The 243,793-nt window shown below is 48.0% G+C and overlaps 13 protein-coding genes, 2 long non-coding RNA genes and 1 other non-coding gene across 25 annotated transcripts; 10 read left to right on the top strand and 6 right to left on the bottom strand.

The window, feature by feature from the left end:
• The first annotated feature begins 9,662 nt into the window (after positions 1 to 9,662).
• Positions 9,663 to 14,018, top strand: Ubxn1 (UBX domain protein 1). Its single transcript, XM_041661514.1, has 10 exons — positions 9,663 to 9,729; positions 9,815 to 9,900; positions 10,004 to 10,057; positions 10,146 to 10,252; positions 10,354 to 10,423; positions 11,393 to 11,584; positions 11,679 to 11,730; positions 12,244 to 12,357; positions 13,524 to 13,716; positions 13,876 to 14,018. Exons 2-10 carry the CDS (start codon positions 9,842 to 9,844, stop codon positions 13,923 to 13,925), a joined length of 891 nt encoding a protein of 296 aa, XP_041517448.1. The 5' UTR covers positions 9,663 to 9,729; positions 9,815 to 9,841; the 3' UTR covers positions 13,926 to 14,018.
• Positions 14,019 to 14,720: 702 nt separating this feature from the next.
• On the bottom strand, positions 14,721 to 18,272 carry LOC121454808 (ubiquinol-cytochrome-c reductase complex assembly factor 3). 2 transcript variants are annotated; one of them, XR_005975329.1, is made up of 3 exons: positions 18,093 to 18,272; positions 17,755 to 18,003; positions 14,721 to 17,421 (listed from the first exon to the last, which is right to left on the bottom strand). XR_005975329.1 is itself a non-coding variant. In XM_041662228.1 (2 exons), the coding sequence occupies exons 1-2, from the start codon at positions 18,210 to 18,212 to the stop codon at positions 17,848 to 17,850; spliced, it is 276 nt and encodes a 91-aa protein (XP_041518162.1). In that variant the 5' UTR covers positions 18,213 to 18,272; the 3' UTR covers positions 17,440 to 17,847. The 2 variants fall into 2 exon arrangements, 1 of the variants encoding a protein (XP_041518162.1); XM_041662228.1 differs by lacking the exon at positions 14,721 to 17,421 and having other exon boundaries at positions 17,440 to 18,003.
• Positions 18,273 to 22,849: 4,577 nt separating this feature from the next.
• Lbhd1 (LBH domain containing 1) lies at positions 22,850 to 37,081 on the top strand. The gene is made up of 7 exons (XM_041661412.1): positions 22,850 to 22,972; positions 23,043 to 23,187; positions 27,027 to 27,245; positions 28,851 to 28,975; positions 29,359 to 29,456; positions 29,547 to 29,986; positions 37,004 to 37,081. Exons 1-6 carry the CDS (start codon positions 22,850 to 22,852, stop codon positions 29,575 to 29,577), a joined length of 741 nt encoding a protein of 246 aa, XP_041517346.1. The 3' UTR covers positions 29,578 to 29,986; positions 37,004 to 37,081.
• On the bottom strand, positions 28,097 to 29,195 carry LOC121454184. The gene is made up of 3 exons (XR_005975184.1): positions 28,824 to 29,195; positions 28,480 to 28,610; positions 28,097 to 28,180 (listed from the first exon to the last, which is right to left on the bottom strand). It is a non-coding gene; the product is annotated as an uncharacterized LOC121454184 (long non-coding RNA).
• Positions 28,259 to 28,407, bottom strand: LOC121454837. Its single transcript, XR_005975353.1, has one exon. It is a non-coding gene; the product is annotated as a small nucleolar RNA SNORA57 (small nucleolar RNA).
• Ints5 (integrator complex subunit 5) lies at positions 35,132 to 40,142 on the top strand. Its single transcript, XM_041661411.1, has 2 exons — positions 35,132 to 35,262; positions 37,004 to 40,142. The coding sequence occupies exons 1-2, from the start codon at positions 35,183 to 35,185 to the stop codon at positions 39,981 to 39,983; spliced, it is 3,060 nt and encodes a 1,019-aa protein (XP_041517345.1). The 5' UTR covers positions 35,132 to 35,182; the 3' UTR covers positions 39,984 to 40,142.
• Positions 40,143 to 40,332: 190 nt separating this feature from the next.
• Positions 40,333 to 61,588, top strand: Ganab (glucosidase II alpha subunit). 2 transcript variants are annotated; one of them, XM_041661515.1, is made up of 25 exons: positions 40,333 to 40,409; positions 45,595 to 45,699; positions 45,833 to 45,941; positions 49,315 to 49,442; positions 51,850 to 52,029; positions 52,491 to 52,556; positions 53,398 to 53,467; positions 53,643 to 53,730; positions 53,818 to 53,914; positions 54,154 to 54,334; positions 54,827 to 54,980; positions 55,365 to 55,600; positions 55,691 to 55,817; positions 55,934 to 56,013; positions 56,242 to 56,385; positions 56,499 to 56,595; positions 57,078 to 57,179; positions 57,402 to 57,645; positions 59,039 to 59,103; positions 59,463 to 59,539; positions 59,624 to 59,698; positions 59,865 to 59,978; positions 60,094 to 60,206; positions 60,342 to 60,442; positions 60,545 to 61,588. In XM_041661515.1, the coding sequence occupies exons 1-25, from the start codon at positions 40,372 to 40,374 to the stop codon at positions 60,652 to 60,654; spliced, it is 2,901 nt and encodes a 966-aa protein (XP_041517449.1). In that variant the 5' UTR covers positions 40,333 to 40,371; the 3' UTR covers positions 60,655 to 61,588. The 2 variants fall into 2 exon arrangements, with proteins under 2 accessions (XP_041517449.1, XP_041517450.1); XM_041661516.1 differs by lacking the exon at positions 52,491 to 52,556.
• Positions 61,589 to 64,604: 3,016 nt separating this feature from the next.
• On the top strand, positions 64,605 to 72,048 carry B3gat3 (beta-1,3-glucuronyltransferase 3). Its single transcript, XM_041661344.1, has 5 exons — positions 64,605 to 64,868; positions 66,597 to 66,771; positions 70,672 to 71,032; positions 71,214 to 71,504; positions 71,849 to 72,048. Exons 1-5 carry the CDS (start codon positions 64,787 to 64,789, stop codon positions 71,945 to 71,947), a joined length of 1,008 nt encoding a protein of 335 aa, XP_041517278.1. The 5' UTR covers positions 64,605 to 64,786; the 3' UTR covers positions 71,948 to 72,048.
• A 473-nt stretch (positions 72,049 to 72,521) lies between these two features.
• On the bottom strand, positions 72,522 to 74,800 carry Rom1 (retinal outer segment membrane protein 1). Its single transcript, XM_041661343.1, has 3 exons — positions 73,856 to 74,800; positions 73,223 to 73,469; positions 72,522 to 73,130 (listed from the first exon to the last, which is right to left on the bottom strand). The coding sequence occupies exons 1-3, from the start codon at positions 74,443 to 74,445 to the stop codon at positions 72,912 to 72,914; spliced, it is 1,056 nt and encodes a 351-aa protein (XP_041517277.1). The 5' UTR covers positions 74,446 to 74,800; the 3' UTR covers positions 72,522 to 72,911.
• Positions 74,801 to 74,908: 108 nt separating this feature from the next.
• Positions 74,909 to 86,143, top strand: Eml3 (EMAP like 3). 5 transcript variants are annotated; one of them, XM_041661337.1, is made up of 22 exons: positions 74,909 to 75,235; positions 76,043 to 76,214; positions 76,287 to 76,544; positions 76,620 to 76,736; positions 77,857 to 77,924; positions 78,079 to 78,202; positions 78,464 to 78,634; positions 78,787 to 78,856; positions 78,942 to 79,052; positions 79,426 to 79,521; positions 80,556 to 80,711; positions 80,849 to 80,990; positions 81,357 to 81,508; positions 81,591 to 81,716; positions 81,798 to 81,929; positions 82,515 to 82,582; positions 83,091 to 83,179; positions 83,251 to 83,348; positions 83,482 to 83,569; positions 85,030 to 85,128; positions 85,373 to 85,503; positions 85,587 to 86,143. In XM_041661337.1, exons 1-22 carry the CDS (start codon positions 75,214 to 75,216, stop codon positions 85,788 to 85,790), a joined length of 2,694 nt encoding a protein of 897 aa, XP_041517271.1. In that variant the 5' UTR covers positions 74,909 to 75,213; the 3' UTR covers positions 85,791 to 86,143. The 5 variants fall into 5 exon arrangements, with proteins under 5 accessions (XP_041517271.1, XP_041517273.1, XP_041517274.1 ...); XM_041661339.1 differs by having other exon boundaries at positions 76,290 to 76,544; positions 85,587 to 86,142; XM_041661340.1 differs by having other exon boundaries at positions 76,290 to 76,544; positions 76,623 to 76,736; positions 85,587 to 86,141.
• Positions 86,144 to 86,335: 192 nt separating this feature from the next.
• Mta2 (metastasis associated 1 family member 2) lies at positions 86,336 to 96,512 on the top strand. Its single transcript, XM_041661342.1, has 18 exons — positions 86,336 to 86,836; positions 88,376 to 88,443; positions 89,084 to 89,177; positions 90,628 to 90,745; positions 90,873 to 90,936; positions 91,090 to 91,207; positions 91,606 to 91,708; positions 92,099 to 92,198; positions 92,310 to 92,498; positions 92,586 to 92,660; positions 92,765 to 92,823; positions 93,083 to 93,180; positions 93,292 to 93,431; positions 93,823 to 94,051; positions 94,696 to 94,785; positions 95,210 to 95,328; positions 95,433 to 95,581; positions 95,780 to 96,512. Exons 1-18 carry the CDS (start codon positions 86,809 to 86,811, stop codon positions 95,943 to 95,945), a joined length of 2,007 nt encoding a protein of 668 aa, XP_041517276.1. The 5' UTR covers positions 86,336 to 86,808; the 3' UTR covers positions 95,946 to 96,512.
• A 1,712-nt stretch (positions 96,513 to 98,224) lies between these two features.
• Tut1 (terminal uridylyl transferase 1, U6 snRNA-specific) lies at positions 98,225 to 111,453 on the top strand. 2 transcript variants are annotated; one of them, XM_041660679.1, is made up of 9 exons: positions 98,225 to 98,395; positions 99,466 to 99,656; positions 102,365 to 102,680; positions 103,054 to 103,154; positions 106,739 to 107,214; positions 108,634 to 108,743; positions 108,843 to 108,953; positions 109,076 to 109,168; positions 110,298 to 111,453. In XM_041660679.1, the coding sequence occupies exons 1-9, from the start codon at positions 98,314 to 98,316 to the stop codon at positions 111,419 to 111,421; spliced, it is 2,604 nt and encodes an 867-aa protein (XP_041516613.1). In that variant the 5' UTR covers positions 98,225 to 98,313; the 3' UTR covers positions 111,422 to 111,453. The 2 variants fall into 2 exon arrangements, with proteins under 2 accessions (XP_041516613.1, XP_041516614.1); XM_041660680.1 differs by lacking the exon at positions 98,225 to 98,395 and adding an exon at positions 99,096 to 99,130.
• Positions 111,454 to 112,259: 806 nt separating this feature from the next.
• Positions 112,260 to 124,035, top strand: Eef1g (eukaryotic translation elongation factor 1 gamma). Its single transcript, XM_041661348.1, has 10 exons — positions 112,260 to 112,407; positions 113,421 to 113,579; positions 114,407 to 114,470; positions 114,625 to 114,767; positions 115,104 to 115,247; positions 119,261 to 119,390; positions 119,659 to 119,863; positions 123,190 to 123,362; positions 123,452 to 123,576; positions 123,798 to 124,035. Exons 1-10 carry the CDS (start codon positions 112,396 to 112,398, stop codon positions 123,954 to 123,956), a joined length of 1,314 nt encoding a protein of 437 aa, XP_041517282.1. The 5' UTR covers positions 112,260 to 112,395; the 3' UTR covers positions 123,957 to 124,035.
• An 11,182-nt stretch (positions 124,036 to 135,217) lies between these two features.
• Ahnak (AHNAK nucleoprotein) lies at positions 135,218 to 222,699 on the top strand. Of its 3 annotated transcripts, none has more exons than XM_041660908.1 (6): positions 135,218 to 135,357; positions 145,796 to 145,900; positions 146,250 to 146,406; positions 146,846 to 147,033; positions 183,416 to 183,515; positions 222,360 to 222,699. In XM_041660908.1, the coding sequence occupies exons 3-6, from the start codon at positions 146,250 to 146,252 to the stop codon at positions 222,365 to 222,367; spliced, it is 453 nt and encodes a 150-aa protein (XP_041516842.1). In that variant the 5' UTR covers positions 135,218 to 135,357; positions 145,796 to 145,900; the 3' UTR covers positions 222,368 to 222,699. The 3 variants fall into 3 exon arrangements, with proteins under 3 accessions (XP_041516842.1, XP_041516841.1, XP_041516840.1); XM_041660907.1 differs by lacking the exons at positions 183,416 to 183,515; positions 222,360 to 222,699 and adding exons at positions 147,896 to 159,448; positions 160,442 to 165,388; XM_041660906.1 differs by lacking the exons at positions 183,416 to 183,515; positions 222,360 to 222,699 and adding an exon at positions 147,896 to 165,388.
• On the bottom strand, positions 184,266 to 186,618 carry LOC121453894. The gene is made up of 3 exons (XR_005975107.1): positions 186,412 to 186,618; positions 185,750 to 185,839; positions 184,266 to 184,751 (listed from the first exon to the last, which is right to left on the bottom strand). It is a non-coding gene; the product is annotated as an uncharacterized LOC121453894 (long non-coding RNA).
• A 6,605-nt stretch (positions 222,700 to 229,304) lies between the features above and the next one.
• Scgb1a1 (secretoglobin family 1A member 1) lies at positions 229,305 to 232,284 on the bottom strand. The gene is made up of 3 exons (XM_041660697.1): positions 232,227 to 232,284; positions 230,034 to 230,221; positions 229,305 to 229,424 (listed from the first exon to the last, which is right to left on the bottom strand). Exons 1-3 carry the CDS (start codon positions 232,282 to 232,284, stop codon positions 229,377 to 229,379), a joined length of 294 nt encoding a protein of 97 aa, XP_041516631.1. The 3' UTR covers positions 229,305 to 229,376.
• Between the last annotated feature and the right edge of the window lie 11,509 nt (positions 232,285 to 243,793).

The raw sequence follows: 243,793 nt of genomic DNA, 5'->3' as shown, positions 1-243,793 counted from the left end.
GGCCCCAGTGCAGCCCAGACCATGAGGGGAAAGGAACTAAGAGAGGCCATCCAAACCATGCCACCAAATGTAAGCGTTACAGTTCAAAAGGTATCCTGGCCGGGCGGTGGTGGCGCACGCCTTTAATCCCAGCACTTGGGAGGCAGAGGCAGGCGGATCTCTGTGAGTTCGAGGCCAGCCTGGTCTACAAGAGCTAGTGCCAGGACAGGCGCCAAAACCACAGAGAAACCCTGTCTCGAAAAACCAAAAAAAAAAAAAGGTATCCTGGCAGCCGGGAATACCACAAAGTCATAGCACACAACAAACCTTCCCCCCTCCCCGAGTTTCTCTGTAGTTTTGGAGCCTGTCCTGGAATTGGTTCTTGTAGACCAGGCTGGCCTCAAACTCACAGAGATCCGCCTGCCTCTGCTGGGAGTAAAAGTGTGCGCCACCACCGCCCGGCCACACAACAAACCTTACACAAGAGATTTGTTGAGAGGGAAAACCAAGGAGGTGGCTGCCTCTGTTCAAGCAAGAAACAGCAGCAATCTGAACAGGCTAGGTAGCTTATATAGAGCTTCTTGGGAAGCGGTTGGAGCTTTCCAGGGTAGAGATTGGTGGAATTTCATGTCCAGAGAATAGCCTTTTTACTCTGTAGAGTGGGGGCAGGGTTTAGTTAGGGCAGTTAAAGCATTCTTTGGGTGGAACCTGGCACTTAGAGGTCCTCAGGGGAGGGGCCTGGTCACTCGTGTGACTTGACAGGCTATCTCTAATGCTGTGGGACAATGGTCTTTTATCTTGTCACTTGTATTATTTTTTAATAAAACGCTGATTGGCCAGTAGCCAGGCAGGAAGTGTAGGCAGGACAACTAAGCAGCAAGTAGAGGCGGGGCAATGAGAATTCTGGAAAGAGGGAAGTTTCAGCCTGCAGTTATGACCCAGATGTAGAGGACTCAAGATGTGATGGACTAATATAAGTTGTGAGAGTTTTTTGTTTTTGTTGTTGTTGTTGTTTTTTTTTTTTTTTTCGAGACAGGGTTTCTCTGTGGTTTTGGAGCCTGTCCTGGAACTAGCTCTTGTAGACCAGGCTGGTCTCGAACTCACAGAGATCCGCCTGCCTCTGCCTCCCAAGTGCTGGGATTAAAGGCGTGCGCCACCACCGCCCGGCTTAAGTTGTGAGAGTTAATAAGAAGCCTGAGGGGGCTGGAGAGATGGCTCAGTGGTTAAGAGCATTGCCTGCTCTTCCAAAGGTCCTGAGTTCAATTCCCGGCAACCACATGGTGGCTCACAACCATCTCTAAAGAGGTCTGATGCCCTCTTCTGGCCTGCAGACATGCACAGACAGAATATTGTATACATAATAAATAAATATTTTTTAAAAAAAAAAAAAAAAAAAGAAGCCTGAGATACTAGGCCAATCAGTTTATAATTAATGTAGACCTCTGTGTGATTTCTTTGGGATTTAACGACTGCGGGATCTGGGCAGTACGGAAAACTCAGCAACACACTAACAGCAACCTTCGAAGTCTCCAAAAGGATGATGGGGTCCCACAACAATTATTCCACCTGGACTGTGGTAACGCCACTAAAGCTCGCAAACACTACCCAAAGATCAACTTTGAACTACAAACTACTCATAATAACTTCAAGGTGGCTAGCTGAGATGGTCCAGTCTCATGTACTACTCCAGCCGAGACTTCAGATAAGCTCTTTGGTTTCCCGTTACACAGAGATTGGCAGCAAATGTTACAGCCAGATCTCCCAGAACTTGACCATTATCTCATTTTTCTCAGGGTCCCCTGAGATTCCTTTGTCCCACAAACAGCAGGAAGCAATGTAGAAAACATAACACCCACATTCCCAAAAGGTGGGGAGGGGTGTTTTTTAGCCATTCAGTGGGTTATGGATATTTGTCATTATTTAAGGGGTTATTGGTAAGGAGATTAGATTCAAAAATCTTGTTCACACATGGGTCAGGACTATCGGCTGGGCCTAGACCCCAAAACCCCCACATTATGTTGGGATTGGAGCTAATCAAACAGGTTCCACTTCATAACAATGAACAAGCCTACACATACCCTCCAAGGGAAGGGTCCATGTTTAATGTCCCCAAAATAGTTCCCCCTATGCAGATTCCTGAGTGACACACAGAAGATTAACCCTAGAAATGATGTCCAACTGCATTTCCAGGCCCCTGAGACTGCCTGCTTCCTTGCCTCTTCTGAACTGTTGGCAATGAAGGAGACCACACTTCTTTGTACCCTCGGGTTTGTCATACCCCATACAGTGGAGAAGAGGACAAGGCCCCTTTAAATCTAGATCCTGGACTTCCTGATGAGTGGCAAGCCATCCCTGTCCTACACCCTCTGTTGGTAGGGGAAGGTATCACGGACTCTGCTACAGTTGGAACTTCAGCCGTAGGAATGGGGAGAAAAGCGTTAAGATCAGCATGGCCTGATAGTGTAAGCCTTTCATCACAGCACTCTGATATACTTCTGCCTGTGTCGTTCCCAGAGTGCTGGGATTATAGGTGTTAGCCACCATCCTGGTTAATAGCAATTTCTTTATTTTTGTCATGAGTAAGTTCCTTCCTTCCTACCTTCTCACTGTGTAGCCCTAACTGGCCTGGAACTTGTTGTGTAGATTAGGTTGGCCTCCAAATCTTGGACATTTGCCTGGCTCAGTTACAGCCCTGGACACAAGTGTTTATGAGGAGGTAGTCTATTAATAACAGTCGTTACTGATACTGATAACATATGCACTAGAGATTTTCATAATATTAATTCATACTTATTCATCAGAATCTCTATGATAGAGTTACTATTAGCCATAGGAAACAGTCATAAAGAGATAACCTATCTAAGCTCACAAAGGTAGGGCCTGTGTGTTCACTGTATCACTGTGCTATGCTGCCTTTCTTCTGACAGGGAAGACCATCAGCTTTAAAGATGGGTAGTGCTGTGACCCAGCCACAGACACTTCCGGGTTCCAGGGCCACACATGTGAGGACAAGCCCTCAGGTGTGACCCATGTGCAGCATGGTTGCATCACCTATGTATGACACAGCTGCGTGAGCCCTGTCATCTGCGTATGACATAGCCATGTCAGTCCCCTGGGCGCATGTGCTAGGCAGCCTTTAAAATCTGGACGAGCCATCTTCAGCTTTCCCTTTCTCTCTGCACACGACCTCACCAGGCCTGTAGACCCCCCTCAGGCACACTGACCTCACCAGACCTGTACACGCCCCCTCAGGCACACTGACCTCACCAGGCCTGTACATCCCCCCCAGGCACACCGACCTTACCAGGCCTGTAGACCCCCCCCCCAGGCACACCAACCTCACCAGGCCTGTACATCCCCCCCTAGGCACACTGACCTCACCAGGCCTGTAGACACCCCCTAGGCACACCGACCTCACCAGGCCTGTAGACCCCCCCCCCCAGGCACACCGACCTCACCAGGCCTGTACACGCCCCCCCAAGGCACACCAACCTCACCAGGCCTGTAGACCCCCCCCAAGGCACACCGACCTCACCAGGCCTGTACATCCCCCCCTAGGCACACCGACCTCACCAGGCCTGTACACGCCCCCTCAGGCACACTGACCTCACCAGGCCTGTACATCCCCCCCTAGGCACACCGACCTCACCAGGCCTGTACATCCCCCCCTAGGCACACCGACCTCACCAGGCCTGTACATCCCCCCCTAGGCACACCGACCTCACCAGGACTGTACATCCCCCCCTAGGCACACCGACCTCACCAGGCCTGTACATCCCCCCCTAGGCACACCGACCTCACCAGGCCTGTAGACCCCCCCCAGGCACACCGACCTCACCAGGCCTGTAGACCCCCCCCAGGCACACCAACCTCACCAGGCCTGTACACGCCCCCCCAAGGCACACCAACCTCACCAGGCCTGTACATTCCCCCCTAGGCACACCGACCTCACCAGGCCTGTACATCCCCCCCTAGGCACACCGACCTCACCAGGCCTGTACACGCCCCCTCAGGCACACTGACCTCATCAGGCCTGTACACCCCACACACAATAAACACCTAAGCAGGTTTGTTGCATGTTCTGTATTTCCTTCTCACTCACAGACAATAATTTCATTGGTGCACCAATGTTATGGTAAAAATAAAATGCTGCAGGTCCTGGAGTAGCTGCAGTGGGCAGTGGGTCCCAAGACCACAGCGGGCCACGAAGGCAGCCGAGTCCCAGGCAGGGAACTGCATGGTGGGTGAGAGACCAAGACAGATAGACATGCCATGCAGAGTGAAGTTGGATATTTATTTAGTGGGCTATGGAGGGTGTAGGGGAGAAGGGAGAAGAGCAGAGAGGCAGAGAGAGAGGAGTGAGGGGAAGGGGAGAAGTGGAAAGAAGGGAGCGAGGTAGAAGCTGCCTCTTTGAGAGAGAGACATAAAGGAAGGGACTCAGGCTGGAAGCTAATGATCAGCTTGCCTCAGCAGTGGATAGGGGAGGGAGTGGGTGTGGCTTGTCTCTTTTTTTTTTTAACATTTATTTACTTTATTATGTATACAATATTCTGTCTGTGTGTATACCTGCAGGCCAGAAGAGGGCACCAGACCTCATTACAGATGGTTGTGAGCCACCATGTGGTTGCTGGGAATTGAACTCAGGACCTTTGGAAGAGCAGTAAGTGCTCTTAACCGCTGAGCCATCTCTCCAGCCCATGGCTTGTCTCTTAAAGGGACAGGACAGACCATTACATTCCCATCTCTTCTTTATAATAAAAAGGCAGGAGGTTAGGCACAACAGGTTAAAGGAATTGAGGCAGCTTCAGGTAAAACACTGAGGGGGTCTAATAATTCCCCTTTCTAGAAAATCCCCCTTCTTTTCCTCCCTCCTCCCTGTCTTCTATTCCAACATGGTAGCATTGTAATCATAAGCTTTTAATATGTCTAAAATTTATTTCTTGTCAAACATTTTTCATAAGCTCCAGGGAACCAATTGGACCTATCTAATGGACCGGACTTGCCCAGAATAAATATCCTTTAATTCTTCCCTTATCATTCCTGGTCTTGGATCCCCTGGGAAATTCCCTCCTACACCCCCCAAAAGAAACCCCCCTCTATCATCCATCTTGGGACTCTCCTCCCTTAATCATCAGGATCTAAATTTTTTTTCCAGACATAATTTTCTGCCTTTCTAGCATCTTCTGGGGTCAAAGCTGCCAGCCAACCAATTCCACAGAGTCTGGAAAAAACACAATAGTAATCAGCCACCCTAAGATGTGGTCAAGCATCTCAACTCAATGACGCCCACAAAATCAGCAAAAAGCAGTCACAAGAGACTTTATGACACCCCATTCCCATGCGTTAAAGACCCCCAAACTCCCCAAATTTTATAATAAACCAAAGAGTGGAATGTCATGATTCAGCCACAACATGGTTGACACTTCTGGGTTCCAGGGCCACGCTTGTGCAGACGTGCCCTCAGGCGTGACCCACGTTCAGCATGGTTGCATCACCTACGTGTGAGCCCTTGCTTGCATGCGTGAGTTCTGTCATCTGCATATGGCGTAGCCACATCATCCCCTGTGCGCATGTGCTAGGCAGCCTTTAAAGCTGGACTGCCATCTTCAGCTCCCTCTCTTTCTCCCTGCACACCGACCTCACCAGGCCTGTACACGTCCCCCTCTAATAAACTCCTAAAGGGGTTTGTTGCATGTTCCATGTTTCCTTCCCACTCGTGATAGGTAATTTCAGGTAGAACAGGGGCTGAAGAGATGGCTCAGTGGTTAAGAGCGTATGTGGCTCTTACAGAGGACGTGGGTTCAATTCCAAGCACCCACATGGGGGTTCACATCCACCTGAGACTCTAGTTCCATGGGATCTGATGCCCTTCCCTTTTCTGGCCAGTGAGGGCACAAGTTTGCACATGGTGCATTTAAGTTCATGCAGGCAAAACACATAAAATGAAATGTATATATCTAATTAAGATAAAGACCACATAATATTTTTTAAAAATTAGACAGGTTAGAGCCTGTACTAGACAGGGTCCTCTAGAACTGAAATATATATAGACAGATATAGATATAGATATAGATAGAGATAGAGATAGAGATAGAGATAGAGATAGATATAGATATAGATATAGATAGCCTAGGACAGGGTGGGTGTTAGGTTGGTTTATAGGATGCAGTCAGGTAGCCCAGCAATGGGAATCAGGAGATGCTCAGCCCACAAAGCTGGGCGTCTTGAGGATTCCCAGAGAGCTTCTGCTGATCAGTCTACGCTGGATGCTGAACAGGGGTTCTCCTGTCAGTGAAGGAATGGCACAACAACAGAACAGATACACTCCATTGTCTGGGCTACAGGAACCTGTCTGGGGGCTGGAGAGATGGCGTAGTGGTGCAGACGACCCTAGTTCAGTTTCCAGCACCCACGAGGTGCTCTTGTGCTGTTGTGCTTTCCCTGGGCACCAGGCAGGCGTGTGGAACACATACATATGTGCAGGTGTTGGGAGGCAAGGTAGCAGTCACAAGAGGCAGATCACAGCGAGGTGTTAGCACTCTGGAATCAAACCAGCTGCAGAAATCTGTAGGCATGCAGGCAAAACATACACGTAAAATAAATCTAAAAAAAAAAAAATTTAATGTACCTATCAAGCCTGGCAGTGGTGGTGCACGTGGTTAATCCCAGCACTTGGGAGGCAGAGGCAGGCAATCTCTTTCTGGGTGTTTGAGGCCAGCCTGGTCTACAGATAAAGGACCAGGAAAGAGTCAGGACTTCAGAGAAACCCTGTAAAAAAAAAAAAAATAATGTCAATAAATAAGTACAATTTAAAAGTGAAACTAAAACCAAGTGTAGTAGTGATCTACGCTTCTAAAGCTTAATGATTGGGAGGCAGCCAGAGGCAGATCTATGGGTTCCAGACCAACCTGGCTATATGATTGTTATACCCAAATTCCGGAACCCAAATCACCACCACGAGACCTACTCCAATGTAAAAACAGAGTCTTTATTCCTGAGTTACCGCCTGTCCCTCGAGCCATCTGAAGCACAGCAGCAGCGGCACCAATGGGGACGGCAGGAGAGGAACCCAGAACAGCAGGGTTTATATAGGGATAGAGGCTCTGGGAATTCCAGGCCTCAGGACTTGTGATTGGCTGCCCCCTAGTGGCAAAAGGGGAAATTTCAGGCTTCCAGGCTTGGAATTGGCTGCTCTCTGATGGGGGGGGGGGGGGGGGCGGGGAGCTTTTCATACCTGAGGACAATTTCCAACTGCCAGTAACTGCCTGAGGCTCTGATTGGTCCGTTTTCTCTGATTAGGGATTGGCTGATTTTGAATCAGAAGTGGAAATGACTCTGTTTCTGTGGCCAAACTGTGTTTCTTTTTCTGGTTCTTTTTACCTTTTGGACTCTAATTTGGGGACCAAGGAAAATGTCTTTGGCATGTCCTGAATCTAGGGATCTAGTGTGTTCTTTTGGTCCTAGTTTCAGGGTCCGGAGGCTTCTCTCCAACTTAGGTTTGGGGACATATTGTCTCTTTCCCTGACTCTGGTCCCATTTTCAGGCTGCTCTGGGTTGTGCTAGGGCTATGGACTCACTGAATCTGTGGGGTCCTGGGCCTCTCATAATGAGCTATACAGTGAGACCAGAGAGAGAGAGAGAGAGAGAGAGAGAGAGAGAGAGAGAGAGAGAGAGATGCTGTAGAGCTACCTAAGGAGAGGATAAGGCAGAACATTGAACATCTCAGGCAGAAAACTGGTCCTGCAAACTCAAAGGGCAGAGCCTGTTTTATGCTATGGACAGGTTACCCTAGTGTGGTCAGATAAGAAATGAACAGCAACATGAACATTCACACTGTCTAGCCCAGAGCTTTGTAGATGCAGCTCTTGAACAACTGTGTGTCAAGATCCCTTTGGCAAAGCCAGGCGGTGGTGGCGCACGCCTTTAATCCCAGCACTCGGGAGGCAGAGGCAGGCGGATCTCTGTGAGTTTGAAACCAGCCTGGTCTACAAGAGCTAGTTCCGGGACAGGCTCCAAAGCTACAGAGAAACCCTGTCGGGGCTGGAGAGATGGCTCAGCGGTTAAGAGCATTGCCTGCTCTTCCAAAGGTCCTGAGTTCAATTCCCGGCAACATGGTGGCTCACAACCATCTATAATGAGATCTGGTGCCCTCTTCTGGCCTGCAGACATACACACAGATGGAATATTGTATACATAATAAATAAATAAATAAATATTTAAAAAAAAAAAGAAACCCTGTCTCGGAAAAAAAAAAAAAAGATCCCTTTGGCAACTGGGTGGAGGGCGGCAAGATCCCTCCAAGAGTCTGAGAAGGACTCTTGGTAAATAACTTCCTAACAACATGCATAGGGTCATCCTCCTCCCAACTTCTTTCTTTCTTTTTAATTTTTTGAGACAAGGTTTCTCTGTGAAACAGTCCTGGCTTGTCCTAGAACTCACTTTGTAGACCAGGCTGGCCTCAAATTTATAGAAATCCACCTGTCTCTGCCTCCCATGTGCTGGGATTAACAGTGTGTGCCACCACCACCCAGCTCTGATTTCTTCTTTTAAAATTACATATGTCACTGCCTGGTGTGGTGTCACACTCCTCTAATCCCTGCACACTCAGGAAGCACAGGCAAGCTGATTTCTATGAGCCTGAGGTAGGCCTGGTCTTTCTGAGTTCCAGGACAGCCAGAGGTACACAGTGAAAGAAAGAAAGAAAGAAAGAAAGAAAGAAAGAAAGAAAGAGTAAAAATGGAAACAGGGAAAAGGACAGCAGCAGCAGATGGTAGTATCATAGTCCTTTAGTCCCAGCACTTGGGAGGTAGAGGCAGGCAGACCTCAAAGTTTGAGACCAGTCTACAACTGGACCGGTTTTTCAGCTCAGGCCACCACAAGACCAAGTTCTCAGCACAAAAATTTATTTGCCCCAGAGGAGGGGGGGGGGGAATAAAGGACAAACATTGCAGATAGAGGGAAGGGGGGGGGGAGACAAGGGAGAGGGGGAAAGAGGTATTAGTCCCCAGAGGGGAGGACAAAGGACTGCCTCTGGATAGAAAGGGAAATAGCAGTTTATAAAGATCGAATGGGAAACCCTCTGTTAGGAAGAGCTTAATTTTAATTGGGTGTGTTAATTAGGAGGCTTTGATTGCAGGATACTCGGACAGCTAGACACTGGTAGGTAGTTAGCCTCAGGAGGAGGAAGTAGCCAAATAAAGGAATAGACCTTGACGGCTAGCTTTAGGAATGTAATCTAATTTTGCAACGCAGAGGAAAAGGGGGAAGAGGACAAGGCCTGTAAGAGCCGTGTTCGCCAAGCTTGGACTGGCTAGAATCCCATCAATCTACAGAGCGAGTACCAGGACAGCCAGAACTATGCAGAGAAACCCTGTCTCGAAAAACAAAAACAAAACAAACAAACAAAAAAGACAAAAAAATTGATGACATGCATTAATTTATTTATTGCTTATTATGAATGCCACCACTGGCTTGTCTAGGTCAGGGAACTACTAACAGAAATCTTCTTTCTCTTTCCTCCACCGCGTGGGTCATGGGAATTGAACTAATATAGTCAAGTCTGGCAGCTTGTGCTTCTTCTACCCGCTGAGCCCTCGCTCAAACCGGCTCAAGCGCTCCAACGCTCCTGGTCTGGCCCTCCCGGCACCCGTCCACCCGTACCCACGTGACCCAAACAGACGGGGCACTTCCGCTTCCCCTCCGCTCTCCGCCGTCTGTGTCCCCCACCCCCGCCTCCGGGTCCCCAACCCGGTGAGTTCGCGAGCGCCCGGAGGGCGGCGTCGCGGGCGGAGTCGTCCCGGGCTGACCCTCGCCGCCTTCCTTCTCGTCACCGTAGGTCCCCGCGGAAGCGGCGGCTGGCGCCATGGCGGAGCTGACGGCTTTGGAGAGCCTCATCGAGATGGGCTTTCCCAGGGGACGCGCGTAAGGGAGCCTCCCCTCAGCCCGTGGTGGGGGGCCGCGGGCCGGGCCCGGCCTGACTGTCACCATGGCTGGTGGGCGCTACTCTCCGTGTTTCTGCCCCCAGGGAGAAGGCTCTGGCCCTCACAGGGAACCAGGGCATCGAGGCTGCGATGGACTGGTGAGCGACCTGCCCGGGTGGCGGAGGTTTGGGGGCTGCTGGGAAGGGCGGCCTCAAGGCTAACCCCGAGCCGACTTTCCCTGCCCAGGCTTATGGAGCACGAAGACGACCCCGATGTGGACGAGCCGCTAGAGACTCCCCTCGGCCATATCCTGGGACGGGAACCCACGTCTTCAGAGCAAGTTGGCCCTGAAGGTCCTGACTGGGAGACATCTTGTGATTCTAGACATCTAGTGAGGCCTGAGAAAACCGGAATGTTTTTATTATAAGTAATAATGCTGGTTGCTTGTTTGTAGGATCTGGGTCTGCTGCTGGAGAAAGCAAACCCATTATGACCGAAGAGGAAAGACAAGAACAGACTAAGAGGTAACTAGCTGACAATTTCACTTTGTGTGTATGTTTCTTTTGGAGTCAGCCCAAGACGAACTGATCCTCCTGCCTGTGCCTCCAGAGTGCTGGGATTAAAGGCCTTCACCACAGTGCCCTGCGTTTTTTTTTTTTTTTTTTTTTTTTTGGTTTTTCGAGACAGGGTTTCTCTGTGGTTTTGGAGCCTGTCCTGGAACTAGCTCTTGTAGACCAGGCTGGTCTCGAACTCACAGAGATCCGCCTGCCTCTGCCTCCCGAGTGCTGGGATTAAAGGCGTGCGCCACCACCGCCCGGCCCTGCGTTGTTTTTTGAGACAGGGTCCTAGCTGTGTACTTCAGGCTGTCCTGGAACCCAGTGTATATATCCCAGGCTAAGTTCAAAGCCACATTCTTCTGAGTGCTGGGGTTACAGGCATGGGCCACCATATCTAGTCCATAGACTCACTTTCCAAAGGGTCATGGGGCCAGCTTCCTTCCTCTCAATGCAAACACAAATCTGAGCATAGAACCTGACCAGTTTTTGGAAAACAAAATAAAAACAAGGACACAGCCAGGCGGTGGTGTCACGTGCCTTTAATCCCAGCACTCGGGAGGTAGAGAAACCCTGTCTCGGAAAAAAAAAAACAAACAAGGAAACAAACAGTCTGATGTAGCTCAGGCTGGTCTAAAACTCCTATGTGACTACAGATTACCTTGAGATTCTGATTCTCTTACCTGTACCTTGCAAGTGTTGGAATTACAGGTGTGTGCCTAGCTCTCATTTGCCTCTTTCTCTTTTTTAACTACAAGGCCCCCTTGTGTGCTAAGTGTGTGCTCTATCACTGAGCTATACTCCTAGGCTCCTGTTTGTTGTTATGGTTTGTTTTCTCTCCTGTGTCTTGGAACATGTGTTCCCTTATTTCGTTCTGATTTCTCTGTTTAAACTTCCCACTCCATGTCCAACTTCAGCTTTTTCTTCTCTGCAAAACAGAATGTTGGAGCTTGTGGCCCAGAAGCAACGGGAACGTGAGGAAAGGGAGGAACGAGAAGCTTTGGAACGAGAAAAGCAGCGGAGGAGACAAGGGCAGGAGCTGTCAGCTGCACGACAGAAACTGCAGGAAGATGAGATGCGCCGTGCTGCCGAGGAGCGCAGGAGAGAAAAGGCTGAGGAATTAGCCGCCAGGTCTGGACGCTTGTTGCGTTGGGTGATAGTTGAGAAGGAAATCAAGATTTTCCCTGTCCGTCTCTGATTTCTTTTCTTCCTGTCTACATTTCAGACAAAGGGTCCGAGAAAAAATTGAAAGGGACAAAGCAGAGAGAGCCAAGAAGGTGGGTGACTAGAAATCTGTGGGTACAATGGAGGAGGTGGGTTAATTTCCTTTTTCATTAAGAGAAAGCCTGTGCATACATGATTGTTTGTTTGAGACATATTTTACTCGGTAGCCCAGACTGATCTCAGACTTCTTGTTCTCCACCTCAGCCTTCCAAGTGCTAGAACTTAAAATTGTGAGCCACCAAACCTGGATGGTTTTTTTTTTTTTTTTAGATTTATTTATTTATTATGTATGCTTGCATGCCAGAAGAGGGCACCAGATCTCATTATAGATGGCTGTGAGCCACCATGTGGTTGCTGGGAATTGAACTCAGGATCTCTGGAAAAGCAGTCGGTGCTCTTAACCTCTGAGCTATCTCTCCAGCCCTGGATGGGTTGTTTTGTTGTGGGTTTTTTCTTTTTTTTATTTCAGGGTGATCTGTAGTCACACGGCAGTTCACAGGTTGAATCTTTATGCATGCTAGACTGGTGTGCTAGCACTGAGCTAGTGTTCCTATTTTGTCTTCCAGTATGGTAGTGTGGGTTCTCAGTCATCACCACCAGCAACAGAACCAGGTCCTGTTCCTTCTTCTCCCAGCCAGGAGCCCCCTACCAAGCGGGAGTATGACCAGTGTCGCATACAGGTATGTGTTCCGGTGGCTGTCTTGCTCCTGGAACCCTGTGTTGGCCTATAAGGTACCCAGCACAGAGCTATTTGCATTTAAGTCCCATTTGCCAAATCACTCCCTTCTTTGTACATGACTTTTGAAATCCTACCTCCTCTACTCTTGGGAGCGATCGAATTTCACCTGCCTGTCTTATTTAAATCCATACTTCATTCTTACTCAGCAGTTACCCTTTAATTTTCTTATAATATTTTCATTAGACTTATTACATAGCTGTTTTCATAATATAATATGGCACTTCCTAGATTTTGTTTGTTTTGGTTTTTTGAGACAGGGTTTTTCTGTGGGTTTTTTTTTTTTTTTTTTTTTTTTTTTTTTGAGACAGGGTTTCTCTGTAGCTTTGGAGCCTGTCCTGGCACTAGCTCTTGTAGACCAGGCTGGCCTAGAACTCACAGAGATCAGAGATCGCCTGCCCTGGAACTCATTCCATAGACCAGGCTGGCCTTGAACTCAAAGAGATCTCCTTCCTCTTCTTGGTTACTTCAGTTTGTATGTGTGTGGTTTTATTTTGTTTTGTTTTTTGTTTTTTTTTTGACACAGGGTTCCTCTGTGTAACAGCCTTGGCTATAGACTAGGCTAGCCTCAAACTCCCAGATATCCACCTGTCTTTGCCCTCTCTCCCCTCCCCAGGGCATGAGCTACCATTGTCCAGCCAGTTTGTTATGAGACAGGGTCTTGATGTGTAGACTAGGCTGCCTCTCTGCCTGAGTGCTGGGATTACAGGCATATGCCACTATTCCAGACTGTTTTATTTTCGGAACTGGGTCTTGCTGTACAGCCCTACAGACCTCCTGGAGTTCACTGTGAAGATCAAGCTGACCTCAGACTTTGGGTGGTCCTCCTTCCTATTTCTTCTCTGTGCTATGATTATAGGTATTGTCATTACCTGGCCTCACCTATTTATTTATTCATTGTTTTATTTTTAGAGACAGGGTCTCCTGTACCTGATGCTGATCTTGAAATTGTTCTACTTGCTTCCAGCCCTGGAACTTTATGTAAACCAGGCTGGTCTTGAAGCTTCAGAGATCTGTCTGTGCCCCTAAGTGCTGGGGCTATAGGCACAGGCCACCCCATATCCTAGTCCTCACTCGGTTTCAGTGCTCATAGTACTTTTTGCCTTCTAGGTTAGGCTGCCTGATGGGACATCCCTGACCCAAACGTTCCGGGCCCGGGAACAGCTGGCAGCTGTGAGGCTCTATGTAGAGCTTCACCGTGGGGAAGAACCTGGACAGGACCAGGACCCTGTGCAGTTGCTCAGTGGCTTCCCTAGAAGGGCTTTCTCTGAGGCTGACATGGAGCGGCCTCTGCAGGAACTGGGTATGTTATGTGAGACCAGGAGTCAGGACTTAAAGGAATGAGGGGCAGTAGAGATAGGAAAAGGAAAGGGGATTAGTGGACATGGTATGTATGTGTCCAGAAATTTGAAGGCCTAAGGCGAAGTATCCTTGTAATTCAAACTCTTTCTTCTATCTTTAGGACTCGTGCCTTCTGCTGTCCTCATTGTGGCCAAGAAGTGTCCCAGTTGAGGGTCTTCCATCCCATCAATCCTTCCTGACCTCTTCATCTTTGATAAAGCACTGACATTTCCTTCCTAATAAATAGATCTTTTGAGTTCTGTATATGACTGGCTCCTTCCTGAATGACTAGAAAGGGCACTACGAGAAGATAAAGGGAAGGCATTTGAAGAAGGACCTTTGTCCAGTTTGCAGTAGTTTTCTAGGACTGATTACTTGCTGGGGGTGTATGTGTGTGCATTACACAGCACCTCTTGTTCGTAAGCATAAAGTGGTACTTAAGGATTTTCTGTTTATTTTGAAACAGAGATTATGTAGTTCTGGCTATCCTGGAACTATATAGACCAGGCTGGCCCTCAAACTCAGAGATCCCTTGCCTTTGTTTCCAAATTTGGGGTTAAAGATGTGTGTCATCAGCCGGGCGATGGTGGCACACGCCTTTAATCCCAGCACTCGGGAGGCAGAGGTAGGCGGATCTCTGTGAGTTCGAGACCAGCCTGGTCTACAGAGCTAGTTCCAGGACAGGCTCCAAAGCCACAGAGAAACCCTGTCTCGAAAAACCAAAAAAAAAAAAAAAAAGATGTGTGTCATCATGCTGGGCTTGAGTTTAAAATCCTTACTGGGCTGGGCGGTAGTGGCACACGCCTTTAGACCCAGCACTTCCAGGACAGCCAAGGCTACACACAGAAACCCTTTCTCAAATATCAAAAGAAAAAAAAAAGCTTTACTATTATTTTTTTTTTAAGATTTATTTGTTTATTTATTACATATACAGTGTTCTGCTTGCATGTATACTTGCAGGCCAGAAGAGGGCATCAGATCATTACAGATGGTTGTGAGCCACCATGTGGTTGCTGGGAACTGAACTCAGTAGCTCTGGAAGAGCAGCCAGTGCTCTTAACCTCAGAGCCATCTCTCCATCCCAAGGCCTTACTATCATGTATATCATATGCCTTGACTTCTTGAAGCCACTCCCTTAGTGTGATAGGCTAATAGTATCTATTTCCTGTATTGTGAAACAGTGATAGGCTAATAGTATCTATTTCCTGTATTGTGAAACATCTAATGCTTTAGCATTGCCTGGCATAGTACATGCCCCGTAAACACTAGCTATATATAAAGTAGTGGGTTTGTGGGGTGTTTATTTTTATTTTTTTTTTGTTCACCACCCTGCCCATTGTACACACTTTAATCCTTTACCAAAGCCCATACAAAATTTCCCAAAAGGAAAGGCATACATAGTGAGAATAATTAAAAATAAAAGTAAAAAGGTGCTGGAGAAGTGTGGTCTATAAAGTTGAAAAGCTGGAATTTTGTCAAGCAGCAATGGTCACCATGTGATTCATGGCAGGTATATGTTCTGCTCTTAAGAGAAGACTCTGGTTAAGAGCACTTAGCTGCTCTTTGAGAGGATTGGGGTCAGTTCCCCAGCACCCACATGGCAGCTCACACCTGTTTATAACACCAGTCTAGGGTTTCTGTTTTGTCCTCACAGACAAAACACCAATGAACATAAAAAAGACCAAGACCAAATCATCATTGCCTATAATAATCCCAACACTTAGGGAGCAAGGAAAACTGAGGTTAGTTCAGGCAAACCCAGGATGACATAGCAAGACTATCATAATTTTTATTTATTTATTATGTATGCAATATTCTGTCTGTGTGTATGCCTGCAGGCCAGAAGAGGGTACCAGACCCCATTACAGATGGTTGTGAGCCACCATATGGTTGCTGAACTCAGAACCTTTGGAAGAGCGGGCAATGCTCTTAACCTCTGAGCCATCTCTACAGCCCAAGACTATCATAATTTAAGAAAAGCGCCATGCATCAGTTACTGTGGAGGGGTTTTTATTAAGGGAAGGGGGGAGACCAGCCTCTCAGGGATGGGAGATGGGCAGAGCCCTTTTAAAAGGGAAGTAGTGAACTTGTAATTCCTGCAATGTGGTAGTGCCACAAACCTTTATACCAGCAGTTAGGAAGCCGAGGCAGGTGGATTCAAGGCTGCCCTGATCTACTATGAGAGTTCTAGGACAGGCTCCAAAGCTACACAGAGAAACCCTGTCTTTAAAAATGCTGTCAAGAAACAAGCTAAGTTAGTTCCAGGACAGGAACCAAAAAAGCTACGGAGAAACCCTGTCTCGAAAAATCAAAAAAAAAAAAAGAAAAAAGAAACAAGCTAAGTAAGGCAGGGAATTCATAACAAAGAATAAGCCTCTGTGTGATTTATTTGGGAGTTGGGTAGTGGGCCCCCCAAGATGCCAAAAGATTAAACATTACACACACACACCTATATATGTATATGGGCTAGGTGGAGCTCAGTGATGGGTACTAGCATACCCAAGGTGCTAGGGCTCAATCCTCAGTACCAAATCAAAAAAGGATTTGTGGCCTGGTTCATCTCTGCAGGTACAAGCCCATGGCCCTGGGTTTTGTGTGCCACCATATAATAAACAACTTTGGGGGCATAGACCCATATATTTACATGTATGCCTGTGGAGGCAGAAAATGTAGAGGTCATAAGAAACCAGCAGTCGGGGCTGGAGAGATGGCTCAGTGGTTAAGAGCATTGCCTGCTCTTCCAAAGGTCCTGAGTTCAATTCCCGGCAACCACATGGTGGCTCACAACCATCTGTAATGAGGTCTGGTGCCCTCTTCTGGTCTGCAGACATACACACAGAATATTGTATACATAACAAATAAATATTTAAAAAAAAAAAAAAGAAACCAGCAGTCACTTTCCTTCATTCACCATGTGGGTCCCAGGGATTAGATTTAGGTCCTAGGCTTAGCTCAAGGTGCTTTTACCCACAGCCCTTTCAACCGTCCCTCATTACATTTAGCAAGAGGCTGCATGTTGGGGGGAATAGCGGGATTTTCGTGGCAGGAGCTCAACTATAGTCCAGGACAGCCTGAAACACTTTATAGCCATGGCTGGCTTTGAGCTTGTTAGAATTCTGGCTCAAGCCGCCAGGTGCTGAGACTCAGCCACCATGCACTGCTGCACTTCTCAACGACACTGTAGCCCGGACGGTCTGGGACTTATTAAGCAGACCAAGCTGGCCTGGCAGAGATCTTCCTGCTCCTCTGTCCCAAGTGCTGAGGATAAACACTCAGTTCAGAATATCATGTAGTTAAACCAAAATCTTTTTCTTTTGAGGTAGTATCCCAGGTTTGTCTTGAAACTACTATCTTCTTACCCTCCTGGGTACTGTGGTTATTATAGGTGTATGTCACTGAGCTATGCTTGAGAATGATCTGACACAGATGTTTTAGTACTGAGTCAGCTTCTCTTACAGAGCCTTAACAAGGCCTGGCAGTGGAGGTACATACTTTTAACCCAAGCACTGAGGAGGCAGAGGCAGGCGAAGCTGTGAGGCCAGCCTGGTCTGCAGAGCAAGTTCCAGCACAATCAGGGCAACACTGACTGGAAAGAGACTTTAACCGAAGTTAAACACTGTTCTGTGACTTCCATATATGCAGCGCGTCCGCACTTTCATTTTTCGCTCTACAACATAGACACACAAAACAGACATTAGGAAAGTCTTTTTTTTTTTTTTCTTTTACCGCCAGTTGTTGAAGCAAACTTAGCTCATGTGACCTGTTTTTAATAGTCAGAAAACCTACTGGGCTTGGAACTCCCCAGGACGAGTGGCAATCAGCTACTCTTCTGCTCCCACCGTGCCGACCCTCCCAGCTCTTTAGGCATTAAATATCCGGCTGCGGAATCCACTTAACGGATGGACTGGATTTATTAGTTCCTTTGGTTCCACACATCCGACCCCCATCTCGTCCCTGTCACGCGATGTGCACGTTAAACGCGACCACCAACGACAGCTACCTGTGCCTGCTAGAGTCGTGTTATCCTGAATCCGGACTCCACGCCCGCGCACAGAGAAAGGCGCCTCGAACGTCCCGCAGGCAAGCTCTGGTGTCACGCTGACCTGCTGCCGTCGCTAACTGCTTCCGTCCAGTTCTTCCTCCAGGCCACGTTCTCCTCCGTAGCTGCCGCTTTCTTCAGAGTAGCCATCACTAGTTCCTTGGTTCGGGCAGCTTCTTCCCTGCGCCGCGGGTCCCGTTCCGGAAACTCCTAAGGGCAAGAAGGATGTTTGCAGCCAGGGCCCGAAGACATGGCCTCTTCCCACGCACACCCACCTCGGGGAGCCCGGGTGTTTCTACCTGCAGCATTGCCTGCTTCTGTAGTTCTCCTGGGGTTACAAGGGCAAACAGAGTAGAGCCAACGCCAGCACCCGCGCCGAGCAAAGCAACCACCACCAGTGCTTTACGAACCATATTCATGGCCGACCACACTACCAACGAGATGCCCTCTACATCCTCCGGCAGCCTAGAAGGGAGCCGCGACGTCTCGCCGCTCCCCATGCCGGCTAGAGCGACCGGGGCGGGGCGGAGCCGAAAAACCATAGAGCAACTTCCAGGCTAGAGCGGTGCTGGCCCCGTTGAAACGTTTAAATTATTATTTTTTTGTTTGTTGTTTGTTTTGTTTTTCTAGACGGGGTTTCACAGTGCAGTTTAGGAGCCTTTACTGGAACTTGCTCTGTTGACCAGGCTGGCCTTGACCTCACCTGCCTCTGCCTCCCCCGTGCTGGTATTAAAGGCGTGCAACGCCACTGCTCTTCAAGACTCTTGACTCTTGAAATCATAGATTTAAAAAACATCAGAAGCAGGTCAGTGGTGGCGCGGTGGCCCAGGCCTTTTATCTCACCACTCCGGAAGCAGAGACAGGTGGATCTTTGAGTTTGAGATCTGCCTGGTCTGCAGAGCGAGTTCCAGGACAGCTAAGGCTACACAGAGAAACCTTGTCTCGAAAAAAACAAAAAAGACCAAACAAAAAACCCGTCGCACTCCCCTAACCAGCAGACTTGGAACTCCCTGTGTAGAAATTCATTATGTAGACCACTGACCTCGAACTCACAAGGAAACCACCTGCTGCTACCACCTCACCCGAAATGAGATCCTGGAGCTTGGTAGCTGAGTAAAGGACGCTGAGTATCTTAAAAAATGCTAGAGCCGGCTGGAGAGAGGGCTTAACAGACCTGGGTTCAGTACTCAGGCACTGTGGTGCACATACACATGCAGGCAAAACATTAATGAACACAAAACAATGAAGAAAAAAGTTTAGTTAGGGCCATTGCCATAAAAGAGTGCATGATTACTGTGGATTTTTGAGTTGCTAGTTTTTGCTGGGTGGTGGTTGTGCACACCTTTCATCCCAGGACAGCTCTCTGAGTTCGAGGCCAACCTGCTCTACAGAGTGAGGTCTAGGACAGCCAGCGCTACACCGAGAAATTCTGTCTTAAACAAACTAATTAAAGTAAAATAATTTTAATTAAAAATAAAAACCATGGGGCTGGAGAGCTGGCTCAGAGGTTAAGAGCACTGACTGCTCTTCTGGAGGTCCTGAGTTCAATTCCCAGCAACCACATGGTGGCTCACAACCATCTGTAATGAGATCTGGTGCCCTCTTCTGTCCTGCAGGCATACATGGAGGCTGAACACTGTGTACATAATAAATAAATCATACATGGAGGCTGAAGACTGTGTATATAATACATAAATAAATACCATTGCCAATTTTCAATCCCAGGAAGTTTCAAATCAATAGAGGACTATTAATATTTTAAGTACACAGTGTAATGACTAACACCTGAACTCTCAAATGAAAGATAAATCTGGAAGAGTTGGGGGCAAGTCAAGGCTTCATTGAAAGAAATTGTTTCAAAACAAAGCACATAGAGGTTAGGACAAACAAAAATTCACAGCCAAATGGACAGAATAGGAAGCAATTTTTTTCTCTCTAAGGTTTTGAAACCAGAGTGTTAGGCAAGCTTTGTATCATAGATATGCTTTCTTAGCCCATTCCTTGCTCGTTTTAAAAAAAGACTTTCTGGCTGAGCGGTGGTGGCACACACCTATAATCCTAGCACTTGAGAGGCAAAGGCAGGTTACTCTGTGAGTTTGAGACTAGCCTGGTTTACAGAGTGAGTTCCAGGACAGGCTCCAAAGCGACACAGAGAAACCCTGTCTTGAAAAACCAAGGGGTTGGAGAGATGGCTCAGAGGTTAAGAGCACTGGCTGCTCTTCCAGAGGTTCTGAGTTCATTCAATTCCCTACAACCACATGGTGGCTCACAACCATCTGTAATAAGGTCTGGTGCCCTTTTCTGACCTGCAGGCATACATGCAGACAGAAAACTGTATACATAATAAATAAAATGTTAAACAAACAAACAAAAAACAAAGCACACACAAAACAAACAAACCACTGGCTTCTTTTCCAGAGGACCCGGGTTCAATTCACAGCACCCATATGGCAGCTCACAACTATCTGTAACTATAGTTCCAGTCGATCCAATGCCCTCATGCAGACATGACTGTGGACGAAATACAAATGCACATAAAATATTTATTTTGGAGCCGGGCGGTGGTGGCGCACGCCTTTAATCCCAGCACTCGGGAGGCAGAGGCAGGCGGATTTCTGTGAGTTCGAGACCAGCCTGGTCTACAAGAGCTAGTTCCAGGACAGGCTCCAAAACCACAGAGAAACCCTGTCTCGAAAAACCACAAAAAAAAAAATATTTATTTTGGTTTTGGTTTTTCTTTTTTTTTTAATTAATTAATTTTTTTTTTTTTTTTTTTTTGGTTTTTCGAGACAGGGTTTCTCTGTGGCTTTGGAGCCTGTCCTGGAACTAGCTCTTGTAGACCAGGCTGGTCTCGAACTCACAGAGATCCGCCTACCTCTGCCTCCCGAGTGCTGGGATTAAAGGCGTGCGCCACCACCGCCCGGCTTTTTTTTTTTTAAAAAAAATATTTATTTCTTATTATGTATACAATATTCTGTCTATGTGTATGCCTGCAGGCCAGCAGAGGGCACCAGACCCCATTACAGATGGCTGTGAGCCACCATGTGGTTGCTGGGAATTGAACTCAGGACCTTTGGAAGAAGCAGGCAATGCTCTTAACCTCTGAGCCACCTCTCCAGCCCCAATTAATTTATTTATTAAAGATTTCTGCCTCCTCCCTGCCACCACCTCCCATTTCCTGCCCCCTCCCCCTAACAAGTCCCCCTCTCGTCAGCTCGAAGAGCAATCAGGGTTCCCTACCCTGTGGGAAGTCCAAGGACCACCCACGTCCATCCAGGTCTAGTAAGGTGAGCATCCAAACTGCCTAGGCTCCCCCAAAGCCAGTACAGTATGTGCAGTAGGATCAAAACCCAGTGCCATTGTTCTTGAGTTCTCAGTAGTCCTCATTGTCCGCTATGTTCAGCGAGTCCGGTTTTATCCCATGCTTTTTCAGACCCAGGCTAGCTGGCCTTGGTGAGTTCCCGATAGAACATCTCCATTGTCTCAGTGTGTGGGTTCACCCCTCGTGGTCCTGAGTTCCTTGCTCGTGCTCTCTCTCCTTCTGCTCCTGATTTGGACCTTGAGATTTCAGTCTGGTGCTCCAATGTGGGTCTCTGTCTCCTTTCATTGCCTGATGAAGGTTAATATTCAGGAGGAAAATATTTATTTATTTATTTATTTATTTAGTATACAGTGTTCTGTCTGTGAGTATGTCTGCAGGCCAGAAATGGGCACCAGACCTTATTACAGATGGTTGTGAGCCACCATGTGGTTGCTGGGAATTGAACTCAGGACCTTTGGAAGAGCAGACAATGCTCTTAACCACTGAGCCATCTCTCCAGCCCCTGGTTTTGGTTTTTCAAGACAGAGTTTCTCTGTGTAGCCATGGCTGTCCTGGAACTTGCTTTGTAGACCAGGCCTTGAACTCATAGAGATCTGCCTGCCTCTGCCTCATGCGTGCTGGGATTAAAGGCATGTGCCACCACCACCCGGCTCATAACATAAAATTAACAAAAAGTCAAAGGAACGAAGGGCTTCTATGATTTCACTTTCTAGTCATGATTGGCCTGGAACTTGCTGTGTAGACTAGGCTAGCCTTGAAATCCCAGAGTTTTGCCTGCCTGTGCTTCTTAAATTTTGCTATTAAAGATGTGTGCTTTCAAGCTGGGCGGTGGTGGCGCACGCCTTTAATCCCAGCACTCGGGAGGCAGAGACAGGCGGATCTCTGTGAGTTCGAGGCCAGCCTGGTCTACAAGAGCTAGTTCCAGGACAGGAACCAAAGGCTACGGAGAAACCCTGTCTCGAAAAAATCAAAAAAAAAAAAAAAAAAAAAGATGTGTGCTATCCTAACTGGCTTGTTTACTTTTGTTTTCTCAAGACAGGTTTTCTCTGTGTAGTCCTGGCTGTCCTCGAACTGTCTCTGTAGAGCAGGCTTGCCTCTGTCTCCCCTGTCTCACAAGTGCTGGTATTAAAGGACTGCACCACTACTGTCTGGAGTTCTTGGCAGGCTAGGAGAGATGGCTCAGTAATTAAGAGCACTGGCTGATTTGATTTGATTCCTGGCACCCACGTGGTGCCTGACAACTATCAGTGATGCCTGTCCTATGAGATCCAATGCCCTCTTCTAGAAGACATACTTGCAGGCAAAACAGCTCTACCTATAAAATAAATAACATTTAAGGTAAATAGATAAAAAGGTTTCTGTGAAATAGCAAAAGCCACATAAGCATTCATTAAATAACATACAAATAAGTCCACTTGAGAAAACCAGCAAACACAGAGTTAGGAAATCCGCCGTCACAGCTCTTTATTTATAGGGCTTTAATCCAGATGCCCTTGTCTCCTACCTTGACTGCCATCCCCAGTGTCAGGGAGGAAGCAGAATAAAGCTCCTGTGTCTCCTCTTTGGCTTCTCTCCTCCCTTGGAAGGCCCATAATCTCCCAGCATGTCAGCGTTCTTTCCTCAGCAGTGATTAAGGAGCCCTCTACAAAGATGATTAAAGCATAGTCTGTGCGGGACACTGCGCAGGGGACTTGACCTGGAACCCAAGCACCCTGCATTCTTAGAGTCACAAGCATGGCCCTCGTGCCAGGAAGTAGCAAGGATGGACCTTGGTCTGGAGATAGTCCCCGGTTGACGAATCCCCTCTCAAGGAACAGAGAGGAGCCTGGCAGATGTGAAGGTCGGCAGGATGCTCAGGTGAGTACTACTGGTCCAGGGACTGGCTCTTCCTCCAATTGGGCCCAACACCCCTGCTGTACTTATGCAGGTGTCTCCAAAGTCCTGTCTGCCCTCTATGGTGGTAGAGGAAGACCAGGAGGATAGCCAATGGCCACATGAGGAGTTGCTGCTGCTCACTGATGGTGAAGAGGAGGAAGCAGAAGCCTTCTTTCAGGATCCAAGTGAAGAGCCAGGTGAGGGTGATGGATTATTCATTCAGGCCATTGCCATCTAGACTTGCCAGGCCCACAGTAGGTGTCCAGGAATGTTAGAAACAGGGACCTTAGTGGACAGCTTTGGTGTTTTGTTTTGTTTTTCAAAGAAGTCTCACTCAATATTTCAAACTGAACTAGAACTGAAGATCTTCCTGCTTCAGCCTCCCAAATTGTGGGTTTGCAAGACTGTAGCAACATGCCTGGCTTGTTTGCTTGTTCCTTTATTTAAGCACTGAAAAGTGAACCTAAAGAGGTACTGCTGAGCTATATTCCCAGTCCTTTTTTTTTTTTTTTTTTTTTTTTTTTGGTTTTTCAAGGCAGGGTTTCTCTGTGGTTTTGAAGCCTGTCCTGGAACTAGCTCTTGTAGACCAGGCTGGTCTCGAACTCACAGAGATCTTCCTGCCTCTGCCTCCCAAGTGCTGGGATTAAAGGCGTGTGCCACCACTGCCCGGCTTTCCCAGTCCTTTTTAATTAATTTATTTGAGACAGTCTCACTGTGCAACTCAGACTGACCTAAAGCTAACTATAACTCAGGCTGGCCTTGAACTCATGGTAATCCTTTTGCTCCAGTCTTCTGAGTACCTGAGATTATTAAAAGCCTGAGCCCTGGGCTCTGCACCCTACTGGTTTAAAAGGCTGTTCTGATCTGGAAATGATGGTCTTTAAAAAATTTAGGCGTAGTTGGGTATGGTGGCCCCTGCCTTTAATTCAGGCACTTGGAAGGCAAACGCAGGCTGATCTCTGTGCATTACAGGTCAGCCTGGTTTACATAGAATGTATCTACAAAATAATAATAATAAATAATAGCAATAATAATCTTTATTTACTTGTAAGAATGAGTAGGGTGTACCTGTACCATAGTATGTGTGTGTGTGTAGGTCAGAAGACAATTTGTGGGAGCCAGATCTCTCATTCCACCTTAAGAGTTCTAGGGACTAACTTCAAATTGGCCCAATCCTTGGGAGGCAGAGACAGGCGGATCTCTGTGAGTTCGAGACCAGCCTGGTCTACAGAGCTAGTTCCAGGACAGGCTCCAAAACCACAGAGAAACCCTGTCTCGAAAAAACCAAAAAAAAAAACAAAAAACCAAATTGGCCCACTCCCTGGGTGGTGGTGGTGCACACCTTTAATCCCAGCACTTGGGAGGCAAAGGCAGGCAGATCTCTGTGAGTTGGAGATCAGCCTGGTCTACAAGAGCTAGTTCCAGGACTAGCCCCAAAGCTACTCAGAGAAACCCTGCTTCAAAAAACAAAACAATCAAGTTGGCTGACTTGATAGCCTTTTTTCTTGCAGGCGGAGCTCTACCCTTTCTACTATTTGTTTGATTTTTGCTTTTGTTTGCACTGTTGAGATAGAACCCAGGGCCTTCAAGCATTTTTTTTTTTTTTAAATGTATGTGTTGCTGGGCAGTGGTGGCACACATCTTTAATTCCAGCTCTGGACAGGCAGAGCCAGGCAGATCTCTGTAAGACTAGCCTTGTCCACACAGTGAGTTCCAGAGCAGCCAGAACTACACCTGGAGGCCTTGGTTGTGCAAGCCTTTAATCCCAGCCCTCAGGAGGCAGAGGTAGAAGGATATCTGAGTTCAAGGCCAGCGTGGTAGAGACAGTTCCAGGACTGCACAGAAAAACCCTGTCTCGTAATTGATCTACCACTGAGCTGCACCCATAGCCTTAATTTGCCCTTTTGGTTTTGTTCTTTTGCTTTCTGTGGACAGAATTCATTATTTATCTTGTTTGGCCTGGGTCTTGCTATGTTGTCTAGTGGCAATCTGGATTTTTACTATTTTAAAATACATGGTTCAAGCCGGGCAATGGTGGCGCATGCCTTTAATCCCAGCACTCAGGAGGCAGAGGCAGGTGGATCTCTGTGAGTTCGAGACTAGCCTGGTCTACAGAGCTAGTTCCAGGACAGGCTCCAAAGCCACAGAAAAACCCTGTCTCGAAAAAACAAAACAAACAAACAAAAAAAGGTTCACTACTGGGGAGGGGAGCAGATGATATAATTACCCCACATCTAACTATCTAGAGGTAATAATATTTTAGGTGGATGGTTGTATGATTTTTTTTGCATTTATTATGCAGTCATTGTGCTAAAATATTTTTGCTTATGATTTTTCAGAACTCAAAATGGGGACAATTTTCCTTTGTAAACGAGGAAACTGGGCTAGGGTAGAGTGCTTGCTCTGCAAGAGTTCAGATCCCCAATGGTCACACAAATTCCAGCTGGGCACAGCAGCCCACTTGTAATCAAGTGCACTCTGGAGGCTGAGATTTCCGGAGTAAGCACCTGGAGTAGCTGTACAGCAAAGCTCTGGGTTCAGAGATTCCCTGAATATAAAGTGAAGAGCAATTGAGGAAGATACCTGACTAGAACTCTGGCCTGGCCTCCACACCTGTGTTCACTTTTTTTTTTTTTTTAATATAGATTTGTTTATGCCTCAGGAGGCTGAGACCTACATACCTGAGTTCAAGGACTGGCTCCATAGCTACTGAGAAACCCTGTCTCGAAAAACAAAACTCAAATTATTTATGTATACAAGTGTGCTATCTGCATGTACACCTTTATACTTTTTGGAGCCTGTTCTGGCACTAGCTCTTGTAGACCAGGCTTGCCTCAAACTCCCAGAGATCTGCCTGCCTCTGCCTCCCGAGTGCTGGGATTAAAGGTGTGCGCCACCGCCGCCCGGCCTGCATGTACACCTTTATGACAGAAAAGGGCATCAGGTCCTACTATATATCGTTGTGAGCCACCATGTGGTTGCTGGGAATTGAACTCGGGACCTCTGGAAACAGTGCTTTTAACCACTGAGCCATCTCTCCAGCCCCCTGCATTTACTCTTTTTTTTTTTTTTTTTTTGGTTTTTCGAGACAGGGTTTCTCTGTGGTTTTGGAGCCTGTCCTGGAACTAGCTCTTGTAGACCAGGCTGGTCTCGAACTCACAGAGATCCGCCTGCCTCTGCCTCCCGAGTGCTGGGATTAAAGGCGTGCGCCACCACCGCCCAGCCCCTGCATTTACTCTTGAATACAAATGCAGAAGCACAAATTACTACCCTGACCCATCCCCATGGGCAAGCTGAGCCAGGATCTCATAGGAATCTGACTACCTCTACTGCCCCGGTACTGGGATTAATGGTAGAATAAATTTCTCTCTTTTTTTTTTTTTTTTTTGGTTTGTTCGAGACAGGGTTTCTCTGTAGCTTTGGAGCCTGTCCTGGAACTAGCTCTTGTAGACCAGGCTGGTCTCGAACTCACAGAGATCCGCTTGCCTCTGCCTCCTGAGTGCTGGGATTAAAGGCGTGTGCCACCACCGGCCGGCTAGAATAAATTTCTGGTAGCGTACACAGAAAAATGAGGCTGGAGAACTGGCTGGGCAGTTATAGAACTTGCTACTTCTGCAGAGGACCTAGATTTGGTTCCTAGCGTTTATGTGGTAGTTCACAACCTTATTTAACTCTAGTTCCAGGGACTGGATTTTCTTTCTAGCTCCTCATGCACCAAGTATGCATATGCTAGTCACACACCCTAAAATAACCAAACCTTTACCTGAGTTGTGCATGGTAGCCAGCCTTGCTAGGGTTTGTGTACAGTCTTACCTATCCTTTAACTACCTTTTGGAGACTAGGTGGGCCTTGAACTCAGATCACACCCGTCTTTGCCTCCAAAGTAATGGGATTAAAGTCGTGGACCACCACTGCCCTGCCAGTTTGACTTGTTACACAGTGAGTTCCATGCCAGCCAGGGTTATGTTGAGAGGCCTTGTCTCAAAATAAAGATAGTGTATATATCAAGAATGTCATAGACTCACTCTTCTCCCAGGTTGGGCTTGGATCCCACAGGACCCCACATGTCCTTTAAGAACATTTAACCCTGGTCTTGGCTGGGAGCATGAACAAGAGGATGCCTCCTGGATTACTGAGGACACAGAGGGTCGAGAAACTTCCAACCCCTGTCCTCTTTGGGACCCTACAGTGTCCTGCAACTACAGAACCAGATTTGTGGAATATTCCCATTTCCCACCTCCCAGTACCTTTGGGGGTAAGTATTTTTTCTCCCTTCGTTTCTGTTGTTTTCAAAGCCCTTTTGTTCACTCTAGGCCAGACACAATAGAGGGAGGTGGATCTGAGTTTGAGGACAACCTGGTCTACAAAGAGTTTATGGGCAGCCAGGGCTTTTATGCAGAGAAAAGTCCAAGCACATTAATTGAACATCAGGGTAACCTAGTGTCCTAGGATTCTCAGGCAACAACCCTTGGCAACAGTATTCCCAAACAGCTGGGAGAAACCAGACCATGTTAGGGCTCCCAGATTCCAGTTATCTGTCATTAAAAAACCCAGCACATAACGGCTTATACAGAGACACCTTGTCTCGGAACCCCATCCCCTACAAATAGAGGCAGGGTGTTCGGCCACGAACTCCTTGCATAAAGCTGTATGTGAACCCCGCCATAGGAAACAAGTCCACCCCTAGGACAGTCACATGGTAAGGGGAGGCTTGTGCAGGTGAGATCTCACAGCTCACATCCAATATCCTCAGTGTACAAAGAAGGTGGGGTCAGCGCCAAAGCATTGCAGGGTATGAAGCCAGAAGTCAATTTCAGCAGCTCCATTTGGCTAGACTACTAGCCAGGGAGCCTGTTACCCCAGGTTAGTTCTGGGATTACTACAGGTCTTTACTACACGGCGAACTACAGTTTTAAAGATCCCCATGCCTTTAGGATCTCACCTTCTATACGAATGAAAGCTACCCGCCACCATGGGTAGACATCTTGAAAGCCATCCGAGGTCTTCACAAGATCGACCAGAGAATCTAAAGTGAAGTGTCATGCGCAAACACAGTATGTGCTACAAGGTCTGAGTCGCGTAAAAAAGGGAACGCACACAAGGCTCTTAGGGTTCACAGACTTTACTGGTTCAACAATAAACCGCTAAAGGAAAGACGTTAGCTGTCACTCCGGGGCGTCATCCACAGACCTGAAACCAAAATAAAAGAGCGTTCAGTACCGACCGCATAGAGGGGACTGCCGGTTCCTGCTACATTTCTGCATAGAGAGATGTCCCGGCGTCTGAGGATAGAACCGGCGAACGGGAGGCCGCAGGCACCGAAGACATAACGCCGAGAGGGCCGGAGCCCTTTCCTTCTGCCTCCGTACATAACGGGGAGCAGGACCGCACGCCCGGTCCCCGCCAAGAAATGGAGGGTCTACAAAGCCAGGCCCAGATCCCAACAGCGCCCAACTGCCCCAGCATGCCAACAGTCAGAAGCCACTTACATGAAAGACGTCCTTCGAAAGACCGGTACGGCCGCGGAATTCGTTTATGTAAGCACGGAGTCCGCCCCTCCCCTCGCATTGCGATTGGTCCATGGGTGCAAGGCGGGCGGAGCCTTTGCGCCAGGCGGAACCTGCAAGCAGAGCGGAAGTGCGGCTCCACGCTTGTGCCTTAGAGTGCCGCTATGGGACCTCCCGGAGGAAAGATCAATCGTCCCCGCACGGTGACTGTGGGCGCTGTCCCTTTGCTTCCCCAGGCTTCCCGGAGCGTTTCCCTCTCCCGAGACAGGATCAATGGTGTTTGGAGTACCCGGGTGCGAGAATTTGGGCATGCACGGTGATCTTACTCTGCTGCGCATCTTTTTCTCCCTCAGGAGCTGAAGAAGAAGTTATTCAAGCGCCGGAGGGTGCTGAGCAGGGACCGGCGACGGAAGCGCCAGGTGGTCGGGGCTGTGATAGACGCGGGGCTGACCACAAGGCACCACCTCAAGAAGCGGGCGTGAGTGTGGTACTAGCCTCCTCCGAGTAGTCGTTCCTCCCAAGCTTCAGAGCAGCTCAAACTTTTACCTCACGTTTAAGCAGGAACTAGTTGACAGTTAGATTAGTTCCCAGACCATCAACCTCTCGCAGTACCGTTTCTCACAGGGTTTCTTAGGTTTGGATTCCTCAAAGATTGTTGACTCTTCCATCCTTCAAATGGTTATCTACATTAACTTAGATTTTTGAAATAAAAGTGCCCACATAAGTGCAATCAATTAGTTGAATTTTCTCAAAGGTACACACCTAGGAGACATACATAAGTCTTTTTGTAGGTAGGATCACTTTTGTGACTTAGGGTGGTTCAGATTAACTTGGATATCCTTGTTTCTATCTGTGCCTCAGATCCAGCGCACGTGCCAACATCACGCTGTCCGGGAAGAAGCGCAGGAAACTCCTGCAGCAAATCCGCCTTGCTCAGAAAGAAAAAGCAGCCATGGAAGGTATGTCTGGGGCACAGAGGTTCCATGAAAGGGAGTCTGGATTTTTACCTGGGTTCTTTAATGCTTCCTGTTTTCTTTCTCTTTGTTCAGTGGAAAACCCCTCCAAGTCATCCAGGACTAGTGAGCCACAGCCCAAAAGACAAAAGAAGATGAAAGTTCCCCAGGATGTAGATATGGAGGATCTGGGAGATGAGAGCTAAGCCCCTACCTCTGCTATGAGAAGATTCTCAACAGCAGCCAGAGGATTTGGAGGACTTTGGAGAAAATACTACCATATTTCACTCTCCCAGACACCCTTGAGTGGCCCACTGACCTTCCCTGGAGTTACATATTGGGAGGGAAGAAGATGCAGAAAAAGACTGGAGAGGTCCCGCTCTAGCAACCAACTCCTTTTGTAATAAAGCCCTGGAGGTTTAACTAACGTGTGATGAAGTGCAAGAATGGGGATGGGCCCTATAAGAAGAAGGCCTTTGAGAGACAGTCCAGAAGCGGGACACACAGTGTGCTTGAGCAAAGCAGTAAGAAACTAGGTATTGCAGCGTGTGGTGGTGCTCACTTTTCATCCCGGCACTTTGAGGCAGAGGCAGGTGGATTTCTGTTCTAGGCTAGCTTGTTCCTGGTCAGCCAGGGCTATATGGTAAAACCCTATCTCAAAAACAAACTAGGTAGCTTCTAAAGTAGTCCCCATCTTTCTATACAGTAACACTCCCAGTTTTCCATTTTTGAAAATTGGAGGTTATTGGATGATAGGTGGGGAGACAAGGAATCTGCCACTATACCTGTGTGACCTGGGATTATAGTAAGGACATTTTTTTTTTTAAACTGGTGATGGTGGTGGTTCTGGAAGTCAAACCCAGGGCCCCATCCATTCTAGGCTTTCTTTTTGCCATCTACATCCTGAGCACCTGTATGTCTCTATTTCTCTATCAGCACTCATGCAGTAGGGAGACAGGGTCTTCCATATATAGCCCAGGTCTGTTTTGAACATGTGATCCCTCTGCTTCTGCCTCCACAGTGCTGGGATTATGGGTATAAGACATGCCCAGCCCCCTTTCCTTTTTTTTTTTTTTTTTTTTTTTTTTTGGTTTTTCGAGACAGGGTTTCTCTGTGGTTTTGGAGCCTGTCCTGGCTGGAACTAGCTCTTGTAGACCAGGCTGGTCTCGAACTCACAGAGATCCGCCTGCCTCTCTGCCTCCCACCCAAGTGCTGGGATTAAAGGCGTGCGCCAACACCTCCCGGCCCAGCCCCCTTTCCTAACTTGCTTTTACCATTGCAAACATCTAAATAGTTGGAGGGCTTGACACCAAGCCCAACAACCTGAGTCCCATCCCTGTGACCTTAACAGTGGAAGGAGAGCCAACTCTCCAAAGTTGTCCTCTGGCTTCCACGCTTGCATTTTGGCAAGCATGGTCCCCCATATACACAGTAAATGTAACAACAAAGCACAACCAACACATTAAAAAAAATTAGAGTGGACTTAAAGCACTTCTCCAATTTTCCATTCCTTCTCTACTAAATATCAGTAACAGACTGTTTTATGTGTTTGAGTTTTTTGCTTGCATGAATGTGCATGCATTTGCATTGTGCATACCTGGTGTCTGCAAAGGCCAGAAGAGGCTGTTGTATCCACTGGAACTGGAGTGAGCTGCCATGTAGGTGCTAGGAACTGAACCTGGGTTTCTGAGAGAGCACCAAGTGTTCTTACCACTGAACCATCACTCCAGCTCCACAGACAACTTTTTTCTTTCTTCTTTTAGATTTATGGGTATGAATACTTTGCCCGCATAGATGTATGTGCACTATGTGCCCAAGGAGGCCAGAAACTCCCCTAGAATTGGAATTACAATTGGGAACTGCCATGTGTATGCTGGCAATTGAACCCTAGTCCTCTCAACTCTCCATCCCCAAACAACTTTTAAATAAACGTGATGCATCTCACAACCACGTGTAACTCCAGCTTCAGGGGCTCTGATGTTCTCTTCTAGACTCTGAAGACACCTGTACTTGTGTATCTATATATACACAGGCATGCTCATATACATAGAACTTAAAAATAAGAACAAGATGGTCAGTGGTGGCACATGCCTTTAATCCCAGCACTTGGGATGTGGAGGCCAGCCTGGTCTACAGAGTGAGTTCCAGGACAGCCAAAGCTGTTACACAGAGAAACCCTGTCACAAAAAAATCTTAAAAAAATATAAGAATGTTTAGCCGGGCGATGGTGGCGCACGCCTTTAATCCCAGCACTCGGGAGGCAGAGGCAGGCGGATCTCTGTGAGTTCGAGCCCAGCCTGGTCTACAGAGCTAGTTCCAGGACAGGCTCCAAAGCCACAGAGAAACCCTGTCTCGAAAAACCAAAAAAAAAAAAAAAAAAAAAAAAGAATGTTTAAATGTTTAATATTCACCAGATGTTTCTTACATGTTTAGTTCATTAACCATGCAACCATACCCTTAAATATAAATATACCCTGGAGAGACACAGAAATCCCCATACTGACAAGTCAAACTAATGATTCCATCTAAGTCCAAAGTCCAGCTTAGTGAATCAAGTACTTGGGTTTTTGGGTTTTTTTTTTTTTTTTTTTGTTCTAACCCCACCCAGACAGGGTTTCTGTGTAGTTCTGGCAGCCTGGAACTGCATCTGTAGACCAGGCTGGTCTTGAAGTCACAAAGGTCTGCCTGCCTCTGTCTCCTGAGTATTGGGATTACAGGTGTGTGCCCCCACTGCCAGGCTATATTCATTGTTTTTATTTGTCTGTAACAGGAATGTGAGTGACTCTTGGGCAGTTGCATCCCCTGGCACAAGTGGCAACTCAAGAAAGCGGCATCATTCCAGCTAACTCTAGTCAACTTTTCACCTAGACATTTTAGCATGTACCTGGAACAAGATCATATGCTGCTAGGGTTGGGGGTGGTAGTGGGAATCATGCCTAGGCACTGAGGTGAGGGGCTGATGACCGGCACCTCCTATAGGGGAATATTGATAGGCTCTCATATGGGTAGCTGTTCTGATTCATGACTGCAATGAGCATGTCAGTTCCACTATCATGTACCTAATTGACAGGTGAGGAAACAGACCTAAAAAACTTTTTAAAATATGTTTTGGCTGGGTGGTGGTGGTGCACGCCTTTAATCCCAGCACTTGGGAGACAGGGGCAGGTGGATCTCTGAGTTCGAGGCCAGCCTGGTCTACAGAGTGAGTTCTAGGACAGCCAGGGCTGTTACACAGAAACACCCTGTCTCAAAAAAAAAAAATTCTGATATGTACAGGATATTCAGGTGTTTAGAAAGGCCAGACAAGGGCAACATGTATGGGAGGGCAGTCCCCTTGGAGTTGACTAGGACACACCCAGACACCAAATTCTCAGCAAAAAGATTTATTACCCCAGAGGGACCAGCAATGGGAGAGGCTGCCTCTGGCAAAGGCAGACAGCAAGCAGCAATAGTAGCAAGTAGGTTTGTTTGTTTTTTGCTGGGGTGGCTTTTTAAAAAATATTTATTTATTTATTAATTATTTATTTATTATGTATACAATATTCTGTCTGTGTGTATGCCTGCAGGCCAGAAGAGGGTACCAGACCCCATTACAGATGGTTGTGAGCCACAATGTGGTTGCTGGGAATTGAACTCAGGACCTTTGGTCTTTTTTTTTTTCTTTCTTTTTTTTTATTTTTTAGTTTTTTCGAGACAGGGTTTCTCTGTGGTTTTGGAGCCTGTCCTGGAACTAGCTCTTGTAGACCAGGCTGGTCTCGAACTCACAAAGATCCGCCTGCCTCTGCCTCCCAAGTGCTGGGATTAAAGGCGTGCGCCACCACTGCCCAGCTCTTTTTTTTTTCTTAAATATTTATTTATTTATTATGTATACAGTATTCTGTCTGCATGTATGCTTGCGGGCCAGAAGAGGGCACCAGACCTCACTACAGATGGTTGTGAGCCACCATGTGGTTGCTGGGAATTGAACTCAGGACCTTTGGAAGAGCAGGCAATGCTCTTAACCTCTGAGCCATCTCTCCAGCCCCCCTGGGGTGGCTTTTTAAGGAGAAAATGGGGGAGCCTGCGAGGGAGAGTTGATAAGTCTTGATTGAACATGTTAGCCAAATAATGAACTTTGATTGTTGAACCTTGGTGTTTTGTCTAAGGAATGAGTCAGTGGCCAAATAAGGGACTAGACCATGGCTATCTTTAGGAGTATAATCTAATCCCGTGTGGAACTTTAGATAGAAATGGTTGTGAGCCATCATGAGGGTGTGGATTTTGAACCTGGGTCCCCTGAAAGAGCAGTCACTGATCTATCTCTCTAGCCCTTTCATACTGACTCTTGTTACTCAGAGCAGTTTCTGTATCCAGCATTATATCAAGAACTTTGGGCTGGGTGTCGTGGCACCCACACTTCTTCCCAGCACTCAGGAGGCAGAAGCAGGTGGGTCTAAGTTTGAGGTCAACCTGCCTACAGAGTGAGTTCCAGGACAGCCAGGGACACAGGGAAACCCTGTCTCGAAAAATAAAATACAAAGCAGACAAACTATAAAAGAACTTTGCATAAATTATTTCAAGTATTTATACTATGTGAGGCAGATAAGTCATGCGCATCTTCGAGATGAGGAAATAGGGTCCAGGCAGCTAGTTCAGTCAGTTATATTGCCAACACTGGCAGATAAATCCAAACCTAAATCTTGCCCTTAGATTGTAAAATCTTTAAGGGCAAGAAGCCCCATGGTAAGCCAGGGTAGGGGCAAGTATCTAGTCTCAGCTACTGTGGAGGCTGAGGGAGGAAGAGCACTTGAGCAAAAAGAATTACACAAAAGCCTGGGCAGTTTTGATCTACAAAGCAAAAGCTAGGTGTAGTGGCGTGCCTGTAATCCTAGCACCTGGGAGAAAGAGGCAGGAGGACTGAGGGTTTAAATTCATGAGACCCTATCTCTACAAGCAAACAACAAGCAGGCAAACGAAAAAGAGAAATATGCTATATTAGCCACTGTCCCATCATGTAGCTCTGGCTGGCTTAGGTCTTGGTTTAGACCAGTGCTGGGATTACAGGCGCGCTCTCTCTCAATCTCTCTCTCTCTCTCTTTTATTTTTTTTATTTTCGATACAGGGTTTCTCCGTAGCTTTTTGGTTCCTGTCCTGGAACTAGCTCTTGTAGACCAGGCTGGCCTCGAACTCACAGAGATCCGCCTGCCTCTGCCTCCCGAGTGCTGGGATTAAAGGCGTGCGCCACCACCGCCCGTTTTTTGTTTGTTTGTTTGTTTGTTTGTTTTTTTGAGTCAGGGTTTCTCTGTGTAACAGTCCTAGTATATCCTGGAACTAGCTCTTGTAGACCAGGCTGGCCGCAAACTCACAGAGGTTCACCGGCCTCTGCTGGGATTAAAGGCGTGTGCCACCACCACCCGGCTCCGTGCCCCGTTTTTTAACAGCCCATGAATTGCAGGTTGATGTTACTGGTGTTAGGGAAATAAATAGGTCGCACTATGAATGAAAGGTTCCAGGCAGCTTTCCTGTGCCGATGAGGCCCTTTGGGGAAGGTGTGGGGGAGAAAGTTCTTGAAGGGCAAACCCGATACCTGCTGTGACCGATGCGACGCGGAACCAAAGTACTAAGGCTTCAGACTTGACCGGACTGATTTTCCTGAGAGGCGGGGTCGCTGGCTTCTGTCGCGTTTCCAGTCAGCGCGCATGCGTCGCCTGTGCTTCGCCGCTCCCGCCTCAGGCTCCGGGTAGGGCTCCGGGATGTCCGCGTTGTGCGACCCTCCCGGGGCCCCAGGGCCACCCGGGCCTGCCCCCGCCACCCACGGTCCCGCGCCTCTCAGGTAGTCAGAGCCCCTGGTATCCCCCCCCCCCCTCATCGCGCGACCCCGCGCCGATGCCCAGCCTTCTCTACAGAAAGCCGGATCATACCTTGAGAACTCGCGTCAGGGTTCTCAGCGATTCTGGTCGCGTCCTCCCGGAACTCAGGGACCGCCTCACTAAAAACTCTGGGCTGCCCCTGGTTATGCTTCCCCCGAGACCTCAGTGGCTTCTTATGCCGGCCTTGCTCTGCCAGCTCTTGGGGACATCAAGACTCTTGAGAACCCAGCCTCCCTGCCCCCTTTGCCCCAAGGAGGCTCAGACTACATGGAGAGTGTCTTGGGAACCAAGGCTGAGCTAGTCCTTCCTTTGCACAAGTCCTTTATTTTGAGGTGCCCTTTTGTTTTTGAACCAGAGGGATGGCACAGAACCCTATCAGCCTAGAGAATGCTGTTGTCTTTGAAAAGATAGTAAGAGGAAATGGATTTTACTTCCTGCCTCAACATAGCTTTCTGAACCTTTAAGACAGAGCTTATATATATGGGGAGGGAAGGATTGAAAGACTGTTGACCGCCCCCGGCATTCTCGGCACACTGAAGATGATTTTTAAAACGCGGTTAGGACTCTTTTATTTTCTTGAGGTAGGGTCTCTCTATGGAGTGATCTAGTTGTCCTGGAACTCAAGTAGACTAGGTTGGCCTTGAACTCATTCAAGGGATTAAAGGCCTGTCCATCAAGTCTGGCGGAATTCTTCTACAGTATGAGAAGGCACACATTTGCGAAGGGGAGTGCTTAGTAAAGGGTTTACAATTTTCTGGCCTTTACAAGATTTCAGGGTACTTGTGCTGTAGAGGGGGGTGTGGAAGATGTTAAAGCAGGTATAGAACTCCAGAATGTATTCACCAAATCTTCATTGAATATTTTCCATATTCCAACATCCTAATAGAACTGAATTCTGGCCGGGCGATGGTGGCGCACGCCTTTAATCCCAGCACTCGGGAGGCAGAGGCAGGCGGATCTCTGTGAGTTCGAGACCAGCCTGGTCTACACAGCTAGTTCCAGGACAGGCTCCAAAGCCACAGAGAAACCCTGTCTGGAAAAACCAAAAAAAAAAAAAAAAAAAAAAAAAAAAGAACTGAATTCTGTGGTTTTGTTTTTCTTGATTTATTTGTTTGTTAATTTTCGAGACAGGGTCTCATTTTGTAGCTCTGTCTGTCCTGGAACTTACTATGTAGACCAGGCTGGCTTCGAGCTCAACTTAGATCCATTTGCCTTTGCCTTCCAAGTACTGGGATTAAGGGTATTTGCCACTATGCAAGCCACGAATTCTGTTTTAAGAGCATAGAAGTGATTTCTGCCCATTCGGAGCATTCAGCCTGATCTCTTTCATTTTTTAATCTATAAAATGGGATAACAGTCTAACCATATTGTTGTCAGAATGGGACTGGGGATGTCGCTCAGTGAGCGAGCTCTAGCCTAGAATGCCTTAAAGCCTTGGGTTTGATACCTAGCACTGAAAAAGAAGAAAGATACCTGGATATTTGAAAGGTAACATGCTACTGATATGATTGTTGTTGTTGAAAGACAGATATCATTTTCGGAATGGCTGAAGTGACCAAGGCTTGGGTATGCTTCTGAACCTCTATGATTCTTATGAGGGACATTTCACCCTAGTATACACAAGACAGTCGGAAGCTCTTGGAAGGAATGTAACCTTTCTAACATCTCCCAGTGTTCTGAGTCAATTCTTTTGTTTCCTTTTAGTGCCCAGGAGCTGTCCCAAGAAATCAAAGCTTTTCTGACGGGTGTAGACCCCATTCTGGGCCACCAGCTCTCAGCTCGTGAACATGCTCGATGTGGTCTTCTCCTGCTCCGGTCTTTGCCACCTGCTCGGGCTGCTGTACTGGACCACTTGAGAGGTGTTTTTGATGAAAGTGTCCGGGCCCACCTAGCTGCCCTAGAGGAAAGTCCTGTGGCTGGTCCACCCCATCTCCGTCCACCTCCACCTTCCCATGTCCCTGCTGGTGGACCTGGCTTAGAGGATGTGGTCCACGAAGTGCAGCAGGTGCTATGTGAGTTCATCCGGGCCAACCCAAAGGCCTGGGCACCTGTGATTAGTGCATGGTCCATTGACCTTATGGGACAGCTGAGCAGTACATATTCAGGTCAGCATCAGCGTGTTCCCCATGCCACTGGCTCTCTCAATGAACTGTTGCAGCTGTGGATGGGCTGTAGGGCCACCCGCACGTTGATGGACATCTATGTGCAGTGCCTGTCGGCTCTCATTGGTAGCTGCCCAGATGCGTGTGTAGATGCCTTGTTGGACACTTCTGTCCAGCATTCGCCACACTTTGACTGGGTTGTGGCCCATATTGGCTCTTCTTTTCCTGGTACCATCATCTCCCGAGTCCTCTCCTGTGGTCTTAAGGACTTCTGTGTCCATAGCGGGGCTGGAGGAGGAACTGGTGCTTGTGGTGGAAGCTCTTCTCAAACCCCGTCTACAGATCCCTTCCCTGGATCTCCTGTTATTCCTGGGGAAAAACGGGTGCCCAAGATTGCCTCAGTTGTAGGCATCCTAGGGCATCTGGCCTCTCGCCATGGAGACAGCATTCGACGGGAACTCCTGCGCATGTTTCATGATAGCTTGGCAGGGGGTACTGGGAGCCGCAATGGGGAACCCTCCCTTCAGGCTACAGTTCCTTTCCTACTGCAGCTGGCAGTCATGTCACCAGCGTTACTAGGCACAGTCTCTGGAGAACTTGTAGACTGCCTCAAGCCCCCGGCAGTGCTAAGCCAGCTGCAACAACACCTACAGGGGTTCCCCAGAGAAGAGCTGGACAACATGCTAAACCTGGCTGTGCATTTGGTGAGTCAGGCCTCTGGGGCTGGTGCCTACCGCCTGCTGCAGTTCTTAGTGGATACAGCTATGCCTGCTTCAGTCATTACTACCCAGGGCTTGGCTGTGCCAGACACAGTAAGAGAGGCCTGTGACCGGCTAATCCAGCTGCTATTGCTGCATCTACAAAAACTGGTTCATCATCGTGGAGGGTCTCCTGGAGAAGGGGTGCTGGGCCCACCCCCACCTCCTCGTCCAGTGCCCTTTCTTGATGCATTAAGAAACCATGTTGGAGAGCTGTGTGGAGAGACATTACGGCTGGAACGGAAGCGCTTCCTCTGGCAGCACCAGCTCCTGGGCCTACTGTCTGTCTATACTCGACCTAGCTGTGGACCTGAGGCATTGGGCCATCTACTGAGCAGAGCCCGAAGCCCTGAAGAGTTGAGTTTGGCAACCCAGCTATATGCAGGGCTAGTGGTTAGTCTCTCTGGCCTTCTTCCCCTGGCCTTCCGAAGCTGCCTGGCTCGAGTGCATGCAGGGACTCTACAGCCTCCCTTCACAGCCCGGTTTCTGCGCAATTTGGCCTTGTTAGTGGGGTGGGAACAGCAGGGTGGTGAAGGCCCTTCAGCCTTAGGGGCCCGGTTTGGGGAGTCGGCCTCAGCCCACCTGTCTGATCTGGCTCCTCTTCTGTTACATCCAGAGGAGGAAGTAGCTGAAGCTGCTGCCTCCCTCCTGGCAATATGTCCTTTTCCTTCAGAGTCCCTGTCTCCTTCCCAACTTTTGGGATTAGTGAGAGCTGGGGTACACCGCTTCTTTGCTTCTCTAAGGCTACATGGCCCTCCTGGCGTGGCCTCAGCCTCCCAGCTTCTTACACGCCTTTCTCAGACTTCCCCAGCTGGGCTCAAGGCTGTCCTGCAGCTGCTAGTTGAGGGAGCCTTACATCGGGGCAACACAGAACTGTTTGGAGGGGAAATGGATGGGGACAATGAGACTCTCTCAGCTGTCTCAACCCCTTTGGCTTCTGCCTCTTTGTTGGACATTAACCGGAGGCATACTGCAGCTGTGCCAGGTCCTGGAGGGATCTGGTCAGTTTTCCACGCTGGAGTCATCGGTCGTGGCTTAAAGCCACCTAAGCTTGTTCAATCTCGAAACCATCAGGAAGTGATCTATAACACCCAGAGCCTCCTTAGCCTTTTAGTGCACTGCTGCAGTGCACCTGTGGGCAGTGAGTGTGAGGGTTGCTGGGGTGCTCCCACCCTGAGCCCAGAGGCAGCCAAAGCAGTTGCAGTGACCTTAGTGGAGAGCGTGTGTCCTGATGCAGCTGGTGCTGAGCTGGCCTGGCCCCCTGAGGATCACGCACGGGCCACTGTGGAGCGGGATCTCCGCATTGGTCGGCGCTTCCGGGAACAACCCCTCCTGTTTGAGCTTTTGAAGCTGGTAGCAGCTGCTCCCCCAGCCCTGTGCTACTGCTCCGTGCTGCTGCGGGGGCTGCTGGCTGCCCTCTTGAGCCATTGGGAAGCCTCTCGACACCCTGATACAGCCCACTCCCCCTGGCACCTGGAGGCATCCTGCACCCTGGTGGCTGTCATGGCTGAGGGAAGCCTCTTGCCACCAGCCTTGGGTAATATGCACGAGGTATTTAGCCAACTGGCACCTTTTGAAGTGCGTCTGTTGCTGCTTAGTGTCTGGGGTTTTCTCCGGGAACATGGGCCCTTGCCCCAGAAGTTCATCTTCCAGTCTGAGCGTGGCCGCTTCATACGAGACTTTTCTAGGGAGGGTGGAGGTGAAGGAGGACCCCACTTGGCTGTGCTGCATAGTGTCCTCCACCGCAACATCGATCGCCTGGGGCTCTTCTCTGGCCGTTTTCAGGCACCTTCATCGTCCACTTCGCTTCGACAGGGGACTTGACCTTTTCTCTGCTCCAGAAATCGAGAGAGGTTGAATAGTGAAAGAAGAGACTAAGGTGCTACAGAAGGGTGGAGGCTTCTAAGTCCGTACTAATGAGCGGTGTCACTTTTTTCAAACCCCATTTTTTCTAAAATAAAATTTGCGGAGTTGAGACAAACAGTCCAGTGTTTCTATCTGCCTACGCAAGCTGCCAAAGCCTGAGAATGCAGAGGCGGGGACATCAGCCACGCCCCATTCATAATTTAGAACGCGATCGACCAATGGCATAGACGTCCGGCCGCGCTCTGGCCAGGCCAATCGGAAGGCCGGAAGGGGCGGGGACTAGGGTACGTGGCTCAACGTGCGCAGGGGCGGGTAGGTTCGGGTCAAGGAGCAAACCGGGTACAAGATGGCGGCGGTAGCGGCAGTGGCGGCGCGTAGGAGGCGGTGAGGAGCCCGAACCCCGGGGGCGCGCCCGGACGCCCTTAGATCCCCTGAGCCCTATATGCTCCTTAATCTATGCCTTCCCGTCACCCTGCTACTCCTGGCCTCGCAGGGGCTCTTTGTCCCCGTGGTGACGGCCTCAGCCTCCGGCGGCAGATTCGCGAGTCGCTGCGGCCCTTGTCTGTGGGGCTCCTGGATCTCGCCGGGTGGCTTAGAAAGGCTGAAGCTGGGTGCTCCCTTCCGCCTTGGCCGCTCCCAGCCGCCCCCTCTCCCTTGGCGGCTCGTGGTGGTCAATGCTTCCGCCTCCTTCCTGCAGTGCTCAGGGCCGTCGAGGCAGGTAGAGGGACGAAATGCATCCCAGCCTGTGATAAAGCAGCCTGTTGCCACACTGCTCCTCTTTCAGGCTGCAAGCACTGCGGTGCCTAGGTCGTCCTGTATTACCCTCTTGCCCTCCTCACCAGCCCTGACCAGTTTCGTTTATGCTCGTTTGATGGGCACGACTCGGGCAGGAATAAGTTCACAGTCTGCATGGATAATGTTGCTCAAACACAACATGTAATCGAATGGTTTGGTATGCGCTCTGGAGTTTTTCTAGAACCGAAAAAAAGCTTGGAAACACATCAGCGTCGCAAAGCGCGGTACACCTAACGGATATAATGGGTTGGGAAGAGGCGTGTACTGACAGCAGCAGTGTAAAAAGGGTGAATCATATACTTAGTTTTCCAATAAACAAGTGGACTAAAGCTCATTCCTGACTTTCAGCTTGTGAACACCTCTTGTTTGGGGTGCTTAAGGCATCCCTGAATTCCTAGAGTCAACAAGTCATAGCTGGAAATATCCTTTAGAAATCATATCCTTAGGACATCTCCCCAAACCTATTTTATAGATTTGAAGATATGGCTCCAGGGAGTATTTAATTGCTAAACTGCTCACTCACTACTGCTATTTGGGGCAGGTGGGCGCAGAGATAGTCGCCCAGTTTCCTGTAGCAGCCACTCCTCAGGACCAGGGCTGTATATATCCTTGTGGTTCGTTTTTTTTCTGGTAGCATTTCTTCTGCTTGTTGTACTGGTGCTTACTCCTGCTTAGCCTCGTGCACCAATTTCTAGTGTTTCCTCACTTTTCTGGCTGACTTCATTACTGGTAACTGCCAGCCAGCCTCTCAAAATTTTCTTGCAGAGAGCTTCCTTTGTTAACTGATCCTTTTCAAAATTTTCTTTTGGTGGTTCTGGGGATCAAACAGGGCTTGATTGATCTCTCTCTGTGGTAATTTTCTTCCATGTAGATAGGGAAGCTGGATAACTGAGTCGGATAGGCCCTGTGTCGGTTTCATTACTTAGAAGTAGAAGAACTGGGTCTGTGTTGCCCTGCCCCACCTCTTTTTTATTCATTTCTATTTTGAGACAGGGTCTTGCCAGTCTACCCTTGACTGGCCTGGAACTCACTATGTAGACCAGGCTGGCCTTGAACTCAGAAGAGATTTGCCTGCCTCTGCCTTCCAAGTGCTTGAGTTAAAGCTGTGCACTACTATGCATGACTTCCCCTTCTTTTTAATTAAGATTTTTTTTACATTTATTTCCCTGCGTGCGTGCGCCTGCACACATGTATGTGCATTTACTTCTGCATATGTGTATGTAATAAATTGATTCTCTTCTTCCACAGTGTAGGTCCTGGATAATCAGACTTAGGTCATTACACTTGGCAGCTAGTGCCCTTATCTGCTAAGTTGTCTTGTGAGTTCCCTCTCCCCTCCCCGTGGAACATTTCTAAGCGTGTTCCTGTATTGCTTCCATCATAGTCACTGAAAGGACTTGTTTAAAAGGCTGATGTTAGAGGCTGAGGATGTCCCTGAATGTTTGCCGGGCATGAGTGAGCCCTGGGTTCAGTCTTCAACACTAAGAAGTAAAGTAGATAAATCTCTGGTCCAAGGTTTGGTAGTGTTTGTTTAATAAATATAACAAATGTTTCTTGTCTTATTTTCAAGACAGAGTTTTCCATAGCTCAGGATAGTCCTCAGACTTACTATTGTAGGTGAGGGTGACTTTGAACTCATGTCTTCTGCTTCTGCCTCCCAGATATTGGGATCACAGCTCTATACCACCATACTTGGTTGGTTACTCTTTATTTTTCAAGGGAAAGGGTTTCTCTGTGTAGCCCTGGCAATCCTGGAACTTGCTCTGTTGACCAGACTGACCTCAAGTTCAAAGATCCTCCTGCCTCTGCCTTTCAAGTGCTGAAAATTTTTTTTTAATTTTTTTTTTTTTTTTGGTTTTTCGAGACAGGGTTTCTCTGTGGTTTTGGAGCCTGTCCTGGAACTAGCTCTTGTAAACCAGGCTGGTCTTGAACTCACAGAGATCCTCCTGCCTCTGCCTCCCGAGTGCTGGGATTAAAGGCATGCGCCACCACCGCCCGACTCAAGTGCTGGAATTAAAGGCATGCACCACTACTGTCTGGCTTACACATTACTAGACATTAAAATCTGAGAGTTCCTATATAGGATTCATTTAGTTGGTGAATATATTCTTTAGGCTAACTGAAACTTTATTACATGTATTGGTTTTTTTTGCCTGCATGTTTGTGCCCTATGTCTGTGGCCAGAAAGAGGGTGTTGGATTCTCTGAAATAAATTGCCGAAGTTGTTTGCTGGCATGTGGGTGTAGGAATCAAACCCAGGTCTTTTAGAAGAGCATCCAGTGCTCTTAACCACTGAGGTGTCTTCCTAGTCCCAAAACTAACTTATTGAAATGAGACTATTAGTCCCTGGTCTTTGATGACACATTGTGGGAGTGACAACCTTGATGTGAAGCTTTTTAGTGTAGCTGGTCTGATCTGGGATTAATAAGCTTTCTATCCTGTAGGAATCACGGTCTTAGAGTCATGCAGGACTGAGCTCAAGCCCCTTTTCACCCCTTAGTAGCTGTTCAAAGGTCATAGATGATTGACCTTTCTATGCCTTAATTTTCCAGTCTGGTGGGAGAGAGAGGGGAATGACAAAAAAAACAAAACAAAACAAAAAAAAAAAAACCCAACAAAAAACAAAAACTAATATTGACTAAGAAAAACAGTGAAAGTAAATGGGGAAAGTGCTTTACAGTGGTGGCGCATGCCTTTGATCCCGGCACTTGGGAGGAAGAGAGGCAGGTGGATCTCTGAGTTTGAGGCCAGCCTGGTCTACAGAGCAACAGCCAGCGCTACATAGAGAATCCCTGTTTTGGAAAACAAAACAAAACAAAAGTTGGGAAAGTAAATGCATGTAAAGAAGGAGCTTTGAGCCCTGCTTACTCATTAGTTAGAGAGTATTTATGCATTATGATTTTTTCTTTTTTTTTTTTTTTTTCGAGACAGGGTTTCTCTGTGGTTTTGGAGCCTGTCCTGGAACTAGCTCTTGTAGACCAGGCTGGTCTCGAACTCACAGAGATCCGCCTGCCTCTGCCTCCCGAGTGCTGGGATTAAAGGCGTGCGCCACCACCGCCCGGCCTTTTTTTTTTTATATTTATTTATTATGTATACAATATTCTGTCTGTGTGTATGCCTGCAGGCCAGAAGAGGGCACCAGACCTCATGACAGATGGTTGTGAGCCACCATGTGGTTGCTGGGAATTGAACTCAGGACCTTTGGAAGAGCAGTCAGTGCTCTTAACCTCTGAGCCATCTCCCCAGCCCCTGATTTTTTTTTTTTTCTTGTTTCTTTTCAAGAACTTGCTTTGTCGACCGGGCTGGACTTGAACTCACAGAGATCCACTTGCCTCTGTCTCCCAAGTACTGGGATTAAAGTTGTGAGCCACCACTGCCTATCCAACTATTGTTTTTGAGATAGGTTCTTACTCTGTTGTTGGAATTAGTCTCCTGTGCGCAAATGATTCTTAACCCTGCCTTAGCCACCCAAGGAGCTGTGGGCCACATGCATACACCTTGCCATAGGGAGCTTAAGCACACCCTATTTTAGGCTAATTAAATCAGTCTCTGAAGATGATGTGAGGGTATTGAGTCTTTGAAAATTTCAGTCATTTGGAAGCAAGAGACATATCAGTTAGGCCCTTTGGGTTCAGTATGTTTTTCAGCTGTTAATCTTTCTAGCCTTACATAGTGATGGTTATTTGTTTCCAAGATGCAGAACTGTGCATCAAAGAATGCTGAATGCCTAGTGTTGCAGGGAAGCTAGGACCTTAGGAATTGTGACCAGCAGACTAGCTGGGTGTTTGCTTTGTTCCTCTGATGTACACACATGGTATGATCATTTCCTTTGGGATTGACTGTTATTGTTTCTTCCCTCTGAGATGCTGATGTAACTGCAGTCAGTACTTGAACCTTTGAAGGCCAGAGATGCTTTGTCTACTTTCTTTGCCTCCCCTCCCCACCAGGGTTTTTCTGTAACTTTGAGCCTGTCCTGGAACTAGCTCTTGTAGACCAGGCTGGCCTCGAACTCACAGAGATTCACCTGCCTCTGCCTCCTGAGTGCTGGGATTAAAGGTGTGTGCCACGACCACCCAGCCTTCTTTGCCTTTTGAGAGGATAGTGTGAATGAGCTATCCTTTGAGGACTATTCACTCTCTCTCTTTTTTTCCAAGATGGAGTTTCTCTGTGTATCCCTGACTGTCCTGAAACTCACTCTATAGATCAGGCTGGCCTTGAACTCAGCGATTTCACCTGCCCCTGCCTTCTGAGTCCTGGGATTAAAGGAGTGAATCATCACTATTGGGCAACTTTTCTTTAAAAAAAAAAAAAAAGCCGGTCTGTGGTGGCACATGCCTTTAATCCCAGCACTAGGGAGGCAGAGGCAGGTGTATCTTTGTGAGTTCGAGGCCAGCCTGGTCTACGGGAGCTAGTTCCAGGACAGGCCCCAAAGCTACAGAGAAACCTTGTCTCGAAAAACAAAAACAAAAAAAAAAAAAAAAGAAAGAAAGAAAAATTCTTTTGAGACAAGGATCTCCTTACTGGCCTGGGATTAGCTATGTAGACCAAACTGACCTCAAACTCATAGACCTACAGTCCTCTGCGCTCTGAGTGCTAGTTTTAAAGACATGTACCACCATGCCGGACTCAGGACTGCCTTCATCCTTTGTCTACTCTGATTTTCCCTATTTAATGTGGTTGGCTTTCATGAGCTACCTTTAGGGTTATGGTAAGAAGGTGAGGCCCTTCCTGACCAAAGTGTTAACTCTTCTCTCCTTGTCTGTTTTTTCCATAGGTCTTGGTTAAGTTTGGTACTGGCATGTTTAGGGGTCTGTCTGGGGATTACCCTTGCTGTGGATAGAAGCAACTTTAAGACCTGTGATGAGAGTTCTTTTTGCAAGTATGTTTCTGGAAGAGGTGAATGAAAAGTGGGTGTGTGGGAAGTGTGTAGTGTGGGTTGTGTAGAAAGGAAGTGGTAAGTAGAGACACCTAAGGATATTGAGATGCCTTCTAACCTTACTTCCCAACTGCAGACGGCAACGAAGCATTCGGCCAGGCCTCTCTCCTTACCGTGCCTTGCTGGACACACTTCAGCTTGGTCCTGATGCTCTCACAGTCCATCTGATCCATGAAGTCACCAAGGTCAGGCGAGACAAGAAAAGGTGGTAGGGATGGGGAAATGGGTGGTAACTTGGGAAAGAGAAACTTGTAACCAATGTCTTCTGTTAGACAATCCTGAGACATTTACTTTTTAATTTTTTTCTGTGTATTAGTGTTTTGCCTTCATATGTCTGTGTACAGTGTGGTGCAGTCCCTATGGAGGCCAGAAGAGTGTGATAGATCTACTGGGACCAGAGTAATAGACCATTGTGAGCCAGCATATGGGCACAGGAATCAAACCCAGGACCCTTGGAAGAGCAGCTAGTTCTCATAAAAGTTGAGCAATATCTTTAATCCAGAGACTTTTGATTTTAAAGAAATCTGATTTCAGGTTCCTTATAGTCCAAGGCTTTATAAACTTTTTCCATTTGCGAGAAATTTTTTTAAAAATTTATTTATTTACTATATACACAGTGTTCTGCCTGTATCTATACCTGTAGGTCAGAAGAGGGCACCAAGATCTCATTATAGATGGTTGTGAGCTGTGATGAGGTTGCTGGGAATTGAACTTAGGACCTCTGGAAGACCAACTACTGCTCTTAGCCTCTGAGCCATCTCTCTAGCCCCCCATTTGCAAGAAATTTTTTAAAAAAGTTTTTTGAATTATTTATATTTATTTTGTGTGCATTGTTGCCTTGCCTGCATGTATGTTTGCATGAGAGTGTCATATCTGGGAGTTACAGACAGTTGTGAGCTGCCATGTGGGTGCTGGGAATTGAACCCTGGTCCACTAGAAGAACAGTCAGTTCTCTTAACCACTGAGCCATCTCTTCAGTCCTGCAAGAAATTTTTATAGTGAAGAGAGAGTGAGTGAGTTGTGTTTAAGTGGTGTGTGTGTGCAAGTCAGACATTTAAGGAAACCACAAATTTATTTTACAACCGTTACTTGACACACATATAATTTTCTTTCTTTTTTTCTTTTCTTTTCCATATGTGTGTGGGTATTTCTAGACAGGGTTTGTCGTGTAACCCTGACTGACCTGGAACTCACTGTAGGCTAGGTTGGCTTTAAACTAACAGATTGTCTGCCTCTGCCTCTGAAGTGCTGGGGATTCTGGTATTAAAGGTGTGTCCCACCACCACCTTTTGTTTTGTTTTGTTGTTTTTGATTTCCTGAGACAGGGTTTCTCTTTATAGCTTTGGAGACCATCTTGGAACTCACTATGTAGACCAGGCTTGCTTCTGCCTCCTGAAGTGCTGGAATTAAAGACGTGCGCCACCACAGCCCTGTTTAGTTTCTTTCTTTTTTTTTTTTTTTTAAGATTTAATTATTTATTATATATACAGTGTTCTGCTTGCATGTATACTTGCAGACCAGAAGAAGGCACCAGATCTCATTACAGATGGTTGTGAGCCACCGTGTGGTTTCTGGGAATTGAACTCAGGACCTCTGGAAGAACAGTCAGTGCTCTTAACCTCTGAGCCATTTCTCTAGCCCCCTGTTTAGACGAAAGCAAAGTTGTATTCTGATGAGATGATGTGCTTGCTTCTCTTTATATGAAGACTTTAGTCTTGTTTGGAAATAGAACATCTTCAGGGCTTTTCAGAGTTGAGAATTCCACTTCATATAAGTACTACTTCATACAAAATGGCAGATGTGAGCCGGGCGATGGTGGCGCATGCCTTTAATCCTAGCACTTGGGAGGCAGAGGCAGGTGGTTCTCTGTGAGTTCGAGACCAGCCTGGTCTACAGAGCTAGTTCCAGGACAGGCTCCAAAGCCACAGAGAAACCCTGTCTTGAAAAACCAAAAAAAAAAAAGGCAGATGTCTGGGTAAAGCCATACTTAAAAAATTGTTGGAAATTGGCCTAATCCCCAACCAAAATTCATTACTTTTTGTTTGTTTTCAAGACAGGGTTTTATTATGTAGCCCTATCTGTCCCAGACTTTAATTTTTTTTTAATATTTATCTATTTTATGTATATGAGTGCTCTATTGACTTTATGCCAGAAGAAGGCAACAGTTCCTAGCCTTGATGGTTGTGAGCCACCCTGTGGTTGCTGGAAATTGAACTCAGGACCTTTGGAAGAACAGCCAGTGTTCTTACCCATTGAATCACCTCTCCAACCTGGAACATTACATTTTTTGTGAAACTCAAACCTCAAGCCAACAATCCATATGGCAATTGTTTGTTTATTTATCCTGGGACTGGTCTCATTACATAGCCCTAACTGGCCTTAAACTCACAGAGATCTTGCTGCTTCTATCTCCCAAGTGTTGGAATTAAATTGGAATTAAAGGACTGTGCCACCAGCCTGGTAATTTTCAAAATGCAAGCTGTTATTTTTTTGTAAAAACAGAAAATTTTGTATATACAGTGGTCTTCAGTATGAGCCAAAGTGTCTTAGGCAGTGTTCATTGGCATAGTGTGCCATGATGGCATGAAAAGTACAAGGAAGTCCATGTTGTGTGTTGAGAACCAAGGCTTCAGTGAAGCTGGGTGATGCAATGTGGGTGACCACAGCTCGAGAAAAACTTAGATTCATTACGAGTTTGATGTTTTGGTTTTGTTTATTTTTATTTATTTTTCTTAGTTTTTTAGGCTGAGTTTCTGTATAAAACAGCCCTGGCTATCCTGAAACTCATTCTGTATACCAGTTTGGCCTTGAACTCACAGAGCTCTATCTGCCTGCTTCTGCTTCCAAAGTGCAGGGATTAAAAGTGTGTGTCACTGCACCTGCCTTTCGTCTGTTCCTCTTTAGGACTCATATTTGAATTCTAGTACCCACATGGTGGCTCACAAAATATCTACAACTCTGGTTCCAGGGACCATTGCCTTTTTCTGACCTCTTTGGGCACCAGGCACGTACTTGGTACACACACACTCAGGTGAAACACACACATAAAAATAAATTATTCTAAGCCAGGCAGTGGTGGCACGTGCCTTTAATTCCAGCACTTGGGTGGCAGAGACAGGCAGATCTCTGCTAGTTCAAGTCCAGCCTGGTCTACAAGAGCTAGTTCGAGTACAGGCTCTAAAAAGCTACAGCAAACCCTGTCCCAAAAAAACAAAAATAAATCTAAAAATATGTATATTTTACTTTTTTTTTTTTTTTTTTTTTTTTTTTTTTTTTTGGTTTTTCGAGACAGGGTTTCTCTGTGGTTTTTGGAGCCTGTCCTGGAACTAGCTCTTGTAGACCAGGCTGGTCTCGAACTCACAGAGATCCGCCTGCCTCTGCCTCCCGAGTGCTGGGATTAAAGGCGTGCGCCACCACCGCCCGGCCTGTATATTTTACTTTTAAATCAGAGCAGTAGGCAAAAGACTGAGAAGAGACATCTTAGAGAGGAAGGGTTCAGAGGGTATTGTACGGCATGGTCTGTTTTGTTTCTCCAGATTCAGGTTTCTGTTTCTGCAGGTGGTCCTTGTGCTGGAGCTCCAGGGGCTTCAGAAGAATATGACTCGGATCAGGATCGATGAGCTAGAGCCCCGGCGGCCCCGATACCGAGTACAGGATGTTTTGGTAACTGATCCCCCCACATCTCGGTAAGTTTTCTTGAGAAGGATCTCTGTCTGAATACCCTTTCTCCTTCCGGATGAGCCTTTGGTAACTTTGTTATATCAGAGAAATAGTTGACTAGCACCTCCCATCCTCCAGCCTTTCCAGCTTCTCTTCCTTCTGCTGTTTAGTTCCTTTTACTCTGTATATTCACTCAGCAAACAGTGGTGTTTTGTCTTCTGTCGGACCTAGGCTCAGTACTGCTGTCAAAAGGAAGTAAGCAAGCCACACACCTCTGTTTGCCAGGCTTCCCTCTCTTCTTTTTTCTCAGCTGTCTAGAATACAATTAATTGTTCAAATACTTATTTTATATTTATTCATATGTTTAGATTACAGGATTACAGGTATCTGCTGCATCTGTTTCTCTTCTCCTTTTTATTGAGATAGGAACTCAATAAAAGTAACTCAGGTTTGCCTGGAATGTAGTATCAGCCACACTGGGCTTCATACTCACTCGATCCTAGTGCTTTCAGTCTCTCTAGGACTGGCATTATAAGGCATGAGCTACCACACATGTTCTTTCCCAGTTTATTAATGAGATGGAATATCTTTGTATGTTTTGTTTTCTTTTATGTGAATGTGTGTATAAACGGATGTATTTATAAGGGTGTGTGGCCAGAGAGCAATCTCTGGAACAATATTTATCTCTCATTGGCTGGAACTCATTAATTAGGTTAGTTTGTCTGGCCAGTGATTCCCAGGCATCCAGCTATCTCTGCTTCTCTAGTATTGAGGTTAAATATGAAGCCACCACACTGTGAATTCTGGGGATTAAACCCTACTCGTCACAGATGTGAGGCAAGCAAGCCCTTCAGCAGCTGAGCTCTTTCCTCAGGCCCTGTTTGTATGTTGTCTTTGGGTGTACTGTTTTGTGAGATAATAGTTGACAGTTTATACCCGCTCATCTCTTCTGTGGTTTGTCCTTACTGGCTTAGAGAATTTGTTAATCTTGAGTCTTTGCCATTTATATGTTGTGGGTACTTTTTTTCTAGGTTGTAACCTTTTAATTTACAAAAGGTGTCATTAAAGAAAAAAGAAAGCAGCTTGAGATTAAGAATGTAACACAATTATGGAGTCCTTTAGTAGTCCTTTAGTAGGCCCCGTGCTTAAGTTATTCCAGAAAAGAAAATCAAAATACTTGGACTGGAGAGCTTTTAGCTCTGTGATAGAACACGTGCTTAACGTGTGCAAGGCTGAGGATCAGTATTTCACACACTTTGTAATTTGGAGTGGTTTTAGATTTATAGGAAAGTTGAAGGAATGGGTTCCTTTGTACCCTGCTGGTGTGCTCGCTGACATCACTAGTTTGTCTGTCTTCCCGGGTGAACTAGTAGCCCTGCTCTGCTAACCACAGTCCATGCTTATTCAGATCTCCTTAGGTTTGCCTAGGTCACCTTTCTGTTCTAGCCGAGATATCAGAGAACATCCGGTTGTCATACCTTGATAGATTCCTCTGACTGAGACAGTTTTCAGATTTTGAATGTTACTGATGATCCTGAAGATATCTTTTGATAAATACAAATTTTTAGTGTTAATACTGTCAGGTTAATGTGTCAGTCAGTTTTCTACCTTGTGATGTTAGCACATACTGCTTTGTTTAAATAATCTCTTGGGCCGTGGATGTGACTCAGTGGTAGAGCACCTGTGTAGTGTGCATAAGGCCCTAGGTTCAGTCCCTAGCACTACAAAAACAGCTGTCTCATCCAGGCATGGAAGTTAGCATCTATAATCCTGACTACTTGAGAGGCTGACGTAGGAGAATCTCTTTAATATAGATATTAGAGACTGGCCTAGGCTATAAAGTCCCTTTATTATAAACTAAACAGACAAAGACTTAAACATGAACCAAAAAGGAAAAGAAAAAAGTTTTTGCTTATCTCTTGGAGAAAAATATTAAGTTTTTATCTAAGGATTTATTTATTTGTTTATTTATAATAAGGACCTAGGTTGACTCTTCTGGACCTAACCTGAGAGGAGAGAACAGATTCCTAAAAGTCTTATGCTGGCCTTTACATGTTCACTGTAGCGCGTGCTAACCCGTCCCCACAAAAAAGATGGAAACATACAAAAAAATAATAATATTTTATTTTTTTGTATATACCTGCATGTGTATTGTGTTATGGTTAGGTATGCACTGTAGCTTGCATGTAAAGGCCAGGGAACAATTTGGGGGATTGGTTCTCTCCTTCCACAGTGTAAGTCTTTGGAACTCAAGCTCAGGTCATCAGACTTGGTAGCAGGCATCTTCGCCTGCTTGGTAGTCTTGTTAATCCCCAAAAATGTTCAAAGAGAAAAAGGCTCTGATGGTTTTTTTTCTCTCTGAACCTGTTGCCTGTAGCAGGTCTCTTGGCGGCCTTTTACCTAATCATATATCTCCTTTGATCTCTTTTCCAGACTTTCAGTCTCTGGCCATGATGACAACAGTTTAGAGCTAACAGTGGCTGAGGGACCATACAAAATCATTTTGACAGCACGGCCGTTCCGCCTTGACTTGTTAGAGGATCGCAGTCTTCTGCTCAGTGTCAATGCCCGAGGACTTATGGCTTTTGAGCACCAGAGGGCTCCCAGGGTCCCGTGAGTACAGGGTGGGAACTTCAGGGTACTTACTGTGGTAGTGCCTAGAACTGTTACTGGGTATTGTGTTCTTGGGAAGAGACTGGGTGCAGAACAGCCAGATAGGGGCGGGAGGGTGGGAGACTCCATCTATCAGAGAGGGTAAAAACCAGACCTGGGTTGCAATTTTCTCTTTCTTGTACATATCAGGAGGCAGTTATTTTTTGTCCCTGAGCTGTACACTGGGCATCTCCTCTGGGAGGTCTGCCTGGATCTGCTCTTTCTTTATCCTTCTCACATCATCACATACCCCTAGTTTATTTTCTTCCATTTATTTATTTATTTATTTATTTATTTATTTATTTATTGTTTCTTTTCCCCCATCTCCAGAAGTTTGTCTACTGAAACTCACTTTTATGTTTCTGTTTTTGTGTTGGTTTTGTGCCTCCTTCCCCTTCCCTACTCATCTCCTCCTGCCCCAGTTTCTCGGATAAAGTTAGTCTCACGCTCGGTAGCATGTGGGATAAGATCAAGAACCTTTTCTCTAGGTAAATCCATGGCCACTGGTACTGTATCTGTTCCTCTTCCCTTACCTACCCCTCACTCTGGCCCTCTGGGGATTTGGGTCCTTGTTTGCTATTTCCCTGTCTGGAAGTCCTCTGGGAGGAAGATGAGTGCTGGGAGTCCTTGAGGAATGTAGGAAGCTTATTGCTTTGCTAAGGGGTGAAGGGATTTTCCGTTTTGCTGGAGTTCCTGGTTCCAAGTTGGAATACATTCAAGATCCTGGAGAGAAATAAAAGCATTTTTTTTGTTGTTCATATTTTTTGTTTGTTTTGAGACAGGGTTTCTCTGTCTAGTACTGGCTGTCTGGAATTCACTCTGTAGACCAGGCTGACCTCGAACTCAGAGACTTCACCTGCCTCTATTGCCTGGAGTGCTGGGATTAAAGGCGTGTGTCACCATGAAAAGCATTCTTTGGCAAATCTTTTGGAGTCCTAGAGTATATCTGGAGAGGCTTTTTATGTAAAGGCTTTTGTGTAAAGCCTGATCAAGAAAGGTCAGATTTTTCTCTGGCAGCAGAGCCAGGACTGGCATTTAGAACCTAGGCTACTGAACCACCCTGCTGTCTCTTCTAGATACCACAGAGACTGCTGATTTGGGCATGTGTATAGAAGGCACTTCCTGCTAGCATTTATTCCTCATTTTCCTCTGTCAGTACTTTCCCCATCCTGCTTATTGGGGTCCCTTCCCAAGCTTTAACATTCAGTCCCCTCCTCCAGTGCTTTCATTCCTTTGGACCCTTGGCTCTCTATTCCCTCACCCCTCCCTCCATTAGCCCCTCATCCCTGCCCGCTCTGGATTGGAGCAGACAGCTCTCCTACCTTCCAGGCAAGAATCAAAAGACCCAGCTGAAGGCAATGGAGCCCAGCCTGAGGCAACGCCTGGGGATGGTGACAAGGCAAGTTGAAGTGGTGGTGGGTGGTTGGAGTGGAGCATAGGGATGACTGGGAGGCTGCTGAGTAAATTGAGCCTAGTCTCTTCCTGAAGCACAGATGAGATATAGAACATAGAATGGGATAGATGACAACTGGTGCGTGAGTATCAGTCCTTTTTTTTTTTTTTTTTTTTTCCAGCCAGAGGAGACCCAGGAGAAGGCTGAGAAAGATGAGCCAGGAGCCTGGGAGGAGACATTCAAAACTCATACTGACAGCAAGCCTTACGGTGAGGGGCTGGGAAAGCCCTGGCTAGGGACATGGGTACATCTTGGCAAGCAGAAACTCTGTAAATCAGCCTTTGCTTTTCTTTCAGGACCCATGTCTGTAGGTTTGGACTTCTCTCTGCCAGGGATGGAACATGTGTATGGGATCCCCGAGCATGCAGACAGCCTGAGACTGAAGGTTACTGAGTGAGTCCACTAGTTACACTGGGATGGCTGAGAAAGGAGGCAGCCAAGGCTTGGAGTTTTGCTCATTCACTTGAGTATTCTAGACAAGCATTACTCCCTTCCCATAGCTGAGTTACTTTTCTGGGTTATAAAGTTCTTTGAAGGAACAAGTCTGTTCTCTCAGCTATGTCTGTGGGGTGGCATTTGCATATGCCATAGCTTGAACAGTCATTAGCTTAAGTCTTACTGTCTGCCACCAGGGGTGGTGAGCCGTACCGCCTGTACAACTTGGATGTGTTCCAGTATGAGCTGAACAACCCTATGGCTCTATATGGGTCTGTGCCTGTGCTCTTGGCACACAACCCTCATCGAGACTTGGGCATCTTCTGGCTTAATGCTGCTGAGACATGGGTTGATATATCCTCCAACACTGCTGGGAAGGTAAGAGTGTAGCATGGGGAGAGATATGGTAAAAGTCTGCCGGGGATGCTGGAATGTGAGTGTGAATACTAGTGGCACAGCTTATTTGGGAAATGGTCCTTAGTCATTGCCAGATAGTACTCCAGATGAGTGAAGTCATAGCTCCTCTGGCCTGAGAAGATTCACTCCATTCTGTAGGAACACTCTGGGTTTAGGAGCTATCTGCTTACTAAGATTGAAAAGGTCCTCAGTCTCAGAAGACAACAGGTATCAGTGGGTTACAAGGCAAGGGCTTCAGGAGTGGTAAATGGCAACACCAAGGCTGTTATGGTGGAGGGGATGGTGCTTTTTTAGAGCGTGTGGTCTGTGAAAGTCTCCTGGAAGAGTTGATTGTTAATTCTCAGACCACACAGTAAGGTATTAGCAGCTGGCTGTGTGAGCACTCAAGTGAAAATTACTGCTTTTGTCTCAAGTTGGCAATCAAAAGCTGACTTCCATTTGTCTCCTCCGTAGACCTTGTTTGGGAAGATGTTGGATTACCTGCAGGGATCTGGGGAGACTCCACAGACAGACATTCGTTGGATGTCAGAGAGTGGCATTATTGATGTTTTCCTGATGCTTGGGCCTTCAGTTTTTGATATCTTTCGGCAGTATGCTAGTCTCACAGGTAGGTGATGTTAACAGTCTGCCAGCCAATAGCTTCATTTTTCTGTTCTTGAGAAGTTAGGTTTGTGCATTTTCAGACATTTTCTCTCAGCCTGTTTTTTTTACCCTGCCTTTCTTTTAGTCTCCCTGTCCTTTAAGGATCGGGTTTAATCTGATCCCCTTTGTACTCTGTCCTTTTCTTCCTCCTTAGTGTGTGTTCGCATGCATGTGTATTTGTGTGCCCCCTCAGAGGCCAGAAGGCAGCACCTGGAGCTGAAGTTACAGGTGGCCGTGAGCTGCTTGATGTTGGTGCCTAGACTTGGTCCTCTGGAAGAGTGGCAAGTGCTGTACTTTTAACGTTTTAGCCATTTCTTTAGTTTGTAACCATCTTTTGGTGAACCTGCAGGGACCCCGGCATTTCCCCCTCTCTTCTCCCTTGGCTACCACCAGAGTCGTTGGAACTACCGGGATGAGGCTGATGTTTCAGAAGTGGATCAGGGTTTTGATGATCACAACATGCCCTGTGATGTCATATGGTTGGACATTGAGCATGCTGATGGCAAGCGGTACTTCACTTGGGACCCTACTCGCTTTCCTCAGCCGCTCAATATGCTTGAGCGCTTGGCTTCCAAGAGAAGGAAGGTAAGTGTGGCCTGCAGCTGTTTGGTCTTCTCACTGTAAGGGTGAGACATGATCATCCCAACCATGTCTACTTTTGTTCTTCGCCCCTAGCTGGTGGCCATTGTGGACCCCCACATCAAGGTAGACTCTGGCTACCGAGTTCATGAAGAACTGCGAAACCATGGGCTGTATGTTAAAACTCGGGATGGCTCTGATTATGAGGGCTGGTGCTGGCCAGGTAAGCAGGCCGAGAATTAAATGGGAGACTATTGGGAGGCCAAGGAGGTAGAATTATTTTGTTGGGCTTTGTTTTTGCCTCTTTGGGGTTTGACAGCTGCTGTTTTTCTCTCTCAGGCTCAGCTAGTTACCCTGACTTCACTAATCCAAGGATGAGGTCCTGGTGGGCTAATATGTTCAGCTTTGACAATTATGAGGTAGGAAAGACTGTTCATGCCTTCTGTCTTTCCTACTTTCTTGTCATGACTAAGCCTTTGTACTCAATACCATTGCTTTTTTGGGGGCTTATACATTTCATGGGGACTTGAAGATCTTGGAGGCTTCTGAAAAATACATGGTTCTGGATTTCTAGAAGCTTTCTTTCTGACAGTGTTTCTCTTCTTCCTCACCTCTTTCCTGTACATACTTGGTGCCTGTATTTTCAGGGTTCAGCTCCTAACCTTTATGTCTGGAATGACATGAATGAACCATCTGTGTTCAATGGTCCTGAGGTCACTATGCTGAAGGATGCTGTGCATTATGGTGGCTGGGAGCACCGGGACATCCATAACATCTATGGCTTATATGTGGTAAGGGACTGAGAGAAGAAGTAGGGAGAACAGAGCTTAAATGTGAAGACTTTGTAGTTTTCACCAGATGACAGATGGCGTTTGTTCACTCCCTCTCTTGACTTTCTATCCAGCACATGGCGACTGCTGATGGGCTGATACAGCGTTCTGGTGGCACCGAACGTCCCTTTGTCCTGAGTAGGGCTTTCTTCGCAGGCTCCCAGCGCTTTGGTAAGACTTGGAGAATAGAGTTGTGACAGCTGTGCAGGAAGGGGAGTGCTTACAACCCCAGCATTTAAGGTATTGACTCAGGAGGCGCTTCAGTTTTATAGCTGCCTAGACTGTAGGTAGTCTAGGCCATTTGGTATGACTGTCTCAAGGGAAAAAATAAGCAAAAAATAGAGCTCTAACACAAAAAGTATGAAGGCCAGACCAGAGGAGCATTGGTGTTTCTGGAGGGGAACCAGAGAGTGAATGGGATGTCTAATCCTCATGTAAGAGTTCTGAGAGGGCTACAGGGGAACTCCACCTAGCTTATGCAAAGTCCCGCTCAGTTCCTAGAACCAAAACAAGAAAAGGAGTAGTGTTTAACTTTAATATCATCAGAGCGACCTGGCTGTTGTCAAGCAAAAGTGGCGAGTCAAAGGACACTTTTCTAAAGGCTGAGCCCTTTTCTCTTTGCCAAGCTCCTTCCTTCTTGACTTTTTTCTCAGGAGCTGTATGGACAGGGGATAACACTGCAGAATGGGATCATTTGAAGATTTCTATCCCTATGTGTCTCAGCTTGGCACTGGTGGGACTTTCCTTCTGTGGTGGTAAGAGGGGAAGAAATTTGGGGTTTTGATTGGGATAAAGTCACAGGACCTGGGCAGGAGCAAAGAACAGAATGAAAATATATATATATATATATATATATATATATATATATATATATATATATACATATACACACACACACACACACACACACACACACACACACACCTGCCAGTACCTCTTGTTTGTCCTTCTTCAACCTGCCACTTCTCCTCTCCCAGCGGATGTGGGTGGCTTCTTCAAGAACCCAGAACCAGAGCTGCTTGTGCGCTGGTACCAAATGGGTGCCTACCAGCCATTCTTTCGGGCTCATGCCCACTTGGACACTGGGCGGCGAGAACCATGGCTGTTAGCACCTCAATACCAAGATGCAATCCGAGATGCCTTGTATCAGCGGTACTCTTTGCTCCCCTTCTGGTATACCCTCTTCTATCAAGCTCACCAGGAAGGACTTCCTGTCATAAGGTAAATTAGTCAGCAGGATCTGTGGAGTCAGGCAGAGTGACTAGGAGATAACGAGGTCCAGTTTGGGTGTCTGGGCCTCTTTCTTTCCATTTCCAGAGCCTTGTTTGTAAGATCTGATTTGAATATGAAATGTGGAAGGGAGGTCCAAGGATGTAATTCAGTGATAGAGTAGTTGAGCATTTGCCTGGTATATACAAGGCCATGAGTTCAGTCAGTCCCCGGTGCCACCAAAGAAAGAAAAAGAAAGAAAAAAAAGAGGCTAATGAAATGGCTCAGTGAGTAAAGTAAAAGCACTTGCCATCAGATGTAGGGAACTGAGTTCAACTGCCAGAACATGATAGGAGAAAACTGACTCCTACAAGATGCAAGTTGTTCTCTGACCACTACATGCATGACAAGTGGCCCTTCATCCTATCAAAAATTGTGCTAGAGGAGGCTAAGGTAGGAAGGAGGTACAAGAGTTTAACACTAGGGGCTGGAGAGATGGCTCCGTGGTTAAGAGCATTGCCTGCTCTTCCAGAGGTCCTGAGTTCAATTTCTGGCAACCACATGGTGGCTCACAACCATCTGTAATGAGGTCTGGTGCCCTCTTCTGGCCTGCAGGCATACACACAGACAGAATGTTGTATACATAATAAGTAAATAAATATTTTTTTAAAAAAGAGTTTAACACTAGCTTGTGCTGAATAGCAAGACCCTGTCTTAAAAAGAGACTCAAGGGAAAACTGCCAGCAGTGATGTCTTTTGATAAAGGTCAGTAGGTCACAGAAGGCCCTCTTGAGAAAACGGCATGTTAAGATGGGCCTGTACAATGGGTGGGGCAGATGTCACCCCAAGGAAGAACATTACACGGAAAGGGCACTGCAGGTGCCAAAATTCCCAAGTATAACAAGCCAGAAATAAAAACAAAAATTCCTTGGGCCTTGGGAAGGAACTGAGAGGAGAGGTTGGCACTGTGAATGGAGAAGACATTTCTCTGATCCTAAATGGTCTTGCCAGCTAGGTGTCACTGAAGTATTTGAGGAGGCCACTAAAGGTAGAGAACATTGGAAGAGTGGAGTTACGGAAGTAAGATAGGAAGTAAAATGACCTGTGCAGTTGTGTGCCTGCAACATTCAATTGGCTGGAAGCTCCTGGATTTCTCCTTAGTGCTGTTCTTTTTTTGTTTGTTTTTATTTTTATTTTTTTGAGACAGGGTTTCTCTGTGTAGTCTTGGCTGTCCTAGAACTTGCACTGTACACCAGGCTGGCCTTGAACTAAGAAATATGCCTGTCTCTCCCTGCTGAGTGCTGCCATCACCACCCAGCCTCCCAGTTTATTGCTGGTTCTTAGAGGAATGTCTTTGCCATATGTCTGAGAAGGTAATATCTTCCTTTCTTGTCTTCCTTCCTAGGCCCCTCTGGGTACACTATCCTCAGGATGTGACTACCTTCAGCATAGAGGATCAGTTCCTGCTTGGTGAGAAATGGGAGGACACTTGGTAGTGAGTTGGGTTTAGACTTAAGAAGAATTTGTGACTGGGTGGTGGTGGTGCATGCCTTTAATCCTAGCGCTCAGAAGGCAAAGGCAGGTAAATCTCTGAGTTCCAGGCCAGTCTGGTTTATAGAATGAGTTCCAGGACAGCTAAGGCAAGGCTTCACAGAGAAACTTTATCTTGAATTGCCCCTCATAAAAAGAAGAACTTGTGGGATGTGTATGTATGAAGGTTAAGAAAGTTGTGGAGTAACAGTGGCTGGACCTGAAGCAGAAAAATACTTTAATGCTCTCTAGACTGGCAGCAATGCTCTCAGATCCATGTTAATTCTTGTATGTTTTAGGGGATGCACTCTTGATTCACCCTGTATCAGATGCTGGGGCCCATGGTGTGCAGGTCTATTTGCCTGGCCAAGGAGAGGTAAGTTACAGGATGTTGTAGGCAAATAAGCAGACAGGATGGAACTCCTGTGCATTAAGTAATTCAATATCTTGTCATCCACAGGTATGGTATGACATTCAAAGCTATCAGAAGCATCATGGTCCCCAGACCCTGTACCTGCCAGTAACTCTGAACAGTGTGAGTATGCCTGTCTAGCTGCTATCCCTGTTTGCTTGTATATTTCCAGAAGGGGAGAAAATGTGTAATTCGAGGTCCAAATGACCTCGGGGGCCCAGAAGAGCAAGTGCAGAAGATGCTCCAAGGCCTAAAGGAGTAGTGCTTCACTGCAGTACTTTTGCCTTAGATCCCTGTGTTCCAACGTGGCGGGACGATTGTGCCTCGATGGATGCGCATGCGGCGTTCTTCAGACTGTATGAGAGATGATCCTATCACTCTCTTTGTTGCTCTAGGTCCCCAGGTGAGGCTCCGGGGGTGAGCTACTTCAACCTCTGCCTGTGTTCAAGAACTCAGTCCTCTGGGATGTGTCCTTCACTCCCTCTTTGGCTTAAGTTTGCACCTCTCTTTCTGCTCAGGGTACTGCCCAAGGAGAGCTCTTTCTAGATGATGGACACACATTTAGCTATCAGACTCGCCATGAGTTCCTGTTTCGTCGATTCTCATTCTCTGGCAACACACTTGTCTCTAGGTAATGGGGTACCCTCTATATGGGTCTGGGCTTCAGGGGTGCTCAGGTTCACTCTGCTTTTCTCATCTTTTGACTTTGCTTTGAATAGTCTTCCTGACAACTTCTCCAATTGGCATTTCCTTTTATTGCCTCTAGTTCAGCAGATCCCAAAGGCCACCTTGAGACACCTGTCTGGATTGAGCGAGTGGTCATAATGGGGGCTGGAAAACCAGCAGCTGTGGTGCTCCAGGCCAAAGGTTAGTGATAGGTCTGGCCTTGGGATGGCAAAAGAGAAGCAAGTTGGAACCTTGCTATGAAGTAGCCTATTGCTGACGGTGATGCTTGTCTTCCTTTCACAGGATCCCCTGAAAGTCGCCTGGCCTTCCAACATGACCCTGAAACCTCTGTGTTGATACTGCGTAAACCTGGCATCAATGTGGCATCTGACTGGAGTATTCATCTTCGATAACCCAAGGAACTTGTTTTGAGTTGTGAGGAGGGTGCGGTGGTATTGAGTTACCTTTTCTTTTGCCTTGGACCCTATTCAGAGTTCATCTTTTTAATTCCAAGACTCAGATTCTGCCAACATCTGGGCAGCATGACAGGGCTGTCCTAGGGCTCTGAATTCCTCTTATGACCTAGTCTTTCCTTCTGTGTGTTTCCAAGCTTTCCGCCTTGTTCCTAGTATCCTGTTGCTGTAACTGGAGCAAATTCATTTGTGAAGACCCGAGGGGCCTTGTCTTTCTCTTTCCCTTCCTTAGGGTCCCTGACTTTTCCTCAGACCCTGTCTATTCATGCCTCTTCTGTTAATGCCATTTCTTAGAAAAAATGAGGGCAGTGAACTTTAGAGTTCCTTTTTTTCTTCCTTGTTTTCTTCTTTTCCACTGCCTATCCTTTTCATCACCCTGCCCCCCAACCCTCACCTTTCTCCGTTCCACTGATACACTGGGACCATCCCTTACTGGTGAGGGACGAGTGGATCAAGATTCAGGTTGCTGGAGAATATCCTCTTCCTTCTCATCTCAACCTTTTCTTCCCTGTCTCTTTCCAGAGCTGCTGCATTTCTCCCATCCCTTGAGGGAGAAACTTCCACACAGTTAAGAGGGGATAGTTATTAAACTTCTTTTGCCCCCTCTGGTCCCCTTGGGACACTCAAGATAGAGAAATGAGTTGTGGTTTCACTGAATCACGGTCACCTGTATTTATTGCTGGGAAGAAGGCTGAGGGTGGGGGGAGATGATCATGTATATCCAGGGATTACTTCAAACCCTGGGAAGGGGAGGGGGATGAGGGAGGACTCAGGAACCAGGAGAAATGTTTGTGGGAATTTTTTTTTACTTCCTCTGGGTTCCTAACTGTGACAAGTTTTGATAAAAGGAGAAACAATAAAAAGATAAACCATACATAATAATTGTTTGAATTATAGTTGTAAACTGAAGTACTTCAGAAAATAATGGCCTTCCATTTTAATATGTGTGAACTGCCTCATTCTAGCAAAATGAGCCAGCATGAGGTTTCCTTAGCTCGGTCAACGCCAGTACTGTATAGAATAACCTAGCCAGGGGTCTTAGGAGGGAGATGAATCAGAAAATTGCTTTGTCTTACAACTGTAAGAACCCTAGTTTGATCCACAGACCCACTGTGAAAAAACACTGAGTGTAGCGTAGCAGGCATTTGTAACCCCAGTGCTGAGGAGATGAAGACATTGGATTCTTGAGGCTCTGGCTCAATGAGAGATATGGAAAAAGAAGAATGGTTCCTGGAGAATATATAAAGTTAGTTAGCCTCTGGCCTACACATGTCACACATACTAGTTGTCATTTGTATGTTTTTTTTCAAGATACAGTTATACAGTTTTTCTATGTACCCACGGCTGTCCTGGAACTAGAGATTTGCCTGCTTCTGCCTGCCTTCTAAGTGGTGGGATCAAAGGTGTGTGCCGCCACTGTCTGGCCTCAGTTGTCATGTTTTTAAGTGGGTTTAAGTGGTGATCAGAGCTAATAGTTGTCATGTGTACTATGGTCCTGTAGCTCCTGTGCTGTGTGCTATGATACTATGCCTATAGCGTACAGCCTGCACTACCAGACGGTTTGTGAGCTGGGCAAGGGCCTGGAGATTGACACACATACACACAGAGACATGGGTCTCCTTGAATTCCCCAAGAATGCCCCCTTTATTGTGTTCCAGGGCAGCTTATATAGGGATCCTTAACTGATAGCCACGTCCCAGCCAAACCGACCAGAAACCATTCCCGAGGGTCTCTTGCTCAGAGCAGCTGCAAGCACAGGAAAGCAAGTTGTTAACGGGAAATTCAGGGCCTGGGGTCCACAGCCCCCAACAGTCATGTTTTTTTGTTTGTTTGCTTTTCATTTATTTTTGTTGATGTTTTGGTTTTGGGACAATGTTTCTCTGTAGCTTTGGAGCCTATCCTGGAACTCACTTGATAGACCAGGCTGACCTCAACTCATGAACATCCGCCTGTCTGCCTCCCAAGTGCTGAGATTAAAGGTATGTGCTATCACTGCCCAGCTGCTAATAACACTTTTTAAATTTTTTGTTTTGTTTTGTTTTTATGAGAGAGGGTTTGTCTGTAACATTTATTGTTGGCTGTCCTGGAACTTACTTTGTAGACCAGGCTGACCTGGAACTCAGATCTACCTGCCTCTGCTTCGCAAGTGCTGGGATTAAAGATGTGTGCCACCATGCTCAATTTAAGACAGGATTTTTATATGTACCCCACTGGCTTTGAGCACCTGATCCTTTTTTCCCTAGTTTCCCAAATGCTGGGATTATAGATAAATATCACTACACTTAGCTTTTAAAAACTGGTTTGCGGGCTGGAGAGATGGCTCAGAGGTTAAGAGCACTGACTGTTCTTCCAGAGGTCCTGAGTTCAATTCCCAGCAACCACATGGTGGCTCACAACCATCTGTAATGAGATCTGGTACCCTCTTCTGGCCTGCAGGCATACAAGCAGACAGAACACTGTGTACATAATAGATAAAGATTTATTAAAAAAAAAACTGGTTTGCATTGCTGGGGATTAGACCTACAGAAAATGCTGTACCAGCATTTAAAATATCCTCCTCCCATTGTTAGTTGAACTTGCTAGGAAGGAGCTTCTACTCATCTGTTCTGTAGACTGGAAGAAAGATTGTCTGAGTCAGGAGTTCAAGACCATACTAGACAACAGATCCTTTTGATGCGGGGGAGGAGCAGGTGGAGTTCAAGTCCTAATACTATGCATGTTGGAAGAAGCTATTCTGGGCTACGCCTCTTAAAACTACATGGGTTTTCTTTGGACCACTAGCTCAAAAAAATGAGCTGAGCTTCACTCTATAGCCCTAGCTGTCCTAGAACTCGCTCTGTAGACTCAGAGATCCACCTTCCTCTGCCTCACAAGTGCTGGAATTAAAGTGTGCACCACCACCGTCCAGCCCTAAGTAGTTCTTAGTATTTTTTAATCATATTCCTTTATGTGGCTTGGTTACCTTTGTTCTGTATTCCCATCCTGTTTCCTCTGAGCTGGCTGGAGATTCCTCCTTCCTCCCAGAGCAGTAGGTGACTGTAGCTAAATGAAAGGATTTTGAATGTTTTCATCATAATGATGTAACATTGGGAAAATGTTTACTGATATGAACATCAACTTTTGTGTTTTCTTTAATTACATATTGAAACAATACTACAAATCAATTTATCTATGCGGGAAGGTTCTAGGTAGCCTAGGCTGACCCTGAATTCTCCACCTTAATATGTAATGGAGGAGCTTACCTCCACCTTCCATGGTGTGCTGGGATTGCAGACAAGCACCACTTTCCCGGGTTCATGTTGGTGATGTAAACCAGTGCATACTAGACAAGCGCCTTTACAAACTGAGCTACTTCCCCGACTAAATATATAAATGAAATGTTAGTAAATAAAGTCACTCATTGCTCAAGTGACAGTTTATAAACTTGGTATCCTTTTACCTCAGGAAACAGATTTACATTACAATTCATAACAGCAAAATTATGTTTATGAAGTAGCAAGGAAAATAATTTTATGGCTGGGGAGTCGCCACAACATGAGGACTCTATTAAAGGGTTACAGCATTAGGGAGATTGAGAACCACTGGAACAGACCCAACTGAAGTGGACTGGCACCTGGCAGGCCATAGATTTCATTCATTGGTTGAACGAGTATTGAATGGCTGTTTCTTTGGACAGCCAGCGCTGGTGCAGAGGCTGAAAAATGAACGGATGACTAAAAACTCGGGAAGAAGCGGGACTTATTCTCAATTCTTAGCTCAAAGTTGAGCAAGGTTCCACGTGCTCCCACCAAGGTTCTGACTGCCGGTCGTGAACGCTAGACACAGCGGACATGGCGTCATCACCCTGGTTGGCCTACCAGGAGGAGGGACCGGAAATTACCTTGGGGAGGGGCACCACTGGCCGGAAGTGGTCCCGAGTGGCGCTCGGAGACCCAGGTTCTCGAGAACTACTACAAGGGGGTGCGGGGAAGGCGGGGCTCGGGGCGGGGCGGGGCCCGCAGGAGGGCCGAGGGGCGGGCTGACCTGTCCCTGCCGGTCCCCGGCGGACCCCGCCTGCCCCGGCGGCGCGGCCATGAAGCTGAAGCTGAAGAACGTGTTTCTTGCCTACTTCCTGGTGTCGATCGCTGGCCTCCTCTACGCGCTGGTGCAGCTCGGTGAGCGGGGCGGGGCGGGGTGCGGAGGGCCGGCCCTAGGCGCAGGGGATGAGCCCCGCTGACGGCTGCTTCCCGCTCGACCCTCGGGACAGCTCTCGGTGGCCCCATGTCTAGAACTCCGTGGTCTTCAGCTCCACGAATGCCAGCCAGGCCAGAATGACCCCGCTGCCGCCTCCGCTGCCGCCGCGCAACCCATTTCTCACCCCTCCCCTCCCTGACAGGTTTTTGAGAATCCTATGTTCGTTCTCCCTCAAGCTCTTTGGTCCCCCCCCCCCCCCCCGCAAGGCCATCTATTTATCATTCTTAAGGTGTTAGGCCAGATGTCACCAGAGAGGACTTCCATGACCACCTTAGCTTAAGTAACCCTTATTAGTCCCGATTCCTTTTTAATATTTTATTTTCTAAGTGGTCCATATCGCAATTTGTAATGACTTTATTAGTGTCTGCTTCTTTCACCAGAGTGATAGCTCCGTGAGAGTAGGGCCCTTTTTTCCCCTCTTTGCTTTATCTTAAAGCAGGGTTTCCCAAGAGTATTCAATAAATGTTTATCCAGTGATGGAATCAGTGAATTTACTGACAAGTCAGTGGTCACAGACCATGGAGCAGATTGAATCCAGCCTTTTATCCAGAAACTTGGGTAAACGCTTCTCAGGTATTGCCATTACGTGAGTGTCGAGTGGCTCAGACTTTGCTATTCCTTATTAGTCTAGAAGGTAACATTAGGATCATAGGTAGGAAGGATAGGAAGGCTGACAGATAACCAGCTCGAGTTAAAATAGTAGCAGGGCTGAGGGTGTAGTGATAGAGCACAAGCAAGTTTGAGGCCCTGGAGTGAAGCCTCAGCAAAGAAAAAAGTGACAGATGGAATTGATTAATAATGAAAGTTAAACCAGGTGGTAGTGGCACATGCCTTTAATCCCAGCGGTGAGTTCAAGATCAGCCTGGTCTACAGAGCTAGTTCCAGGACAGCCAAGACTACACAATAATAACAAGAAAAAAGTGTTAAATATAGTGGCCCAACATTTGGAAAACAGGCCAGTGGGTTAAGGGTTTGAGGCCAGCTTGGGGCCATATAGCAAGACCTTGTCTTAAAATGACAACAATAGTCTTGGAGAGATGGCTCAAAGGTTAAGAGCACTGAGTGGTCTTCCTGAGGTCATGAGTTCAATTCCCAGCAACCACATGGTGGCTCACAACCGTCTGTAATGAGCTCTGTACCCTCTTCTGGTGTGCGGGCATACATGGAAACAGAACACTATATACTAAAATAAAATCTTTTTTTTTTTTTTTTGATTTTTCGAGACAGGGTTTCTCCGTAGCTTTTTGGTTCCTGTCCTGGAACTAGCTCTTGTAGACCAGGCTGGCCTCGAACTCACAGAGATCCGCCTGCCTCTGCCTCCCGAGTGCTGGGATTAAAGGCGTGCGCCACCACCGCCCGGCTAAAATAAAATCTTAAGAAAGAAAAGGGACTTGGAATTAAAAAAAAAAAAACAAGACAACAATAAAAGAAAGATAAAGTGTGCCTGCTAGTTGAAAGTGACCTGCCTACCACCATGCTTTTTTAAAATTAATTATTTATTAAAGATTCTGCCTCATGCTTTTTTTTTTTTTTTTTTTAAAGTATTGGCTAGGAGTTAAAAGGCTTTTGACTCTGGGTTGCCGAACTACTTACTGTCTTGTGGTTCTCTGCCCCAATTCCCATTCCCTGTTGGTGCATCTTGGGACCAGGCCAGCCATGTGACTGCCTCTCTCCACTGCGAGCGGCAGCTGAGCAGCTTCGACAGAAGGACCTGAGGATTTCCCAGTTGCAAGCTGATCTCCGCCGCCCACCCCCTGTCCCAGCCCAGCCCCCTGAACCTGAGGCTCTGCCTACTATTTATGTCATCACCCCCACCTATGCCAGGTACGGCTCTGGGCTAGTGATGGGTTTGAACTAGGATAGTCCTCAGACCAGAGTTTGCAAAATGGCACGATAAATGGTCTATCTTTAATACAGTTTGTGGGAAAGGTTTTTTTTTTCCTATAAAAATAGACAAAGAAGTTGGGCGGTGGTGGCACAAGCCTTTAATCCCAGCACTCGGGAGGCAGAGGCAGCAGCAGATCTCTGTGAGTTTGAGGCCAGCCTGGTCTACAGAGCGAGTTCCAGGACTTTGGCTACAAAGCTACCAGGAAACCCTGTCTCAAAAAACAAACAAAAAATAGGCAAAATGATAATAGGAAGTAGATTGTTTTACTGAGTTACTGCTAAACTTTTCTTTCCTCCCCTTAGTCAGGGTTTCTCCTTGTAGCCCTAGCTATTCTGGAACTAGCTCTGTAGACCAGGCTGGCCTTGAACTCATAAAGATCTACCTGACTCTATCTCCTTGGGAGTACTAGGATCAAAGGTGTGTGCCACCACTGCTCTGAGTTACTGCCAAATTTTAAAATAGGACACTAAAGTTTGAAAGAAAATTTGAGCTCAACAATGACTTAATTTCTTTTTTTTAAAGATTTATTTATTTATTATGTATACAACATTCTGCCTCCATGCCAGAAGAGGGCGCCAGATATCATTACAGATGGTTGTGAGCCACCATGTGGTTGCTGGGAATTGAACTAAGGACCTCTGGAAGAGCAGCCAGTGCTCTTAACCACTGAGCCATATCTCCAGTCCCATGAATTAATTTCTTTTAGTAAATTCTTGGTTAGAAAGTTCTAACATTTTGATTAGATCCAGGTGTGGTAGTTGACATCCGTGATCCCAGCACTTGGGAGTCTGATGACTACTGGTTTGCATCCATCCTGAGTTTACAGAGTAAGACTCTGTCTCAGAACAAACAAGCAGACAAACAAAAAACACCCAACAACAAGAACAAAAAAGTAAAAACACCTGTGTAGAAAACCAGGGCTGCTGGTTGTGGTGGTGCATGTAGGATTTGCTGAAGGAGGCAGAGGCAGGAGGATCATGAGTTTGAGGCCAGCCTGGGCTACACATTAAAAAAAGAAAAGAAAAGAAAAGAAAAAAAAAAAACAGGGCTAAGCTTAGCTTTTCCTAGGCCCTGACAGTGATCCCCAGCAAGGGCTTGTGGAAAGGGACAGGGTAGTCTACCAGCTTTTAGAAATGGTTTGGGGCAGGATCCTGTTACTTACTTGCATTGTGCTTCGTTTTTTTTTTTTTTTTTTTTTTTTTTTTTTTTTTTTTTTTAGTTTTTCGAGACAGGGTTTCTCTGTAGCTTTGGAGCCTGTCCTGAAACTAGCTCTTGTAGACCAGGCTGGTCTCGAACTCACAGAGATCCACCTGCCTCTGCCTCCCGAGTGCTGGGATTAAGGCGTGCGCCACCACTGCTCGGCCAGGACTTTTTTTTTTTGTTTTGTTTTCGATTGCTTTGTTTTTTGAGACAAGGGTTTCTCTGTGCAGTCCTGGCTGTCCTGGAACTCACTCTGTAGTCCAGGCTGGCCTCAAACTCACAGAGATCCACCTGCCTCTGCCTCCCAAATGCTGCCACAACCACACAGTCCTTTAATTTTTTTTTTTTTTTTTGGTTTTTCGAGACAGGGTTTCTCTGTGGTTTTGGAGCCTGTCCTGGAACTAGCTCTTGTAGACCAGGCTGGTCTCGAACTCACAGAGATCCGCCTGCCTCTGCCTCCCGAGTGCTGGGATTAAAGGCGTGCACCACCACCGCCCGGCAGTCCTTTAATTTTTTGAGACAATGTTTCACTGTGTAGCCATGGCTGACCTGGAACTTGCTATGTAGACTAGGCTGGCCTTGAACACCTGTGTCTTTGCCTTCCAAGATTTAATTGGTTAAAATAGATTAGAATTTGTTATCTTGTTTACTTACTTGCTTTTTATTTTATGAATCTATGTTCCTGCCTGAGTGCAGGTTTGTGCACTGAGAGTGCAGATGCCACAGAGGCCAGAGAGGGTGGCAGGTCCCCTGCAACTGGAGTTACAGGTGCTTGTGAGATGATGTGGGTATTGGGACTCAACACTGGTCCTCTGTAAGGTCATCAAGTTCTCTTAACTGTTTCTCTGACTAGTTTTTCTTTTCTGTTTTTTAATTTTGAGATAGGGCCGGGCGATGGTGGCGCACGCCTTTAATCCCATCCCAGCACTCGGGAGGCAGAGGCAGGCGGATCTCTGTGAGTTCGAGACCAGCCTGGTCTACAGAGCTAGTTCCAGGACAGGCTCCAAAGCCACAGAGAAACCCTGTCTTGAAAAACCAAAAAAAAAAAAAAAAAATTTTGAGATAGGGTTTCACATTGACTCACCTGTAGTTTACTGTATAGACCAGGCAGGTCTATATTCACAGAGATCTGCCTGCTTCTGCCCCCTGAATGCTAGGATTAAAGGTCCTAACTTGTTTTTCTAAAATATATCTTTGTCTAGGAGGTATAACGTGGTGGCTAAATTCTTTTTTTTGTTTGTTTGTTTGTTTGTTTGTTTTTCGAGACAGGGTTTCTCTGTGGTTTTGGAGCCTGTCCTGGAACTAGCTCTTGTAGACCAGACTGGTCTCGAACTCACAGAGATCCGCCTGCCTCTGCCTCCCCGGTGCTGGGATTAAAGGCATGCGCCACCACCACTGGGCCTGTGGTGGCTAAATCCTTGCTTAGCATATGCAAGGCCTTGGGTTCAATACCTAATATTGAAACAAACAAACAAATAAATAATATTGTTGCTAGGGATGATAGCATACTTGTAATCTCAGAATTCAAACAGAGCCAGGAAAGTTGTTGAATTTGAGGCTAGCCTGGGCTAAAGTGTGAGACTTTATCTCAAAAGCCAAAATATTTATAAAACTTATCAAAGCATTCACCTAATTTTATTTTATTTTTATTATTTAGTTACTGGTGATTGAACCATGTACAGGCTAGGAAAATATATTACCACTGAGATGCATTTCCAGCCCTATCCATCTTATTTATTTTTTTGAGACAAGGTCTCTCTCTATAGTCCTGGCTGTCCTGGAACTTGATATGTAGTCCAGGCTAGCCTCAAACTTCAAAGAGATCTGCCTGCCTCTACCACCCAAGTGCTGGGATTAAAGGTATCCACTCTGCCCCTCGTTTTTTTCATTTCTTTATTTGTTTATTTATTTTGTTTCTTCAGGACAAGGTTTCTCTGTGTATCCTTGGCTTTCTTAGAACTCTCTGTAGATCAGGCTGGCTTCAAACTCACAGAGATCCACCTGCCTCTGCCTCCCCAAGTGCTGGGATTAAAAGTGTGCACTACCACTGCCCGGCTTATGCCCATCTTCTTAAACCACTTTTCCTTCTGAGTAAACTTGATGCATAGATTAAACCATTTCCCAGCATATTTTACTTGATAAAACAGCATGCAGGATATGGTATCCCATACAGGGAAGCAGAGATAGGAGGAGCAGGAGTGCAAGGCCATCCTCACCAGCACGTGGAGTTTGGGGCCTTAACAACATAAGACTCTGTATTGAAAACTAGAACCAAAATACAAAATTATTCAGACTCAGATCCATCTGATTCCAAATTGTGTGCCCTATAGTCTTGGCCCAGTCTGAGTCCTTAGGTTGAAGTGGGTAATGACCTGGTCTGGAAAGGCAGGGCAGGTGAACATCTGCATGAAATTTACACTTAAGGTAGAGGGAGGCATCGTGGCAGTGTCTTGATGCTCGTGTGAATACCTGAAGCCCTGGGTTCTGTCCTAAATAACACGTGCCCACATGCAGAGCTTAGGCACTGGTGGAGAAAAAGCCAGGAGAGATGCTAACTGGCCAGGAGCAGCTGTCATCCTAAGTGCTGTGGGCCAAGGCTGCCTGGCCCCTTCCTTCCTGCATCTCTCCCCCTGCAGGCTGGTACAGAAGGCAGAGCTGGTTCGACTGTCGCAGACCCTGAGCCTGGTGCCCCGTGTACACTGGGTGCTGGTGGAGGATGCTGAGAGCCCTACCCCGCTGGTCTCGGGGCTGCTGGCTGCCTCTGGTCTCCTCTTCACACACCTGGCTGTCCTAACCCCCAAGGCTCAGCGACTTAGGGAAGGTGAGCCAGGATGGGTTCGGCCCCGAGGAGTAGAACAGCGCAACAAGGCCCTGGACTGGCTCCGAGGCAGAGGGGGTGCTGTTGGTGGGGAGAAAGACCCACCACCACCAGGGACCCAGGGAGTCGTGTATTTTGCTGACGATGACAACACCTACAGCCGGGAGCTCTTTAAGGAGGTGAGCCCTGGGATGAAGGTGGGAAAAGAGGCCAGCTAGCATCAGCTTCCTTCTTCTTGCTAATGAGTGTGGATGTAGGCTGCTGGGTGCGGGTGGGGAGCAGTAGGGAGAGGGATCAGTGAACAAAGTGGTTCTTTCCCCTGGGCCACAGCTCTCTTTTTTTTTTTCTCATCTCTATTAGATGCGTTGGACTCGTGGTGTTTCAGTATGGCCTGTGGGGCTGGTGGGCGGCCTGCGATTTGAGGGTCCTCAGGTACAGGATGGCCGGGTTGTGGGTTTCCACACAGCATGGGAACCCACCAGACCCTTTCCCCTGGACATGGCGGGCTTTGCTGTTGCCCTGCCCTTGCTGTTGGCTAAGCCCAATGCCCAGTTTGATGCTACTGCACCCCGGGGCTACCTGGAGAGTAGTCTCCTGAGCCATCTCGTGGATCCCAAGGACCTGGAGCCACGGGCTGCCAACTGTACTCAGGTAAGAGGGTGGAGAAGCTGGTTCTGGGATGAGCAGTTAATGGGAGAAGTGGAATTGGTGTTTGAACCAGGATCTCTGGTCTCATCAGCTTTCACTCTGTTGAAAAGACTACTGAGATTCAGGGAAGGCTCCTGCCACTTCATCTTACAGATTCTGTGAACCCTTGTATATATCAGGGTCATGAACAACCCCATTTTAGAGGCCGTAAAGTTCCTCCACCCCCATACTTCATAGATTATATACCAACTCTGAATGCAGAAGAGGGGGCTGGTGAGATCTGTTCTAGAACACATACCTCAGGGCCCTGGGCCTGGCTGGTCCTGACCCTAACCCTTCCTTCACAGGTACTAGTATGGCACACACGGACAGAGAAACCTAAGATGAAGCAGGAGGAGCAGCTGCAGCGGCAGGGCCAGGGCTCAGACCCAGCCATTGAGGTGTGATGGCAGCTTCATCCTGACTTCTACCTTATTTTAGGCACATACCTTGTGGGACTGGGCTCCAGGCCAATCCAGGATGTGGTTTTTTGTTTTTTTTTTTTTTTTTAAAAAAAGACCTGACCCCTCAGAACCAGAGGCAGCCCCTCCAACCACAGGGTGTGGCCCAGCTGCTTCCCTCCCTTCCCCCAGCCTGCCATGTGGCACTGCCCACAGGCTAGGGACAAGCAGCTGTTGTGTTGAGCCAGGTCAGCCCCATCTGGGGTGGAGCAGGACAGATGGACTCAGGAGGGAGGGTGGCTAAGGGAACTGGGTAACTTATTGGGGACAGCATGCACTGGGGGGCTAGAGGAGCTGGGCTGGACCCTCCCCACCTGAGCATGCGGATCCCCTTCCTACCTCTAGAATAAAGAATCTCAACCTGGAGGGCCTCATGTGTCTCTTCAGTGGCAAAGCTCCTTGCTGCGCTCTAATCCCAAGAGATAGCGACAGCTTATTCCTACACAGGCCGATTCCTCCTCTGCACAGACATCAGTCCTTCAGGCCCCATCCCCTAGACAAGAGAGACAGCGGTGGGTTCCATCCACAAACTTTATTGTAGAATCTGTATACTAGCAACAGTCTCCAGTCCATTGGGCATCACTTTCTTGTCACCCTGATCTATTCTCAGTCTTGGTGGTTCTGGCTGCAAAGGCTGGGCTCCAGGACTCCTGGACTCTTCATTCCAGTCTGTCTCTGACTGCTCTAACTCCTGTAAGCTCCGGACCTTTCCTTCCTCAGCCCACACCTTTAATCCCAGCACTTGGGAGGCTGGGGGTGGTGGTGGTGGGGGGATCTCTGTGAGTTCAAGGCCAGCCTGGTCCACAGTGTGAGTTCCAAAGCTACACAGAGAAACCCTGTCTCTAAAAACCAAAAAATAAAATAAAAAAGGTAAGTTTTTCATATTTGTCCACTGCCCCCCCTCAGGTTACTAGGCCTCAGGTAGATCCTCCTTAGGAGGTTCCTCTTCTGGTGGGGCTTCCTCAGGTGCTGGCTTGCGGGCAGTCCCTCCCTGTAGCCAGGCAGTTTTCAGTATGTCTCTCAGCCCACCAGGAAAAAGATAGCCCTGGGTCTCTCCTTCCCCATCAATGACTCCTCCAAGCCCCTCCAGCGCTGTCTGCAAATACCGCAAGCCGAGGAGCACTAGAGCCTGTGAGGAACAAGTGGAGAGAGTGACTGATAGTCAGTGGAACCGGGACCAGAGCTGAAAGTGGAAAGAGATATGGTCCTTGGCTGACTGACCTGGAGCAGGAAGGTGACAGCCAGCGTGCTTCCCAGTGTGCCTGCCAGTCCCTGCAGGTGCCCCAGCAGTACCTCATGGCACCCTTTTGCCCAGAGGTTTAGGTTGGGTTGCCGAGGATCGAAGAGTGGATGGGCATAGGGGTCAGAGAGTTGGTTTTGCAGGCAAGGCCGGGGTGAGTGGGGGTTGCAACAGGAGAAGGGGACTCCATCAATCAGGTATAAACCTTCCACATTGCTCTGGATCCGGCTGTAAAAACATAGACCACATAGTTAGATGACTGCAGACAGAGGCCTAGAGGAGCAGCCGAGGGCTGGGGCAGTTGAAAAAATTACTGTAAAACTTCTACTGAGTGCTTTACTATCCAAGCGCTCTTAATTTATCTCCACAGCTCCGTAAGATAGGAGCCTATCTAGAAGATAAAGACAGGTACAGTTATCTCCTCCATTTTACAGATGAGGAATGGGCCCAGAGTGGTTTGGCAACATGCCCTGGGCAGCACAGCTGATAAAGAGTTGTAATCCGTTCTCTTTGCTACTGTGTTCTATTTATTGCATGCCTGAGTGAGAATTTCAAGACTAAGGAGAGAGTCTAGGAAGGGGGAAAAGGAAAAGAGAAGCAAATCAATCACTCACTCAACCACATCTTGGTCACTGGGGTCCAGGTAACGGTTGCTGACCCATTGGACACCAAACCAATCCTTGTAGCCATGGCGTCCGCAGCAGTGGAACCCCAACTGCAACTCATCCATCAGTCGTTTGGCCTGACAGTGTCCAGGCACCTCTGTGTCCTTGTAGTGAGCCAAGGCAGCCTCCAGGCCTTCCTCCAGTCCCTGGTGCAGACTTGCTGGCAAAACCAGGGTTAGCCCCAAGGCAAGGGCCAGCAATCCTCCTCCTGCAGCAGTGCCAGCCGCCAGCAGCGGACTCAGGACCCCCCGCCAGGGAGGGTAGCGAGCTGCATCCAGACTTGCCTGGCTGGCTCCTGCACCCCCTAGTCCTGTGCCTAGAGCCATTGCTCCTGCTGCCAGGGCAGTCTGGGGCAGGGCAGGGAATGGACAAGAGGGAGCCAGGAAGGTGCCAAGGTGCCACAGCTGTGCCAGGAGGTGCCCGCTACAGAGGAGGGTGAGGCCACCGGCCAGTGCCAGCAGCCAGGAGAGGAGCCAGAGCCCCTGCGCCAGACGGATACGGGGTTGGAGGGGCAGCACCACGGGCAGCACCGGCGCCATCTCCCATCTCTGCCCAAGGGAGTGAGGAGCCGTCGGGACTGGGGATTGGCTAGGGCAGGCAGGATGCTGAGTGAGCCCAGCCTAGCTTCAGCAGGACTAATGCCATCCTGACCCCAATACCCTGGGCATCCTCCCACTCCAGCCTTAATAACCCTCTGCTAGCCCCAATTCAGGATGCCTTAGTCTTGCCCTTTAGGAAAGGCCCCGCCCCCAGGCAGAAAGCCCTTTCGTGACCCCGCCCTGGCCTTTCGCGGAAGTGAGAGTTTGGTACGCCCGGCTCCGGGTTTAGTAGAGACCCAGACCTCAGGCCCTGCGTCCCCTCCCAAGTCCTCTGGGAGCCTGGGGCCCGGAAGCCCGGCTAGAGCCTAGCGGGGTGAGAGGTCAACCGTGTGTCCCCGCCCCCGGCCAGAGCCTGGGGGGGGGCCGGACAGGGAAGGGTTACCTGGCGGCCCGCCCCCCCCCCCCCAGGCCCGCCCCCGTCCCGCGCTTGCTGGCGACTCCGGGTCCCGCGCCTGTTTGTGCTGCGGCGCTGGGGCTCGGGTCTGCCCTGTCATCGTACCCCGGGAAACCCACTCCCCGGAGAGTAGCAGGCCCGGGTTTCACAGCGCCCCCTCCAAGCCTTGTCCCCTGCGCCCGACAGCGCCCCCCGGGGGTGGCACGGCATCCCTCTGCGCGCGCGCCCGGGGTGCTTCCTTCCCCTCTCCCCAGCCATGGCCCCCGCGGCTTAGACGCCTCCGCCGCTGCCGCTCGGAGCAACGCGGGGGCCGGATGGACGGGGCTGCAGGGCCCGGTGAGTATGGGGCGGGGCGGACGGCGTGGCCCGGATTCCGGGAGCGCCAGCCCGACGGGCACTGCCAGTGCTGGACGGCTGTCTAGTGGCGTGCCCGCGTGCTCTTGAACCCCAGGGACTCTGAGCATCCTCCTTGGTTCTTTAGGTTGTCCGACTCTAGTTCCTCAGAACCTCCTACTGTCACTTCGGACTTCCTTAATGTCATTCTACTTCTTGGTTCTCTAAGTTTCCCTGACCGCTGTGTCACTCTGGGCCTCTTCCCCGGGAATTCCGGCTCTTTTTATTTCTGACTCCCACAGTTACATTGGGATGTACACTGTAAATGCTCTCCGTTGTTACTCTGTACGGTCACCAGATCTCGTTCCTTACACCTTGGCCGCTCAGTCTGACTTTACTGTCCTGTCCACTTTCTAGCTTGTTGACTGTGCTTGCTGGTGGGATGAGGGGGCTGTAGTTCCTCACCCGTTTTGCTCTTGCATCTCTCTCTGGCTCCCACGTATCTTGGCAGTATTCCATACCCCTCCACCCCGCCCCCACCCAGTATTCCATGGTACTCCCTGTCTTTGCGGAGGCTGGGGTAGCAGCAGGAAGGGAGTTTTGCCAGGCTCATTGCATGCCCTGCTAGGAGGAGGAGGCCCTTGATCCTCTACCATCAGTCTTTCCCCCTCTGGATAAGCCTACATTTGGACTGCTTGAAAGTGGGTAGTCCTATTGAATGGTTGGGTTGTAAAGTTGGGCAGGAGGACAGAACCCCCTTAATTGTCCAGGTAGTGGCACTTTTCTGAGTGTTTGTTGCCCCTTCTCCAGGTGAGGGCCCTGCTCATGAGACCCTGCAGACCTTGAGCCAGAGGCTTCGGGTGCAGGAAGAAGAGATGGAACTGGTAAAGGCAGCCTTAGCAGAAGCCCTTCGCCTGCTGCGGCTGCATGGCCCCTCCACCTCCCTGCAGGACTCTGGCATACCGGCTTCAACAAGGGACAGGTATGCATGTCAGTACACTCATTATTCCTTCCTGGAAACTTGGGGCATCAGCTTGATTTGCTGTCTCCTCAGCAGCATTACGGCTCCTCCAGGACTGCCACCTACGTGCAGCCCTTCCTTGGTGAGCCGAGGCACCCAGACAGAGGGAAAACTGGAGATGGAGCCATCTTCTGGACCACCTGGCCTGAGCAATGGGCCTCCAGCTCTTCAAGGGGGCAGTGAGGAGCCCAGTGGGACCCAGTCTGAAGGATGCAGCAGCAGCAGTGGGGCAGGCTCTCCTGGTCCCCCAGGGGTCCTTAGGCCTGTGCAGCCCCTTCAGCGTTGTGACACGTAGGTGTCCTGTGGTGGGAAGTCTGAGAAGCAGGACTGTAGGGCTTGCTCTTCCACTTTTTCATTCTGCCCCAGCAGGCCACGAAGAAATTCCTCCTCTTCCTCATCCCCCTCAGAGCGGCCCAGGCAGAAACTCTCTAGGAAGGCAGCTTCCTCCGCGAACCTGCTATTGCGGTCAGGGAGCACAGAGAGGTGTGTAAGCCTTCCTTTCCCTCCTCAACTTGCTGTACCCCAGGCTCAATTTCTTGACTTTCTCCCTTCCTGGGTGGGGTGGGTGACCTCATTACCCAACAGGAAGAAAGAAACAAAGCATTCCTTGGGACTCCTGTAGTGTTCTGGGCACTGTGCTAAAACTCTCCTCCATGTCATTCAAGCCCTATAGCATTTTCGGTGGGTAGGTGGTCTTCTGTGCTCTCCACTGACCAGGTGAAGCAGCACAGAGAGGGTAATCAGGTGCCCGAGGTCACATATTCAAGCTCTGAACCCAATTTTTCCTGATTCTTGTTCTGCTAACTTTTTTGTATCACAACATAACTTTCAAAATTCTAGGAGCTCTAAGTTCCCATGACGTCTTATTTAATTGAGACAGGTTCTCACGCTGTAGCCTAAATTCACTTTGTTGCCCAGGCCTGCCTAAAAGGCATGGTAGTCCTCCTTTCTCGGCCTCTGGAGTGTTGGGAAGAGAGACCTGGCAGCTCTGGTGATTCTTCACAGACGGCTGTTCTCAGCACATCAGCTGATTCCCCTCTTGCTACGAAGTTCTGCCATTCCTCTACCACTCCTGTACCACAGGGCAACATCCCAGAGCCAGGAAGTGTTCTTAGTGAACCTGAAGGTTTACTCTAGCCTTGTCACTTTCTTGGCTGTGTCAGCTCATCATCCAATGACAGTGACCTCTGAGGTTCACGTGTCATTCCCTTTGGGAGACTTTGCCCATCTCCCAGATTCCTGAAAGGTAGGGCAGGTGCGTGCTCAGCTTTCACTTTGGCCCATTTTACAAATATGGGAACAAAAAGGTCAGAAGAGGCCTAGAAGAAAGGGCATAGGCTCCATGTTTTATGGTCCCGTTCTCTCATCTTTATATTGCTTTTTCTTTCTTCTTTCCTTTTCTCCCCCCATTTCTTTCCTTCTTCTTTCTCTCCCTCTCTCACTTCTTCCTTTGGAACTAAAAGTCCCTCTAGAGAGCTCTGTGGCTCTGACAGCGGCCCCACACCAGCAGGCTGACTGGAATGAACCTATCAGTATCTTACCCCACCCACCTCAGGTGTTGGGACTTGATCCTAGTCTTTACACTTTTGCCTTTTCCCAATAGCCGTGGGAGCAAAGACCCCCTCTCCAGCCCTGGGGGTCCTGGATCTCGGAGGAGCAATTATAATTTGGGTATGTACAGAGAGGCAGAGGGAGGAACTTGGATGATGGAATTAGGGTTTGGGCAATAGCCCTAGGAGCTACTTTGGGGGGACCTGTCAGGTATGGTGGGTATGCTACTTTGGTCTTCTGGAAGGGAGGCTTACATCTCTGCTTGTCTCTGTAGAAGGCATTTCAGTGAAGATGTTCCTTCGTGGCCGCCCCATCACCATGTACATTCCATCTGGCATCCGAAGTCTTGAGGAGCTACCCAGTGGCCCACCCCCGGAGACCCTCAGCCTTGACTGGGTGTATCCTATCCCTTCGGGTTCCATGGGATTCACCCCATCCCACTAGGGGTCCCCCTTCCTTTATAGTTTCTTTCTGTTCCGTGGGGACAGGGAGTCCTCTGAACCATCCCGTCCACCCTGCTGTGGATGGGAATGCACAGAGATCCCGTCCACCCTGCTGTGGATGATAATGTCCAGCAGCGGCTTTGCCATTTCCGTGCTTCACTCTTTTCCCTCCTGTCTTTGGTCTGGTCCTTTCCTTGACCATGGTCTCCAACACAGTTATGGGTACAGGGGCCGTGACTCTCGCTCTAATCTGTTTGTGCTGCGCTCTGGGGAGGTGGTCTACTTTATTGCCTGTGTAGTGGTGCTGTACCGGCCTGGGGGAGGCCCAGGGGGTCCTGGAGGTGGCGGCCAGAGACATTACCGGGGTCACACAGATTGCGTTCGATGGTAAGGGTCTTGGGGTTTGGGACTGGTGGGCTTGACAGGAAGAGGGTCTGGCTGGCAGAAAAGAGAGTTCCCTTGCTGCTTCTTAAGCAAGGAGAAGGTGTCTTGGGTGGTCTTGAGAGACCCCTGCCTAGAGTTCTCCTCCCTCTGCTTAGCCTTGCTGTTCACCCTGATGGTGTTCGTGTAGCCTCAGGACAGACAGCTGGAGTAGACAAGGATGGGAAGGTAAGATCAAGTCAGAATATCAAGCAGCCAGGATGACCTTACAGACCATTTTTCTTCAGAGTTCTGATCCCTTCTCTTCCATTAGCCCTTGCAGCCTGTGGTTCACATCTGGGACTCAGAGACGCTCCTAAAGCTGCAAGAGATTGGACTGGGTGCCTTTGAACGTGGTGTGGGGGCCTTGGCCTTTTCAGCAGTGGTGAGCTGTGCACAAAGCTTCCAGATCCCTATTTATTTGTTTTTTGAAACAAGCAGGGTGTCGCATATCTTAGGCTGGCCTCTAACTCAATATGTAGATGAGGGTGTCTTTGAACTCTTGATCCTTCTACCTCTAGCCTCTACCCAGCAAGTGTCATAGAAGTGTGCCACCCTGTCTGTTTAGATCCTTCTTCTTGCTTAAGACACTACTCTTTCATTTTACCGGGAAGCCTGGGGGGAGCTCTGGTGTCCCGGGCTCGCTCATCCAACCTGTTCTCTTGAGAAAGACACCTATCAACTTCCTCTGCCCTCCCAACCTGTCTAATGTTTGGAATGTCCAGACCTCCAGAGCTCTGTTGTGTCCCCCTCCCCAGGATCAGGGTGCTTTTCTTTGTGTGGTGGATGATTCCAATGAGCATATGCTGTCTGTATGGGATTGCAACCGGGGAGTGAAGCTGGCTGAGATCAAGGTGAGGAGCCCAGGTGACTTAATAGGTTCGGAATCTGGGTTTGGGAATGGTGGAATGCAGACAGTTCCAGACTTACTTATACATATACTTCCTTTCTGATTGGTGCTTCTCAGTTCTCTCAGCTTTTGTTTCTTAATCTGTGAATTGGGAACTACAGAAGTTATAATTGGGAATATAGTTTTTAGGGGATCAGTTTTTTTTCCTTTGCAATGTTGAGGGTCAAACCAGGGAGGGCCTTGAGTACTCCAGGCAAGCATTCTACCACTGCCCCACACCTCCAGGCTTCTACCAGAGCCTTGAAAGAAGAATTATCCTGGGCCGCAGGGCTTTTGTAGACCAGCTGCCAGGGTGCAGATTGGGTTAAAGAGTGTTGGTGGCACAAGCCTGTCATATCAGCTACTCCGAAGACCGCAAGAGGAAAGAGGGCTGGGGGTAGAGCCCAGAAGTAGAGTGTTTACCTAGCACACACAAGGCCCTAAGTTCAATCACTCTCAGCACTGTAATACAAATAAATTGAAGAGTCAAGAGCTGGGTGTAGTGGTTCATGCCTGTAATTCCAGCACTTGAAAAGCTCAAGTGGGATCAGTGAGAGTTCTAGGCCAGGCTGCTCTATAGAGTAAGAAGTTGTCTCAACAAACAGCAGAAAAAAAAAAAAAAGCCACTGGTGGTGCATATGTTTAAACTTAGCACTTGGAGGCAGGAGGATAAGGAGTTCAAAGTTCATCATCAGCTGGCTACATTGGTAGCTCCAGGACAACCAGAGGTACATGAGACTCTGTCACAAGAAACAAAACAGAACCAAATGCCAGGTATGGTGGCACACACCTTTAATTCCAGCACTTGGGAGGCAAAGGCAGGAGGATCTCTGAGTTTGAGGCCAGCCTGGTCTACAAAGTGAGTTCCAAGACAGCCAGGACTACACCGAGAAACCCTGTCTCTAAAAACAAAACAGAGCAAACAAAAAATTGAAGCGTCAAAGACAATGAGTGTCTCAGGACATAGGGTGACTGAATCAAGTGTCTTCCTTTCTTCAGAGTACGAATGACTCAGTCCTGGCTGTGGGCTTCAGCCCTCGTGACAGCAGCTGTATTGTCACCAGTGGAAAATCTCATGTTCACTTTTGGAACTGGAGTAGTGGAGCAGGGGTTCCTGGGAATGGGACCCTTGCCCGGAAACAGGGTGTTTTTGGGGTGAGGTGTGGATGGGTGAGGTGGTGGGGAGGGAAGTGGGACTGGGTACTATAACTCCAATGTGCCCCAGCGCCCCCAACTGTCCTGTGATCTGGTGTTTGCCTTTCCCTTTGACCTCTGATCTCTGCCTCCTCCAGAAATACAAGAAACCCAAGTTTATCTCTTGCTTTGTCTTCCTCCCTGATGGGAGCATTCTCACTGGAGACTCCGAGGGGAGCATTCTCACTTGGGGGCGGAGTGTCTCTGATTCCAAGACCCCAGGCAGGGGTGGGGCCAAAGGTATGTGATTGGGGGTAGCATCTAGGATGTTGGTATCTCAGAAATTCAGTAGGAACAGAGTAGAGAGTTTCCTAAATTTTCATCTTCAGAACTGATGAACTCTCTGGGGGGCTAGTCTAGAAGGGTGGGGAACCATATGGTAAAGGAGAGAAGGCTAGGGACTTGAGTTTGTCAGATCTCAAATTCAAAGTTCAGTTTTGCCACTATTACTGTGGGCTGAATTGGCAGCCATTAAGCGTAGCGAGTCTTCTGTAGGTGCTCATAGCTAGGAGATACGTGTTATCCTGTGTTGTGATGGTCTAAGCTGCCCTTTCCCTATTTCCCTGAACTCTTAAGAGCATGACTTACCTAGGGTTTTACCAACAGAGACCTACACAATCGTGGCCCAGGCGCATGCTCATGAGGGTTCCATCTTTGCTCTTTGTCTCCGACGGGACGGGACAGTGCTTAGTGGTGGCGGGCGGGACCGACGGCTGGTACAGTGGGGGCCTGGGTTGGTGGCCCTCCAGGAGGCTGAGGTGAGAGATTGGCTGAGGTCAAGGAAGGGAGTGGGGAGAGGAATGGTCAGTGTGTTTTTGACATCCTCTTATTACTCTGTAGATTCCAGAACACTTTGGAGCTGTGAGGGCCATTGCTGAAGGGCTTGGCTCTGAGCTGCTGGTGGGAACCACGAAGAATGCGTTACTGAGGGGAGACCTGGCTCAGGGCTTCTCCCCTGTTATTCAGGTTAGGGAGCCAAAAGCCAGGGAAAGAAGTAGGGAAGGGAGTTGGGGAAGAGCAGTGGTAACAAACATTGTTCTGGTGCAGGGCCACACTGATGAGCTGTGGGGACTTTGTACACATCCCTCCCAGAACCGCTTCCTTACCTGCGGCCATGACCGGCAGCTCTGCCTATGGGATGGGGAAGGCCATGCTCTGGCCTGGAGCATGGACTTAAAGGTAGAGTCAGCTGCTCTTGGTCCACCATGCTACACCTGTTCTTACTCCCTAACATTGCCTTTCCTTCTACATTTGGAAGAACCAGTTATGTTATGGTTATCGGCTATTCCAGCAGAAATTCTGTACAGACTGGTAAAAGTGATGCCTTGTGCTACCTGGGCATTGCTATTGCCCCAGACCTCATCTTCATTCAGCAACTAAGTAAGTTTATCTGTAGCACAGCTAAGTGGTCCAGTGTCTTTTCCTTACGAGGGTCCAAGAGGCCTGTCTGTCCCAGGTCTCCCAAACCCCTCTTTTCCGGTTGCCTTGGGAGGATCCTTTGAAGTTATTAAGTTGATAAGGTGTCCATCCAACTTTATTAAACTTATTTTAAACTAGCATTTGTCTACATAATTTTGGGTGTGACCAGGACTTTTCCTCCACCAACTCCAAGCCCCCCGTTCTCTGCACCCTCACATCTCTAGTAATCACCCTTACACTTCTGTGTGTATTCTCTCTCCTCTCCATCCTGTGCCTGATGCCTCTCCCCTGTCTCACAGGCCCCTTATAAAAGCATTTTCCTAAATGTACCTTCTCTTTTCCCAGGAGACGGGTCTGTGTGCTGACTTCCACCCAAGTGGGGCAGTTGTGGTTGTAGGACTGAACACAGGGAGGTGAGAACACCACATCTCTGAAGAAAAGCAGGAAGGTCTGGGAAGGGTTCTTGGTAACAGGAGAAGGGACGAGGTGACCAAGGCTAACTTAAGTGTTGAACCTTTTTTTTCGGGGGGTGCTTCTCTGTAGCCCAGGCCTCCCCTCTCCTGCTGTCACCAAGCCTTCCTCAGCTATATTCTTGTGTTTGGGAGCAGAATGGGATGTCAGCCCAGGATGGGGAAGCAGTGGGACTCGGAGGGGTGAGTGTGGGTGGGCCAACAGGGAAGTGACAGGCTTACCGACTCCACAAAGTTTTTGTGGTAGGCCTGGTCTATAGTTTTTGACTTCTTTTCCAGGAGGCATCAGAAACCCTCCCTCAGCTTCTCTCTGCCCTTAGCCTCTTCCCATTCCCCAGCAATGGTGCCCTCTCCAGACATCACAGCCTTTTTGAAGTTCTTTGTCTCATCCTAACTCCTTGCCTAGGGTCTCACATCCTGCCCTCTCACTTCCCTCCCTTCTCCCTTTCAGGTGGTTGGTTTTGGACACAGAGACCAGAGAGATTGTGTCTGATGTCACTGATGGCAATGAACAGCTCTCAGTTGTCCGGTACAGCCCAGGTGGGAGCCACCCCCGCCCTGGACTTGGATCCTGCTCTGGCTCTTCTGTGTCTGAATAACTCTCTTTGTAGATGGGTTGTACCTGGCTATTGGTTCCCATGACAACATGATCTACATCTATAGCGTTTCCAGTTGTGGTACTAAGGCCAGCCGCTTTGGCAGATGTATGGTAAGGACGCTAGGGTGGAAGGAAGGTGGGATTTGTTAATTGTGCACAGTAACTGGGGTCTGATGCATTAAGGGCTAGTCTGGAGATGGGAAATGGTAGCTATCTTGTCAAATTCTTGACTCTTGTTCCCCAGGGACACTCCAGTTTTATCACTCACCTTGACTGGTCCAAGGATGGGAATTTCATCATGTCCAATTCTGGGGACTATGAGATTCTTTACTGTGAGTGGCAGGGTGATGGGGATAATTGAAATGTGTGTTTGTGTTTTTTTTTTATTTGGTTTGGTTTGCATCAGACTGGCCTGGAATTCTCTGTGTGGCCCTTGCTGCCTTTACATCTGTCACCCTCCTAGTGACTGTGGATGAGGGTCTGACAGGAGGCTCCTAGTCAGGAGGAATGGTGGTATTGGAGGAGTATCAAACAGAGGGGCAGATATGGAGAACTGTACACATAGGACAGAGCCTGGGACTAGGTGAACAACAGTTTCACACCATGTCTTCTTTACATAAGAATGGCCAGTTGGCCAGTTATGGTGGCACATGACTTTTATCGGGGAGCTTCAGAGACAGAGACAGAGGAATCTCTATGAGTTCCAGGCCAGCCAAGGCAACTTAGCAAGACCCTGTCTCAAAAACAAAACAAAAAGCCTGGCATTGGGGACACACACATTTAGTCTCCAGCACTCAGCAGATAGCTCTCTGAGTTTGGGGCCAGCCTAGCCTATAGTATGAGTTCCAGGACAGCCAGGGCTACAAAGAGAAAACCTGACTTGAAAAACCAAAAAAAAAAAAACCACCCTCCCCCACCACACAAACCTTCACCAATGCCAGGTGATGGTGGTGCTCACCTCTAATCCCAGCACTTGAGAGGCAGAGGCAGGTGAATCTCAGGAACAATGCAGTAAGAAAAGATTGTCTTCCTGTAGTTTCTCAGTGCAGGTGTGAAGGGGCTAACTTATTTAGGAAGGAAAACTGATGGAAACTGTTAGAATTTATCCAGAGGTTGAGGCAGGAGGGTGGGGAGTTCCAGGCATATCTATGCTAGTCTCTCTCTCTTTTCAAGACAGGGTTTCCTCTATATTACCCTGGCTGTCCTGGAACTCAGTTTGTAGAGCAAGGTGGCCTCCAACTCAGAGATCTGTCTGCCTCTTAAGGTGTGAGCCACCATGCCAGGTTTAGACTACTTTTTTTTTTTTTGGTTTGTTTTTTGAGACAAGGTTTGTGTGTGTGTGTAATCTTTGTCCTTGGCTATTCTAGAACTGGCTCTGAAAGCTGGGCAGTGGTGGCGCACGCCTTTGATCCCAGCGTTTAGGAGGCAGAGGCAGGCGGATCTCTGTGAGTTTGAGGCCAGCCTGGTCTATAAGAGCTAGTTCCAGGACAGGCTCCAAAGCCACAAAGAAACCCTGTGTCAAAAAAAAAAAAAAAAAAAAAAAAAAAAGCTAGCTCTGTAGATCAGGCTGGCCTGGAACTCAAAGACATCCACCTGCCTCTGCCTGCTGAGTGTTGGAATTAAACGGGCGCACCACCACCAGGCTGGGCTTAACACTATTTTAAAGCCAAACCAAATCAAACAACTTCAGTGAGACTCAGTAAGCACAAAGTGAGGTTCATAATGGCTGGCTAGTTATGCCTGTGATCAGGTCACGGTCACTACTGAGCTGGTTGGGACAATTTCTACCTAGGGGACGTGGCTGGAGGCTGCAAACTACTAAGGAATCGCTATGAGAGCAGAGACCGGGAGTGGGCTACCTATACCTGTGTGTTGGGCTTCCACGTCTACGGTGAGCAGTGAAACCAGCTCGCAGAAACCTTTAGGAGGGCTAGGGAAACAAGGTGGAAACAGTTCTGGGATCAGAATGTTGGGTGTGTGTCAAGTGTCACAGGGTGGGCATCAGAGTGGCAAATACAGGCCAAAATGACTCTTTGGCTCTTGGGACTGGGAAGGATTGTCGAGTGGAAACCCTAAACACTGTAGCTCTATACTGTGGGAAGCGTCCTAGTGGCTGAGGCTACCTGTTGTATTAGGTGTGTGGCCTGATGGCTCTGATGGGACAGACATCAACTCCCTATGCCGCTCCCACAATGAACGTGTGGTGGCTGTAGCGGACGACTTCTGCAAAGTGCACCTTTTCCAGTATCCGTGTGCTCGAGCCAAGGTGAGGCCTTAGGGGACCGTTGGGTCCAGGTGGGTAGGCATGGGATCTTGCCATTGCTGCAACTGACTTTTTTTCTGGTCCAGGCGCCAAGTCGTATGTACTCAGGCCACGGCAGCCACGTGACTAGCGTCCGGTTCACGCATGACGATTCGTACCTCGTCTCCCTAGGTGGCAAGGATGCCAGCATCTTTCAGTGGCGTGTGTTGGGCTCTGGGGGCTCTGGGCCCACTCCTGCCACGCCTTCTAGAACTCCCTCTCTGTCCCCCGCCTCCTCCCTAGACGTGTGATCGATCAATGCTGGATGGTCTTGTTCTTCTGGTACTGTGGCCTTGTCCCGCCGTGGCCAAAACACCTAGGACCAAGGGCAGTCCTTTTCCTGGGCTGGCTTTTTCTTTAACTTCAGTACATTCCCAATAGCGCATTTTCCTGGAGGGGCGAACCGCTCCATTGCAACACGATAATGACTTGCTGGCTGAGCCAGGCAACCCTTTGCCTGGTGAGGGGCAATAAAAAGAAAAAAAAAAGTCACCGCCTGGTGTTTTGTGGAGTGCGGTGGGTACCTCAGGGGCCCAGTGGGTTGGTATAAAAGAAAAAAGTGCAGGGCGGGAAGGGAAAAAAAAACGGAGCTCGGACCAAATATGCAAATAACAGGCAAAGCGGCTTGCAAATAACCTCAAGAAGCGCGAGAGCGCGCGGGCGCCTTTGAGGCCACTGTCGGAGCTGCAGCAGCGACCCACAGTGCAAAGAGTTAAATTCGGCTCCCTACCGCCCTCGGGGGCGGGGTCGAGCTGCAACGGAAATAACCGATCGCGGGGCCGCGGCTGAGCGAAAGGAGCCGAGTTCCTTCCGGAAGTGGCCGATCTGCGGGGTCTTGCTCTCCGACCTGAGCCGAGCGCTGGGCCTTGTTCTCCGTACCGGCCGAAGGTGTTCCGGAAGAAGGCGAACCCGGACGCGGGCACGGCAAACCTTCCCAGCGGCTGGCACCACTCGACGTCTGCTGGGACTCGGCGAGGACGCTAGGAGCCGGAATCTGACTCCGGTCAGGCAGGAACCGAGCTCGTTCCGGAAGAAGCCGATTAGACCGGCGCCGGCCTCGGTGTCCCGGGCGTAGTGTAGCAGCGTCGTTGTTGTGCGAACAGTGATGAGCCGCGACGGCTGAGCGAGCAGAAGTGCCGGCTGCGCGGGTCCCATCGACACTTCCGCGAAGCGTCAGCCCTGCTCTGGGGGCATCGTCTAGAGCCAAGCTTTGCCCCCGCGAGCCTCCCGGACCCCTTTGTGCGGCCGGAGGCGGCGGCGGGAACGGCCATGGCGGCTAACATGTACCGGGTGGGAGGTGAGTACTTCGGGCGGAAGAGGTTGTGGTTGGGACCAGGGAGACTCGGTGTCCGCAGGCGCGGGGGAGCCACATCTGGGGTCGTACGGGCCGCAGAGCCGACCGGAACCGGAACCGAGACCTATGGTTCCGCGGCGGCGCCGCTACGGGGAGCTTGCTTACAGCCGGAACACTGCTCTGAACCTGCGACAGGACCCCCGGGCGGGAAGTGGGCTTGGCTTGGAAGGGGCCGGAGTGACTGCGGGGCCCGCTGCGGGGGAGTCAGTCGCGCAGGGTTTTTTTTTTTTCCCTTTGGCGGCTTGTGTGTTCAAAAAGGTGGGGCCTGAAGTGGAGTGAACAATTTACTCAATTCTCCGACACAGGGGTGCAACTCCAATGCAGAGTGGACTCCAGGGAAATCCTTGTTCTCCTCTCCGTCTCTCTCAATTTTTTTTTTCTTTTTCGACTTTTTGTTTTTTCAAGACAGAGTTACTCTGTGTTACATCTCTGGAACTCACTTTGTAAGACCAGGTTGGCCTCCAGCTCTGCTTCTTGAGTGCTGGAATTAAAGGTGTGTGTCACCAAGCCCAGTCTCTTGTTCTTATCTCTTAACTCTAACTTTTTGAGTGAGGATCTGACTTTAGAACTAGGTGTTAAGCCGGGCGATGGTGGCGCACGCCTTTAATCCCAGCACTCAGGAGGCAAAGGCAGGCGGATCTCTGTGAGTTCGAGACCAGCCTGGTCTACAGAGCTAGTTCCAGGACAGGCTCCAAAGCCACAGAGAAACCCTGTCTCGAAAAACCAAAAAAAAAAAAAAAAAAAAAAATTGAACTAGGTGTTAGGACTGGAGAGATGGCTCAGCAGTTAAGAGCACTAGCTGTTCTTCCAGAGGATCCGAGTTCAATTCTCATCACCCACATGGCAGCTCACAACTGTCTGTAACTCCAGTTCCAGGGTTTATGACATCCTCACACAAACATACATGCAGGCCAAACACCAATGAACATAATAAATTATACATATAATATATATTATAACCCTGTCTTGAAAAACCAAAAAAGAAAAAGCCAAAAAAAAAAAAAAAAAAAACCAACCCCCAAAAACCCCCCAAAACACCAAAAATCTAGGTGTTGCAAGGATGGGAGTAAAACTTTTTCTTTTTGTTTGTTTTTGTTTTTTTTCTGAGACAAGGTCTCTGTGTAACCCTGGCTGTCTTGGAACTCGTGCTGTAGTCTAGGTTGGCCTCGAACTCACTGAGGTCCACCTGCCCCTGCCTTCCCACACTGAAATTTAAGGCCCGTGTAACCTTCGGCTGGCAAATTTCTTTATGTTTTTCTCCTTTTTCTTTTCCTTTTGCCTCCCAAGTGCTGGGATTAAAGATTTGTGCCACCACTGCCCACAAGCACTACCCAGCTAATACTTATTTTGAGCTTTTCCTCTTGTACATCTCCGCATCTCTGCCTAGCATTTTGTCTTTTTTTGGTCCACACAGATCTACTTCCTCTTCCGGGTGCTCTGATTTTCTTCTCTGATCTCGTTTTCCCCCACCCCCTTCCACAGATTACGTCTATTTTGAGAACTCCTCCAGCAATCCTTACCTGGTTAGACGGATTGAGGAGCTGAACAAGGTGAGTGGTACAGAAACTCCTCCCACCACAGCCGTCTCTATCTTCTGGAGTCTTTACCAGTGAAAGGGAGACCCTACCAGGCATAGAGCTTATCCAGGTGAACATTCATTCAGTGTATGGAGGAAGGCTGCCAAGAGCTTATGGCAGCTTTATTATTCTCACATCTGGGGGAAGGGAGAAGGAATTTTGTCTATTTTAATTTTTTTTTCTTTTCCTTAAATATACAGGGTCTCTCTATTATGCAGTCTTGACTGCCTGGAACTTTCTATGTAGACTAGGCTGACCTTAAACTCTTGGAGACTTGCTCATTGGTCCTGGACTTGTCTTTTTTTTTTTTTTTTTTTTGGTTTTTTTGAGACAGGGTTTCTCTGTAGCTTTGGTGCCTGTCCTGGAACTAGCTCTTGTAGACCAGGCTGGCCTCGAACTCACAGAGATTCGCCTGCCTCTGCCTCCCAAGTAATGGGATTAAAGGCGTGCGCCACCACCGCCCGGCCCTGGACTTGTCTTTGAATATTAAGTCTTTATTGCTAAGTTTTTGGTCTCTTCTGTATAGGCACTTTGAGATATAGTGCACTGTTGTTAGTGCCCCTCCACTTTCAAATGGCCAATTTTCATTGCCCCGTTTTTCTTCCTCCTTTAGACTGCAAACGGAAATGTGGAAGCAAAGGTTGTCTGTCTCTTCCGGCGAAGGGATATTTCTAGTAGCCTCAACAGCCTGGCCGACAGCAATGCTAGTGAGTCTTCATTCCTCCCCCCTCCCCCTCCCCAGGATCTGAGGACTAGACATGTTCCTGCAGGTGCTTCCCCTGGTAACATGTCCAAGGCAGGGTGTGAGTTTGGGGGTGGGAAGTGCCTGGTCCGTAGAGGGAGGCCTGTTGTTACATGCTGGGCTGGAAGCAGTGTGGGGAGACCATGATAAGGAAAGCCAGAATGTGGCTTATGTGTGTGAGAGGAGAGATATTTCGATAGGGAATGAAAAGAGCTTTAGAGAAGCGAGGCACGTGGTGACGTTTTGGGCACTTGGGGACAGTGGTTAGTGAGTGATGGTCAAGGTGAAGAGGAAGATACTGTTTTGAGAAGCCTGCATAATAGTGGGGGAGGGCTATGCTGTAGTCTAGAGGCCACGCCAAAGCCAAAAACATTGGAGACTTGAGAAACTAGAAGGCAGGAAAGATCTCTTGAACTTTTCTTCTGTTTCCCTCTCTATTCCAGTTAGCATCTGCCTTACTTTTTGCTTTGTCTGCATTCTCTTTATGCATTTTATCTTCTAATTGTTTTTTCATTTAGATTTAACTTTTCCCCTTTTTTTCTTAAATTTTTCTCTTTTTAGGCTGTAGTCATGAAAGGGTTAATGAGCTAGGCCTACCAAGTTTCCTGGCCCCTTGGGGTTTCCAGTCCCATCTGGCAGGGGCTGACCTTGGCTTTGTCCAATCAGAAGGGGTGAGGGGTGTGGTTCTCCTTGCCCTAGCCCTGAGTTTCCTAGTGCACACCAGGGAGAGGTGGAGTCTACTAGACAGAGACACAGACACCCTCCCCCCCCCCACTTGCTGTCTTATACCCAGTTCTTCGGGGGAACAATGTACCAAGTGCATAAGTTTTTTATCCCCACCCAAAGTGGGGTTAAGTTTGGCACTTAGCCAGGTTAACTGTTTCCACCAAGATTTCAGTGCAAGCTGCTGCCTCTTGAGGAAGGCGTTGGCACTGGTTTGAGCGGTGCTTTTCTTGAAAGCCCCATAAACTATTATTAACCAAGTAGAAAGAGAAGAAGAGTTGCATGTGATGTTTCAGACACAGCAGAGAGTCCTGAAGTATGAAGAGGAACTGGTAAATAAACCCTATGCGCTGTTCTTACATCTTAACTGGATTCTAGGACCTTAGGCTGGTTGAGCCAGAAAGAGCTGAATGTGATGTGCATATCGCAGCTGTGTTTGTGCTTTATGAGGCGTGTCAGTATTGGCAGCTAGGTTTGGGGTGCATTTCTGTGGCATCCTTATTCAGTTCTCCCCTTGATGAGGCATAAGGCCGAAAGGGACAGCCTGGTAGGGTAAGGGCAAGCTGTCTGAGGAAAGTGAGACACAGCAGCTGAGGCAGGGTGTCATTTACCTGGACTGCCTCGTCACTCCAGAGTACCTTCTTTCCCAATTAGTCTCTGACTTTGTTCCTTCTTTCTTAATATTTATTTAGGGGAGTTTGAGGAGGAATCAAAGCAGCCAGGGGTCTCAGAGCAGCAGAGACATCAACTAAAGCACCGAGAGCTTTTTCTTTCCCGGCAGTTTGAATCATTACCAGCCACCCACATAAGGTATGGAAGGATCAGGGTCTCTGTGGCCTGTGTGCCCTTCTTTAGAAGATGGAGAGAAGGGGTGGTGTATTGGAGATGATAGACAGAGGGTATGTGTACTCATTCAGTACTTTCCGGCATGTCTTAGGGGGAAGTGCAGTGTAACTCTCTTGAACGAAACAGATATCTTGAATCAGTATCTGGAAAAGGAGGTAAGGAGGTATTGTGAAAAGAGGGAGGGGAGGGGATGTTGCCCTCTAAAGTGAGAGGTAAAGGGTTGATAGAGCTCCCAGCTGGGGAGTCTGGATGGCCTTCACTGTCCATGTGGATTCCTGCTCACCAGCCTCCTCTCTCCTCATTTTTAGGACTGCTTTTTTTATTCACTGGTATTTGACCCTGTGCAGAAGACACTTCTAGCTGATCAAGGGGAGATCAGAGTTGGTTGCAAATTCCAAGCTGAGATTCCAGATCGCTTGGCAGAGGGTAAGCAACAGAAGTGCTTGAACATAAGTTTCTATGAATCACATGACCTGGGTGTCTGCACAATCTGCTAGGTTTTCTGTTGTGACCCTGACAGAATGGGACTTAGGAACCTGAAAGAGACAAATGGGCACAACTGGGAGGGGAATTCTGAGGCTCGATATGGCTGATAGAAGCAGGTGGATGGCTATGAGTTTGAGGTCAGCCTGGGACAGCCAAGGCTACTTAGAGAAAAACCTGTCATGGGAAAATAACAACAAAAAAGGAAAGAAAAGGGGGAAAAAAGGTGGGGTGGTGTAGAGTCCAAGCAGAGAAGCAGAGTCTTTGAGAGTGAATAAAGATGAGTTCTTTCCCTCTCTCTCCCTCGCTGCTGCTGCTGCTGCTGCTGCTTGGTTATTCAGGCGAATCGGATAATCGAAACCAACAGAAGATGGAGATGAAAGTCTGGGATCCAGACAACCCTCTCACAGATCGGCAGATTGATCAGTTTCTCGTGGTGGCCCGGTGAGGGTGGGTGGATCAGGAAGATGGGCTGGGGAGGAATGAACTCAGTTCTGAGGCTCATCTATTTAAAAGTGGGCTGGCTGTGTTAGTCGGGGCGGTGGTGGCGCCTGCCTTTAATCCCAGCACTCGGGAGGCAGAGGTAGGCAGATCTCTGTGAGTTCGAGACCAGCCTGGTCTACAGAGCTAGTTCCAGGACAGGCTCCAAAGCTACAGTGAAACCCTGTCTCGAAAAACTAAAAAAATAAAATAAAAAAGTGGTGGGCTTTGTTTTGGGTCTGGGTGGTGTTTTTTTTTTTTTTTTTGGTTTGTTTGTTTGTTTTGTTTTCTCTGTAGTTCCTGAACCTGCTTGAGCTTTTTTCTTCCCTTCTTGACTCGTCACTCTTTCCTTAGAGCTGTGGGAACGTTTGCAAGAGCCCTGGACTGCAGCAGCTCCATCCGGCAGCCGAGCTTGCACATGAGTGCGGCTGCTGCGTCCCGAGATATCACGCTGGTGAGCACAAGTTGGTGGTAGCAGAGCTCATGGGGCAGGAGGGAGGGAGTCATGAAGAAGTAGGAGTACTTAAAGAGCAGCAGGTCAGCAGCTTTGTTCTGTTTTTGGTAGTTCCACGCTATGGACACATTGCAGAGGAATGGCTATGACTTGGCCCAGGCCATGTCCACCCTGGTGCCACAGGGGGGCCCAGTGCTGTGTCGCGATGAGATGGAGGAGTGGTCTGCTTCGGAAGCCATGCTCTTTGAAGAGGCTCTGGAGAAGTATGGGAAGGACTTCAATGACATCCGCCAGGACTTTGTAAGCGAATAGGACTAGAAAAGATGAGAACAGGGTCAGGCCCTAGGGCCAGATGCCATCTCATCCTCTGTTTGCTGTTCTTCTTAGCTCCCCTGGAAGTCACTTGCAAGCATAGTCCAGTTTTACTACATGTGGAAAACCACAGATCGGTATATTCAGCAGGTATGGGTTAGTGCTGGGAGGCGGGCCAGGACCACCTGCTTACCTCTCTGCCTTTTGGTGTGTTTGGTTTCACCTGGATCTCTTTCGATTTTCCCTTCTAACAGAAAAGATTGAAAGCTGCTGAAGCGGACAGCAAATTGAAACAGGTCTACATCCCCACCTAGTAAGTGTGGCGTGGCAGGGAGGGGAGAATGTCCCCTTCCTCTCCCAGTTGTGTTTTTCTTAGTGGTTGGGGGTGAGCAAGAGGCAGAAGCAAATTGTAGAAGCTGTAGCTCAGTGCTAAGCATGGGCTTATCATGCACAAGGTCCTAGGTTCAGTCCCCAGCATTCCAGAGATTGTAAGTGGGGTGGTAGGAGAGAGAGGACAGACAGAAGTGAGTTATTTCCTTAATCAGCTTCTATGTTCTTATTTCCTTCCTTAGTACGAAGCCAAACCCTAACCAGATCATTTCTGTGGGTTCAAAACCTGGCATGAATGGGGCTGGATTCCAGAAAGGCCTGACGTGTGAGAGCTGCCACAGTGAGTTTCAAGGAGGGACAGGGATGCTGGGGTTGGGTGGCCTAGGAATTTGAGGAGCTCTGGTAGTTTGTTTCCTGCCAGCACATTAACCCTGTCTCTGTGCTCCCATAGCCACACAGTCTGCCCAGTGGTATGCCTGGGGCCCACCTAACATGCAGTGCCGCCTCTGTGCTTCCTGTTGGATTTACTGGAAGAAGTATGGGGGACTGAAGACCCCAACCCAGCTTGAAGGGGCTGCTCGGGGTACCACAGTAAGAATCACTGGGTAGGAGCTGGGTGTGGTGACTAAGGCAGGTAGGTGTCTGAGTTTGAGGCCAGCCTGGTATATATAGTAAGTTCCAAGTCAGCCCGGGCTGCATAGTAGACGCTGTCTTAACAAACAAATAGAAACCACTGTAAGAACAGGTAGGGGATGGGGAGAGTGGTGGTCATACAGATGTGAGCTTTAGGCAAAGATCAGAAAACTTCATGCCTTACACGGAGACAGTCAAATGGGCAGGGGCACTTGCAAGGGTTGGGGAGCAAGGAAGTTTGGGTAGAGTGTCAGTAAAGAGATCAGATCAGTTTGTTGTCTATGGGAAATGGAGGCAAGAACTGCAGTGTTGACTTGCCATTTTTCTTTTTCATATGTCATTACTCCAGGAACCACACTCAAGAGGTCATTTATCCAGACCCGAAGCTCAAAGTCTCTCTCCCTACACAACCAGTGCTAATCGGGCTAAGCTGCTGGCTAAGAACAGACAAACTTTCTTGCTCCAGACCACAAAACTGACTCGTCTTGCCAGACGGATGTGCAGAGACCTGTTACAGCCAAGAAGGGCTGCCCGAAGACCCTATGCACCTATCAATGCCAATGCCATCAAGGCAGAGTGTAAGGACTGGTGTGGTGTAGTACTAATGATTGAGTTCAGAGTTGCTCTGGCCAGAGAGAGACTGCTGTTTAATGGCAATGGGATAGTAGGCCACGGAGGGTGTTTAGTAGATAAGATTTAACTCTTGCTGGGCAGTGGTGGCACACACCTTTAATCCTAGCACTCAGAAGACAGAGGCAGATCTCTGAGTTTGAGGCCAGCCTGGTCTACAGAGCAAGTTCCAGGACAGGCTCTAAAGCTACACAGAGAAACCCTGACTCAACACCAGAAAAAAAAGAAAAAAAAAAGAAAAGATTTAACTCTTGGCCCTAGAAGAGGCCTGAATAGTGAAGTTCCTTCAGAAGTTTTGATTTGTCATGCCTGGTGGTACATGCCTAGAATATAAGCGCTTGGAGGCTGAGATAGGCTATAACTACCTATCAGACTGTTCTGTGTAATGAGCTCTAGACCACCCTGGATTACATAGTAGGACCCTGTTTCAAGTAGGCTAAGCATTGTGATACATGCCTAGAACCCAAGCACTGGGGAAGCAGAGTCAAGAGAATGATGGCAAGTTCTAGACCAGCTAGGGCCACACAGCAAGACCATTTCCAACAGCCAGAACAAAACTGCAGACTGTCCAGAGGCTTTTATCTTTCTCCAGGCTCTATCCGACTTCCCAAGGCTGCCAAGACGCCACTGAAAATTCACCCTTTGGTGCGACTGCCCTTGGCAACCATCGTTAAAGATCTAGGTATGGGATGGGAACCACACTGGATCCATCTACTGGTGGGTGGGAGGTGGTGTCAGCTGCCAGTCATTTTCCTACCCAAGAGCTTTTCTTCCCCCTGAGTTTTCCTTTCCTACTGAGAAGAAACTATGTGTATGCCTTTTTTTTTTGGTAGTAGTGCTGTAGATCAAAATCTAGAACCTCATGTATTCTGGGCAAGTGGTTTACTATTGAGCCCCATTACTGGCACAGTAACGACTTTTCTTAATTATTTTGTGATCTTAAAAGATTCTCAATGTCATTTTTGAAATATGAGTAAGTAGTTTGATAGGCCTTTTCCTCTACTACAGGCGGCCAGGGTAGAGAGGGAAGAGAGAATTGGTAAGGAAAGTACATAGACAAGAGAAGGTATGAACATTTTCTGTTTCATCCCCCTCCACCCTGGCAGTGGCCCAGGCACCTCTGAAACCAAAAACACCTCGGGGCACCAAGACGCCAATCAACAGAAACCAACTGACCCAGAACCGAGGCCTGGGGGGCATTATGGTGAAACGTTCCTACGAGACTGTAAGTTGACAGGAGGCTGGGAAAGCCGAATGGGGTGGGCTTTTGTTTCTGATAGGAGTCTGAGGGAGGCCACACTTTCATTATGTTGCCCCATCCTTTTCCAGATGGCAGGGGCAGGGGTCCCCTTCTCTGCCAATGGAAGGCCTCTGGCCTCAGGGATTCGTTCAAGCACACAGCCAGCAGCCAAGCGGCAGAAACTAAACCCTGCTGATGCTCCCAATCCTGTGGTATTTGTGGCCACAAAAGATACCAGGTAGGGAGGGAATCCACTGTGGGAGGGGCTGAGAGACTGATAATCCAAGTTGGGGGGCATTAAAAGTAGGGGTATCTGAGAAAGATAGGTGCAGAAAAGAATGTGGGTACCAGAATTGAAGAATGCATTGTGGGGTCTTACCTGTGTGTGTCGGTGCTCATAAAGCCTCTCCCTGTTTCGGTTGCTCTTTTTGACCAGGGCTTTAAGGAAGGCTCTAACTCATCTGGAAATGCGCCGAGCTGCCCGGAGGCCCAACCTACCGTTGAAGGTGAAGCCAACACTGATGGCAGTTCGGCCCCCTGTTCCTCTGCCAGCAGCCTCACATCCTGCCAGCACCAATGAGCCCATTGTTCTGGAGGATTGAGCATTTTGGGGAGGGAGGTGGGATGAAAGGTAGAGGGGTGGGTGCCCAGGGCATACAAACCTCAAGAAGGGAGGGAGGGTTGAAGCTGGTTGTGTGTGTCCTTGGAGGGGTTGGACGCCCTCTGGAGTGACTGCCAGTAACTCCTCCTTTTTGGGCTTCTCCTGCCTGTGGCGGAGAAGCCTCCAGAAACTTGCCTATGTGTGTACCTACCCTATTTGGGGGCTGGGACCCACAGCTTGTTTGGACAGCTGGGGGAGGGGAGGGTTTTTTTAATTTTTTAAAAATTTTACCTCCCTTTGTAAAAGGGATGGAGGAGGGGAAGAGTAAACATATCAGGTGGTGGTACCTGGCAGGGGAAGGGGGAGTACACTGCCATGTCTTTTTTTCTTTGTTTTCTAATTGGGGGTTTCTCTTACTGTCCGGTGTCCGGACTTTCCTAATTAAGAGTTTGAGGGCCCTAAGCTGGCATCAACCCCAGGCCATGCTCACTCTTTCTTCCCTCCCTTTTCCCCCTCTGCCTTTTATATGCCAATTCTCAGAAATAAAGATCTTTTGTCCGTTTTTTAACCTCGGATTCTGTAATTGGTTCTTATAGTGCTGAATAAAAAGCTGTTTTCTTCAGCTCCTCGGGCTCAGCTGTTCTCTGCTGCTGGTGTGTGTGTGCGTGTGCGGGGTGTCTTTGAGAGGGAAAATAGAGGACAAAGGACAATGAAAGAGGTACAGATGGTGCTTGTTCTCGGAACAGCTTTTTGAGACATGCAGCAGGACTGTGAGGTAGTCTGTGCCAGCTATCCTTGTGGGATTCTAGCATCTCCCAGTGGGGCTGGGGCACAAGCAGCATCTTGGTCTAGATTCACTCAAAGCTCTCTAATGGCTCTTGAGTCTCCACAGAAGGGTGTGAGAATGTCTTCCTGTTAGCCTTTTGGTGCTGAGGAATTGATCCTCGGGCCTGGTGTGTGCTAGTCGAGTGCTCTGCTACTTAGCTACCTACATCCTCAGCCCTTCCTTCACTTCCCTTTAGGCATTCGAGGAAAGCTAGCAGCCAAGGTCAGATGCATCACACCATCTGGGCAGCGTTGACACACGCCTTTAATCCCAGCACTTGGGAGGCAGAGGCAGGCAGACCTCTTTAAATTCAAAGCCAACCTGGTCTACAGAGGGAGTCCCAGGATAGCTAGGGCTACACAGAGAAGCCCTGTCTTGAAAACAGAAAAAGATTCATCCCGCCTTAGTCGCGGGTGTGTTACTGCAGGACTTTCCAGTTCAAACAGTGATGTGCATGTATACGGATTGCCGCTTCGGGGTTCGCACACCCAGTGTTCGCACCTGCCCCTTCTGTAGAGTGTGTTTTTGGTTTGGTGTTAAGGATCAGATACCTGAGCAGGGTCCTTAGAACAGTTGGAAAGTTCAACCAATTCTCCTTAAACACTTTAGAGATAGAAGGGCCTCATTATGACTCAGGCAAGGTCACAGACTGGTTTTCTGCCCAAGTCCACTGTTCTAATAATCACATGACAAGCTGCTGGGCCCTCCTGATAGCCCTTCCATTTCATTAAGGTCCCTCTGCTCAGCTCATAGTCCCTCCTGTTCTTGAACGTACAAGACTGATTCCTGTGCCTGACAGAATCCGCGCACTTCCCAGCCTACCTCCTTGAATAAGGGTTTATCCCTTACCCCTGTAGTCTGTTCTTCATTGTACTGCCTTGAAATGTGCCTCGTTAATATACTTCATACAGGCTACAACTGTGTAAGAAACTTTGGGATAGTAGCAATTCGAGTTGAAGTTCAGTCCAGGTGAATGGGACTAGGGGGACAGGACGGACAGCGCTGAAAACCCTGTTTTGCAGAAGGATCCGGCTTAAGAGAAAGGAACTGACCTGAGGATGTGGGAGTCCCTGAACTCTATAAGGCAAAGGATTGGAAACACCCACCCTTTACTTCTATTCGCAGGGTGATATAAAAGCTCGAGGGTGCAGTTGTGTAGTGAAATGAAGGCTCAGATCGCTTGCCACCACTTGGCAAAGAAGGGACTGTGCTGTCAAGAAGCAAGCCCGCTTTTGTGGCTGCTTAATGAATATTCACGATTCTTCGGGCCAATCAACGCAGGAATGGAGCGGAGCATGCCAACTAGTTAATCGTAGGCCAATAAGCGTCGTCGATGGGCGGCTTTTCCTAAATCTGACTTAGAACAGGAACCCTCAACCCTAGGAACAAAGTTTCTGGAGGAATATGCTAGCACCGGACATAAAGGTCACTTCCTGCAGCACTGGCGGAAGTGGCTTCCCCGCACGTTGCGATCTTTAGCTGTGAGTTCTGGTGGCGGCTGGTAGCTGAAGAGGTTGTAGGCGGTCCACACCGGAGAGTCGCTATGGCGGCGGTGGATTCGGATGTTGTATCGCTGCCTCGTGGCCGCTTTCGCTGCTGCCTCTGCGACATTACTACAGCCAACCGTAAGCGGTGGCTACTGAGGGAAGAGGGGAGATTGCAGGTTTTCATTTTCAGGTGTTAGTGAAAGTTAGGGTTATCTAGGTTATAGTTTTTGCTAGCGCTAGGGTCATCCACCTCTGTTTTCATTCAACACGTCCAGGGCATTGGAGAGCGGGGAAAGTCACACGTTCTTCCCACTCTATGCAAAATCTCCATAGTGCAAGTTTCATTATTCCTTTTGAGACATCATCTACTGGTGATCTCTGCTCTGTGTCTGGTGCTTTGGTGGTCTCTGGAGTCGGGAAAGGGATTCAGGAATTTATTGGCTGGACTGAGACAGTTTCAGTACCCCGTGGCTATGTTTGCAGAGCTGCGGCGTTTCAGGCAGGGCAGTTGTTGAACTGGAGACTCCCAGTAGAGAATCTCTGCAGAGGCCAGGGGTGAAACAGCATGGGCTGAATGAGCGCCCAAGGGTTTCGAAAGGTGGACTGAGTCATTCATTGTCACCGAAAGGAGCTCAGCTCCCCCATGTTTGATGTCTGGAATGTGGTCTCCCCTAAACAGGGTCCTCTGGTGTTTTCCTTGTGAATGACAACACCCCCTCCCCACAAGCCCTCTGGCCAAGCCAGGAACGTAGGAGCTTTCCTCCTCCATGTACTTCCATGGCATCAAGCAGCTGACTTCTAATACGAATAGCTAATTTCCCATGCTTACCTCATGCCAGATGGCCAGAGCTGTACACGAGCGACACCTGTGGGGTAGGCACTACCATTTCCATCATATGTGAGAAACTGACACATTGGGAACAGCCAGTATTTATCTCTGAGAATTAGGGCCCCGGACAAGTTACTTGTTAAGTCCTCTACAGTGTGCGTTGTTGCTCTGCTTAATGCATGTCGTTAGCTTTAGAACGACCTGCAGTGTAGCCCTTTCTCTTGAAATTAGAGAATGCACAGTGTAGAAAAAGGGAAAGAATATCAAATGTGGAAGGAGCTACATCTCTGTCCAAATGTCACCCTTTGTGAAGGAAGAGAGCAGAGGGAGGGGATAGGTACACTAAGGGATACTTAATGTCTCACTCTTGCCTCTACAGGACCCAGCCTAGATGCCCACTTAAAAGGCCGGAAGCACCGGGATCTTGTACAGCTACGAGCTACCAGAAAGGCCCAGGGACTTCGAAGTGTGTTTGTCAGTGGCTTTCCCAGGGATGTGGGTTCTGCTCAGCTTTCTGAGTATTTCCAGACATTTGGCCCTGTGGCCAATGTTGTTATGGACAAGGACAAGGTAAAGTGAGTTGCTCTGGGATTAGTGTGTCAGATGGGTTTGCCTCATGAAAAGAGAGGAACCAGCAGCCTTTTGGCAGCTTCCTAATGTAGCTTGTCCTTGATAGACATTTCAGAACTTAGAATAGCTTAGTTTTAGGAATTTCTGCCACCTCCTTTACTCCTTGGATTTAATCCATTCACTAGAGTTAATTATGGAGGACTTGTTTATCAAACATTGTATTATTTTTGCTTGCTTGGTTTTTTTTTTTTTTTACTCAGGATCTCATCATGTAATTCTGGGTTTTACCGTGTAACTCTGCCTGGCTAGGAGCCAGAGATCCACCTGTCTCTGCCTACCTGATGCTGGAGTTAAAGGCGTGGCCGAGCTTCTTGCCCTATTCCCTCTTACCTGCCACTCCCCCTTTTTTTCGTTCAGATCTAGGGATTGAACATGGGGGCTTTTGAATGTTAGGAGAGTGGCCTCTGTCTCCAAACCATCCCCATATCCCTTATTAATCTCTTCCTCTCTGTGTCATGCTTATGTACTGACGAGACATCTGTAATTTTTTGTATATGATACAAAGTAAGGGTCCTACATTTTTTTGCTTATGACTATCCAGTTGTCCCATATAATTTATTTATACGCCCATTCTTTCCCCACTGATCTTATTATCCTGTTGGAACCTAGCTGACTATATGTAGGGTTTATTTGCTGGTAGCAGTACATTTCTCTTCATGTCAGTATATCTTTATGCTGGCACTATGGTATTTATTACTATACAGAGTGTCTCTTCTTTTGGGGGCGGTATTCGATATAGGGTTTCCCAGTAGCTATGGAGCCCATCCTGGAACTTGATCTGTAGACCAGGCTGGCCTTGAACTCACAGAGATCTGCCTGCCTCTGCCTCTGTAGTGCTGGGAATAAAGGTGTGCGCCGTCACTGCCTGGCCAGAGTGCCTCTTTATGGGAACAGATGACGTAAAAGAATGTGCACTTTACCCACAAGCAGTCATGCTTGCCTCACTCCTGCTAATGTTTTGCCTTTAAAAAAGTTTATCTCAGTTATTAATATTCAGCTCTGTTCAGCTCACCCAAATCATAGCAGCCTAGCTATCATATTGTTGCTAATGCTAAATTCCTTGAAGACAGGGCTTATTAGTTTATGTGTTTCTATTAGCAGTAGCAGGGTTTGGTGCTGAAGCTTGAATCTAAGAGTTCATGCACACTAGAGAACTCCTCTACCTGTGAGCTGCGTTCTGAGTCCAACATGGATTCCTTTTAAACTTTTCCTATGTGTGCACATTCATGATCGCTCCATGGTGCAGATGTGGGCGTCAGAGGACAACTTTTAGGGGTCTGTCCTTCTGTTTGTTCAGGGATTGGACTCGAGTGATGAGGTTTGGTGGCAAGCACTTTACCCCAACATGGATTTTTTTTTAGAGAGGTTTGTGTATGGGTGTCTGTGGTTATGTATGTGAGTACAGGTGCCCGCTGAGGCCAGAAGAGGGTGTTGGATTGTATAGAGCTGGAGATACAGGTGGTTGGTTTAGAGCTGTCTAACGGTGTTGGGAACTGAATTCCAGTCTTCTGCAAGAGCAGCAAGTGCTCTTTCTTACCTGTGGAACCATTTCTCCAGAATTCCACATATGGACCCCCTGCCATGGATTCTTGTTTAAAGAGTCAGCTAGAAAAGAACAATACTTTTTTTTTTTTTTTCATGTGGTTTTTTTGAGACAGGGTTTCTCTGTATCTCTGGCTGTCCTGGAACTCACTTTGTAGATCAGGCTGGTCTTGAACTCACAGAGTTCTGTCTCTGCCTCCTGAGTGCTGGGGATTAAAGGTGTGTGCCACTATGTCTGGCTAAGTTTTTTATGTTTTAAATTAGGTATATGTGTGTTTGTCTGTGTGTGGATTTGTACACAGGTGCCTTTGATTCTAGGAGAGGGCATCAGATCCCCTAGAACTGGAGTCATAGGTGACTGAGAGCTAGTGGGTGCTGGGACCAAACTCCTAACTGCTAAGCCATCTTTCTAACCCCTTTAAATTTTTTTTATTGCATTTTAATTTTTCTAAAGACTAACCATGTGTATGAGTTTTGCCTGCATGTGTGTAGGTGCCTGGTGCCCTTAGAGGTAAGAAGAAGGCACTGTATCCCCGAGAACTGGAGTAACTGACAGTTGTGACCTGCTGTGGAGGTGCTGGGAGCCAAATTCAGATCCCCGAAAAATTAATAAGTGCTCTTAACCTTGGAGCCATCACTCCAACCCTTTAATTACATTTTATTTATTTAGTGTGTCTGTGTGTAGGGGAGCAGGGGGACATGCATGGCACAGAGATGGAAGTCAGAGAACAACTTTGAATAGTCAGTTCTTTTCTTCTACCAGCTGGGAGCCGGGGGCTCAAATTCAGATCATTAGGTTAGGTGGCAAGTGCCTTTGTCACCTGAGCCATCTCACCAGGCCCTCCTTCTACCTCCTGTACCACCAAGCATGACTAGTTGGGTCTTATTTTAACCTGTGAAATCAAGTCATTGTGAAATATAATACATGACATTTGAACTGATAGCCAGGAATAAAAATATGTAAGAGTAAAGACAACTCATCTAACTAAATACGTTCCCTTTTTACAAGAACAGCAAGTAATATTCTCAGTATATGGGTTGGTTCCCATTTCAAAGATTCTCTTCTGTTAAAACATGCTTGAATTCTTTCTGTTGTGATTTGCCAGGGGGTGTTTGCCATCGTGGAGATGGGAGATGTGAGCGCACGGGAGGCTGTCCTGTCACAGCCCCAGCACAGGCTGGGGGAACGTGCACTGCGTGTCCGGCCGAGGGAGCAGAAGGAGTTCCAGAGCCCAGCCTCCAAGTCTCCCAAAGGAGTGGACTCAAATAGTCACCAGATGGCCCAAGCACTGGCCGAGGCCCCAGATGTGGAGGCACAGATGGTAAAGCTTGTGGAACTGAGGGAGTTGTCTGAGGCAGAGCGGCAGCTTCGGAATCTTGTTGTAGCCCTGATGCAGGAGGTCTTCACAGAGTTCTTCCCTGGTGAGTGCCCTGCTCTGAGTCTGAGCTCTCCTCACACCTCTGTTGGTCTGCCTGCCCCTGTGTTTGAACCCTCAATCCTCCCTCAGCTCTAAGTGTTTCATTTGCTTGCTATTCCATCTTTGTACCCCAGTATATTTTCTCTTGAACTTCCTGCCCATCCGTCTTTTTTACCCCTCTTTATTATTATGTGTGTGCACAAGTGACACACATGCTTCTGGAGGTCAAAGGGTAACTTTCAGGAGGTGGTTTTCTTTTCTACCACATGGGTCTTGGGGATTGAACACAGGTTATCAGAACTGGTGGCAAGTGCCTTTACCTTCCGAGCCATCTTGCTGACCCTGCACTCTTTTGACCTCTATTCTTTGGCACCTAGGCTGTGTGGTCCATCCTTTTGGCTCTTCTATAAACAGCTTTGATGTTCATGGCTGTGATCTGGACCTCTTCTTGGATCTGGGTGATATGGAAGAGACTCAGGTGAGTGAGCAGGGGAGCATGTAGTCATGTGACTTTGGGCAAACTCATGCTTTTTAGTTTCATGATTATAAAAGAGGCATGACAGTGCCGATCGAGAAGTGTTACTAACTGTGGACATGTGGATGTGGATTTGCACTGGAAAGAATGAAAGTGAGTTGGCATGGGGTAGGTAACAGTTGTGACAGGAAGGTAAAACATTTCAGAATTCTGTTACTGGATTTTGTTTATGGATTTTCTTTCTGAGATAGGGTCTTACTCATAGTCCTGGCTGGCTTGTAACTTGCTATGTAAACCAGGTTGTCCTAGAATCACAGAGACTGGCCTTCCTCTGCCTCCCAAGGGCTGGGATTAAAGGCATTCAATGCAATTTTCACCCTTGTATGTGATCTTATTTGGAGAAAATATATAAAAAGATATACAGAAAGGTAATTTGGGGATTATCTTTTTGCTTATATGTATAGAGGGGTGGTTGAAGCTAAGTATCCCTAACTAGCCTGGAACTTGCTATGTAGACCGAACTGGGATTGCAGGTATGTGCCACTATGCCAGGTCTTTGAGTTTTGTAATACATAATTTACAGATTTGTTTCTGTAATATCAAAGTTGTGTTTTCTTTTTTCTTACACACAGTTCTTTTTTTTAGAGCAGTTCTAAAAAAGCAGTTCTTAGAAAATTTGAGTAGAAATAGAATTTCTGTAGACCTTCTTCCTTTAGAGAGGGCTGCTGTGTTCTTTGTTGTCCTGGAGTTGAACCCAGGGCCTTTGCACATGCACGTGAATGTCTGTCTACATGTCTGTGCACCACATGCACACTTGATGCTTCTGGAAGTCATAAGAGGGCATCGGATCCCTTGAGTCACAGTGGATGTTAGCCACTGAAGTTGGTTCCTCTGCAAGAAAGCCCTGTAACTGCTGAGCTGTCTTATTTTTTTTTAATTCTTCTTTTTTTTTTAAAGATTGATGTATTTGTTATGTATACAGTATTCTGCCTGCATATATCCCTATAGCTCAAAAGAGGGCATCATATTTCATTATAGATGGTTCTGAGCCACCATGTGGTTGCTGGGAATTGAACTCAGGACCTCTGGAAGAACAGCTAGTACTTTTAACCTTTGAGCTATCTCTCTAGCCCCTCGGCTATAACTTTTTAAGAAGCATATGGGGCCATATCCAATGCAGGCCCAACCCAAGCCACACATCCTCTGCTCCAGTCCAGGCCTGGTAAGTTTCTCTCCCCTCTCAACAAAGAAGCGTCTTTTTGAACACAGAGATCATTATAGGAAGCCACGACTGGTCACAATGCAGAGAACAACTGACCAAGGGTCTTAGCCGCAACTGAGAAACTGCAATACAACTCTTACACCTCAGGCTCAGGGAACACTGAAAAAGAGAGGGAAGACTGTAAGAACCACAAGAACACTATGATTATGTGTAGTATGGAGGATGCTTGTTGGTTGCTGGATGCTCAGCCCCGAAATAATCACACAGAAACTGTATTAATTAAATCACTTGGCCTATTAACTCTAGCTTCTTATTGGCTAGTTCTTTTATCTTAAACTAACCCATCTCCATTAATCTGTGTATCGCCATGAGGCTGTGGCTTACAGGGTAAAGTTCCGGCATCTGTCTCCAAAGGGGCTACATGGCTTCTCACTGACTCCGCCTTCTTTTTCCCAGCATTCAGTTTAATTTTCCCCACCTAGCTCTACTCTACCCTATCAGGCTAAGATAGTTTCTTTATTAGCCAATGGTATTCACAGCACACAGAAGGGAATCTCACATCAATTGTGTTTTCCATATATTACAGAAACACTATACCCATGAAATGTCAACAATATGGCTGCCCAAATGAAGTCAGCAGGTTGTATTTTTATAATTATCCATTTATACATATGTAACAATAATCGAAAATAGGCTATGAATTTGAGGGGGAAAATAGGAACAGTTAGAGGGAGAGAGAAACAGTGTAAATATAGTACACATAAATCTCTGAGTTTGAGGCCAGCCTGCTCCACAGAGTGAGTTTCAGGACAGACAGGACTACATAGGGAAACCCTGTCTCAAAAAACCACACACACACAAACACAAAGTTTACTTTGTGTGTTTGGGGGGTGGGGTAGCATGTGGAGGTCAGAAAACAACTTTGGGTGTGGCCTTTTCCCTGTCCACTTTGGCATGTTCATTGGTATCTTTGTTTAGCTCACATTTGGGCAGTTATGTTGGTTGGTGAGACTTATGGGTGTAGCTTTTGACGCAAGCTCCCTGATCTTCTGGCACTTGTAATCTTTCCATTTCTTCATTTACAATGTTCCCTGAGCCTTAGATGAAGGAGTGTTTTGTAGATGTAGCCATTGGGACTGGGCTTCACAGCTGTGCATTTTGAGTAGCTGTGGATAGTCTATTGCAAAGAGAAAAGACTCCACTTATCTGTGGGTTTAAGGACAAATGTTTAGATTGCTGTTAGGGATTGTAGGGGCTGTAGCTTCTCTAATATCCATGACTTCACTGGCACCAAATGGTTATAGGTTTTCATTCCCAGGCATAGTTGCCCTCTTGTTGAGCAGATCTTTTTTTTTTTTTTTTTTTTTGGTTTTTCAAGTCAGGGTTTCTCTATGGTTTTGGAGCCTGTCCTGGAACTAGCTCTGTAGACCAGGCTGGTCTCGAACTCACAGAGATCCGCCTGCCTCTGCCTCCCGAGTGCTGGGATTAAAGGCGTGCGCCACCACCGCCCGGCCAGTTGAGCAGATCTTAAGTCCGGTAGAAAGCTGCTAGTTACTGTCAAGGTGTGTGCCACTACCGCACCCTTAGGGTTATCGTGCCATGCTGGCTGTCGGTGTGGATCATAGGTGGCATAGCTGGGTAGGACTGCTGGCTGCCTCCCTCCTTTGATAGCTTGCATGGTGTCTTCTGGTACCATGAAAGCTAGTCCTCAGGGAGGGGACATTCAGGTCAGTTCCAGCTCAGGGGTCTGAGCTGCAGATGGTGTCTTCTGCAGTAGGCACTTACCTTCTACTTCTGGAGGTAGGAGGGCAACCAAGGGCAACAGCAGTAGGCTGTATGTGTTGGATATCTTTGGACATCTTTGGTTGTCAGGCTAATTGAAAGAATGACTCTGAATCCCAGCACATGAGGCTGAGACAGGAGGACTGTGAAAGTTAAAGGCCATGGGGCTGCTCTTCCAGAGGAACAGGCTTAGAGTTCCAGCATAAACATGGCATCGTATACTGTACAACACCAGTTCTAGGAATTTGATGTCCTTGTTTGACCTTCACAGGTGTTAAATGTATGTGGTGCAGACATATGCAGGTAATACGCCAAACACATACAATAAAGATTACTGGTCTTGTTTGAGACAGGGTTTCTCTGTGTAACAGCCGTCCTAGCTGTCCTGGAACTCACTCTGTAGACCAGGGTGGCCTTAAACTCACAGAGATCTGCCTCCTGAGTGCTGGGATTAAAGGCAAGTGCTGCCATTGCCTGGCTTCAGTGTGCTGTTGGGAATGGGTTATGTGAGGCTGCAGAGTAAAGGCTGCATACAGGGGACAGTGGAGGAGGAGGGACTCACTCCCTTTCATTTCATCCACAGCCAGCCCCACAGGCTCTAGAGACTCCAGAGGCTCCAACTGTGGACTCAGCCCTTGCTCTTTCTCTGGATTCTCAAGCAGTGGCCTGTACCCCAGCTTCTCCTCTAGACTCACCATCTCCAGCTTCTCTCCAAGATTCCGAGGCCTTGGACTTTGAAACCACATCTTCTCTGGCACCACAGACACCAGATTCTGCTTTGGGCTCTGACACTGTCACTTCTCCCCAGTCCCTGCCTCCAGTTTCACCACTGCAGGAGGATAGGGGAGAGGGGAAACTAGGGAAGGCCCTAGAATTAGCAGAAGCTTCAAAGGACGAGAAGGAGGAGGCGGCAGCAGTCCTAGAGTTGGTGGGCTCTATTCTCCGGGGATGTGTCCCTGGAGTGTACCGAGTCCAAACTGTGCCCTGTGCCCGACGCCCTGTGGTGAAGTTCTGTCATCGGCCTTCAGGTCTTCATGGAGACGTCTCTCTCAGTAACCGGTACTTTCAGGTTGGGGTTGAGGAAGGCTGACTCTTAAGTCCTGACTTGGAAGGGCTTATACCTGCTGAATTGAGTTTTTTCTTCTTTGGTTCAGTCCTCCTTTCTGCCAATTACGTCGCCTCCTATCTAGCTTCCATTTCAATGTTTGTTTTCTTTGGAATACTTTGTGTGAGAAGGGTCTTGCTCTGTCATCCAGACTGGCCTTCTGCCTTACTCCTGAATCCTGGTATGACAGGGATGTGCTACTATTCTGCATTACTGCTATTTGTTACTGGTATTGTTTTTTACAAGTCTTACTAAGTAGACCAGGCTAACCTTGAGCTCCAGAGGCCCACCTGCCTTTGCCTCCTCTGTTGGGGTTAAAAGCATAGGAAAGAGTTCTGTAGTTACATAAATTTGCGAACTGTTACATTAAAATAAACAATTTTTCCCCCTTTCTCTCCTACTGCATGCTTTGTTTCTTTGTACAACCAAATGCCTTCTCTTGGACCCATGCAAGGAGGCCCCACATAATAATGGCCCCCAGCACGCTTACTCCTGTGACCTGCGTAGTTCTTTCTGATCTGTACTGTCACTTTGCACTGAGTGTTCTTGCTACTTTGCTTCTCCTTCAAGAGGCTCTGAACAGTTTTTTTGTTTCAAAAAAAATTTTTTTTCTTTAAATATTTATTTATTATGTATACAACATTCCTTCCATGTATGCCTGCAGGCCAGAAGGGGCACCAGACCTCATTACAGATGGTTGTGAGCCACCATGTGGTTGCTGGGAATTGAACTCAGGACCTTTGGAAGAGCAGGCAATGCTCTTAACCACTGAGCCATCTCTCCAGCCCTCAAAAAAATTTTAAGTTACTGTTTGTGCATCTCTCATCTCTAGTCAGAGAATAACTTGTGGGAGTCAGTTCTCTCCTTGTAACACGAGTGCTAGGGACGGAACTAAGGGTGTCAGTGGTGGCTGACTCTTCCCACTGAGCCATCTCGGTGGTCCTGTATCTTCTGAAACAGGGTCTCCGTATTCCCTATTCAACCTCGAGTGCTGGGATTACAGGATATGCTCACCACACCTAGCTGTGAGCAGTCCTATATAAACCATGTTTTGTGAATGGTGAGTGTACGGAATGAACACATGGAACCTAGTGTTGGCTAAGGTTCCGTTGATACATACTGCCCGCACTCCCAGGTTCAGGATCCAACACAGGGCTTCACCAGGGCTGGGCAGATGTCCCACCATTTAACCACATCCCTAGGTCTGTTTCATGTTCTTTTGCATACCCTTCATAGGACCAGTGTTTTGACAGAGCTTTGGGAAAAATTCTTTTGATCTTATTTTAGCTGGCACCGAGTCTGTGATGAACATGGTGGGATATAGGTTTCCAGAGTTCTTACACCGTAACAGCTTTGTTTTTCCACCGTCCCAGGCTGGCCTTGTATAACTCCCGGTTCCTGAATCTCTGCTCAGAGATGGATGGTCGAGTCCGTCCCCTTGTGTATACCATACGCTGCTGGGCTCAGCATAATGGCCTGTCAGGTGAGAATGAGGACAGGCTTGGCCCGAGCTGGTGTCCGGCAAAGGCAGAGACTTAGAGAAAATACTTCTTCCTAACTGGAATTCTTGGTTATTATCCAGGGGGCGGCCCCCTTCTCAATAACTACGCCTTGACGTTGCTCGTGATCTACTTCCTTCAGACCAGAGACCCTCCAGTGCTTCCTACTGTGGCCCAGCTCACCCAGAGATCAGGTACTGCAGAACAGCCTCTACTCCTACTCCCTCGTCTTCATCTCGACTATCACCCCATTTCCTACCCGTTTCTCCCCAGTCTTCCTACTTCCAGTCTGACCCTCTCTTCTTTACTGTCACAGGTGAAGGGGAGCAGGTCGAAGTTGATGGCTGGGACTGTAGTTTCCCCAAGGATGCCTCACAGCTGGAGCCAAGCACCAACATAGAGCCTCTCAGTGAGTCTGGGGGATCCAGGAGAGAACTGACAGCGATACTAAGCTCTGGAATAGGAAACATTTAACATACACAGTGCAAGACACAGTGTAGGAAGAGCCCCTGCAGGTTTCTGCAGCTGGTTGGCTCTGAGTGTTGACACCTAGCTGTCTTTGATCTGCCTTTTGTGATTGCTACCCTGTCTCCCGCTCCTTCTGTTTGAAGTCTTATTTGAGTGTTTCCTAGGGGTTCAAAGCCTGTGCAAACTTGGTTTTGGAAAAACCTAGCAAACTGTGGTATTCCTTGATTTGCATTTGGCATTGTCCCTTTGAGAGGCCCAGATATGATGTTTTGAGATACGGAAATGAACTTGCTAAAGGCATACTCATGTGCAAGGTATAGTCTTTGCTTGGTTTTTTTTTTGGGGGGGGGTAGCAAGAGACAAGGTTTCTTTATAGCTTTGGAGTAACTCACTCTGTGGACCAGGATGATCTGGAACGCACGCCTGTCTCTTCCTCCTGAGTGCTGGGATTAAAGGCGTGCGCTAACCCTGCCCTTTTTTGGTTTTATGAGACAGGCTTTTTTTTTTTCTTTTTTTTTTCTTTTTTGGTTTTTCAGACAGAATTTCTTTGTAGCTTTTGGAGTCTGTCCTGGAACTAGCTCTTGTAGACCAGGCTGGCCTCGAACTCACAGAGATCTCTGCCTGCCTCTGCCTCCCGAGTGCTGGAATTAAAGGCGTGTACCACCACTGCCCGGTATGCAGGGTACAGTTTTCACGGTAGCCCCATGGCTGCTGTTTTAAGGATGTAAAAACCGTATCTTGGACTGGGTGGTGGTCTCAGTGAATTTGAGGCCAGCCTGGTCTACAGAGCAAATTCCAGGACAGCTAGGACTGTTACACAGAGAAACCCTGTCTTGAAAAACCAAAAACAAACAACAACAACAACCAAAAACAAAAACAAAAAACTGGGCAGGTAGGTAAACTGGGCTGCTCTTCAGGTCAAGCAGCAGCATGGGGCAGGACATGGCTGAGAAGCTGGGTTTCTCAGGAGACTTCTGAAGCCCTAAGAAGGGAAGAATGTCCTACTGAAGTAGCTGCAGGGATGTCCCAGTTATGGCTTCTGAGTGACCCCCTTTTCCTGCCTCTTCCAGGTTCCCTGCTGGCCCAGTTCTTCTCCTGTGTTTCTTCCTGGGATCTTTCTGGCTCCCTGCTGTCCCTGCGGGAAGGTCAGGCTTTGCTGGTGGCAGGGGGCCTGCCTTCTGATCTTTGGGAGGGGCTGCGCCTTGGCCCCATGAATCTCCAGGACCCCTTTGAGCTGAGTCACAATGTTGCAGCTAATGTAACCAGTCGAGTGGCTAGACGTCTGCAGAGCTGTTGTGGAGCAGCAGCCAGTTACTGCCGAAGTCTCCAGTTCCAGCAACGTTCTTCCCGGGGCCGGGACTGGGGACTGCTCCCACTTCTGCAGCCCAGCTCCCCTAGCGCCCTGCTGTCTGCCAAGCTCATCCCCTTACCCCCTGCCCCCTTTCCTCAAATCATTATGGCTCTGGTGCGTGTGTTAAAGGAAGCGCTTGGATGCCATATAGAACAGGGAACCAAGAGACCACGGTCAGAAGGAGCCCGAACCAAAGACTCTCTCCTGGGAGGGACAAACAAAAGACAGAGACTAGATGGGCAAGAGAAGAGCTGTGAGGAGGGGAAAGAGGAGCCACAGGGATGTGCAGGGGAGCATGGTGAAAATGGGGTGAAAGAGAAGGTAACAGAGTTGGGAGAGGCACCTCAGGACAGGACCTTGTTGAGCTCTGGACCACCAGGGGATCTGACCCGGATGCCTGTAAAGTGTCTAGACAAGCTGGCTGAGCAGAAGCCCATGGAACCCGAAGTGGCTGAAGAAGGGTCTAAGGATGAGACAGGGAAGGAGGCATCACACCTGTCATCAGCGAGCTGGCGTTGTGCCCTGTGGCACCAAGTGTGGCAGGGGAGGCGGCGTGCCCGGAGACGATTACAGCAGCAAACCAAAGAAGAAGGCAGAGGAGGTCCCCCCTCTGGAACAGAGTGGCTGGCAATGGAGGCTCGTGTAACCCAGGAACTGAAAGGACTGAACAGTGAGCAACAGAGGCCACAGGGGGAGCCTCTCCTCACTTTTGTGGCATCCGTCTCCCAGGCTGACCAGACACTCAGTGTGGTGCCAGTCCAAGATTCCCAAGGCCTATTCCCCGGTCTTCATCATTTTCTACAGGTTTTTCTCCCTCAAGCACTTAAAAATCTCCTTAAGTGAGGAGCCAGACCGCAAAGACAATAAAGCTGCTAGTTTATTTAATAGACATTGGACAACTTTGATTTCTACCTGGTGACACCTTTCTTCCCTGCCTTAATGTAGCTTCTGCCCTGCTTGGCCTGACCACCTTAAAACAGTCGTTATGTTCACTTCTGAGGTCTCCTTCCCACCTCTTACCACATTCAGGGAGTGCCACCACCACAAGGCAAAGACACTGATTTCTGCTGCCCCAGGTCATGGGAAGCACCATAAATTTTGGGTCTAGGGTTTGTCTAGTCTAACCTTTAGTACTTGAGTGAGTTCAGATTGCCCTTAGGTTGGATACAAGGTTTTCAGATTTGGATATGTGTAAATTATTGTATCAAACTGGCCTGCCTTACCCGACGCTCTGGGGCGCGGCCCAGCCTGAGAGGTGCAGGTGACATGGCAAGTTGGTCCGGTCTCCTTTGTTGTAGAAGTTAGCAGTAAGGTTGTTTAATCAGAGCAGACCTACTTTCAGGATGTTTTCGGCCATGGGCCCCGGCTGGACAGACAATCCCTTCACCGAAGAAGCCGAACAGGAACAAAAGTAAATCGCCAACCCTTCCTTGCAGCTTTGGTTGCCTGTAGTTCATAGTCAGCTAGAGCTGCTAGCGGTCGAGGGGCGGTGCTTCCGCCGGGTTCTCACACTCTCCCCGCCCTGGGGGAGCTCCGTCTTCTATCAGGCTTCCGATTGGTCGGCCACAGGGGCGGGGCAGGCCTGCCCATAGCCATACTACGCAGGCGCCATCTCTGCGTTCCAGGCAGTGGGCCCCACCCCTTTTTCCAACTCAGCGCTGCTGGAGACGGAACTGTCGTGCGTGTGCCTTTTATGCCGTCCTCGCTTTCCGGCCGCTGTTTCCGCCCGGCTGTCCCCTTACCCCCTCCCTTGTTTCCCTGGCGGCTTACTTTGCGGCAGCACCGACAGCCCCACCCCCTTTCTCTGCGGAATCACCATGGCGGCTGGGGTAAGTTTGCCGGCTCCGGTGATCCAGGTCACCCCATCCACCGCCATCCTTTGACTGAATCGGGTCAGTGGGCGCCGGGAGAGTTCCAGACACAAACGGAGAGCCGATCTGGGGCCCACAGACCATACCGCCATGGAGCAGGGTTCCTAGGGCCTGAAGGGGAACTGGGGCTGGGAGGCCAGAGGTGGAATGTTCTGGGGTTGAGGAGAAAAGAGATGATGGCTCTCCACTGTCAGGGTCTTTAAAAAGTGGTTCAGCTGCGCTGCCATCTTAAGATGTGGCGTCTCGGCAGGTTGGTGGAACTTTTGCGACCGTTTTGGGGGTCAACAGAGGGAACAGTGAAAAAGGAGAGGGTCCTTGTGGGCAGAGACGACTGACACAGTTAGAGCTGTCTTTCGGGGAGGTTTGAGAGCCAGAGGAATAAGGAACCCTGAAGTCAGACCGTATGGACCCCTCTGATCAGGTTTTAATAGGGAGATAACCGGGAAACATCGCAGGACAGGACCAGAGGGATGTTAGTGTGCGGCGAGAAGAGACGGGCTTTTTTAGGAAGAGGAGTCGATGAGCAGATCATGCCATCAGAGGCCAGCGTGGCTGGTTTGAGGGGAACATGGAAATGTATGGTCGTTGTGTGTACTTGGGAAGTTCTACAAGCCTGGCCGTAGTCATGTACTGGGTCACCACGAATGAATGAATGAAACAAGGGCTCAGGGAGACGTGGACGCGTGTGTATTTGGGCAGATGGGAGTCTGTTGGCCAGGAAGTTTGGAAGGGAAGAATGCTGCTAGAGATGTCCTTAAGGGAGGTCATATCTGTCGGCAAGCTTTATTTAGCAGCTGGTATGTAGTTCTGTTCTTGGTATTTCAGAGGACTCTGATTACACAGGGCATACTCAGTTAATTTGTTCAGCAGAAGGAGTAAAAATGAGTCAAAGGCATTGGGATTGCGGGGAAGTGTGGGAAGTAGCCTTCAGGATTGTTTTACTCATGTCCGTTCTCCACCCTTTCTCTTAGACCCTGTACACATATCCTGAAAACTGGAGAGCCTTCAAGGCCCTCATTGCTGCTCAGTACAGTGGGGCTCAGGTCCGCGTGCTCTCCGCACCACCCCACTTCCACTTTGGCCAAACCAACCGCACCCCTGAATTTCTCAGAAAATTTCCTGCTGGCAAGGTGAGTGGGGAAGCAGAGACCCCAAAGAGCCCAAGAATTTTTTTCTGTAGATAGCCTCCACATTCTTAAAAATTTCCTGGGATGAAAGGCCCTGAGTTTGATTGCAATCCAAGCACCTAAAAGGAAAAAGTCATTTTGAAGGCTCTGGTAATCCCAGCATTCTGGAGACTGAGGCAGGAGGATTGTGTGAGGTCAGCCTATATAGTCTAGTAAGAAGAGCCTGCCTATAAAGGGAAAAAAGTTGGAGGAATGTATAGTTATGAAGGGAAATTGAGAGCTGCTCAGCGACTGTCAGAGTTACAAACCTGCTTTATATTTGTGGGATGAAATGTATTTTGGCCAAGTGTTATCTGTACACATATATTAAGTTTCTTGTGAGTTGGATTCTTATCCCAAAGGGCTTAAGTAGAGCTAAATATCCAAAGCTGAGTGTGGAGGAGGGCAGATGCTCTATGTGGGTTGTCCCTAATGCTGTAGGTAGTGGAGTTGTAGATGTGGGACTGTCTGCCATCCGTACCTCAATATATTGTTTCTTTGGAGATAAGGTCTCGGTAGCCCTGGCTGGTTTCAGACTCAGACTGTTGGGATTAAGGGTATGGCACCTTAATTTCACATTTTAACCATGTTTGAATTCTTAGTCCCAATACTAAATTCAGATTACAGGGGTTACTGAGTATGCTTCATTCCTGAGTTCTAGTAATGTCACAAGTTTGCATAGCAATGGCTGTCTTTTTAACATTCTTGTGTAGAACAATTTAACCCCGAGAATTGGCCAGTGAGAAATCCCCATGCATACTACGTTTGTCTTTTCACTGCTTTGTCCCCAGGTTCCAGCATTTGAGGGTGATGATGGATTCTGCGTGTTTGAGAGCAATGCCATCGCCTATTATGGTAATTTGTGGGGATACAGGTTTTAGAGGTTCTGGGGATGAGGCTGTCGACGTGGCTGGGAGTAACTGTAGTGGACAAGGTGGAATCCTAGAGACCTGGGTTGGTTTTGGCCTTGACCTATATAAATTCTAAGCTTGATGTTCTGCCTTTGCAGTAAGCAACGAGGACCTGCGGGGAAGTACTCCAGAGGCAGCAGCTCAGGTGGTGCAGTGGGTGAGCTTTGCTGACAGTGATATCGTCCCTCCAGCCAGCACCTGGGTGTTCCCCACCTTGGGCATCATGCACCATAACAAACAGGTGTGCTTTGGGACTTGGGGAGGGGCTAGGCACAGAGATGGGGTCAGCTCCTGCATTTTGGGAATAGGAAATAAAGAGATGGAGGAAAAGATGTCAGGGACGTGTGAAAACTAGTAAGGGATTACCATCAGTTTAGTGGGAAATAAAAGTCATGTTGACCATGAAGAAATGTAACGTGAGTGTTTAGCTCTAATAAATTTGAGGTGATCCAAGATTCTAATGATAGGATGGGGGCTGAGCCAATGCTTGCTTATTAAATGGCTCTTAATTCTGTTAGTTGGAGAGCACAGGGAAAGGCACTTGGTACTCACTAAACTTGAGTATTCAAAACAACAGGCCACCGAAAATGCAAAAGAAGAGGTGAGGCGAATCCTGGGGCTGCTGGACACTCATTTGAAGACAAGGACTTTCTTGGTGGGTGAGCGAGTGACTCTGGCTGATATCACAGTTGTCTGTACCCTTCTGTGGCTCTACAAGCAGGTAAGGTTTGAAAAGAACTCGTTTGACAGAGGGTTGACTAGTACTGGGGAGCCCTGGGTTCTGCTTTGGAGGCCAGTTAATAGCTGTAGGGATTCCAGGATTGAGTTCTGTGGCTGTTTTTATTTTAGGTGATGTTGCTTATTTTCTTGAGAATCTGGGTTTAATTTAAAGATGGGTAAGGGTAGGGGTGGTGGCTTACACTTGTAATCTTATTGCTTGAGGTACTGAGGCAGGAGGATCACTCTGGTATGAGGCCAACCTGGGCTATATAGTGAGAGCAAAAATTAAAGGTAGGTAAGAGGCACGGATGGCTCCTATAGCATCAAGGGCTGCTGGAGGCTTCATTATTCACTGGTGCAGAGAGAGGGGTATACGAATTCTCACAGTTCTTTATTTTACTTATAAATTCAAGGTGGTAGCAATCACTATTTGGCTTACTTTTTTTTTAAAACAAAATTTTTCACTTACATGTATTTGCATGTATGTATGTATGTATGTACATTATGTGTGCAGATCTCAAGGGTTTGTGAGCTACCATGTGGGTCCTGGAAATCAAATCAGAGTCATCTAGAAGAACAGTCATTTTTTATTTGTTTTGATTTATGAATTTATGTGCATTGGTGTTTTACCTGCATGTATGTCTGTGTGAGGATGCCAGATCCTTTGGAACTGGAGTTAAAGACATTTTGTGAGCTGTCATGTGAGTACTGGGACTCGAACCTAGGAGCTCTGGAAGAACAGCCAGTGAGTGCTCTTAACTGCTGAGCCATCTCTCTAGCCCCTCAGGTTATTATTATTTTTTTCCTTAATGTTGTATTGATTTCCAAGCAACATCTGGTCCAGAGTACAGTGGGAACAAAGAGAAAAGTGATTGTGTGCTGGACCATGTGCCTCCCGCAGTCATGCTAGTGCTTTCCTGCCCACAACACAGCTAGTAAGTGCTCAAGTACTGCTTGAACCCAGGTACTTCAGAACTTGGAGTTCCTGGCTTCTGTGTGTAGTAGGAGAGCCACTTGTTTGTTTCCGGCTACTCGGCCCCAAAATAATAACAGAAACCATATTATTTGCAATACTGTGGCCAATCGCTTAAGTGTATTTCTGTCTAATTCATATCTTAAATTAACCCATCTCCATTAATCCGTGTATCACCACGAAGCTGTGGCTTACTGGGTAAAGTTCCATCATCTGCTACATGGTGGGGCTACATGGCTTTTCTCTGATTCCACCTCCTTTCTCCCAGCATTCAGTTTAGTTTTCCCCTACTCTGTCTTATCATAGACCAAGGCAGATTCTTTTCATTAACCAATAGTATTCACAGCATACAAAGGAGAATCCCACATCATCATCATCAGATGACAAAATTTATCTCACCCCCTTCTATCTTTGGCAAATTTGAAAACGATGGGCTGGAGAGACGGGTTCACAGTTAAGAACACTTGCTGTGCTTTCAGAGGTCACCCAGCACCAGTATGGTGCCTCCTAATTGTAACTCTATTTCTAGGAGATGTGATGTCCTCTTCTGGCGTCTCTGAGCACTAGGAATGTATGTGGTGCACAGACATGTGCGGGCAAACACCAATATACATAAAAACAAAAAATAAATTATGACTTTCTTAAGATAGTAGTGTGGGGCCAGGCGGTGGTGGTGTACACCTTTAATCCCAGCACTTGGGAGGCAAAAGCAGGAGGATTTCTGTGAGTTCGAGGCCAGCCTGGTCTACAAAGCCAGGACTGTTAAGAGAAACCCTGTCTCGAGAAACAACAAAAGTGTGGGACTGAAGAGATAACTCAGCACTTAAGAGCACTCCTTTTGCAGAGGATTCAGGCTCAAGTCCCAGTATACACATGGCAGCTTATAAATAACTCCAGCTCAAGGGGAGTCCAATACCTTCTGGTCTCAGTGAGCACCAGGCATTCACATGGTGCATAGATATAAATGGAAGGAAAACACTCAAATATGTAAAAATGAAATAAATCTTAGATTTTGTTTTTGTTCTTTTGAGACAGGCTTTCTCTGCAATAGTCCTGTCTGTCTTGGAACTTGATCTGTAGACCAGGCTGGCCTCACTCACAGAGATCGGCCTGCCTCTGCCTCCGAAGTGCTGGGATTAAAGGCGTGGGCCAACACTGCCTGGCAAATCTGAAAAGTTTTTAAAGAGGACAGTGAGTTTCTGTGAAGCAGTTAGAAGGACTGTACTGTTTGTGCAGGAGTTATACTGTGTTGCTGAGCTATGCTTTAGTCTCAGCTTTGGTTGTATCATAAATATAGATTGTAGTTGCAGGGTAGAGCTAGAATGGGGCCCGTGGCACAGTTTACCTGGCGTGCTCTAGCTTCCATTCCCTGCTGTGTACACAAAGTGTCTTTTTTTTGGGTCAGCTTATTTAGCAAAATACATTTCTAAGCACTCCAACTCTCCTACCTTTGGACGCTGTGTTGGAACCCAGTGCCTTGTGCTTTCTGGGTGGCTTACGTTCTGCCACTGAGCCACATCCCCAGCCCTGTATTCTTAGATAGGCGCCATTAGAGACTTGTTGAATCTAACTTAAGAAAATTTTGTTGACATGAAATTTAAAAGAATAGACTGGAAATGCTTATGTAAAAGAGCAAAAAAAAAAGTATTTTTGAATTATTTTTATTAAGCTATATATATTTTTTCCACTCCTCCCTCTTTCCTCCCCTTCTACCCTCTCTCAAGGTCCCCATGCTCCCTATTTACTCAGGGGATCTCATCGTTTTACTTTGTATGTAGATTAGATTCATGTATGTCTCTGTTAGGGTCCTCTTTGTTGTCTAGGTTCTTGGGATTGTGACTTGTAGGCTGGTTTTTCTTTGCTTTGTGTCTAAGAGACACTTATGAGTGAGTACATGTGATATTTGTCTTTCTGGGTCTGGGTTACCTCACTCTATAATTTTTAGATCCATCCATTTGTTCGCAAATTTCAATGCATCATTTTTTTTCTGGTGGTGTTTCATTGTGTAAATGTACCACATCTTCTTCATCCATTCTTTGGTTGGGGGCATTTAGGTTGTTTCCAGGTTCTGGCTATGACAATAATGCTTCTATAAACATAGTTGAGCATATCCTTATGGTATGATCCTTTAGGTATATACCCAAAAGTCGTATTGCTGGGTCTTGAGTTAGGTTAAAACAGTAAGTGTTAGGTAGAATAATAGTATATAAAGGGGTAATAACAACCATCCTTTTAGATTGAGCTGTAAAAGCAGAAGAAAGAAGCACCTGAAATCCCAGCACTGAGGCTGGAGATCATGTGGAAGCCTATTTGGGTTATGCAATAACACTGACTGAAAAATAGAAAAAGGAGACTGGAGAGAACGTAATTGTTTTTTTTTTTTTTTTTTTTTTTGTGGTTTTTCGAGACAGGGTTTCTCTGTGGCTTTGGAGCCTGTCCTGGAACTAGCTCTCTAGACCAGGCTGGTCTCGAACTTACAGAGATCCGCCCACCTCTGCCTCCCGAGTGCTGGGATTAAAGGCGTGCGCCACCATCGCCCGGCGAGAACGTAATTGTTAAAGGTGCTCACTGGCTACTCTTCCAGAGGACTAAGGTTCAGTTCCCAACACCCATATGGCTCACAATCAACTGTAACTCCAGTTCCGAGATCTGATTCTATCTTCTGGCTTCAAGGGACACTACACATATGTTGTACACAGATACATGTTGACAAAATTTTCGTATTCATGAAGCTATTGGCTTAAAAGTTAAGGGCCCTGACTTCTCTTCCAGAGGTCTTGAGTTTAATTCCCAGCAACCACGTGGCGGCTTGCACCATTTGTAATGAGATCAGATGCCCTCTTCTGGTCTGTAGGCATACATGCAGGCAGAACACTATATATAATAATAAAATCTACATTCAGGAGATGTAGTAATTTAAGGTTCTGCTTCCTGGGAGTAGAGAGGAAAGTGGAACCAGAGGTAAGGATTTTGTGCTCTGGTTTGAAATCTATTTGCAAACTTTGCACTGTTGACTTTGTTCTGTCCTTCTGTCCTGGCAGGTCTTAGAGCCTTCTTTTCGCCAGGCCTTCCCCAATACCAACCGATGGTTCCTCACCTGCATTAACCAGCCCCAGTTCAGGGCAGTCTTGGGGGAGGTGAAGCTGTGTGAGAAGATGGCCCAATTTGATGGTAAGTCTGAAGAGACAGCATGTGGTCAGGGTCAGGGTCCAGTTTGTTCTGTCACCCCCTGATTTACATAGCCTTTGACTTGTGGTGACCCACAGAACATAGTCACTGTAAGACATTGGAATGCAGTGCACATGATAATGTGGCTTGTTCTTGATGTTTGTTTGGACAACCAAGTGGTGGTTCTTGCCAATCTTTTTCCCTGCTTGCTGCAGGGTATGGAGGAAAATGGAAAGAAGCAATATATTTCCTTTCCTGTCTCCTTTACTAGCCAAGAAGTTTGCAGAGAGCCAGCCTAAAAAAGATACTCCAAGGAAAGAAAAGGGTTCACGAGAAGAGAAACAGAAGCCCCAGGCTGAACGGAAAGAGGAGAAAAAGGCAGCTGCCCCAGCTCCTGAGGAGGAGATGGATGAGTGTGAGCAGGCACTGGCTGCTGAGCCTAAGGCCAAGGACCCCTTTGCTCACTTGCCCAAGAGGTAAGCATGTTGGAAGGCATTCTTAACCCTTGTTCATCTCGCATGTAGGGTTGCAATATTTGGTTGTTTGTGTAAATACTGATGTATGTGAGTAAGGGTAGTCCAGGCTGACTTGAGCTGTGTGACAGAGGATGCCCTTGAATTTCTGACTCATCTTCCTGCCTCCACCTGGGATGTACTAATCTGGAAGTCCTGTTTTTGTTTATTTTTTTTTTTGTTTTGTTATTGATTTTGGTCTTTCTAGACAGGATTTCTCTGAAGCTCTGGCTGTTCTAGAACTTGATCTGTAGATCAGACTGGCCTTGAACTCAGAGATCTGTCTACCTTTGCCTCCCCAGTGCTGGTATTAGATAGAGGTGTATTGCACCACTGCCCTGCTTTCTTCTGCTTTTTTTAAGACAGGGTATCAGCTGGGCAGTGGTGGTGCACGCCTTTAATCTCAGCACTTGGAAGGCAGAGGTAGGCGGATCTCTGTGAGTTCAAGGCAAGCCTGGTCTATAAGGGCTAGTTTCAGGACAGGCTCCAAAGCTACAGAGAAACCCTGTCTCGAAAAACCAAAAGAAGAAGAAGACAGGGTATCACTATGTAGTCCTGACTGACCTGGAACTCTTTGCATGGACCAAACTGCCAAAAAATCACAGAGACCACCTGCCTCTGCCTACCGAATCCTGGGGTGCACCACTATGTCAGAAGTCCCTTTTATTTGTTGTGTATGTCTTTGTGCCCCTGGGTGCATCTGTAAAGGCATTTCTCCTTTTGAAATCTCTGTCTTAACCTGGAGCTTGAACCCCCAAGATCTACTTCTCTCTAGCCAACAACCCTAGCACTGGGAATTACAAATGCTAGCTACTGTGTAAGTGCTAGGGATCTGAATTCAGTTCCCCATGCTTGCATACCAAAGCAAGCAGTTTCCCCACTGAGTTATGTCCTCAATCTGTTAGAATTCTCTTTTTCTAACAGATGGGCAAAGGTAGAGACTTAGTTTTCTTTTTCTTGTGTTTTGGTTTGTTTTTGTTTGTTTTGTCTCACTGTATCTCAAAGGCAGTCTCAGGTATGGCAGGCTAGTCTCACTGAGACTGTAGCTAAGAGTGACGTTAATCCCTCCAGGTCCTCCTTGTCTCAAGTGTTGGATTGCTTACAGGAGCTACCACACTTCACTTCCCTTAGGGCAAGTCTAGCCATCCTGGAACTCACAGAGACACAGAGATCCGCTTTGCTTTCTGTCTCCTGAGTGCTGGGATTGAAGGAGTGTGCCACCATGTCCGACATCCCCTTCGGCTTTTTGGGGTTTTGAGAAGGTTTCTTTGTAGCTGTGACTGTTGTAGAAATGGCCTCGAACTCACAGAGATCCCTCTGCTTCCTTGAGTGCTGTGGGCTTAAAGGTGTGTACCACCACCGTTGGGCCCCTTAGACTTTTTTTTTTTTCCCCTTAGACTTTTTAATATGAAATTGAAGTCAGAGACTTAGCTAGCATTAGTCAGAGACCCTATGTTCAAGGTTTCATTCTAGTCCCTTTAAGATCTCTAGCTAGATGTGTTTCGGGAGCTTATATTGTTTTTCTCTTTGTGTGTATATATGTATACACACATACACTATATATTTATTTTAGGGTGCTAAGTGTTTTTTTTTTTTTTTTTTTTTTTTTTTTGGTTTTTCGAGACAGGGTTTCTCTGTGGTTTTGGAGCCTCTCCTGGAACTAGCTCTTGTAGACCAGGCTGGTCTCGAACTCACAGAGATCCGCCTGCCTCTGCCTCCCGAGTGCTGGGATTAAAGGCGTGCGCCACCACCGCCCGGCTAGGGTGCTAAGTGTTGAACTTGGGGCTTCACCCATTCTTATGCATCCTGGGCCATCTAGCTCTACCATCAATCCTAACTTTTTGAGGCAGGATCTTGTTACATCCCTATGTTGAGATTACAGGTGCAGACCATACCTGATCTGTTACTTGGGGAAAAACAGATGGAATGTGAAAAGGTCGCCAGGCCTACCTTTTAGCTGGAAGGGGGAGGTTCTAAGGTTTCAGGCCCCTTTGAAGAGTTGTCTGGTGGACATTTGGAGACCAGTCTGGGAACTGGTGGTTAAAGGGCAGATTTCTGGCTCTGCTAGACTCTTGCTACAGACCTTGGACTAGACTCACCATTTACTTATCTGTAAAATGAGAGAAGGGTAGCAGTGTGACTTAGGCGATGTAACGATTGAGTGAAATAATGTGATATTTAGACCGAGTCTATTTATATTGAGTCAGGGTCTTGTGTAGCTCAGGCTGGCCTTGGAGCTGTTATGTCTGAGAATGACTTTGGACTTTGGATCCTGCTGCTTCTACCTCTTAAGCACTGAGAGTGTGGTGCATATCATTTCTAACTTGAAGCGATATTTATGCCTTTGGGGGGTGGTGTTTGAGACAGGGTTTCTCTTTGTAGCCTTGGCTATCCTGGAACTCAGTCTGTAGACCAGGCTGACCCCGAACTCACAGAGATCCTTCTGCCTCTGCCTCCTAAGTGCTGGGATAAAAGGGATGCGCCTTACTGCGTGGCCATTTATTATTACTTTTTAAAGACTTATTTTTTTATTTTATGTGTAGGAGTGTTGCCTGCATGTTTGTATGTGCACCATACCATGTGCATGCCTAATACTCGAGGAGGTCAGAAGAGGGTGTCAGATCCCCTGGAACTGGAGTTAGATATTGTTGAGAAACATTTATAGTTGGAAAGAGAAAATAATAGAACCTGAGCCATGGGGGAAATGCCTCCTGTGGCTATGCTAGCTTTCGTGGCTCTGTCTATCTGACCCTGTGTGTCAGGTTACTTTGGTAACCTTTTCTTTGGTAAATTTTTCCGTATGCAAACTTGTTACTGGACAGAGAGGGACTAAGGATCTGGGCATAAACACTTGCATTTCCGTTCCAGCCTGTAACCTAGAAGGCCTGTGTGGTGGGGAGGAGAGAGGTGGGGAGTTTGACCTGAGCATTCCTGGGGAATGTCTGGGAGGGGCACTAGAAGGAAGAACAGACTCTTGCTTTTAGCCACCACATGAGGGCAGCAGCCAGCCGTGTCCTCCCATGCTGGACTCTGGGATGCTATGTGTCCTGGCTTCCTCCTCGTGCATGTCTAGCACTCATAGGCCCAGAAGTGTCTTACTTCGTCTTGTTTATGCTCCAGCTCCATCCTCTAGCTCTCTTTGCTCCTATGCTGTTAGTGTCTGTCACTGCGTTATAGGGGCCACTTACACCAAGCCAGTAAACGCTAGGTGAAAACGCCAGTGGCCTAGAGATACTTTGCAGATGCAGCAGGACTTTCTCCTTATTGGCCTCCTTTTGTTTTCTCTTTAGTACCTTTGTGTTGGATGAGTTTAAGCGTAAGTACTCCAACGAGGACACCCTCTCCGTGGCGTTGCCATATTTTTGGGAGCACTTTGATAAGGACGGCTGGTCCCTGTGGTATGCTGAATATCGCTTCCCTGAGGAGCTCACCCAGACCTTTATGAGTTGCAACCTCATCACTGGTGAGAAGAGGAGTGGGCCTGGGAGGAGGGTGATCAAGGTAGTGGGGACTGGATTCCAGAGGCTGAATAGTCTCCTCTTTTCCCTCCAGGCATGTTCCAGCGATTGGACAAACTGAGGAAGAATGCCTTTGCTAGTGTCATCCTCTTTGGAACCAACAACAGCAGCTCCATTTCTGGCGTTTGGGTCTTCCGAGGCCAAGAACTTGCCTTTCCGGTGAGGATGGTACTGGGGGTAGTCTCTTCAAGTAGGCAAGAGTCTAGGGAACTCTGGGGGTCCTTTGCCTGGGCCAGAGGGTATGAGGGAAGGGTTCTGGATTGTACACCGGAAGTATGTTCACGTCAGTGTGAGTCCTGATGTCTGAGCTGGGAGTTGCAGGGATGTGAAGTGGTGTCCAGTGCCTAACCTCATACCTCTGTACTGCTTTTTATCCCCAGCTAAGTCCAGATTGGCAGGTGGACTACGAGTCATATACATGGCGGAAACTGGATCCTGGTAGCGAGGAGACCCAGACCCTGGTTCGAGAGTACTTTTCCTGGGAGGGGGCCTTCCAGCATGTGGGCAAAGCCGTCAATCAAGGCAAGATCTTCAAGTGAACATGTCTTGCTGTCGCCTAGCTGCCTGCACCTACCCTTCAGGGGAGATGGGGGTCATTAAAGGAAACTGAACATTGAACCCTTTTGTGCCCTGCCTCCTTTGTGAGTGGTGGCTTCTTCAGAGTTGTTGCCTGTGGGAAGAGCAGGAGTAGAGGCCTGGCCTCGCTTTCGCCTTTGCTTCCTGCTTCCCACAATGATGTTCTCCTTGGGGAAGAGGAAAAGCAGACTGGGTGGTGACGTGGGGTTTAATTACTAACAGAAATTGTATTCCCGGACCTTGACCGTTGAAGAGCGTGTCTGTTGATGATGCTGAGCCGTGGAGTAGCACACAGTATGAGGGGGATTTGTGTTTTGTCATAGCTTTTGTCCTCTGTCCTGTAGTCCTCGTGCTCAGATACCTTATGTAATGGTGCGGGTGCTTTCATAGGACCTATGTATATCCATTGCAGTTAAATGTTCCACACAAGTTTGTTACTCTCTAGTTGAAGAAAACCTGCTTAGTGTGGTACAGGTAATTTTTGTTGGATGGGGGTGTGCACGTGTCCTGTGGGCCTTAAGCATACCAGCTCCCCAGTTCCAAGTGTTGGGAAGGCTTATTTCCTCACAGGTGGCTTATGGGGTGCTTAGGTGAGTGGGTGGGTGGGTGACACCGCCCAGGCCTGCAGCTTCAGTGCTACAAATATGCTAGAAGACTAGCTACTTGGGCTAGACCCTGGGCTCTTGGTCCTTACCAGGCACTGGGTCAGCTCTGATCATCTACTTTGTTTTAAAGATGTGTGTTTGTTGTGTGTACATTCTGCATGGATATGCAGGTACCCCAGGAGGTTACAAGAGGGCATTGGAGCCCCCAGAGCTGCTCAGTGTTGGTTCTGGGGAACTAAACTCAGGTCATTAGGAAGAGTAAGTGCTTTTACTGCTGGGCCATCTTTTAGGCTCCAGGTTGTTTCTGAAACAGTTCTTGCTAATAGTCCAGGCTGTCTTCAAACGGAAGACCCTGCCTCAGCCTCCAAGCTTTAGAGTTACAAATGTGGGTGCTGCCACCCTGGGTTTGGTACCTCTGCTTTCTAACAGGGAAGTTTGGGGGTGGTTCACAATAACTCCAGGTAAACACATCTGAGGTGGACACTGGCTGCTGATGTCACCCTGAAGCCCAGAGTACCAAATCATTGGGGTTGCTTCCTAATAATCTGCTGAGGCCAACGGTTACTATTAATTCCTGACTTTGAACTTGATTTTATTACATTTTCAGGATTTGGGGTTTTTCTGTTTTCATTTGTTTTTTAAATGATCTCACTGTAGCTTAAGCTAGCAGTGACCCTTTCTGTTCTGGCTTCCCAAGTGCTGGAGTTCCAGGAATGAGCCACCATATGCAGGTGTTTCCCTAAGTTCTAGTAGCTTACATTAGAATTAGACACTAGGCTTGGTCCATACCTCGGTGTGGTATGAGAGTGCTTGCCCAGTGTCCCTGTGGTCAGTCCTGTAGTGCATACATCGGATGTGGTGGCATATGCCTGTAATCTCAGCAACTAGAAGGCAGAGGCAAGACTGCTGCAAGCTTGAGGCCATCCTGAGTCTTGCCAGAGAACTCAGTGCTACATAGTGAAACTGTTTCTAATCGAGTGCAGAAGTGTGGGTTTGGTGTCACCCACCCTTCTGGAAGTAGAGGCCAGCCTGGGCTACCTGAGAGCCTGTGCCCAAAAGCAAAGGGATTAGAAACTAGTAGGTGCAGAAAGTTGCCTTTGTTCAACTCTGACAGGATTTTGTGTTTGTTTTCTTATCCCATCCTTAGTAGGATAAGGATCTTGGAGGGAGAAGGCTAACCTTACTAGGGATTGGACCTGTAGCTGGGGTTTTGTTAAGAGTGGGTGGTTAGTGAGAGCTCTAGTTTGGAATCTGCATGACTGAGGATGGGTTGGTTCTTGCTCCAGTACTGCTCCCAGGCAGCTCATCTTGAGTTGGATCCAAACTTGTCTCCTGTGCAGTTTGGTCTCAGGTATTCTCACAGTACTAGATGCTGGTGTGGGGTGTGTCCATCTTTGTTGTTGGGGCCTCACTGAACCTGTCAGACTTCTAAATTCCGTTTCCCACCCCACCCCTCTGCTTGTGCAATCTCTGCTGCCTGTTTGGTGTCCCCTTCATCTTCCCAATAGCTGAAGATTGAGGCAAAAGGGCCACCTTCTGTGCCTCTTTAGGGCTTAGGGTTTGAGGCAAAAAGGCCACCTTGTCCCTCTAGGAAGGAGGCCTTACTGTAAAAGGGTAGGGTTCTTTGGGGTGGATCAGTGTTTGGGCAGCAGTCTTGGTCTGGACTGGAGATGGCAGGGACCCTCTCCTCCAGCTCCCCTCCCTCTGAGTTTCCCTCTACAGGAAGGGTGACTCATTTGTACATCCTGCTTCATGCTTCTGACCCTGGAGGTTGGGTGCAGGGTGGCCAGGTTGTTAGGTAAAACCCTCACCTGGGGACCAGTACACAGATTAGAGAGCCTAGGAGGGCATGGAAGGCTGATGGGATAGGCCCCTAGGGAAGAGTTAACAAGTTTCTAGGGGAGTGGGGGTGCAGTGGGGGAAGCACGCCTGGGGTTAGTTCTGTCCCCGCCCTGCCCTGGGGAGGCCTGAGTCACCAGTCGCCTGCCTGGCCTTCCCCCATCTCAGCTTGAGCTGGAGGCATCTTGTTAGAGCCTAGTCTACCTCTGCCATCAGCCACCAATACACGCATGAGCCTGTGAATGTCTCTGGGTGCCAGAGAGGCTGTGCCACCAGCCACTCTCTGGAGGTGGCACCACGACCCACACAAACTGGCAGTTAGGGGTCAGGGGCAGAAGGGGAGAGTGTTGGGAATGGGTCAGACTGAGAACACAGCAGGATCGTGGAAAACTAGTCGGGTGAGGGAAGGAGGCCACTGTATCCACTTAATGGGCAGGCTCAGAGGGAGGTTGAAAAGAGAGGGGTCAGGACCTAGAGTTGCAGTCCTCTCAGATAGAATCTTTACAGAGCCCGGAGTGTGAATGGGAAGGCGCAGCTTGGTTTAGCGTGTAGATAAGCCGGTAGATACTGGCCAAAAGCAACTATTTTAGCTTTGTTGGCAGTTTTGTATAAGTAACTTATTAAAATTCTCTAAAGTTCTTCCAAGATAGACCTAGCTTGTCTTCCCCCCCCCCCCTCCCATTCATATCCTGCTTTGAGCCAGATCTGGACAGCTGCTTCTCTTCCCTGGGTTGGACCCATCCCACCAGCTGCCCACATGCCCCAAATGTGCCACTTCCCCCTTTGAAGGATGGGGGAAGGGTGCACACTTAAGTGAAGTGCCTGGAGTGCCCCACCCAGGCGTTTGTGAAATTAATAGTTTCCATGGCAACCAGCACCCCTCAGAACGTCCATACTTGTCAGATTGTGGTAGGTGGCCAAGGCTTGCCCAGACTCACAGTGGGAGTCCAGTAGTATACTGAACATCCTGGTTTGTTTTGGTCCTCTGTGTGTTTGGATATAGTTAAGGGTACCCACTCTGTTTGCTTCTATAATGCTGTACAGCTGAAATATTAACGCCTCTGAAAGTTAGAGAGGCTACCACCTGCTCCTGTCTGTGTGCTCTAATCAGGCTGGCATGGCTCCCAGAGTAGGCTGTCTCTTACTCCAGTGGAGATCTGGGATGTCCTGTGCGCCAGTGCCTAGGGTAGAGGTGTCTCCAGGGGATGGCTGCAGAGAGTATTACTGTTCAATCATAAGAGGAAGAATACCTTGGGTATTTTTTGTTTTGTTTTGTTTTTTTTGTTTTTCGAGACAGGGTTTCTCTGCGGCTTTGGAGCCTGTCCTGGAACTAGCTCTGTAGACCAGGCTGGTCTCAAACTCACAGAGATCCGCCTGCCTCTGCCTCCCGAGTGCTGGGATTAAAGGCGTGCGCCACCATCGCCCGGCTACCTTGGGTATTATATAGTAGTGGTTCGTCTCCATTTCTGGGTCTCCTCCCCTCTTCCAAATCTCCCTTTTATTTCCTTGATTTCCACAGGAAACCTGTTGGTACTTTTTTCTGGAAAGAGGGTCTTAGGTATCCAGGCTAGCCTTGAACTCACACAGCAGGGAATGACCTTGCAATTCTATACTCCCTTCACCTTAGTGCTGGGATCACAGGTGTGCCCTACTGTGACAGGCCTATATCACGCTGGGGAACCCAGGGCTCTGTGCACGTTCAGAAAGCTCTACCACTTGAGCTTGCATCCCCATCCCTGACTGCACAGATCAGGCGCTGGGTGGCCAGACTGTGGCACTATTTTCTGATAGGATCTCCCATGGAATGTGCCTCTATTTCCAGCTGTCCCATCCCCTTGCAGCGGCAGCAGCTGTCATGTGAAGGCCCGGAGCTGGCTCAGCCCTTTTGCAATTATCTGGCTGGTTGTGCCAGGATTGGGGGTGGATAGTGAGCATGGGCAGAGCTAATGGTAGTTGGGAGCATGGCAGGGCATGAGGGAACTGGTGGCCAAGGCGGACTGGCTTTGAGGGCTGAGGAAGGATTGTCTAGGTCAAGTGGGAGGAGCCGAAAGCAGCTGAACCGGAAAGGGAGGCAGAAAGGCTTCCCTGGTAGGAAGTGGGAGCTGAGATGGGACAACAGCTCTGCAGATGTAAGGGAGAATGTTTGCTGTTAGCGGGACCCTAGCCAGTCATGGGGAGATCCTCATTTCCCCTGACTCACGGGCTGCAGAGCTCAGTGCCCTTTCCAGCCCATCCCTCGTGTTGCTGCTTGAGTCACCCAGTGGCCTAGGGTGTTGGCTGCCTTAGGTGGCAATGCCTCTGCCTGGCCCTGCCCTGTCCCACCCATTCCCATTCATTTCTACTGTTAGGACAGGGGTTAGTAAACACACCCCTTTTATTCCACTCTCTTCAAATAGTAACTATCCATTTCTTTGACTCAGCCTTACGGAATGTACCTCACTCGGGTTGTCAGAAGACCAGCTCAAGTCATCCTTTATTTCCCATGAGAATGAGCTGGAGCCCGGAGAGGGGAAGTGAGTTACCACACATACCTCCAGGTCTCAGTCCTCCAGCCACACACTGAGTCACCTTTGCTTCCCTCGAGCTGATGGTGATTACAGTGGACACAGAATGGAGGGCAGAGAGTAGGTGGCTTCCAAAGGTTCCAGCAGCTCAACGCTCTGCTAAGAAGCCTAGAAGTGAAGCAAGTCCCAGGGCAGGTTCAGCTCCAGCAGTCTACGTCCTGGAGTGGGCAGAGGGCATAGGGTGTAGTAGAGGCAATACTGAGTGACAGGAACCTCAACTATGCAGTGACTCAGGCTCTGGACAGCCTAGGCCCTTCCTTTTCTTCTCAGCCTGATCTCCTTAAGCTGGCCTTGGGGAAGTGTGGACAGAAGAGGGAGGGAAACCCAGGCTGGCATTCCTTTCCCCAGGAAGGCGAGGAAGTTGGAAAGCTGAGTCCGTGGAAGTCAAGGCTAGTGTTCCCCAGTCTTTCTGTGCCTTCTTGTTCCTTTGGGGAGGGAAAGCAGGCTGGGACTGTTCTATTCATCCCAGCTCCCTCCTTTTGCTCCTGTTTGCAACACTGCCTGCCCATCCTGAGCACTTCTGTCTCCTGCCTCCCTCCGCTCTCTGAAGCATCCATGCTTTGCCTTGTTTTCCTTCCCCCAGTCTCCTGCAGCATCCCCATGCTTGCAGTCTGTCCATTGCTGGTGTGGGTACCCATCTTCCCTCTGCTCAGCAAGTTTCCTTTTTCTGGGATTGTCTTTCTAAGACTTCCTTCATCTTCCAGGCTTCTGTCTCTTGAGTCATCCCCATCATTCTTGTTCCCTAAGTAGCTTTAGCTTAGACTCCATTTGCCTTAAAGATTTCATTAGGACCCAGTACCATGGAGGGTTTCCCTGTATTTGAGCAGGAAGTCTTATTTGAAGTTGGAGGTTAGTTACAGGCTGGGATTTGCACTGAATGGGGGAAGAGCGAACTTATTTGGTTAAGAGGGAAGAGTTCAGAGTTCAAGAATTGCTTGGGAAATGTTTAGATTCCAGAACCACTCAATTGGTTGGCCAGGAAAGACGATAGATTAGGAAGAGTCAAGAGTGAACGGAGCAGGGTCTGTTTAACAGGGTCCACTGGTCCTGGAGGTGGGGTCTGGGAGAACCCATGGCCCTCAGAAGGGTCTGCAGTCATTTTTCTGTTTCTAAATGTGCCATCCAAAAGGACCTTCAGTGGGAGGTGGGGTTTGTTTCTAAAGAGACTGCAAACAGACAGCTTCCTCTCTGGGACCACACTTGAAAGCTGTTGGCTTTTTTTTTTTTTTCTTTCTTTAATGTACTGATTTCAGAAAAAGGGACTGTGGCAAGAAGGGAGGGGAAGGGGAATCCCCTGGCAGAGGGCCCATCCACAGAGCTCCCCTTTGTGGTTACTATGGAAACAGGCATAATAGGAACAAAACATAGGCATGTTGCTTGGCAACCTAGGAGACTAAGGTTCATCACACACACACACACACACACACACACACATACTCATAACTCCTTCATTTCAGGGAATCCCCCCAGGGGAGGAACGTCATTTCTGGAAGCTGGGTTATCCCAGTGACGAGTCCTGCTCTCACGTAGCTTTGCCTGTGAGTGGAGGCCTGAGGTGTGGGCACCTCTGAAGGGTGATCCTGTGCCAGCTTTACAGCTGACCTGAACCCAGGCCAGTGTTGACAGAAGTCTGAAACCTTGCTGAAAACACAGGTTTCCTTGACAGTGTTAGAACAGAGGGAACTCTTCTTTCTTTCTTTCTTTCTTTCTTTCTTTCTTTTTCTTTTTTCGCTTTTGAGACATGCTTTCTCTGTATAGCTTTACCTGTCCTGGAACTCGCTGTGTAGACCAGGCTACCCTCAGACTCACAGAGATCCTCCTGCCTCTCTGTCTCCCAAGTGCTGGGATTAAAGGTCTGCACCAACACTGCCTGGTCCAGAGGGGACTCTTCAAGGTGTGTGTGGGGGAGGTGGGGGGAGGGGAAGCTAGAGCACTCACTCATGCATCTTGTGTTGGGTGTGGGATAGCAGAATAAAAGTTAGAAAATTCAGCCTTCAGCTGGGCAGTGGTGGCACACTATTTTAATCTCAGCACTCAGAAGGCAGAGGCAGGTGGATCTCTGTGAGTTCGAGGCCAGCCTGGTCACAAGAGCTAGTTCCAGGACAGGCTCCAAAGCTACAGAGAAACCCTGTCTCGAAAAACCAAAAAAAAAAAATAAAAAAAAATTCAGCCTTCAATTTTCTGAAAACAGCCGGCAGGGAGCTGAAGGCAAGGTGAGGGGCCGTGACGCTCCTTCTGGACTATGTGGCTGTAGGGCAGGGATTCCATCCTGCTGAGTTCCACTGAAACAAGTCCTTGGCCAGTGCTGGATGGACAATAATGTTTGCGCAGCTGCAGCAAAGGATTACAAGTCGGGAAATTGTTCCCGGGGGCTGACAGTCTGGAGGAGACGGGATAGAGAGGCAAGACACTTACGCGAAGAAGGGTTTTAGAGTCCGTTATCTGGAGAGCACTCGTGAATGTCTCACTGAGGGCTGGGGAGATATGCATATATATATATATATATATATATATATATATATATATATATTTAAGGTGGCATTGATGAGACCCTAGATCTGGTCACTAGCATCACAGGAATAACTGTTTCTGAGTGATTGCTGTGTGTCTGCCAGTGCCCCCCATACCAACACATGAAGTGGGAAAGTCCCTTATCTTTTGGGAGCGTAAATATGAGTGGGAACTTTAATTTTTCCTTTGCCAGCTGTGTGACTTTAGGTAAATCAGCAGCCCCTCTGAGACCATCTCCTCTCAAGTATCTCCCTCTCAGGGTGTGAGGAGTAAGTGAGCTAATATGGGAAGAGTCACAGACAATGGCCGCTCTGGCGGGGTGGGTTAGAGGCAGGAATTTCCACGGAAAGCTTTTGTGTGTGTGATTCTTTTGAGACTCTGTAGCCCAGGCTGGCTTGGAACTAAATAGTCCAAACAGGCCTGGAGCTCTGTGAGCCTCCTCACTCACCTTCCTGAGCATTCAGATTACAGTCATGGAACTGTCATCACACCTGTCTGGAAACTGGAAGACAAGCCCTCCTCTGGGCTAGTTAGGACATCTCAGGTCTAGTTCCAGTCCCACTATCATGATCTTTAAAGAGTGGGGTTGAGGTTATCCCGTTTCTGTTCTCATAGCCTGGGATGGGACAGGAGCCAGTTCCCAGAACTCGGCCCTGATCAGGTAGGTAATCTTGGCCTGCTTACCCCAGAATGAAGTGTCTGGACAGTGATCCCTGCCCTGCTAACGGCTCCCAAAGCCAGCCTTGCCCTCCTGCCTTCTTCCCTGTTGATAAAGAGGGTGGCCAGAACAAACAGTGGGGCAGTACAATTGGCTCAGAGCCCAGGAAGCTCTCCCTCCTGAGAAGCCAATGTAGTGTGCAGCAGGGTTGGGATAACTGATGCTCACATCCCTTCCTTTTCTTCTTTCTCTCCTGTGCCAACCTCCTTCCCCCAACCCCCTCACCCCCACCCCACCTGGAGTGCTCCTTGCAGATGCTCAGTGCCTTGGGCTTATATTGGTATCATAGCCACCTTCCCGAAAGCCCAGGGATAAAGAAATCAATTCCCTGTTGATCATGCATCAGGAAACTTGTTCTTTCAAGGAATCAGATGAAGATTTATTTCCAAGTTAAAAATCTGTTGGTAAATGATTAACTGGTGACTTTTGGGAGACAAGGCATTATGTAGCTCAGGCTGACTTTGAACCCTTTATGTAGCCAAGGTCACAGATGACCCTGACTCCCAGGAGGTTAGAACCAGACAGTCTCAGAGTGTACACCATACTAGGCAGGAGTTTACTCTTTATTGTTCTGCCTCTCTATAGTGCTTACATTTCAAGGACTAGGATGCAGCATTGTTGTGTAGTGTTCATTTTATCATGGGAGAGGTCTTGCGTTCGATTCCTAGTGCATACACACACAAAACAACAAATACCCAATAAATACCCCTAATCATTATGGAGGCTTTAATTTTTTAAAATGTCAACAGGGATTACCTGGTTTAGGGTTGCAGGGTACTTTATCTTATTCTTGGTCTATGTTTAAGAGATTAAATAAATGCTATTTATATATAGATAGGGTCTCATTATTTAGCCTAGGTTGGCCTCAAGCTCACAAAGATTTCCAGTCATTGCCTCTGGAGTGCCGGGATTAAAGGTATGCATCACCATGCCTGGCTCAATAAATGTATGAATATGAATTGAATGGAATAAAATGTCTTGATGTGGTGAACATTGGAGAGGCCAAGGCAGAATTGCTGTACACATGAGGACAACCAAACCTATATTGTGAATTCTAGACCAGCCTGGGCTATGTTATAAGACCCTGTTTCAATAAATCACAATTGAGGGCTGGCCTAGGAGATGAATCAGCCTGTTAAGTCACTTGCTACCAAGCCTGGTGACCTGTTTGATCCCAGGCCCCACGTGGTAGAAGGAGAGAACCAACTCCCACAGGTTGTCCTCTGACCTCCACATGTTCATACACACTAAATAAATAAATTAAAGAATGACTGGCTCTTGAGTTTTGTTTTTTGAGTTGTGTTTTGACCTGATCCATACAGTGTATCTCTGGTGTCCTGGGACTCACTATGTAGCGCCTAGTGAGTGCTGGGAAAGGAGAAGATTTGATTTTTTTCTTTGAAAGGTTGAGCCTATGACAGACAGTATGCTCGTGATGATATCTGGTGGGGTTGAGTCACTAGATGAGAGAGAGAGAGAGAGAGAGAGAGAGAGAGAGAGAGAGAGAAGCATGTTAGTGGCCAATTTTCTGCTTTGTCTGTCTTTACATGCCCATACCTGTCTGAATTTCTACCTACATTTCTCCCCCTTGGCGTGTCCATTATGTATGTGTCTGTTGTCTGTCATTCCCTTCTGTTGTCCCCCTCCCCCCTCCGCCTGTCCCCTGTGTGGTAACTGGACCTGGACACAGCCCCCAGGGCTGGCAGGAGACTTGACTGATATTTTTAGCCTGTAAACATGTTTGCCATTTCAGAGGACAGGGCAGGGCTGGTCTCAGCACCAGCCCACTCATGGTCTTTGAGCGAAGGCGCTCCTACCTCAGGCCAAGGTCTCAGTTCTCCAGCCTTAGGTCTCTTGGGGAGTTTGGAAAGGAAGGGAAACTAGAGTGGGCAGTTGGGTAGCCACTTGCCAGGGAGGGTAGAACTCGTGGGGAAGAAGAAAAAGGGAGGTGTGTGGGGAGGATGTAGCCAGAAGGTCCCTGCAACCCCATCATTAAACATTTAATAAAATCCACATCTAGTTAGAAGTGGCTGTGGGAAATGGCTGTAAATTGGGGAGCTGAACAATTTGCAAATGGGAATATGGGGGAGGGGCTGAGGGGTAGGAGAAAGACTGGAGAGGCAAAGGAAAAGCTGGATCTTGGGTTCCTCCAGGTTAGTGGGGCATGGTGGCTCATGCCTTGAATCCCAGGGAGGCAGAGGCAGGCGAATCTGCGAGGTTATCCTGGTCTAGTCAGTTCCAGGACAGCCAGGGCTTCATAAACTGCTGCCCTCCAAACAAAACAACAAAAACCCCAAAGGGCACGAGGACAAGTGTCTACAGAAGAGGTTGAGCAGCCCCATGTCTCGTCCAAGGGCTACAAGCCTGACTCTGGTGCAGCTGCAGCTGCTGAATAGCACCGTGGGTGCATAGGTGACCCCATTCCTGGGGGTTGAAATCTGAGTTTGAGAGTCAGCATATTTTGTAGGAGCTTTGAGACAGTCTGAAGGCGAGAAATGGGCGCGGCTGCAAGAAACTTGGGAACCAAGACGGGAGGCTTGGGCCTGGGACTGAAGTGTCTAAGCTTGAGAGAAAGCTCAAAGGTCTGTGTTGAGGCTGGAGGTCGAGGCTGAATCATCTGAGCTTCTTGGCTCTTCCTGCAGAATGGGTTGACGCTGGATTCCAACTGTGAGGGTTGGAGTGAGTCCCTGCTCCTGTGTGCTTCCAGGAATTTCTTGCCGGTGGAGACACACACTGCTCAAACTGGGGTGGGAAGATCCCGACCCGGGACAGGAGCAATAAATGGGATAGGGGAAGGAAAAAGGCGATGCCTCTTCGTCCCTCGCCAGTCTCCCCTCACCAGCCCACTCCCGGGTGGCTTCAGCATTGGTCTCGCTCTCGGGTCCCAGCCCTGCTTGGGCCCCGCCCGGCCCCGCCCTCTCCCCACAGCTCGGGGCAGACCCGCCCGAGTTACAAGAGCCGCCTCCGCGCGCGGGGGCCCGGCCACTTGGAGCAGCTCTGCCGCGGGGACTGCACTGTCCGCCCTGCCAGACCCGCCCCGACTGGGGCTCGCCGTCACCAGCAGTCACAGCACTGCGACCTCGGGCCCTACGTCGGCTATGGCTGCGTCCTGGGACTAAGTCCGCAGGTAGGGAAGCGAAACGCCGGCTGGTGCGGTCTGGGACTAGGACACCGGTGGCCAGGGAAAGAGGGACTCGGGCGAGGTGCATTTGCGGTAGTGTCACTTGAGGGTTCCAACAGTTCAGAGCAAACCTGGCCGCCTGTGACTGCCCGGACAGGCGACGGGTCACACTTCGGGAGTGGAATATTCTCCCTGGAGTTGGGGCACAAGTCGGGCTAAGTTAGAAAATCGCTTTGATAGATGCTTTGCTGCGCTTTATATTTCTCCCGCGGGTGGACTGTCGTCCCAACTGCACTGCAGGGCGCAGCGTTCCTGGCCTGGTGGCCCCTGTCCCACCCCTCCACTTTGGGGCGGTGGCTCAAAGCGCTGCTGAGTTCCTATTCCATGTTTACTGGAAAAGTTTTCCGAGATCCCCGTGGCAATTCTCCCGCCCCTACGGCGCCCCGACACCGCGTGTCCCTCTGCTGTCTTTCGTGGCTCTCCACACCTCGGCCCCCAACTTCGCGTCTGGAGTCCCCCTCAGCCCCACCCTGCTCTGTACCATCAGCCTCTCCCTTTCTGGTTCCTAGCGGCGCCTTCGGCAGCTGCCCCGCCCTAGTCTTGCCCCTCCGTGTTCCCAGATCCTGAAGACTCCCTTCTTCCTCCTGGGCGTTGGAGCCTGGAAGTTTGCAGCACGCCTCCCTGCGGGATGGGTGGGAGTGGGGGTGGGGGACATAATTAGGGAGATTCCTGCGCTGGGGTGGGCGGGGAGGGGGGCTGTGCAAGCGACTCAGTCCCCAGAACCTCCCTTGCTCCTTCTAGAGGCGGTGCTTTCTCCCTACCCCACCCCACTCCCAAACTCGTCCGGGCGGGATGGCCCCCGCCCCAGCGCCTGGCTGGACGCCAGCAGCCTGAGGAATGTAGTGGTTGGAGCCGGTGACTAATTCAAACCAGAATTCGGGGGGGGGGGGGAGTGGTGAGGGGCAAAGGGGAGGGGGAAAGGGGCAGTGAGTAGGCGGTGGGGGCCGGAGCGCTGGGCGTAGGTGAAGGACTTCACTGCTCACTCTGGAACCCTCCACTTTTGCAGTTCCAGCGGAGAGGGCGGGGGGCGAAAGCCTGCTGTGGAGTTGGAAAGCAGCGTGCTTAGGGTGTGTGCAGAGAGCTGTGTTATGTAAGGCTTTCCCATGCAGGGAGGGGATGTGCAGTGTGCAAGGGCCTGGGCTCCTCTGGCCGAGAGTCCCCTTGCAGTGTCAGGGCGGGGTTGGTGGGGATGCAGAATCTTGGTGGTGCTGGGCTGGCAGCAGGTTTAGCTGTTCTTGGTGGTGAGCATTGGAAGACTTTTGGCGGGGACCCGGGGATATCCCACAACTCAAACTGTGCCCTGACAACGTAGTGTTACCGATGTGTGTGTGTATTGTACGTGCTTGCCTGCACACTCTGTCACTTCTGCACAATGTGAGCACAGACTATTGTGCAAATGGTGCCTGCGTTGGCACCCTGGTTTGGCAGGGTGTGGTCCTGGCCTGTCTCCGAGGCCACGAGGTGCTCCTGGGGTGCTTGTATTCTTAATGTTCCTGTTCTGGGGAGGGGATTTGTAGAAAAGCTTCCCCAGGTAGTTGGGGTCCTTGGAGAGTGACCCGGAATTCCCAGGAAGAAAAGAGCTCAGAGGTCTACTTCTGCCCCCGGAACACTGCTGGGCTCCCAATAAGTAGTTTTGAAACAGTCTCCCATTAAAATTTAACCTCAATGGCAGGGACCATCTCCACTGCACTCCTTTTCTCACAGAATCTAGCGATTCAGCTGGGTGTTGTCCTTATAGGTGTGTGTGTGTGTGTGTGTGTGTGTGTGCGTGTGTGTGCACACGCGTGCGCGTGTGTGGTGCGGACAGGAAGATGCCTTGGGAAACATTTAAGGGTCTCCACCTATACTGAGAATAGTTTAGGTGAGTAGAACTGCTTTGGTGTGTCCCATGAGGGAAGTCCCTGAGGCAGGGTAGTCCTCTTTTCCTAAGCTGAATGAACCATTGGCTTCCTTCTCTCACCTTGAGAAACTATGGGCTAGGTATGCATCTGGGATGTCGAGTGTGCAGACGGTGAGGTAAAAGGGAACCCCTCATTTAAGGGCACTTCCTTGCTCCGAGCTGAGATACGGGGCAAGGGAGTGTGAGAAAGGAACTGGAAGCATGGGGGTTGATCTAGTAAAGGGCCCTGGGTGCTGATAGGGATGACATCTGGAAGATATCTGAACCCCTTTCTGAGTCTCTTGCCCCTAAGAGAAGCAAGACATTCAGGAAGCTGCGTGAGTCATTGGAGGCTTAGTGCTGGTAATATGGAGGTCAGCAGCAATGCAAAGGGCTGAGGAGAAGCCAGGCATGGTCCAGGAAAGGACAGGAGAGATTGAACCAAGGAGCTCTGTGGAAGAAGAGTAGCATTAGTCTGGGCAGGGAATGAGCTGTGGAGCCCCAGGTCATTTCAGATGCAGGGAGGCTCTGCTTAGAGGTTCAGAGCGCCACTACTCCTGACTCCTCTGCTCCACTTGGAACTGTCTGGCAGGTTCTGGCCGAACACAGCACTCCGAGCCTGAGGAGCTGGTTTGAGGAGTTGGGGTAAAGCTGTGGGGGTGGAGGAGTGTGTGGGGCATTGGGGTGTGGTCACTGCCTTTTTCAGAACTTGGGAACTGCCTGGAGACAGACAAGAGAGGCAGACTGGGAGAGCTAGTCTGACTTCTGAAGGGCTCTTTGCCTGGACGCCCCCAAGATTGCCTCCTTGGGGCTGGCCTGACCATGTGCTTATAGTCACTCAGCCTACAGGAAGGGAGGTGGCTGTCAATTTACAGTGTGCATTTCAGGCCGCAGCAGCGGTGAGTGCCTAGGGCTTTCTGCTCTCTTTGCCCCCTTCAGGCGTCAGCCAGGCTCTCAGGAGCTTGCAGTTCCCTGGATTTGACCACCGGCTGCTTTCCAAAGTCTTCCGGACCACAGCATCACCCATACCTGAGTTTGTCAAAAAAGTGTCAGCATGGGGCGTGGTACTACAGACTGTTTCTGTGAGATGTCTGTGTGCGCTTTGATGAAGCTCCCCTTTTTCTCTCTGGGCCCCAGTTCTCATTGGGGCTAAGGCTCAAATAATTGGTCTTGTGTGGGTCACTGTTTGCATTGCAACGGGGGTCATGGTTCCACTGTGGTCTCGAGTCTCTGTGTTTGTGTTACTGCCCCCGAGAAGATGGCCTGTTGGCTGTTCATGGGGCACTCATACTGTGCTAGGCCTGGGTGTGTCACCTCTGTCTGCCTGGGACTCGCAGGGCAGACACAATGGCTGCTCTGGAGTGGAAGCTCCTTGTCTGTGTGCAGAGACTGCAGTTAAGGAACGAAGTAAGCTCCTTTGTCCTGTGTGGACCCAGGCCTTGAAGTTTGTGTCCCGAGGCCTTCAAGAAGGATAGGGCAGCCTTGGGAGTAGAGTCCCCACAGATGGTGGTTGAGCAGCAATGCATTGCACACAGCCTGTCAGGGAGCGGCATCCTGCCTGGTCCCTGGGGGCTGGAACGGAGGTTCTGGGGGAAGGGGAAGTGCCTGGAGCTGATCCTGGCTACGTGTCCTGGCTCTCGGCTGTGTGTGTGTGTGTGTGTGTGTGTGTGTGTGTGTGTGTGTGTGTGTGTAGCCACCGCCTTTTGAAGACCTGGCCCTGAGTCGTTCACTACTTGGCCTGACCACTGGGGGGCGAACATGCAGCACCTCTCAGAGAGCTGGGTGGGGCCCAGGGTATATTCTAAAAACTAATCTACCCCCCCCAGGCAACTCAAGATACTTATCCCCTTGGCTCCTCAACTGTAGGACATTGCCCTCAGAGTTAGTGTCTTAATCCCAGCCGCTCTGGCAAAGGCCAAATCTTCCTTGACATTGTTGCCAGATAAGGAACTTCCACCTGGATACTGTGTTGCTGTCCCCAGTCTCTGGCACTGGGAGAGGTGGAGAGTCCCCTCCTGGTCTCCTGGATAGGGGAAGGAGAGGGACTATCCCTGCTGGAAGTGAGAATTTAGAGTTTCGGGCCTTGCGGCTTGTTCCAAGAGTTGGTGGTGGGAAACGTCTGTGATCGGAGTAGAGAGAAGTGGAGGTGGAGATCAGAAGCAGTCGTAGGACCGGGGCATGATGGTGCACGTCTGCCTTTTAATCCCAGCGCTCACGAGGCAGAGGTAGGCAGGTCTCTGTGAGGCCAGCCTGGGCTACAAAGAGAGTGCCAGGACAGCTAGGGTCGGTACACAGAGAAACCCTGTCTCAAAAAACAAACACAAACAATAGAAAAGAAGGAGGAGGAGGAGGAGGAAGAAGAAGCAGCAGCAATCATGGGACTGGTTATGACCACTTTAGAGGTCAATGTGCAAAAAGCCCCAGCATGATGGGGAAAAGGAGGTTAGAGTGGGGAGGCTATGGTAGGAGCTGTGGGCTGGATCAGCACCACTTTCCTCCTGTGGTAGGTAGCATGGCCTAGCCTTGGCAGGTGCACACACAGAAAGGGAGGTGCACACCCAGGGACCCAGCTTTACTAGGAGAACAGGTGACAGGTATCTGCTGAGAGCCACGAAATCTGACCACCGAGGACTGCCTGAGCTGGGAAGGGTGAATGATGAGGCTGACGAGGGTCTCTGCTCTGCATATGTGTGTGTCCCCTTAGGTGTTTCTCTGAAGATCCTTCCAAGATCCAGGTCGCTGGGTCTTGTTGGTTTAGTTCTCTTTGATTGTTTTCTCCGGAAAGTTGATGGTGCCCCCGTTGTGTCTAGCTAAGTAGCCTTGTTTGTCTGAACTTAGATATTCCTGCCTAAGCCTCCTGAGGATTATAGGTGGCATGGGACACAAGGTCCATCCCTGTAAAGTTTTTTTTATGTTGGTTTATTTTGGCAGGTTCTCATTATGCAGGCAAGGCTGTCCTTGAACTCACTATGTAGCCCAGGACGGGTTGGAACTTGTAGTGATCCTCCTGGCTTAGTGCTTAAGTGCTGAGATTACAAGTGTGCATGCACCATTATGCCCGTCTCTGCTAAACATTTGTTTTTCTTGTTTTGTTATAAATGTATTTCTGTGTACTTAGATGTGTGTCCTCATGCTGTGGCACATGTGTAAGTGTTTGAGAACAATTCACAGGAATCAGTTCTCTTCTACTAAGTGTGTTCTGCTGATGAAGCTCAGGTTGGGAGCTAGACAGAAAAATCTCCATTTGTCTTCTACATATTAACCCAAGAGAAATCCAGAACTAGGTTCTGGGAAGTTCTGGCTTCTGGGAAGCTTGGGATTCCTGACCCCTGGGAACATAGCCTCAAAGAGACCCAGAATCAAAGGCCCCTTAAATGCTGGACGCGGGTGGGGCCATCATGAGGCTGGAGGGGCACAAGAGGGGAGGCTTTTTTCCATCTTCTGGTGGTTGCCTCTCTAGCTCCCAGTCTCCCCTGCTCCAGCATAGGCCTTGCTTCTGTGTATTTTCTTTATGGGTCTTTCTCAGAAATTTCTTTCTTTTCTTTTCTTTTTCTTTTTCTTTTTTTTTTAGTTTTTAGTTTGTTTAGCTCTGACTATTCTGGAGCTTGTTTTGTAGAATGGACTAGTCTCAAACTCACAGAGATTTGCCTGCGTCTGCCTCCCGGGGGCTGGGATTAAAGGTGTACACCCCCACCCCCGGCTCTCAGGGGTTTCTGTGTCTCATCCTGTATATATATATATATTTGTGAATTGGTCCCTCTGCTTGGGTGAAGACTGTTGGATTGGGGCCTGTCTCCATATCTCTAAAATAAGGTTGTGAATTCTTGCCCTCCAGGGTCGTTTGTCCAGGAGATGGGACCCTAAGCAGAGAAGTCAGCAGTACAGCGCATGGCATGCAGTGCTCTGCAGAAGTCTTTCTCTTAACTAGCGATGGTGGGGTTTCCTTCAGCGTGCAGCTTTCTCTTCCTCTTTGGGGAGTGTTTATGACAGGATATCATACATCTGGGTGTGTCTCCCTTCTATGACTCTCCAACCCCTTGCTTGGTTTTGAGTGTCAGGGCTTTCCCTCTGGTGGAGGTCTCTAATCCTAGCCATGAGTCATTATGTTCTTGGGGTGGGTACTGCTTGTCCCTGGCAGGTTAGTTAGGGCTTGTGGGTGCTGCAGTGCTGGAAGGTTCTGTCATTGAGGTCCCCCCAGATGCAGGTGCAGTTCCTTCTTCCACGCATATCCCCTTCTGCGTGCAGACTGTGCTAGTCAGGCCCACTGCTCTGTGCTCTTCTAGTGTAGGTCTTGTCTTCAGATCTGGTCCAATTCAGCCACTGAGACCCTAGACCTTGTCACTCAGAGTCTTTGTGTCGGTTCCTTTCACCTTGACATAGACATTGGCTCTGTGTAACTGCAGTAGCAATTGCCCCGAGCTCTCCTCTGCAGAGAGAAACGGGAAGGCCTAGTCCCCTGGTGACAAAGGGGAGAGAATGCTCTTCTGGAGGTCACCCTTGCCAGGAACTCTCTGCTTTTGGGCATCGTCTGGATCTGCTCAAGTGTGGCCCCTGTGGAAGCGGGCACAGGTAGAGCCTTGCTGCTGCATGGAATTTTGAGGTTCTGAGTTGCAGGATGGGGCGTTCTGTCATGGCATTTGGCCTGAACTGTGCCCTAGCCCCAAGTACTTTCTATTTTTTATCTAGAGCACCCTCACCGCCTCACTCCAAACAGCCTTCTGCCTCGGGGGTTCTCCACTCCAGCCCTGCTTCTCATCAGAAAGGATACCAAGGCCATCTCTTGGGCCACGGGAACGGAGCTAGCAGAGCTGAGTTACAGGGCTTTAACACTTCCCTATTAGCCTCTGTGTACCTTCCTTTCCCATATGTGAGTGGCAGCCAGTGCTGTCCTCTAGAATGTCACTGTAGGGGAATTTTTGCATATCCTTGCTGCCAGAAATGGCAGTGGTAGCCACACGTGGCTGCTAGGCACCTGTAATGTGGCTAGTGGAACTACATTTTTAACTTCAAACTGGGTGTGGCAGTACACCTTTGCAATCTCAGAACTCAGAAGGTAGAGGCAGAAGGATCAGGATGTTTAAGGTCATTCTCAGCTACACTGGAGAGATGGCTGGGGGTTGGGGGTGAGGACTATTTCAGAGACCCCAAGTTCGACACCTAGCATCCATGTTGGGCCATTGCAACCACCTGGAACTCCAGTTCCAGGGGAATTTGACACCTCTGGTCTCATGAGCACGTACACATACATATGAACATAAAAAATTAAAAATAATTTAAAATTGGGAGCAGCCTGGCATAGTAGTGCAGGCCTTTAATCTCAGCACTTGGGAGGCAAAGGCAGGCAGATCTCTGTGAGTTTGAGGACAACTTGGTCTACAAAGTGAGTTCTGGGACATGCAGAGCTACATAGTAAGAATTCATCTCCAGAAAAAAAAAAAAGGCACTGGTGACTCTAAGCTAGGCAGTGGAGGCACACATCTTTAATTCCAGCACTTGGTAGGCGGAGGCTGGCAGATCTCTGAGTTCAAGGCCGCCTGATCTACACAGTGAGTTCCAGGACAGCCAGGGCTACACAGAGAACTCCTGTCTCAAAAACAACAAAAAGAAATCGAGTTGTTTATTTATGTGTCCATGTGTGCCTGTGTGTGCCACATATGTGGAGGTGTGCAGAGAGGCTATAGGGCATAGGATCCTTGGAGCCGGACTTACTGGCTGGTGGTAGTGAGCCACCTGACAGGGCTGCTGGGAACTAACTCAGGTTCTCTGGAAGAGCAGCAAGCATTCTAAATTCACAAGGAGCCACCTCTCATCTGGTGGGGAAAATACCACTGTAGTTTAATTATCTGCCTAAAATTATTTTATTTTTGACTTCTGGAGACAGGTTCTCATGAAGCTCAGGTCACCATTAAACTCTAGATCTTCCTGCTTGCCCACTTGAGTGCTTGGATTATAGGTGTATAATCCGTTTAAATTTAAATTGCCACATGCGGCTACCATGTTAGTAGCACACATTTGTCTCCGTTCAAGCCCCAAAGGCTTGTGATGAGTGACTGAATTGTGAAGAATTCCCCCAACCTCCAAAGACCGTTTTTGGATTTCCCTGGAGGCCTGACTTAACCTAACCATGTGGGAGGAGAGGGAGGAGCATCTGGGTTTGCTACAGGTTCCACTGGTGGAGGGCAGACCAAGAGCTGGGGCCTAGAAGCAGAAAATTGGGCCATGGCCACCATGGCCTCACACCTCTCATGTGCATCCCACGTCTTCCGGGCCTAGATTTGAAGAGAAGGAAGCCCTTCCTGGCTGTGTCAGGATAACAGAGCTGTAGCATGAACCCAGTGGTTACTGTTCTCAGGGGTGGAGAACTTTTCAGAATTACTTCTCCTCTAAGTAGCCTACCGAGTGAAGCATACAGCGAGTTGGTCCTCAGCACTCTTTGCATCTAAAAGACCCTTGTCCTAGGGCTCAAGCTGGAAAAGGGGAGCTGTGGCAGGTCCTAGCCCCTCTGTTCCTTGGCGGCCTGGCCTAGGAGGCTTTGCATTGACTAGGTTTTAGGCGTGACCCTGTGCGTGTCTGGAACTGTTGCTTCAGACTGCAGTGACTCACCGTGGAAGGGGGGGTGGAGGGTGGGGCCCCCATGTGGGTGAGTGAGCTGGCTCTCTTTCTCCTCTGCTGGCTCAGCACCAGGCTGTTTAGCTGAGCAAGGGGCCCTGCACAAGGAGGAAGACAGGGAAACCTGAAGGGGTGGCTTCAGTTCTTAGGGGTCCAAGCTAGAGACTTTTGCTCTTCCTTCTTCTTAGGCTGGCTTCTCAGTGTTGGTCTGGGGCCGGGGCAGAAGGTGCCAGTTTCGAGTTGGGAAGAGTCAGTATGACTTTCCTCTTAATGTGGCCTCTTCTGCCTGCTCGGAAGGGAGGGGGTGTTTCCCTAGCTTAAGCCTGTGCCAGCGGGCCTCTCTCCCGTCTTTGCTCAGACTCTAGCCAGCACCTGTGTTGTCAAGTAGGCCCATGATAAATGCTGCATTTATGAGTTTGTTGAGTTTGAGAACAGGTGTGGTGATCTGGGGTTTATATTTGTGTTTCTATTTTATCCATGTTAGTATCTGCCTGAAACTGGACCTGCTAAGTGCCATGGGTTTCTAAGAGCCACAGTCCCATCCTAGAGGCTGATTCCAGAACCTTGGATGCCCCATTTATATTTCATTGCCCTGATAAGCCTCTTAAGATTTCTGGAACATTATGGAGCCCAGCTGGTCACACCCAGAGTCTCCTGCTTATCATTTGTGCCGGGACAGGACTCTAAGTCTTTTGAATTTCTGTATCCGGCACATGGCGTGCATTCAGTAAGTGTCTAGAGGATGCCTGAGTGACGGGAGGTAACAGCCCAATGCAGTGTACCATTAAGTGCTGGGCTGGGCTGTGTGCCCTGATTGGTATCCTTTATACTATCTAGTGCAGACTTGGGCATACAGGAGGTGCTCAGTATGCATACATTTATTGATTGGTTGACAAATTTCTGGATGTAAACAGTTTCAGGGTGGGGCTTTGGGTGAGGCTCACCACAATTTATAGAGTCCCTCATACAATTTCACAGGCATGCTTTAGATGGCTGCCAGTGCCATTTTGTGTGGGTGGCTGTAGTTGGTTCATCATTATATCTACCATCCTTCCGGGTGCCTTCCCAGGGTACCTCTGCAGCTGATAACTCATCTGGTGGCAAGGAGGAATGCCTTTACCTATGGAGTCTGGCTCAGGGCCTAGTGTGGGCAGCCAGATGGCCTTTGACTCACCATGGTCCTTGACTCACCACAGGTCTGAGTTGGGTTCAGCTTTGCTTCGGTCTTTTGGCTTTGGGAGTCTGGGAGAGTGGAATTGTCTTTTTTTAGGTCAGCTGGAAAGGGTTCCTTTTGGTCCCGAGGGCCAGGCTAGAGATGGTAAACTGAGTCACTGTCAGTGTGGTGGGGAACAGCAGCTTTGTGCTTGGAGAATGGTCTCACATTACCGAAGAGGTGAGACTCAATGTGGTATAAGGGAAAGACCCACAGAAACACAAGCTAGGGCATGGCATCGGCATTGTGTGCATTCCAGGCAAGCTGGCCTTTCAGAGTCTCAATCTCTCTGCTTGTAAGGTGGGACCAGCTATTCTAGAGAATGGTGAACTTGGGTTTGTTGTGGAACCTCCGTGGACCAGCTGCTGTCTTCTTTCAATCTGTATGGAACTCTTACCATTTCCACACTCACAGCCAAGGAAACAGGTTCAGAGAGGTCAAGTGTCCTTGGCAAGAGTCCTATAGCTAGGAGGATGCAGCCAGTGGTGGAGACCTGGTCTAGTTTCCTTTAGCTTCGTTTTCTGTGGCAACAGACCTCAGAGTCATGTAGTTGCTGGCTGTAGTAGGGACCTGACTGGAGTTTTGGCCTGGCCTGGGAAACGGCATCTCTCTATCATTTGGGTGGCAGCTCATGGAGGTTTTGAAAAGCCAAGTGTGAGCATCACGGTGAAAATTTTTCCTAGGTTGTGTGACTGAGTTTCCCAAAGAGAGAGAGACTGATAAAAGAAGAGAAGAAGGAGGGGCGGGCTCCTGGCAAGGCGTTCGCTCCTGAACAGAGTCCTGCAAAGGTCAGTAGGTGGGATGGTGCAGAGGGATGGGGGTTAGAATGGGGGACACTGGGTACTTGATGTAGCATTTGGAACTTTTCCTGGGTGGATCAAAGGGCCGGTTACCCCCTTTCTATACTCTTTATTGTGCATTGGGAGAACTTCCACAGTGGAAAAACATGATACAGATCACCCTCCTACCTGAGGAACCCCTCACTTGGCAGGTGAGCCAGGGTTGAGGGAGCAGGTGCATGGCGCTTGTTTTCCACTCTCTGGGTGTGCACAGCACCAAAGATTTCTGCCTTTCTCAGGCTTTTCTGCCCCCCGTATCTCCCGTGACCAGTGCTCTTGTGTTTTCGCCTCATCCCAGATGGAGAAGGAGGAGGAGACAACTCGGGAGCTGCTGCTGCCTAACTGGCAGGGCAGCGGCTCCCACGGACTGACCATTGCCCAGAGGGATGATGGAGTCTTTGTTCAGGAAGTGATGCAGAACTCCCCTGCGGCCCGCACTGGGGTGGTCAAAGAGGGTGAGTCTCTCCAAGATAGTGACTGGGCACTGGGGGGTGAGAGAGGTTACTAAAAGGAAGGACGGGAGGCTGGGGAGCAGGCAGAAATGCCCAAATGGCTGTGGAAGGCTTGGGTCCAACAACTTAAAGATGGTCAGTATCCAAGCCCTGTTCTTTTTTGCCTACTCTGTGTCTTGCTGGTGAATATGAGGGGAGGTAGTTATGAGGAGTCCTGGAGACCTTGTCTTCAGATCCGAGTCTTCTCCCTCACCAGCTCTGCAGCTTTGTGTAAAATAGTTGGCCTTTTGAGCCACAGTTTCCTCATCTGTACAAGGAATAGCCAATACCATGTCTGCATGGTATTCACAAAGCTAAAGGAAAGTCAGTTTTAGCGTCTGTTATGTGGTACTTTCTTGAGCCCTGCATGTCTTTTACCTAATTGTTGTACTTCCTTACTTAGGGGACCAGATTGTGGGTGCCACCATCTACTTTGACAACCTGCAGTCTGGTGAGGTGACCCAGCTGCTGAACACCATGGGGCACCACACTGTTGGCTTGAAGTTGCACCGTAAGGGGGACCGTTCCCCTGAGCCTGGACAGACCTGGACTCATGAAGTCTTCAGCTCCCGTAGCTCCGAGGTGGTGCTGGTGAGTTCCTGGTGACCCACCTTTGCTCTGAGCTTGCCATAATCCTGGTGGCCTCCTGGTCTCACTTCCTGAGCCTTCTGCTTGTGTCCTGAACCTCTGCTAATTCCATCTTCTTCTTTCATCTCTTTCTGACTTCTCTCTGCTGCTTTCTTCCTGCCTATGTTGTGGCCTGCGGCTGATTCTGTTCTTACAAGTATTGTGTTCTTTTGGTCTCTTGAGACTGTGCCATGGCTTGGGAACCAGCTCAGTGTTGGGGGCTTAGATGCCAAGGGGAAGGCCGACTGCTTTACTAGGGTTTTTGAAGCGCTTTCACTGGTGTTCAACCTGCCTCTCTACTTTCTGTGCGTGAGAAGATGAGCAGCGCAGGGCTCGTGGGAAAGGCTTCTTTACTCCTCATGGCTTGCTTATGGAATAAACCATGTGTCCTAATTGTGAAAGTATTCCCAAACACAGCCAGGCCTTCAGGCTTCACAAATGCTCCAGTATGCAAAGGCTCTTGGGAGACCTTAACCAAGCAAGTCTGCAAGTTGAGAGTTGAAGGATGAAGGGTCTGTTTGGGATGGGTCCCTGGAACAGGTTGATTTGAAGTACCAGAGTCTCTTCCTGGGAGCACAGTTCAGGAATCTATGACCTTTGCTTTCCAGAATTTTCTTCCAGATAGTTTCTCTTTTCCTCTTGTAATGTGACTGTCAGCCCCTTTCTTCAGTCCCCTGTGTTCTGTCCCAGGAGACTCTCTGGAACTCTGTTATGTTCTGAGCATCTTTGAGAAACAAGCAACCCTGTTGTTGGCTAGGCTGCGGCCAGGCATCTACCAACTCAGGTGGGCTTTGCTGCAACTTCTGCTGGGCCTGTCTTTCTGCAGAGCGGGGATGATGAAGACTACCAGCGCATCTACACCACAAAGATCAAGCCACGACTGAAGTCGGAGGATGGTGTAGAAGGGGACCTTGGGGAGACCCAGAGCCGTACCATCACGGTGACTAAAAGGGTCACAGCCTACACTGTGGATGTGACCGGTCGGGAAGGAGTGAAGGACATCGACATCAGCAGCCCTGAGTTCATGATCAAGATACCAAAGCACGAAGTGACTGAAATCGCCAACAAAGATGTAGAAATCCAGTCTGGGAAGACGGTGATCAGACTGCCCTCAGGATCGGGGGCAGTTTCTCCAACCCCTGGCTCTGCCATGGATATCCGGGCAGGGGCCATTTCTGCTTCAGGACCAGAGCTCGAAGGTGCTGGCCAATCAAAATTCCAGGTCACCGTACCTGGGATAAAGGTGGGAAGCCCCGGCGTCAATGTCAGTGCAAAAGGCTTGGACTTGGGTGGCAAAGGAGGGATCCAAGTTCCAGGGGTGGACATTTCGTCTTCTCTTGGGACTGGCTCAGTAGAGGTACAGGGTCCTTCCCTCCAGAGTGGTGATATTGGGAAAATTAAAATTCCAACCATGAAGATGCCAAAATTTGGTGTCTCAGCAGGCCCGGAGGGTCAGATACCAGAGGCAGGGCTGAGTGTTTCCGCACCTGAGTTCTCTGTGGGGCATAAAAGTGACAAGCCAGGTTTGGCCATTGGTGGGAGCATTCAGGCCCCTCACTTGGAAGTCAGTGCCCCTTCTGTCAATATTGAGGGCCTTGGGGGGAAGCTGAAGGGTCCCCAAATCAGTGGGCCATCACTCGAAAGTGACTTAGGTCTGAAAGGTACCAAGCTGCAGGGGAACATAGGAATGGATGCCTCTGCTTCCAAAATTGAGGGCAGCATCACTGGTCCCAGTGTGGAAGTTGGAACCCCTGATGTCGACATTCATGGGCTAGGAGGCAAACTGAATTTGCCCAAGATGAAAGTCCCTAAATTCTCTGCATCAGGTTCCAAGGGAGAGGGAGTTGGCGTTGATGTTACAGTGCCCACAGGTGAAGTGACCCTTCCTGGGGTCTCTGGGGATGTTAGTCAGCCTGAGATTGCTATTGGTGGGCTAGAAGGGAAGATAAAGGGTACTAAAGTCAAGACACCTGAAATGATTGTCCAGAAACCTAAAATCTCCATGCAGGATGTGGATCTGAGCCTTGGCTCTTGTAAACTGAAAGGCGATATGAAGGTGTCTGCTCCTGAGGTCAAAGGTGATGTTAAAGGCCCTCATGTGGGAGTTAAAGGCCCCAAAGTGGACATAGAGACACCAAACTTAGAGGGGACCTTGACAGGTCCCAAGCTCAGCAGTCCATCTGGAAAAATAGGGGCCTGTAGGATATCTATGGCAGATGTAGACCTAAATGTCGCTGCGCCTAAAGGGAAAGGGGGTGTAGATGTTGTGCTACCCAAAGTAGAAGGGAAAATCAAAGTCCCTGAACTTGATGTCCAAGGCCCCAAAATGGATATTAGTGCCCCAGATGTGGAAGTGCATGGCCCAGAATGGAACTTGAAAACGCCCAAGATGAAGATGCCCAAGTTCAGTGTCCCAGGGGTCAAAGGAGAAGGCCCAGATGTAGATGTGGCTCTACCGAAAGGAGACATCAGTATTTCAGGGCCTAAGGTCAACATAGAAGCCCCAAGTGCCAACATGGAGAGTCTGGGGGGCAAACTTAAAGGTCCTGATATTGATCTTCCTGAAGTGAGTGTCAAGACTCCAAAGGTTTCCATACCTGATGTAGATCTGCACATCAAAGGCGCAAAGGTGAAGGGAGAGTGTGATGTCACAACACCAAAGCTTGAGGGTGACCTGAAAGGCCTCCAAGTGGGTGCTGATGCCCCAGAAGTGAATGTTCATGGCCCAGACCTGAAGATACCCAAGATGAAGATGCCCAAATTCAGTGTGCCAGGGTTCAAAGCAGAGGGCCCAGAAGTGGATGTGAATCTGCCCAAGGCAGATATGGACATTTCTGGGCCTAAGGTGGAGGTCAGTGCTCCAGATGTGAGCATTGAGGGACCAGAAGGGAAACTGAAAGGACCTAAGTTTAAAATGCCTGAAATGAATATCAGAGCTCCAAAGATCTCCATGCCAGATGTGGACTTACACTTAAAAGGCCCCAGTGTAAAGGGAGAATATGATGTCACCGTGCCAAGGCCTGAAGGTGAGATTAAAGTTCCTGATGTTGAACTTAAAAGTGCCAAACTGGACATTGATGCCCCGAATATGGATGTTCAAGGTCCCGAATGGCACATGAAGATGCCAAAGATAAAAATGCCCAAGTTTGGTATGCCAGGCTTCAAGGCAGAGAGTCCAGATGTGGAGGTGAATCTCCCTAAGGCCAACATTGATGTCTCAGGACCCAAGGTAGATGTCAAAGCACCAGATGTGAACATTGAAGGACCTGAAGGAAAACTGAAGGGTCCTAAGCTGAAGACGCCTGAGATGAATATAAAGGCCCCAAAGATCTCCATGCCTGATGTAGATTTGCATATGAAAGGCCCCAAGGTAAAAGGAGAGTATGATGTCACAATGCCAAAGATTGAAGGAGACTTGAAAGGCCCCAAAGTAGATGTCAGTGCTCCAGATGTTGACATTCAGAGTCCTGATTGGAACTTGAAAATGCCAAAGATTAAAATGCCCAAATTTAGCATGCCTAGTCTCAAAGGAGAAGGCCCAGAGTTGGATGTGAACATGCCCAAGGCTGATATGGACATTTCTGTACCAAAACTAGATATTAGTGCTCCAGATTTGAACCTTGAAGGACCGGAAGGGAAGTTGAAAGGCCCCAAGTTTAAGATGCCTGAGATGCATTTCAAGGCTCCAAAGGTGTCTCTACCAGATGTGGACCTGGACCTCAAAGGACCCAAAATGAAAGGAAATCTAGACATGACAGCACCAAAAATAGAGGGAGAGATGAAAGTACCAGATGTGGACATCAAAGGTCCGAAGGTAGATATTAAATCACCAGATGGGGAAGGTCAGGGCCCAGACTGGAGCCTGAAAATGCCAAAGATGAAAATGCCTAAGTTCAGTATGCCTACTCTCAAAGGTGAGGGTCCAGATGTGGATGTGAACCTGCCTAAGGCTGACATTGATGTCTCAGTACCCAAGGTTGACATTGAAGGCCCTGATGTGAGCATTGAAGGACCAGAAGGAAAGTTGAAAGGTCCTAAGTTCAAGATGCCTGAGATGAACATCAAGGCCCCCAAGATTTCCATGCCTGATGTGGACTTAAACTTGAAAGGCCCCAAAGTCAAGGGGGATGTGGATGTGACAGTGCCCAAGCTAGAAGGTGAAATGAAAGTGCCAGATGTGGACATCAAAGGCCCCAAAGTGGACATTGATGCTCCAGATGTGGATGTTCATGGTCCAGACTGGCACCTGAAGATGCCCAAGATGAAAATGCCCAAGTTCAGCATGCCTGGCTTCAAAGCAGAAGGCCCAGAAGTGGATGTGAACCTGCCAAAGGCTGACATTGATATCTCAGGACCCAAGGTGGATGTTGAAGTTCCTGATGTGAGCATTGAAGGGCCAGAAGGAAAGCTGAAAGGCCCCAAGTTTAAGATGCCTGACATGCACTTCAAGGCTCCTAAGATCTCCATGCCTGATGTGGACTTGAATATTAAGGGGCCCAAAGGAAAAGCAGATGTGGATGTATCATTGCCTGATGTAGAAGGTGAAATAAAAGTTCCAGATGTGGATGTTAAAGGGCCCAAAGTTGGCATTGATGCTCCAGACGTTGAAGTTCATGGCCCAGACTGGCACCTTAAGATGCCTAAAATGAAAATGCCCAAGTTCAGTATGCCTGGTTTCAAAGGAGAAGGCCCAGAAGTTGACATCCCTAAGGCCAACATCGATGTCTCAGGACCCAAGGTAGACATTAATGTTCCAGATGTAAATATTGAAGGTCCAGATACAAAACTAAAAGGGCCAAAATTTAAGATGCCAGAAATGAATATAAAGCCTCAGAAGATATCCATGCCAGATGTTAGCTTGAATTTGAAAGGCCCTAAAGTGAAAGGAGACTATGATGTTCCAAAAGTGGGAGGAGAAATGAAAGCTCCTGCTGTTGATATTAAAGGCCCCCAAGTAGATGTACCAGATGTGGATGTTCACGGCCCAGACTGGCACCTGAAGATGCCCAAGGTGAAAATGCCCAAGTTCAGCATGCCTGGCTTCAAAGGAGAGGGCCCTGAAGTGGATGTAAATCTTCAAAAGGCCAACATTGATGTCTCAGGACCCAAAGTGAACATTGATGTTCCAGATGTGAATATTGAAGCTCCAGAAGGGAAACTAAAGGGCCCCAAGTTCAAGATGCCGAGCATGAATATACAGACACACAAAATCTCTATGCCTGATGTTGGTCTTAATCTGAAAGGACCTAAACTGAAAAGTGATGCAGATGTTTCTCTTCCAAAAGTGGAAGGAAATTTGAAAGGTCCTGAAGTTGATGTTAAAGTCCCTAAGGTGGATGTGGATGTTGGTGATATTGATATTGAATGTCCAGAAGGGAAGTTGAAGGGTCCCAAGTTTAAGATGCCTGACATGCACTTCAAGACTCCTAAGATCTCCATGCCTGATGTGGACTTAAACTTGAAAGGCCCCAAAGTCAAGGGGGATGTGGATGTGGCAGTGCCCAAGCTAGAAGGTGAAATGAAAGTGCCAGATGTGGACATCAAAGGACCCAAAGTGGACATCAGTGCTCCAGATGTGGATGTTCATGGGCCAGATTGGCACCTGAAGATGCCCAAGGTGAAAATGCCCAAGTTTAGCATGCCTGGCTTCAAAGCAGAAGGCCCTGAAATGGATGTAGACCTACCCAAGGCTGACATTGATGTCTCAGGGCCAAAGATGGACATTGATGTTCCAGATGTGAATATAGAAGGTCCTGATGCAAAACTGAAAGGCTCCAAATTTAAGATGCCCAAGTTCAATATTAAGGCTCCCAAGATCTCCATGCCAGATGTGGACTTGAATTTGAAGGGGCCCAAACTGAAAGGAGAGATAGATGCTTCTGTGCCAGAAATGGAAGCTGATCTCAGAGGTCCTAAAGTTGATATCAAAGGCCCCAGCGTAGATGTGGAAGTGCCTGATGTTGACCTGGAATGTCCTGAGGCAAAGTTGAAGGGCCCCAAGTTTAAGATGCCTGACATGCACTTCAAGACCCCTAAGATCTCCATGCCTGATGTGGACTTACATTTGAAAGGCCCCAAAGTCAAAGGGGATCTCGACGTGACAGTGCCCAAGCTAGAAGGAGAATTAAAAGGTCCCAGTGTGGATGTGGAAGTACCTGATGTTGACCTGGAATGTCCTGATGCAAAGTTGAAGGGTCCCAAGTTTAAGATGCCTGACATGCACTTCAAGGCCCCTAAGATCTCCATGCCTGATGTGGACTTAAACTTGAAAGGCCCCAAAGTCAAGGGGGATGTGGATGTGACAGTGCCCAAGCTAGAAGGTGAAATGAAAGTGCCAGATGTGGACATCAAAGGACCCAAAGTGGACATCAGTGCTCCAGATGTGGATGTTCATGGGCCAGATTGGCACCTGAAGATGCCCAAGATGAAAATGCCCAAGTTTAGCATGCCTGGCTTCAAAGCAGAAGGCCCTGAAATGGATGTAGACCTACCCAAGGCTGACATTGATATCTCAGGACCCAAGGTGGATGTTGAAGTTCCTGATGTGAGCATTGAAGGGCCAGAAGGAAAGCTGAAAGGCCCCAAGTTTAAGATGCCTGACATGCACTTCAAGGCTCCCAAGATCTCCATGCCTGATGTGGACCTGCACTTGAAAGGCCCTAAGGTCAAAGGGGATATGGATGTGACTGTTCCAAAACTGGAAGGAGATTTGAAAGGCCCCAATGTGAATGTAGAAGTACCTGATGTTGACCTGGAATGTCCTGAGGCAAAGTTGAAGGGCCCCAAGTTTAAGATGCCTGACATGCACTTCAAGACCCCTAAGATCTCCATGCCTGATGTGGACTTACATTTGAAAGGCCCCAAAGTCAAAGGGGATCTCAATGTGACAGTGCCAAAACTAGAAGGAGAATTAAAAGGTCCCAGCGTGGATGTGGAAGCACCTGATGTTGACCTGGAATGTCCTGAGGCAAAGTTGAAGGGTCCCAAGTTTAAGATGCCTGACATGCACTTCAAGACTCCTAAGATCTCCATGCCTGATGTGGACTTAAACTTGAAAGGCCCCAAAGTCAAGGGGGATGTGGACGTGTCCCTGCCCAAAGTGGAAGGTGAAATGAAAGTGCCAGATGTGGACATCAAAGGACCCAAAGTGGACATCAGTGCTCCAGATGTGGATGTTCATGGGCCAGATTGGCACCTGAAGATGCCCAAGATGAAAATGCCCAAGTTCAGCATGCCTGGCTTCAAAGCAGAAGGCCCAGAAGTGGATGTGAACCTGCCAAAGGCTGACATTGATATCTCAGGACCCAAGGTGGACATTGAAGGCCCTGATGTGAGCATTGAAGGGCCAGAAGGAAAGCTGAAAGGCCCCAAGTTTAAGATGCCTGACATGCACTTCAAGGCTCCTAAGATCTCCATGCCTGACGTTGATTTCAACTTAAAGGGTTCTAAAATCAAAGGAGATATTGATGTTTCAGTCCCAAAACTTGAGGGAGACTTAAAGGGTCCAGAACTGGAAGTCAAGGGCCCCAAATTGGATGTCGACATGCCAGAAGTAGCTGTGGAAGGCCCAGAAGGTAAATGGAAAAGTCCTAAATTCAAGATGCCAGACATGCACTTTAAAGCTCCCAAAATCTCCATGCCAGACATTGATCTTCACTTAAAGAGTCCAAAGATAAAGGGTGAGGTTGATGTAGATGTTCCCAAATTGGAAGGAGACCTCAAAGGGCCAAATGTGGACCTAAGTGGACCAGACATTGAGATTGAAGGACCAGAAGGTAAACTGAAGGGTCCTAAGTTCAAGATGCCAGAGATGAACATCAAGGCTCCCAAGATCTCCATGCCTGATTTGCATCTCAAGGGTCCCAAACTAAAGGGTGATGTCGATGTTTCCCTGCCCAAAGTAGAAGGTGACCTCAAGGGCCCTGAAGTTGACATCAAAGGCCCCAAAATGGACATTAATGCTCCAGATGTTGATGTTCATGGTCCAGACTGGCACCTGAAGATGCCCAAGATGAAAATGCCCAAGTTCAGCATGCCTGGCTTCAAGGCAGAAGGCCCAGAAGTGGATGTGAACCTGCCAAAGGCTGACATTGATGTCTCAGGACCCAAGGTGGACATTGAAGGCCCTGATGTGAGCATTGAAGGACCAGAAGGAAAGTTGAAAGGTCCTAAGTTTAAGATGCCTGAGATGAACATCAAAGCCCCCAAGATCTCCATGCCAGACATTGATCTTAACCTGAAAGGCCCCAAAGTGAAGGGTGATGTGGACGTGTCCCTTCCCAAAGTGGAAGGTGAGATTAAAGTTCCTGAAGTTGACATCAAAGGCCCCAAAGTGGACATTGATGCCCCAGATGTGGATGTTCATGGTCCAGACTGGCACCTGAAGATGCCCAAAATAAAAATGCCCAAGTTCAGCATGCCTGGCTTCAAGGGAGAGGGCCCTGAAGTAGATGTGAGCTTGCCGAAGGCTGACATTGATGTCTCAGGACCCAAGGTGGACATTGATGTTCCAGATGTGAATATTGAAGGTCCTGATGCAAAACTGAAGGGTCCTAAGTTCAAGATGCCAGAGATGAACATCAAGGCTCCCAAGATCTCCATGCCTGATTTGCATCTCAAGGGTCCCAAACTAAAGGGAGATGTGGATGTTTCCCTGCCCAACGTAGAAGGTGACCTCAAGGGCCCTGAAGTTGACATCAAAGGCCCCAAAATGGACATTAATGCTCCAGATGTTGATGTTCATGGTCCAGACTGGCACCTGAAGATGCCCAAGGTGAAAATGCCCAAGTTCAGCATGCCTGGCTTCAAATCAGAAGGCCCAGAAGTGGATATAAACTTGCCAAAGGCTGACATTGATGTCTCAGGACCCAAGGTGGACATTGAAGGCCCTGATGTGAGCATTGACGGACCAGAAGGAAAGTTGAAAGGTCCTAAGTTTAAGATGCCTGAGATGAACATCAAAGCCCCCAAGATCTCCATGCCAGACATTGATCTTAACCTGAAAGGCCCCAAAGTGAAGGGTGATGTGGACGTGTCCCTTCCCAAAGTGGAAGGTGAGATTAAAGTTCCTGAAGTTGACATCAAAGGCCCCAAAGTGGACATTGATGCTCCAGATGTGGATGTTCATGGTCCAGACTGGCACCTGAAGATGCCCAAAATAAAAATGCCCAAGTTCAGCATGCCTGGATTCAAGGGAGAAGGTCCTGAGGTAGATGTGAGCCTGCCGAAGGCTGACATTGATGTCTCAGGACCCAAGGTGGACATTGATGTTCCAGATGTGAATATAGAAGGTCCTGATGCAAAACTGAAGGGTCCTAAGTTCAAGATGCCAGAGGTGAACATCAAAGCTCCTAAGATCTCAATGCCAGATTTGGACCTTAACATTAAAGGCCCCAAAGTGAAAGGAGATGTGGATGTTTCACTTCCAAGTTTTGAAGGTGATTTGAAAGGGCCTTCTCTTGACATAAAGGACCCAAAATTAGATCTAAATGCTCCAGATGTTGACATTCATGGTCCTGGGGGCAAATTAAAAGGCCCCAAACTGAAAATGCCTGACATGCATGTCAACATGCCCAAGATCTCTATGCCTGAAATTGACTTGAATTTAAAGGGCTCAAAGCTTAAGGGAGATGTTGATATCTCTGGACCCAAACTGGAGGGTGAAATTAAAACTCCCAAGTTAGATGTGAAGGGCCCAGAAGTGGACATTTCTGCTCCCAAGGTTAATATTGAAGGGAAATCAAAGAAATCTCGTTTTAAGCTCCCTAAATTTAATTTTTCTGGATCCAAAGTTCAGACACCTGACATGGATGTCAAAGTTAAAAAGCCAGATGTTGATGTAACAGCTCCAAAAGTTGACATTAATGCTCCAGAAGTTGAAGTACAAGGCAAAGTGAAAGGATCCAAATTTAAAATGCCTTTCCTGAGTATTTCATCTCCCAAAGTTTCTATGCCTGATGTGGAGCTAAATTTGAAAGGTCCTAAGGTCAAAGGAGACTTAGATGTAGCAGGCCCAAATTTAGAAGGAGACTTTAAAAGCCCTAAAGTGGACATTAAAGCACCAGAGGTTCATATTAATGCACCTGATGTGGACGTTCATGGTCCAGAATGGAATCTGAAGATGCCCAAGATGAAAATGCCCAAGTTCAGTGTGTCTGGCATAAAAGCAGAAGGACCTGATGTGGCTATGGATTTACCAAAAGGAGACATCAATCTAGAAGGTCCCAGTATGAATATCGAGGGCCCAGAACTCAATGTAGAGTGTCCAGAGGGAAGCTTAAAAGGCCCCAAATTTAAGATGCCTGAGATGAACATCAAAGCCCCCAAGATCTCTATGCCTGACATTGACTTAAACCTGAAAGGTCCCAAGGTAAAAGGTGATGTAGATGTATCTCTTCCCAAACTTGAAGGAGATCTTAAAGGGCCAAAAGTTGACATCAAAGGCCCCAAAGTGGACATTGATGCTCCAGATGTGGATGTTCATGGACCAGATTTGCACCTGAAGATGCCCAAAGTGAAAATGCCCAAGTTCAGCATGCCTGGATTCAAGGGAGAGGGCCCTGAAGTGGATGTTAATTTGCCCAAAGCTGACATTGATGTCTCAGGACCCAAGGTGGACATTGATGTTCCAGATGTGAATATTGAAGGTCCTGATGCAAAACTGAAGGGTCCTAAGTTCAAGATGCCAGATTTGAACATCAAGGCTCCCAAGATCTCCATGCCTGACATTGATCTGAATCTTAAAGGCCCCAAATTGAAGGGTGATGTGGATGTGTCCTTGCCCAAAGTAGAAGGTGACCTCAAGTGTCCAGAGGTGGATATTACTGGCCCTAAAGTGAACATTGACATTCCTGAAGTTAGCATTGAAGGTCCAGAGGGCAAACTGAAAGGCCCCAAGTTTAAGATGCCCGAGATGAACATCAAAGCCCCCAAGATCTCCATGCCAGACATTGATCTTAACCTGAAAGGCCCTAAAGTGAAGGGTGATGTGGACGTGTCCCTTCCCAAAGTGGAAGGTGAGATTAAAGTTCCTGAAGTTGACATCAAAGGCCCCAAAGTGGACATTGATGCCCCAGATGTGGATGTTCATGGTCCAGACTGGCACCTGAAGATGCCCAAGATGAAAATGCCCAAGTTCAGCATGCCTGGATTCAAGGGAGAAGGTCCTGAGGTAGATGTGAGCCTGCCGAAGGCTGACATTGATGTCTCAGGACCCAAGGTAGACATTGATGTTCCAGATGTGAATATTGAAGGTCCTGATGCAAAACTGAGGGGTCCTAAGTTCAAGATGCCAGAGATGAACATCAAGGCTCCCAAGATCTCCATGCCTGATTTGCATCTCAAGGGTCCCAAACTAAAGGGAGATGTGGATGTTTCCCTGCCCAACGTAGAAGGTGACCTCAAGGGCCCTGAAGTTGACATCAAAGGCCCCAAAATGGACATTAATGCTCCAGATGTTGATGTTCATGGTCCAGACTGGCACCTGAAGATGCCCAAGGTGAAAATGCCCAAGTTCAGCATGCCTGGCTTCAAGGCAGAAGGCCCAGAAGTGGATGTGAACTTGCCGAAGGCTGACATTGATGTCTCAGGACCCAAGGTGGACATTGAAGGCCCTGATGTGAGCATTGAAGGACCAGAAGGAAAGTTGAAAGGTCCTAAGTTTAAGATGCCTGAGATGAACATCAAAGCCCCCAAGATCTCCATGCCAGACATTGATCTTAACCTGAAAGGCCCTAAAGTGAAGGGTGATGTGGACGTGTCCCTTCCCAAAGTGGAAGGTGAGATTAAAGTTCCTGAAGTTGACATCAAAGGCCCCAACGTGGACATCAATGCTCCAGATGTAGATGTTCGTGGTCCAGACTGGCACCTGAAGATGCCCAAAATAAAAATGCCCAAGTTCAGCATGCCTGGCTTCAAGGGAGAGGGTCCTGAAGTAGATGTGAACCTGCCAAAATCTGACATTGATGTCTCAGGACCCAAGGTGGACATTGATGTTCCAGATGTGAATATTGAAGGTCCTGATGCAAAACTGAAGGGTCCTAAGTTCAAGATGCCAGAGATGAACATCAAGGCTCCCAAGATCTCCATGCCTGATTTGCATCTCAAGGGTCCCAAACTAAAGGGAGATGTGGATGTTTCCCTGCCCAACGTAGAAGGTGACCTCAAGGGCCCTGAAGTTGACATCAAAGGCCCCAAAATGGACATTAATGCTCCAGATGTTGATGTTCATGGTCCAGACTGGCACCTGAAGATGCCCAAGGTGAAAATGCCCAAGTTCAGCATGCCTGGTTTCAAGGGAGAGGGCCCTGAAGTAGATGTGAACCTTCCTAAAGCTGACATTGATGTCTCAGGAGCCAAGGTAGACATCGACACTCCTGACATTGACATTCATGGTCCAGAAGGGAAGCTGAAGGGCCCCAAGTTCAAAATGCCTGACCTTCACCTCAAGGCACCCAAGATCTCAATGCCAGAAGTTGACTTGAACCTGAAAGGGCCAAAGGTGAAGAGTGATGTAGATGTTTCTCTGCCCAAAGTGGAAGGAGAGATTAAAGTTCCTGAAGTTGACATCAAAGGCCCCAAAGTGGACATCAATGCTCCAGATGTTGATGTTCACGGTCCAGACTGGCACCTGAAGATGCCCAAGGTGAAAATGCCCAAGTTCAGCATGCCTGGCTTCAAGGGAGAGGGCCCTGAAGTGGATGTGAAGCTGCCGAAGGCTGACATTGATGTCTCAGGACCCAAGGTAGACATTGATGTTCCAGATGTGAATATTGAAGGTCCTGATGCAAAACTGAAGGGTCCCAAGTTCAAGATGCCAGAGATGAACATCAAGGCTCCCAAGATCTCCATGCCTGACCTTGATTTGCACTTGAAAGGGCCTAAACTGAAGGGAGATGTGGATGCTTCCTTGCCTAAAATGGAAGGTGAACTAAAAGGCCCTGCTATTGATATAAAGGGTCCCAGTGTGGATATCGATACTCCTGACATCAATATTGATGGTCCAGAAGGGAAATTAAAGGGTCCCAAATTTAAAATACCAGATATGCACATCAAAGCTCCCAAGATTTCCATGCCTGACTTTGACTTAAACCTTAAAGGACCCAAGGTAAAAGGAGATGTGGACCTTGCACTACCTAAGATGGAAGGTGATCTCAAAGGGCCAGAGATAGACATTGAGGGTCCTGAAGGAAAGCTCAAAGGTCCCAAATTTAAGATGCCAGATGTCCATTTTAAGACCCCTCAAATTTCAATGAGTGACATTGATTTGAACATGAAAGGACCTAAAATAAGGGGAGATTTGGACATAGAAGGGGATTTGAAAGGTCCCAAACTGGATGTCAAAGGCCCTAAACTGGACATTGACACTCCTGACATTGACATTCATGGTCCAGAAGGGAAGCTGAAGGGCCCCAAGTTCAAAATGCCTGATCTCCACCTCAAGGCACCCAAGATCTCAATGCCAGAAGTTGACTTGAACCTGAAAGGGCCGAAGGTGAAGGGTGATGTAGATGTTTCTCTGCCCAAAGTGGAAGGAGACCTCAAAGGCCCTGAAGTTGACATCAAAGGTCCCAAAGTGGACATCAGTGCTCCAGATGTGGACGTTCATGGTCCAGACTGGCACCTGAAGATGCCCAAGGTGAAAATGCCCAAGTTCAGCATGCCTGGCTTCAAGGGAGAGGGCCCTGAAGTGGATGTGAACCTGCCAAAGGCTGACATTGATGTCTCAGGACCCAAGGTGGACATTGATGTTCCAGATGTGAATATTGAAGGTCCTGATGCAAAACTGAAGGGTCCTAAGTTCAAGATGCCAGAGATGAACATCAAGGCTCCCAAGATCTCCATGCCTGATTTGCATCTCAAGGGTCCCAAACTAAAGGGAGATGTGGATGTTTCCCTGCCCAAAGTAGAAGGTGACCTCAAGGGCCCGGAAATTGATATCAAAGGACCTAATGTAGACATTGATGTTCCAGATGTAAATATTGAAGGTCCTGATGCAAAACTGAAGGGATCTAAGTTCAAAATGCCAGAGATTAACATCAAAGCCCCCAAGATCTCCATGCCAGACATTGATCTTAACCTGAAAGGCCCTAAAGTGAAGGGCGATGTGGACGTGTCCCTGCCCAAAGTGGAAGGTGAGATTAAAGTTCCTGAAGTTGACATCAAAGGCCCCAAAGTGGACATCAATGCTCCAGATGTGGATGTTCATGGTCCAGACTGGCACCTGAAGATGCCCAAGGTGAAAATGCCCAAGTTCAGCATGCCTGGCTTCAAGGGAGAAGGCCCTGAAGTAGATGTGAGCCTGCCGAAGGCTGACATTGATGTCTCAGGACCCAAGGTGGACATTGATGTTCCAGATGTGAATATTGAAGGTCCTGATGCAAAATTGAAGGGTCCTAAATTCAAGATGCCGGAGATTAGCATCAAGGCTCCAAAGGTATCTATGCCTGATGTGGATCTGGAGTTAAAAGGACCCAAAGTAAAAGGAGACTTTGACGTGTCTGTTCCCACGATTGAAGGTAGTCTCAAAGGACCTGAAGTAGACCTGAAAGGTCCAAGTCTAGATTTTGAAGGCCCTGATGCTAAACTCAGTGGCCCTAACTTGAAGATGCCATCACTGGATGTATCTGCTCCTAAAATAACTGGACCTGATGTTAATGTGCACCTCAAGACACCAAAAATTGGTGTTTCTGGGCCTAAGTTAGGAGGTGGTGAAGTGGACCTTAAAGGACCCAAAGTTGATTTAGAAACTCCAAGTTTAGACGTCCGCATGGAGAGCCCAGATATTAATATCGAGGGTCCAGATGTTAAAGTTCCAAAGTTTAAGAAACCCAAGTTTGGATTTGGTGCAAAAAGCGCTAAAGCTGACATCAAGACACCCTCAGTTGATGTGACTGTCCCTGAAGCAGAGCTGAGTGTTGAGACCCCTGATGTAAGCCTTGGTGGAAAGGGCAAGAAAAGCAAGTTTAAAATGCCTAAAATTCACATGAGTGGCCCTAAAGTTAAGGCCAAAAAGCAAGGATTTGATTTGAACGTTCCTGGAGGTGAGATTGATGCCAGTCTGAAGGGTCCTGATGTGGATATCGGTGTTGCAGGGCCTGATGCTGCACTCAAAGTTGATGTAAAGTCTCCAAAAGCCAAGAAAACCATGTTTGGGAAAATGTACTTCCCAGATGTAGAATTTGACATCAAGTCACCTAAATTTAAAGCAGAGGCTTCCCTACCCAGCCCTAAGTTGGAGGGTGACATCAAGGTACCAGATCTGGACATTTCTTCACCAGGGGTTAATGTGGAAGCTCCTGACATCCATGTGAAGGCTCCCAAGTTCAAGGTGCCAGGTGTGGATGTCTCAGGGCCAAAGTTAGAGGGCAACTTGAAAGGTCCTAAGGTGCAGGCAAACTTGGAGACACCTAACATCAACATCAAAGGCTCTGATGCCAAAATCAAAGCACCCTCATTCAGTGTGTCTGCTCCTCAAGTCTCCATACCTGATGTGAATGTTAAGTTGACAGGACCAAAGATAAAGGGTGATGCCCCCAGTGTGGGTCTGGAAGGACCTGATGTCGATTTGCAAGGTCCAGAAGGAAAAATCAAGTTCCCCAAGTTTTCACTGCCCAAGATCAGTGCCCCTGGTCTTGAAGGAAGCTTGAGCACATCAGATGTTAAGTTTGAAGGGCCTGATATATCTCTTAAAGGCCCAGGAGTAGACTTGCCTTCGGTGGACCTCTCTATGCCAAAAATTTCTGGGCCTGATGTTGACCTGAACTTGAAAGGACCAAGTCTGAAGGGAGACCTGGATGCATCCAGTCCCAGCATGAAGCTGCACGCCCCAGGTCTTGACCTCAAAGGTGTTGGTGGAAAAGTACAGATAGGAGGAGATGGTGTGAAAGTCCCGGGGATTGATGCCACAGCAGCCCTTAATGTGGGGGCACCTGATGTGACCCTGAAGGGACCAAGCCTACAGGGAGATTTGACCATGTCTGGGGACATCAAGTGCCCTAAACTATCTGCGGGCGCCCCGGATCTCAGCTTGGAGGCCTCAGAAGGTAGCGTCAAATTTCCCCACATGAAGCTGCCTCAGTTTGGCATCTCTGCTCCAGGGTCCGACTTGGACGTTAACATCAAGGGGCCACAAGTTTGTGGAGAACTGAAGGGGCCAGGGATGGATGTGAACCTGAAGGGGCCCCAGATCTCAGCACCAAACATGGACTTTAACTTGGAAGGACCAAAAGTGAAGGGGAGCCTTGGGGCCACTGGAGAACTGAAAGGCCCAGCAGTTGGGGGAAGCCTTCCAGGTGTCAGTGTTCAGGGCCTAGAAGGAAATCTCCAAATGCCTGGATTTAAGGCTTCTGGATGCGATGTGCAACTCCCAACGGGGCAGCTTTCTGGTCCTGAAATTAAAGGAGATCTGAAAGGTTCAGGAATAGGTCTCCATGGGGCTGTCCCTGATATCAGTGTCAAGGGGCCTTCCTTTAACATGGCATCTCCAGAGTCAGATTTTGGTGTCAGCTTGAAGGGCCCCAAAGTCAAAGGAGGTGTAGATGTTTCAGGGGGTGTCACTGTCCCAGATATCAACCTGGGTGAAGGGCATATGAATGTCAAAGACTCTGGGGTTGAGTGGAAGGGACCCCAAGTCTCCTCCTCTCTAAACCTGGATACATCTAAACTTGCTGGGAACCTTCATTTCTCAGGACCAAAGATAGAAGGAGGCATGAAAGGAGGCCAGACTGGACTCCAGGGTCCAGGGCTGAGTGTGTCTGGGCCTCAAGGTCACTTGGAAAGTGGATCTGGAAAAGTAACATTCCCCAAGATGAAGATCCCCAAATTTGCCTTCTCTGGCCGCGAGCTTGTTGGCAGAGAAGTAGGGGTGGATGTCAACTTCCCTAAAGTAGAGGCCAATGTGCAGGCTGGTGCAGGAGAAGACGAATGGGAAGAGTCAGAAGTAAAACTTAAAAAATCCAAAATCAAAATGCCCAAGTTTAACTTTTCCAAACCTAAAGGGAAAGGTGGTGCCACCGGCTCACCAGAAGCATCCATTTCTGGGTCCAAAGGGGACCTGAAGAGCTCAAAGGCCAGCTTGGGCTCTCTGGAAGGAGAAGCAGATGCTGAAGCATCGTCACCAAAAGGCAAATTCTCGCTGTTTAAAAGTAAGAAGCCAAGACACCGCTCCAACTCCTTCAGCGATGAGAGGGAGTTCTCGGCGCCTTCCACCCCAACCGGGACTTTGGAGTATGCAGGTGGAGAAGTTAAAAGCAAACACGGGAAGCTGAAATTTGGTACCTTCGGTGGGTTGGGGTCAAAGAGCAAAGGTCATTATGAGGTGACTGGGAGTGATGATGAGGCAGCCAAGTTACAGGGGAGTGGAGTGTCTTTGGCCTCAAAGAAGTCCCGACTGTCTTCCTCTTCTAGCAACGACAGTGGGACGAAGGTTGGCATCCAGCTTCCTGAGGTAGAACTCTCAATTTCCACAAAGAAAGAGTAGTGGGCCTTGTATGTGTGTACATATATATAAATACATCAGCCTTGGGTGTGTTTGTATATAAACTCCAAAGAGAAACACCCCAACAGCCTCAGCAATAATGCAAAGATCTTGCCTCTCCCAGTGGCAAGTGCTGACAAACCGAGTGCCTCTAGGCTCCTGGGACTCTGCAGCTAGGTAAAGAGTTCTAAATTCATCTGGCCCGTGTGCGAAGTCAACAGTATTTGCCTTAAGATTTTAGTTTTTTTGGTTTCTTCTTCATATTTTTTTTTTGCATTGAACGCTGAGAGCTCGTGTTTACTAAGCAAGCTTTTGTGTTTACCCTTATTTTTACTGAACATTGTTAGTACCTGGGTAATGGAAACCCACTTTCTTTTCATTGTAATGACTTTGGGGGCTTTTGTGAGTAAGGGAAGGTGGGATAAAAGGTGGCAGAGGGGTCTAGGTCGTCATTGCTCTGAAGGTTGGATATGTACAAATAGCAACACCCTGGTATGGCTCAGAGGAGGTGGCAGCCAGGAGGTGGGTGTTTCTCAATTCTCTGTAGCATGACTTTTAATCCCTAGGTGTGTTAGTCCCAGCCTAGTTTGGTGCTCAAGGTGAGAGGGGGATTTAAATCTGTCTGCAAATTGTCCAACCTGCCAGGTCAGTGTGAGGGGCTTCCATTCTGGGTTTGGTAAGAAAGTGTTCATTCGTGACTGCCGTGTTCTGAGAAAAGTTCTGATTCCTTTTAACAAATGTCATCATGATTAAGGAAATGTCTGGCACTTTAATGGAAAATTAATTGAGAATGTAAGAAAGTTGATGCTGTACAAGGCAAATAAAACCGTTCATTAACCCTGATATAGCCTGCTCTTGCATTCTTTGTTGAGGGAATGAAGCTAAGGGAGGCCACACACACAGCCCTCAATTTGGACTTGATCCACTCCGTGGCATTGCTGGTTTTGCTGGTGGCTTCAAGGCATGGCCTCTGCAGAGGCACCAGAAGGAAGTCTTTGCTTTTTGATTCTCACGGGAGACTGGCTGTATCACTGCCGAGCAATCAAGAGTGGCTAGTGGTCATAACTCACTACAGAATACTTACCTTAGCATGAGCAAGACCTTAAAAGGGCGAGGGGGCAGGGCTGAGGATGTAATTCAGTTAATAGAGTGCGTGGCTGTTATGCATGAGAACCTGGGTTCAGTCCCCAGAAACTCCTAAGACCCAGCGTACTGGTTCATAGCTGCAATCGCAGTGCACGGAGTTGGAGGCAGAGGGATCCTTCCTTCCTTCCTTCCTTCCTTCCTTCCTTCCTTCCTTCCTTTTGTATTTTTGAGACAGGCATTTGTGTTTTGAGACACTGTAGCCAAGTATCTGAGGCTGTCTTGGAACTCACTGAGCAGAATTTCTGTCTCAGCATCTTGGATGTTGGGGCTACAAGTGTGAGCTATCACATCCAGAGATGGGGTCTACCCATCTACACTGTTGGGAAGAAACAACTGGGATATGGGAAAGGTTCCCTGGGCAGAATTACCCAAACTGTCCAATTGTACACCAGTTCATTTATTTTTAGTTTGGGGAAGGGGATGTGTAGAGTAGTGTGGTGTGGAATGTCCACTTGTTCAGTAAATACTTTTTGAGCACATGGCTAGACACTGTCCAAGGCCAGTGTTTTCAAAATCCTCCTCTACTGACCAAATCATATGATGTGTGTAAAAATCCAGAATGCTTGAAACTCTGAAAAGTGGGTGGGCTTAGGGGAAGTGACTCATCTAGTGGAGATGATAAGGCTCTTATCATCTAGGTGATAGCTAATTGGCTGGGACAGTTTGGAGTCCTGGGTAGGATGGGTAGGTAGTAACTCATCACTCGACCTTAAGGAACCACTCAGGAGTTTTCCATCAGGCTCGGGCTGGAGGCAGTGACTAAAGAATGGGGGGGTGGTGGGGTCTCCATCTTGCAAGGGCCATCACCACAGAAGGAGCAGCAGGAAAGGAGACATAAAGGGTTGGAGGGGAACCTTGGTCCTGCTTCTTCCTCTGGACGGCTGGGATCACAGCCCTGTACGCTGCCTCTCTGGTGTAGGCAGTGCTGGGGCTTGAACTCATTATGAACCTCCAGTAGGTTAGGCTGACACCGCCCAATGTGCTACATCCCCAGATGTGATAATTGCATTCAGAGTTAACTCTACAGTAAAAAAGGGCAGTTTGGACTGGTGAAATGGCTCAGTTGGTAACCGGTTGTTGCCAAGCCTGACGACCTGAGTTTAATCCCTGGGACTCACATGGTAACAGGAGAGAACTGACTCCTGCAGGTTGTTTTCTAACTTCCACAAGCGCGCGCACGCACACAAACACACACACACACACACACACACACACACACACACACACACACAATGTAAGAAGGGGGGTTAAGTTTAAAAAAGGGAAAAGAAAAGACAATTTCCTTGGGGTAACACAGAATTTTCTCATTTCCAAAGGGACTGGAAGATATCGCAGTGTTCCCAAGATCCTCAAAAGAGTACTAACCTGGGAATCACTGGGGTTAGTCTCCCATGTTGGGTACACTAGGGTCCATTGTGAGCCTCTCTTTACTTCCTGGTAATGTGGACAAGGCATTAGAACTTCCAGTTCTGGCCAGTTCCCACAGTCCATGATCTCTTCGGAAGCAGGCTGGAGAGTTAGGTGGATGGGACATTTTGGGTGAAAAGAAAGGTATGGTTGTAATACTGAGTAATGATTTTCCTTGTGGCAGGAAATTGTCTGAAATTTTTTTTGAGCAGAAGTGTCAATGTTGAAATGCAGCTAAGTCTCCAGCCTCCCAGACCAAAGTGGGAGCCCCCAGCAGGACTTGCACGAGGCTCATGCACACATCCCGTTTCAGAAGGCCACCTAAACCGTGAAGTTAGGAAATGCAAGCCAGGAGACTCAGCTAAGCATGCAGCTGAAGGTGCTGCTTCTTCCTCTCTCCTTCCTCTCGCCATCAAACACCCTCTCTCCCCCAGGGTCTCACTACATAGTGCTGACTGGCCCAGAGCTGTTCCTTATGATCACAACAGGTGATGCATTTCAGGGGGTGGTGGGAGGACACTCGCAGAAGTAAGGTTGGGTGCGTTTTAGCTCATCCTTCAGAAGGCACATGAGTGTGCTAGCTCCATTTAAGTAGGAGCTTGCCAGACATCTTCCTTGTAATCTTGCCACGTTTTCTCCTCCAGAATTAACAAGTAAATCTAAGTTTTCAAGCCAGAAGTCCGTGTTTGGGCAAGCTTATTTCTCAAGTGTGCTCTAAAGGCTGGTGGCATGCTTGGCCTTGGCATGGTCTCTGGTTGGGGATTTAGAAAATGGGGCTCTGGCCTAGGGCTCTGCCGCACACAGCAGCTTTCTGTCTCTCCTCACGAGGACAAAGAATTCTGTGCATGAATGCTTGCCTCAGAGCTGGAATACCATGAGCTGTTTACCAGCCTCTGAACCGCCCCGTGGCGTCAGGCAGCTTCAAGGGCCTCCTGAGGCTGAATGCTCCTTGCAGAGTAGCAGCCTTGTGCCCCAGCAAATGTGTGGGGGACGTTTTGCTGAGGAGGGTGGTTTCAGTTCCCCATAAATGCCTCTGGTTTTTTTCCACAACAAGTTTGAGGTCTGGCAGGCGGTGGAAGACTTTCCAGTAGGAGGGCTGAGATGGGAAAGGGTTACAGATGGAGAATCCTTCTTCTTCTTTTTTCTCTCTTTGGACAGACAGGTCCTTCTAGTGCACAGCGTGCTTTATCTCAGAACATCTCACCCTGTGTTCTCGGCTCCACCCAGGAAAGCAGGCACGACCCACTCCATCGCACAGTCCGGAGAGGCGAGGCTTTCATTTGTGAACACAGCAGTGTGAACTCAGCTCAGAGCCTGGAAGGGGTGACCCTGCCTAGGGAATTCAAAGCTTTTAGACTTTAGAAGCAAATTGCTTTTCTTTCCTATGATAGTTTCCTAAAGGAAGGGGGCTTAATTTTGAGGAGGGGGTCATGAAGAAACACGAAGTGTCTCTGGAAATCTCTTGGATCTTACACATTTTCTCATCTCTGAAAGTATTAAGGTACTACTAATAAAAACTAGAGCCAAGAATGATGGACCACGCCTTTAACCCCAGCACCAGGCAGGTTGAGCTCTCTGATCAAGGCCAGCCTGGTTTACACAGTGGGCTCTAGGTGAGCCAAGGCTACGGGGTGAGACCTTGTCTCAAAACAAAGAAAATAAATAACAAAACCCAAATAACTGGGGCTGGAAAGGTGACTCAGTAGTTAGGAACATCCACTGCTCTTGCAGGTGACCTAGTTCAGCACCCGTATGGCCGTCTGTCACCACCCGTCATTCCAGTTCCTGGGGATCTGACACCCTTCAGCCTTCCCGAGACGCATGCATTTATACAATGCACACACACTCATGAAGGTTCACAGACATATACATAAGTCAAAACTTTAAATCCTGAATCCTGGGGCTAGAGAGATGGCTCGGTGGTTAAGGGCACTTGCTACTTCTCTGGAGGAGCTGGGTTTAGCTCCTAGCACCCACAAGTCAGGTCACAACGATCCAAAACTCTAGTTCCAGAGGATCTGAAACCTGTTCTGACCTCGTATGGCACTGGACACACATGTGGTATATATACGTGTATTCAAGCAATACACTCACACACATTAGAGAAATTTTAAAAACCAGCTATCAAATGCCAGGCAGTGTGGCACGCACCTGCAATCCCAACACTCTGGAGGCAGAGGCAGGTGATCTCTGAGTTTGAGGTTAGCTCCAGGACAACCAGAGTGACACAGAAAAACCCTGTCTCGGGAGAAAAAAGCTGTCAGTTCTGTGGGTTCCTATCTCTAGGACCCTGGGTAACCCATCAAAACTCTGTGTCAAGAGGCTGGGGATATAACTTGTTGGTAGAGTTCTTGCTTGCCATGCTCAATCCTCAGGACCCAGGTTAGGAGAGGTTGTGTCTATAAGTTGGAAAGAAGGGAATGGTGTGGTATTTCTCTTACAGCATTGTGAGAATGATTGTGAAATAACATACATATTTTCTTCCTAAAACTCCAGCTTCTGTTGCATGAAAAATTAACATACGGCGTGCTCGGGATATAGTAAATATTGCATGAGCTATTCCTATGAACTGCTTGCTAACTCTGTGTTAAGTTATGTTACACACAACTCCATGAGGTGGGTACTAATTTTGTGCTGAATAGACAGGTTCAGACATTCTCACTGGAGTATATTCTGAGAAGCCCCATGAATTTATCAGCGTGTTGTTTCTACGACCAGGAAAGCTGGGTTAGTAAACCGTGTTCCAAGGCTTGGACCAGAGCTGGGGGAGGTTTTCCTAGCAGGGAGGCAGCAGGAGTGAAAGCGAGGAGTGAAGGAGGGAGGCTCAGCAGGGCGAGGCTAGGAGGAGCAACAGGAAGGGTGGGAACTCGGAAATCTGAGGCCCCAGCGGCACGCGTGTCAGGATCAGCCCTAGAAGGCAAAGACTGAGCAGTGAGGCCTTGACCCAGGCTTGGCCTCCTGGGAAGCTGTCAGTCTCTTCCTTAGGCCTCCTACCCGGTGCTAGTCCCAGTCTTTCCTTCTATCCAGCTTTCACTCTTCCGTGGTACTAATGAGCAAGAGACTACAAGGGACCTGAATGTATTAGTTAGCCCCGCCCTCTGGTTCCCAGATCCCCGCACCCGCCCTTGAGGATGGAGCATTGCTCTGGCCAATCTGGGGCCCTGGGAGGCTGAGCCCCGGTTCTGGGGGAGGGTCTGGAAGGGGGGGCTTGCACACAGGGATTGGGAAGAGGAGAGAGTTGCCCCCAAGCGTGGTGTTTCACCGCATATCTCTGCACCTGCCATGCTTGCCGGACTCCAGAATGAGAATCAGCCAACACACTGCAGTATGAGCAGGGTCTCCTTGCTTCCTGAGTGGGATGGGACAGTTCCACCTACCATGGGTTCCACGGCCCGAGGGTAAAAACCTAGACACCTAAAAACTCTTCATTCCACAGACTATAACCTAGAACTAGGAAACAAGTAAAAATCCAAGGGGGAAGCCAGGACAAGAATGGATTAGTAAAAACCAGGATGATTGGGAAGAACCAAGACAGGGTGAGGAGTGTAGAGAAGGAAGACGAGAAAAAGGAAGAAGAGGGTTAAGGGTGTGACTCAGCGGTCTACTGTGTGCAAACATTGGCTTTATTCCTTACCAAGGGGACAGCCCCAAGGGGTGGCTTCCCAGGGTTGAGCCCCGCCTTTCCGGGAGCCACAAATAAAGCAAATCAGAGCTCTTGCAACATCAAGGCACGTTTTTTGCTCTAACCCCAAAGCAAATGATCTGACACCCTCACCTCTACCCCACCTCTGCAATCTGACTGTCGGTGTCCAGGGAATAAGGGAGCCCAGACTCTGGAAGGAACTGCAGCCACTTTCAGCCAAACGGCCAATCCTCGAATTAACCCGAGTTCTGTCATCGTTTTTTTAGGCAGATTTTTTTTCATCTTTTTAGACCTGGCTGCATTGAAGCAATGGACCAGGCCGAGGGCCAAACAAGACTGGGTATAGGGCATTGGGTAAACACAGAAAAAGACTAGCAGGGACCAATCGAAGCTGCTCCATGTGGTTTACGTTTCATGCCTTGCCTCTGGGACTCTCTCTTACCTGGTGGCTTCTTCCTTTAACTCTTTGCCCTTGAACTCTAAGATGGAGCATCAGCCCCAACTTTTTCCTTTATCTAGACTTTGCAATATGACATTGTCTATGTCAGCCTCTTCGGCTTACACTTTTGAATGTTGGTATTAAAAAAGAGGGCTGTGGGGCTGAGGAGCGAGCTCACGACCTGAGTGCCTGCCGCTCATGCATTTAATTCTGCTGTCCAGAGTCCAGGTAAGAGGTGGGCATGGCCTTCCAGTCTGTAACCCTATCAGTGAGGATGGGCGTGGGGACAGAGGACTCCCCAGAGCTCTCTGGCCTGACAGCAGTCAGTTGGTGAGCAATGTCAAGTAAGAGACAAGGCAGAGATAGTTAGAGAAAGATAGAAAAGACTAAAGACCTAAAGATAGTTAGAAAAGACTTTGACTGCTGGCCTTCACGTGCGTGAGCATAGACTTGTACCCACATGCACACGCACTCATGAATAAATATGCACACACGTATAAATACAGACAAATAATAGGAAAAATAGGACTCGTGTGTGGCCTGGGGATGTAGCATGCATGAAGTCCTGGGCTCACCGTATCACAAGCCTGGGGTGGAGGCACACATCTGAAATCCCAGCCAGCACTCAGGAAATGGAGGCAGGAGAATCTGAAATTAAAGGTCATCCTCCCAGGAATAGCCTGGGCTGTTCAAGAAGGGGTGGGCTGCCCTTGGTGACGGTTTAAGACCCGTCTCCTGGAGTCTGACAGCTCTCATTGCCCAGCGGAAGTCACACTGGATTGCAGTATGGGCGTTTGGTCCCCTCCCTACCAAGGAGACCTTAGACCCCAAATGGAAAGCATTGAGCTTGTTCAGCCAGTGCAGTGTGGCCGGCTTTGTGCTTTTCCTGGGTGTGTGGTCTCTTCTGGGGTACATAGCTGCCAGGCAGCTGGTGCTCTGTCCCCTAGCTCACACAGCCAGGCTGTGGGGAGGGCTGGAATGTGAAAAGCCAGGGGGAGAAGAATGACGGGACATTTTCTATTTGTAAGCCTGCGAGTTGGGCTTGCCCCTTGAATTTCAAGTGGGCCCTTCAGGCAGATAGGGAAGTCAGGTGAGAGAGCGGAGGCAGTCGATTTGAATTGTCGAAATTCCTAGAAAATAAATTCTAGGGATTTCAACTGTAGGAGGAAGGTAGCTCAGGTTGACTAAACTTCAGGCACATTTGCTGCAGGGGTGGGGCCTGGCGGTGGGGAGGCTTTTGCTTTTTATCTGTTTGCATACCATGTTTCCCTCAAATTATTTTGCCTATCGAATCATATCTAACAGACAAATTAAAGCTTTGAACTAAGGTTTTTATTTATCTATTTTTGTCCTAACTGAGCTGCGGATCTCTTCTGGAGGAAAAAAAAACCCACTCCTTTTAAGTACTGTTTTTGGTTACTGCTCTTTGTTTGAAGTAATTACTGCCCTGGAAAGTGGGAAATAACAGATCGCTGGTTATCAGAAGGAAGTAAGCACTTTGGATCAGCCTGACGCCTGCCCTGGATGGCCACTCCAGACCCTGCCAATCGCGCAGGTACAAAGCCCGTACTGCATGTCCTGCAAACCCTCCCTTTCGTTGTTTCCAGAGGGGAAATGGTTGGATCCTGTGTGTCACTTGCTGTGTTCTTGTTATATAACCACGGAGAACCTTTGATAGGCTTTGCTGGTCTCGGGAGCGAGCACAGGAAAAAACATGAGAGTTGCGGCTTGTCTCCTATTCACTGTGCCCTGACAGTGGGTTGAACTTGTAGGCTGGGGTGGATTTTCGAGCACTTGCTTAATACTCACTAGGAAGATTTAAAAGTTGCATGGGGGGTTGGGGGGGTTAGGGTGGCTGGAGAGATGGCTCGTTGGCCAAGAGTGACTCCTGCTCTTCTTGAGGACCCAAGATTGGTCCAGCACCAACATTCAGTGGCTAACATCCATCTGCAACTCAGGGTCCAGGGGATCTGACCCCCTTTTCTGGCCTCCTTGAGTACCTGAACTCATGTGGCATATACTCACACAGACACATACATACCAATTAAAAAAAAAACTTAGTGGGGTATGGTAGCACAGACTTTAATCCTAGTACTCTGGAGGCAGAGGGAGGTGGCGCTCTGGAAGTTTGGGGCCAGCCTGATCTACACAGCAAGTTCCAGGACAGGCAGGGTTATATAGTGAGACCCTGTCTCGAAAAACAAAAACAAAAGAGCGGATGAGAATGCTGTAGTGGGGCAGCTTGCCTGTTGACTTATGCAGAGAAGCAAGCCTTATAGAGGCACCTCAGCTTGCCCATACCTAGTCAGGACCCAGGGAACCCTTGGCCCCCCAGATTCCCCCTACTTTTTATTGTGATAGTTGTCAGTTTTGGCAACCTTCAGACTAGCCTTGCCAGTCACTCTCAGCTTGGTTGGTTCAGCATTCTTTTTTTTTTTTTTTTTTTGGTTTTTCGAGACAGGGTTTCTCTGTAGCTTTGGTGCCTGTCCCGGAACTAGCTCTTGTAGACCAGGCTGGCCTCGAACGCCCAGAGATCCGCCTGCCTCTGCCTCCCGAGTGCTGGGATTAAAGGCGTGCACCACCACTGCCTGGCTTGTTCCAGCATTCTTAACCTGCACTCTCGAGCCGCCCGGCTTTGGTACAAGCTTCTCTTCTCTTATCCCTTGGGTTTCAGCTTCAGGGACATTTCCCTCTGGAAGCCTGCCCTGGTTCCTCTATCTTCCCCAAGTATTCTGTGTGCTCTTGTTACTCTGGTTTTCTGTTCAGTGCTGCTTATATTCAGTTATCAGTGACAGAGTTTGACAGTCTGTCTCCCCCATCAGGTTGTCAGCTTTGAGGGATGCTGCGTTCTTTTTCTTTTTTCTTTTTGTTTTTTCAAGACAGGGTTTCTATGTGTAACTCTAGCTGTCCTGAAACTTGCTCTGTAGATCAGACTGGCCTCAAACTCAGAGATCCACCTGCCTCTGTCCCTAGAGTGCTGTGATTAAAGGCGTGCGCCACACTGCCCAGCTGATGCTGCGTTCTTGTTTATCATTTTATCTCTGGCATAGTGCCAAGCACATGGCTCGTGGCACCCAGCACATGGCAGAAACTCTAACAGCCACCAAGTCACTATCTCATCACTGCACACACGTCCCCTCAGCAGCATGTACACCTGTTTCCCGACTGTCCCTTGCGGCATAGTCTTGGAGGTATTTTCCTAGATCCAGAATCAGAACGAATACATATAAAGAGAAGCTGAAAAACAAACACCAGGACGGCTGTTTTCCTTTTCTTCTTCTCAGAGTTATCGTTGAGCTTTTTGCAGGCCAGCTGCTTCCCTTGAGCTGCGGGAGTGTGAATTCAGCTGTGGTCAGGAATGCCAAGTCTACAGTCTGTTGGTGCCACCCCTCAGATCTGCACTAGCCTAGCTTCCAGAATGGCAAGTGGATAGAAAGGAGGTCAGGGAGAAGCTTGGAGACACAGGGAGCGAGGGCCTAAGGTCTGAGAAGGTGGGAAGGTCTGCCACAGGAGAAGGGCAGGTGGAAGAAAGTCATCAGCTGGGTCCCAAAGTACCGACAGGCATCTGACATGCTGCTCGTGGCTCAGTTAGCGAAGTGTGGTTTGGAATTTTCTGTTGCTCTTCCATTATTTTCATTTTTTTTTTTACCAATTATTAAAAGAAAAAATAGAGTCAGGAATGGTGGCACATGCCTTTAATCCTAGCACTGTTTGTTGAGTGAGAAGAAGGCAGAGCTCTGTATACATCAAAAGTTCCAGCCAAATAGAGCTTTGTAGTAAGATCCTGGCTTAATGCCACCCCCTCTAAAAAACAAACAAACAAACAAACAAACAAAAAAAACAAGCTAGGGCTGGAGAGATGGCTCAGAGGTTAAGAGCACTGGCTGCTCTTCCAGAGGTCCTGAGTTCAATTCCCAGCAACCACATGGTGGCTCACAACCATCTGTACTGAGATCTATATCGCCCTCCTCTGGTGTGCATGCATACATCGAGGCAGAATGTTGTATAAATAATAAATAAATAAATTAAAAAAAAACAAGCTACAATGGTGGTATGCACCTGTAGCTCCAGCTAATTGGAAGGTTGAGGCAAGAGGATTACTTGATGCCAGGAGTTTAAGACAAGCTTGAGCAACAAAGCAAGACCCTGTCTCCAAACACGATAGGGGCTGGAGAGATGGAGAGGATCCAGGTTCAGTTGCCAGAACCCACATCATGACTCATAGCCATCTGTAAGGCCAGGGGATCGGATCCCCTCTTTTGGCCTCTGAGGGTACCAGGTATGCACATGGTATGCAGACATATATGCAGGTAAAATACTCAGATACATTAAAATAAATACATATTTAAAACAAAACAATCTCTTCAAAAAATCAAATTGTGTATGTGAGTGTGTGTATGTTCTCACTTGCACTGGAATGCCTGTGTAGGCCAGAAGAGGTATTAGATTTTCTGAACCAGGAATTACAGGTAGTTGTGAGCTGCCTGATGTGGGTGCTAGAAACCAAATTCAGATTTTGTAAAAGAGTAGTAAGTGTTCCTAACCACTGAGCTATCTCTCGCCCCTGCTGTGGAATATTAGTTGAAGATGTGTTACATTCGTTTATGCTGTGGAACATTTGTTTAATGATTCAAAGATGTGTTCCATTCTTTTATGCTGCATTTGTTTAACTCTGTGAAGCTGTGTTACTTTGCCTGCCTAAAACACCTGATTGCTCTAATAAAAAGCTAAATGGCCAATAGCTAGGCAGGAGAGGGATAGGCAGGGCTGGCAGTCAGAGAGAATAAATAGAAGGAGAAAAAGAGAGGAACAGAAAAAGAAGAGGAGGACATCAGGGGCCAGCCACCCAGGTACACAGCAAACCATGGAGAAAAAAAAACAAAAAAGGTATATAAAAAGGTAAAAAGCCCCAAAGATAGAATAATGTAAGAAAAGCTGACTAGAAATAAGGAAAGCTAAGGTTAGGCATACATAAGAATAAGCCTCCATGCGTTTGTTTGGGAGCTGGGTGGCAGACCCCCAAAGAGAAGTCAAGAACAACAAAAAAGAAAAACACAGAAAAAACCAAAACAATAACAACAAAAACAACAACAACACCACACACACATACACACACACACACACACACACACACACACACCCTAAATAAACATCTGGGTATAGTGCCCAAGGCTTATAAATCCACTGCTTGGGAGATAGAGGTAGAAGAATCATGAATTCAAGGCCATGCTGTTCTACATAGTAAGACCTTGTTTCAACATATGAATGCACACACACATACATGTGAATCTTTCTTTTTTTTGAGATAGGGTTTCTCTGTGTAACAGCTCTGCCTGTCCTGGAATCACTTTGTACACCAGGTTGGTGTTGAACTCACAGAGATCCGTCTTCCTCTGGCCCACAAGTGCTGGAATCAAAGGTGTGCACTACCACTGCCCAGTAGTGCGTGCATCTTTCAGTGAGATGAAATTCTGAGTGGTACTCCAAATGTGTATATTTTTTTAAATTTTATTTTCTCCACTGTGTGTATGCATGTATGTGTGAATGTATGTAGTATATGAGTGTGTCATGTATGCAACATACATTGGTGAGGTGTGACATATGTGGAGGCCTGAAGAGGACATCTAGTGTCCTGCTGTCACTCTCTGCCATATGCCCTTGAGACAGTCTCTCCCTGAACCTGGAGCGCGACTGGCAGCCAGGGAAGCCCCAGCAATGCCGTCTCTGCTCCTGACCATGCAGGGGTTACAGGTGAGCGTGGACACGCAGGGTTTTACACGTGGGCTGCACATTTCAGCGCAGCCCCTCATGCTCGTGAAGCAGGCGCTGTTGCCCACCGAGCCATCGCCCCAGCCTCAGGTTTTGTTCTATTAATACATTAAAATGAAACACTTTTATTTGTTCTCCCTTCCCTCCCTCCTTCCCGCCCTCTCACTCTTTCTTCCTCCTGAGTTTTCTGATTCCCAGAATGCGTTTCTCTGAGGAAGTGATGGCTGGCCTTGCCTTTATTACAACTGATTGTCCCTTCCCCTTGCCTGCCCTCCAGTTCTCTTGGAGCCTGCCAAACACACGACAGTGACCAGGTTGCCAGTGTAGACCACTGCAGAATGAGACAAAGCCCTGCGTCTTTTGCTAGGAGGCATTTGGCTATGACATGCTGGCATATGAGTGTAGAAAAATATTTGTGGTCTCCCTAACATATGTTTATGTTTCTCAGGTTGGGACAAAGTCCTTCTAAAAACAATCTTGAGGGCTGGGGATGTAGTTCCGTTGGTAGAGTGACTGCCTACCATGCACGATACCCTGGGTTCAATTCCTAACACTTTACTATATAAACCGGGCACAGTGGAGGTGCATACCTGTAATTCAAGCCATCCTCAGCTGCATAGACAGTTCAACACCAACCTGTGATACAAGAAACCTCGTCTTTAAGAAATGACTGGTCTGTGGATTTGTGCCGGCCTAGTATTTCCACTTCCTTGCCAGCTTCTTCAGCCTCCCCAGAGTTCTCCTGTGGGGTTCCCCTTCCACAGAGATTAAGCTTCTGCTGGCTAAAACTGAGATAAAAAGATTATTCACTAGGGCAATGGGAAGTCAGGAATCTCACCATTGATTCTTTTATCTCAAAGGGGAAACAAATGACTCCAAGATAATTCTTTAATTTGCTATCCAGTGTGGTCAGCCAGCTTTAGCAATCTAAAACCAACCTGGATTTTGCAACTCCCTGGAGCAATCAGACTGGCTGATCAGACGGGTCTATACAAGGACCTGCACGTAGGAATGAGAGGAACAGGTTCAAACCTGATTCGTTACATTCATGAAACTGTCTTCCCTAGCAACCATGGGTCTCCAGGCCAATCAGATTATGCCAGCCTTGCAGTACCCGTGTGAACCCACACTCAAGGAAGCTGGCTAGGCCAGGCTTAGGTGGGACAACCAAAGCCTGTGAAGTGTGTGATTTGAGAGCTTCAGGACAGGCTGCTCTAGCCAGAAATATCTCCTCTACCAGCTTGTCAAGGGTGTCTGCAATTTCACCATCATGGAGCCATTTATCTTGTTTCCATGGCTCTCTCTTTGCCATCCCTCACTTGGGCGCAGTTGGTCTGGGATACATGATTCCATTAATCTTCTCCCTTTCAGTAATATGGGTTCAATTAAACCATGTTTAATCTGTTGAGTAAGCTCAGTTCCACTTTCTAATATCGGGCACAGTCCATTTTGCCTACTCCAGTCCCTGTTCTGTTTGTTAAGATAGGAAGTAAAGTTTGACGCTAGATGGCCTAGCGGGGGACAGGATGGCTGGAAGCAAGGGCCTGGGTACCAGCAGGCTTTGCTACGTGGATTTTCAGCACTATGAGGATTGGGTGGGCCTTGGTCCGGGACCTGATGGCTTATGAGGGGAGATGCTTGGCCAAACAGTTGGCCACTGCATGAACTCCTTCTCTTATGTTTGTGGCTTGTTCCACTTCCTTTCCTCTCATGTCTACTCTCTGTCCTCTCTTCCTCCTTGGTCATCCTCATTCTAGGTGTTCTCTTGCAGGTAGGGCCTTCTCATAAGACATTTCTAACAGACCAGAGCTTGGCCACCCATTCTCAGTCCCTCCCGAAGGTTGGGGAATGGCAAAAGAGTAGTGAGGCTGAAGATTCCTTAGCTTGCACAACTGCTTGGAGCAGACCTGGAGACTGTTTCATGAGAGACCAAACTGATGCTACACATTTGCAGTAAAGCCTGAAGCCCCTACCATCTCTTCCTCTCTCTGTGGCCACCACGAGATGGCCAGAGCCCACTTCTGCTTTATCTTGCCTTCAGGCATGCTTTATCTCCCCCGGTAGCTCTTCTAGACAGCTCGCCTTCATCAAGCCTGTACCATAAACTCCACATTATTTTTCTTTTTGAGACAAGAGCTTATGTAGCTGAAGTTTGTTTTAAATTCCTGATCTTCCTGCCCCCGCCTCCTTAGTGCTGAGATTACAAGCATGCACTACCACACCGCTGACTGGCTGGAAACTCCATGCAGTCTGCAGTCCCCCCCTCCCACTTTTACCAATTGTGTGTGTATGTGTGTGTGTGATGTGAATGAGCATGAATGCATGTTTTTATGTGTGCGAACACACGTATATGGGTATGCATGTGTGGTGTGTGCAGGCCTGATTGTTTTTGATTGACCTTCAACCTTATTAAGCCAGGGTCTCTCAAGCATGCCCAGAGCTTGATGTCCATGGTTAGTCTTGTTAGCCAGCTTGTTCGGAGTTTCCCCATTGCTGCCTTCTGAGACTGGGATCACAGACAGGCCGACATGCCTATTTGCCACTTATGTGGGTTTCTAGGGATCTGAACTCAGGTCCTCTTGTACAGCAAGAGATCTAACCACTGAGCATTCTTTCTTTTTTTAAAAATATTTATTTATTATGTATACAATATTCTGTCTGCATGTATGCCTGCAGGCCAGAAGAGGGTACCAGACCTCATTACAGATGGTTGTGAGCCACCATGTGGTAGCTGGGAATTGAACTCAGGACCTAACCGCTGAGCCATCTCTCCAGCTCCTTGAGCATTCTTTCTACCTCTTCACATATTTAACAAATTCTTTACTTATCTAATCCACATGGGAAGTAGAAAAACACAAGGTCTTGTGCGTAAATTGGGAGTGTGGGGATCATGGGAGAGGGTGGAAAGGGAGAGAGGAGAAAGGGAAGATAGCAGAGAAAAATATATAGCTCAATAAAAACAATTTAAAAATGATTATTTTATGTGTGTGTGCCTGAGTATATGTCTGCGCACCTATGCATGCAAGGGCCTGGGGAAGTCAGAAGAGGCATAGGACCCTTGGCCTGGAATTTCGGGTGGTTGTGAGCTGTCTCATGATTACATAGCAAGTCTCCAGAGCTGGAAGGGGTTAACATGTGAACAAAACGATTTGGCCTTGCTTGGCACATGGTCCGTGCTAATGTGTTTGCCCTTATTATTTCATTGCTGCTGCCGAAAGGGAAAAACATTCCTTTCTTCTGTGGTTATTTGGACTTCTTCGGAGATGCATTTTGTAACTGAGAACTGAACAAATTGAAAGAAAAGAAACAGTTATCAAACACTTATCCAACCAAACTTTTTCTGGGAAAGCCATGATTGTTTTTTGGAAAATATTTCATATCTGACTAATTTTCCAGGAATTTTGGAAATGTGGAATAAAGAATCAGTGTGATGGGACTAACCTATGCGCAGCTTTTTAAGAGCTTTGGATGTTTTATGCCATTTAAAACAAGATTTGTTTATTTTTGTTTTCTATGTATACATAAGTGCCTGCATGTGCGCATGTGCACTACGTGAATACAGGGCCCGTGGAACCCAGAAGAGGGTGTCAAATCCCTAGAACTGGAGATACAAATGATTATGAGCTGCCAGATGTGTGTGCTAGGGACCAAACTCTGGTCCCTTGCAAGAGTGGCAAGTTCTCCTAATCTTCTCCAGCCCATTAAACCACCTTTCCAGCTCGGATGCCATAAGTCGTTAAAGAGAGATGGAAACATTTAGTGGAAAGAGCATTTTAATAATCCATCCATCCATCCATTCATTCGTTTGTCATTCCTCCAAGTCACAAGTATTTCCACAGTGCCCAGGCCCCATGTGAGGCTCTGGGATGCAGAGACTAGCAGCCTGTTGTTCTAGGCCACAGGGAAAGTGTCGTGAAGAATGCGCTAATTGCTTATGGTTAGGAAAAGTTTAAGTGGCTTCACAAACTGGGACGGAGCAGAAAGCCCATCTGTAGGGAGGACTTGCAAGTCAGGTAAGACACACACTTGGAGTGCAGGGCCTCAGCTCATCCCATTCATCAACCTCTACGTTAGTTTTCTTTTGAGAGAGAGTAATTTAATTTTTCTTTTCCTTTTTTTTAAAAAAAAATAAAGTTTTGTGTTTAAAAAGATGTAAGGATTTATTTATTTTTTTGTGTTCTTTTTATTTATTAAAAATTTCCACCTCTTGCCCTCCTCCCATTTCCCTCCCATTCCCCCCTCCCCTTCCCCCTCCCTCTCCAGTCCTAAGAGCAGTCAGGGTTCCCTGCCCTGTGGGAAGTCCAAGTCCTCCCCACTTCATCCAGGTCTAGGAAGGTGAGCAAAGGATTTATTTATTTACTTTTATGCATTCAAGTGTTTTGCCTGAATGTATGTATGTGCACGATATGCGTGACTGGTGCCCAAGGAGACCAGATGAGGGCTTAGATCCCCTGGAACTGAAGTTACAGGCAGTGTGATGCTTTATATGAGTGCTGTGAACAGAACTCAGAGCCTCAGAAATGTAGTAATATGGGCGGCGGGGCTGTGTCCCCAGCACCCCGGCTGCCTGGCTAGCTTATGCCCGAAATAACAACACACAAACTGTATTCATTTAATCACTGCTTGGCCCATTTCTATCTAGCCTCTTCTAGGCTAATTCTCACATATTAATTTAGCCCATTTCTAATCATCTGTGTAGCGCCCCTAGGTGCGCTTACCGGGAAGATTCTAGCCTATGTCCATCCTGGGTCGGAGCTTCATCGCGTGCGTCTGCCTGGGAGTTGGGAGCATGGCGTCTCTCTGAGGCATCTGCTCCCGAGAGGAGAGCTGTGGAGTCTGAGCTCACTTCCTCTTCCTCCCAGCGTTCTGTTCTGTTTACTCCTCCCACCTATCTTCTAACCAATGAGGGCCAAGCAGTTTCTTTTTATTTAACCAATGACCTTCCTCCATCATTGTCGAATACCTGTTCAGGTATGTCTTGACCGAAAATTCGTATTTCATCCTTTGAAAATGTTCCTTACATGCATGCTACACAGATGATTAGAAATGGGCTAAATTAATATGTGAGAATTAGCCTAGAAGAGGCTAGATAGAAATGGGCCAAGCAGTGATTAAATGAATACAGTTTGTGTGTTGTTATTTCAGGCATAAGCTAGCCAGGCAGCCGGGGTTCTGGGGACGCAGCCCCGCTGCCCTTATTACAACACAGAAAAAAACAAGTGATCTTAATGGCTGAGCTGTCTCCAACCCCTGTGTTATTTTGAGACATGGTTTTATGCGCTGGAGAGATGGCTCAGCAGTTAAGAGACATGGTTTTATATAGCCAAGGCTGCCTCATATTATCTGTGTAGCCAAAGATGACCTTGAACTCCTGATTCTCGTACTTCTACCTCCTGTGTGCTCAGATGACCAGTGTAAGAGAAATTTCATAGGATGAAGGATTGGGGAGATGCCTCGGGGGTTAAGAGTACTTGCTCTCCAATCATGAGGGCTAGCGTTCTAATCTCAGCATGCATGTAAGGAGCCAGGTGTCCCTGCAAATGCCTGTAACCCCAGCACTGATGTTTTTCTAATTAGTTAAAAACAAAAACAGCCGAATGACAACAGAATAATTCAAACCACACTTCGTGTGACTACCAGCATAGCTGAGAAAATGAACAGCCCACATTCAGGAAGAGATCCTACCTCAAAAGTAGAAGGCAGAGAATGATAGAAAAGGATGCCCAGCAGTCCCGCGGGCCTTCCTGAGTGTGCACAAGCTTGCATTTCTACCTGTGTGCATATACCTACACAGACCAGACACAAATAAATAAGTGAATCTCTAAAATATTTTTCTAGAATGGCAGGGAAAGAGTAGCCTATTGAAGCCATGGCTGGCAGCTAAGTTCTCCATGAGTTGACTTCCATGTTGCTGTCAAATGGACCCTGGCTATAGCTAGGAAATCCCAAGGCAATGTGGGCTTTCCTTTGTGATAGGATAGAGATAACCCCTGGGTTGGAGATCTACCTCCTAAGTCTTCAAGAGAACAGCCACGTGGAGTCCAGCCTACTGATTGTATGTCCCATGACATCTAGCTTAGAGCTGGACAGAGAGAATGACCAGCTTGCTGGTCCAACACAAACTTCTTCTTCTTACACATGGTTCACAGTGTTGAACTGTGTCTTGTTTCTCTCCTTCTGCCCCTGTGAAGCCCTTGAGGAGAGAGACTAGATCTGGTGATTGATGGACCGGAGACAGTGTCCCCTTTGTATGAAATTTCTGTGACTGTGAGCTCAGGGTCTTCTGCTGTCTTCTCAGTAGCCAGAGCTTCAGGCAAGGGTACGGCTGGCCCGGGAGGTGTGGGGAGTAGTTTGGGAAAGGTGTTTTCTCTGATGTTCCGTACATCCCTGCAGTATATATTTGAGAAATGTTAACCCATGGGATGGTGCTGAGTGACTCTATAATCATCTTTATCCTTATCATCAGAGCACAGCACAGCCTTCAGCCCTGGACTGCAATGACGGGAATCAACCCAAGGAAGCCATCGATAAAGCTGGGGCAGCTTCAGTCCCCACCCCAGATGCAGGTGAGAGAAGTGGTGGGGACTGGGACAATGACAGCCTTCATGTTAGAGTGGCATAGTGTCTGCAAGAGAAGGCCCAGGAAAGCACCAGCAGATTCCCTGACTTCTGGGGCTGTGGATGCCCAGCTGGGAAGGAGCCGCCGGCTCAGGATGCCGGAGCGCAGAAATTCAAAACCTTCTCTCCTTCATCTTTTAAAAATATTTTTCTTGTTTTTAATTATGTTATGTGTATGTGTCTGTGTGGGTATGGGTATTTGAATACAGGTACTGGTGGACAGAGGCGTTGGATCTCCTGGAGCAAGAGTTAGAGCTGGTTGTAAGTGGCCCAACGTGGGTGCTGGGAACTGAGCCCAGGTCCTCAGCAAGAGCAGCAAATTATTTTAATTGATCCATCTCTCCAGTCCCCATGTTTTGTTTTTTACTATTTATGATAGAAGGTATTACTCTGTAGTCCAAACTGTCCCTAAACTCATAATGTAACTCAGGCTGGTCTTCAACTTGAGATCCTCCCAAGTGCTGGGTCTAACAGGTGTGGATCACTATGCCCCTTGGAGTTGCTTCCATTACCCTTCCACCTCTTACATATTCTGATACCTCTCAAGACTGCGTGCAGCTGGGGCTGCATGGCAGAGAGCAGGTCTCAGCCCTTCTGCTTCAAGGGAGCACTACGAATGGCCCTCTCTTGTGAGTGTTTCCTGTGACTAATCACAGCTACTTTGTTTTCAAGGCCACAACAGAGCCAAGGAAGGTGATATAAACCTTTAATCCCAGCACTTAGAGGCAGAGGCAGGTGGATCTCAGTGTATGCAAGGCCAGTCTGGTCTACATATGAAGTGCTGGTCATATCATGTACAGAGGACATGTTCCACGATAACCCTCTTTTCCTATAAGCTCACAAACGGCAGACTTCCCTACGGATTTGTGGATTAACCTTGAGGTTCCATCACCCTCCCCACCACTCTGGACTCCGGATAACATTGGGGGGTCCACTGAATCCCAAGCCAGCCTACTTCCCCAAGCTCCAAGCTTGTACCTCTGGGGTGCCCAGCATTGTACTTTATCTCCTGGTGCTGTCGCCCCCGCCCTCCTGATTTCTGTGCTAACTTCTGGTCACCACAGGTTGCCCACATCCTTGACATCTCTGATAGCTGAGGTTTTCACTGCTGCCTGCAGACACCTCCTGTCTTCCTGTCTTAACTATTTTTCTTCCATGCCAGAGTGAGCTCGAAGAGTGTCCATCTAAAACAAACACACACACATACACAATCATATCACGTTGTTCTTTCTTGAGGTTCTCCAATGGCTCCTCACGACTTTCAGGGTAAAGTTCATGTCCTTAGCTCTCAGGGTGACTTGTGATCCAGTTTCTGTCTCAGTGCCCCCTTATTCCCACAGGGCGTCTTACATTCCAGTCATGCTGGAGTGCTCACAGGTACCCAAGCCATGAGGCTGGGCCACACATCTGGTCTTCATGACATTCTTCCAATACCTTGCCTTTTTGTTAGTTGGTTTGCTTTTTATTTTTATCAGTACTGGGGATTGAATGTAGGATCTTGTGTACATGAGATAAGCCCTCTGCAGCTGGTCCACAGCCCCCAGCCCTCTTGTTATTTTTTCTTTTGAGATAGGATCTCATTAAGTTGTCCTGGTTATCCTGGAACTTTTAATCCTCCTGCCTTAGCCTCTCTAGTAGTTAGGAATTCATATTTTCCCAACAACCTATGCTCTGAGTTTTTGATGATTCTCTTCCCCCATCCTGGCCCACCTGAGTCTCCAAGACTCTGTGTTTCCCAAGGTTCCTGGGCAAACTTGCATCAATTCCCACACTGCTGGTCTACATGCTGGGTGGGGGGAGGGTCTGCAAAGAATGCCTGGTAAACAAAATGAGCAAAAGATGGCAAGAGCCGCTGGCTAGCTTCCTGGAGCTCATGGTACCCTCTTGCTCTTGGGAGCAAGTTTGATTTCTTGTGGTGTTTGCCTTCCTAAGAAGGTGTTTGTTTCTTCTTCAGTTTATTTCATCATTGATTAAGTATCCTGGGATTTAAAGGGGTTTAGTATTAGATCCTTGCCCTCAAACGACCCGAATTCTGGACAAGTGTGAGTCAGTTCTCTCCTCCCACCACGTGGGATTCAGGGATCAAAGTCAGATCCTAAGCCAAGTTGGAAGTTATTGCCTTTACCCATCTCACCAGCCCCATGTGCTTTGACTGAAGCTACAGGAAGAGGGTTGCGCTTACCTTCACAGGGATGTCTCTCTCACTTGATCATGGATGCTTCCTTAGAAACTGATTTGCCCTGGGTGTGGGGTTATCATTAAACTCCTAGGACTGGGAAGGCAGAGACAGGAGGATTGCTGCAGGTTCTAGGTTATCCTGGTTTATATAGCAAGTACCTATGTGCCAGCCTGGGCTATCTATCAAGAGCCTATCTCAAAAACAAAACTCAAATAAACAACAACCAAATAAGGAAAGTAGCGATGTTCATTAGGCAAAAGGATTGCTATGAATTCAAGGCCTATCTGGGTTACAAACAAGTTCAAAGGCAAGCCTTGGGTATATACATACCAGGACTGTCTCAAATACACACACACACACACACACACACACTCACACTCATGCACACACTCACACACTGTAGCAAACACACACACACTCACACACACACTCACACACTGTAGCAAACACACATACTCTCACACACACTGTCTCAGACACACTTTCTCTCCCTCCCTCCCTCCCTCCTTCCCTCCCTCCCTCCCTATCTGTCTCTCTGTCTCTGTCTCTCTCTCATAGCCTCAAACAAAGGAAGAGAATAGCTTATGTATCCTCTCTCTTTTGGACTTGGAAGCTGGATATTTGTGTAAACACGGCTTCTTTTGGATTCCAGAAATCAGCCTTACCTGCCCTGCCATTTGCTTCCAGATCACAAAGGGATTTTTGGCATTTCTCTGAGATCTGAAAACCAGCTTGCATAGAAGAGAGCTTGCGTTTGGTCAGCTGTGGTCAGTCATTTTGGCAAAAGAGTAGCAAGTCAGTCCATGGAGCCACTTCTAGACCTTGAGAGCCTTGTGATTCTCTGCCTGGTCAGTCTGTGGCTTCAAGGCTAATAGACATTTCGAGGGTGAGATGTTGGGGTGTGGAAGCTCCAAATGCAGCCCACACAGCTGCAGCTGTGCTGCCGCAGCCCTGACTGTCCTGCTTCAAGGGCAAGGGACAGACCTGAGGCTGCCTGGGCTCCAGTCCGGTTTCAGTTGTTGTAACCCTGGGCACGCTAAAGTTTGTTTGCTTTTTCTTTCTGTTTATTTATTTTTAAACAAGGGCGGGGTCTTCCTGTGCAGCTCAGGTTGGCTTGGAGCTTGTGATCCTCCTGCCTCCACCTCCTGAGTACTAGGATTACAGAAGGGCATGTGCTGCCACACCCAGTTCATTTTATATTTAAGTTCCTGAGTCATACTCACACTGTGACCTTGGTAAACGGTTTAAAAACAACAAAACCATTTTAACCTGATTGTTTTCACTATGAGTGACTGAACCCAGGGCCTTGCAGTTGCCAGGCAAGCATTCTACCATTGAGTTACATACCCTGCCTTTCTTGCTTCTTTTTTCCTTTTTCTTTCTTCTTCTTCTTCCTGTTTATATATTATTTATCTATTTGAAAAGGTCTCTTGGAATTCAGACTGGCCTTGATCTCATTTTGTAGCTGATGGTGACTTGAGGTTATTGGCAAGGCTGGCCTTGAACTCCTGATCCTCTTGCCTCTACTTTCTGAATGCTGGGGTTATAGCATGAATCATCACGTCTGGTTTATTTATCGGTGGTCATTGACTCTGTGCATGCTAGGCAAGCACTTTATTCCAGCTCCAACTCCTGTCTTTAACTTTTTATTTTGAGACAGGATTCCACTAATTTGAACTCATTTTGTAGCCCAGACAGATTGTGAATCCTTCTGTCTTAGCCTCCTGAGTGGCTGGGACACTAGGTCTGGCTTACAATTTATTCTGCTTCTTTTTTTTTTTTAAAGATTTATTTATTTGAGAGAGAGAGAGAAAGAGAGAGAGAGAGAGAAAAAGAGAGAGAGAGAGAAAGAGAGAGCGAGCTCCCGTGTGCGCCTGCTTCTATGTGTACTATTTGTGTGCCTGATGCCCTTGGAGGCCAGAAGAGTTACAGACACTTGTGAGTTGCCTTGTGGGTGCTGGGAATTGAACCTGGGTCTACCGGAAGAGTAGTCAGTTATTTTAACCTCTGAACCATCTCTCCAGCCCCTGGTTTTATGATTTTTGTGATGTTCTCTTCAGTGGCATTAAGTGCCTTCCTGTTCTCATGTGATCCTCACCATGCGCAGCCTCCAGAACTCTTCCCATCTTCCACAGCTCAAACGCTATAACCACCAACTCCCCATTTCCTTTACCCAGCTCCTCGAGACTACCTTCCTTGCTGTGAGTCTATGAATCCCGTGACTCCAAGTACCTAATATAAGAGACTCTAAACGATCTGTTCTTAGAATAATGTCCTCAGTGTTACAGCATTTGTCAGAAGGTAATCACTGTTCAATATTAATAGTATTGATTTCATGTTGTTTGTCTGTTCATCTATTGATGAACATTTGGGATGCTTTTTACCTTTTTCTGCTATGAACACTGATGAATGAATATCTCTTCCAGTCAAAAATTACATTTACTACTGGGTATGATGGTGCACACCTCTAATCCCAGTACTCAGAAGGCAGAGGCAGGTAGATTTCTGTGAGTAAGAGGTCAGCCTGGTCTACACAGCAAGTTCCAAGCTATCCAGCGCTACATAGTGAGTTTCTGTCTCAAAATAACTTTTTCGAATGTGCGGAAATGTGCCAGTGGAGATCAGAGGACAACTTCTGGGAGCTGGCGCTCACCTTCCACTGTGTGAGTCTGGAGGACTGAATTCAGGTTGTTGGGCCCAGTAGCAATCTCCTTTTCCTGGCTGAGCCATCTTGTCAGCCCTGCTTCCACTTCTCTTGGGTATGTAGTCAGTAGTGGAACTTACGGATGTGGTCCCTTGCTTGTGCTTTATAAATCAGGAGACGTCTGAGCACTTGCTAGGAAAGTTCTTTTTACCACCCCCACTCTCTACCACTGTGGCTCACAGACTTTACTTTCATAAGCATCAGCTTGTTCAGATGAACAGGTCCTGAGCCCGTCGCTGCACCTGATACGCCATTAGCAATCCCCGTCGTCCCATCTTCCACATCTATAATGCAGTCACTTTTCTGTGACTACCACAACGTCCCGGATTTGAGCCACAGATCTCACCTGCATTTTGGTGGCTGTTTCCTAACTGATCTGTCTCCCTTTCTGGTCTTTTAATAGTGTACCAACAAGATTGATTCTTTCAAAACATCAGACAAATCAGGTCAGCCTAGGCTACATACCTCAAAAAAAATTATGTCATTTGCCACTTAGAACTTTCTGTAGCTCTCCCTCTCACTGGGAAGCATACACAGCTCAAGGGCTAGCCATGGTCTAAGGTTGCATAGCGTCCAGCTCCTACTTTCCATCCCTTGATCCTTTGATGTTCTTTGACCTGGCAATCCAACTTCTTGCTATGAGCTATGCCTGGAATGCCCTTTTGTTTGATAAGTTCTTCTCTCAGTAAACATCACCTCACTAGAGAGACCTCTAACATTCCTTACGTAGCTAGCAAGTTCTCCCTCCCCTGTCTTCAGGTATAACATGGTCATCCTTCCATCCATCCATGCATCCATTCTCTTCTCTCTCTCTCTCTCCCTCCCTCCCTCCTTCCCTCCCTCCCTCCCTAAAGAGAGTATGTTTGTTGTTGATAGTTGTGCACCTGGCCCTCTGAGAATGGGACCTGTCATTTAGTGGGCGTCCTGTCAACATTTTCAGGGCGGTGAAATGATCTGAGTGCTTCCTCTGCTTCAGGTGCTACGGAAATGCTTTCATCAAAAATGAGTGCAGGAGGTGTTATCAGCCGTAGGCGCTGGCTGCACAAACCGAGCCCTCATGTGGCTGCAACTTGCCCTTGTGACCTGAACAGAGACAAATTGAGTACCTCCTATTCATCCTTGGCTTTGTCACCAGTCAGCCAGATGGGGTCTAGTAATGAACTCATCATGCTATAGATAGCTAACTGCAGCTTCCCCTCCCCATCCTTTGGTGCTGGGGGTAGAGCCCAGGGCTTCACACAAGCTAGCAAAAGTGTACCCCACCCAACAACTGCTTTCATGGATTTATTTCTTGCTTTGTTTATTTATTTTTAAAATTTTATGTGTTTGAATGTTTTGCCTGCTTGGAAGTCTGTGTGACACATGCGTGCCTAGTACCCTGTAGAGATCTGAAGAGGGCACTGGATCCCCCTGAGACTGAGTTACAGACGGTTGTGAGTCCTGACAGCTTCTTCTGAGCTGCGTTTCCTTGACCTGATGCTGTAGAGAACATAGCATGCAGATCTCTGACAGAGGGCAGAATTTCAGAGCTGGCTGGTCCCTCTTGATGTAAACCTGGTGAGGTTGAGCCGCCCCTGACTCCTGGGTGGTCCTGAGCTGTGAATGGGTTGATTCTTGAGCCTATAGCATTCTTTTGGCAAACCAGAAGTTCTGACAGCTTCTTAAAGAACAGGCAGAATGGTTGCTCTTATCAACTAGTGACCCTATGACTCTGGGATTTTGGGGGTCTCCTGTAATTTGGGTGCAGATCACTTTTAGAAGGGGCAGATGCTAGCTGAGATCTCCAGCTCTGGTTGGGCTACTCTTCAATCAGTGTTTCTTGGTGTAAAAATTATGGTACTTCTAAATGTCTCTGAGGTGTTAAACTGCAGATAATGAGTCTTAGGACGTAACAAGTCTTCATGTTCTGAACAGTTTGTCTCTGCCTTTTCTCAAGTCTCTTAGGGGTTAAATGCAAACAGGAAGGAGCAGGCCATTCCGCATATTCCACACATTCAGAGGAAGCTATTGCTTTAAAAAGTATTGTCTCAAAAACTTAAATAATTTTCCCAAAAGCCAGCAGTTGAACCTAGACTGGGCAGCTTCAAAGTCTTTTCTCTTACTTATTTTGTTTTGTGGCCTTGATAAAGATTTATGAAGAAGGCAAGCTGGACCTTGAAGAAGGTTCTAGGTTTTATATCATGGGGACAATTTGAATGATGGCTCAGAGACAGAGGCAGATGCAATAGGAATAAGAAAGTGACCCCACCTGGAAAAGGGAGCTGGTGAGTGGTGGGGAAGATGAAGAGGCAGGGAGGTGAGAACAGCTCATGAATGATCTTGCCTACTGGGCATGGTAAAGCACTTCTGTACTCCCGGTGCTTGAAAGGCTGAAACAGGAGGATTGCTGTGGGTTCCAGACTGACCTTGCCTACACAGGAACCTGGAAGCAGGGGCTGATGCAGAGGCCATGGAAGGGTGCTTCTTACTGGCCTACTCCCTATCTGTTGCTCAGCCTGCTTTGTTGACCCCCGGTCAGCCAGGACTATGTAGAGAGACCCTATCTTGGGGGAAAAATCTTACCCAGTGTGATAGCTCACTTCTGTAATCCAAGCACTTAGAGGGTTGTTGAGGCAGGAGGATTGCTGAAAGTATGAGGTTAGATTGGGCTATTGTCTTAGAGTTTTTATTGACCAAAATCAACTCAGTGAGGAAAGGGAAACTTTCCACATCACTGTTCATCACTGAAGGAAGTCAGGACAGGAACTCATAGGGCAGGAACCTGGAGGCAGGGGCCGATACAGAGGCCATGGGAGAATGCTGCTTCCTGGTTGACTCCCATGGCTTGCTCAGCCTGCTTTATAGACCCCAGGACCACCAGCCTGGGGATGGTACCACTCATAATGGGCTGGGCCCTCCCTCATTGATCACTGAGAAAACCCTTTATAGGCTTGCCTATAACGCAGCCTTGTGAAAACATCTTCTCTCTTGAGGCTCCCTCCTTACTGGAGGACACTAGCTTGTGTCAAGTTGGCATAGAAGTAGCTGGCAGAGCTGTGCAGTGAGTGCCAGGCCATCCTGGACCGTACTGCGAAACTCTGTCTCAAAAAGAGAAACCAAACCAGGACCAATATCAGCAAGATGGCTCTGTCGGGGAAAGCATTTGCCACACAGGCCTAGTGACCTGAGTTGGAGCCTTGAACATGTGTAAAGGTGGGAAGGAGGGAACCACCTCCATGAAGGTGTCCTCCAGCCTCCACACCTGAGCGTTGACGCACCCACACCCCATATAACACACACACACTCCTCTCTCTCAATCTAAAAAAATAGAGAAATAGAAAAAGTTTTAACATGTACGCAGAGGGCTTTTTTGATGAATGGGGTACAGTCTTTGAAGTGTCTTGCAAGTGAATCTCTGGAGGTTTGAGGGTCCAATGGAGGTCAGAGGGTTGGAAACATGGGGGTAGGAAGGCAGCACTGGGGGTTTACTCTAGAATGATGCAGAAGGAAACCTCGTCACCTTTCTTCCCAATTCAGCTTAGCTCCTGGTGGAAGGTCAGCCTGGAGGCTATCCCAGCTGCTAGAGTTTCCTGTGTGGGTCACATCTCCTTAAGCATCAAGGCACCCGCAGGGCTTTGGGGGAAGGGGGAAGACGTCAGTCTCAGTGGGCCAGTGTTCAGGCAAGGAGCCTTCCTCCACATGAGTATTCTGACTTGGTCCGATCAGAAAGCAGCAGATCTAGGGAGAGTTTTTGTTTTTTACATTGCAGCAGAATTCCTTGCATAGCAGAGAGCTCAGGAAAGAAGGCCCGGCTTGAGGACAAAGGTCAGGGCTTCAGAGTTCAGGGCCCATTCAGAAAGGGCCAGGCCCTTTTGTGCTAAGCCGAAGTTTGCCTGTCAAGCCTCAGAGTTGATGTGGAATGAACTCTGTGGTGACTAGTGATTTAATCTAATCCCCAAGCTCCACTTTCTCCCACCTTGAAACTATCAGCCACAGAGGGGCTTTGACAGGAGGAGAGGTTAGTTTGGCAGGCCCTCTCACCGCCCAGGACCGCTGGCGCTGTGTCTAGCATGCTTTCCCCAGCAAGCCCTGTAGAGTTCAGAGGACTGACCTCCTTGGCAGGCAGGAAGCAGGGTTTTTGTGAGGCTTCCAAGCCCGACTTCTGCTCTCCTGCTAGGAACTAGCCATGGTGGGAGGCTGGGAAAGGGAATGCCATCCTCCAACCTGGCATTATCAAGCCAGAAGAAGCACCTGGCACCTTATCCACCTCTCCCCTGCATTCCAGCTCCTTGGAACCAGCCAAGTCTTTCACTGAAGTCCAAAGGATTTGAGATACCCATATTCCCCAAAGCCATTTTGGACTGTTTCTGAGAACAAAACTGCACAGTGTAGTAGGCGAAAGGGGCAGAGCTGCTCCCAAACTTCATCACCCAATTTCCCAGCTGGTTCTGGAAAGACGGTTTTGAAGTCGTGCCTTACCTGGCTCACACACAGTGGAAGAAGGGAGTGGAAGGCACTAGGCCTTTGAGTAGAGGCCTGTTCCTTGTCCAGGCAGTCCCCCTCTGCATGGTGACAGGCTCTTAGAGAAACATCTTAATAAAAGTGTTCTGAGCAGCCTGGCAACCTTCCAACCTTTCTTGTACCAGAGGCAAAAATGTTGGCCTGACAAAAATGTTTAGGTAATCTCCCAGCACATTCACCACTTGTAGACCCCGAACTATACAAGTTGTGGAACTCTTGAGAAAAAAAATAAAGCCCTTAAAAAATTGCGCAATGACCTTATTCCAGTGAGTGCCAAAGTAGGTACTCTGTGATCTTTAACTCTGTCAACGGGAGAGAGGTACTTGTGGGTCAAGAGTCCCAGGAAGGGTCATTTTAATGTGATTCTTTCTTTTTATTTTATTATTTTGTGTGACAAAGTTCCATTACATAAGCCAGGCTGTCCTTGAATTCCAGATCCTCCTGCCTCAGTCTCCTGAGTGCTGATTACAGGCAGGAGCCAAGAAGCCAGCCTTCCAGTGATTCTTGTAACAATATGTGCCCTTTCTCTAAGCACTGCCGATTGTAGAGGACAACCAGGGAAAATTAAAAGGAGAACAACAAATGTAAAAGATTAGTTGTTGTGTGGGGGGATTAAGATGATTTATTTTGTGTGTGTGCACTTGTGCATGAGCCTGTGGCTGGAGGCCACAGCCAATCTTGGGTGCTGTTCCTGAGGGGTCACCCACTTTGTTGTTTTGGGGGCTAGTCTCTAATTGACCCGGAGCTTGTGATTCAGCTGCCTCTGCCTCCCCAGCTCTGGGGTTATGAATGCCGGCCATCACGAACTAATGTCCTCATGCTTGCTCAGTGTCTTGGTCACAGTATTGCTACGAAGAGATACCATGACCAAGGCCACTCTTTTAAAAGAAAGCATTTAAATGGGCTTGCTTACAGTTTCAGAGGTTTAGTCCATTATCATCATGGAGGGGAGCATGGTAGCACCCAGACAGATACGGTGCTGGAAAAGTAGCCGAGAGTTCTGTACTCAGATCTGCAGGCAGCGGGAAGAGAGAGTGTGACTCTGGGCCTGGCTTGGGTTTTTGAAACCTCAAAGCCCGCCCCCTGTGACACACTTTCTCCAACAAGGCCACACCTCACAATCCTTCTCAAGTAGTACCACTCCCTCATATCTAAGCATTCATTTATGAGCCTATGGGGGCCACTCCTGTTCAAACCACCACACCTAGCAAGCGTTTTACCAACTGAGCTGTCCCTTCACCTGTGCTAGTATATCAATGAAGGTTTTCTCCACGTCAGGCAAGCACTCTGCTGTTCGGCCCCAGCAAAAGCCATTTTCTAAGTTGGGCATGCTGTACATCTTTATTCCTAGCATTCAGGAGATGGAGGCAGGTGAATCTCTAAGACCTCTGGCCAGCCTGGTTTACATAGTAAGACTCTGTCTCAAAAAAATAAAATAAAAAAGTGGGGAAGGCCTGGAGGGTGTTCGTGTCTAGCATGCACGAGGCTCTGGGATCAATCCACAGTGATTAAAAAAAAAAAGTACAAAAATTAGTTGATATTACTCCGTTTGTGGCTACAGAGATGACACAGTGGCTAAGAGCACTGCTCTCACAGAGGATTGGGGTTCCGTTCTCAGCATCCACATGGCTCCTAACAACTGTTTGTTATGGAGATCCTATACTCTCTTCTGGCTTCCACAGGCACTTCAAGTCTATGGTACACATATATTCATACATGCAGACAAGCCATTCAAGTACATCAACACACAAACAAACACATAAATATTCTTTCTCTTACCTCTTTTTTCTTGTTTTACTTTCCCTCTCTCTCTTTTCCCTTCCTTTTTCCTTTCCTCCATTAGTTTCTCTCTCTCTCTCTCTCTCTCTCTCTCTCTCTCTCTCTCTCTCTCTCTCTCTCTCAGTGGAGCTTAGGGCCTGGAATGTACTAGGCAAGCACTCTACCCCTAAGCTACACTCTAGCCTAAGATGCTGTTTTTCAATCATCTTCTCTGAGGTATGTGGGTAAGTGAGAGAGAACTGATTGCTTAGGTCATGGGTTTTGTTGAGGGTGTGGCTGGGGTGAGTATGAGTAGCTAGCAGCAGAAGAAGGGTCTGGTCTTACTGTGGGCAGAGTCAGGGGCTCAGCCCACCCTTGCAGGCCTTCAGGCTTGGCTGATAAGAAGAGGGTGCTGGAAGATAGGCTCCAAGATCCATGGGAGACAGAGGATGAATGAAAAGATAAGGAGACCACGTACCCTCTCCTCTTAAGATAACAGTGTCTCTGGAGAGAAATTCCTGTGAGAAGCTTCTGCACGGGCTGCTGATGTTTGAAGGCCTCCTGGATTAAGAGTACTCTCCCGCCCTCACACCCAGTAAAACGGCACGTTTCCCAGTGTACATTCCCATCACATACCAACCTTAGCCTTCTGTTTTCTTCCTCAAATATATCAAGATCTCTGGGCCTTTTTCTGAGCTAGTCTCTGGCTAGGAATGCCTCAGGTCTCAGAACAGCCATTGCCAGCTCAGATAACAGAACCCTGGCTTTGATTAGGATCTCTCAGGGTTAAGTCCTCAGAGACCTCCCTTGTCCACCTATCTCTTCCATGTCATGTCTGACAGTGTCCCTTCTCATCCCACTCTGTCAGACTCTAACCTCAGCCTCTGAGATCAGGACCCTGCTTACCTCTGGCCAGGAGTTCCTCTCTGGCAGGTAGCTTTTCAGTCACTTGAGTATGGCAGAAAGGACCCTCCTGCTGTCTGTGAGCCCCTGGGATATCAGGTCAGCTTCTGTCTGCTCTTGCTTCAACCCCCGGACCCTGGCAAGTGTTCAGTAAGTGTTCATGGTCTGATTGGATGACAAACTCACCTTTTTCTTTAAAAGAGGCATTGTTTTTTTTTTTTCAAGACAAGGTTTCTTTGTAGCTTTGAGGCCTGTCCTGCACTAGCTTTTGTAGACCAGGCTGGCCTCGAGCTCACAGAGGTCCACCTACCTCTACCTCCCAGTGCCACCACCGCCCAGAAAGAGGCATCTTTTAAAAAAATTATTTGTTCATTATTATTACTGGTGTGTGTGTATGTATGGAGAATGCATATGTATGTATAAAGAATGTGGATGACTAAGGGTGCATGTGCCATAGCGTGTACTTAGAGCTCAAAGATCAACCTGTAGGAACCAATTTCTTCAACCTTGGGCTCTGGAAATCAACTCAGGTCATCAATACTTTTTATTTGCTGAGCCATTTCAGTCCTTCAAACTTGCTTTTTTCCTATCTATCTATCTATCTATCTATCTATCTATCTATCTATCGTGAACAGGGTCTCTATGTGCTGGAACTCTCTGCATAGACCAGGCTTGCCCCAAACTCATAGAGAGCTGCATGACTCTGCCTCCTGAGTGCCTGGAATTAAAAGCTTTCAAACTTACTTTTTTTGAGGAACCTAGTTGTCAAATTCTATATCTCATGCAACTCTCAGAAGATCCCCGAGAAGAAGGTGCTGTGTCCATTTTACAGATAAGGGAAGTGAGGCCTGGTGGGTTTGGTAACTGGCTGAAGTTACTGCTCCCTTATTGTTTTAGACAGGGTCTGAGGATGGCCACAAGTGCTGGAGTTAAGGCCATCACGCTCAGAAAGTGACACATTAACAAATGCTTCTTACGTGGTTTAAATATACTCACGTTTGCTGCCACTGTCATCTCTACAAATCCGTCCTCTCCAGCTAAAACTTGGTCCCCATTGCACATCCCTGTTAAACACTACCTTCCCAATCCCCCTGCCTGAGCCCCTGCAGCCACCCTTCTATCTCTCCCCAGTGAACTATCTGAGTAACCTCAGAAGGTGCGCTCACAGTTCGCCTTGGGTCTGGTCTATTTCCCTGTCAGAGCATTTTAAACAAGAGCTTCTGGCTATCTTCATGCCAGGGTCTGGATCATTCCTTGGGAAATTATGGTAGCGGGTAGGAAGAGAGGGAGGGGAAGTGTGGTCCTGGCGTAGGCATCAAAAGAAGGCTGAATTCATGTGGTTGGTGAGGGCTGGTGTGAGTCAGAGTGGGCAGGAGCCACAGAGAGGCCCTGGGCTGGGTGGGGGAGGGGAGGTGCCTGGCTCTGGTTGTTATTACTTAGTGGTGGTGGGGTTGACAGAGGCCTAAGAATTCCAGGGGGAGAGTTTATCATGAATGGTGACTCACAAGATGGGTGAAGTATTTGAAAGGGGTTGAATTCCTTACTCTCCTCCCTGCTGTGGTGAAGTTCTTCACAAAGCACATGAAGAAAGAGGGGAATTTTTGGTTCACAGTTCTAGGGTACAGTGACAGAAAAGTCACTGTGGCAGCATAGTGGGGCAGCTGGTCACGTCACATGTGTGGGCTCATGTCTGTAATTCCAGCATTTGAGGGGTTGAAATGGGGCTAGCATGAGATCCAGGCCAGCCTAGGGCTATAGGGTAAGGCTATGACTCAGATAGACAGACAGACAGAAGATAGTTTAGGCATGGAGGCACATACTAGTAACCCCAGAATTTAGGGGTCAGAGGCAAGAACACCAAGAATTCAAATCATTCTTGGGTACATAGTGAACTTCAGGCAGGCCTGGTCTACATGAGACTTTGTTTCAAAAAAACAAAATGAAGACAAAAAAAATGTAGAAGAGGTTCAGTAGGTCAGTCAGCTCTTGGCTCTTGTTATTTATTTTTTTGAGGTGAGGTCCCAATGTGTAAGCCCATTCTCCTCTCAAATATATGGTCCTTGTACCTCAACCTCCTGAATGGTGGAATTATGGGTATATGTGTCGATGCATGCCTGTGTGCATGTAACAGTGTGTATGCATATATGCACACATGCATCTATGTCTGGAAGGCACACACATAAGCCTGGGATAAAACCGGACTCGCTGAACATAGCGGACAATGAGGACTACTGAGAACTCAAGAACAATGGCAATGGGTTTTTGATCCTACTGCACGTACTGGCTTTGTGAGAGCCTAGGCAGTTTGGATGCTCACCTTACTAGACCTGGATGGAGGTGGGTGGTCCTTGGACTTCCCACAGGGTAGGGAACCCTGATTGCTCTTTGGGCTGATGAGGGAGGGGGACTTGATCGGGGGAGGGGGAGGGAAATGGGAGGCGGTGGCGGGGAAGAGACAGAAATCTTTAATAAATAAATAAATAAATAAAAAAGGCACACCCATATACATGTGTGTGCTACACACATACAAAACACTCATGTGTACACACATTTAAAAATGTATGTTTGCTTGCATATGTGTCTATGTGGACTCACATCCATGTATACGTGCATTTGAGAGCGGGCTGCCGGAGACTAGAAGCCTCTGCGGCTGTCAGGGGTCAGAGCCAGCAACACCAGAGTTACTGTCAAAATGGCCTCAGACTTAGTCTCAGACTGGAGTGGTCCAGGCAAATATAAGTTACAGATTTATCAGTAAAAATGGTATTGCCTCTGTTGGTGAGAATATGAGCAAAGAGGTCAAGACCATGATTGGGACACCCACTGAAACAGCTTACCTGAGCTAATGTGAGCTCACTAACTCCAGCCAGACTGGGAAGGAACCAGCAGAGGACCAAACTAGTCCCTCTGAATATGGGTGACAGTTGCATGGCTGGGGAAGACTGTGGGGCCACTGGCAGTGGCACCAGGATTTATTCCCTAATGCTTGTACTGGCTTTTTGGAACTCTTTGGATGGATACCTTGCTCAGCTCCGATATAGTAGGGAGGGCCTTGGATTTTCCCCAAAGCAATATGCCTTGTCCTCTTAAGGAGTGGATGGGAAGGGGAGAGGTGGAGGGAGTAGGAATTGGGATTGGTATGTAAAATGAAAAAAAAAATTGTTTTTATTTTTTTATTTTTTTAAATTTATTTATTTATTAAAGATTTTTGCCTCCTCCCCACCACCACCTCCCATTTCCCTCCCCCGATCAAGTCCCCCTCCCTCATCAGCTGGAAGAGCAATCAGGGTTCCCTGCCCTGTGGGAAGTCCAAGGACCACCCACCTCCATCCAGGTCTAGGAAGGTGAGCATCCAAACTGCCTAGGCTCCCCCAAAGCCAGTACGTGCAGTAGGATCAAAAACCCATTGCCATTGTTCTTGAGTTTATTAAAAAATAAAATAAAATAAAAAAGTTAGATGAATGATGCTATCTTAACTTTATGAGGTCTTGTGGGTATGGAGATAGAGCTATATTTGACTAATGTTTCCCCTTCCCCAAAGGGGAGGCCGGGAGGAGCTCCAGATGGGGCTATTATAGGGCATTCAGACTCCTCTGTTACTGCAGACATGATGTCCCTTGTCCCCACTGTGTCCATGCCGTTCACACTAGGGTTCCCTCTCCCCATTGTCTTTGCTCTCCTTTCTTGGGCAGTGGTTCTCAGCCAGGGGTGCTATCCTGCTAATGTCTGAATACACTCGTCACAACTAAGGGACTTCTACTGCCATCTAGTATGTGGTGACAGGATTGCTACTGATTAGTCCACAATGCAAAGCAGACTCCTGCAAGACACGAGAAAGAATTGTCCTACCTACAGTAGTTGTTGTTGCTGTTGCTTGGACTGGTGAAATGGCTCAGCGGGTAAAGGTGCTTGCTGCTAAGTCAGATGATCAGAGTTTAATGCACAGAACTCACATGGCTGAAGAGACAACTGACTCCCCACATGTGAACTCTCTCTCTCTCTCTCTCTCTCTCTCTCTCTCTCTCTCTCTCTGCCGAGATACTTGGGTTTAGGGCTGCTGGAGTTTCATTTTCAGCCAGGACTCCTCTGAGCACGGCCAGCTTCCCTTGGTGTCAGGCGCCATCATCCAGTTTGCACCCCTATTGCTAAGGAAGCCGAGGCTCTCCCTAAGGCATCTCTCTCCAGATCCTTCTCTGACATTCTCTCTATTTGCAGGGTTGGCCACTGTGCTGAAGGTTCCTGGGTTGTCCCACAAGGAGGGTTGTGTTGGGAAGAACTCCAACAGGCCCCGTATCTTTACTATCTAGTATTGCCTGGAAGTTTACCAGTTGGGTAAGCGCTGGCTTATTGGGAACAACCTGTTTAGAAGTGTTCTGTTTTGTTTTTTTCTCTGCAAGAAAACTAGGGGAGAAGGATGAAGATCAACCTAAGGTAGACCATCATTCACAAACTTTCTGCCTCTGCAGTGCTGGATGAGCATCTGGGAGCCTAGTCAGCGAACAGCCTCACTCTGTGGTGTAACTGAACAGCAAGGCCATGAAGTGTGAGGCTCTAACTCTGGAGGCTTTGGTAGCAAGGAAACCTGGGTGGTTTTCTTTCTTTTCTTTTCTTTCTTTCTTTCTTTCTTTCTTTCTTTCTTTCTTTTTTTGAGACAGGATCTCACACCATCTAGGTCTCCTGAATGCTGATATCTTAGGTGTGAGCCATCAGGCCTGGCTTGCTCTTTGGTTTGTGTTAGAACACACAGGCTTTGGTTGACTGTACTTGCTGCTCACCTCATCTTTTCTACATTATGAACTAAAACAATTGTCACCTTCCTTTTTCTTCTGACACACACACACACACACACACACACACACACACACACACCTGTAGCTCTTACATGAATATACTTAATCCTGATATAATTACTACAACTAATCTAATTGTCTCCCGTGCTTCTAAGGGCCAGGGATCACGTCTTCATGACTCATCTTTAAGCCCTGGTCTCTGAAGTTCTAAATGAGCCTGATGGGAGATAAGGCTCCAGGAAGTGCTTTTTGAGCTAAACTCAAGTTCAAAGAAGCAAAATGACAAATCTGAGCCTCTGAACAGCCCAAGGAAAGGTACTGCCAGGGAGTTGTGTTGCGGAACATTTGCTTAGCTGTGTAAAGATGTGTTGCATCTGTTTAATTATGGAAAGATGTGCTGCTATTTTGCCTTGCCTAAGGCACCTGATTGGTCTAATGAAAAGCTAAATGGCCAATACTGAGGGAGGAGGTATAGGTGGTACTTTTGGGAGTGTAAGCAGAAGGAGGAATTTAGGCTTGAGGAGGAAGAACAGGAGAGGACAAGGAGACACCAGAGCCCAGCCAGACAGAGGAAGCAGGAAAGTAGGACACACAGAACGAATAGAGGTAAAAACCCCGAAGCAACACGCAGAGGAACAGAAACAACCTAAATTCAGTTAAAAGAGTTCATGGAACAAACCTAAGCTAAGGCCAAACATTCATAATCAATAAGTTTCAGTGTCTTTATTTGGGAATCTGTCTGTAGCAGGGGATGCTGGTCACCCCTCATCTTTCCTTACCAAGCAAACCATGGTGTCTAGTGTGGTTTCCTTAGTGTGGGTAGACTTGACCACCTCAAGATATGTGTTTGGAATCTGTGGTAGAGACTAGATGCTGAGAATTTAAGGCGTCTCAGTCTGTCTGTCTGTCTGTCTGTCTGTCTGTCTGTCTGTCTCTTTCTCTGGTCTAATCCTGTATTTCTCTTACTCTGCTTTCTTCTGCCTTCCACCACACGGTCCTGGTGCCATGATGTTCTGTCCAAGTACATTGAACTGAGTAACCTTGGGATGACTTCTTTGAAACCTGTAGCCCAGATAAATCTTTCCTTGGTTACGTTGTTTTTGGCTCCAGTGATGATAAAGATTTTTTTGGGGAGAAGAGAATGGAGGCTTGAGAAGAAGCAGAGATTCGAAGAAGCAGAGATTCATTGAGGGCAGATAAATCAGCTGGAAAGGCTAAAAAAAAAAAATCGGCTGGTAGGAGAAGAGAAAGCCGGGGCAAGGGAAATATTTTAGTTGTTTATTTTTATTCATGTGTATGTGCGTATCTCTATATCTATGTGTGGGTACCTGTGGAGGCCATAGACGGAGAGTCAGGGCTCCTGGGGCTGTGGTTACAGGGAGTTGTGAGCCATTTGGAACTGAACTCAGGTCCACTGGAAGAGCAGCATGCTATTAACGATTAAGCCATCTCTGCAGCCCCTGGGTAATATTATTTTTTAATTCTCTAAGATGGCAGATATTAAAACTTGTGGCCTGCTCAGGGCAATGATTCAATAGAGACAGAGAGATGGAAGAGGCAGAAGACAGGAAGATGCCAGAAGAAGCCCTTGCATTAGGGGAGGAAGGAGAGGGTTTTCTGTACTCTGTTAACAGCCTGCCTCGACTGTCCGCCTAGGACGTTATGTCATTACCTGCCGCCAGGTGCCTTTCCACCGTCATTATGCCACATGCGCACCCCTTAAAAGTGCCCACAGGGTCCTCTCTCTTGCTCTTGCTATTCTTTTCTGTTTGTCTGTCTACCTGCCTCTCTCATGTACCCACTCCAAGACAGCCTTTTGCTCTTTCGCTCTCCCGTCCTCCTTCCCTTAATAAACCCCTTGCATGAACTCTGTTGCATGGCACGTTCCCTTAGGGGCATACCTTGGCAGGGCCTGCCACGGTACTTCCGTGTGTTTTATCCTTTCACCCTGGAGGGTGTACTGGCCCTGGCAGGGAACAAGCAAAGCCCATCTGTATTTAGAGTTATCTGCCCAGCTTTAGCTAAAAGTCCAGTTTAAGATGAAAAGTTCCAGATCCCGGGAATACCCTTAGTTCCAGGCAAAGCAGGGCAGTTGGTCATTCCATCAAAGATCAGGCCTGCTGTGAGAACTCACAGCTGGATGCAGGCAGGCAGGCAGGCAGGCAGGCAGAAGGCTAGACAGAAGGAAGATGAGGTAGCCTTTGATCTTGGCTTCTGTTTTCTTGGTGATTTAATCAGTGAGATTGTAATCTGAAAGCAAAGACTGGGAGGGAAGCAGGCTCAGGGGACCAGATAGGGTGTGGGGTCACCATGATGCAAAAGGAGAAAGGGAATTTCTAGCAAAGGTAGGGGCATTTCCAGGCAGTGCTGGGTGGCAGCTTGTCATTGGTAGTCAGAAGTCTAAAGGGATACCAGTCAGCCTCAATGTGATTTGGGTACTCTCTGCAGTGAGCCAAAGGGCTGACAGCCTGTTAAAATCAACTCATTGGAAAGAATAACTGTTAGAATATAATTAAAGTGGATACATTATTGGCAACACGTTCTGGGTCTGTAGAACTGGGAAGAAACAGCAGAGGCCAACCTCTTGAGAATAAATAATGACTCCATCCACACCGTGAGTGTGAGTGTGTGTGTGTGTGCATGCGTGTGTGCCTGCACGCGTATGTGTGTAGTTCAAAAGTCAACTTCTGGTGTTGGTCCTTACCTTCCACCTTTTTTTGAGACAGTCCCTCCCTCGCCCCTGCCACTATGTACACCAGGTTAGCTAGGCTGAGAACTCTCTGGAATTCTCCTGTCTCCTCCTCTCATTTCTCTGGAAAAGCATTGGAGTTGCAATGCCACAGTCCTGGGCTGGGAAGATGGCTCATTGATTAAGAGCCCTGGCTGCCTCTTTCAGGGGACCCACGTTCGGCTCCTAGCACCCACATGTTGGCGAATAAGCAGCTGTAACTCCAGGTCCAGGGGATCCAATTCTGGCCTCTGTGAGGACAGTACACACCTGGTGCGTAGACAACCTGATGCAGACAAAACACACACATCAGAGAAAGGTTGAAAAAACTTAAACCAAGGCTTACCACTGGGCCTGGCTCTGCGTGCGTTCTGGGGATTCATATTTAGGTTCTCACGTTTGGATGCAAGCCCTTGCCCACGGAATCCCCAGTCCCTCTTAGTGGATTTTGGACAATGGGTCCTTAAGCAGAGTGGGAACCTCAAGAATCTGCAAAGCCTGTGGGTTTGGAGCAGTAAGGGTTCACATTATACACCTGCCATTTGCTGACCAGGTGCCTGTGACGCTTACTTAACTGTAAAGCTTAGTTTTGTCTTAAAAATGTGGCCACAGTGACCCGTGCTGGCCACCTATCAGAGTGTAAGGACTTCAGAACAGGCACACACTGACGGCCTGGACGAGGATTTGCAGTGCGGTTCTGGAACACGCTCAGGAGTTTCCAGCTCTGTCACTTTAATAAATACAGATGGAGGAAACTGCTGACCCGTGGGGTGTGGCCGCTGAGCTCCGAATAACTGCGGTTGTCAAGGGCTGAGGTGGCCAGCTAGAGGACAGAGATGGGCTGAGACAAGAGCCTGGCGTGGAGATAGGAAGTTCTTCATACGCAATCCTGATGGATGGGACGGGAGCAGGGCTTCCCAGCTCTAGTGTGCTGCCTTAGGAGATTGCTGAAGCACTGTCACTTGCCTTCTGCTTTATCTTATTATTATTATTATTATTTGTGAGGCCTGGGATCAAACTCAGGGTCTTGCATAATCTGGGTGAAGGAGCCTCTCCCGATCGTCATCCCAAGCTCATATGCTCTCTTACTTATTTTATCAGTTATTATTATTATTACTGTTTGAGATGGGGTCTTACCATGTAGCTCAGGCTGGTCTCACACTCATGTCAATCCTCCTGCTTCAACCTCCTCAGTGCCAGGATTGTAAGCGTAACCTCTGTGTTTGGCTTGTGCTTTGTTTCAGAAGGCAGGGACAAGAGGCCATTTTAGAAAGCATTTATTTAAAAGTTGAAATGTCCTCAGTGTAGAGGTTTTGCCCTCAGCTATTCTGCCTCATAAGTGACTCATCGACTCCCTGGAGGCTTCTGCACAGCCAGGGCTTTATTGAGCCAACTACAGACACATTAACTGTTGGACAATTGCTCCCATTTTGTCATGGCTTATAACTTGAAGGTGACTTTTTTAATATTTAAAATTAAAATACAACTACATCACGTCCCCCCTTCCCTCCCCTTCCTCCTTCCAATCCCTCCCATGTTCGCCTCATTTTTTCTCCCATTCAAATTTATGACTTCTCTTTTTTTATGACGGTAACTTTTGAAAAGAAAATACTCAGTTATGGAGAACTCAAAATGCTTTTGAAGAATTCATTCTAAAACCCTTCAGTGTTGACCTTTTCTTCTGTTGGGTATGAAGAGTAAAAATGTCTCGTCATCTCTGGCTTAATTAAGTTTAGACTTTCTTTTTTAAAAATTACATATATTAATTTATTTAGTCTGTGTGTCCGTGAGTACCACGGTGCATGTGCGGAGGCAGGGGACAGCCTGGAGGAGTCAATTTTCTCATCCACCACCTGGGTCCTGGAGGAGGCTTGACTGCAAGAGCTTCACTGACTGAGCTGCCTTGCTGGTTCTCATTTTTAGGACTATCACGTTTTGGTGGTGCAGGGGATGGAACGGAACCCAGTGCCTCACATGTGCTAGGAATGTCCTCTAAAGCTAGAACTCCAGTCCCCCAGGTACTTTTTGGCTGGCCTTTGTCACCTTGGACACAGCAAACCTCAGCTCTGTCAGCAGTACCTGTGGCCATGACCACTGGACAGACCTTAAGGGGGCCAGGATGAGTTCCTGTCTGTAGCTCTGGGAAGGATGTTTGACTGTTTCTCCATCTGTAAGATGTGGGTGTTAGGACTTGATGAATCCACAAGTGCTTAAAAAAGAGATTTTATTTTGACTGGGAGTGGCGATACACTGCTTTAATCCCAGCAGACGCAGGTGGATCTCTATGAGTTCAAAGTCAGCCTGGTTTACATAGTGAGTTCTAGGCCAGCCACAGATATGTAGTGATACCCTGTCTCAAAAAATAAGTTTTATTTTAAGTGTGTGTGTGTGTGTGTGTGTGTGTGTGTGTGTGTGTGTGTATGAGGCAGAGAGGTGGGTAGAGGAGGGAGTTCAGTTCTCTTAGAGACCAGAAGAGGGTGTTGGATCTCCTGGAGCTGGAGTACAGGCAGTTGTGAACCATTTGACACGTGGGTGCTGGGAACTGAATTCGGGTCTTCTAGAAAAGCAGTACATGCTCTTAATCGCTGACACACTCTTTTTCTTTCTTTCTTTCTTTCTTTCTTTCTTTCTTTCTTTCTTTCTTCTTTGGTTTTTTGAGACAGGGTTTCTCTGTAGCTTTGGTGCCTGTCCCGGAACTAGCTCTTGTAGACCAGGCTGGTCTCGAACTCCCAGAGATCCGCCTGCCTCTGCCTCCTGAGTGCTGGGATTAAAGGAGTGCACCACCACCGCCTGGCTTCTTTCTTTCTTTTTAAAAAAGACATTTGTTTATATGTGTATGTTTTGTTTGTGTGTAGGTGCAGGAGAGGGCAATTGTGGGAATTAACTTTCTTCTTCTACCAGGTAGGTTCCAAGGATGGAACTCAGGTCACCAGGTTTGGTGGCACGTGCCTGAGCCGTCTCACTGGCCTTCTCACATATTCTTGCTTTCTGACCAGCCTATATCTAACCTCCTCAATGGCTAGTTCTGATTTCCTTTTCTGCTCTGTCAGTTTTACCTTTGCAGAAGGGCTCACTCACATGGTGGTCAGGAGGACTCACCTTTTAGCTCTGTGGGCTACCTGGCCTACTTTTGGGTCCCAGATTTCAGTTTTCTCACATGATAAATGGGGGCCCAGGACAGTGTGTACTCTGAGAGACGTTTTGGCTATGACAGTCCTGGTGGCCAGCCTATGACTTGACCTTAGAGTGTGTTTGCTTGCTGGTTTATCCCTGCTGACAGAGGACAAGAGGCAGAGATGTTCTCCAGAGGAGAGGAAAGGAATGGCTCTCACAACTCCCTCCTCTCGGGGGGACAGCCAGCTCGAGGCAGGCATCTGCTGCTCTTGTGGTGACTGTAGGCTCTGGGCAGAGGACAGGCAGCGGAAGCCGGACCCGTTTCCAATGCTCCTGAGTCAGTTCTTTGCAGTCTGTTTTCATTTTTTTTCATCTGAAATGTTGTGAAATCCCAGCCTGCAGCCACACCCACGTACATTCTGAGTATATTTGTGGTACATTCCAACTCTAACTCTGAGGGCTGTGGAGAAGATCTCCCACCTGTCAGCATCCCTTCTCCTGACCCTTGTGTGTGTGTGTGTGTGTGTGGGGATTTTGAGAGGTGCTGGGGTGGCTAATATGGATTGTCACCTTGACAGGACCTAGAATCTCTGCCCTGGCCAGCCTCTGGGCACATCTGTGAGCAATGATCTCAGTTTAGCGGAAGCAGGAAGACCCACCCTGAAAGTGAGGAGCATCATTAGGTTAAGGTCCTAACCCCAAGCCAAACTTTCATTTCTTGCTGTGACTGTGGATGCTAGGTGGCCAGCCGCATTAAACTCTTGCTGCCGTGACTCCTGACACGATGGACCATACCCGCAAACTTTTTTGAGCCAAGATAAACTTTTCTTTTCTTAAACTGTGGTTGCCACATATTTATTACAGCAGCAGAACAAGTAGCACGCATCAGCCATCTTGGCTCCCCCCCCCCCCCCCGGATTGTCCAGGTTTTAGTACTGCAAGTCAAGTGATCCAGGGCAGGTGGTCTTCCTTCCTCGTCTACATCAAGGTATGTCCAGCTTCCTCAGACAGGCTACCGGTAAATAAAGGATCCAGCAGCCCCAGAATCACCCGTGGTACTTCATAAACGTACCCTAGCAAGTCTGATTGAGTAGAACCTGGGGAGAGTCGCGCAGAAGGTTTAGGCACCACACCTTGAGAGACCCTACTGCAAGGGGCTAGGGAGGGAAGAGAGCCAGCGCCTGCCTGATCTACAAATTAGACAGAACATCGTGAGTACCAGTCAAGTTCCTCACTCCTCCCACACTCCAGAGTAACTGGGCGCTGACAAAGCTTGGCTTTGTCCGTTACAAAGGGTGACTCAGTGTTTTCTGGCAGGAGGCCCATAAGAGGGTGTGCCAATGGCAAGAAGTGAGTGTCCACTCCAGCTTCTACCAGACCACTGTGCTGCGGAACCAATGGCTGCTTCTCTTGCCCTGCAGTCCTTTTGGTGAGGGGGTCAGGAGGGTCCATTTCTGTTGTAGCCCTGATTCCTGGTACGCGGGGAGGCAGTGGCCACATTCTCACGCTTGGTAGGCAGCTGTCAGTTCTGCTGCTTTTGTGAACAAAGCTTTTCCTAACTGGGTCAATGAACTACCTTCCTCAAGGACACTGAGGCAGAGAAGCTCCTGGATGACCAGTGAGTTGGCGGCAGAGGGTTCCATTCCTGCATCCATGTGGTAAAGAGGAGAGGTGCTCCCCAAAGAATGGATGCATTGATGGCTCCCTGAATCATGTGTTGCAGATCTCTCTCTCTCTCTCTCTCTCTCTCTCTCTCTCTCTCTCTTCCTTCTTTCCCTCCCTCTCAGGCTTTATTACATTGTACTCCTCGTTCCTGCTCTAGAACTAGCATATGGCAGTCCTATAGGCATGGCAGTGTGCTGCTGGACATGAGGTTGCTGGACTCTTGAGGGACATATCATCACTGAGGTTCCAGGAGAACAATTTGGGATGATCGGGCTAAGCCTCACCGCTGGCCAGGGAGTGTCTGTAAGGCTCATCCAACTATTCTGAGAGCTCAGGCAGAGTGTGAGTCCTACAGACTAGCGGTGTGAGTGTCCCAAACAGCGTAGCATGGAGCCTGCTTCTCTGGATTGAGATACTGTCTGTGCCGTTTATCAGGTGGAAGTAATTAACTTCTCTGAGCCTCAGTTTTCCCAACTTTAAAATGAGGATGATAGTGTTCTCTAGGTTGGAAGACTCGATGAGGTAAGTGAAGGTAGCCTGGATTGTTATCAGTGATGGGAAGCAACAGGAGCCAGTGATGCAGATGGTGTTGGTGGGCTAGGGTTGCCATAATGGAGTTCCACCACAGATTGGTGGGAACTTCACAGAAATGTATTTTCATGCAGGCATGGAGACCGGAAGTTCAACCTCCAAGTGTGAGCAGGTCTGGTTTTTCCTGAGGTCTCTCCCCTGCTTTCCTCTGTGCTTGGCATCCCTGGTCATCTCTTCTTCCTCCTCCCCTTCCCCTTTCTCCTCCTCCATCTCCTTCTTCTTCTCCTCCTTTCCTCTCTCCCTTCCTCCTCCTCTTTAATTTTTTTGAGACAGGGTTTTATGTAGCTTGCACTGGCCTAAAACTTTCTATGTAGCCAAGGCTTCCCTTGAACTCTTGATGCTCCTGACTCCATTCAAGTGCTGGGGATTACAGGCCTGCACAACTATGGGTTGCTCCCTCTCCTGCTCCTGTTCCCTCTTTCTCTGTCCGTCTGTCTCTCTATGGTTCTTACTATGTAGTCCAGGTCCAATTCCCAAACTCACGGAGACCCTGCCATAGCCTCCCAACTGCAGGATGACAGGTACGAACCGCTGCTCCTCACTAATTGTCTGTTTCGAGACAGGCTCTTACTCTTTAGCCCTGGCTGGCCTGGAACTCACAGAGATCTGCTTGCCCTCACCCCCCATGCCATGAAATGTGGCAATTGCTGAGTTTTTGAGCATCTTCTCGTTATTCTGAGGGGGCAGAAGCTGGAATTCTTTCAGGTTCTTTAGATAGGTCTTGCTCTGACTGGCCTCAAGCTATGGTCTTCTTGCCTCTACCTCCTGAGTGAGGTGATTGTGGGCTCACACACCTCTCCCAGCCCTTTTCAGACTCCTTGGTAGCTTCAGAATTAACTCGGAATTTCTCACCATAGACGTTAATCCTCTTGTTGATGTGACCCCAGAACACAGAGCACAATGTTCAGACCTAGGATTTAAACTCCAGTCCTGGCTTCCCAGGCTCCTTGTCACCCACCTTTCTGGGGGAGCTGAAATACCTTGGAAAGCCAACTCACTTACTAGGAACAGGCTTCCGGGAGGTCAGTGGTGCTGTCTGGGTTCAAGTGTCCTCTTTGCTGTTGTCTCTGAGTCTCCTGGGGTTTAAGCTTCTTTTTCTTGATCCCTGAGTTCTCAAGTACTTGATAATCATGACTAAATTTTTGTTTTTATTTGAATCATGGTCTTATATAGCTTTGGCTGGCCTGGTACTCAATATGTGGACTTGGCTGGCCTTGAACACCCTGCCTCAGCCTCTCCATTATGCCCAACTGTGGCTAATTTTTATTCTTGTTGTCATTACTGCTTACTCCACCTCAGCATTCCAAATGGTTCTGAATGTACTGTTTTCCCTTGGAATGAGGGCGAGCTGGAAGAAATTCCCCTGGCACCACCATGCTCAAATAGTCTTCAGGGAAGCTGATGACAAGTTGAACCAAAGTCATCAGTCACCACACACACATACACACGGACACACACGCACATAGACACACACACACACACAGACACACACAAACACAATGATACTAATAAAAGGGGGACAGTGAAGTGACTTTGTGGGTGAAGATGGTTGTTGAGCAAGCTTGGTAATTGAGTTCAGTCCCTGGGGAGCAGAGAGAAAGGTGACAGCAGAGAGCTGGCTCCACACAGTTGGCTTCTGACCACCCCCAATAATAAATAAAAAGAAACCACAAGCGTAGCACAAATCCCTCCACCTTCCCGTAGGTGCATCATAACAGAACCCCTCTGCAGACAGAGCAATGGAACAAGCCAATTGTGCAGCATGGTGGGACTTCAGGGTCCAGGTTACCCAGTTCCAGCCTCAGTTTCCCCCCCATGCTGAAAACAGGGCAACAGCTATGAGCATCATAATACCATGTGATGGTGACATTCGAGACTACAGAGGGAAAGTGCTCAACATGAAGGACGATTCAGACATTGTGAACTCTACTGTTCTCTTGGTACTGGGCTTGTGACACACCAAGCTTGTTTCATGGGAATATTTTGCTAATAATCTTCAGAGACTGCCTTTCCTTGAGATTAGCTTTGCTCTCCTTCTCCCTTTGGTTTTTTCCGAGACAGGGTTTCTCTGTAGCTTTAGAGCCTGTCCTGGAACTAGCTCTTGTAGATCAGGCTGGCCTCAAACTCACAGAGATCTGCCTGCCTCTGCTTCCCGAGTGCTGGGATTAAAGGTGTGTGCCACTACCTCCCGGCCTCTCCCTCCCTCCCTTCCTCCCTCCCTCCCTCCCTCCCTCCCTCCCTGCCTTCCTTTCTAGCTACAGGCTTTGATCTTTGAGAGAATCCTATTAAAAATAATTTCGATTAATGATTCTAAGCAATTGCCAGCAATCACCCCACCATGTGGCTGTCTGGGAAAGGCGTGGGACCACAGAGGATAAGTGTCTGGGAATGAGGAAGGTTCTGGAAGGGCAATGGGCTGGAGCAAACCTCCTCTGACCCCACCTTGTCCTTGACTCATGCCATAAACACCTGATGCTCTTAGTTTCTTTTAAACTGAAGCCTTGTTCCAAGGATTGTCCTGAGGTTTCCTTAGAAAAGAGAGGAGAAGCCGGGCGGTGGTGGCGCACGCCTTTAATCCCAGCACTCGGGAGGCAGAGGCAGCGGATCTCTGTGAGTTCGAGACCAGTCTGGTCTACAAGAGCTAGTTCCAGGACAGGCTCCAAAACCACAGAGAAACCCTGTCTCGAAAAACCACAAAAAAAAAAAAAAAAAAAAAAAAAAAGAAAAGAGAGGAGACCCAGACCTGCCCTTGAATCGCGGAGGTGATACCACTTGCTCTCCACTAAGAGTGGTCCTGTGATATTTGCTCTTCTTGGAATTTCTTCACCAGCCTTTACTGTAGTTGTGAGTGGGCATGAGAAGGTCAGAGGTCAATGTCCAGTGTCTTCCTTGGTCGTCACGATGATTTTTGAGACAGAATCTGTTGGGAATATCATGTTAAGGTGTGTTACTTTTATGTTGTATTTGTTTAACGTCGCGAAGCTGTGATTCTTTGCCTGTCTCGAACACCTGATGATCTAATAAAGATCTGAATGGCCAATAGCGAGGCAGGACAAAGGGTAGGGGAGACTGGCAGGCAGAGAGAATAGATAGAAGGAGAAAACTGAGATAGAAGGCGAAAACCGGCTCAGAGTAGTAGGCCGGGAAGAAGAGGACATCAGGGGCCAGCCACCCAGCTACACAGCAATCCATGGAGTAAGAGTAAGATTTAAAGAAGAGACTGGGAAAAGCCTAGAGACAAAGGGTAAATGAGATAATATAAGTTAAGATGAACAGGTAAACAACAAGCCAGGCTAAGGCCAGATGTTTAGAAATAAGAATAAGATTCCGTGTGTGATTCATTTGGGATCGGGGTGGCGGGCCTCCCAGAAGTGTCCAAAGAGCATAGCAACATAAAAACATCGTGCAACTACAGAGTCTCTCGCTGTCCTGGAGCTCATTGATTAGGATAGGCTGGCTGGTCAGGGAGCGCCTGGGAGTTGCCGCCTCTGCCCTTAATCTGAGTGCTGGGGTTATGAGCAATGTCTCCAGTTTATGTGGGCGTTGATGTTTCCAACTCAGACCCTCATACTTGCACGGCATTCTCTTTATCTACAGAGCTATCTTCCCAGCCCTTAGCCTGGGCAGCCGCTCTCTTTCTTTTGGAGAAGGTGAGGACACGATAGGCAGGGAGGCAGCAGGAGCACGCAAGGGCACGTCCAGCAAGTGCTGAGTGGCATAGCATGACTGGAGTGTTTTGCAGCAGGCAGAGTCATAGTGGGATCTTCTTTTGGGGAGTAGGAGGCCACTGGTGGTTTTTACATGAGGAAGAGACATGAGTTTGCTTTTGTTTTGATCAACATCCTAACCATCATAACAGCAATTATAGTGATCAATAGAAACCACAATTTTTTGTGCTAGGCATTAGCTAAAATGCTTCAGCGTGACTCATCTTATTTAATCCTACCTTAGAGGTACCTGGGGAGAGTTCACAGAGCCCATTCACACAGCAGCAGGGCTGGGACAAGCCAGCTGTCCAAACAGGAAGCTAATACCAGTAACTGGTCCTCAGTCTCCCTAAACCTTGGTGCCTTCATCTCTGATAGTAACTTCATAGGGTTTTCCTAGGAATACCTGTAAAACACTTGGCATAGCGCCTGGAAGACTGTAACAACTCAGTAGGGGTTAGTCACTGTGACTCTTATGGCTATTTCCCGTTTTAGAGTCTCCTGCTACGCCAGGTGCTGGGTGGTACCAGTGAAATCACATGGTTGAAACCAGTAAACTGGGCTCATAAAGTCACCCCTGTCAGTGTAGGGTGAAGTAGAGGGTGTGCCTTCTGCATCTGCTTGTGCTCTCTCTGGTTGCCTTGGTTACCAGTCTGGACACCTGGTTCTCTCCGCAGCTGGTGCTTCTCCAGCTCAGGTCTGGGAAATCTGGGTTGTTTTTCAGTGGTTTCTCTGGGATGACCCCCTTTCCCCCTCCCTGTGTTTTTGCTGCAGCTGAGTGGGGACATAGGGATGTATTGATCCCACAAGTGGAGCTGAGGCAGGGACTGATACAAGTTCTTCAGGGAGGACACTTGAGCATTGGGAGGGTTACAGATAGGAGTGCAGACGGGACAGCTTTAAGGAATATTTTGGATTTAGAGCTGATAGGCTGTGACAATTGAACACCAGAAGAAGAAGTGGTATCTCTAGCCTGAAGCTCAGATGCGTCCCTTTGTTTTCCTTTCTGCCTTTGTTCAAAAGAACGTATCTGTCTCCATGATGTCAAATCCCCCTTCTAGGACAGTCATTTCTAGTTAATCGGCTTTTATGGTTTTAAATTAAAAAATTTTAAATTGTATTTATTTTTGGCTTATATGTATGGACATTTTGCCTAAATTTTTTTTGTTGTTTGGAAACAAAATTTTACCCTGTAGCTCAGGTAGGCCTGGAACTCACAGTAATCCTTCTGCCTCAGTTTCCTGAGTGCTGGAATTACGGGTGTGGGCCGCTACTCTTTTCTCAGGCAAGTTTGGCATTTCCACAATAGAAGTCCAAACAGAAATCCAGAATTACCCCCTTCTACTCTCTGGAACCTGCTTCTCCTGTGAGTGGCCGCTCTGCCCCAGGCTTCAGTCTACTAAACAAGACAAGAGAGTGCTGCTCCACTGGGCCCCTCCCACCTGCTGCTGCCCAGCACTGGCAAGTCTTCTCAGGAGGGGCTTCTGCGAAGCCACCACTCCTTCTCCTCACACTTTCTTCATCCCTCAGCCACAGGGGTCTCGGGGCTACAAACCTGCCCTTGGCCTTGACTTCCAACTGCTCTCTGCATGACTGCTAGTGTTCTGTGACTTCTAAAGTTCTACATCAGATCTCGGCTTCCTCTGATAACCCTATGTCACTCATGTCTTTGTCTTGACAACCTTGCGGTCCCCACAATGTAGCTAGTCTTTCCTCCCACGTTCCACTCCTGTTCCCATTGTTGGGATTCCCTTCCTTGACTTTGTATGACTCACTCCTTTCCAGCCTTTAAACCTCAGTTAAATCTTCCTTGTTAGATCACTGCCTACCACCCAAGCAGGTTCCACACCCCCATTTATACAATTTTAACCAATCAATTCATTCAGAACACACCCTGATCACAGTGTCGTCTCATGTATCCCAGACTGGCCTGGACGTACATGGTGCATAATTGGGGATGATCTTGAACTTTTGATCTTTCTGCCTCCAACTTTTGTGCTGGTATTACGGATGCAGACCATCATGATTGATTTATGTGTTGCTAGTAATAGAACCCAGAACTTTGTACATGCCAGACAGGCATTCCTCCCATGGAGCTATACCTCTAGTCCCAGAGGATTATTATTTATTGTGTTCTTCATTGTGTCTCTGCATTGCAGTGTGAACTCTAGAAGGGTAGTCTGGCAGCTTAGAACAAACATGTCTTTCAAGTTCTTTTTACTGGTGGGATGCTGGTGGTGATGAGTTATTCCCAGACTTTGCTAATCCCTGCTTCATCCCACAGGTAAGAAAGGCTACATACCCGAGCTTCAAGCAGGGACTGTGTCTATCCCACTGAAATAAAAAAAATGTACTCGTCTTTTGCAACCCAAAAAGATTCTGCTACCCAAAGAGAAGGGGGTGGTTTGGGGGTACGCAGTGGCACTGTTGTTGGTGCACACACTTTCCCTGGGTTGATGGGTATAGGGGGACCAGGTGGGGCAGATGCCGAGGAGCAGCCTCAGAATTCTTAAGAGGGCAGCTCTCATAGAGTTGCTGGGCTTTCCTACCGATGTAAGGGCTTAGGACCTACAGGACACTCAGGTGGTGAAGGTACGCTATCAAGAAATTGCCTGTTCAGGGTAAGAGGGAGGTGGGACAGGGACTACAGTGGGGCAGTGCAGGAGGCAGGCATAGGAGGTCTCCATTTGCAGTTGATTTGTTCAGGGTAAGAGGGAGGTGGGACAGTGACCACAGTGGGGGCAGTGCAGGATGCAGACATAGGTCTTCTCTGTTTGCAGTTGATTTGGAGAAAGGAGTCAGCGGGGGGGGGGGTTTAAAGGTTTATGTTGTGTGTGTGCATGCACATGTGTTTGTATGTACACATGCACATGTATGTGCAGGTACAAGTGCATGTGTATGTGCATGTGGAGATTGAGGTCAATCTTGGGTGTTGCTCCTCAGGAGCTGTCCACCTTGTATGTTTTGAGACAGTGTCTCTCCCTGGCCTGGGGGTCATAGACTAAGTTAGGCTCCATGGTTGGTGAGCCCCAGGATCTGCATATCTCTGCCTTGCAGTGCTGGGATTGCATGGGTTCTGGGCACTGAATTCTGGTCCTCACATTTGCATGGCAAGCACCTCACCTCTACTGAGCTGGCTCCTCAGTTTGAGGGTCAAAATTTTGAACCAAGATGGGATAGTTGATCTTTGTGCTTTGAAAGAGACACAGGGATGCAGCCAGTGCAGAGGTGGTGACTGTCACTTGGATGAGCGGGGACATTTTTCTAAGAAAGGGCAGATGCTTTTTACAACAGCAAGACAGGACAGGTGAAACATGAAGAGGTCCAGCTGGGCTCGAGATTTGTTTTCCTGTGGTGTGAAAATGGGCTGACTTGCTTTCAGATTGTATTCCTATCCTTTACTTTTACTTTATGTCTAACATTCTGACATAATAGATTCTTCAAACATATCCTCCCTGGCTGGACAGTGGTGGTGCACACCTTTAATTCCAGCACTCAAGAGGCAGAGACAGGTGAATCTCTGTGAGTTCAAGGCCAACCTGGCTTACATACTAAATTCCAGGTCAACCAGAGTGGTTACACAGAGAAACCCTGTCCAAAAAAAAAAAAAATCTCTGTGTGTCTTAGTTAAGGTTTCTATTGCTATGAAGGGATGCCATGACCAAGGCAACTCTTATAAAGGAAAATAGTTAATTGAGGTGGCTTGCTTACAGTTTCGGAAGTTTAGTCCATTATCATCATCGTGGGGAGGATGGCAGCGTGCAGCAGACATGGTGCCGGCTATAACTTGAGCAAAAGGCAACAGGAAGTGGACTGACACTGAATGAAGCTTGAGCAAAGGATACTTCAAAGCCTGCCTCCCCAGTGACACACTTCCTCCTACAAGCTGAATCCGCACCAACAAAGTCACACTTCCTAATAATGCCACTCCCTGTGAGCTTATGGGAGCCACTTACATTCCAACTACCACAGTGTGGCCATACACTGGGAAGTCCAAGCGTAGATCCATCCTTGCATTTTCTTGTTCTGATGGATGGAGTTGCCATGTGGAAAGCCATGGGTGTGGCTATCATGAGATGAAATCCAGAGAGTCCAGGTCACTGAAACGGCATAAAACTTCTAAGTCCTGAAGAGTCGGGTGGGCAGATGGTTTGGGGGGGGGGGCACCCTTGAATTGTCCAGACGGACTTGAGGTCCAAAGCCAGGTCTAATGCCTGTAAGCTGGGTTTCACGGACACCCTCCAAGCCTGGAACTTCATCTGTAGAGGTCTGGGTCATGGCAGCTCTTCTCCTTCCTTTCCTGCTACAGTCGTGAAGTGTGCTGGCTAGTCACAGGGCATTCCCACCTCCCGGAGAGCCTGACAATTCAGAGTGCCCCAGGGTAAGACAGAACTTTTTGTCACCATTACTGCTGGTTCTTTCCTCTTGGCATCTATCCTCCAGTGTTTTGGGGAATGATGGCACGAGGCCAGCTAGTAGGACTGGGAGCCAAATCTTTCTCCTCTGTTTATTCACAAGGTTTCTATGGATGTGGCAAAAAAGCAAACAGAAGTTTGACTAGATATATGCACTTGATATCCTGCAACATTTAAAACTAGTGTCTACTTACGTAGGAGGCTAAAGACATAACATTATGTTAAAATGAATAATGGCCCCAGCAGGGAAAAAATGTGTTTAAAAAAAAAAGGTTCTCAGCAGGAAGGAACGTGTAAATGCCTCACTGCTCTGAGAAGTGCTAGCTCTGTGTGTTCCCCGTGGTTCCGCTGTGCTGTCTAGGTGTGAGTCCAGACATTTTCTCCTAGGCCACCCTCTTCATCTGGAACACGGGGGAAGGCTCTGTGGATGTATGTGGTGCTACTGGGACAGCTTGATGTTGTGCACAAGTGACGAGTGCTTGGGTTCCAACAAACTGTGCCAGTCAAGTTGTGGCTGACTCCGGCTTGGTCATCTCCGACATGGGAGGTCATTTGTTGTTTTATTATTTTAATCGAATATCTTTTCATTTATTCTTGAATAATTTCCTACCTGTAACCAATGTATCTTGTTTGTATTCATTCCAACTCCCCCCCCCCCCAATCTCCCCAAGCACCAGGGCACATCTCCCTCCCCACTTCAAGTCCTCTCTCTTTTCTGTCAGTCAGGGCTGCTGGGTGTAGTGCTGCCTGATCGTGTTGGCTTGACCCTGTGCAGCTCTCGTACAGGTAAGCCACAGCTGCAGGGAGTTCGTGAGAGCAACAGCCCTGCCACATCCAGAAGACCACGTTTTAAAACCCTCCTCCCCATCTTCTGGGTCTGATATTCTTTTGTCCCCTTTTCCAATAAGTTCCCTGAGTCTTGTGGGGAGCAGTTAGCAGAGACAGCTCATTTAGAGCTGAGCAGTCAACCCTGCACTTTTTCTCAGCACTTTGACCAGTTCCGAGCCTCTGCCCTGGCTGCTGTGCACTGCAGAGAGAAGCTTCTCTGGGCAGGGTGAGGACAGTGCTAATCTACAGGTGTAAACTAAGTCAGTTAGAAGGCAGTTTGATAGCGTGTCTGTGGTTAGCAAGGCAGCAGTTGTAGGTTTCCCCTAGGACCTATCTCTAGGTTTACAGTAATGGGCATGATGACATGGGACCCTAAACTGAAATGTTTAGGAATGTGCCTCTACCCTTGTTCTCGTACCATCACATGGGTCCAGATGGAGACAGTCAATCACCAAACATGGAGTAACTGGAACTTTATATTTAAGGGAGAAGAAGTCCTGATGTGTTTCTTCCCTCAAGGAATTCAGCTGGAGGAGAGAGAGAGAGAGAGAGAGAGAGAGAGAGAGAGAGAGAGACAGGCTGTGGAGATAAATGGAGATCACTCTAAGTGACTGGGGCCAGCACTTCTTGCTGTACAGACGTCCTGGAAGGCAAGAAGTGCTGGGTGGGGCATGCTGACAGCTAGCCATGCTCAGCCTCCTGGCAGCCAAAGCAGGGAGAAAGGAGAATCTGGTATTCATTGTGTGGTTGTTCCTAATTTCCTTCTGCTTTCAAGATCCTCTTCTGAGGGAGAACAATGGCCCCAACAGCTAGGCTTGGCTTTCCTGGCACCTGCCCAGGCAAGGGGAGGGGCCCGGCACCCAAAAGCACACAATGGAGAGCTCTCGCAGCAGATGGCTTCTGACATCCTTTGAGGGTCACTGGGGCCAGCGAAGTGGGGGATAGCTGAAGAAACAAGCCTCCACCCCATTTTCATGTATAAATGTTATTTTAAATTTTCCCTAAACCACCAGGGTTCTGATGATGACTCAGGTGCCTGGAGGAGACCACAGAGTCACAGGACTCCCTGCAGGACTTAGACCAGGAGCTAAGGGGCCATTGCATGCCACCATGGCCCGGAAGTAGGTGCTAGTGGGTACCGAGATCATCTACCTTGTGGGTTCAGCTCAAGCACCAGAGCACGGGAGGGTCCTATTTTCAGTCTTTAGAGTCAACTGAGGGCAGAAGGCCCAGGGTTGTGCAGAAGGAATGGGGTGGGGTTTCCTCTTTCCTTGCTGTCTTCACACTTGGCCTTTTATTGGTAGTTTTAAGAACATTCATCAGCCTTTTTGGGACCACTTTTCATCACCAGATAATAGAATGGTTGCAGTCATGATGGGTCCAGTGCGTAAAGAGACGAGAGGAGCCAGAGGGTGAGTGCGGCCTGCAGTCTGCAGGGGTCTGTCAGGAAAGATGGCGTCAGGGTAGTAATCGGAAGGCATAGTGACTGACTCAGCCTGTAGAGTGACATGGCACAGTCATCTTTAAGTGATGACATTCAGAGGAGAGAGCTGGACAGATTGCTCAGTGGTTAAGAATGCTTGCTGATCTTTCAGAAGACCCAGGGTTCAGGTCTCAGCACCCATATCAGATGGATCATAACTGCTTTTAACTCCAGCTCCAGGGGATCCAACACACTCTTCTGGCTTCTCTCTCTCTCTCTCTCTCTCTCTCTCTCTCTCTCTCTCTCACACACACACACACACACACACACACACTCAATAAAAGTTTTAAAGATGTAGCAATAGTTAGGTGAGTGGGTGGCTTATGTTTGTAATCCTAGCACACGAGAGGCTGAGGCAGAAGGATCACTCATGACTTTAGTGTCAGCTAGGGTTACATAGTGAATTCCGAGGGTATCCTAGCTACAGAGCGAGAGTATGTCTCAAAAATAAAATAAAATTAAAAAGTGTGGGAAGGCGAGCAGGATTTTCACATTATTGTCACTGGAGTGGGATGTGTTCACCATTTCTTCTATTATTTGCTTCATGGTCTTATTCTGGTGTTTACATTGAAATTTTATATTGTTTTGCATTTGTTTGTTTAGTGTGTGTATAGATGTGTGAGTGTTCATGTATCACAGTGGTCATGGGGAGGTTGGAGGAGAACTCTTGGGTCTCTACATGTATGCTGGTTCTGAAGGTTAAAGATAGGTTGTCCAACTTGGTAGCAAGTGCCCTTAACCTGCCGGGCCGTCTTGCCATCCCCCACTATCTCTCTGGGTTTTGAGATAAGATGTAGGTACAGGTCCCAGGCTGGCACTGAACTTGTGGTCCCCCTGCTTTGGTCTCCCAACTGCTGTGATTACAGGTGTGCGCCACCATGCCCAGCTTTCCTGATTTTTTTTAAAAAAAAAAAAAACCTTTAGTTTAATCAAAAATGTTTCCAGCTGTGCTATCACTCAGTTGGTAGAGTGCTTGCCTGGAAAGGGCCAGTGCAGACATTGTCCCCAGACTCCTTCCCATGCTCTGCAGATCTCTTGTTCTTTATTGTCGTCAGTGGGGACAGGTGTGGTCAGTTGGTCATGATTACAGGACTGCACTGAGATGTGACCAAAGAATGAGTCATCACGAGATATTCTGGACGCGATCTGCGGTCATTTTTGTTCACTAGACGCTTCGGCACTGGATCCCAGGCATGGACGTCAGCACTCCTGTGCTGGGGGCTTGTCATATCTTGCTCACTCTGGTTTCCTAAATGGGAGAAAGTTTTAGAGGGAAAAAGAACCTGGGGAAGTAATCCCTGTGTTCCAGAGGGACTGGAAATCCTGCTGCAAGGCCTGGAATTTTGACTTCCTGTTTGGCCTGGCACTTGCTCCCCTACATTTTTGGCCCTGACACATCCTCTTCCTCCCCCTCTCAGGATGTTTCCTCATCTGCAAAATGAGGGGGTTGTATTAGATCATATCTCAGGCCCCTTTAAGTTTGAAAAAGTGATGATTCTGCCTCCCAGCCACCCCCTCACTCTTCTCCCAGGCCTTTTGATTGACAGTGGGAAGATGAGGAAGAATGTGTGTTCTATAGCTCCAGCTCCAACACAGAGTGGTCTAGTCCTACAGATCAGTGGTGCCAGGATTGAGGAAACCCTGTTTAGGGAAGGAGAGTCAGAGGGGAAAGGTTTGAAAGGCAAGTGTGTAAATGCTCTACAGAGAAGAGACAAATGACAACGGAAAAAAGAAAGAAAGAGGAAGAAGACAGATGCATGGCCAAGGTTTACAAAGAGAGAACAGAAGTTGCTGGAATGGGATGGATGTATTGGCAATATGCTCACAGTTTGGGTGAATAGATTTTAAGCTGCTGGCCTCAGAACAAAACAATACCGAGAGGTGCTACAGTTTGCATGTTTAATGCGCCCTGAAAAGAGGCTCATTGGATAAAGGTTTGGTCTCCAGGGTGCCATTGGAAGGGGGCGAAACCTGGTAAGAGAGACTTAGGTCATTAGGGGTGTGCCCTTAAGGGGGATTGTTTAGGGGGAAGCTCCACCCAGCCCCACTTCTCCCATTCCAGACCTCGCCCCTGAGAAAGCCTGCCAGGGGTCAGCTCCACCTCTGAGATGCTCAAGATTGTACCAACAGGGTATTTAAGACCTGATAGCTACACCTTCCATGTGGTTTCTCCTTCCTCCCTGGAGACCACCCAGGAGTTGCTTTGCTCATTAAACCTGGACTTTTTAATTTTGCATGATCTGATTTATTTCATCGGCAGAGAAACCCAATATTAGGGTATGGAAAACCTTTCAGGGATTGTGGGACCTTAGTCACTACCCCTTTCACTCTGCTTCCTGGCCACAAGGTGAGCTGTTCGCTTCAGTCTCCTGTAGCTGTAACTGGCCTCGCAGTTAGAAAGACATTATTCTGGTTAGTTTGTTATAGCCACAGAAAGCTGATCACACAAGGAGACTGATGGTATCCCCCCTTCCTGATTCACTATAAAGAGTCAGACCCTGGGAAGGACCCTTCCTCTGGAAGTCAGCAGGGGTGGCTGTTGATGCCACGTGACTACTGAGGCTAATGGACTGGGTGGTCCCGGGACTCAGGCAATCGCTTCCCTTTGAGCTCTATCACGACGGAAGTCACAGTTTCTCTTGCTTTTTACCAAAGTAACAATTTAGTTGTTATTTCTAGAGTCATGTAAAGGAAGACAAAAAAGAAATAAGAATTGTATCATGTACCTGTAACCCCAGCTACTCAGGAGGTCTGAGAGACAGGATTGAAATTGGAGGCTAGCCTAGGCAAGCTAGTGAGACCCTGTCTGAAAAGGGGTGATGAGATAGCTCAATGGTAGAGTGCTTTAGTAGCAGGGACAATGGCCTGGGGTCCATCCTCAGTGCCCAGTGGGTATGGGTGCCTGTAGAGGCCAGAAGGTGTTGGAGTTCCCTGAAATAGAGTTACAGGCAGCTATGAATGGCCTGACTTGGATGCTAGAAGCCCCGTTCAGATCCTCTGGAGGAACAACAAGCAGGCTTAGGCTCTGAGCCATCTCTTCAGCCCTGAAAGTGATTTCTTAATGGCTAAGGCTAGAGGTGGCTGCTCTTTTCCTGGCTCCTCACCTTCGTCTGCTATTTGGATGTTCTCTAGAACACATTGTTCTCTTCTGATCTTGGGCTCAGACAAGGCACCCAAAGAATACATACTGGCCTTTTTACAGCTTCCGTTAAGTCTTTGCTGCATGGAAACCACACAAGGAGACACAGCCAGGCCCAAACACAACCAACAATAGGAGTTTCCAAAGCTTTCTACTAGGCACAAATTTGTTTTCGAGGTTCTGCTGGGGCAGGAGGGGGGCGGTCTTTTCCAGCCTGTGCAGAATGAACAGGATGGAGAGATGCAAATAGTGTTTGAAATAAGAAATCCCTCTGTTGTTATTTTACAGGACTGTAGCGGTGACCAGGAAGAAAACTGCCCCCGCTGGAGGTTGTTTTTGTGACTGTTCTTTGGAGCATTGTTCTAAAAATGGGAAATTACATCTTGCCATGCCAAAGGCAACAACACCTGCAGTTAAAGGGACACCTTCCCTGAGGTAGCTTTTCAGAGCATGCACAATCCTATCTATGGCCACTTCTGAAGGGAGGCTGTGGCAGAAGATCGACGCGTGCTTTCTTTTCTCGCAAGCGGTGGGGTGTGCGCTTATCTTTGCCACTAGGGTGGGCTTCGGCAGCTATTGGTACAGGTGACTATCTATTATCCACCCAATAAACATTTGTCAAGCATCATCCGTTCTGTGACCATCTTGATGGGTTTTGCTTATTTGTTTACATTTTGAGCCATTCTTGAAATGTGACCCAAGTTGGCTTCAAATTCGTAATCCTTCTGCCTCAATCCTTCCCTGGCTTGTTCGAATTCCAGGGAGGGTTGACCCTTGGCAGGCATCTTCTTGTCACATCTTGTCACATTTTTCCTCAGTTTTCAGAGTCAGCACATGACAGCCTGCCCACATGACTGAGGAACCAGGCAGAATCTCCTCCACACATCCCCCTCTCTTCTCTCCCTCCTCCCGTTCTCTTTCCCTTGGTTAATCTGAAGAAGTAGAAACAGAACTTTAGCGTATCAATCATTACGTTGTTCTCGATCCAGGACTTTCGAAAGTGTCCCATCACTGTGGGACAGTCTGAAAGTCTTCTCTGGTGGCAGACATCCGTCCACAAACTACAAAATAATCAGGCTTTCAAATTTATCTGCCATGAAATGATATGTTTCAGAATGACTTGTAATTTAGGAAGAATCTGGCTTTGTGATCTGATTTCATCTTCATTAGGAACAAGGATGTGGGACCAGGGCTTGTTGCCTTTCAAGCTCTTTGGAATTTTGCATAGAACCACTGCCTATGTTGTGTATGAATTCTAAGTATAATGTTTTGTGTGTTGGGTCATCTTTGGAAGGGTCCAGTATTCTTTCTGAGACCAGCTGGTTCTTGATATGGTCCTGTCTAGAAACAGAGGGAGGGAATAAAAAGAGTCTTGGGCCCTGTAATGGAATTGGCTATCACAGTTTTCACGTGGGTAGCAGCTTTTCCATTAGACCAGTGGTTCTCAACCCGTGGGTCTCGACCTCTTTGGGGGGGTCACATATCAGATATCCTGTATATCAGTTATTTACATTATGATTCATAACAGTGGCAAAATTACAGGGATGAAGTAGCAACAAAATTATTTTATGTCTGGGGGGTCACCACACCTGAGGAACTGTGTTAAAGGGTCTCAGCCTTAGGAAGGTTGAGAAGCACTGCATTAAAGACTCACAAACCTTGTGATACAGGCTCATGTGTGAAGGCTTTGCTTTCCTTTTGTGTTCCTTTGTATTTTTTTAAAATTTCAAAACAGAGTCTCATATTTCTCAGGCTGGTGTTTACTACGCAAACTGGCCAGGGAAGCAAAGCTTGGCCTTCTGATCCTCCTGCCTCCACCTTGCAAGTGCTGGAACCACAGGGTGTACCTGGGCTTTGTGCCTGCTGGGAGAGTCTTTTTCCCCAGCTGCATCCGGGTCCCAGAAGTGCTGAGATGGGAAGGAATCGTAAATTGGTCAGATTTAGCAAATCAAAATTTAGGATGCCTGGTGGAATGAAAATTTCGGGTGAGCTGTGAGTCACAGGTGTGTCTTGAATGTTGTGTGGGCTGTGAAGGATGAAAATTGGTTCACCTGAGAATGCTGGGAAAGCCAGATTGTTGGGATCTTTTTATGCAAAGGGATGAGGTGTGAACGGCATGGATTTTGTTTCTGACTTCAGATATTAATATACAAGTTTCATTGCCCAGCCAAATTGGGGGTGAGGGAGGGGGACAAACCAAAGGCATGGCGGGCAGCAGGATCCGAGGCAGAGCAGGAAGCAGGGCTGTTCCTGAGTCCATGCTTCCTCCCACAGGAGGGAGACCTGGCAGGGAAGGATTCCAAGGATCCTCTGGATACATCTCTCAGCATCAGGACCACAGACCTGTCGCCACACCTGGCTGGCTTATTTTGATTTTTTTCTTATGTGGGTGCTAAGGATTTGAACTTGAGTCCCCAAGCTGGTATAGCAAACACTTTACTCACCGAGCCATCTACCTAGTTCCTGCTGTTTTTGCCTTTCTGAGGCAGGCCTCAAAGTCATAGCAATCCTCCTGCCTCAGCCTCCTAAGCATTGAGGTTGTAGGTATGAGCCACCAAGTCTGGCCATTTGTACCTTTAGCCCAGTGAGATCCATTTTGGACATTTGGCCTCCTAAGCTCGGTATGCACCTTTAAGACAATCATAGGAAACAAATTCATAGGTCTTGCAATGATGCTGAAGGCCTAGGGCAGGCAGTGGAGCAGAGAAAGGTATTCAATGCCAGGGGTTGAAATGGACTCAGAGACTGAAATGGACACTTAAGGTCAGAGGGCCAGGAGATTCCAGCACCCCACAGTCCTTTCTCCTCCCCTGAGATCTACTCCTCACCCCGACAACATTTCTATCATGTCCTAGATGACAGAGGATGTACTTCTGTGATAGGAGGAACCCACAGGCATGCTGCAGTGAGATGCCTTTAGTCTACAGGGTGGTTGAGAGCTACGGGCACAAAGCTTCAGGTACTTTGTAAAGGTCTTGATAAGGCTTGCATGCTGGACTGGGCACCTGGTTACTGGCCAGGGAAGCAAACCCATGTTCCCAGGTCCAGTTTATCAATTCCGAAGCTGGCAATTGTGCTTGCTTAGCTGAATCTATTTTCAGTCTTTTTTTTTTTGCATATGCCATAATTTTATAATTTTAGTTCATGGAAGTCATCTGAGTGGCTAGTTACGGATGACTCACCTCACGTTCTCATATGCCTGTTGATATATTCAGTAAGTGCTTGGGAGGACCGTCCCCTAATGACAGGTTTCGGAGTGCATTGTTTGCCTGGCCCTATCATCATCAATCAAGGCTTCTTTTATAATCTATTTGAAGTCCTTTGGAGCAACTGATCACGTAGTGGTGAATTGCTACCCACAGCTGCCCTGGTATTTGCAAACAGCATGCCTGGTGTCAGCTGCAGGCTGGGTGGCATTTTAGCCCCTTCATCTTGATAAGTTTGGCAGGGCTGCTTCTGCTTTCCTCTTCCTGCCTTGTGAGTCACACATAGATTTCTTCTGCCAGGCTCACCCTGACTGTCTCATGTCAGACAGCAGCTTTTCTGATAATCGATGGGTCTTGTGAGTCTGCCATGGCAGTCCCTCTGTAGAGACCTTCCAGGCTAAAATTCCTGCGGTTGCAGATGATGGGGCTAGCATAGTTTTCAAATTTTCTTCCTCACCCAGATTCATAGTTTTCATTACAGAGCCACCAAGAAACATGGGCTCTCTCTTCCCTGAGGTCCTCGACTTATGAATGTTAAAATTAATAGAGTGCAAAAATTTCTTTTTTCCATTCCCTCCCTCCCTCCCTCCCTCCCTTCCTCCCTCCCTCCCTCTCTGTCTCTCTCTCTCTCTTTCTTTCTTTCTGTAGAGTCTCACTATGTAGTTCTGGGCTGGCCTAGAACTTGCTACATAGACCAAACTGGCCTTGAATTCACAGAGGTCTGCCTACCTCTGCCTTCTGTGGTCCACTATGCCTGGCTATTTATTTGTTTTTCTAGATAAGGCTGGTCTCCCACTATATACATACATACATATATGTGTGTGTGTGTGTGTGTGTGTGTGTATAACATTTAAACTTTTGTCTTTGTAGTTTGTGCTTAATACTTCTCAAATGCAGGAAGGGCATATTTGCACACCATCCTCCTGTGGTTTTTGTTTGTTTGGTTTTTTGATTTTTTTGAGACAGGGTTTCTCTGTATTGGCCTGGCTCTCCTGGAACTCGCTCTGTAGCCCAGGCTGGCCTTGAATTCACAGAGCTCCTCACCTCTGCCTCCTGAGCGCGAGTGCTGGGATTAAAGATGTGCGCCACCACCCAGCCCTCTTGTGTGGTTTTTTTTTTTTGTTTGTTTGTTTTTCAAGACAGGGTTTCTCTGTGCAGCTTTGGAGCCTGTCCTGGCACTAGCTCTGAAGACCAGGCTGGCCTCAAACTCATAGAGATCTGCCTGCCTCTGTCTCCCAAGTGCTGGGATTAAAGGCATGTGCCACCACTGCCCAGTTCCTCTTGTGCTTTAATTTAGTATATCCATAGTGAAGATGACTGATTTTAGAAATATATATATAAATTTATTAGAAGTGTGGATTTTCTCCCCCCCCCTTGCCTTTTTTTTTTTCTTCTGAAATGATCTCATCTGGCCTGAGGCTCACTATTTACATTAGGCTGGCCTAGAACTCATACTCTCTCTGCCTCAGACTGCTGGGGTTAAAGGAAGGCATCACTATACCCAGCCTTTCTTTATTTTTGAAATGTAAGAAGCATTCTTAGTTTGAGGCTACTTAACACCATCAGCAACATCAAACCAAACCTGCCCTGGCAAGACCTCAACCTTCCAGCTATAGCTTATGGATCAAGAGATTTGCTTAGCCACGCTAGGGGAGAAGAAAACAAACAAACAAACAAATAATAAAAACCAAAGGCAGTTCCTACTTTCCTCTGATTTCATATGCACTGTGCAGATAATCCACTCCTTCTGTGGTTGTAGTCAGTTCATTCTTGCATTCTGCCGTGTGTGTGTGTGTGTGTGTGTGTGTATGTGTGTGTGCGTGCGAGTGCGCGTGTATTTGTCAAACGTCAATCCCACATGCACAGCTGTTTACATGGGTGCTGGTGTCAGGGGTTGGCCCTTGGGTCCTTGAGTTTGCACACTTTCTCAGATGCACCACCTTTCCTACCCTGTATTCTGTGTTTGAAGAACCTAAGGTACTGTACATTTCTCTGGGTTAATTTTACACATTCTTATGCATCTCCAAAGTCCTCTTAAGGCAGAAACCCACTGCAATATACTCCCACTTCCTTTATCCCCAGTCAACTGCACTGTGTTTGTGCGAGGTAAATATTTCCCTGGCGGTGACTAGGTAGTTATAATTCAGAACTTTTTATGACCTTGGAGCGTATCCATTTGAATAATACCCACCTAGGTGGATGGAGGCGAAGGAGTGCATCTTAGAATGACCTGGACGCAGAAGAATCTGGGGCCTTGAGAGCGAGGGAGTGGGGCAGGTCCCCACCAGGTCCCTACTTGTCACAAATAATCTCTTTTGGGATCGCCAATCCCCCCTGACCTGCCCTGGAATTTTTACAGCCCCGGCCCCTCCTCCGTGACAGGCAATGAACAAGCAGGTGTGGTGGCTTTGTGTACACACATAGGGTACGGTGGACTTTCTCATCGCTGTCTCTAATTTACTGTCCCTCCAGATTCCTGAGTGGGAGGTTCTACCAGCAGCAGGACGGGAGACGGGCCTGAGCTCTGGGTTGTGTGAGAAATGAAAGAGATACCGTTAATGCCTGCCAAACGTAAGCAAGCGAGGAAGATTGTAAGGTTGCCGTTTCTGCTGTGGAACCTTAAAACCAGGCAGGTGGAGGTAGCTTAGTTCTGCTTATGGGTCCTCTCTGTCTTCGGAGCCATCTCATAGTCTAGCTCCGTTAGGACGGCCTATAAGGTCTTCTGGGAGTGGAATTACTGCTAATTCCAAATTAATTATCGACCGTTCACTGGCAGGGTTCAACTGCGCCACACCGTTCATGTGCTTTCCCCGGGGTTTTTTTCCTCAGAATTCTGATTTAAAAAAACCTCTCCCAAATCAAAGTTTGGAAGTCAGACGAAATGATTCAAGATCAATGCTAGAGAATGAACGTCTCATCTTCGGCTCCACCCAAAAGCCAATGCGCTGGGGCCGGGTAGGAGTTCCAGATTACACAGGAAGGCAGTGGGACAGCGTGGACTACACTGCCCCCTCGTGGTGGTGACGCACGAAGCAGGCGTGGCCCGCGCTCGCCCACGTAGCGTAGTTTCCAGGGAGGGCTGGGCTGCTTGGCTGGCATTCCCTCCCACAGCCTCCTTGTTCAGGTGTCCTCTGCCTCAGCCCTGCCTATTTCTACAGGCCTTTTGCACACTCGTTAACTTCTTCGGATGGTGTAGCCCGGCTCCAGTGGGGTCTCGCTGATATTAGGACAAATTCTAAATGACACAACAATATCTATTTGGGCTGCTGATTTTGTGTGGCCTGTACAAAGGTCCTGAGGTGGGGCTTGGCTTTAGAAGCTAAGGGCTTGGGGGTGGGGTGCCTTAGCAGAGGGAGACAAGGGCTGGTATGGGCCTTGTGCTGAACTTGAACATTTATGGTCAGTGTGCTGTATGCTTTGAAGGATTGAGTGTGTGCGTGGGCACTGCTGAGACTTTACACGTGATTAAACTCCCTGTGGTAGGTGTGTGGTCACTGAATTGCTTAGCAGTAAGTCGGCTGGGAACCTGTAAAGGGGCCTTTGGGTTTGCAGGAGCCCGGGATGATGGTGTGGTCTGTGGGTATGGAGGGAGTGAATGACCCCACAGGTCTCCTCAGCTGATTGGACAAGGAAGGGCTAAGGGATACCCACCAGGCTCCTGGCTGGACCAGGATAGCCCAGAGGATGGAGATGGAATCCAGTAACATCTGGGACCAGACTTGGGGACGGAGAGGTGGTATCCCAAGTCTGTGGGATAAGCTGGGTTAGAGTGCTGGACAGATGGTAGGACCTAGCTAGAGGGCTTTGCACTCCACTGATGGTAAGCAGCGGAAGCCTAGAGGAAAGAGGCCTTCTGGGATTTCTTGTGTGGTTCCAGGGCAGGCCTCAGTCGCCCTCCCTTAGTTCTGGTTCACGTCACTCATTCCGGGACCAACCTCTGGCTCCAGCAGGTGGATGAAAAGACCAGTGCACACAGGCCCAATGAGATGCTTGCAGTTTATTGCGGGGAGGAGGGCAGGACAGGTGTGGGGAGGTCAAGGGGGTACAGGGCAACAATGGTGGCTCTTAGCAGGGGGATATCTTTGAAGTCCGCTGAGCTTTAGAATTGTAGGCCTTGATTACACAGAGGGCTTGTTAGGATTTTATCCTAGAATAAAGAAACAAAACCCCCACATAACGGTGAGTGAACCCCAGAAGTAGATGGCATATACAGATTTAACAGAGGCAAAAGCTACAGTAAGTTCTGCAAGGTTCTCAGGGTAGAGGCCTTGGATGGCTTCCCAAAAAGGCCTTAAAAGAGCAGGCAAAGTGGCTTAGCTGTAAATGCTCCTGCCATCAAACTTGACCCCCTGAGTGTGATCCACAGGACCCACATGGTGGAAGGAGAGGACTAATTCCTTAAAGATTGTCCTATGACCTTCACAGTGCAACACACACCTACACATTCACACTGAATAAATACAATTCTTGGGAAAAAGTCAGCGGAGCTGAGTGTGCTGGTCCAAGCTCATAGTTCGAGCTACTCGGGGGGCTGAGGTAAGAATAACAGTTGACCCCAGGAGTTCGAGGACAGTGAGGCTAGCTCTGAGAGACCTTCCCCCAAACAACAGCAATAACAACAACAAGCACGCGCACACACAGCAAGAAGAAAGCAAGGGACACCACAGGGATATCCATTAGCCTTGTAACCCCCATGTGGTATGACACTGTAGTTGGGGAACCACTCAGAAGCAATGTGGTGACGGGTGTTGCATACCGAGAGCTTCAGGATGTTCTTTCTGGTTTCCTCCGGGAGGGTATCCACCAGTTTCTTCAGCTGGATTCCTGCATCTTTAAGTTCTGAGCCGGGGCTGTAAAACTCCAGGGCTCCCTTATATCTGGACTCTGGGTCCGTGAAGAGGCTGTCAAGGACTTGAAGAAACCCTGGGCAGACATCTGAAGAAGCTGGAGTGTAGGCAAAAGAAAGTGCATGGATTCAGCTTCTTCTCCAAAGGCTGGCCAGTGCCCCGCTGGACCAGTCAGTCTGGGCGGCAAGAGATAGCAGCCTTTGGGTGATGGAGGAGAATGTAAGAGCTGGTGAGGCTCCAAGCGTGGAAACCTGGCACCGTGTGAGCACTTTCTAGGTTACAGCCAGCTTTTGGCTTTCCTGAGCTGCCTTTGGATTCCTGGCTTGGGCTGGCCATTGTTTCTGTCATCATTCTAGACAGAGCCGGTAACAGAAGCTGCCTGTCTGGCTTTTGCTGTGGCGTGGTGACTGGGAGGAGGCCTCTGGGAGCCTTGCTTTCTACCAGAATGCTCCTGGCCCATGGCTAATGGTGGTCTGTGCCACGTGTTACCGAGGGCATGCGACACAGTCCTTGTGCCAGCCTCGCGTCGTCCCCAGACCTGGCCTGGAAGATGAAGGTGCGCATGCATTCTAGTCTGACGGCACAGTCAGTTTGCAGACAAGCCTCTCACCTCGCCATGTTCCCCGCAACAGCAGTGCTGTGTGGATTGTGCTGTCTGCTTCGGTGCCTACTCCTGGGAACACGATTTCCTACCCTGCTTCCCTCTGTCTTCTGACCTAGTTCAAATTTCCTGCCCTGGAATTTTCTGCATTGTGGGCAAATTTGGCCTCACTGCTCTGACTCAGGACCCTGCTCCTATTCCAAATATCCACTCCAGCTGGGTATGGCAGCTCACATCTGTCACATAACCCATGACACTGGGGAGGCTAAGGCAGGATGGCTGTGGATTCAGACCAAAAGGAGGCCCCGTCTCAAAACCAAAACAATGCTCACTACAACTTAAACTCTCTCCATAACGTCACCAGCAGGGTGTTTCATTTTCCAGTGGCTCAGTTTTTTAATCTGCAAAATGGAAGCAGTATTTCTGCTTCACTGGGTTGTTATGAAAATGAAAGGAATAGTGTGTAAAATGGTTGGGGACAGTGACTAGCACATTGCACAGAGCATTAACTGGTTTCCAGCCAGAGTTTTAATATGTGAACATGGTGATATGCGAATAGCCTGCCACTTTAGCCACCCACTTCTATAGTAATTAGCACTGTTACCTAATTAATGATCAAAAATGACGTCATTTCCCCTGAAAACAAATAAAAGTGTTAGGTTAAAACAACCGTTCCTACTTCCCCTTGATTTGGGGTCTGAATTCCCTTAGTCATAAAACCTGTATCCACGGGCATTGTGAACCTTTTCAAGTACATTAATTGGGGTTTGGTTTTTAGAGAAATAATACAGACTTATCAGAGGCAGTCGGGAAAGCTGATGGAGGGAGAAGTTTTCCCAACCCCATTCCAAGCACAAAATGCCTGGAGGGAGAGAGATTGGCCCATTCTCCCTCGCTCCCTTCATCCTTCCTTCTCTTCCCTCCTCCCTTTCTCATTTCTCTTCCATTTTTCACAGTGATAGCAACAACTATCCAGAGACCTCTAATCCCTTTTCCAGAGGACAGAATGTTTAGAAAACTCCACCCGGTATTGGCAGCTTCTCAAAGGGAAGATCTCTTTCTGGAATATTCCTTTCCTCCCGGAACAAGAGACTTTGCCTTGGGTTTGAGGGCAAGAGTCTCTGTACTTCCCTTTCCAGACTGACTGCCAGAGTTGGGTGGGGACACCCCCCAACCTGGAGCTCTTGGCATCTTGAGCCAATCCTAGTCTGGGCTTCAAAGGGCTCCTTATCCCTACTTCACTTTTGGGCAGACATGCTGGTCTAGATGGGCACTCCCCATCTCCCATTCATGTTTTCCTGGCCCCTGGAGTGCAGAGGTTCAGGATTTGGAAGGTGTGATTCTAGGCTTTCTAACAGCTCAATGCTTTCCCCAAGATCATAAAGACTGTTGGCCATCAGATTCAAGCTTTCTGAGAGTCACCATGTTCAGGCCCTCCAGGCAGCCACAGAAGGACTGACCACTTCCTTCTGCCCTTGGGAAAGGGACCCTTGGCACTTACCCGAGCTACTGCCGATGGACAGCATGGCAACAGCGATTGTGAGGACGGCGACCTTCATGGTGGAGTCCAGGAGGCTCTGGCTGTCTCTGGCTGTGGGGTTAGTTGTTGTAGTGTGTGTGAGTGTGTGGGGGCATCAGGTGGCTTTTTATATGATCCAGGAAGCACATAAGAGGCCGGGGGCAGGGACTGGGTACCACTTAGGATATTGCGTTATTTACTTTGTTATCTTCTCTGTGGAATAAGTAAATAATTTCTTTTCTTAAACCCAATTTCTGTTCCCATTGAAACTGAGCTCACACAACAGACCACTTGTGGGATTTACAGGCAGTGTGGGGAACTCAAGTCAGAGGTCATGGGAATCTGGACACCTGTATCTTTTTTTTTTTTTTTCCGAGACAGGTTTTCTCTGTAGCTTTGGAGCCTCTCCTGGAACTAGCTCTGCAGACCAGGCTGGCCTTGAACTCACGGAGATCCGCCTGCCTTTGCCTCCTGAGTGCTGGGATTAAAGGCGTGCGCCACCACCACCTGGCATCTGTGTCCTCTTTTTGAAGTCAAGCGCTGGGCACACTGGGTTCCAGGAAGCAACTGTAGACTTGCCATCCTTGGTGAACCAGAGGCTGGAAGCCCTTCCTCAATCACAGGGAAGGACAGAGACCTAGGGCTCTAAAATGTCACTGGGATCCTTCTACGGCCTCCCTCCAAGGAAAGTGGCGAGACTTCACGCTGCAAAGGTCATGATTATTGGACATCGTTGGTGAGGTTAGATCTTGCACACAGCAGATGTGGACAAATGGAGACTTCTCCACAGCATACATCAGAGACCCAGGCCCCAGATGAGGCTTGGTCTGTTCCTACCCAGAGCAGTCCTTGAGTCTTGTCCTTCTGATGGCCATTTGAGGGGCACCTTTAGTCTTTATCTGACTTGGCCTCTTCCTGGCCTTTGCCCTATAGCCTCTTTCCTCTCGCTCCATTCTCTCCCAGGCCCTCCCACACTCTTCACCTTCCTGTTTTCCTTCCTTGGCTATTCTTTCTTGATGTTGACAGTTCTTAAGTGTTTGTAGTTCCCAGGCTTTCACCTTAGCCTGCTTGCTTTCCAAGGCAATGCTCAGTGTTTACTCTTTTATTTCACTATGTCTCAGCATATAACCTAGCCTGGTTGAAATCCAGACCTTTCCAGTCTCTTTGCTTCCCAGCTTGCACTCCCTGGCCATTCTCCATTTCCACAAATCCTTTCAGATTTCAGATTGTCTCAAATGTTCATCCATCCACTTAGACAATAGATGCCCACTACCTACAGTGTTGTAGTAGGCCTGAGAATTGGGGGAAGACCTGGAGAGGCATTTAAAGACCCCCTCATGAACTTCCTGCATAGTGGCTATGAGGAGTGTGGTCAGCCCAGAGCCTTCAGCTTCTAGTTAACTATGGCGTCTGCCCCTGCTACAGAGCACTGCCTTGCTTAAGGTCCCACCCTCCCCAGGGCTGTTTGCATCTAATGACACAACAGGAAGGGGATTTAAAGTTGTGGGCATTTTGGTTTGCCTCTTTCCCAATGGCCCTGGGCCATTAGGATGCACTTTTCCATTGTTCCTGAGCTGTCCTGTCCATTAGTTCAGTTCTAACTGTTGGCTTGGCTCACTTCTGAGTCTCTGGTCTGACCCTAGCACAAAAGAGCATTTCTGTCTCTGTCTTTGAGTCTTAGAGTGAGGTTGTCTCTATATATTTTCCCATCTCCAAATCCCAAACCAGCTATTAAACAGGGAAGCCTTTCTGGACCTGTGGCATGGCTACTCAGTGACACAGCCCATGACTGTGCACAGAATGGCGTAGATGCCATCAAGGTGTCTTTAAAACGAATGTCCTGAGCTGGGGAGATGGCTCAGTGGGTACACTGTCTACTGTGCATGCATGAGGAACTAAGTTGTCAAGCATCCGTACAGAAAGCTTGGTGTGTCTGGAATCCCAGCTCTGAGGAGATGGAGACAAGGGGAGCCTGAAAGCTTGCTGACAAGTCCTTCAAGCCAAATGGGCCAGATTCAGAGTCAGTGAGAGGCTCAGTCTGGAAAACGAGATGGGGAATGACAGAGGAGGACACCTGATGCTGCCTCTGGCCTCCACCACACACAAACATTCATATTCATAACACACACACACACACACACTAGTGAAAGACCATAGTTTGCACTCTCTGTGGACATCTGCTTGCAGGCTTAAGTTATAGGGTCTTCAAGATGGTCTGGGTGCTGTGTTAGTTCCTGTTGCTTGTCTCCATCTGTCCCCTGCTCCAGCTCCCTTCTTCCAAGTTCATTTATGGGGTCTTCTTCCTCCCATTTCACGCTTCCTTTCTGACTGGGTCTCTGGCTCAGATCATGAAAGGGCAGTGTTGTTCCTGGGCCGTGGCTTTGTTCAGACTCAGGGGGCACAGGCTTGAGGTTGACATTGAGGCTATGGTCCCCAGAGTGCTACCATCAAAAGTACCAGATAGGTTCTTTATCCTGGCCCTGAGGAGAGCCCTGCTTGGTGGGAGTGGGCCTTTTTCTTGCCCTGGGATCTGTGAAACTCCTTCTCTGAACCTCTGCAGGGGCGTGTCATTCAAGGTTCTGAGAGTTAAGCTTCTTAAATTCCAGAACCATCCCTAAGACACTCCCACCCCTTGATTTCCAGGCTAAGTCCTAAGCCTGCTTAGCACGGGGCGGGGTGTAGGGGGGCTGCCATCTCTGGCTGCACTAGGGGCAGGTATACCATGCGAAGACAACCTCCTTGGGAAAGAGAAGCCACTTGGTTACTAACACTGTGAAGGCAGTATTGGATTGGTATATATCCTACTGGTCCCTCTTCCTTCCGTAGTTCCTGCATTGGCTGTGACTGGCTTTGGAGAGCCCTGGTCATTAGATTGATGGAGAACTTTGAGATCTGAGCTAGGAGTCGTCCGCAGTGATATGCTTTGGGCCTGAGTTCAGAAAAGGTCAGGAGGAGCTTCATCCACAGCCTGAGGGGACTGATGGGCCTGGATACTTAATATGGGTATTTGGATTCTTAAGTTCCTAAGTCACCTGGCCCCTCCCCCATACCATGCAGGGTGTATGTGGATAACATGTGAGTATGTATGTGGGTGCCAGGTTGTCGGGCCATGTTCAGTGTCCCCTAGTGAGCCCTTTCCTTTTTCTCACTTATGAATTTCGTGGCAATGGCAGGAGGGAGGGGTGAAGCCAACAGTGCCCTCCACCAGGTACTGCCAGGAGATATTGCCTAAGACCAGATGTTTATCCCCTGGCTTCAACGCTTAGTCGATCCCCAAAAGCAGAAGCTGGAGAACAAGTCCCAGCATGGCCCAGAAAGCAGGTTGGAGTTCTTGGGTGGGCCATTCTGAGCCCAGTCAGCCACGGAAGGACTGGTCAGACCACAGGTCAGCTCATGAGTTCAACTGGGGGGCAAGTTGTAGAGTCTCTGGCTCCTCTCCCAGTGGCTAGCTCTGTGACTGCTCAGGAAATAGCTGTCCAACAGCAGATTTTCCCTCATGAGTTTGATTCATTTTCTTCTGCCCCAAAGCTGATCCCTGCACTGATCTAGAACCCTCCTAGGAAGGGCTTGGCTCCCTTTGAGGATTTGGTTGTCTTCTGCCCCAAAGTTGATCCCTGCATCGATCTAGAACCCTCCTAGGAAGGGCTTGGCTCCCTTTGAGGAATTGGTTGTCTTCTGTCCCAACGCTGGTCCCTGCATCGATCTAGAACCCCCTTAGTAGGGCTTGGCTCCCTTTGAGGATTTGGTTGTTTTCTGCCCCAAAGCTGGTCCCTGCATTGATATAGAACCCTCCTAGGAGGGGCTTGGCTCCTTTTGAGGATTTGGATGTTTTGTTCAGCAGTGATGATGTTGAGATCCTTTGAGCTTTTAGGGGACCTAAAATAATGGTCATGTTTCCTCCATCTCACTGACTCTAAAACTCTGAAGGAGATCTCTAAATTATAATCGTGAATATTTATCTAGATGACAGAATTCAAGTAGCTAACCACAGCTCAGTTCACCTATGATACAGTTGCATGGAGATGCGGTGCAATTTAAAGTTTAAAGTCTACCTGCAATGAGGTCGAACCCGGTGCAATTTCCTTCAAAAAGTTTGTGCCCCCTTGGACTTCTTGTGAGAAGCATGCATTTCTTCTTCGCTTGTTTAATTTTTCCGACGTTTACTTGTCTTTATTGTGTGTAAATGTGCCACAGGGCCCATGTGCAGAGGTCAGAGGACAGCTTTGTGGGGCTGGGCTCTCTCCTTCCACCTTTACATGGTTCCAGGGATTGAACTCAGGTCATCACGCTTGTATGGCAAGTAGCTTATTCTGCTGAGCCTCTTGATTGTCTCACTGTTTATCTGTTTTTTAAGACAAGGTCTCACGCAGCCCAGATTGACCTGGAACTTTCTGTATAACCGAGGCTTGCCTTGAACTTCTGATCTTACTTTTTCCATTTAATGCTATGTCTCCTGAAATTGTGTGTGTGTGTGTGTGTGTGTGTGTGTGTGTGTATGCGCACACACGCGCATGTAGGTGTGCTAGCCAGTGTGGGCGTGTTTAGAGGTCAGAGATTCACAACTGCTGCCTTCCACTGTCTCTCTTCACCTTGGTTTTTGATATAGGGTCTCTCTAGAGTCCTGGTTGGCCTGGAACTCAGTAAGTAGACCAGGTTGTCCTTGAACTCAGAGATCCACCCATTGAGTGATCAGGTTAAAGGTGTGTGGTACCATACCAGGCTACACTTTGTATTTTGAGACAGGGTCTCTCACTGAACCTGGAGCTCATCATTTAGTCTGGACTGGGTGGATCATGAGTCCCATGGGTCCCCTTGATTCCTTCTGCCCAATGCTTGCATTCTCCATGTGTGCCACTATGCCTGGCTTTAGCACTGCAGACCTGAAATCAGTTCTTGACAATTGATTGCACAGCAAGTATCTTACCCATTAAAATCTTGCTACTTTGAAACACATGTGATCTTCTTTTATGCTGTAGAATGTCAGATTGTATGACTCTGCTATGATTTAATTTGTCAGTACCTTGTTGATGGGTACTAATTTCTAGTTTTTCTGCCCTAACAAGCCACACTGTTTTTATTTTCTGCTCTGTGGACTCTTTCTGTATGGGACATGCCTGGGTTTAGATAGGACCCTGTTGGAGCTGGCTCTCTCCAGCCTGGAAGCCCATCTCTTCCAACAGCAAAATAGATATTGGAAGTGGTGGTTGAGGCTGGGAAGCTGGGAAGGAAAGAGAAGATGTCGTCACGCTGAGGCGTCCACTGTTCTGACCATCAGAAGGTCTTGGTCATTGTTGTAGCTTGTCATTCATCCTGCAAACATCTGTTCAGCACACATGTGTCCTTCAAGGCTGCAGAGTGGCATCTTGTAATCAGACAACACCCTCAGGCTGCCGAGTGTACTCAGGCATGAAATGTCTTGGCTGTCTCTGTTCCTGGAGCCAAGGGCTTTGGGGAGGGTGGAGGCAGGCTTTGATTTATTTCATATATGAATGCTTTCTTGGCTCCCAGCTAGGCAGGAACTGTCTCCACGAGGTGTGACTGAACTGAAGTTTGGGGATGGAAAGGTAGGGCAGAGGGAGAGAGCTGGGGATGAGCCTTTCTAAACCAAGGGTGTCCCAGCAGAACCAGCAGGTTCTTCATTTGGGACTAAGTTCCCTTTGAGGGGTGTGGATGACGAAACTTCTGGGACTCTCTGTTCTGCAGGGAGGGAGCTGCTTCCCTTCCCTTCTCCAGGCTTACCCTGAGGATTTGGAGGTTGACAGAAGCACTACTCAACTCACTTGTTGGCCTTTCCCAGGATGCTTGCTTGCTCTGTTGCTGACCTTTGCAGGTTCTTTCTTCTGTAGTGAGTCATTTGGGCTCTGCCTTCTGTGCCTGTCTGCCCGCTACCACCTCCCTTGCTCTGAGCTTGTATTCAATCATAGATTTGAATAGCCGCTGCTAAGGTTTCTCTGTTTCCAGTGTGGACTGTGGGTTACAAAAGTTCTGCTCTCAGCTGGTCATCACAGGGAAGACAAGCTGATGTGGTGGCGGATGTGGACCGGCACCAGGTTCTATTGCTGATTGACTGAGCGGCCCAGCAGGGCTCTAGCTGCCATCTATACAAAGGGGGTGGGTGCAGATCATAGGTTCTTTTAAACTCCAAAGTCAAAGGACCAGTTGATGTCTCGCATAGAGGAATCAGTGAGGCTCCAAAGCTGCGTCCCTAGCCAACAGACTGATGCTCTAGACATCCAGACACCTTGCCAAGCAATTTTAGTCCATCACCATGTGCTAGGTGATTCAGGGCCCTCAAGAGAGGTGCTCCCCAAATACAACAGCATTTCCCTTCTTCTATCCAATCTAATCTATCATCTATTACTTATATTTTGGTATTTTTCTAACTAATAGTTATGTTCTTATGTTTATGTATTTTATATATAACACATATATGGCATATGTGCATTGTGTATCATACAATATATAACATATAATTGAAAACATAGTTTATTATATTGCTAAAAAAGATAAAACATAATTAAAATGTAATGTGTGTGTGAATGTGTGCATGTGTGAATGTGTGCATGTGTGCACACATGCGCATGACATGGCATTTGTATGGAGGTCAGAGGACAGCTTGTGGGATCATCGTGTGGGTCCTGGGGATTGACCTCAGGTCGTCAGGCCTGGAGGAAAGTGCCTTTACCTTCTGAGCCATTTCACCAGCCCTAAGATATGATTTCATTCTCACGCTTTCCTTGTGCTAAGGAGGGGAGATATAAATTTGATCCTGGTCATCTTGGGGAGCATTCCCTGGGGTGGTGCCTAACTTCTTTTTTTTTTATTTATTTATTATGTATACAATATTCTATCTGTGGTGCAGGCCAGAGGAGGGCACCAGACCTCATTACAGATGGTTGTGAGCCACCATGTGGTTGCTGGGAATTGAACTCAGGACGTTTGGAAGAGCAGGCAATGCTCTTAACCTCTGAGCCATCTCTCCAGCCCCGGTGCCTAACTTCTTAACTTTCTGTTGCATCTGGGACTTGATGTCACCTGTCACCAGAACACACTTGACGTTGGTCACCAGCCAAGCAGACTGGTCCTGAATGTGTCCTTGTCACCTTCTGCGGTCCTCACATCACTTTCTTTTTCTATCATGTCTAGCCTTGCCTGGGTGCTCAGCAGTCTGGCTGCTCCTAATCTGTACTGGGGCCTGGGAACTAAGTGTCCGTAAAATCATGCCAATGAAAACAAACAAAAGTCAGAACACACACGAATATGTATAAAAACACAAGTGTTTATTCAATGGTTTGCATATTTATCTAATTGTTCTTTGGTTTCTTTGGTTATAGTCTGATATATTAAATGTTACATAAATAGCTAGTAAATAAACAAATTTTCTCAAAATCAATCATACTGCAAAAGGCAAATTTTTGGCAATTACTAAGTTGCACTGTTTTTAATTTAATTTAATTTAATTTTTACTTTGAGATAGGATCTCACATAGCTCGGGCTGTCCTTGAACTCATTAGGTAGCCACGAATGACCTTGATCTTCCCCCAGCACTCCTAATTGATGTGTTGTTGAGGGGCTACACTCATGGTTTTGTGCACATTAGGCAAGTACTCTACTAACTGAGCCACATCTCAGACCCCTGATTTACTCTATATAAAGAAATAACAATAAAAAGAATGTATCTTAGTTCTGAAGATATAAGAATTCAGTAAATGCCTTCCCTGGTGACCTACAAGGTTAACTTACCAGATGAAATATTGCACTTTGTCTCCTTAAGAATAAATATCCCAGTGGGTCTAGCAGGATGGAATTAAAATACCTCTTTCAAAAAATTTTAGAAAATGAATTAGCTGGAGAGTGGTGGCTCACGCCTTTAATCCCAGCACTTGGGAGGCAGAGGCAAGCAGATCTCTATGAGTTTGAGACCAGCCTGGTCTACAGAGTGAGTTCCATAGCTACTAAGAAACCTTGTCTTGAAAAAGCAAAACCAACCCCCCACAAAAAAAAACAATTTGAATTAAATTTCTAATTTTTAGTTTCATATAAATGTACTGTAGTTATATCATCTCCCCTGTTGAATCTCTTCTGAAGCTCCTTCCGTGTCCCATTCCACCCCCTCACAGCTTCCTTCTCTTTATTATTTTTACATATACATATATAAACAAGTAGATAAATACAACCTGTTGAGTTCTCTTAATGCTGCATGTTTGTATACATTTTAAAGTCTGACCATGTGGTATTGGACAGCCAATCAGGGCCTCATCTCTGGAGAGATTACATCTTTCTCAGTAGTTATTGGTTGCCTATAGCTCTTCACCTAAGGGTGGGGTCCTGTGAGATTTCCCCATTCACGCTGGCTTGCCGACTGGTGTCATTGTTCAGGTCTTGTTTAGGCAGCCATATCGATGAGATTTCATTTCACGGATGTCTTTCTCTGTCCTATATAGAAGCCATCAAAGGTAAGTTGCTCTGTTTAGCATCAAATCCATGATTCTCCCGCCTCAGTTTCCTCTAGGATGTGATTACAGATCTGAACTGCTGTTCTCCGCTGAAAACAACCTCTCTTTTCTCAGTCTGCTTTGGTCATCTTGTCAGAATCTCACTGAATGTGTGGCCAGGCAGCACCCAGTGAGAAATGGACTCGAGAAGCTGTCTGGAGCAAGCTTCCAGGACTTCAAACTTTTGTGCCCTTATTGATACAAATGTGTTGGGCAATAAAACGGACTCACAGATAGGCTAATAAGTTCAATTTAATCTTTCTTCAACATAAGATAATGTACCCCATGAACATATACATTTAACACTTGTCAATTAAGCAGGTAGATAAATAACAAAAATGAACATTTTAGGGATCATTTATATGACTGAAAATTCTTAGAAATAATTTCTATGTAAAAGATGCTTATTTAAAAATAAATAATAAACTCTGGCTAGGGAGACAGCTCAGTGGTTAAGAGCCCTTGACTGCTCTTCCAGAGGTGCCGAGTTCAATTCCCAGCAAACATGTGTCATGGGATCAGGTTCCTTCTTCTGGTGTGCATGAAGACAGAGCACTCATACATATAATACATTAATAAACAAATCTTTTTTAAAAAAATAAAAAATAATAAACTCAACAAAAACAAAGCAATGCTTTCTATGGAGTAATATTTCAGCAGAGGCATTTTACCCCTGACCATGTTGAGACCTGGTGATGCCTGGTGATCACAAAAATCAGCTTGAGGGGCTGGCAAGATGGCTCATCAGGTAAGCGTGCTTGCTGTCAAGTACGAAGACCTGAGTTCAATCCCAGGCATCCAGAAGGTGGAAGGAGAGACTAGAACCCCACAGATTGTCCTCTGAGCTCCATATGTATGCTGTGGCATGTGTAAGTATGCACAGGTACACGTGACAAATGTTCTCCCCTGAATAAATAAACTACAACAAAGAATTAAGAATTCTTTTCTTAAATTTATTTATTAAATATTTCTGCCTCCTTTCCGCCACCGCCTCCCATTTCCCTCCCCCTCCCCCGGTCAAGTCCCCCCTCCCTCATCAGTCCGAAGAGCAATCAGGGTTCCCTGACCTGTGGGAAGTCCAAGGAACCCCCACCTCCATCCAGGTCTAGTAAGGTGAGCATCCAAACTGCCTAGGCTCCCCCAAAGCCAGTACGTGCAGTAGGATCAAAAACCCAGTGCCATTGTTCTTGAGCTCTCAGTAGTCCTCAAATGTACATGTGTATATTTTTATTTTCTTAACTTTAAAATTAATTAAAAAAATTTTTTTTGAGATAGGAGCTAATATGCAAAGGTAGCTTTGGCTGGCCTGGAACTCATAGTGGTGCACCTGCCTCTGCCTCCCCGAGTGAGTCACCACGGGCAGCAATCCATGTTTGTATTTTGATCATATTTGTAAGACATTGTCCTTTTATTTTCTCCACTTCCACTTCCAGTGAACCCCTTCTCTGTATTGTTTTTAGCTCCTTTTCCTGCCCGCACTTGAACAGACAGAAGGCAATGGGTCACGGTAACTTTTGCTTTGCCCCGCCCAGCCCTCCGGCTGGGAATGTGCTGAGGCTCCTAGGCCGCCTCTTATGCACAGCTGGCACCTGGCGGTTTTTCCGTGCACCAGAGGCCTGGCGTCTGAATTGTAAAATCCAGGAAAAGTCTTTCCCTTTCATCGCCTTGTTCTTTCTCAGTACTGCCCTGGGGGCTGCTAGGCTGTCCGAATCATGGCAGAGCTAAGAGAAGAAAGGAAAATAATTAAAAAAAAACAAACTATGGGTTAATGTTTCTAGAATGCTCCTCTGCCAAAGACTAGCTCACATGATTCCTCTTCTTCCTCTTTCTCCTCCTTTTTGAGACCTGTATGCGGTCTTAGCTGGCTTGGAGCTCACTATGAAAACCAGACTGACTGGGCTGGAGCTTACAGAGAGTCCCCTGCTTCTGCCTCCCAAGTGCTTGGATTGATAAAGGTTAGGAAGACCTTAACTGCTGCCTTTCACTTACCCCGAGTCGGAACTCCCGGGAAAACCTTTGATCCGGCAGATCCGGGAAGGCTATGGGGAACATTTACTCTACCTTGTGGTTTCTGGAGAACAGATTTATCAGAGGTTGTTCCACACTTAGGGAAGAAACAGGCTTCCTACTCAGCCCAGCAGTCTCCCTGGGGGACCCAGCTGCAGAGCACAGCTCTGAGTGTACCCAGCGTCATACGAGCGAGCAAACGTAGCTCAATGCACTTATGCACTGAACTTAATGGAACTTTGTAAAAGGCCAGGAAAACAGCCTGAACTGACTGTAATTTACTTTCCTCTGAAGTTCCTGGTGGGTCTTTCTCTGGGTGGACCCAGAGTGCCAGGAAATATGAAGACATGCATTCTTCAGTTCCTGAGACTGGAAACAGAGCTGCCTCAGTCAGGGAAGAGACAATTGTCAGCAGCCTGGGACAGTCGCTCAGGCCAGAGCAGATCTGAGAGCTGGCCTGAAAGCATATGGGGACAGCTTCCTTGGTGCTTGTCTTAGGGCTTCTTCTTTTTTTTTTTTTTTATTAAGAAAAGAAGAAAAAAAAACATAAACAAAAAACAAGTTTCCACCTCCTCCCAGCCTCCCATTTCCCTCCCCCTCCTCCCACCCTTCTCCCCCTCCCCCCCCAGCTCCTCTCCCCCTCCCTCTCCAGTCCACAGAGCAGTCCGGGTTCCCTGCCCTGTGGTAAGTCCTAGGTCCTCCCCCCTCCGTCCATATCTAGGAAGGTGAACATCCAAACTGGCTAGGCTCCCACAAAGCCAGTACATTAAGTAGGATCAAAACCCCGTGCCATTGTCCTTGGCGTCTCATCAGCCCTCATTGTTCGCCATATTCAGAGAGTCCAGTTTTATCCCATGCTTTTTCAGTCACAGTCCAGCTGGCCTTGGTGAGCTCCCAATAGATCAGCTCCACTGTCTCAGTGGGTGGGTGCACGCCTCGTGGTCCCGACTTCTTTGCTCATGTTCTCCCTCCTTCTGCTCCTCATTGGGACCTTGGGAGTTCAGTCCAGTGCTCATGTGTGGGTCTCTGTCTCTATCTCTATCCATC

Source organism: Microtus oregoni, unplaced genomic scaffold (genome assembly GCF_018167655.1).
Source record: "Microtus oregoni isolate MIOR12 unplaced genomic scaffold, Mior012 000012F_ref0000307, whole genome shotgun sequence".
Lineage (NCBI taxonomy): Eukaryota > Metazoa > Chordata > Mammalia > Rodentia > Cricetidae > Microtus > Microtus oregoni.
This window is presented reverse-complemented; position numbering and strand designations above follow the sequence as displayed.

Coding starts and splice junctions, on each gene's coding strand:
- Ahnak (XM_041660906.1), top strand. CDS start 146,250: ATGGAGAAGGAGGAGGAGACAACTCGGGAGCTGCTGCTGCCTAACTGG. Junction 146,407..146,845: donor CACTGGGGTGGTCAAAGAGG/GTGAGTCTCTCC, acceptor TTCCTTACTTAG/GGGACCAGATTGTGGGTGCC. Junction 147,034..147,895: donor GTAGCTCCGAGGTGGTGCTG/GTGAGTTCCTGG, acceptor GTCTTTCTGCAG/AGCGGGGATGATGAAGACTA.
- Tut1 (XM_041660679.1), top strand. CDS start 98,314: ATGGCGGCGGTGGATTCGGATGTTGTATCGCTGCCTCGTGGCCGCTTT. Junction 102,681..103,053: donor CTTCACAGAGTTCTTCCCTG/GTGAGTGCCCTG, acceptor TTTGGCACCTAG/GCTGTGTGGTCCATCCTTTT. Junction 107,215..108,633: donor GACGTCTCTCTCAGTAACCG/GTACTTTCAGGT, acceptor CCACCGTCCCAG/GCTGGCCTTGTATAACTCCC.
- Ganab (XM_041661515.1), top strand. CDS start 40,372: ATGGCGGCGGTAGCGGCAGTGGCGGCGCGTAGGAGGCG. Junction 52,557..53,397: donor ATCAAGAACCTTTTCTCTAG/GTAAATCCATGG, acceptor CCTACCTTCCAG/GCAAGAATCAAAAGACCCAG. Junction 56,386..56,498: donor ACATCTATGGCTTATATGTG/GTAAGGGACTGA, acceptor CTTTCTATCCAG/CACATGGCGACTGCTGATGG.
- Mta2 (XM_041661342.1), top strand. CDS start 86,809: ATGGCGGCTAACATGTACCGGGTGGGAG. Junction 89,178..90,627: donor CCTGGCCGACAGCAATGCTA/GTGAGTCTTCAT, acceptor ATATTTATTTAG/GGGAGTTTGAGGAGGAATCA. Junction 93,181..93,291: donor GACGTGTGAGAGCTGCCACA/GTGAGTTTCAAG, acceptor GTGCTCCCATAG/CCACACAGTCTGCCCAGTGG.
- Ubxn1 (XM_041661514.1), top strand. CDS start 9,842: ATGGCGGAGCTGACGGCTTTGGAGAGCCTCATCGAGATGGGCTTTCCC. Junction 10,253..10,353: donor AGAGCAAGTTGGCCCTGAAG/GTCCTGACTGGG, acceptor GCTTGTTTGTAG/GATCTGGGTCTGCTGCTGGA. Junction 10,424..11,392: donor AGACAAGAACAGACTAAGAG/GTAACTAGCTGA, acceptor TCTGCAAAACAG/AATGTTGGAGCTTGTGGCCC.
- Rom1 (XM_041661343.1), bottom strand. CDS start 74,445: ATGGCGCCGGTGCTGCCCGTGGTGCTGCCCCTCCAACCCCGTATCCGT. Junction 73,470..73,855: donor AGTGACCAAGATGTGGTTGA/GTGAGTGATTGA, acceptor ATGTTTTTACAG/CCGGATCCAGAGCAATGTGG. Junction 73,131..73,222: donor CTGTCACCTTCCTGCTCCAG/GTCAGTCAGCCA, acceptor TGTTCCTCACAG/GCTCTAGTGCTCCTCGGCTT.
- Lbhd1 (XM_041661412.1), top strand. CDS start 22,850: ATGGCCCTCGTGCCAGGAAGTAGCAAGGATGGACCTTGGTCTGGAGAT. Junction 22,973..23,042: donor AAGGTCGGCAGGATGCTCAG/GTGAGTACTACT, acceptor GTACTTATGCAG/GTGTCTCCAAAGTCCTGTCT. Junction 29,457..29,546: donor AGAAAAAGCAGCCATGGAAG/GTATGTCTGGGG, acceptor CTCTTTGTTCAG/TGGAAAACCCCTCCAAGTCA.
- LOC121454808 (XM_041662228.1), bottom strand. CDS start 18,212: ATGAATATGGTTCGTAAAGCACTGGTGGTGGTTGCTTTGCTCGGCGCG. Junction 18,004..18,092: donor AGAAGCAGGCAATGCTGCAG/GTAGAAACACCC, acceptor TCTTGCCCTTAG/GAGTTTCCGGAACGGGACCC.
- Eef1g (XM_041661348.1), top strand. Junction 114,471..114,624: donor CAATGCCATCGCCTATTATG/GTAATTTGTGGG, acceptor CTGCCTTTGCAG/TAAGCAACGAGGACCTGCGG. Junction 114,768..115,103: donor TCATGCACCATAACAAACAG/GTGTGCTTTGGG, acceptor TCAAAACAACAG/GCCACCGAAAATGCAAAAGA.
- B3gat3 (XM_041661344.1), top strand. CDS start 64,787: ATGAAGCTGAAGCTGAAGAACGTGTTTCTTGCCTACTTCCTGGTGTCG. Junction 64,869..66,596: donor CTACGCGCTGGTGCAGCTCG/GTGAGCGGGGCG, acceptor TCTTGGGACCAG/GCCAGCCATGTGACTGCCTC. Junction 71,033..71,213: donor GCCGGGAGCTCTTTAAGGAG/GTGAGCCCTGGG, acceptor CATCTCTATTAG/ATGCGTTGGACTCGTGGTGT.
- Scgb1a1 (XM_041660697.1), bottom strand. CDS start 232,284: ATGAAGGTCGCCGTCCTCACAATCGCTGTTGCCATGCTGTCCATCGGC. Junction 230,222..232,226: donor GTCCATCGGCAGTAGCTCGG/GTAAGTGCCAAG, acceptor CCTACACTCCAG/CTTCTTCAGATGTCTGCCCA. Junction 229,425..230,033: donor AGAACATCCTGAAGCTCTCG/GTATGCAACACC, acceptor TCTTTATTCTAG/GATAAAATCCTAACAAGCCC.
- Eml3 (XM_041661337.1), top strand. CDS start 75,214: ATGGACGGGGCTGCAGGGCCCG. Junction 78,635..78,786: donor CACACAGATTGCGTTCGATG/GTAAGGGTCTTG, acceptor CCCTCTGCTTAG/CCTTGCTGTTCACCCTGATG. Junction 81,509..81,590: donor TGGCCCTCCAGGAGGCTGAG/GTGAGAGATTGG, acceptor ATTACTCTGTAG/ATTCCAGAACACTTTGGAGC.
- Ints5 (XM_041661411.1), top strand. CDS start 35,183: ATGTCCGCGTTGTGCGACCCTCCCGGGGCCCCAGGGCCACCCGGGCCT. Junction 35,263..37,003: donor CACGGTCCCGCGCCTCTCAG/GTAGTCAGAGCC, acceptor GTTTCCTTTTAG/TGCCCAGGAGCTGTCCCAAG.